This window comes from Camelus bactrianus, chromosome 8, assembly GCF_048773025.1.
Source record: "Camelus bactrianus isolate YW-2024 breed Bactrian camel chromosome 8, ASM4877302v1, whole genome shotgun sequence".
NCBI lineage: Eukaryota > Metazoa > Chordata > Mammalia > Artiodactyla > Camelidae > Camelus > Camelus bactrianus.
In genome coordinates this window covers 42,468,159-42,756,516 of record NC_133546.1, presented here as the reverse complement: position 1 = coordinate 42,756,516, position 288,358 = coordinate 42,468,159, and the positions used below count along the sequence as shown (strand labels likewise).

At 39.5% G+C, this 288,358-nt stretch overlaps 4 protein-coding genes and 1 non-coding gene across 12 annotated transcripts; 3 read left to right on the top strand and 2 right to left on the bottom strand.

Annotated features, from left to right (window-relative positions):
* Window positions 1-56,774: 56,774 nt before the first annotated feature.
* On the top strand, window positions 56,775-73,253 carry CCN6 (cellular communication network factor 6). Of its 3 annotated transcripts, none has more exons than XM_045524536.2 (5): window positions 56,775-58,390; window positions 63,705-64,002; window positions 67,593-67,835; window positions 69,691-69,754; window positions 71,032-71,169. In XM_045524536.2, the coding sequence occupies exons 1-5, from the start codon at window positions 58,343-58,345 to the stop codon at window positions 71,036-71,038; spliced, it is 660 nt and encodes a 219-aa protein (XP_045380492.1). In that variant the 5' UTR covers window positions 56,775-58,342; the 3' UTR covers window positions 71,039-71,169. The 3 variants fall into 3 exon arrangements, with proteins under 3 accessions (XP_045380492.1, XP_045380491.1, XP_010963744.1); XM_045524535.2 differs by lacking the exon at window positions 71,032-71,169 and adding an exon at window positions 72,304-72,593 and having other exon boundaries at window positions 56,784-58,390; XM_010965442.3 differs by lacking the exon at window positions 69,691-69,754 and adding an exon at window positions 72,304-73,253 and having other exon boundaries at window positions 56,804-58,390; window positions 71,032-71,225.
* Window positions 73,254-73,517: 264 nt separating this feature from the next.
* TUBE1 (tubulin epsilon 1) lies at window positions 73,518-94,531 on the bottom strand. Of its 2 annotated transcripts, XM_010965437.3 has the most exons (12): window positions 94,255-94,531; window positions 94,091-94,164; window positions 93,422-93,474; window positions 90,835-90,892; window positions 87,384-87,499; window positions 85,890-86,011; window positions 82,784-82,971; window positions 81,956-82,131; window positions 80,983-81,123; window positions 75,324-75,464; window positions 74,542-74,716; window positions 73,518-74,298 (listed from the first exon to the last, which is right to left on the bottom strand). In XM_010965437.3, exons 1-12 carry the CDS (start codon window positions 94,529-94,531, stop codon window positions 74,140-74,142), a joined length of 1,680 nt encoding a protein of 559 aa, XP_010963739.2. In that variant the 3' UTR covers window positions 73,518-74,139. The 2 variants fall into 2 exon arrangements, with proteins under 2 accessions (XP_010963739.2, XP_045380488.2); XM_045524532.2 differs by lacking the exons at window positions 87,384-87,499; window positions 90,835-90,892.
* FAM229B (family with sequence similarity 229 member B) lies at window positions 94,423-102,668 on the top strand. 4 transcript variants are annotated; one of them, XM_045524538.2, is made up of 5 exons: window positions 94,423-94,561; window positions 95,623-95,701; window positions 99,298-99,395; window positions 101,125-101,263; window positions 102,443-102,668. In XM_045524538.2, the coding sequence occupies exons 4-5, from the start codon at window positions 101,139-101,141 to the stop codon at window positions 102,558-102,560; spliced, it is 243 nt and encodes an 80-aa protein (XP_045380494.1). In that variant the 5' UTR covers window positions 94,423-94,561; window positions 95,623-95,701; window positions 99,298-99,395; window positions 101,125-101,138; the 3' UTR covers window positions 102,561-102,668. The 4 variants fall into 4 exon arrangements, with proteins under 4 accessions (XP_045380494.1, XP_045380493.1, XP_045380495.1 ...); XM_045524537.2 differs by having other exon boundaries at window positions 99,298-99,444; XM_045524539.2 differs by having other exon boundaries at window positions 99,295-99,395.
* A 7,639-nt stretch (window positions 102,669-110,307) lies between these two features.
* Window positions 110,308-274,118, bottom strand: LAMA4 (laminin subunit alpha 4). Of its 2 annotated transcripts, XM_074368470.1 has the most exons (39): window positions 274,096-274,118; window positions 251,709-252,055; window positions 213,219-213,320; window positions 204,319-204,443; window positions 198,747-198,827; window positions 189,706-189,920; window positions 187,625-187,720; window positions 185,610-185,761; window positions 183,681-183,791; window positions 177,610-177,721; window positions 174,727-174,894; window positions 172,304-172,497; window positions 168,301-168,417; window positions 162,546-162,694; window positions 159,166-159,307; window positions 158,466-158,562; window positions 153,937-154,053; window positions 152,675-152,854; window positions 150,188-150,327; window positions 147,867-148,043; window positions 146,909-147,054; window positions 146,293-146,455; window positions 145,207-145,340; window positions 144,572-144,743; window positions 142,015-142,146; window positions 140,783-140,925; window positions 139,072-139,210; window positions 138,482-138,619; window positions 136,689-136,822; window positions 135,596-135,760; window positions 133,499-133,652; window positions 122,159-122,346; window positions 120,744-120,933; window positions 119,825-119,980; window positions 118,396-118,555; window positions 116,560-116,690; window positions 115,009-115,102; window positions 114,415-114,534; window positions 110,308-110,767 (listed from the first exon to the last, which is right to left on the bottom strand). In XM_074368470.1, the coding sequence occupies exons 2-39, from the start codon at window positions 251,901-251,903 to the stop codon at window positions 110,622-110,624; spliced, it is 5,475 nt and encodes a 1,824-aa protein (XP_074224571.1). In that variant the 5' UTR covers window positions 251,904-252,055; window positions 274,096-274,118; the 3' UTR covers window positions 110,308-110,621. The 2 variants fall into 2 exon arrangements, with proteins under 2 accessions (XP_074224571.1, XP_045380483.2); XM_045524527.2 differs by lacking the exon at window positions 274,096-274,118 and having other exon boundaries at window positions 187,664-187,720; window positions 251,709-251,903.
* On the top strand, window positions 198,971-199,077 carry LOC123619854 (U6 spliceosomal RNA). The gene has a single exon (XR_006728594.1). It is a non-coding gene; the product is annotated as a U6 spliceosomal RNA (small nuclear RNA).
* Window positions 274,119-288,358: the final 14,240 nt, after the last annotated feature.

Genomic DNA, 288,358 nt, shown 5'->3' with positions numbered 1-288,358 from the left:
GGGCATTCGTGGCGGAGCAGGTCAGATGGTGGGGGAGGTTGGAGGGAAGAAAACAGGTGACATTGTGGTACGACATGGCTTCAGTCGACACGTTTAGTGAGCGCCGACTGCCTCAGGCACTCTGCTAGGTGCTAGTGATACAGACATGAACGTAGCAGGCAAACACCTGGCCCTTGTGGGGCTGACGTTGGAGTGGGGTGGGGGGACATAAAATAGCAAGAAAATAAGAAATGTGTACATTAGTGATAAGTGCTAGGGAGGTTTAGAAATAATGCAGAGAAAAAATGGAGGAGGAATAGATGAAACAAGACTGGTAAAATGTAGACATCTGATCAATGATGGCTAAAAAGGGCTCATTATACTGGTTTTGAGTATGTTTAAAATTTTTCACAACCAAAAATTTTCAGAAGAAGGCAGGCATGCTGGACGGGGGGTCAGGGAAGGGCCTCACTGAGCAGATGACATGTGAGCGAAGACCTCAGCAAAGTGATGGCAGCAGTTTTTCTGAGGAGGAGTGTTCCAGGCAGAGGGAACTGCAAGTGCAAAATCCCTGAGGCAGGAGTGCTCCTAGAGTGACAAAGACCACAGGTTTGGTGGCATGGCACCGGCAGAGGGACTGAGGGGGAAGCCATGAGCGAGGGAGGGTGTGAGAATCATATAGGGTCTGTAAGTCGTGGTAAGAAATTTGTCTTCATGCTGAATGAGACGGGGAGTCACTGGAGCATTCTGAGCTGAGGGGTGACACATCTGACACGAGGTTTAGCAGATCTTGAAGTTTTTGGAGTCAAGATCCATTCATTCCTACATCTGGGTCCACTGAATGTCCTTGAAGCCAGGACCCCACCCCTCATAGGCACTTTCAAGACCTAGCTCTACAGTGGCCCCTTGTATTGTCCTTGGAACTCCAGTACTTTTCATTTCTCATGTATTTTCACAAAAAATCCTTTATTTGACTTCACTTCAGTGGGTCTCTATTCCTCAAAGTGAAACAAATCGCAAGGACAGCCACTTTTTCTTCTGTGGCCGCCTCTCTTGGAGAGCAGGCCAGGTGTGCGGCAGGATCCCCCGGGCTGTGCCTCCCCTCAGCTTGGGAGGCAGGGGGACAATACCGCCACGTCTTCTCCAGACTTCATAAGCCCTCAGGTGGTCTAAATTTCGGTGGTATTTTCACTTGGAAACTTTAAAACAAAAAGAACACTTGAAATCCAAACAGACTTAGATCTCTTTATTTTAAAAATCTCACGTGATGAAAAATAATAAAATCCAAAAACATTCCCTATGCTCTTCAAGTACCAAAATATGATCCACCACCCAGAAGTTAAGAGGTATAACTAACTGAGTAAAGGTGGCCATTAAGGAGAAGAGCTTTTAATTATTATTCTCTGCTGCATTTGATGGCGAAATCAGGCGCCTTCCTTTAGGGTCTTATGTTGCCTGGCATTCATCATGTCAATCAGGTTGAAGAACTACCATCTAAAAATAGCACCTAGTGCTCAGTCTGTCAGGTTTCCAAGCCCTCCGGTCCCTGAAGTCAACTTCTCCCTCCCGCCTCAACCTCGCAAAGCCACCTGCTTGGCTTTCATGTGGGTCTTGCCCACAAACAGCTCCACCGAAGCCAGACTCACACTTGGAAATGCACTGGAGGTGCCCACGTGACTTCCTCCGATGAGAATGTCACAGAACCGGTTTGCGAGAGAGCGCTCACGCTCTGACTAATGAATGAGCAAGTATGCGCCGGACAGCTTCTTCTAGGAACACTATTTGCCTGTGGAATCCTTTTGTAGTCAGGATGGAGGGGCCAAATGCTACATTTTTTTTTCCATTATAAAAGTTTTACTGAGAAAGGCATTTTTTTAAATGTTTAAATGTTTTTTCTTTCTTTTTTACCTTGTGATAGAAAGAACTGTCCCAGCATCGAGGCTCAGAGCATGTCTGTGGTGATTATATCTGGTGCCCTATATTTTCCTCGTAGTTATCATCTGTAATCATTTAATATCTATTAACTACTTCTTCCCTGTGAGACTGGCCAATTTTATCAACCTTATTTTACAGAGAATTGGTGGGACAGGCAGAGAAGGAGGTCAAAAACCTCACTGTCATCCTATGGGTGCAGGGTAGAATGAGAATTAGATGAGGGGCTGCTGAGAGCTGGTGTGCATGGAGCGCCATGTTCTTGGGCTGGGGCACCAATGTGGCTAAGGACCAGTGGTGCATATCTATTGTGTGTGGATCCAGGCCTGTCATGGCCTGCCCAGAAGGCTGGACAGAAGTCTGCTTGCATGGGATGGCCTTCAAGTGGAGTGTATGTGGCTGAGCTGGGCATGAAAATAGGAATCCTTTATCTTGCCAGACTGTGAACTGGATGAGGAAGGAACCACTATGAGAGAAGAGATGGAGTGAAATTTCTAGGTCTGCAGATTCTGAAAGGAAGGGTGGGGATGGCTGTACAGGATGGCGTAGAATGACGCAATTAAGGATAGCACTGTTGGCACTATTTGGTCTTATTACTACTGGGGATCAAACGTCCTACTCAGCTTACTGTTCACACATGACCTTACTATTCCAGATAACTTCATTCTTCTGGGAAACTCATGCCCAGGGAGATGAAAGTTGCAGACAACTTTATTGATCATTGCAGGAACTTTCTGAAAGACTTATTCATTCTTTAACTTAAAAAGCATCAAATGACAGTTTATACCCTAAGACTCTTTGAATCTCTTGCCTTAAAATCCTTGCTTTGTTTTGTCCACCAATCCTAAATTACATCATGATGCTTCCTCAGGCCTGACCACACTCCCACTTTGAAACACCTGTCTTAAGCCAGATTTCAAAATCTCAGTAAATATATCTCTTTAGCCTTTCCTGCCCAGAGATGATTCTGAGACTCAGAGGAGAAGTGATCTCCTTTCCTGCTGTGAGCAACAAACAGCTTTGACTTATCAACAGTTGTTCTGATGATATTTTGTGCAGCCAGCATTCCACAATATCTCCTGGTCTGGAGGATTTGTGCCAACTTCCAAGGGAAGGGGAACTGTAATGAAATAAAAATTGTACTCAAGTGAAAAAGTGGTCCCACTGGCAGCTCCAAGCCACTGAGTAGACCCAACTGTCTCATATTTTTGCTTTTTAACAATAGTGGAAAACAGACCTCACCCCTAGACTGTGATTCAGAAAAAGATTGTGATTCAGAGAAACACAACAAGGTAATTAGAGGAGCTGCAGGACAGCTGGGAGGCAGGGGTCCTCACAGGGGGGATCTTGAGGGTAGAGAGTGGCAGAAGGTAGGAGGAAAGTAAATGCTGCCTGAAAACACACGGCAGACATCTCAGGGGCTCTTGAACAGGCAGCAATCATGATTTTAAGAATGAGACTCTTAGCCTACACCCTGGTGACTTTTCTCTACACTGTGCTCCCCAAGCCTGGGGACACATTGTTAGGCATGGAAGGTCAGCATCTGGGAGACCTGGACATAAAAGCAGAGCCCTTCTGTGATCTGTCCCCAGATACCTGCGCAGCCACTAGGAAGAGAGAATATGGGAAGTAGGTTAACACCAAGAAGAAGGATGTCTGTGAGCTGCCTTGAAAATGAAGAGAGAAAGAACAAAGGCCTATGGACTCTGGGCCACGGGGTAAAAAATGGAGGAAGGAAAGTGATGGCTATGTGATACACAAATAGGAAGGAGTTGGGACCATAGGAGAACAGTCTACCAGGAAAGAAGCTGCTTTCTCTTGATGAGCTGAGATCTTCTCTGCCCCGAGGACCCCTCCCACAATAAGACTGTGGACCCATCAAACTCTGGGCTGGGTTAGGAATGGAGGAAAGAAAATGTGAAATATTTATAATCTCTCCAGGGTACAGATTTGCATTAATGCCTCTAATAAAACCTTCACATTCCCTGAGAAAATTATCAGGCCACAGTCATTCACACTATAAGCTAAACTAGTGGATCAGCTTCTTTCCTTCTGACATCTACATGAGGGAGAAAATTCGAGATTGTATGTGGATAGGGGAGTTTGGGTGATGTAAGTGTATTGGGGGAAGGAGAGGAAAAGGTTGTGTAGAGCTTTGCACACTTCAGAACTCAGGTAAGACAGGATGTCATAATGGGGCCCCAAAGCCAGAGGAAGTAGTGTGACATTCAACGTGTGTGTGGGATGTTCACACATGAGAAAGAGACCAAACAAGCCTACTCATACATTTATTTCCTAGGCCAGAAATCCTGCATCTTTGAACCAGTATTGGCTTGAGTGTTTACTCTGTATGATGGCAATATCTGGCTGGCACTGACCTATATACTTGAAAAATGAACATTTTATTTTAAAAGTAGTTAGGAAAATAAATTTTAAGAATAAAATAGAGAAACCCTATAGATCTGAGCTTTATATATAAGGACAGCAGCCTTTGTTTCTGTAAGTGGAATAGATCACCTGCTTGCAGATGGAAAGCCTCTACACACGCAAACCCAGCTGCTGAGACGCCTACATTGAAAATGGAGAAGTCGAGTTTGTGTCCTGAAGGAACCCTGACGATGCTCAGCTGAGCTTTTGGTTAAACGTTTTGAGACTCGGTAAGGATTGTAAACTCTCCTTTCCCCTAGTCTCTGTGTTGTAAAACAGAGAAAAGTAAAAGCAAGGGTCAGAGTTATTTCACTTGGAGAAGCTCCCAGGAAAGACCCAGTAATTCATCAGGTGGAGCAGATGTGGTCCAGAAAAAAGACTAGCCAGAGAAAATCCACCTGAAGAGCCTGATCCTTGTTGACAGCTCTCCTGAATGACACCCCGCGATTCCTGAATACTGACAGTGACCATCGCCACCTGCCTCATCAGCCTTGTCACAGGAAAAACTTACTCACCAAATATATTCAGAATATAGAATGTTTGCATTAAAAATAACACTTACTGAACTTTCCTTTAATACAGAGAAGTATGAAGAGATAAACAAACAAAAGAATGGCAACCCTATCCATGGTCACAAAATACACATAGACAGAGAGGCCTAATTCATCATTCACATATTCAGTTCCTGATCAACGGACACCCTCTATTTGTCCCCCACTTTTTTTTTTTTTTGGTATTGCACATTTTGCTGCTATGAATATCCTTGCATGAACATCCTGGTGAACTCCCACTCAGTTACCCACAGGTAAGTTGCTGGTACCAGGATAGCCCAGTTGAGGGGCATGCATAAAAATCATGGTGGGTCATGGCTGCCCATTACTAAACAACTACTTTGAGCTGAGAAAGTTCTATGCATTGTTTTTAATCTTCACAATAACCTTGCAAGGTCACCAATATGATTTGTGATCACAGGGGAGGGTGACCTGAAAGGCAAGGAGGCGGGTCCTGCCTTAGGTAACAGAGCTGCAGGTAGCCGGGCTAGAGTTCAGTCCTGAGTCTTTTTGACTTGGAACTGACATGGTCATCTAAGGGTTACAAAGAATAGACAAAAGGAAGGGTCTTGTCCAGCTCCTAGTCCAAGGCTTTTAAAGTTCAGACATGGCAGGGAGACTTCAAGCTCAGTGATTTGCGATAGGCCGTGGGGCTAGGCTAGACCCAGGACCTGCCTTCGGGACAGCGCCCTTTCAAGTTCCCTGGTGGGTTGGCATGTCTAGGGGCACAGATGCTCGTCTTCCAAGGACAAGCTTGTGTGATGTATAGAAATTCAGAGCTGCTGTGCTTGAATGGAGGGAGGACGCCCAGTGCCTGCCTCTCCCTCGTTCTCCACTTATGATCTCTGTCTCCTCTGTCTCTGTGTGCCTCGACACCTCTGGGGAGCACAGTTTGAAAACAACCAGTCAACACCACAGCTGCCTTCTGCGTGCAGTGTTAATTACCCTTGTTGTTAATTACCCTTTGGGGGACTGGGCAACCCCCAAAGCTCTGAACTGTTCCTCCAAATGGCTGAGTAGGGCCTGGGGGTGGGGGGGTCATCCTCTGTGCTGGGGTTCCCTTGGCCTCCTCCTCACACTTGGGGAGGCCTGGTGATGGGCCTGTTCTGGCTTTTCGCTTGTTGGACAGGCTACTACAGATGTATTTAGGGCCTTGGTGTTGTAAAAGCCCACTCTTATTAATCCTAGAAGAAAAGAGGAAAAGCATAAGAAAGAAGAAGTACTCAAAATATTTTAAAGTGTGAAGTTATCTTCTCCTGCCTGGGGCAGCATCAGCGGAGAAGTACAGCTGCTAAACTGACAAGGGCGATAAGCGTTCTTGGGCCGGATGCACCGCAGAAGATGGGTGAAAACACCAGGAACCGTGCATCTATAAAGGAAGCCAAACAGGAAATCTGACGTGAGTCATCAGAAAGCAGACCGCACGGTGAGGGGCGGTGCAGCTTAGAGATGAAGGTGTGACTTCGAGATGAAGGCTCGGCCGTGCGTGGTTGAGGGCGGTAGACAGAAGAAGTCACGTTCTAAGCTGGGTCTAAGATGAGATGCGAGGCGGCCGGGTTTGCTAAAGCTGATGTTAACAGGTTCTGCTGCTGGAGTTTGGGGACAATTTAGGGAATTGGAAATGAACTTCAGCCTCGGACACTGTGAGAAGAGGCTGTATTGACTCACCAGTGATTCCGGGCATTCTGTGTCTGAGGTGCTGGACCAACCTTCAGCAGACTGTGTGGCCTCAGCTCATTTTCTGGTCATTAATCCAGCAATTTCTGTTGTCACCTGCCACCAAGGGGGCTGGGAGGCAGCTGGCCTCTTCACGCTTGCTGGCGGGCACAGAGTAATCAGTTACACAGTTAAGCAGGGCTCGGTTCAGTCAGACCATCATCTGAAGTGAGTGAGGCTGCCTATACTCTCTGGCTTTTTTGTGGTCCCAGGGTCCCATGGTCCCTGGTCTTCCACTCTAACTGGCCTCTGCCACACATGGAGGACGTCAGAGGGAACTGTGGGAACAAGTCATCAAGGACTATGGTGCTGTCTGAAAGCCAGAGCGCCTGGAACACTGACAGAGCCTGGAGTTCCTTTCTCCAAAAGGGAATTCTGGAGGCAACACTGCTTCTTGCTCATGCCAGCTCCCCTTCCGATCCTCTGAACTGACGGCTTTTGCAGGCCCACTGATGCAAGTTTGTGTTGCCAATAAGAGGACATCAGGGGGCTGCTGAAGGGGTTCACATCATATCCCGTGAGGACATTAACCAATGCTGCAGGCTGAAGCCAAGTCAGAGAGAGAAAGCTGGGTAGAAGGAGTGCTGGACCTGGACTCTGGGGAGGTGGCTTCAAGGACCCCTCTTGCCACTGGGCTCCCTGGGGCTTCACTTTTGTCTCTCTCCTTTCCTGCTATATAAAGAGGCTAGACTAGGAAACGGTGGAGGCCCTTCCCACCAAGTGGTGGCAGGACGCTGTCTCCTGACTGCTCCCCCATACTCGGTCTCTCCCCTCTCCAAGCAACCTCATGTAATACTAAATCTAACCTGAGTGTCTGCTATGGCACTATTCACAGCTTTTAACAGATACGAACACACTCAATCCTCATACAATCCTATGGGGTAAATGCTATTTTTTCTACCTTGCAGAGGAAGCAACTGAGGCACAGAGACATTATGTAAGTAGTTCAGGGTCACCAGTGTAGGAAGTGGCCAAGCCAAAACTGAAACATCAAACTGCCTCTAAATTGTAACTCATCCAAAAACGGGCAAAGGACTTGAGTAGACATTTCACCAGACATACAAATGGCCAATAAGCACATGAAAAGATGTTCAACATCATTGATCATTAGGAAAATGCAAATCAAAACGACAAGGAGATACCAGTTTATACCAGTTAGAATGGCCAGCGTCAAAAATCCACAGAAAAATTACAAATGTTGATGAGGATGTGGAATCCCTGTGCTTTGCTGGTGGAAATATAAAATGGTGTAGACACTGTGGTAACCAGTTTGGTAGTTCTTCAAAAAGGTAAACATAGAATTACCATATTGATACAGCCATTCCACTACTAGGTATATACCCAAAAGAACTGAAAGCAGGGACCCAGATGGATACTTGTAGACCAGTGTTCATAGTGGCATTGCTCACAATAGCCAAAAATGTCCATCGACAGATGAAAGGCTAAACACAATGTAGTATACACACACAATAGAATATTTTTTAAAAGCCTTAAAAGGGATTGAAGTTCTGACACGTACGATAACATAGATGGACCTTGAAGACATTGTGCTACATGAAATAAGCCAGACACAAAAGGACAAATGTTGTATGATTCCACTTATATGTGGTACCCGAGTAGGCGAATTCATGGAGACAAGAAGCAGATTATAGAATATCGGGACCGGCGGTAGGGGAGGGGATGGGGAGTACAGAGTTTCAGTTTGAGATGATGAAAAGTTCTGGAGTTGGTAGTGGTGATGGTTGCACAACAATGTGGATATACTAATGACACTGAATTGTACACTTAAACATGATTAAAATGGTAAATTTTTTGTTACGTGTATTTTGCCACTATAGCGAAAGTGCACAGCCAAACTCCTCTCTGACGGTGTGCACATCACATCCCTCCTGCTCTGGTGCTGTCATTCCTTCTTCCTTCCCGACTCAGCAACGGCACCCCAGCCTGGGACAAGCCCCACCTGGGTTGCAGGTGGGCGTCTCCTCACAGAAGCCAGGCTCCCTCCTGTGTACTTCCCTGTCCCCTGCTGTGCCGCTCCCCAGCCCCTCGAGCTCCCAGCCACCCACAGGCCAGAGGGTCTAAGCCCCACTCTTCACCAAGAACACCAGGGCTGTCTACACTGCTGCTCTGCACTCCTATCTTTTGGGATTTCCCCAAGAGTTGGAGTCTGGGCTATGGTCTTAATGCTGCATTGCACGTTGTCTTGTAGCCGTGCCTGCAGGTGAAACGACGCTGCATCACCATCTAGATTCTGCTCTGGGTCTAGAGTAAAGGACAGATATGGAAACGCAGCAAACACTAAATCAACGCTTCACGCCTTGTCTGGAAACAGTCATTTGCTGACTTTTATGTCAGCTCCGGCCTCTGTCGCCTTTGGGATTGGTCTGTGTTGAGTGAATTGCAACTTACAATTTAGGACTAAAGAGGGGACAGGTGGACATAAACAGGAGAATTAGGAAAGGAATAACAGGAGGCAGCCAGGCTGCGCTCTGGTTCACTGACAATGGCCTTTGATTAGAACAGTGTTGCTCTTCGAGTAGCAGCTCTAAAAATCTCAGCATCGAGAGAGGCTGTAACTGCTTACCGTGCTATCTGCTTTGTTGTCTTGTCATTTTATGTCTTAGCTGTTTTACATTCTGGGCGCAGAACCAGCTGGGAAGGATACCAGCCCCATGGCGTCTGTAGTGGTGGCTAGCTGCAGGTACAGTCCGTGTTTAAACCCTGGTTTGTACTCAGGTTCTTCTTACGGTACATGGTGGGTCACCTGAAAAGAAGTGATACCCTGGGCAGTTGGAAAGGCCCAGGAGTATTAAACGTCACAAATTATGCAGTATTTTTTTTTTAAATTCTAATTAATTTGAAGCACTTTTGGTAATTTGCTTTTTCTTCTTTTTATACTTCTGTTTATGTAATGAAGGGCAACGTACTTGCAGGCCCCTGCATCCGGACGTATCTGGCCTGGGTGTGACCAAGCAGATTTTCCTGCCTGCAAAGCCTGCAGGTTGCTCCCCCTGCAGAGAAGACCACGAAGACAGGAGGCCTTCCCCCGCCCAGTCAGAGGTGAGGTTAGATTGTAATGAACAGCGACCTCTAGTGTGTGGTTCAGGACTTGTGTTTGACTAAGAGAACAGAATGAAAACTGCAAAGACGGGAGTGTTCATGAAATTTCCCGCAAACAAAGGCGAGATAGACATTTCCTCACTGTTTTCCCTGATAGAGAAGCTCAGGACTGAAGAGTTTGTTTCACTTGCACCGCTCACTGCCATCAGGGCTGGCGATGCTATTCAAAACGTTGCCTTTTTATTTCACCAGCAGATTTCTCCCAAATAGATCACTGGGATTTGTTTTTTAAAGCCTTCTCAGTTGCCTTTACAGTTTGCCCAGGATAGCATCAACTGCTCTGACTGTAGGCTGTGTACGCCTGCTGGAGAGAGGGTGGAGCAGGGGGATGGAGACGGGAGCCCAGAAATGGCATACAGGCAGTGCCTGTGCGGAAGCTGGGGGCTCCTGGTCACCCACTCTCAGAGGGTGGCCAGCTCTCCATTTCTTCCTCCTGCTCTCCGCTGTTGAAGACTTCCTTCCCCCGAGCTGGACATCCAACAGCAGTAATCAGCCAAAGATGCTTCCTGCCCTGTCTCTGTTCTTCCCTGGTCTTCTGCCCCTCCTATTCTTCTGAAGCCAGTTCTGAGTCTCCAGGGTGATGTTTCGGCCAAGTTAGCTCACAGGCTGGGGGTGTTCATTCCTCTGAAAAATGCGGCCAGAGGGTGCTCTCCAAGCTGGGTCAGGAGCCAGGAGGAGAGCTTTCAGAGAAAGGCTAAAATCACAGTTCCTGGCCCATGACTTTGCTGTTTCGTGATGAGAATAGGGATTTGGGGTTTGGAGTGGGAGTGCATTTTTCTGAACTTCAACCCACTCAAAGTTGGTAGATTCACAGCACGTATTTGCAGTAATACCTAAGTTTGCCCTGCTGTTGCCTTTTAATGAAACATCAACATGGAAATGCTGCTTTTTTTTTTTTTTTTTTTTTTTTGCTGTTGTTTTTAAAGCTGTGAGCACATCATTGTGCTTGAGCTTTCGTGGTTTCAGGGATGCTTCCTCCTCCCTATGTTTTTAGACCAAGGAACTAAGCAGTTGCATAAAGTGGGAGCCATCCTTAGAGCTGACAACCCAAAGCCACAGACCCTCACTGTCCTTAGCCCTGTGATCCTGTAACATCATATTTATATGCCAGGAGCGGGAGTGACAGATCAGGACAAGCACATAAATGAGGTGTCAAGAAGATATAGGGAGTGGTGGGAATTCCATGACCAGATGGAGCCAGGGAGGCCTCTGCCTGTCTTGGATCCATTCAGCAAGTCTTCCCAGATGGCCTGGCTGAGCAGGTGCTACCGCCTGGGAACAGGTTTGGGGCAAGAAGAAGGTCAGGCCTAGGGGGAGGGACACAATGGAAAGGTGAAGGTAGAGCTCCCTGGTCTTTGATACAAAGGATCAACCCCTTGGCTCTATCTTTGGTGATGTGGAAAACTGTTAGAATCCCAGCCCAAGAAGGGTACGAAAAGTAAAATAAAAATGATGGTTCAATAAAAACAATACCAACAGGGGAAGATAATTCTGGCTGGGGTGGCAAGGGTCAGTGGAGGAGGGTAATAGATTTAGAGGGAAGATGTCTGAGGAGGAAGACAATTCCCCTGGGAAATCACCCGTGTCTGTTCTCAGACTGTGATGGTATGAAAAGAAAGGTGGAAAGGCTAAATATCAAGAGAGGAACAAGGCAGCAGGACTTGCTAATGAACTGGATTAATAAAGACTAAAAGAAAGAGAAAGAAAAATACCATATCATATCACTCATATGTGGAATCTAAAAAAAGAAAGAAAGAAAAAAGAGGACACTAATGAACTCACCTACAAAAGATACAGACTTGCAGACACAGTAAACAATTTTATGGTTACCGGGGGTAAGGGAGTGGGAAAGGATAAATTTGGAGTTTGAGATTTGCAAAGGTTAACCACTATATATTAAAAAAAAAAAACCAAATTTCTTCTGTTATAGCATGGGGAACTATATTCAGTGTCTTGTAATAATCTTTAATGAAAAAGAATATGGAAATGAATATATGTATGTATGTGCCTGACTGGGACATTATGCTGTACACCAAAAATTGACACATTGTAGCTGACTATACTTCAATTTTTTTTTTTATTTAAAAAAATGAACCAAAGATTTCTCATGGAGTTGGCAAAATGGTAGCCTTGATGAAGTGGGCACTCGGAAGGGCCAGCTTTTTTCTGGAGGTAGATGGGGAACCAGATAAGGATTGTGCCCTGGGTGCAATCTCTACTGGGGAAAGACGGGGATCACTTCCCATCCTTACTGTCTGCCTTCTGCAGCTCCTCTGCCCGGCATGATCTCCATTCATCCGAAATGCATGTTCATCCGGCAGAGGCTACTGGCTGTTTCAGCCTGTCTCCTTCCCCACACCTCCAAACTGCTCTGCCTCTCCATCTCATGCTCCTGCCAGTCACCTGCCAGAGCATGTAAGGGCACCCAGAAGGGAGCTCCATGTTCTCCTCTCTGGTTATTTCCAGACACTTTCCCAGCTATTTACATGGTTTTGTTCCCTAACTTCAAGCCAATGTCCTTGATGAACATATATCCAAAAATTCTCAACAGAAGATTAGCAAACTGAATGTAATAATGTAGAAAAGACCATATACCATGATCAAGTGGGACTTATCCAAGGGATGCACGGATGGTCCAATGTCTGCAAATCAACCAATGTGATACACCACATTAACAAATTGAAGAATACATATCATATGATCATCTCAATAGAAAGCAGAAAAAGCTTTTGACAAAATTCAACATCCAATTATGATCAAAAAAACTCTCAATAAAGTGGACATAGAGGGAGTGTACTTCAACGTAATAGAGGCCATATATAACAGACCCACAACTAACTCCATACTCAAATGCTGTAAAGCTGAAAGCTTTTCCTCTAAGATCAGGAACAAGACAAAGATGCCCCTATTGCCACTTTTATGTAACATAGTATTGGACATCCTAGCCAGAGCATTTAGGCAAGAAAAAAGAATAAAAGGCATCCAAATCTGAAAGGAAGAAGTAAAAGTGTCACTCTTTGCAGATAACCTGATACTATAGCGAGGAAACCTTAAAGACTCCACCAAAAAACCGTTATAACAAATAAATGAATTCAGTAAAGTTGCAGGATAAAAAATTAATGCACAAAACTCTACTGTGTTTCTACACACTGATAATAAACTATCAGAATCAGAAACCAAGAAATCAGTTTCACTTACAATTTTATTTACCATGCATCAAAAGGAATAAAATACCTAGAAATAAATTTAACCAAGGAGGTGAGAGACCTATGCACTGAAGACCATAAGACATTGATGAAACATGTTGCCAGAGAGTTGTGGGAGGTGGGGGGGGGGGGCAAAATTAGTGAAGGGGATCAAGAAGTTCAAACTTCCAGTTATGAAATAAATGTCTTGGGGATGTAAAGGGCAGCGTGGGGAACATAGTCAATGACATTGCATTAACTTTGCATGGTGACAGATGTTAACTAGATTCATCGTGGTGATCATTTTGACTTGACAAACATCAAATCACTATGTTGTATACCTGGTGCTCATATAATATTGTATGTCAATTACGCCTCAATTGAAAAAAGAAATCTGGTTCTCTGGCTCTGTCACTAACTAGCCATGGGTGCTTGGGCAAGGTACTTGAATTTAAGTCAACCTAAAAATTATCTTTCTCTCTAAATTCTAGGATCTCTTTCTATCACATTAAGGCCTAAATAATCTTCCCAAGGTTTATCCAAAATCCATCCCAAATTACCTCTCCAACCTTGCTTTCTGTATTTTTCAAATGTATCCTGTCCCAGTCAAGCTGTCCTCCTCCTGGTCCTGTCACCAGACTGCACTGATGCCTGCCTCTGTGCCTTCACCTATGTACTTGTCTTGTCTTGCCTGGGTGCCTTCTGATCTCGCTCATACCTGTCCAAATCCCACATCTCCCCAGGGCCAGCTCAATACTCACTTTTTCCATAAACTGTTCCCTGACCCCTCCAGTTCTCACTGATCTTTCTTTGTGTTGAACTCCTGAGCATCTACACAGTACACCTAAATCTTATTTTTATTATTTTTAACAATTTACTATTATTTCAGCCACAGTTAGTTTTGGTTCCCCCATGAGTTATAAACTTTTTAAGAGAAATGAACCACATCTTATGTGTCCTTTATTTCTCACAGTATATTACTCAGCATGTCACTGAACACCTAGTAGTTTCTTTATATGTGTGTGCCAGCCAGGGTACTTTAGGGAAATGGAACACTCACAGACATACACACATGGATTTTAAGGACTGGCAAATTGTGGGATTCTGGAAAGTCCTAAATCTGTGGAGCTGGTGGCAGGCTGGAAACCCAGGCAGAAGTTCTTGTTACAGTCTTGAAGCAGGATTTCTTCTTTGAAACCTCAGTTTGGCTCTTAAGGCCTTCAACTGACTGGATGAGGCCCACCCACATTATTGCAGGTCATCTCCTTTACTTAAAGTCAACTATTGTAGATGTTAACTACATCCACCAAATGCCTTCACAGAAACACCTAGATTAGTGTTTGATTAAATAACTGGGTACTGTAGTCTACCCAAACTGACACATAAAACTAACCACCACAGAGCACTTGCTAACTGAGTCAGATTGAGGAGTACAGGCACACCTCAGTTTGCTTTACTGTGTATCACATATGTTGCCTTTTTTTTTTCTCCACAAAATGAAGATTTTTGGCAATCCTGTGTCAAGCAAGTCTATTGGTGTCATTTTTCCAACAGCATTGGCTCACCTCATGTCTCTGTGTCACGTTTTGGTAATTCTTGCAATATTTCAAACTTTTCATTATTATTATACTTATTATCATGATCTGTGATCAGTGATCTTTGATGTTACTGCTATGACTTAGCAATAAACTATTTTTAAATTAATGTATGTACATTTTCTAGACATAATGCTTTTGCACACTTAAAAGACTACAATATAGTGTAAACATAACTTTTACATGCACTGGGAAACCAAGAAATTTGTGTGACTTGCTTTATTGGAATATTTGCTTTTTTGTGGTGATCTGGAACCAAACCTGCAATATCTCTGAGGTGTGCCGGTAATTCATGGTTTAGGATTCAACAAGACGGACTCCTCAAAATAAGAATGGAGAAAGGTCACTGAGAGACCTGGATAAGAAGCAGCAAATCTCCTGGGCATGCGGCAAGTGGGAGCTGGGTGGTGCCCCCCAGGGGAGCTGCCTGGCAAGAAGGCTGTAAACCAGCAGGAACTTACAGAGTCTAGGTATTTGAGGGTTAAAAGGAAGAGAGGCGGAGATCACTCTTAGAAGGTACTGGAAATATTTCTGTGCAAAGAAAGGAGTAGGGTGGGGTTGGAAGAGAGATGAGGGGAGAGAGAAAAGCAGGAAGAGAGAGAAAGGGAGAGAGAGAGGAAACAAGAAAGAGAGAGAAGTGGGGGAGGAGGGAGGGAAGGGAAAGCTAAGGGTGGGAGGGGGAGTGGAGAGGGAGAGGAGGGGAGAGAGAGACAAAGGGAGACCCAGAGTTTTAAAATCCCAGGTCATTGTGTGTTGTCTACAGTTAAATGAAACTGAGGTCAATTTAAGTGGCTTCAAAATTAGAAATTTTGTTTTCTTCTCAGGCAATAGGCAGAAACTAATGAGAGACTCTGGAAATGTGAGAATAAAGTCGACAGGACCCAAAGCAAGGCAAAGCAGATGCCTCTGGTGAGGAGAGAGAATTCTTGACAGATTTTCTGATGACAAAAGGCCAATTCTTATCTGGAAATTGGTTTATTTCAAATAAATTTGTGTATATAAAACCTTGAGAGAGTTAAAAAAAATAGAAAAGCCAAACAAAACCGCTTACAGCAGAAATCCAGATATTTGCTGCAAAACAATTACTATTAGCATTCTGAAGCATTCCCAAAATAGAGCTTCAACATTAGCCTTCTGTGAATTCAAGCAAAGCGGCATCATTACACAAATTATATGCCTGGAGAAGGGGCTTCTGCACTGAGATGAACTTGTGAAAAGAACATTTAAACCAAAGGCAATTTTGCTCTATTCCCCTTGCTCTCGTTGAAGATATTTATGCTTGAGCAAATCTCTCACTCCCAATCTGATTTTGCCTTTTTCTTAATCCAGCCATGCAGTCATAAAATCCCCTGTTTGGGAACAATATGATTTGCTGCCATGGAAACAATGACAATATCATAAATGTATCTGGCCCCACGAGATCAAAGAGGAAAAGCAATACTACTAATATTTTGCAGTTCGATAGTGCCACTCGCCAAGCAGTCACTGACTAGCAAATATCATGGATCTGCAGACGGGGGAAACTGAAGCTGCAAACTCTCATGCTTTGGTCTAAAGCTCTTGAATTTTCAACTCTGGCAAAAATGGCCAGATCTTTCTAATTCCCACCCAGCGCAGCAGCTAAGGAGCCAGACTCTTGGTCTCCATGCCTCTTTTTGGATGAGGATGGAGAGCTGGCTCTTCTTCCAGTGCCTGTACTTCACCAACTGTTCCTAATTAGGAGAGTATTTGATGGAACCTAGTTTGATAAAATAAACAAACAAAAAGCCCTGGGCAATTGCCACAGTGGTGAAAACATTTATGTACATAGGAATAGAAAAGAGGCTCTGGAACGCGCATTAAAACTTAAGCACTCATATCCAACCCGGCGTGTGCACTGGCCTGACGCCCCCTCCTCCTCCAGTCTCACCTAGCTGCTCATTCTCTTGATTCCTGGCTGTGGTTGGATTTGCCTAAAAGCTAATGACACTTAAACTCCACAGCCTCTTACATGTTCATACATGTACCATTTTCAAGGCTCTAGGAGGGGCCCCAGTGATGTATTCACTGGACAGATGTTAAAAAAAAAAGAATCCATGGAGGGGAGGGTATAGCTCAGTGGTAGAGTGCATGCATAGCATGCATGAGGTCCTGAGTTCAATCTCCAGTACCACCATTAAAAAATTCTTTAAATAGATAAATAAATAAACCTGATTACCTCCCACCATCAAAAAAAAAAAGATCTGTACTCTTAGTTCCTCTTGTACTGGGTGTTGTTGGAGTAGCCTTTGGGTTCCCCGTAAAAGGAAGTGAGGTAGGGACGCATTTGGATTAAGTGATTTGCACTCACTTCTGTTGATGGTTAAATTATTGCTAGCCTTTTCTGAGCAGTGCTGGCTTCCAGGAATACTCTTACTGCCCACTTTCCCCGACCCTCATCCATGGGGTGAGGGCTCAGGTGCCCATTACAGGAATAAGATGTTGTTTGCCGCCTTTCTTCACAGAGCCATGGGCAAGATGCAATAATTTATCCTCTGTTTTGGAGGGGACACCCTGGCATTCCTCAGATCACTGGATACCTAAATTGTTTACTGATGTGGTAGGTTCCTGAATCTTCATAAGGTTTTTCTCTCACTCTCCAGAGTGCATGTAGTTTAGACAGGCCTGTAACATACTAGCCACTTCTTGCTCATCCAATCCAATTAGCATGATGTCATTAGTATAGTGGGCCAGTATGATATTCTGTGGTGTATCTAACCAGTCCAGGCTTTTATTTTGGACTATATGATGACAGAAGGTGGGAAAGTTAATATAGCCCTGAGACCAGAGTGTAAATACACAGTTATCTGTTTCTGATCCTCTTTTTCATATTTGCCAGCTCAGGGGCTGCATTCCACATACCCAAGGCCATGTTCCAACAAATGTACCACATCTGGTACAGCCACTGCATTTGGGCTTGGTTGAGTGGCATCATCTACTGTCATCCTTCAGGATCCGTCTGGTTTTTGCAGGGATCAGACTGAAGTAAATGGAGGTAAGATGCATCCTTTAGGGTTTTGTTTCCTGCCATTCCTCCAAGGAGCTATATTGCTTTTGATTTACTATTTTGAACTGTGTCTGGGAAGAACGCTGTTTCAGAGGTTTTCACTTGGATTTCCCTACAGACGAAGGCATCAGTGTGGGTGTATGTGCATTGAATTGCACAACTAGGGCCCATGGGTATGACTGTTGGATGGGTCCATGGATGTATTGGGCTCACTGTAAGCCAGACCTGGGCCAGGCTGTCTCCATTTATTACCTGAAACCCGTATGTTCTCACTCTAACAGCAGGACCATGTTGATACTTTGAGTCTCCAGTTACCAATGCCAAGTCAGATCTTGTGTTCAACAGAAGTCAAAATGTTTGGACAGTCCCCTTTCCTCAGTGCATGCGTGATGAATGACTACACTTCTCTTTGGGGAAGGACTGGAGGAATCATTACTGGGTACACTTGCTATGATGTTGCTCAATTATTAGGTTCCAGGTCCACAAAACTTGCTCATATCTGGAAACTAGGCAAGGGGTCATGGCTTTTTTGGTAGTATAGCCCTCAGCCTCCTGATCATTCATCCTTGATTTCTTTTGATTTCAGATTGAGTAACATCCTTGCTGGGTACCCATTAATTTTGTCCCAGGAATCTTAACCCTTAAAAGAGAAGAATGGGATACTTCTGTGGTCTCACAGTGTTTATAACAATCTAGGAATTAAAGATTTTTTAGGACTTTCGCCTAATTATCCCCATCCAGTGTATCACTTGAATTAGATGGACTTCAAGGTTCATTTTAACCCTGAAACAACTGTCAAGAATGATGTTTTAGATCTAATTCTAAACTTTCCCTAAGAGGCAGCATGGCACAGGCTCTAGGGGCAGACCACCAAGACTCTATCTGTGGCTTTGCCATTTAACCAACTGTGGGACCTTGAGCAAGTTACTTAATGTCCCTGAGCCTCAGTTTCTCCATCTGTAAAATGGTAATAACAAAATATCTCACTCAGAGGAGGAAAAGAGTTAATATGTGTAAAGGATTGATAACGATGCCTGGTACACGTTAGGTAGTTTTGTATAAGTGTTTGTTGTCCTGGCTCTTGAATTCAACAAGCTCACTCTCATTTTGATATGAATGTTAATTTCTGCTGCACCCGTGTGCCCACCACGTGTTGTGTTTACCTTTAGCTCAGCGCTCAGCATATTCATTGTGGTGACTCCAGCCTGTCTGTTTTTCCTGCCTCACTTTGAGCCTTTTCAGGGCCCAAGTATGCCGTGTTACCTCTCTGCTTCTGACACAGTGCAGCTGTTTAGTAAATATTCCCGTGAGTGAATAAGTGAGCTTGCGGTCTAGGAGTTGGCCTGTCTTAGGCTGGGCCCTGAAGTGATTTAGTGATTTTTCTTAACCAGCTGCAGCTGGGTTCTCTGTCAGACGTGCAGCACTGGATCCCTCTGTCTGAGGCTGTTTGCTGCCTGGCTCTTCCAGCAAACAAACCATACCCCAGGTGCTCATGTACCCTGATCCGTGCTGCTCTTGTTCATTTTCCTTGTTTCCCTCCATTCTGGCCCCTGACTTGTTTTGGCTATTGAGAACCTCTTTCCTGGTTTTCAGGTTATTAGTTAGCTTCTAAAAACCAACACCTCAAGTTCTCACCTCTCTGCTTTGACCTCCATGTTCCTTAGCTTTTGTTTTGCTCTCCAAACAAATAACATGGAATCCCTTGTTTTTGTTGTGGCTTCTTATACTGAGACCCCTCACCAAGCTTCTGGCCTCTTATGGCAGAAACACCCTTGCTGTTTCCCATCCCCAAGTGTGGATATTTGATTGGTACTGCCTGACCTCCTCCAGCAGGGATTAACAGTCATAACCACTCCCCACCCTGTGCTCAGGGCAGATAGGGCTAATCAATCACCTACCCTTTCCTTCAGTGTCCCCATAAGGTTGCAGATCCTGTTCAACTACCACAGTCAGACTCGGTGCATGAGCGCAGTCCTGTTTGCCCTCCCTGAGTTAGATCATGGCCCTTGCCCACGTGGATCTACTTTGCTAGTTTCACCTCTGCCTCTTAGGACTTGACCTTCTCCTGCCCATTTGACAAATGAAACCTACCCAACCCCATTCTTCTCAGCCCCCGACCCCTACCAGACAGCTCTGGAGCCTGGTAGTCTTTGGCTACCAGGAATCTGGCACAGTTATGTCTATTAAGGGTCACATGTGACCCTTCGCTCACAATCCCTCTACCACTACCATTACTGTACCTAGAAGCAGCTTCTTTCCCCAGGTGTCTGAAAGAAGCCCAGAGAAGTCACAGATCTTCTCTGAAATGCACTGTTTATAGGATTGTCTCGGGGACTGAGCCAGGTCAGATTGATTGTTTTCCTGAAGGCCACTCGGAATCGGGCTTCCTGGCAGGCTCTGTGGGGGCCCAACTCTCCTGTGCATTCCTAGTCCTCTGCAAAGAAAACCTCCTCCATCCCTCTGTCCCTGAAGACAGAGGTGCTGATTGTGGGCCAGTAACATTGTTTAGCCCTGGTGCTGGGGGAGAAGTGTGAGGAGCAAAGGGTAGCAAGTTTAAATACTTTGACTTCCACAGAGCAGTTGTTCAGTTTCCCCTTTTCTCTTTGGGCTACATGTCCCCTGGTGCACTCTCCTGCCCTGGGAAGGACAAGCAGACTCAGGCAGGGGCTCAGGACAGGATGCTAACCTCCAGAGCCCCGGCTTCAGGGACAAGTGTGCCCTTTCCCTTTCAGCCCCTTCCTGAGGTCGGTCTTTGCCGGGCCGGCCTTTGCCAGAGCTGCTTGGGCCGCCTCAGCTCGGGCCACCTCAGCTCGAGCATCTCAGACTGCCATGCTGCTGCGGGGTTTCCAGGGAACCGTAAGCTTAACTGAGGAGGTCACAAGACGGCTGCCCATGGGCACCTGCAGCCCATGTGGTATTTTTAAGAAATAAAAATTAGTTGCGCACATTTAAAAATGGAGGATTTCGTGTGAAATTCCAGATTTCTGCTTTCTTCTGAGAAATAAGATGCACCGTCAGTGTTGGGCCCACACTATGATGGCATATGTGGACAGAAGTCAAGTAATGGCCCCCCTTTTAGATGGTGTCATGGGCCAAATTGTGTCCACCAAAATTCATATGTTGAAGTCCTAACCTCCAGGACCTCTGAATGTGACTGTATTTGGAGACAGAGTCTTTAAAGAGGTGATTATGTTAGGATGAGATCCTAATCCAGTATGACTGGTGTCCTTATAAGAAGAGGAGATTAGGACACAGGCAGACACAGAGGAGAGACCATGTGAGGATGCAGCAAAAAGACAGCCACCTGCACAGCAAGGAGACAGGTGTCAGAAGGAACCAAACCTGCCAACTCCTTCATCTTGGACTCCCAACCTCTGTGAGGAAGAGATTTCTGTTGTTTAAGCCCCCTAGTCTGTGGCGCTTTGTTGTGCCAGCCCCGGTGGGCTGATCCAGGTGGGCTGCAGTACAGTGGCCGTGGTTCCCACCACTCCTTCTCCGGCTCCACTGCAGCCATTTTCATCACCTCTCTGATCCCTGGGGCCATACTGTTCGTGACCCTGTCTTATCAGAACAGAGAGAAGGATTTTTCCTAGTTGAGGGGAAGGGGTCTTCGTCTCCCTCCCTCCCCTTAGAGTAGAGCAGCAGGTTGAGAGATTCAGAATCTCAGCCCAATGTCTATATTTTTCATCTTGAATGACCCTTCTAGATATTTAGAATGTTACATTCAGAGTGACCTTGGGGAGTATGGTCAAGCTTTCTGCTTCCTAGACCTGGGGTTCTGGGACTTCTGTCCAGGTCTGGGATTTAGGAACCTGAGCTGGTGCGGGGGAGGCGAGGTTGGCTCTCAGAAGGCAGAGCAGGCACTCCAGGGAAATTGAAAAGAAAGCACTGGGGCAAAGTCTGAAATGAGGGCCAAGCAGGGCCTACACAGGAGTGTTAATCTGAGGGGACAGAGTGGCATGCTTGCAAACTAGGGGAGAGGTGGCAGGACAGAGAATGTAGACACAGGACAGAACAGATATGCTCAGGGCGAGACAGGGGGCAGGTGAGCAGGCCTGAGCTGGAGAAAAGGTACTGGGTCTTTGTTGAGTGCCTATGGCTTTGTCCTTGGTGATGGATGAGGTATTAAACATCCAGGAAGGAGACATATTGCTCTGCATGCTATAAAAAAACCTTCCTTTTTGCATCTCAGTACAACTTATATAGGTTCTAGGCCTATATTTGGGAGGCATAAACCAAACTAAAGTGTACAAAGTTCACAGGGGACAGAGACGCCACCCCCCAGTGACTCCAGCATCTGAAGACCTCACCAATTCACATGCCTGGGAATCAGAGGGACCTGGCATTGGTGGTGAGGGCATATGCCTCTCCACTCTACCGTATTGCTTTTTCCTAGAAGATAATAGTTTTATTTTGATACCTTCTATGTGAGAGGATGAGGAACTGTTTCCTCTTTCTGAGATCTCTTGGGAGGTAGGTTCTGTTTATGCTAGTGGGGAGAAGCTGGGCTTTGAGTAATATGTTGACTAAAGGCCAGCGTTTGCCCCAGATGGAGCAGACCATGCTAATGACTGTCCTCACTGCCTACGTCCTAGATTTTATTAGTGCTCAGGAAGCAAGGTCAGCACCATGCCTTTATCATTTCAACAGTCCACTGGGTCTGGAGAGAATAAATCATTTTGTCCTCTCTGCAAAGTAACTATTGACTCAAAGACTCATGGCTCCCCTCAATCTCGTTCCTTAAAAGCCAACCATAGTTCCATCTTATATGTGTTTTCTCATGAGACTTACTTTTCAAAAATTTTATCATCCTCATTTTCCTCTGAAAACTTCTTTGACTGGTCTACATTAATTTTGAAATTTGGAACTTGAAGAAGAACATACTTGGTATCCCCACTGGGTTTGTACTTGGTGCAGGCCAAATCGAAAGTAATGAACACACGTCTGTTTGACCTTAGCGCAAAATCCCTGCGGCCCAGCCTGACACACCACGGTCTGCTGGTGCCGTGGGGCCCTCTGTGGACTTCCAAACCATTTATGACTCACACTCAGCCAGACAACAGTCCCGGTCCTCAGCTTGCCCCGTTTTGTTCATATGGGAACCACTTTGTTTTTCTTTGTTGAGTCTCATTTGACTAATCTGAGCCCAATCTTTAATTTTGACAATGCACATGTGTTATTAACCTCACTTACACAGTAAGCCATCATTTTCAGTGCCCTGATACTTCATCCAAATGTTTTAGTCTGACAAGAATCACATCTTCTGAAAATTTGTGTAGTAGAATTGCAAACTACAGAGTAAGTGTACCAGTTGTTTTATAAGCCCCTGGCCACATCTACTTTATGAAATGAAGCATTTCCTTCATTAAATAAATACTAAGATATATTATAAAACTCAAAAAAATTACATCTTTTGCGTACATATTAAGTTGGCCAAAGAGGAATATTAATTAATTTATTCATACTTTCAGTAACTATTGACATTCCATTATGTGCACATATATGGAGGATATAACAGAGAATGAGACACAAATATATATATATACAAAAAAAAAAAAAAAAAAGAACTGCTGTGGCCTTAAGGAGCAGTCTCCTCCTTTCAATTGGCCATGAATGTAGTAGAGATTGAGTCTATGTTTTCTTCCCTCCTCGAACATCATTCAAATTCAGAATAGTCAATAAACGTTTATTCTGCAACTAAGCATAGTGAACTGCCTGCTTCCAGTAAACAACCCCTCTTCCATCCTTTCCCCCAAATACACACCATCACCATATTTGCTTCTAATCTAATGCATGGGAATTTTTATTTTTTCTATGAGAGAGATGAAGGAGATTCTGTAACATCTTTCCCTGCCCAGCCCCAGCAGCAGGAGAGTGCTGTGCTTAGGGGTGGAGGACGCACGTCAAAGCTATTGGGACCATTCTAACTGTGGACATAAGCTCAAGTTACAAAGCACGGCCCAGAGGTGTGGGAGAGGGCCGTTCTCCTAGCCACACTGGGGGTCTCACGCAGCTCGGAAGCTCTGAAGACTGGGCACCTTGGGGCCACTAGAAGATAATACCCTTGACTCGGGCTTTACGTTCTCGTGATGAGTGTGGCCATTGGGAGTGCAGGGGAGAAGCTAATTGTTGCTGGTTTGCTCTTCTCTTGAGGATTCCTAACAAATGCAGAAAGGCAGGTATGACAACTAGCCTGGAGACTTACTGGGTTGTATCTGACCTAAAAGTTGAAGATTCCTAGCTATTGTGAGCATTGTAGGTAAAGAGAAGTGGGGAGCAGAAAAAAGGGAAAATTAATATTATCTTGAGTTTATATGACATATCAGCATATTGGGTACTTGACATATTTTTGTCTTACCCTAGCCACACAATAACCCTGTGAGATAGACGGTGTCATCTTTATTTTAAGGTAAGTAAAGTGAGACTAAGAGAGGTTAAATAATTTGGCCAAACCGGATTTGGCTATAAGGCTGCTTGGCTCAAACACTGTGTTCTTTCCATGATATCATTGGATCGTTATTATGACTGGAACTCCTTTTATACTCTTCTCTTGTGGTGTCATATGACCTATTCACATACACTGGGTCTACTTTGGGAGTGAGACCTCACTGTCATTATCTTGAGATGATCATATGGCTCATCATCACGTTCCCCTTATAGAAAACTTCCAAGGAAGCAGTGAGAGAGTATGAAGTTTTAGTGTACTTCTCCCCATAATAGAAAAATTCTTCCAAGCCAGAAATACACTCACAGATATAGAAAACAAACTGTGGTTACTGGGGGGAACCAGGGGGAGGGATAGATTAGGAGTTTGAGATTAATAGGTACACATTACTATATATAAAATAGATAAACAACAAGGACCTACTATATGGCATAGGGAACTATATTCAATTTCTTGTAATGAGCTATAATGAAATCTGAAAAAAAGAATATGTGTGTATATGTATAACTGAATTGCTTAGCTGTACACCTCAAACTAACATTGTAAATCAACTACACTTCAATTAAAAAAAAGTTCCAAATCTGGTCTGGGGCAGTACTTTTCTATGTGATAAAAATCCATTACTTCTTCCTAGAGAAAAAAATGCCTGTGCAATTTTCTGCTGAATTTAATAGGATGAAGATTTGGACTAGGAAATTAGTTACTTTCCTACCCAATTGAGTTTCAGCTGGTTGTCTTTTCTGACAATCTTTTCTGATTTCAGAGACATTTAACCAGGCATTCTTTTTTTTTTGGAATCTAACAATGATATTTGTACTGTTCTGTTTTCCTACAGAATAACTCTGACTTGGCCTATTATAGGCCTTTTTCCCTTGCAAGCATTATTGTAGCAATATTTTGATACTTTCTCCAAACTAAATTACCTGAAATTTTTCTTTAACACAAACAATAACAACTATTAATAACATTTTGAATTCCCATAATATGTTAGGCAAGGTTTTAAGCCCATTACACGTATTACCTTATTTTATCCTCATAACGACCTGATAACGTAGGTAATGTTAGCATCCTCATTTCACAGATGAGAAAACTGACACTGAGGGAGGTGAGTAATTTGCCCAGCATCTCTCAGCTAGTTAAGAACTAGAGCTGGGCTATAAATCCAGACAGTCTGACTTCAGTTCTGTACTTCCTCCTTCTTCCCCGTAATGCTTCAATCTCCTCTCCTTTATTTTTAAATATTTTTTTTAAATGAAACTTTGAATATCAGTGTACTTGTATTCGCTGGTGGGTTTTGCACTGGCCTTTCAACTAGAGAAAAAAAGGCAAAATGTTGCCCTTTGTTTTCATTTCCTTATCTGGTTGAAATGTGTCATAATCATTCCATGTTTTTTGTTCTGACCCTTCAAACTTTGGCTTTTCCTGTGGGAGATGGAGAGGTTTCTAGCCAAGGAGTGACATGATCTGACTTGTGTTTTTAAAGTCTCATTCTGTGGTCTATAAAAGAAACTATAGGCGGGTGAGGATGGAAGCAGGGAGACCAATTGGGAGACGCTACCTGATGGTAGCCAGGACCAAAAGAATAAGCTAGGGTCTATATCTATTTCGAAGGTAAAGTCAGAAGGATTGGGTAGATTAGCTCAGGATGAGGTGTCAAAGAGCCTGGCTGGAGGCTGTGTCTGTGGACAGAAGAGGGAAGACAGCTTATCTTCTGAGCATGGCTTCTGGACCATGTGCAGGAGCGTGGGACTGATCCACACCAGCTCCTCCCAACAGACTGGAATTTTGCCTCCTGCCTGTGGGAATTTTCCTAAACCCTGAGATGGAAGACATCAGGTTTTTCATGATTCAAGTTAGCCATGGTTCTCTCTTCTTTATGGACAGTCGGTCATCTCTCCTGCTTGGAGCAGTTTATAAGTATAGCTTGCTCATTTGCCTATTTCCAGTAGTGTATAGTCTTGTAATTTTCACAGTTTTGATGTGATTCTCATTTTTGTTTTAATTTGCTCCTTTTAAATTGCATTTTCCATATTGTATTAAACCTCTTTTGAGGTGTCTTCCCAGGGCATGATCCCTGCTTCTGAGAACATTCACCCCCATCTCAGATGATGGCCTCATCTACCATGTAATTCTTTACAGACAGCCTGTGTAGTCCTTAACTAATAAATTACTCCCTAGTTTATCAGTGGGTAAACCCAAATTTTCATATGTACGTTTTACCCGTCATTGGGTTAAACCTTCTTACTAACAAGCACAAGAAGATTGCTTTCATGTTAGTAATTATATCTGTATCTCCACATCTGTATATGTTTATCCATATGTTGAATATTCACTTATTTAAGCTGTCAAAATTTAAGATTAGGGGTACCACAAGTAATTCTCATTTAGTGTCCCAAACTCTCTCAGTTTTAGAAATATGAGTTCTCACTCAAGTCCCTTTGGGACCCTTACTGTCAAAGGTGAGGCTGGAATCACACCAGAGAGATGAGAAGTTATCCCACCTGGGCTCGTGATTGCCTGAGCATAGGGTGATCATCTCCCTTCCTCATAAATTAAAACTCAGGTTTGTTTCTATTACACAGTGATGTCTTGTAGGCTATTCGAGTGGGAACCACCAGTCCCCCTGACTGAGTGCTTGACTGAAAATGACAGAAACCCGGTTGAAACTGACATAAGCACAAAAGTGAATTAATTGGCTCATGTAACTGAAACGTTGAGGCTCACCTGGCTTCAGGAATGGCTGGACTCAAGCACTCAATGCCACATGATAGGGAAGAATCTGGAGCTCTCCATTTCTCGGCTCCTGTGTTCTCCAGGCAGGCTCTCCTGACCTCATGAGCCCTGGATGCTCCAGTCTGACATCCCACCAGCTGGAAACTTCAGTGAAAGGAGAGCCAAGCCCAGCAACTGGTCTCATTGGGATGACTTTGGTCATATCCCAGCCCTGTTTCCCTCACCATGGATGGTGGGACACAATACCATTTGGCTATATGGAATGGGAGTGGAAAAGGGATAGTACCCCAAAGAAAATTATCAGAAGGAGGGAGAGGAATTCCAGACCGCCCCGCCAGCAGGTGCCCCATCTTAAATTTAAGTTCCATTTCTGCTCCCTTGGGCTCTATCCTTAGTGGACGAGTGTCATCTTTTGGGGCCTAAGTTACCAGTGCCCACTGAATTCCCAACCCAAGACACAAAGTGCCTTTCTGAAAGTGAAACAACGAAGTTGTTTCTTCAGGATCTTTAAAAAAAAAAACAAACTTACTCCTCCACTCCCTGCTTGAATTTAATCTTTTATATTTCCATCAGAAATAATTTCTAGTGTTCTTTCATCTGCAAATAAGTACTGGTGTTGTCTTTGTCTGCATGTATTATTTATCATTCAATTCATGGCATCTCTGTCGATCTGCCTGTGGGTGTATGTGCCTGAATTTAAATGAGAATTTATCCGTGTGGTCAAAACGGTCCTTTAGGAAATCAAAAAAGAGGCTGGGGTTGGGGCGCTGCAGCTTGGTCTTGTGCTGCCCTGGGAGAAGTTGCCTCTGCAGAGGGCTGGACCTCTTCAGGATTACCAGGCAAGTGAATCTGGAAGCCTGAAGGGCAAGTCCCACATCTCAGTTCAGCCCAGTGAAGAGTTTCTAGAGGACCTAATGGCAATGACAGAGCAGAGATGGTTGGTTTGCTTCTCACAGCTGATGGGAACTCCTTGCCCACTCTCCTGCTTTATAATTTCTAATTTTCTTCAAAATAGACAACTGCAAGGAAAAGGAGCTGAAATGCAATTTATTTGTTCCCTTCTACTCTTACCTGGTGATAGGTTTTCAGAGTTTGTTGGTAGAAATTATCGGTGCGATTTGCAAAAAAAAAAAAAAAAAAAAATGCTTCCCAGCATGTAGCCAGCCACTGAAAATAATAGTTCTCCTGCCAGCTGAAGGGCTTCTATCCCCATGGCAACAGAACTACTCCCAGATATAGGGCGAGGCACACACCTTGGAGGCCTCTTGCTCCCTCTGTGGACCCTGGGTTTGGTTTTGTTCCGTCGACCAGGAAACACCCACAGGGTTGGCAGCTAATCGTTTTGGCCCTAGGAGCTGCAATCTAAATGCAGAGTGGCCCATACTTTATTGTGATGAATCCCTGAGTGCAGATCTCCTCTTCTGATCCAACTTTAAAGAGATTTTATTAAAAGATGAGATGCTTTTGAAAAGAATCATGTTGGAAAATTTTCTTTAGAGTTATTGGAAAGAAAAATTTAAGCAAATCTCCACAAAAGGATTTCTCTTCCTTTCCCGTCCTTCCTTCCTTCCCCCAGTACCAAATGAGTGAATTAAATACAAGGCAGGGCAGCATTCAAACCAGAGACAAGAGCCGCGCGTGAATAAATACAGTAAGTGGCAGTATATGCCCAATGCGGCCCTGCGACACAGATGGCAGTTCTCACAGGTCACTGTGGCCTAATAAACCTGAAGGAACATCCAACGACAAGAATACCCACTGTGAATCTCACTCAAGAAAACATTTCAACATCATACAAGTCCTTAGAGCATTGTGTATTGTATGTGTTATTGGAAAGGCGGTCCCCGTAAGTGGTGTCAGGTCCTGGGCAGAGTGTGAATTATGCTCCAGGAATATGACTGCCTTCCCATCTCCCTTCTGTTTCATTTTTCCCTCCTGCCCCTCCCTTCTTTCATTAGCACTTTTTATAGGCCCTCTCTTAAGAACCTAAGTTCATGGTGATGTGTTCATTCCAAATGAGGAACTCCACCCCTTAATCTCCACATTATAGAAACATAGACCTTCACTTGCAGATTTAAGAACTGCTCACTCCCCCTGGGCGTGTAGAGTTTACATTGTCCTACCAGAAGTCTTCTCTAGGCACTTGAATTGCTTAACGCCTTTTTTTTTTCCTTCTGGGGAGAGAGTTCACATATAATCTTCTCTTTGCCCCACAAACACAACTTTTCTGTGATATAAGAGGGGGTTCAACTTGGTGTGCCTTCCAGAAGCCCCAGAGATTGGTGGTTGTGGTGAATAGTACAGACCTGGGAGCTTGACAGATAGGGCTCGAGTGGTAGCTCCACCACTTACATGCTGTGTTACTTTTGCAAATCACTTAACCTCTCTGTGCCTTCATTTGCTCCTCTTTCAAATGGGTACAACCGTATGCCTACATCATACGGTTGTTGTGAAAGTTAAATGAGTTAACCTACATTCCAAGGTTTTTTGCTTAGAATAGTGCTTGGCACCGGGTAAACTACACATTGAAGTGTAGTCGTTGCTATTCAAGGAGTGATGGTACTGTGCTAACATCTTCTGAACGTTTACTAGAAGCCGAGTGTTGTACTAAGGGGTTCACATGAGTTATCACATCCAATCTGCCACAAAGCCCTAGGGGGCGTGTACTAGTACTACCTTGGTTTTGCAGATGAGGAAACTTGCTGCCTGATGTCAGTTAACAAGTCACAGAAACAGGTAACTAACCTGGTTCTGTGTGGTAGTGGAGCACAGGCACTGGGCTGTGTATATGAGTTTGGTTTTTTTGTTTTGTGATGTGAGGGAAGGTTTGGGTAGGAAAAAGCAACCTTTTCAGAGAGTAATTCCATCCTATTAGTACCTCTTTTGGGTTTGAGAAATTAATTCCTATTCAATAATTATTAGATCTACAAAAATCATTTTATATGAGTAAATCTTCGTCGTGAATGTCTTGCTTAGTGCACACCTCTCAGATTCTCAGAGGATTATACCCAGCCCGGGCGAAGTGTGGCCAATTTCAGAGGTGGGTCCAAAGCTGGATAAAGGAAGGTGAGTTGGCCGTGGCTTAAACGACACCTAGAAGTGCTTCTCCTCCCTGAAAAACACGAGCTCCTGTTCTCATAAGATCAGTTTGGTGGTCACCTAGGAGGGAGCTGAAAAAATCTGCATCCAGGACACAAATTCTGATGAGAGCAAGAAGGGGCAGGAATAGGGGCCTCTGTTGGGGAGTGGCGTGGGCAGCTGGGATTACTCGAGGGTAGCCAACACCCGAGGCTGTCTGGGGTCTCCTAAATGAAGAAGGGGTCAATCAGAAAAACTGTTGAAGATAACTTTCGTTTTACAAATTTTGCCTAGATCTGCCCTTGGGTAGCCCGTTAATGTTCTGGGAACTGACAGCTATTGCCTTCATCTGTCAAATCTCAGCCTCATGTGCCCCACTTATTCTGTGAGGCTATTTAGTACTGGTATTGTATTAAGTTCCACCTTGTTGAAATAATTGCCATAATAAAAAACAATTCTGCTGGGCACATGGGCTGTGGGGAAATGGAAGCTGCCTTTTGTTCTTTCCCTCTTTATTACTTGTGTGTGTGTTTGTTGTTGTTTTTGTTGTTGTTAATGGAAGGACTGGGGACTGAGCCCAGGACCTTGTGCATGCTAAGCATACGCTCTACCACCGAGCTATACTCCCCACCCCGTTTTTTCCCTTTTTAATATGCACAGTCCAGCTGAGCTGATAACCACATCCCATTTCCTTCAATAAACTCAGCGGACTGCTCTGCCCAGAAACAAATGTCTGTATTTACAAGGCTTCTTTTATATAAGGAGCAACCTCCTACCCCACACCTTCTAGGCTTTGTCTCAATTCACAAAGGAAGCATTTCATTTTCTTTCTCTAATGGAGAATTTTAATGGATGCTGGCTATGGCCAAAGCATTGTCAGATGCAGGGCAAAGAAGCAGGTTGGCTTCTGGACACAAGACCTCTTCTAGAAGCCCCGGTTCCATCTTCCTTGGTGAACTGCAGGCATCTCACCTCCACAGAAGAGGCTCTACATGTTGTGCTTTTGCATTCATGGGAATGGCATGAAGCCGTGTGACTTCCCCCAACTTTAAAATTAGAGAGTTGCTGTGTAGCCCCCTCCAGGCACTGCAAGGTCTTTAAATAACAAGATTTCTGAGTAGCAGAAGTAACTTCTTCATAAGACTCTTATGAGGATTAAGAAATAATACGCACACAGCATTCGGTGCAGTGCTTGTCACAGAGTAAGCACTTAATAAATGACAGCTGGGATCACCTGAGTCTTGTTGGAGCCTGGCCTTGTGTCCTCTCAGGTGTCACAGTTATGAAAAGGTAAGTATACTGCGGTGTCCTCTAGAAACTCATGAGAGAATCGTAATTTTCCTTAACTAAATCCTTACAAGCTGGTGCTAATTTACTCAAGCCGTTCTCCATTAGCACGAAAGTTATGCCTCACACCTTCTCAAACGTAGAATTAAAATCAGAGGCTGCAGTCATTGCCCTCAGTTAGATGAGGCATAAATAAACTTCCGTGAGAGACTTGGAAACTTGCCTACCTCAAGGTTAATTAGCTCTACATCTCCAGAGTGTGTGCATAACAGTGCGTTGCTCCCACCAACTCAGAAACCTTGTTATTTAAAGACCTTGCAGTGCCTGGAGGGGGCTGCACAGCACATCTCTAAGGGTCAAGGCATCCCTGCCTGTGTTGGGGGCTTCAGTGAGGGTGTGGTCCATCTTACCGTGGTGATCAAGGATTTCATCTTCAGGGACAAGCCTTCTCTGGGGAGTTTTCAGAATGTGGTCAATCTTAATGATGGTAAGAAAAGACTCACCACACAGACTTTGGACAAAGCAGTGAAGTGAAATCTTCAGCATCCATCCCCTCTTCTTGGGATCCTAGAATTCCAGTTAGAGCAGTTTCAATGGCTGTTCTCTTTGCTGTTTTTTTTTTTAAAGTTAAGGCAGGTGAGGGATTGTTTTGGGTGTTGCCTCCCAGGGCAAAACACCTTGAAAAGTCATCAGTGCTTGCTCTTTCCTTTCTTCATTCTCTCCCAGGACCTCTCCCATCAGACTTTTATCCCCACCTCTGCATTCAAACTGCCCTTATTGTGACTTCCACATTGCTAAATTCAGTGTTCTCAGATCATCCTACTGGTCCCATCAGTGCATTTGACATAGTCAATCAATCTTTGCTGTTTCAGAAATATTCTTTAGGTGCCTCTCAGAAGCCTCTCAGTTTTCTTCTGGCCACTCCAGCTACTCCTCCTCAGTTTCCTTTGCTAATTTCTCCAGATATCCTACACTTCTGAACACTGGAGGGCCCCAGGCTGGGATATTTTGGATGTCTTCCTTTTCTACACTCCCTGTCTGGGTGGTCCAGTCTCATGACAGTAAATGCTGATGACTTGTAGATTTCTACCTCCAGCTTGTACCTCTTCTCTGACACCCAGACTCATATAGGGAATTTCTCATGCAGCATCTCCACTCGGATGTCTGTGGTAGGCGGAATAATTGTCCTCTGAAACACACCCACCTTCTAGTCCCTTCCACCTGTGTGTGTTACCTTAATGGCAAAAGAGAGTTTGCAGGTGTGATTATTTTAAACACTTCTGTGATGGGGAGAGGATCCTGGTTTATCTGGATGGGCCCTAAATGCAGTCACCTTACCAGAGGAAGGGAGGGGGATCTGACACAGAAGAGGGAAGCAGAGGTTGAAGTGATGCAGCCACAAGCCAAGGAATGCTGGAAGCCACCAGAAGCTGGAGGAGGTAAGGAATGGATTCTTCCCTGAAACCCTGCTGTGGCCCAGCTGACACCTTGGTCCCACTGAAACTGATTTTGGACTTCTGGTCTCCAGAACTGTGAGAGACTATGTTTTGTTATTTTAAGCCATCAAGTTTGTGATAATTCATTACAGCAGCCATAGAAATCTCACACCATATCTCACAGTTGTCTAGAACCCTATGGATCCAGAGCCACACTCGAGATTCCCTGCAAGCCTGCTGTCTGAGAAAAATGAAAATTCTATTTTTCTAGTTGCTAGAATCTAGTTTCTAGAGCAGAAACCCTAGAATCATCCATAACTCCGCTCTTTATTTCATACTTCACATCTCATTTAGCGAATCCTGCTTATTTTTTGAAATACACCCAGAGTCACCACTGCTGCTACTGCCGTCCTGGCCAAGCCATCACCAGCTCTTGTTTGAATCACTGCTAAAGCCTCTAACTTGTGTCCTTGCATCCTCCCTTGCCTCCGACACAGTAGAGACGAGACCACACAGCAGCCAGAGGTCCCTTCTGTGACTCCCTGGAGCCCTAAGAGCAGAAGCCAAAATTCTTAATATGACTTCAAGGCCTTCTGTGACTGCCTCACTTGGGTTCCATCTCCACTTCTCACCCCCTCCCATTCTACTCCAGCCAAACTGGCCTTCTTCCTTTTCTCAGAATACTTGTGCCCCGGGGCCTTTGCACTTGCCATCCCTTCTGTCTAGGATGCTCTTCTCCCAGGTATCTGACATCTCGTTTCATCACCTCTCTCAGGTCTTTCAAATGCCACCTTCCCAATGAGACATCCGTGGTCATCCTAACCAAAATTTCTCCCCCAGTATCAATCCTTCACCGAGCTCCATCCCTGATTTCATTTTCTCTTTAGCATTTACAGTTACGTGATGTATATATTTATATTATATTTTTTACTTATTTATTATGTTGTCTTTTTTCTTCACCAGAGTATGAAGTCCATGAAGAAATAGATTTTTTTAAAGTTTTATCCATTGCCATATCCTCAATGCCTAAAACAGCACCCAGCACATAGCAAGTGCTCAGTAAATACCTGTTGAAGGATTGATTAAATTTATTTCCTTTCTTGGTCATTTTGGCCAAGAAAGTAGAGATATTCACACTCCATTCCTGAAGAAACTGTGCAGCCCACACACATTTTAATTTTCACTAATGACCTGGAGTATAAGAGGAGCTTTGTTGAAGAAAGAGTCCTTTGTTTAAAGTGAAAAGAGAATAATAATTCCTGAATTTTCTTTGTCCTCACCCACTCCCCCATTAGCTGTTTCAGTCTTTCATTCATAGATTTTTCTTAACATTCTCCCACTCTTTTGAGTTTCCTGGGTTGTGTAAATTATGAGAAAGCTAGAAATGTTGAGCAGAAACTGAGGAAAATCTAGGATTGTTTTGCTTTTAACAGTTCAATATCAGAAACAATAAAATAATACAAAACTTTCTTCCTTGTAAGGTCACATCTGACCATGTGAGATCCTTGGCCCTGCTCCTAGCATGGGGAAGCTGTAAAATGAGTGTCCGGTGAGTGGAAGTGCACTCAGCCCTCTGTATTCATTGGTTCCATGGCCTCTATCTCAACCAACCACAGCTTAAACTTCCTTGAGATAGGGAACATTACTAATCTCTTTTTTAAAAAAATGAAACCAAGGGGGTTGTGGGATATAGCTCAGTGGTAGAGTACATGCTTAGCATGTATGAGGTCCTGGGTTCAATCCCCAGTACCTCCCCTAAAAAAAAAAAAAAAAAGAGAAGAAAAGAAAAAAAAGAAAGAAGGAAACTAAGGCACAAGGAGATTAATTTGCCAAAGGCCACTGTATTAATTTTCCCATGGCTAATGCAACAAAGTCCTACAAACTTAAATCCAGGTGGCTTAAACAACAGAAATGTATTGTCTCACGGTTCTGGAGACCAGAAGTCTGACTCAAGATGTGGGTGGGGCCGTGCTCCCCATGAAGACACTAGGGAAAGATCTGTTCCAGCCTCTCTCCTAGCTTGTGCTAGTCCCTTGGCTTGCACCCTCCCTCTGTGTGTCTCTGTGTCCTAATGTCCCCTTTTTATAAGGACATCAATCATATTGGATTGGGGGCCCACTTACTCTAGCATTATCTCATTTTAGCTTAACTAGTTAGATCTGCCAACAGCCCTGTTTCCAAATAAGGTGACATTCTGAGGTACTGGGGAGTTAGGACAATGATGTATGAGTTCTGGGAGCACGTAGTAATAGTCACCCGTCAGTTAGCATGTGGCAGAGCCTGGACTCAAAGCCACTTCTGTGCTGCCGACACCACAACGTGCTACGATCCTTGCGTGGACATCGCACGGGGGACATGACGGTGGTGCGGAGGGCGGGGACCAGGTACCCGGCTATGGTAGCTGCAGTTATTCTTACTACGTGGCGCTCAGGGTGTTTATTTGCTCTCATTTTCTACCTCCATGAAAAAGATATAGAACTGTGAGAGGCATTTCACAATTTCTATAATGAATTTTATGTGCTTTTGACTGTTCCATTGCATTTCTGACAACTTTGATGGTTCTCTGCTGGGATTTAGGATGTCACGTTGAGACATGGTGGAGTAAAGAGGGGAGTGGGTGGGCATGATTCCCCTACCCTGGGACTGGCCTGAAAGCTATTTTACTTTATTTTTGCATTAATTAATCAGCAAATAATTATTGAGCCCTCCTATTGTGCTGGGCAGCATGCCAGGCACCGGGATAACCTGTGACCATGTCAGATATAAGGCCACCTGCTCAGAGCTCACAGTCTTGTAGTAGTTGGGCAGTTATGACAGAGGCTGTGGAGTAGGGCAGGTCCAAGGCTCGGAGGTCCAAGATCAAAACCATGCAAGGAAGGTGGTGGTGAAGAACCAGCTGTTAATATCAGTGAAGAGCGAGTACAACTCACGAGAAGTTGTGGATATATTTTTGTATCTTAAAGGAAACGATTCTGCAGATGCATGTGTAGAGCATTTAGCTTGTTTTCCCCTTACTGAGCGATGAAGAGAACTGAAAGGGGGTAGAGTGAGGTAAAATCAAAAAGACTGCTTTTCTGCACGCCTTTGATTGTGATTTTCTGTGTAAAGGGTTTCCTATCTCCACCCCTGCCCCACTCACATGATAGCTGGTGTAAGGACTGAGCTGGAAAACCAGACGCTGGACAGTGAATGGTTACCCGGGCAGCGTCAGGAGTCCTGCTTCTGCTCCAGGCAGGACCCGTTTCCATCTCAGCCCCCAGACACCAGGTACTGCTCTTTCCAGCACATGCTTCCCTTCCACCATTTTACTGAAAGGCACAGAGCTCATCTGGGGCCAGCGAACACACCCAGGACAGCCCCCGGGGCAGGGAGACGGTGTGAGAGAAGCCAGTTCCCAGTGAGGAGGAGGGTCTGGCTGGCAGCCAGCGTGAGGCCAAGTGTGGGAGGCAGAAGAAGCCACTCAGCCTGGCCAGAGGCCTAAACAGGCACCGACCAACAAAGGAGGGGCCGCCCAGGAGAACAGAAATCTGAACATCTCGGAACTCAAACCAGTCGGCAGCAAACTTGTCACTGATTCCCGAATGATAAAGAGGTGGAATTGTGTCTTGGATCCCATTGCAGAGCATCATCTGAAGTCGTGTGTTTGGAGATTTCTCAGTGTGCTCCATGGTACACTGCATCCAGCTCTTATTCCCATCTATTGGTCCAGTCTTTTCCCAACAACTGCTTTTGGTATGTCCTTTAAATCCTTGATCAGAGAACCCTTTCAGCTTTTACTTTGGATAGTTGTCTGGATGGAGTGGACCCTACCTAGTAATTCAAATCTCTTCAGTGACGAGAGAGGGAAAACTCAGAAAGTCACAACCCTCCCAGGATGGAGCTTAAACAAGGCTCATAGTCAGAGTCTGTTGTACCTCACACCCCCATTACACAGCAAGGACTGTGTCTTGTTTTTTACTTCCCATAGCACAATGCATCATATGCAGCAAGCATTAAATACATATATATTCAAAAACCTATGTGGAATTAAACTACATGTTCTGACAGTCTCAGTAAACCCTGCACATTTTTGGCAGGAGTTTTCAGACACCCTATACTATCTAGCCCCATAGAGCTGCCAAGACCTGTGAATTTTGCCTGTCTAACCACATCCTGTTGTGCATGGTACTTGTAGCCCAACTGCTTGCAAAAGTAGTTGACTCTACTAAAGTCTAACGTGATAACAGATGACCCACGATGACGTTGAATAATTATTCAGGTCTCCGGAATAGCAGACCTGCTGCTCTTACTGTTTGTTAATCAGGTATGAGCTGAGATGATCCCTCCTGAACATAGAAAAGGGCAGATTCCAAAAGATTCCAGTGGTCTTTAAACAGGATCTTTCATCTTGAGAGGAAAGACATTTGATACAAAGGGTAAATATCGCCTGTCGGAGGACACAGCTCCAGGTCAAGGTGTAGGTTTTAGTGCCTCATTGAAAGGGTCAGAGGACCACCACCCTCCTTGTGGGAGCTTTTAGCATCATTGTGTCTGGGTTGTGAATTCCCGACTGCCATCCTCCAAAAGGCAAAAGCAGAAGAACTTGGCTTCAGCCTACCTTTGCTTCTCCCTCCCTCTTCCCCCTCATCCCCTCCGCAATTCCACCCAGCCTTCTGAACTCACTCTAAGGAGGTGTGGGCTTCTGAGGCAGATGACCTCTGGGATACATACCTAGGTACCAAAGTCAGTAGATCTTGGACAGAGTAATGGGTTTTGGAATTGAACTCAATGCATGTAGCTAGAAGTCTCTACTGGTAACGCCTTTATTTTCATTGGCCAAATGAAATGCAGATCAACTGATACGACTGAGAAGTGTGGGATCCAGAGAAGCCACAGGCTAGCACCACTGTTAAATGACGCTTCCGTTGAGCGGCACAAAGAAAACATGAAAGCACAGGGTCTCCACGGAAGGGCCCAGCTTCTTCCTGCTTGAGTCTCATATTGTGGGAAAGAAAAGGACTGTTGAAGAAACGCCTTGCTGTTCTTAATTGCTTTAAGAGCAGTTCAGACAAATTTAAGGGACAGAAATTTGAGCGAACTATGGCGAGAATCATCCTACCTATTACGTGAGGCAGGCTCCGCGCACCACGTCCCTCACGGACGACTCCCCCTGCTGGTACTCTTCACAGGCTGCTTGTTCATTAAGACGATGACCTTCGAATCATAGGTTTTCTCTGTTTTTATGTTCGAATTATCAAGGTTGGGCTAGTATACAATGTGTCAGTTGCCCTAGGACTGGTCTGAGGGTCAGATAAAGGTGGCAAGGTTTGTGTGCAGATAGTAGGCAGGAGGGGTGACAGGAGAGGACTACAAGAAGCCCACGATTCTGTTCCCCAAGGATTCTGATGGGATCTCCTTTGCCGAAGGCTGTTTGGAGGCATCCTCTGTGGACCAGTGCACTCTTCATCTGGAAGATCTGTTTAAGATTCAGAAACCATCTAATTTTCTCCTCACTCTACAGATTTCTACACATTCTAGGTTTGTGACTGTCAAGATAAGCAAAATATATTAGAAAAGATTTGGGCGTTAGGAAGGCAGAAGGAATCATGGCGCTTAAGACTTGGTGGTCAGCATGGACTCTCCTTCAAGGAAGTGGCCCATTCAGCAGGGACGCAGAGGCATGCTGGCAAAACTACTTCCCATCTCCACGTCCCCGGCGGCTGCTCTCCTGGGGCCGTTTTGGGCAGGAGGAGAACTGGGCGATAGCCATGGCTTTTTCTCTCTTTAGTTCATCATCTCTCTGTTAGTCAGCATTTAGTAGGATGTGCCCATCATGTGCTGAGTTCTCTTCTCTTTCAGCTTCTCCTCCTCTGTTTCCCAGTGATCATAGATTCAGGGAGTCAAAAGTCACTGTCTGCAGGAAAAGGGTCGACCTCTATCCATCACTAATTGCAGACTAATTCTACAAAGCTGTGAATATCACACAGATGTTTTGACACAGTTTGACACCCAGGACCCAATGATTTAGGGAAGACGACTGTGTCCTGAGTCTGGGACAACATGCTTGTTTCAAATCATCCATGCATGCATGCATTCAACAGATTTGGACACCTACTGTGCCCCCAGACTAACTGAAGCTTCTGACTTACCCTTCTCTCTCTTTAGGTTTTTTGTAATATGACCTCACCTCACCCATCTGATCCTACTTCCCACTCAGGCATAACCTCTTTGGCTGAGTACAGATGCGCACAAGGGTGTATCATAAGCACACTGCCGCCCATCAGCATGCAGTGCTTGCTGTCAGGCTGGTCAGCTGTCGGTGAAGCCATAGGTGTGTCTGCCTCATCACAGCACACCTCACCGTGGCGAGCCCACGGCAGATCTCCAATAAATATTTGGCTTACTGATTCATCTGTGAAGCCGCAGTCTTTGCACATTCACGAGATCATTAGTGAGGAGTATATTGAGCTTCCTGGTGCAACAGAAAAGGGAAATTTTGAGAAACAGAAGAATCTAGGGCAGTTTCTGCTTTGAATTTGGGACTGAAGCTCATTTAAAAGGCTGCCAGAAATCTGGAACCACTTTGCCGGCTGGAAGTTGTTGGTGAAAGCACGAAGGCTGTTTCCTTTTTCCTGAGGCCAGCTTGTAAGATCCTGGAAACAGTCCTTGGATCATAAGTCTCTGCTCTCCATGCTCTAATGCCTTCGTTGGGCATGTCCTTTTTGTCAGGCTGTCCTCTCCCCCAGACTGAAATCAACCTCAACCTCATTACTTTCCTTTAAGTCTTGCCTGTCCTCCTCCCACCACTCCTCCTCACATATTTGGACCAGTATTGTTAATCTTCTCTTTTTTTCTGCCTCCTGGCATTCATTACTACTCCCTCCCCCCCCCCCCCAGATGTGACCTGAAATCTCAGCAACATCAAAATTATCTCCCTCTTGAGTGTTTATGAAGTGAGTCTTTGCATGCAGCGCTGGGCTGGGCAAAGTACCAGATAAGTTCAGGGAGCAAAGTCCATGCCCCTCAGCTGTGTTGTCTGTATGTCTGTCTGTCTGCACCACCTTGGGTGGGATGGGACATTCAGGACTTTTGGTCAGTTAATAAATATGTGTGCCTTTCTTTCTTTCTTTTCTTTTCTTTTCCTTTCTTTCTTTCCTTTCTTCCTCTCTTCCTCTCTTTTTCTTTCTTTCCTTCCTTCCTTCCCCTCCCTCCCTCCCCCCCTCCCTCCCTCCCTCCCTCCCTCCCTCCTTTCTTTCTTTCTTTCTTTCTTTCTTTCTTTCTTTCTTTCTTTCTTTCTTTCTTTCTTTCTTTCTTTCTTTCTTTCTTTCTTTCTTTCTTTCTTATAGGAATAAGATCACTTGTCTCATGGAGCTGTTTAGAGGAGTAAACGAGGTAATTTACCTGAAAGCACTTTGACAACCATCAAGTCACATGGACCTGCTTGCTATTATTTTCTATCACTCAGCGTAATGCCTGGCACCTTGGATGCTGGATAACTTTTTGGTTGAAAGAATAAGTGAATGACTGAATGAATTAAATCAAAACCAGAGTCTCTGCACTCTGCTTAGAATCAGGTTGGGAAGAAGCTACACTCACTCATGAAATGCCACAAGAACTGTGTATCACAACGCCTAACTAATCGAGACACTTTCTCTGGGTAGCAACAATGATCTAGAACATAGTTGAAAACCAGTGCCCCCAGATCAGCCAGAATATGTGCCCCTGAACACACACACCAGAGTACATACACTTTCCTCATTAAGGATGTCTTCAGATGTAACCTATTTATGCTTACAATTTTATTCATTCCTCTAATAAACATGCCTCTCTGGGCTGCCAGTCTCACAACAACATTTTGGAGCTAATGGAAGATGGAAACATCTGGCTAAAGGAAACTTATCACAGGTCAGGAGGTCACACTGTGATCCAGCCTCATGTCACAGTTTGTAGTGATGGCCATTTGTAATCAAGTAAAGCCTAAAGTAGATTTAGTATCTTCTGAAGCCATTTAAGTTAAAGAATACATTTTAGAAATGTCAAAAAGAAATGTACACACTTAAAATGTTAACCCCAGAGGTCAGAACAATGCAGGATACATGGAGCATGACTATGTCCACAGGTGTGTAAGGACACTATCTAGGTTCAGGGCATAGGTGCTGAGAAGATCAGGCAGGCTGTTCACAGTGGGTATCTTTTCCCAGAGGAGAGGGTTTATTTGAGTAGTAACAGCCGTCATGGTAGCAGGTGCCTTACTCTGTGCTCTGCAATATTCTAAGTGCTTCACCTGTCTTAACACATTAAATCCTCCGAACAGCTTTATGAGGTAGCCTTGTTATTATCGTCTTTTTACAGATGAGGGAACTGAGACAGAGAGGTTGAGTAACCTGACCCAGGTCACACAGTTGTGGAGCTGAGTCTGGCTCCAGATTGCATGCTACTTGTCATGGTGCTAATTGCACCCCCAGGCTTTAAAAGAGGAGAATAAAATGTAGTGATGAGGAGAAGAACCACAGGAACAATGCATCGAGTGGGGTTGATGAAAAAAAAAGGAATTATTAAAATAGTACTTTAAAAATTGTGAGATCAGAAAAAAGCTGCCATGTAGGGTTTTGTTGTTGTTGTTGTTGTTTTTGTTTTTGGGGTTTTTAAAATTTTTTTGTTTTGTTTATTAGTTAAATAATAATAATAGAAAATTGTGGTTTAGGGAGTAGTCTGAGTGATGCTTGATGCCTTAGAAGAGACCATCATGCAAAAACAGGGTATATCATGTATAGCAGGGATGACTATGGTTTCATAAAGCTCTTGTTCCTGTTGTGTGTGTGTGTTAGGATGTGATGCAAAATATTTTTCTTACTAAGAGTCGTAGTCATGACTTTGAAAGGCCCTGCCCTGTAGAGTTTGTTGCTCCACCGGGACAAAGCAGCAGGAGCGGCAGGCAGTCAGGTCCAGATTTGCTGTCTCACTGCTCCGCGGTCTCTTGTGACCTGATCGCTCCGTCCATGCCTCCCACTCATATTTCCAGAGGGAGGGATCACGTCTGAAGGACTTGGTTGGGTAGCGTCCAGAGCATGGGGGTGTGGGTGGGTTCACCAGGGGCTCGTGTTGGAGACTGTTGCCTTAGGTCAATGTGGAGTGTACGAAAGACCACTCAGGCAATAAACAAATGTGGATCAGGGGCCTAGGGTGTGAAGGGCCCTGTGTTAGGTGCTTTGGGCTCTGGCATTTTGGGTTTAAAAAAATATGTCTGGTGTAAATTTAAGAAATGGCAGAGAGAAAATTTTGTTTTGAGATGGGAGAAAGAAAACCAAGTTCTCCCCCTGTATAGCTCTGTAGTTTGACAAGCTTCAATTTAAGGGCTGGCTTTAACTCTGTTTTCATTTCCAGTGGGTATGCTCTGAGTTGGCACACAAATTCAATGTGTGAACGGCGTGGGAGTCGAGAAAGTTGCATTGCTGTTTCTCTTCTTAAAATTAACAGTGGGATCCTTATGAGAGAAGTGTGGGCTCCGGAATGTGCCACACACGGTTCTCTAACTGCATAATTAGGGAGTTCTTCATAAGAAAATAGTCCTCGTTCTTGCCAACATCGGTGCCCCTCCTCCGCGGCCTTCTCCGAGAAGCAGCTGACTGACAGTCACTCTGCGGCTTCTCCAAGTCCTAGAGTTTTGCTGTCAACATAGTATCTACACCCTGGCCATTAGTACTTGCCAGGCGAGGTTGACAGGTGTTTCTACCTGCTCCGAAGTCCTGTTGCTTTGCACTTCCCGCTTTCCTGAATGCACAGCGGATGCCTCACTGATCTGTGGCACATGTCTCACTGACCTGTGGCACATGTACACATGTTCCCAGGAGAGGCTGATCCGCAGTGGCTCTCGGCCACCTTCACAGGGAAGAGCCTTCTACACAAACATGGTCATCGTGGGATCTTGTTAGAAATGCAGATTCTCAGGCCCCACCTCGGCCCTACTGTGTCAGAATCTGCATTTTAAGAAGATCCCCAGGTGATTTGTGTGCACTTTAAAGTTAGAGAAGCCCCGGGGTGGACACCTGGGGGCAGCTCAGAGGGAGTCTAGATTTCAACATGGAGACTCAACCGTTGACCTAAAACAAATCGACTGCCGGTTATTTCTCTAACAAAAATGGGTTTATTCGGGGTCAGCAAAGAATTGCAGTCAGGGTCTGCAACCATGGTGAGCCACGTGCTAGTCCCCACACAACAAAGAGAGGAGAACTCTTTTAAAGAGAGGGCAGGAAGCTGGGAGGGCTCTAGTAAACAAAGAGTCTTCTAGAGGAACTGAGAGCTCCAACTATAGTGGTTTCTCATTGATACAGAGGGCAGGCTGTATTTAGAGGATTCTTTTCAAGTTCTTAAGGCCATGTTTGACCCTTCACTCTCCTACTGTCCCAATATCCAGCTGTCTCCAAGTTGCTAATTCTTCTTTAGAAGTGCTCTTCCTTCCACTTCTTTCCCCTCCCTGGCCCCTGCACATCCTGTGCTGTCCTTTCAGTCCACACTATTTAGCTTCTGGTTACAACAGTTATTAGATAGCTTTCTTGCTTCCAAAATATTTCTGCAAACACATCCTGAAAACTTCTTTAGCTGCACAGAGCTTCCTGAGATGGTGTGTATCAGGCCACCTCCCTGCTCCATAACCACAATGACTTTCCATCTAAACTTCTCTCCTTGGTCTTCAGAGCTTCAGTGACCTGGTCTCATGTCAAGTGGACAAGCTTACCATTTATGCTCAAGATACTTCTTCTCCAATAGCATCCTTCTGGAAAGAGAAAAGTCACTTTATACTTAAGTCTTTACAAAGCGTGGTGACTTTTGTATAGAGCACCTGCAATTCAGCTGTTTTCTGAAGTACTTTATTTGGAACAAAAATCACTACTGAGAGCACACAGTATTAGATGAAAATCAATGAACGTTTGGGATGTTTGTTACCTGTCATTTAAAAGGAAGTAAGCAAAGAAATTTAATATTGTTTAGTAATTACTTCTAGGAGTATGACCTCACTTCTAAGATTTTTTTAAAAGACTACTTAGAAAAATACAGCATAAGGGTACTTTGTGGTGTTCATGAGTATGTAACCACAGGAAGAAGGTGGAAAGAAACAAAAACAAAACCGAAAAAACCCCAACTGACCTAACAGGAGGAACTGGTAAACTGCAGCTTGGATAAAATGTTTAGTGACAACTTTGCGCATGGCTCTAAGTCATGCTGTGTGCCCAGCATCTTAGATGCCTGTAAGGATGGTGTACTCTGGAAGACCATGGTGGACGAGACAACTGGAAGGAAATATAGCTGGAAGTGACGATGACATGACGGTGCATATGAAGACACAGAAGAAGGGTTTCAAGAACTGGGTTATATGTGAAAATGGAGAAAAGCAGTGTTTGGATGTTGCACAAGACACAGAGACGTGCTGCTGCCCACGTGGTCTTTAAGGAAGAACGTGCTGTCTCACCATCAGCACAACTGGGGTCTCCCTCTGCTGCAGACAGCTCCCCAGCCCAAGGTCTCACTCCTGGGGGCAGCCTGTGACCAGTGACTTAAGGAGGTAAAGACACAGGGACCTGGCCCCTGGGGCTTCACTTGGGGTGGCTCTGGATGGCACCATTGGCTCCTGAGCTCCCTGGGGGCTGGTGGGAGCTTTGTCAGGCCTGTAGTGTGGTTACACATCTGCCCACGCCTACCTCCTCCCCACCCTTTCACAGGCATTGAGCTCTGTTAAATATTTTGCACCCCAAGCTCCCTCTCAGCATCTGCTTCCAGAGACCTTACCCTGGGACATAAAGGTGCCACGTTAACAAACATTACGGGAAAGCACTGACTTGTTCAGCTACATCCTTACAAGGTTATACATTCAGGTTGGCTACTAATTTTTTTTTTAAATCATTTCATTGGGAAAATTGAATATCCCCTTATGAGCAAACATTTTTATTTGTGTCCATTTGTTGTTCCCATCACTATTGTATTCAGGCCTGACACCCACTGTTCCTTACGCTCCCTGCCCTATCCCTACATCACATCCCACCCTACGCACCCCTGCTCTCAGGTTCTGTCCCATGCTGTTCCCTCCACTGTACATGCCCTTCCTTCTGCTCTCCTGCATCTCTATCTAAATGCTACTCATTCAGGTTCTTCAAGGAAGTTACCACTTCCTTCACGAAGGCCTCCTTGCCTTAAGTAGCCCCCTCTCATTATTCCTTTAGTTTAAAAATTGAATTAAATTTTATTGTGTTTTAACAATACAACTCAATTAAGCACAGTGATTCTCTAATTGTTTCATGAGCAGCAGATACCAAATTCAGATTTCCCAGGACCTGACAGATCTCAGAGCATAGACTAGTTACCCATAGAACACTAGTCAGTTGAATAAAACACATGCATGATGACATCAATACTGAAACTATTAGGAAATGTATCCAGGAAAGTTTAAATTTTAAATCATACCCTGAAGCAGTCTGTTCTAAAGCCTATTGCCTGGATTCGTTCTTTACAAAGGTTTGTGTGGTCAAATTCATTTGGAAAGTGTTGCCTTCAATGTCTTCTTATTGAGGATGAACACACTGGCCTATGAAATATTAAAGGATCTGAGAAGTCCTGGAGTAAAGAACTCTGGCTGACTTTATTTAACCCAAACTACTATAATTAAAAAAAAAATCATTTTCTTTTTTAAATAGCACCTACTAGCATCCTTATTGAACTTGTGTGGAACAGACCCTGGCAGCTATGCCCTGGCAGACAGCAGAGGTGCTGTCAGCTCCAAGAGCACAGGTAGGCCTGGGGAGGCCAGAGGGGTGGCCTGTCCACGCCAAACGGGCTGATGGCTGATATTCCCAGATTTAGGAGAGGAACGTGGCTCTGCGGGGGGTGGACTCTAGCACCATTCTAAGCACAGGAGGCAGCAGAAGGAGCAGCAAGGGGCAGTTCACACCAATGACTCCTGGGCAGAGGCACACCTTGGGCAGCCAGCAGCCTTAATGCTGGCTGCACACTGAAGTGCCCTGGGGCATTTCACCCAGACACCCAGACACCTGGGGCTCCCCCTTGGGGATGCCAATGTCATTGTTCTGAGGCGGGTCCTCGGCAGTGGGGTAGTTACACCGCCCCCGGTGATTCTAACTGCAGCCAAAATTGAGAGCCACTGCTTTAGAGGAATGGGAATGGAAATATTTTCTTCCATATTCTAGTTTTCCTTTATTCAGTGTCTCTGCTGTACCAGAAGTTGCTCTGGGAATCTGTCAGCTGCTGCTACGTGATGAGCGTCCTATGCCGCTCACCTTGGAGCCTGAGCCTCCTGCTCTAGGTGGGGGTCTGAGGCCCACCAGCGCTGACTCCACCTGCCACTGGTCAGAAAGGCAGAATTTCAGGCTCCACCCAGATGCTGCCTCCTGATCCCCATGCGATCTGTATTTGTTCAAGAGGTCCTGAGCTAGAAAAGCAGCCCCACTCAACTTCACACCTGCGATCCAGAGTGTCTGCCTGTGTGGTCTTCATTCATCTTTGGATGGAAGGTTCATCTCTTCTGGTCAGCAGTCACCCGGCCTCCTACACCTCAGCTCTGCTACCCTGGAGGACGACTGCCTCTCTCTCCAAGGAGCCTCCGGGGTCCCCAAATTACATTTTTCAAAGACCAGTTAGTCAAGATTTTGAGTTAGCAATCCCGAATTGGTGAGAATCTGTCCAGCTGTGTTCCCCTGATGTGGTCAAAGAAGAAGAAATCCAGAAATGTAGCGTGATTTATTTAGATGACAAACGGTGTCCAAAATGGTTTTTTTCCTTCTTTGTTTTAGGTTAAATAAAGAATGGGGGGAAATCAGATATGCAGGCCCTAAGCCATGAGCCAAGTCATCCCAGGGAATCAGAGCCAGGACTGAACAGTCCGCTGTTCCAGGTGCTCCCAGAGAGCTGAGCAGGATGAACAGAGAGGGGGTTCAGTGGAACGCCTCAAATGGCAGCAGGCAGGTCTTCAGTGCCGAGGGGCATGCCAGCTTCTCCGGCACACGGGATGCCCCATCAACGACTCCTGCAGCCCGCGCCCCAGTGTCCAGCTGGTGTGCTTGTTACCTTAACAGAAGGATTTAATTGTCAATTCTCCTCACGATGAAAAAACAAACAGACCAAAACAGCCTCATATTTTTGTCACGAGTAGATGTTCTGGGTCATCAGGCTGCTCTTTCCGTCCCCACGGCCGAGCTCACAGAAGGTCTGTCATTCCAGGGCAAACATGGATGCTGACTTCTCGTTCTACCCCTGCACCTGCTTGGGCCTTAACTCATGCATCAGCGCCCTCAGTCATTTGTTCAACGAACCTTCATTATCTACTATTCATTGTAAACAGCACCAATCCCTGGTTCTACCCGATCCTGTCTACCTGAAACTCAGAGAAGAGCACACATGGGTAGACTGTCGAACAGTTTCCAGGAGGAACTTTTCATTAGAAGGTGAAACTATAAACATGACCTCATCAATAAAGAAGACTAATCTATTCATCTAAATGATAAGATCGTTATCAGAGGTGCTCTGGCACACCGATGTTAAATAGGTGATGAGCATTTGATTTGTCTATAAACTCAGTCATTCTGAAGATAACTTACTTTCCTCTCTCGGGACTGTGACGTCAGCCCCAAACCTGGTATCGGTAACTTTGGGAGAAAAGCAGCGTGTCTGGTACCTGCTTGGTCCTTCTGACCTCTTCCATCGCAGGCTGTGCTGTGGTACAATGATCAGGCCCATGGTGGCCACGTGGCAGTCCAAGCACCACAGGACTGTGCACGAATTGATACGTGCCCACCTTGGGGATTGGAGCAGGAATATTTGTTGAAGACAATGCTGCACGAGCCCAGGGAGCTAGCTGTATTTATCTTCTGTCACTTAATTGCTCTTAATTGCTCAGAGGTGAAAGAAGAAAGCAAGTTTTTTGGTTACAAACCAAAGGCCCCCTCCTGGCTAGCTGGTGCAGAGAAGGAGTTTGTTGGCAACGTACTGGGTAGCTCAAAGAATGGACCAGAAGGTTGCAGGACCAGGCTTGGGAAATGGGAGACTGGACAGGGAGAGCCGGTGAGGGTCAGGTCCCAGGAGCAATGTAGTCAGCACATTGGCATCGGTGCTGCCCCTCCAGACCAGGGCTCTGGACATCAGCACCCTGTCACCACGACAGCCACCAGTCACGTCCATGTCACTCCTTCCAGTGTTCCAATTATGAGTGTTCCATTAGCCCAGCCCAGGTCATGTATCCACAATCATTCTGCCAAGGGGTGGAGAAAGTATCACCTAGCAACTTCCAGCTCCTGTAGTAGGAGGTGGGGCCCTATCTCCCTCTAAGATGCATATTCTGGAAGCTTTATTCCCAAATAGGAGGGTGTGGGTGCTGGGCACCCGAAAGTATGGCAGATGTCCACTAAAGATTGTAACTTCAAATTGTGTCCTTCTGAGCTCTCCTAGTCCGTGCCCCTTGCCTGCAGTGAGGTTAGGTATGCCTGGCCCTCTGCACAGGGGAGAGGAGAAGGTAGCTTTGCACAAAATGGCATGCAAGTTAGAACTCTGCTGGATCCAGTTACCAGAAATCCAACCCAAATTCACTGCAGCAAAACAGAAATGTTATTTTAAGAATGTGAGGAGGAGTGTGTCTCATGGAGCCAGAGGGCTGGTGATTGCTAAGACTTTGGCAATGACCTAATCCAGTGACTTGGATGCTGTTGAGATTCTGACCCTAATAGTATTATAATTAATAGTACTATTTGTGAATACTTATCATGTCCTTGCATTTATTTTTTTGACAACAACTCTGTGAAATCTGAACTAAAATCACTCCCATTTTACCGAGGAGGAAGCCTGGAGAAGTTAGGGCATGTGGCGAACGTCACATGGCTAGTAAGTAAGAGAGCAAGTGAACCTGTCTGTGCTCGTGACCCTCTCCACCCTGGGGTCTCTGGGTGCAGTTCTGCCCCTCAGTTCCACAGACCCCGGGTATCACACCTGTGTCCATCAGCCCAGGGAGTGATCACAGCCTCCTGTGACCCAAGTCCAGTCCAGAACTAACTGGCCAGCTTAGATGCCAAGGTTATCCTAAGTGACTCCTCCCTAAGCAAGTAGATGTGACGGGTGAAGGCTGGGGGTTTCAGGGGGAAGGGCAGCCCTTTCTAGAAAATAAGAGTTGCTGGCAGCCAAACACTTGTTAAACACAAATTTCAACCTTGCCTTCTGCATGACTTTTCATTTTTGCCTTACTTTCCAGCAATTTAGAAATAAATTTAATTTTCAAAGGCAATGACTAACTTATTCCATGTGTCTGGGAACATCTATTTCTCTGCACTATTTTTACAGAATTGCTTTCTTCTTTTATTATTTTTTATCCTTAAACTTTTTTCAATTTTCCCATTTCATGCTATGCTTGATTTTTTGGTAATCTGCTTTAGAACTTTTATGAAAACAGATGAGTTATAAACCATAGATTAAAAGAGAAAAAGGCTCCAGCGTTGTACTATCCAACATGGTAGCCCCTCGCTGCATCTGACTATTTAAATTTAAATTAAATTACTTAAAGTTAAGTAAAATAAAACTTAGTTTCTCGGTTACACTACCAATATTTGAAGCGCCCAGTAGCAAGCACACAACCATAGCAAGCTCTGTCCTATAGAATATTTCCATCACTGCCGAACGTCCTGCTGGCCAGTGTTGCTGCAGAGGGTGTAACAATGTCGTGGACTGTCCTCTGAAATAGTGAGCTCCCTAACAAAAGTGTTCACTGATCTGGAACCAGCCTTCAGCTCCCAGGAGCTGTGAGTTCTGGTTTCCCTTCCCATCACTATGCTTCCTGCTGATTCCTTTCGGACTTGCTTCTGTATTTGTTTTCTCAAAGCCAACATTTGAATCATGTAAACTTATTTCTTTTCTATAGTAGAAAAAGTGTACAACTGTACTAGAAATTTCTTGGGCTGGAGGGACATTTATTGCTGATGCTGAAAATTTAAGACACTGGGCTTAAGCAGAGGTGGGACTGAAGGAATGTAGGAAATAGAGATGCTGGTTAACAAAATGAAATTCTTGCCTGTAGAAAAGGCTTCACAGGCCCAACAACAGAGGCCCCGTGGTCTCTGTGGTGGGGAAGTTTCCATCCCTCCTCTTTTTACTACTGTCCAGAAAAGATAGAACACTCTTAATCAAAGCTGCCTTGAATCTTCAAAATTGTTTCGTCCCCACTGAAACAGAACTTATGTCCCTGTGGTGCCAATCTACAAACTGTTCCTACCATCTCTTGGTTCTAAGGGGGTCACAGCTGTTCCTGTTTACAGTGAATTCTGCTCTAGAGTGGGAGGCGTGACTTTGTAGGCAGCGGGTGGTGCGGGAGAGATGCCCCCCTTACGACTGGTCAGAGGTCTTGTGAGCATGGGAACCACTCATCATTCCTTGGCTATGAGCTGAAAAGGGGGCAAGATATTCCTAGGGTGTCCCTAGCCAGAGAGACTGGACCCCAGATGCAGGACCTTCCAGCTCACCAACGATTCTAACGCTCCAAGAGGCACAGAAACAGCAGGGTCTTCAGACCCAAAGAAACCACATGCACCTGGGACAATGTGGCCTGTGGGCTGCAGGAACCTGGAACCCGGAAGGAGCAGGTGCCCAATAATGATTATGAGTCAACTGCTCATCAGCTCAGTGGAAGGGGGACTTGGAGTCACATTTAACTTAATTTGAGGGATTCTAAAAAGATATGATATTTCTTGTACACCTGAGTTTCAGGACTAAAATTCTTGCTTGCTGCAGTTGGATATACTAGGTTTGGGCATAAAATCTGAGGGGTAGGTCAGGACAGTGTCTGTGTGACTGGCAGGGGACACAGATGGCATGCCAGCAGCCAGCAGCCAGGACTGAAGGGTTGCTTCCCACTCTCTGAAAATTTGACACTAGACTCACTTTGGGGGGTCCTTTGTGGATGAACTTCATCAACTGACAGCCCCATTGGGGGTGAGAGAGAGTTCAGTGTTGTTCTGCCAGGTCTTCAGTGAGGATAGCATGTGACAGCAGTCAATTCAATTACATTGCATGCGGATTTGGCTAAGTGGTAGATTAGTGTATTTTTTTATTGGTCTTTTGAAAAATGATTATTACTTCTCTGAATTCAAGTAGTAGCTCTTTAAATGACCTCCAGTGTAATTGGTTGGCTAGATGAACTAGCTCTCCAATTCCTGAAACATACTTACTATAATGGACTAAATGTTTGTGTTCCCTCAAAATTTGTATGTTGATGGTATTAGGAAGCCAGGAGAGCTCTCGCCCTCTTTGTACCAGGTCAGGGTACAGTGAGAAGACTGCTGTCTTTGAACCAGGAAGTGGGCTGTTACCGGAACTTGACAATGGCCCTGATCCCCAAACTCTGAGAAATAATTTCTGTTGCTTGTAAGCCACCCAGTCTATGGTGTCCTGTGTAGCAGCCCCAGGTAAGACGTTGACTGATGCCCATTGCTCATTAAGGGCTGGTGGCTGATGTGGCAGAGGCTATCATTCAGTAGGCCCACAGTGTGTTGTTTGCTTCTTTCCTAACCTGTTAATTCCAATTGATCGTATTCCAAAAAAAATTACACAGATTGACCAAATAGTATTAAAACCAGTGATACATGACTACACAAAGAAAGAGGGCTGTATTACCAATGAAAATTAAGCTTCATGCTTTGGAAAGACTCAGTGAAGGAAAGTCGATTTTAAAAGTGTTGCTGAATTATATTTGATGGTTATTAGTATAGCATCTAGAAAGATTCCTGAGTCAGGATGCTTTGCACTGTCTTTAAATCTCCTTTCACTAAGGAAACTCCGTGAGACAACACAAAAGATGCATTGTGTCTGTGTGGTTTGCAAAGAAAGGAGATAACACAGCACTCTAATCAGCAAATCCATATTCGAAGAAAAGGCACTGGCCAAATAAAAGGATGAGTGAGTGAATATACATTTAAGAAGTTCCCTGTTACAATCAAATGTTGGCTGCGGAAATGTATCATTTGTGCGTGTGATTCTTTTTGTCTGAATGGATTATCGCCCTCTACTGGTCATTAGTGAGGGATGCCAACCGTGGATCGCATGGAGGCCCCACCCACGGGTTCCTTTCAGAGCCCATCTTTTCAGTAAGAATGTGCAGATTTCCGGTTACAATGCCGGCTGAAAATGCAGCCATGCTCACATCAATAGAATGAAGTTATTTTACATCCAAAGTGAGCGCATCTATTTATTTTCTTCTAGTTATAAAATACTGTTTTATAGGTGAGTGATGAACATTACACACCCTCACCCCAACCCCACACGATTTTATTGCCTTTTAATCACACTCGGTAATATTTTTAAATGGATGTTGATTTAAAAGGCGGTTGCCTTCAAGAAATACGGTTGCCATTCTTTGGTGCCGCTGTTAACAATGACAATGCAATGTGAAATAAAAATAATTTTGACTATTGAAAGGCCTAATCTTTTTATGAATGAGAAAAATAACGTGTGCAACAGAGAGCTCTCTCCTCCCACATCAAGGGACTTGGCAAGGAGGGAAAAGGGATGTTGCAGAGACTGCGGGGTACCCGGCGAGATGGCGGCGGGCTCCGCCCACCTCTGCGGCAGCGTTACAACTAGCACTGCAGGGCTCTGCGGCTACGCTGCGCCGCCTTTCTTCCCCGCACTGGGGCCGCACGGGGGAGGAGGGCCGGTACGTTTGCCCAGTGCGCCATCTCGCGTCCGTTGGTGTTCATTGCAGGTTGGATGTGGAAAATTAGAAACTGCAGTCTAAATTGCGCATGGAGCAACACTTCGCCTTCAAAAGGAGATCTGATGTTAAAAGGCGAAAAAAAAAAAATAAATGTCTTGTTTATTCATTTGCCTGAAAAACGAATAACTTAAGGCTAGAAATCCCAAGTGCCCATCAGGTAAAGTTAAAACAGGGATTAGCAAGAACCTGCCCGTCATTCTATGGGTACCAAGGCTATGTCGCCAGGTCTCATGAGTTTCCACTCTCAAGTGACTCAGTCTAGGAGGGAAAACCCATACAAACATATGTCCAGCTAATCTGAGGTTCATGTTAAGAACGAATACATTTTTAGTATAAATATGTCCTATATATACTAAAAAATTTAACTGGATATTTTATCGTTATTATTATCATACTTTTTATTAGCTAAATCTGGCAGTCCTCCATGGAAACACATGATTGCAATACAGGTTTGACAAAGTCATTAGATATGCACAAAGGGCTTGAAGAACTTAACTCGGCAGTGTTGGTTAGGAAGGCTTCTAAGGGGAGAGTCACTAATGTGAATGGTTCACCAGACCAGTGAACAGTGGGCAGGGTTCTCCTGGTAGAACCACAAAAACAAAGGCAGGAGGCTGGGAAAACTCCAAGCAGAGCAGTTCTGTGCTGCGTAAATGTAGGGGCGAGGAGGGGCGAGGCCCCAGGGAAGGTTGCTGCATCACAGAGGGTCTTCCATTGAGCTAACCAGGAGCAGGATTTTATCCCAGGTGTAAGGGGGTGAAAGAGAAAGGTTTTTAGTAGGATAGTGACTTGGTCAAACTTGTGTTTAAGGAAGATAAATCTGCAGCCGTGTCGAGGATGGATTAGAGGGGTTAAGAAAGCCAGAGATGGGGAGGGCTGGAGGAGACTCTCCAAGGTCAGCGAGCTCATAAGTAGCAGAACTTGGATGTGAAGTCCAGCATCCTGTCAACCTGCCAGCGGGCCTACATGTATAATTGGATTATGATTCACAAATGCCATCATTTTGAAGCTCAGGGATGACACCACAGTATACCTGTTCTCCTTTCTCTGAAAGATGAGCTCCACCCATCTTCAGAAATACAGGAAATACCTTGTCCTCCTCTTCTCTTCCTTCCTGCTTCTCATGAGGCCTCTCAGTGCCTGCATCTGATTAACTCAGCTCCCTTTCCCACACAGGGCTCCCCCTGCAAACCAGTCTAACAGGGCCAAGTGACAAAGTCAATTAGATCCTTTGAGGTATTTGGCCTTGTTTTCCTTGGGCCGCAGCCTGACTTTCTGATGCCCTGGGAACGAGGGCACCTGCTTCTTTTCAAGGAGACTCTGCTGCGAGGCCCACGCAGATGGCAGGGCCAGCGAGTTGTGGTTGTCAGGGGCTGCTCATTCTTGGACCTGGTTCACTACAAGCTGGATGGGAGGCCAAGCAGAGCCAGGCCATCCTGGGACTCTGGCAACCGTTATCCCAGGTGGGGGCGTTGGCAGCACCTTAGCAGGCCTGGTGCAGCCCCGCAGAGAGTGCACAGGTGTTGGTAAAAGAGGTTTGTGTAGGTTAGTGGAGGAAGAGAGAGTAAACCTGCTCTCCCAGTCATGCATCATGAAATTCATGTTGGGATCTCCAGGTGAGAGCTTTGTTTTTAAAAAAAAAAAAAAAAGCTACATTTAACAGAAGACATACACATAGGAAAGAGGTAAATGAGAAGTGCAACAATTAGTAATAGTTAGAAACAGGGCACAAAAGGATGCAGTGGATAAATTATGCAAGATCATAGACATGACTAGCTTTGGCAGTTTTAGGGTGATTTTAAAAGAAGTCCTTTTAAATACCCAAGAAGTTTGGATTGAAGACCTGCCATTTGACTGTCCTTCAGCACCATGGGGCTGGAATAGCAACTGGCTGGAAGAATCCCCGATTAGAGATCTAGGTGTAGAACCAGCCGGAGGCGGATAGAGAGCTGACGCTGGTATAGACATCCTGGCATGGATTGTGGTTCTGAGGCCTGTGGATTTTCAGGGGCGAGCGCTCACTCCAGGAGAACGGTGGTTTTGTGAGACTAAACAGTATTTGTAGCAAGGCTGAACATGAAGCCACAAATCTGGGAGTGTAGGAAACATCTGTTTCTTCATTTCCTTCAAATTCAAATTTTAATTAATTAAATTAATTAATTAATTAATTAAAATTAAAGTTCACATTTAAGTTAAACCTGGCTCTGAGCCACCCTCCCCCATCTCCATCTGGAGAGACATGTATTATTCTAAGCCGCCGTTGGAGTGTGGCTCCCACCACCACCACCGCCACCATCAGAGGTTAAACAACAATCCAGGAGGCCTAGCTGGTGCCTGGGAAAGAGGCCAGGCCTCTGGTCCACACTTTCCGAGCTGACTGCCCACACCCTGATGGTCCATGTCTGCACTGGCACTGAGGGCTCTGCACCGACACAGAGGGCCTCGGGGAACTCGCACAGAGACAGCCTGAGTGTCCAGTCCCCACCCCCACCCTCCACCCCACCTGCTTCCCTTGCTTCCTCTGTGCTGCCGCAGACTCACTCCCCTCTCCCCTCCCAGCCTCAGCTCTTCAGTGAGATCTAGTTTCCCAAAAGACAAGATAAAGCATTAGCAGCTTCCGTCTTCTGCTTGGAGGATGGACGGAAGGGAATATAAATGGCCTCACTAACTTCTCGAAATTAGAGAGGAGACCAAGGGCGGGGGGAACGTTGAGAACACAATGCAAGTTAGTATCTGGATGAACGATCCTGCTACAGAGCACTGTGTAGTTCACAGGCCACGCAGAGAGGCAGCAGAGCAGGTGGCTTAAACGCTCGGGATCTTGGTTCTACCTCTTGCTCTCCTCAGTTTCCTCAAAGATGGTAGTCAACGGACCCCCCGGCAGGGATGCTGCGAGGATCCGCTGAGTCCATGACGCACACTTTTGGAGCGTTCCTACTCCAGTAATGTCTGTCTCTTCTCTTGGACTGACAATAGTTCCCTCTCCACCATGGATAAGAGAAGGAAAGAAGGACGAGGGGATGAGGGAAGGGAGACTCATCCACTGCTCAGTGTGCTGCAGACCTGTGGCGCTGATCTCTGCCTGCCTAGGTGGCGCAACCTCCCAGGAGAAGGCACTGTTCTAGCCGAGATGATGTCCCTGATAGAAGGATTTCAGGAATCCTACGGCGAGGGCAGTGGGGTGTGCGCTTCACGGAGAGAGCGTGTCACCATCGGAGGTGCGCGTTTTGCCGGTGGAGAGAGCACTGGACCGGAAGTCTTCAGCCAGCTTCCTCTCTCAGCTCTCTGTGCCACCTCCTCACAGGCGTCCTCCCTGCCCCCAATCTAAATGAGCTCCTACCTGTTGTTCTCTCATGTGGTTTCTTGTTCTTTGCTATTAGCTCTTAGCTTGTATTCAGTTTTTAGCCATGGATACTTTGCGTGTTTGTTCAGCGTCTTCTCTCCCCATAGATTATATAGCTCTGGAGGATTACGTGTGTTCTGTTGACCAAGTACAATCACTTAACCTCAACTTTTTACTCTGTTAAATGAGGATGGTAATACGCTTTTGCCTACCTCACTGAGCTGTGAAATTAAAAAAGATAATACATGTGAACTTCCTTATAAATCATGAAACAGGATGCAAACATTGGTTATGCTCAGTGACATGTCTATTTGAATGTGTATCATAAGCCAAACCCCTGTGAAATGAACACCTAGGCAGATGGACATTTTATTAAATGAGATAATAGACGGAAGCGCTTAGAGCAGGATGTCACCGTGATGGCTCTTGTCATCTAAAGTAGAAGTTGGCAGTCCCAACCTCTAGAAATATCCTATTCACTTAGTCCATCCATAGTAGGCTTGAACTAGCTAAACAGGAGCAAGCCCATGGCTGGAGATGTCCAAACACATGTGACAGCAGGTAATCCAGACCCATCCATTCCATACACTGGGGAATTCCAAGTTCATTCTCAAGTAGGATGTTCCTTCCCTACCAAGAGGCAAGGATGGTGAGTATGACACCTTCCCGGCCCATGGCAGAGAGACTGCAGAGGGAGGGAAGCCATTTCCAGAAAAATGGCTGCTGTTGCCAGCATTTCACAGAGACCTAATGTGGGGAGCATGAATCTCAAGTTCAAACACTAAACAGATGCATGGCATCACATTTGGAATAGGAGGGATGTAGCTGATAATTATGCTAATCCTGGGCTTAGATTCTTCTGCTTTTGATAAACCAGTGACGAAATAAGAAATGATCCTTTCTCATGGCCCATGTGATGCAGGAATCACTGAGGCTGGGAACCCAAAGGTCAGATGGTGTTAAGCCAGAGAGAGAAAAATAATAGTCAGATTGGACCAATGTGGACCCATCTTCCTTCGCTACGCTGTTCTCGGGAGTCCAAGCTTATACTGCCCCCATATGACAGGCCAGTAAGTCGAGAGATGAGTTGTTGGGGGCAAGGAATGGTGACTATTTGGAAAGCCAGCAGACCTGAGGTAGAAGGTAGTGGACTAGTGTCCCAAAGAACCATCTTCCCAGAGTCAGATTTCAGGTTTCCTTTATGCTAAAAGGAGGAGTGATTTCCTGGTTCTGGCTGGATTCGGAAGGCATGTGTTAATTTCTTCCTTCCCATAGCCATTCACAGGTGGGCCTGGCCAGGATGTTTCCTGTGAACTAAACAAAGGTATTTTAGCTTAACCTCATTACTTGGGAGGCAGGGTTCCCAGAGATGGACCATTATGTATAATTTAAGCTTATAGGCAGCATCCCTTTAGTGATTAACTTGTAATCGAATACAGAGGGTCTTTCCTATTACACAGGTTTTTGTCCTATTTCTCAGGGAGGAGGGAAGGGATAAAGAGTGGACCTTGTAAGTACACTGGGTATTCCTTGTTGTTTGGTGTGTATATAATTATGGGGTAATTGACTACTTAGTAAACTGTGTAGAAGATATGTGTACATTTTATGGAGTCCTTGGTCTCTGAGGACCCCAGATTCCCTGTTGTTGGCCCAGTTTTTTTCCAGGTCTTGGGCTGGTGAGTTCCACTCACTATGTCTTTATACACAGAAACAAAGGTAAGCAGTGAGCCCAGGAGAGGTAAGGTAACAGGTAAAAGGAGGAGAGGTAACAGGTCAAAGGGAATAGAAATCGGCCCTAGGATGGGCCGGGAAGGTGGGCCAGACCCTGGATCCACAAGAAGACAAAGCCTCATGGCAGACGCCTGTCAAGATAACTGGTCAAAGACCAAGGTCGAGAAAGTCGGGTACGAGGTCACACACAACTGGACACAGGAGATGGGCTGGTGACTACACAGGCCAGGGGAGGGGGCAGAATTAGAAGGATAGGGGGACACAAATCTGTAATAATTTTTTAAAAAATCTGAATTTGTTAAATGAATGACAGCCACTAGTGCAGTTGTTTTACCCTAGCTCCAAAAGATTGGGGTTAACTTTACTCTCATGAGGCCCTGACCACAGAAGGGGGCTTCCCCTCAGGCCAGGCACCTCAAGCAGGCGTCCACCTGTGTTCCATCTACATTTCCCCAAACCTAATCCATCTGGTGTGAGAGACGCGCTGTAGTAGAGGTAAGTATAGGGCACAGCGATTAGAAGCTGGGGGAGTCAGGAAAGGCCTGTGGGATCCTGTTCGGGACGTGGAGGGAGAAGCCCCAGCGCAGGCTGTGATGCGACCGCTGCGGGCAGAGGTCAGGCCAGTACCCGCCAGGGGAAGCAAGCAGCACAGAGAAGGCCTGGGGCAGGCCAACTCAGACGAGAGGCTGAGGCTAAGGAGGGAAAATTCATCTAACTTCATCATTTTGCCCAAGGCTGGGCTCTGATCTCTAGGAGCGGGTAGAACAGTTACTCAAACAGAAGTCATCACTGATCTGCCCTTCTCAGCCTGGGAGGAGCGCGCCCCTGGCCACCGCGGAGGTAAATAAGAGAAGAGTCGCCTGAAAGTAAACAAGGTATTAAAAGGGATCCGGGAAAGCAGAGTCTGAAAGCAGGAGCACCAAGTGAGGAGCTGGGAGGTGGAGGCGTGGGTCCTTCCGCCAGGAGACAGAGGAGAGCTTTGTGCGGCGCCGGCCTCCCATCTCCAGCTGCGGCGCGGGCCGGGGACATGCGGGGCCCGCTCCTCTCCACGCTCCTCCTGGCTGCTCTGTCGCAGGTAGGTCCTGGCTTTCACGCCACTCCTGCCCCCAGGGACTGCGGCAGCTCTTATTTCTCCAGGTCAAAAATAAAAAGGCAGGCGAAGATGGGGGGAGAGAAGGGATGCATTCCTTGTGGAAATACTTGCAGACGAGTGGGGAGCCATTTTTCCTCTCCACAGCAAGTCCTGTTTTAGTTCATTAGCTTCAGGAAAGAGTGGAAAACTTTTCTCCCTTTCAGGTAAGGGCACTTAATCCTGCTTCTGATGTGTTTGAACAGCTCCCAAATTTTCATAAGATGTATGGTTTGGCGGGGCCTGACACGCACGCGTGCTCGGGGAGCTGCAGCCCAGCGCGGCGGGTGGGGTGAGCGGTGCCCCGCGGTGGGCGCGCGGCCAGGGCTCAGCTCCCCGCGGTTGGAGCAGAATGTGCCTGGAGCCACTGGAAAAAGTGATCCTGACGACTTCCTTCAGCTAAGCCTGTCCTTGTTTGAAAGGAGCGCTTGGGAACAAACATGTGTATTTTTAAAACATTCTATTACTTAGTCTTTTCTTAACCCATGTGTTTCTCACTTTTCATGAAAGGGAAGCAGTCTGCAGAGACTTTGAAATATTTCAAGCAGCAGACCAAAGGGACGTTTAATTTAATATGAGCAATTCGTTGCCTTAGTATTTTTTTTTAAGAAGATCGAAACAAGGTGACTTATTTATGGATTTATTTACATGGTGGAGGTTATTGCTAGACCAGAGGACAGAGCTTTGGAAACCTGGTGGTTTAGGAAACAGGGACGAGTCTGTGGTTGATCGGGACAGTAAATGGTAGGTTATTTTAGAAAACAAGGGACTGAAAATTGTTTTTGTTATAAAGGGAGAGATTTAAAATTTTAAAAGGATCGTAGCAAGGATGTCAGTGGTACTGTTAATGGGGAGGGGTGTTTTTCCCCAGTGGGGGTGAGATGGGACTGCTTGTTTCCTGTTCCACCATTCTTGGAAAAGGCCTGTCATTTTCCTGGATTGAGAACTAAAACATATCTCTAAACAGCAAATATTCCAACATAAATATGCCCAAAATAAAAACAAAAGCAAACACACAAAAAAAGGTTATAGATAGAGCAACAAAAAAATATTATTTTCCTTAACTTTGCCATTGTGAATTTCTGAAGGCTCTGATAATACCTACCTTTTACTGAACACCTAGCATGTGCCAAGTAGTATGCCAGGCACTTTAGTCATGAACTTCATCCTCAAAATAACCTTGCAAAGTGGATATTATTAGTCCTGTTTTACAGAGGAGGGTTGAGGCTTAAAGATCAAATAAATGAAAGTTATCTAAGATCCCAGCTATACATAAGCTCAGCTCTGTGGTCAAGGCCCTCGTTCCTTCTGTGTCGTCATTCTGATGATTCTTTTGTTGTTGTGAGATTTTGATTTTGAAAACAATCAAAATGTCCAAAGAAAAGATAAGAAATATATATAATCCTTTTTATTTACCACATATTTGCCATTTCCAGGACCCTTCATTTCTTCCTGTATTTCTAAATTGCTATCTTTTGTAATTTTCCCTTCAGATTGAAGAGCTTCCTTTAGTACTTCTTGTAAGGCAGGCACACTAGAAACAGTTTCTCTCAGTTTTTGTTTATCTGGAAATGTCTTAATTTCACCTCATTTTTGATAGTTTCACTGGAGATAGAATCCCAGGTTGACAGTTTTGTTTTTTCTTTTTAGTATTGTCTCCTGGTGTCTTGTTCTCCTTCTCCTCCTTTTTAAAAAGACCTAATTTTTAAGGGCAGTTTTTGGGTTACAGAAAACCTGAGAGGCAGGTACAGAGATTTTCTGTATACTGCCTGCCCGTACAAGTGCAGAGCCTCCCCCCATTATCCACATCCCCTGCAAGAGTGTTACATTTGTTGTAACTGATGCACCCCCACTGACAACATCATAACTGCCCAGAGTCCTTCGTTTTCATTAGCATTCACGCTTGGTGTTGTACATTCTATGAGTTTGGACAAATGTATAATGACATGTATCCACCATTACATTGTCGTGCAGAGTATTTTCTCTGCCCTAAAAATCCTCTGTGCTCCACCTCTGTGCTCCTCCTAACCCTTGGCAGCCATGGATCTTTTTGTCTCCATAGTTTTGCCCCTTTCCAGAATGTCATGTATTTGGAATCATACAGTATGTACACTTCAGATTGCCTCCTTTCACTTAGAAATATGCATGTCTTTTCATGGTTTGATAGCGCATTTTCTTTCAGCACTGAATAATATTCCACTGTCTGGAGGTACCACTCACCTACTGAAGGATGTCTTGGTTTCCTCCTTTCAATAACAAGTCAGATCTTGTTTTTATTGTTATTCTTTTGTGTGTAATACTCCCCCCTTTCTCAGGCTGATTTCAAGATTTTTCTCCTTATCTGTGGTTTTCAACAGTGTTACCTTGTGACCTCAGATTATGTAGAAGTGCTTCAATACTGGAAAGGTGATCAGGTGTCCCCAGGTGGGCAGTTTTGGGAGTGGGCACTTCGTTAGAGGGAGCAACATGAGGAAAAACATGGAGGAGAAACCGACCTGGCGCATTAGTACACTGCACGGCATAGGAGGAGACGGCACTGAGCGCCACGGCTAGAGAGAACAGCACACAGAGGGCTTTAGACACCGTGCTCAGAAGTCTGGGCTGTGTACTGTTGACAGTAGAAGGAACCACTGATGGGCTTTGAGGAGTAAAATCAGATATGTTTTTTAAAGAGATACTCCCAGCTGTGACATAGATTCATTGGACAAGTCATTCTTGAGGGTGGGAGAGCAGTTAGAAACTTGCTACAAGAGCACTTAGCAGCAGTGAAGATGGGAAAGAGTGACTAGTTGTAGGGCTGTGAGGAGAATAGGCAGGATTGGTCGCTGAATGACTTTGGGGGGTTGGGGTGGGGAGGGTGACATGGATGACTCCTGGATTCTAACTCCAAAGTACAGAGAAGCTGTCTCAGGTGGGTGGGGCAATAAGTTTGGGATGTAAGTTTTCTCAGTAGGACCATCTAGTGAAGATGTCCATTTGGCAGTCAGCTGTATGGGTCTGAGCTCAGTGGAGAAGTCCTGGATGGAAATTTAGATTTAAAGCTGCATACGGTGGAAATTGAAGGCAAGGAGGTGGACAAGATGGCCAAGAGACAGTGTGCAGAGTGAGAACAGCAAAACATGAAGGTCATGAAATACTTGTAAACCCAAATCAGGGTAACAGGAGCCTGCAAAGGAGACTGAGAAAGTATGTTTAGAAATGGGGGCAGAACTGGGGAGGCTGGTGCCTTGAAAGCCAAGGAAGAGGATTGATTGAGAGTCAAAGACCTTAGATGGGTGGGGCAAGGAGAGGGCCAAGAAGGTCCATGAACATGAGCCCAGCTGAGAGGCCACTGAACCTGGCTAGGGGTCCCTGGTAACCACGGCTGAACCCAGGCAAGGTTGAGAAGTGGACACTCATTCACTATTTCTAGCCTCGCTCTTTCTACTCCCTTCTACATTTGAAATTTCCTTTTCCCCTCCTCCTCTTCCAGAAGTGCAGCACTGTATCCTCAAAGTCTATTTTCACATTGTATATTCAACCTGAATAGTAGCTGAACACATTACTCTGGGGGTTATGTGTTTCATAAGAAAAAAGACTGAGGGATTAATGGTGGAATTTCAAACGGATACTTTTAAATGTAGAGTTTTTGAGTTGGAAGGAGATTTAGATCTCTGGATCAATCCAACTGCCTTCCAGTCCATGAAATAAAAATGGAGAGTTAATTACAGAAATTACTTGCCAGGCACTGTGCGAAGTGCTAACAGTACACTAGCAAGTCAACTTGCAGTCCCTGAGGCTGGGTAGCTTTATGGTGAGTGGAGAGGCACTTAAACATATAATTTCAGTACACAGACATGTAAAAGGGAGCATGGAGAGGTTACAGAAAGTTCTGGAAAAGGTGATAACTCAGTGAAGGAGTCGGGGCAGGTGAATAAGATTTCAAGCAGAAGGCACAGCATCAGATATGCACAGAATCACAGACACTTTCACTTGCTGGAAGCTAAGGAACTCAAGAGACCAGGAGGGTCCTGAATGAGGAGGGTCCTGAATGCTGTGCTCAGGGGCCTGCACTTGCCTGCAGGTCGGTGACTTTAGGTGTGACGGATGAAGGAGGTGGAGCAGATGAGGTTGACCTTCAGCTTCCTGGCTTGGGGAACTCAGTGGACGGTGCCACCATTCATAAAAGTGGAGATGATTAGTGGAGGAGCAGTTTATTGGGGGAAGGGAGATGGTGAGGTGCCGTGGGACATCCAAGTGGGGTGTACCCAGCAGAAATGAATGAGTTCATTGTGAGGTTAGGGGGAGAGTCTAGGCTGGTGAGGAGAAACAGATGCAGAGATTCAGTGATCAGTTCAATATCAAAGCTAGTTTGTGGCCAGACCCTGGCCTGGGGAAGGGAGGAGGGTAAGGATTGAGAGCCCAGGCTCTATGATCCACCTGCCTGGTTTAAGTCCCTCTTCTACCATTTACCTCGAGCAGATTAAATAATCTGACCCTCATGGTCCTCATTTATTGCATGGTTTGTATGGTTTCCTATTGGTATTGTAACAAAAGGCCATAATCTTTGTGGCTTAAAACAGCACGAATTTACTATCTTACAATTCTGGACATCTGTAGTCTGAAAATAGGCCATACAGAGCTGAAATCAGGGCAGGGCTGTGTTCTTTCTGGGGAGTCTGTGGGAGACTCTGTCCTTGGCCTTTTCCGGCTTTAAAAAGCTGCCCACATTCCTTGGCTCAGGACCCCTTTCAGCAGTGGCATCTTGTCTACCCCTGCATCTACCATCACATCTTCTCTGGCACGCCTGTCTCTCTCTTTCCCTTGTAAGGAAGAGTAGATTAGAGGGGGAAATTGGGAGTTTGTTTGGGGTCATGTTCAGTTTGCGATGCCTGGCAAGTATCTAAGTGGAGATCTGTGAAGGAGGCAGTTTGAGTTCATGAGAGAGGCCTGGGTAGAGATCAGAGACACAGTGAAGGGAGGTACTTCTGAAGTCTTACCCACAGGGGGCACCACTGTTGAGAGATGAAGGTGATGAGAAGAAACCAGTAAAAGAAACTGAGAAGGAGCCATCAGTGAGAAAGGAGGAGCAGGAGTCATACATTGGAGGCTGAGTGCAGAGAAGTTTTAAGAGATTGGTCATGTCAAAAACTGATAGATATTATTATTGTTACAACTCACTGCACCATTCTAGCAATTTTCGAGAAATCCTATTTCTAATAAAACTTCTGGAATTAGTTTGAGGAACCATTTCTAATCTCAACTTTACTGTCAAATGAAGTTCTGCTGCAGGGCCCAGGGTACTGGGCTGCTCGACACGGCACCTGAAGGAAGGCCTGGAGAAGCGTCAGAAGTGCACCATCGTAAACAGTTTTGTCACTGGCCCTGTAGATGCCCTCGTCAGAAGCCCAGTTGCCCTCCTGGAGTGAGCTTGGTGAGAGATGGCTGTGGATGCTGTAAAATCTGTGCTAAGCAACCAGGGGACACCTGCAACGAAGCTGACCTCTGTGACCCCCACAAAGGGCTGTACTGTGACTACTCAGCAGACAGGCCTAGGTACGAGACCGGAGTGTGTGCATGTAAGTATTTCCTTCTGGGCCAGCTGGAAGATGTTGAATCTAGACAGGATTTTTTTCCTCCAATTGTTAATTTGGAACAATCAGCTTAGTCTGACTATGAGGTGGGTTTGGTTTTCATGCACCAATAAGACTGGCTTTGTCATGCTGGACACCATGTGAAATGAGCAGGTATTTACACATGTTCAGAAACCTGCTATTTTTATTGCATTGAAATGATCTTGCAGTTCTTCTCAAGTAAGATTGCTTTTAATGATAAAAATAGGAGAAACTAGGTACATAGAGTCTGACTTCTTAAAGTGCCACAAAATGACATCTTTTGTTAATACTGTCAAAAAACAATGTAAATTCAGCCTTTTCTGTACTAAAAACAATCTCGCTTAACATGTAAGGATACATACCTAATATTCAGACAGACTGCTTTAATCTCATACTTCCCAACTATCAAGTTACTGTGCTTGTTACTGAGGCAGATTTGTAAAAAGGAAGGTAGGGGTACCCTAAGTGACAACCAGACCCTCAGCGTTATGGATCTTAGCTCTGGAGGCTGCTTGAGACCATCTAAACCTACAATAACACCTTGGAAATAATTCAGGATGCTGATTTATTTAGGATTAAAAAATAAAACTTCTCAGGGAAGAGAAATAACTTCTGTCAGCTGGGCAGTTGAGTTTCTCTGTGGAAAAGCCTAAATGGGAAGGCAAATTACTGGCTGAAGTTCGACTGAGCATGGAATGGGAACACAGCTTTGGAGGTGGGCTGAATGTGGAACCATTCCAGTTTGATAGCCTGATGCCCCTGTCAGCACTTTATTACACTGGTTAAGAATGTAGGCTTTGGGCTCAAATTCTGAGCTCTGTCTGCTGAGTGACCTTGATCAAATTGCTTAACCTCTCTGTGGCTTAATTATATTATATGCACTTCCTATCTTATAGAGTTGTTAGAAGGATCAAATGAAATAATGAAATAAAACCCAAAACACCTAGCACAATATCTGATGTACAGTAAACTCTCAAAAGTGTTAGCTATTACTTACGGAAATTTAAGAGGGAAAACATGACCTATCAGACTCTGGCATTCAGGACACCCCTTTCTCCCAAACAGTGCTGGGCAAGTTATTTCATTAACCTAACAAAGTCTTAGCATCCACTGCTGAGCCAGGCAACATGACCAGCAGCTGAGGACACCACAGGGGAAAAAAGATACAGGCCCTGCCTCCACAGCGTCACAGTTTATTGTGTCAGATGGATCTTTCCACAAGTAATTTCATGTGCAATGTGATGAGTATTTTAACAGAGCATAGCCATGAGGATGGGGTGGGGATGATCTCTGACTGGGGTCACAAACTATGGCACAGGGACCAAACCTGGCCTACAGTCTGTTTCTGTAAATAATGCCTCATCGGAGCACAGCCACACCAGTTCAGTTACATATGGTCTGTGGCTGCTTTACAACAGCAGGTCCAGTAGCTGCAACAGAGACTGAATAGTCTATAAAAGCTAAGATACAACTTTACAGAAAATGTGCTGATTCGTGATATAAAACAATGGTTTTTAAGCTTTTTTTTTTTTTTTGTCTGAGGATCCCTTTAGTCTTAGAAGTCAATGAGGACCCAAAGAGATTTTGTTTATGTGAGTTATCTGTTGGTATTTAGTGGATTAGAAATGTAAAAATATTTACATTTACATGATGTACATGATATTTACTAATTCATTAAAAAATAACAAACCCATTGCAAAATAATAGGAATAATATATATGTGAAAAAAATTTATTTTCAAAAGAAAAATTTAGTGAGAAGAGTGGAAATGGAATTGTTTCACATTTTTGCAAATCTCTCTTAAGGTCTAGCTTAACAGAAGATAGCTAGACTCACATCTGCTTCTGCATTCAGCCTATTGCTGTATGTTGTATTGGTTTGAAACATATGAAAGGATTCCAGTCTCACAAAGATTTATCTTTGGAAAAGGAAGGAATATTTTAATAGACTTTTCAAATAACTGTGAGTATTCTTTTTGGGTATTGTATTAAAATTTGAGAAATGGAGTTTCTTAAATTAGCTGTATCACATGGAATCTGAAACTGTATTAATAAGCTTGTCAAATTCTGTGATTTTAAAATACACTAGTCTATCCAAGACCTACTTGGAATGGGGCTTTTCTTCGTGCATAATTTTGTAATACCACTGCATTAATTATTTGGAAAATATCAGTTGGGAACAATGGGTTATGTAGATTTTTTTTATAAATCACATTAATATCCATGTCATCAGAAAAGTCTACATATTAGGTAGCTATAAAGATCTCAGTGGTGGATACAAGTTTTCCAAAATTCTAATTTTTGCTTGAAAGCTTGAATTCTATCATTGGCAACAAGTACTGTTCATTGTTTTCCTTGAAGTGACAGGCTCACTTTGTTGATAATTCAAGAAAACGTCTGCCAAATACCCAAGTCTGAATAATCATGATTTATCTGTCAGTCATTTCTTCAGGGGAAATTACCACTAAAAAAGTATTTAGTTCAGCCCACAACTCAAACAATAACACAGGTGCTTTTCCTCAAGATAACTACTGCACTTCGGTATAATCTCTAGAGAAATGCTCTATATATGCTTCCTGTTTTGTCACACAGAATATTAAACATGTATTTGATAAGATCTAATAAAATTAGTAATTTTTACTATATCATTAAGGCCATTCTTAGGTAAAACCAAAAACTTACTAAAAATTTTTTTTTGTGCAGTAAGGTAATTAGGTTTATTTATTTTTAATGGCAGTACTGGAGATTGAACCCAGGACCTTGTGCATGCTAAGTATGTGTTCTACCACTTGAGCTGTACCCTCCCTGATTAAAACCTTTTTTTTTTTTAAGTACATTAATGTATAAGTGCACAGCAAGGAAAATACAGTGACAACCTGTACAGTTTGATTCATGCTCAGGTGCCAGCAGCAGTTTTAGCCACCACTGCTTTTGCACCATCAGTGCAAATATCAACACAGTGAAGACATCAGTCACATCTTAGTATTCTAAAAAGTTTTGACCTCGCAGATTCTGTGAAAGGGCCTCAGTTACTCCCAGGGGTTCACAGTCCCACTTTGAAAACTGCTGATCCAGGTCAAGAATCCCTCCAAGGAAGTGAAAGTTTTTTCTAATTCTCTTAACAAAAAAAATCAGTTACTATGCAGTATTGTGATTAAGCAAATTATGATTTCTTCATCCATTCATGTATCCTAACTTCCTAGGAATATATCCCAGCTTATTGTTGGAGCTGTGTCTCACCAGCCATCAACCCAACTCTGAGGTTTACGATCATTATCTCACTTCTAGAGTCATAGTGATTTTTTAACTTTACTTCAGAACAGGAAACAGGGTCTTAATTACAAAGGTGACCATTTGGGGCTAATAGCCTGTGATATAATAAAAATGTCTCATTTTCACTTTTAACAGATGTCTGTGAAGGAGGTTCCAGCTGGTGCCTAGAAGTTGAGAACTATACTTCATAAAGGAGATAGCAATTTCGTCTGTGGTTTATAACTGGAGGTCTAGACTATCAGTTGTGGCTTTTGGGGTGATTTTGCTCTTTTCTCTTTTCAGACCTTGTAGCTGTGGGATGTGAGTTCAACAGGGTTCATTATCATAATGGCCAAGTGTTCCAGCCCCATCCACTGTTCAGCTGCCTCTGTGTGAGTGGGGCCATTGGATGCACACCTCTGTTCATACCAAAGCTGGCTGACAGTCACTGCTCGGGGGCTAAAGGTGGAAAGAAGACTGATCAATCAAAATGTGGCCTGGCATCGTCACAACAGCAGCTTTCAACAAGCTACAAAACAATGCCAGGTGCTCATAAGTAGAACTGTTTCTCATGTGTGGCTTCGCCTGGTTCTTGTCCATGTCCCTGTTCTGTAGTGAAGGTACCCAGTTAGTACTTGCTGACTGGTGGTCAGTGTGAGACTGAGTGTGCTGTCGTGCCCAGTCTCTGCCTCAGGCAGGTATGCTCTAAATGTCTGAAAAAGGGATTTTTATACTATTCTAGATTTTTCCAGTGAACTATTTCAGTTTTCAAAAGCTCTACTAGGTCAGGAAAACTCTTCTAAAATCTTACCACCTCTGCTTATTTCCATTTAACCTCTTCTCAGGAAAACTGACTTAATACTGTTCACATGCACCCTGGTCTGGAAAAACTTTTATTTGTATCATTATATTATGAGCAAGAAGTGTGAGGTTCCAGTTCCAGAAATTTCCAAAGGCAACTTTTCTATATGATAAAAGCAGAAATGGAAGGCTACTGATGGAAAATATTTGAATTTGTAAATATTATTTCTAAAAACAGAGAAAACTGCTGATAAAAAATTTCCCTTTCATTTACTCTGAAAGTAAAGCTTAACAATTACCAACCTCTCTCTCTAAATAAATGGACACACGGGCATTTTTGAGTAGGTTACCCAGGTATGTGTGGTCAGAAACTTGTAATGAGATTCTTTATTACTCATCTGGAGAACCTGGCCATTTACAGTTGGTATCAGTATATTCATAAACCTTGTATCCTGGTCTGCTCTAAGCTAGCATCTTATTGAAGTGCCAGGAATTTTTGGAGACAGGAGTTTCAAAATGCCAGCAAATGAAGCAGAGGTGAGAAAGGACTCAAAAGGGACAACGTTGATGATAACTGGTTATCTGTGTTTTCATCCAGAAATCAAGAATGCCTTCTTGAAATTTAAAGCTTAAGGAATGAAAAGTACCATAGAAACACAGAATATTTATGTATGCTAAAAACTCTAAATTCACTTATATGGATATTTAATAAAAGTAACTACAATCAGAGAAATGTTTTAGATATTTGAAAACTGACTCTTATATTTAATAAAAGTAACTACAATCAGAGAAATAAGTTTTAGATATTTGAAAACTGACTCTTGAAAATTGAACTCCTTTGGGAGTTCAATTATACCAATTGATTGGAAAAAATTTCCCAGGTTGAGAATTTGCATTTACCATACATAGTTATTCAGCTAACAGCATGATAGTAATAATACTCTAAAACTTTTGAAATTATAAGCCCCCATTTTTTTTTCCCAAAACGTACAACAGTTGGTTTTCTTAATTAGATCTGAGTGACTCAGTACAAGTTCTTAGAACCTGTGCGTGAGGCTCCCTGGTGAGAGGCTACCTTAAAGCAGTAGTTATCCACAAGTGAAGACCTTTGGATAAAGGTCAAGTTGGTCTCCTCTGTGAAGTTAGAGCAATCTCATTGTATTTACTTGGAACCTGGCTGGAGGAGGCATCAGATGGTCATTCTTAGTGGTTAGTGTTTTTGCTACAAAAAAATCTCTCCTCTGCTTAACTTCAAAACTGTATTTATGCGCCCAGACAGGAGTTTAGCTTTTAAAATGAAGCACAATGACACACACAGGCTTTAAGATACATTTGTGATAGTAATTTATAAATGTAGTTAATTCCAGATGGTCTCTGGTTGGACTCTAGCTTTTGCTTGGTTAGCAGGAAGCATGCAGTGACTGCTGCCCTCATGCTTTTTTCACTGCTCATCAGACACTAAACCTTTGCTTTAAAAACCTCTTCTGGCTTCTTGCTTTTTAATGGAATGTTAAGCAAATTTCTAAACTGCAGCTCTTGGCGTAACTTTAAGTGGGGTTACCGGTAACACGATAATCTAACCTCCCTTTATTTATTGCAGATGCGTGCCAGGCTTTTAATCTGCTTCCTGCGCTGTGGTCTTTAAACTGTTGCCTACATTCCAGGTATCTCCGTGTTTCCTCCCCTTCAGTGCTATGTGCAATTGAAGATCCTACTGTAATAACACTGAAAGCGGTATCAAAGTATTCTTTTATTCAGAGATAGCACATACTTCAAAGTGACTGATATTTCCTATCAAGAAAGCATTTTTTAGGGGAGTCTTTTAAAAATTGGCCTTTAAAAGTAATGTAGCAAGAATTTTGCTGTATTCAATTGCAAACTCAAATCACCACCTTGCTCCCGAAGCATCCACTTTAGGATGTGTATTAACCTGTAAGAAATACTTTGAGACAATGAACCAATATGTAGTTTGCTTAAAATGAACCAAGTGCCTGATTCATGAGCATACAAGGAGCTCCCAATGGATTTACAAGGAGATGGAAGAGTTACTGTACCCTCTTTCTATTTTCATTATTCACCCCCTTCCCCCCCCTTGTTGCTCCTAAGCTGCAGGGAGTGAAGGGGACTCCATCTGTCCAACCCACTCACCCACAGATCTATCCATCCATCCACCCATCCATTCCCCATGTTTCTGAAGTGATAATGAAATGGCTCACCAACAGAGGGAATACCATAGGCCTGATACCATAGGGAATGTAACAATTAGGCTGAATGCATAAAATAGAATGGACATTTTCCATGACTTAGTCTATGATTATTTACATTTGTTCAGTGTAATGTAGAGAATTTTCTAAAAGACTGGATTGAAAAAAGTGGAGAAAAAAACAACTGGTCTCACTGATAGCTGAATTCTCAAATGTAACTCTTCTATCGTAGCTTTTAACATATCGCAAAGTTTAACATTAAGACCACGTTGTTCCAAAGATTATCTTGAATTCCCTAATCCTACTAATGTCTGTTTCCATGTCTGTTAGAAATAGTATCAAGCATGAGGCAAGAACCAGAGAAAAGACAGATATCCATCAGCATATAAACCTGAGTTAGTACTCAGAGGATTGGCCAAGCAGAAAGAAGCAAATGGGTACATTACTCAGTTTTTCAAAAAGTATTTTTATTCCTCCTAAGATATTGGACTGTAACACTTGATTGAAAGGTGATTTGGAAGTGGAAAAAAGAGAGAATGATAAATTAGACCATAAGCTTATTTTATTCTGAATTATATTCTATAAAGGTTCAGATCTATTAACTCTTAACAATGATTAAAAATTATCTACATGAGTATATATATATATATATATATATATATATATATATATATATATATATACACACACACACACACACACACACACACACACAAACATATACTTCTTTACTTTAGCTTATAGGAATCTCCCACTTATATGGAAAAGAAAATGTCTTGTGCAAGCAACAAAGTGGACCCCTTGCTCCAGAACATGTGGGATGGGAATATCTAATAGAGTAACCAATGAAAATAGCAACTGTGAAATGAGAAAAGAGAAAAGACTGTGCTATATTCAGCCTTGTGACAGCAATATATCAAACATGGTAAAGGTAAGGTTTAGCGTTAACTTTATTATAATCCAATATTAAGACCCCTGAAAAGTATGTGTGAATGTGTGTTTAAGGCATGAACGGTGTTTGTTAATAAAACCACCTTATTATAACTCTTAAAGTCAGACTATCTTGGAGGAAAGCAGGTATTAATCTAACTGTACTTTGTGTGAAAAGTTTTATGAGAGGGGTCATGATACCCTGTTGATTCTAGACACTCTAGTAGTGTGGGTCTTGATCAGCCTGATTTGTTGTGGTTGGTACCCCACCATGTGTGTGTGTTTTTTTTTTAAGAGTAGATCCGTTTCCATTTCAGATTCTGACTTTTTTCTATTTGAATTTCATGTAGTGGAACCAAAGCCACTAATAAAAGATTTTGGCTGATACATCATAATTATGAAAACAGACATTATAAACATCAGAGAAGTTCTGATCTTAGATATGTATCACCAACATGGAGAGCGAACCACACCATTTCCAAAACGCTTTGCTTATCTAGTACATGCCAAAGGACTATGATATGATATTTTAAGGTTGCTTTGTATAACTAGACCCAGTCCTACTTCTGGAACTTGGCAAGATGAATGTCTCAAGAGTAGTTTTTAGAAACGCTACAAAACCAGTCTTATTCCCAAAAAGTTATTCCCTATCACATTAGGAAGCTGACAACTCAATTTCAGAGGGATTAAGATGTTTTTTATTCATCTATCCATCTACTCAAAACTGTGTTTGAGAATTTGCTAAGTCTTAGGTAAATAAATATTTAATAAGACATGGCCCTTGATACTAAACAAAATAGAAATTTTCATTTATTGTGGAACTAAGTCAAGGGTAGACAGCAAAAAACATTAGGAAATGGGTCCTATAATCTATATGATGGAAGAAGAACAGGGAGGACTTAAAACTTCCTCTGGTGAGAGGGGATTTTAAAGGTAGAGAGGGCTGGATGTCACTAAATAGCAACTGTTAATGCCCCGAAAATAATTATGTTTGTATTTGTATTCTATAAAGTGTCACTTTTCTGAACCCTTGTAATGAAGTTTAAAGAGTGACTGCTTAATGTCATGTATCTTTTCAGATCCCCAAAGGAAAAACATGCCAACCTACTTTCCAACTCTTCAAAGCTGAGAAATTTGTCTTCTCTGGATGCTCAAGCACGCAGAGTTACAAACCCACTTTCTGTGGAGTATGCTTGGATAAGAGATGCTGTGTCCCTAACAAGTCTAAAATGATTACTATTCAGTTTGATTGCCCAAATGAAGGGTCATTTAAATGGAAGATGCGGTGGATTACATCTTGTGTATGTCAGAGAAACTGTAGAGATCCAGGAGATATATTTTCTGAGCTCAAGATCCTATAAAACCAAGCACATGGGGAAAAGTTAAGGTTAATCATGTCATTACATTAAAATTTAGAATGGTTTTTAAAGGGTGGAAAATCTACTATATTGGCTTAAAACACTCAGAATGCCTAGCTAGTCTCAGATACCTGTATTTAAGGCATTGAAAGCTTTTAAAAAGGTTCTCCTAAAAATATATGTAAACTATGAAAACAGTAAAATTGCACTCTTTAAAATGTTTAATTATGTAATACAGATATTCGTTTCCATCTATGTATTCCATATAATGGAAAAATACAATTTACAAGAGAACATTTTATTCTATAAAATTTGAAATAATTTATTGAAGATATGCAAAAAGCATATTATCTGTACTCTGACAATGTGCCTATGCTCCAATCAGATGATGTAATCGTTATCGTGTAAGCAAGAGTATAAATTTATTCTTAAGTATATTTACAGCTTAATCTTATTCCTATTTATTATTTCCACTGCCTTGTATTTGATTATCAGGATAGTTAAGATTTCTTTTGGAAGGAGAAAAATGGAACTTTTGGCAACTGTTGACAACTGTAATCTAAAAATGTTTATACCAAGTACTATAAAAATTTAATTTCCAAGATAAAGAGACCAAGAGCAGTATCCTTACTTTGAAAAGGCAAAAAAATAAAATAAATAAAAATAAAAATAACATTAAAGAAAGCAGATTTTTTTGGTTTGAAAATTTGGCTTCTAAAAATTACTTCCCTAAGTGATAAATTCACCTATGAATTTTAAATATAAATTATGATTAAAGTAAATTAATGTTGAAGATTAAAACTGGAGATTTAGAGTACTCAGAATATTGTCACTAGACTATTATAGTCATTTAATGCAAAGTTTGGAAGAAAATATCAAGTTCAGTAATGTTCTGTTTGTTTATATAAATAGTGACAAGCAAAACTGATACGTAGCACAGTTTAAAAATTTGGACATTTATTATTACAAAATCAACTGCTTTAATAAAAAAGCATTATATTTAAAAATAATTTAATACAAATATATGTTAGAGTGTAAACAAGTGGTTACCCAAAGAAGAAACAAAACCTCCTTGACAGTTGTTGTTAATAAAATCTATTCCTGAGAAGTCAGTGGATATATTACACAAAAATATTTATATTGTATTCTTTTACTCCCTGTAGTTACTTTTAAAAAATCAGAATTTAAGCAGAATATGAAAACAAATTATAAATATAAAAATATTTATGTACAAGATTTTTATTGAAGACATGATTATCTTTGTATAAATGCCTAAGTATGAGACTATAAATAAAGTAAAATGTCGAAGAACTCCATTCTCTCAATTTTAGAAAAGGGGACTTTTTGGAAGACAAATGTCTGAAGTTAAGGCACTAGGACTTTGCTAATTTCACACAGTGGTATCATCAACAAAAAAACATTCTTTCAGACAAGAATACTTCTTAATATGACAAACACACAGGCTTTCTGAATCACAAAAATTCTCAAACAGAAAGGTAAGGGGACAAAAAACAATGTGAAATTAAGAAAGAGTAGAAGTTGTATCCTGAGGGTTTCTTACACAGCTACGCTCAGCCTAGGTATATCTTCCACGGGCAGGCTTTTTGTGGCATCCAGTTGGTTATATTCCTGTATGAGTGCTGATAAAGATGACACAGCTTCTGTGAAACAGCCTTCCTCCATCCCTTCAATTTGCAGATAGTGATGAAGATGAGCCTATACATAACAATGGAATGATGCTGACCATTTTCAGGATATTTAGTACAGACAATACTATCTTATCCTATAAACTCATGAGATTTCTCATTTGGGGAGTCTGAGTAAGCCTCTCCTCTTCAGTTATCATCAGTACAGAACACAGCAGACAGGAACACCTCTGATTTGTAACTGTAATTCTTGAGAGTGTATCTTAGAAAGCCAAACAAACACTTACAGTTAGAAAGGTGTACCAGTGATTACCTTTTTCTTGTAGAGCCTCATGAATCTCTCTCTCAGTTCTATGAAGGTAGGCTTCACGCATGTGTTGTTTGCTAAAGCTAATAATGAATGGGTATGGCCCACAGGAGGTACCGAGCACAGGCTGGTCTTCCAGCCTTCTTGATTCCAGGACACAAACTGTAGAGAAGGCTTTAATCTGAGATACAAAAACTAAAAGGTAAGAATTAAGGTACTAAAATGTCTCCCATATTATGGCAGCCCACATGAATGAAACCATGACATTACTGATGGTACCACTCTAAGTGCTTAGTTTATAATGTAAATTATCATTTTTTTGTTTTTTCCTATTAGCAGAATGGTACAGTCTGACAGTGAACTAAGGGACACAAGAGTGGTCATGATGGTGATTCAAAAAGCTAGAACTCCTTAACATTAGAAACTGGAGGATGAAAAGCAATGATTATAATTTTCCTTTTTAATTCAAAAGAGCAGTTTTCCTAAAAATAGACTATAATGAAACAAACTCAGAAGCAGTATAATGGTAGTAGTGGTGGTAATAAAACCAGTAACAATAGTTAAATTTTCTGAAAACTTTCAGAAAATAACACCTCATATATCATTTAATCCTCATAAATAACAACCTTATACTATTTTTACCTTACATTTGAGGAAAACAAGGCTCAGAGGGGCTAAGTAGCTTGCTTAAGGTCCCACTTTAGTTGAGGGACAATGCTATTCTACTACTATGCTGCAGTGATGCAAACAGTACACGTAACAGATTATCTTGAAACATAAAATCAAACCTTTCAATATTTCTGCGAAGATCGGAAATCTGTACATTTCCTCTAACCATGAGGGCACAGGCGAGGTAGAGACTGTGTTTGGGATCAGCCCGAATTAGCTGATGATCTTTACTAAAGGCATCTGAAAACATCTGATCCAATCTAGAACAATGAAAGAGTCAATGTTTATACAAAATACACCTTTCTTCTATGTATAAAATGAACAGATAGGTAAACTTCACACACAAATATATTCTGAATCTCAGCTGTCACTTTCTTAAAGCAATCTTGATAAATATGAGAAGAGAGGAAATCACACGGTATCTATTTTAGAGGGGAATAAAAAGCTCTTCAATATATTGGTGACTTCAGGTAGCCACAAAATGTTGACTACACCACTAGTGAGCTCCACATAGTACTAATTTATGAAATTTGTGTATTATTTAGTTCAGTATGCTTATCTATTTCATAGTGTCAGAACAATCAAAACTAACTGAAAACCTACTACATTAAAATTACTTTGTCTCTATAAACTATAGCATACATTAGTTAGGAATAATTAAGAGGAAACTATTAAAGGACAAGCTCCAAAAGAGATGCAACTCTGCAGTAGTGTTCCTCAAAAGGAAGACTTTTAAGTGAATGAAGTCTTTTAACTTCATTCTTTTATCCTTCAGTTAAAGAGAGGAAGATAAAAGTGACTGATCAAGTTTCTATCTAATAATACACAGGCTCCTAGGTTCTTAATTATGACCCCAGTCTGGTTCTTAAATACCACTTAATACAAATACAATTAGGTTCCCTAGATAACTCTAGCCAGAGCTGTGTGTGCTGAATCTGCAGAATGTCTGGGAAGAGCTGCAGATATCACCCTATGCTGCCTATTCATTCAGTAGATATTTACTAAATACCCACCATGTGCCAGGCACTATTCTAAGTGAAAGAGATTCAGCCAGGAGCAACAATAAAATGCCCTACTCTAAAGGAGCTTATATTCTATCCTGATTGTCCTACAGCAAGAAGAATAGAGGACTTCCTTAGTAGATGATAAGTTTTGGGGGATTCATGAATCCTCTTCTATTGTGTTCAAAATTTTGGTGCATATGTGCTTTTGGACATTTTTATGAATTCAAGGAAACCCAGAAAAGGTTAAGAACCACTATACAGCAAGTGGGCAAACTCATTCTTGATTGATCCTTTGTCACAAAATATAAAAACTAGTAAGGAGCTATTTATAATTATTGGGATATTTATCTTTACAGAAATACGGAATTTCAAGGAGCATATAGACACTAATATGTGCTTTATTACTTTCATTGATAAAAACAGGCTAGGTACAGAACTGGCATCTATTAATATAAGGCACAACCACCACAGCCAAGATGAAGTAGAAAGACCCCAAGCTCACCAACTCTTACAAGCACACTAAAATCACAGCTATCTGCAGAACAACCATCAATGAAAAAGATTGGAACCTACTGGAAAAGATCTTCTACAACTAAAGACATAAAGAAGGAACCACAATGAGACAGTAAGGAGGCGGACTCAGGATGTAATCACATCCCATACTCCCCGTGTGGGGGCCCCCACACTGGAAAATAATGATACTGCAGAGGCCCTCCCACAGGAATGAGAGTTCTGTGCCCCACGTCAGGCTCTGCAGCCCAAGGGTCTGGCACCAGGAAGAGGAGCCCCCAGGGCATTTGGCTTTGAATGCCAGTGGGGCTTAACTGCAGGAGCCCCACACGACTGGGGAAACAGACTTCACTCTTAAAGGGCACACACAAAATCTCACAGGCACTGGGACCCAGATCAAAAGCAGTAATTTGAATAGAGCCTGGGTAGGATCTACCCGCTGGTCTTAGTCTCCTGAAGAGGCAGGGGGTGGCTGTGGCTCACCACGGGGGTGTAGACACTGATATCCAAAACATTTAGGAACATTCAACTGTGAACACTCCTGGCATCTGCCATCCAGGCTCATTAGCTCCAAGACCTGGCCTCACCCAACAGCCTGTAGGTGCCAGTGCAGGGACGCCTCGGGCCAGATCACTAACTGGGTGGGACACAGCCTTACCCATCAGCAGATAGGCTGCCTAAAGACTTCTTGAGCCCACAGCCACCTCTAGACACACCCCTAGACACGAGTGTACCCAAAAGAGGACAAGACCCAGCTCTACCCACCAGTGGGCAGCTGCTGGCCCCTCCTGCCAGGAAGCCAGCACAAGCCTTGAGACCAGCCTCACTCACCGGGAGCAGATACCAGAGCATCAAAACTAGGAACCTACAGCCTGCGGAAGAGTCTGCCAAACCAGGGCAGACCCTCTGCTGGGACTAGGTAGGCCCTGGCCCTCCCTACTAGCAGGCCAATGCAACCTTCAGGATACCTTGGACCTCAACCCAACTGTGTCAGGAACCAGCACCCCCTCACCAACAACCTGAAATTAGCTCTGGGATCCTTGGGCCCTGCAGCCAGACAACAGGAATTAGCTCTGTGTACCAGTATCCAGTACTAACCCCATGGTTTGGCTTCACCGGCCAGTGGGTGGGCAAGAGACCCCCAGTCTTCGGGACCCTGACTGCACCTGCTAGAAGCCAGCACTAGCCCTAGGGCCCCCTTGGGTTCTACAACCAGCTACCTTGGGACCAGGCCTTGCCAAACAGCCAGCAGCATTCACACAAGGTAGGGCCTGGACTAGGGGCCAATCAAACCTACAAGACCACCCACACAGCCTGCTGTAACAGAAGGACACACATGGCCCTCTTAGCGGGAACCCCTAGAGCATACAGTTTGGGTGACGAGAGGTGTGTGCACTGCTGGGACGCGTAAGACATTCCCTAGAGAAGGCTACTTCTCTAAGTTTGAGAAACATAAGTAACCTACCACACCCATAAAATTACAAATAGCAACTCAGACAAAGTGAGGCGGCAGAGGAGTATGTTCCAGAGAAGGAACAAGATAAAACCCTAGAAGAAGAACTAAGTGAAGTGAAGATAGGGAATCTACCTGAGAAAGAATTCAGAATAATGATTGTAAAGATGATCAAGGAACTCAGGAGGAGAATGGATGCAAAGAACAAGAAGCCGTAAGTTTTTAACAAAGAGTTAGAAAATATAAAGAACAACCAGAGATGAAGAATAACAAATGAAAAATATACCAGAAGGAATCAACAGTAGACTAAATGATTCAGAAGAATGTATCAGTGAGCTGGAAGACAGAAGAATGGCAATCACTACCACTGAACAGAAAAAAAAAGAATGAAAAGAAATGAGGACGGTTTAAGAAACCTCTGGAACAACATTGAGAGCTCTAATATTTGCATTATAGGAGTCCCAGGAGAAGAGAAAGGGCCTGAAGAAATGATAGCTGAAAACTTCCCTAAACTGGGAACGAAAACAGTCACCGAAGTCCAGGAAGCACAGAGTCCCATACAGGATTAACCTAAAGAGGAACACATGAAGACACATGTGAAGACATACATTTGTAATCCAAACGACAAAAATTAAAGAGAGAATATTAAAAGCAACAGAGGTAGGGGGTAACAAATAAGATACAAGGGAACTTCCATATGGCTATCAGCTGAATCTTCCGCAGAAACTCTGCAGGCCAGAAAGGAGTGCCAAAATATATTTTTAGTGATGAAAAGGGAAAAACTACAACCAAGGATACTCTACCCAGCAAGGCTCTTGTTCAGATTTGATGCAGAAATCAAAAGCTTTACAGATAAACAAATAACAAGTGCTGGAGAGGGTGTAGAGAAAAGGGAACCCTCCTGCACCGTTGGTGGGAATGTATATTGGTGTATCCACCATGGAGAAGAATATGGAGGTTCCTTTAAAAACTAAAAATAGACTTACCCTATGATCTAGCAATCCCATGCCTAGGCAGGTATCTGGAGAAAACTCTAATTTGAAAAGATACATGCATGCACCACAGCGTTCACAGCAGCACTATTTACAATAGCCAAGACATGGATGCAACCTAAGAGTCCATCAACAGATGAATGGATAAAGATTATGTGGTACATATATATATGATATTACTCAGCCATAAAAAAAAAGAAATAGTGTCATTTGCAGCAACATGGATAGACTCAGGGATTATCATACTAAGTGAAGTCAGTCAGACAGGAAAGACCAATATCGTATGATATCACTTATATGTGGAATCTAAAAAAATGGTACAAATGAACTTTACAGAACAGAAACAGACTCACAGACATAGAAAGCAAACATGGTTACCAAAGATGAAAGGGGGGGTATAAATTAGGAATCTGGGATTAACACACTACTACATATAAAATAGATAAACAACAAGGATCTACTGTATAGCACAAGGAACTATATTCAGTATCTTGTAATAACCTATATTGAAAACAATTTAAAAAAGAGTAAGAATATACACACATATATATAACTGAATCACTTTGCTGTATACTTGAAACTAACACTAAATTATAAATCAACTATACTTCAATTAAATAAAAAAAGGCACAACCAAAACCATTCTGTTATTTGGGAACTACTAATAAGAAATCAGAGTTATAAAACTATGCCTTTTAATAGCACAATTTAAAAACAATTAATTATTTACTCAAGGATAAATGTGTCTATATGTGGATATGGCAGTCTTTGAAGTATCTATAGTAAGCCAAAGAAAAAAGAAAAAAAAAAAAAAGAAAAAAAAAAAAAAAGGAAAAAACCCCATAAAGTTATAAAGAACATTGTGATAAGTTCCTTAGGAGTCTAACATTTTTATGTTCCTTATAGATTTGTCCACTAACATATCCACTAACACATAATCTTCAACAACAAATTATAATTATACAAAATGCTGACATAGAATTATTGTCATCAAAATACACCAAGCAGGATTAAAGGAAGTTTAAATGACTTTGAAATATTCACACTGAAGGACTAGGTCAAATATTTTTTTCTTTGTGCTGAAGTTAATCAGAAATTTCACATCTTTATTTTTTAAGGATTAACTTTAAATACAAGAATGTCTGAATAATCACTATCACACAAATAGTTTAGCACCAATTTACACCCTGCATTTCCACATTAAATATGTATCTTTTACTAAATATCCTCATGTTTAATTTGCTGGGCTGATAACAGAGTGAACATTTAATGAACGATCCCCATGTTCCATACACTGTACAAGTTGCACAACTTGTTAAGCTCAATAGCATAGAGACACAGAAAGAGTCCTTACCTATTCTTAATTCTAAGATACTCTTATTTAATAAAACCAGAGTGTATGATGTAGGTACTCATCATTTTTACAGGTGAGAAAAACTGAAGAAAAGTTTGTCACCTGCCCAAGGTCCTGGAGCTAGTAAGTGACAGAATTAGGATTCAGATTTAAACCTATCAGACTTCAAAGCCCTTAAATCTTTTTCAATAAAAATTATATCTATTAATTTTCATAAGCTTAAAGAATTCACTTAATTAGATTTAATTTCAAATAGCTTAATAATTACATTTTTAAACAATGACTTCTAAATAAAGAAGCATTCACTTAATGGGAAAATGGCTATCATCAACTGTATTTTATATACCTCTCACAAAGAAAATGATATGAAGAAATAACTAGGGTTTTTATAACTTTTTCTGTTAAAAATTTTTTTTTAAGAAATTCAAGTTCTCAAGTAATTGGAATAAAGTTACTACATCTTACCTTCGAGGAGGAATGTTAACATCTGCCAGTGTATACAGAGGTGTTAGGCTTGACACAAGATAATGTAGTTGAGGAAAGGGAACTAAATTCATACTGATTTCATTAAGGTCCATATTAAGGGAGCCTTCAAATCTTGCAGAGCTAAAAAATTAACAGTAAGTATTTACATTCAATATAACGTATATGTGCAGTCAAACTGTAATAATCCTACCTAATAAAACTGAAAAAAAATTTTAAATAAAAAATTAACATTAATGCATGAAAATATTTACTTTCACGTAGCTTGATTTAGTCAGCAGGCATTTTCTTACACCCTTTCATACACTGTACTTCAGCAGAGAATATATGCTTTTTCTTTTTCCATTTTAGTAAAATTTAGTATTATGAACATCATGTATAATTAAATATAACCACAACATCTATAGCAATTCTTATTTTTGGATTATCTGATGTGTAACCAAACACTCTTTTATAGTTCCTCATTATAGATATAAAAATATCTTACTTAAAACAGACTTTAGATTGAATTAAACACATTTAGGTCAATACTTACTTAATTATTCTATAAACTTTACTAAATACCCCCAGGGTTTGCTTAAATGCTCTATAATTTGGAATATATTAATGCCAAAGCAATCTTTTAGATCAAAGTAAAATAAATATTTTGGACGAGCTAATTTAAAAGGATAAGATATTCCACAGCAAAAAAAAAAAGTTTACTTTTGTATCACCAAGTGTTTCTTAAGTGTAAAACCTTTTACTATTTAACACCTATTAATATTCTACGGAATGTACCTGGGAAAATGCTGCTTTGGAGTTAGAGAAAATAAATTCTGGTCTATCACTCCAAGATCTGAAAACACTAGACAAAGTTTCTACATCTTAGAATAACTAAAAAATGCTACCGCAAAACATCAAAAAAGCACAGTGAAGTTTCTTAGACTCTCCTTGGGCACACTGTCAGTAGGATTACCTTGTTAGGTTGAGCAGCAAATTTGCCACAATGTTGTTCATTTTATCAAAGGGCTTCTCCTGTCTCTTTTTAGAAGTCCCAGCACTTGAAGTAACCAGACTCTTTGGCTTTATAACTGTACCCAATTTTCCAGAATTCATCATGAGTTCAATTTTGCTAATGATGTCAAATAAAGACTTTTAAGGGAAAAATATTGGGAGAGAGGCTATTAAGAAGAGCAAGTATATATTACTCTAAAGAAAGCCAAAAAGAGAAAGAAAAATACCACATATCATTCATACATGGAATCTAAAAAACGAAGACAAATGAACTTATCTACAAAACAGAAACAGACTCACAGACATAGTAAACAAACTTACAGTTATCAGGGGGAAAAGGTGTGGGAAGGGATAAATTGGGAGTTTGAGATTTGCAAATATTAACTACTATATATAAAATAAACAACAAGTTTCTCCTGCATAGCACAGGGAACTATATTCAATATCTTGTAGTAACCTATAATGAAAAAGAATATGAAAAAGAATATATGTATGTATATGTATGATTGAAACATTATACTGTACAACAGAAATTGACACACTGTAAATTGACTATATGTCAATATAAATAAATAAATAAATAAAATATGCATAGAAAAGTGAAAAAAAAAAAAAAAAAGAGCAACATAGATGGCATTCTACCTGGAAGGAAAGAAGAGAAAAAAGAATAAACTTATTTTTTCTCTTAGATGGGAAGACTAAAAAGAGAATGTTTCATACAAACACATAAGTATAACACAGGATTGAATGTATACACAATATGTCCATAATTTACAACGCTATTTCTTACTTGGTTGTCAATGGGCAACACACAGTCGGCATGCTCATTGAGTTCCTTCATTGCCAAGATGCTATTATAAGGTGAGGTAATGACATCATCCTCACCAGAAGGATAAATTGAAGTCACGAATCTGTATACTTCTGGGAACTCATCCTCAAGCACCTTTAAAAGAAATGTGCCAAGTCCAGATCCTGTTCCTGAAGATTAAGATTTTAAAAAGAAAATAGCGTAAGTAGTTCAGAATTGTGAGGAGCTTTGAATTTTATGTTTTTAAGGGTAGAAACATGTATTTATTAAAGACTTACAATTCTCAACTTATTCCTGTGATTACATATTAACTAACCCAATTTCAGATAAAGAAATGAAGACAACATGGGTAGTGAGGCTTAAGGTCCTGAATTCACTCTCTGGTTTTGACTGTGATAACAGAAAGCCTTCCTGTAATTCACTCTTTTTCACATTTAAGTTATATCTCTATGATGCCAAAAGAACTGACTACTGAGTAAAAAATTCAACTAAGACACTATTTAGTTTACACTTAAGTAGCTTAAAAAAACAATCTTGACACCTCTGGTGCAGCACATATACAATATTAATGATGAACACTATCGTGGCATTAAACAACTTAAATACTGAGTTAAAATTGTTTAAAGTTAAGCATGACCAACTTGAATTTACAAAATTTTCAAATAGGAAACTTTTTTACTACCTATTTAAAGGCAAAAACTCTAGGAACTCCTTTCAGATAACTTTCTGTTACAGATCTATATTTACATAAATTCAGAAATTTTTAAGAACTTAAAAAGAGAAAACTGGAATTCTCTACCTTGGTGCTTTTCAAACTATGGTCTGTGAACCATTAGTGAGCTATGAAACTAATTTATACAGTTAGGATCAGTATTTTCTTTTCTTAAATGGAACAGTAGAAATATCAATGTGCTACATATAGTGTGGGTAAGTAACCTTTTGTTTTAGTTTGTGTATGTTTGGGTGCTGGGTTGTGATGTAAAATGTATTTCTTGCTGTTCTGATTAACAAAAAGTTTAAAAGTCAATGCTCTAACCCATCTGGATAAATATTAAGAGGCTATGATGTTATTTGACACAACATTGTAAAATGACTATAACTCAATAAAAACAAATGTTAAAAAAAAAGAGGTTATGATGTTAAAAATATTAGATCAAAGTAATGGAGATGTTTTTCATTAATCTTTACTGAGAAGGACTTTTTAAGTATTATTAAAAAAAGAGAGCTCTTATAGAAAAGACAGTTTTGATTCCACTAAAAATAAACAAAACTTTTCTCCCTCTATATAAACCTATAAACAAAATAAAAAGGCAAACTACAAAAAAAATCTTCAAAACATATGATGGAGAACTAAATTTTTTTAACAAATAAGGTCACCAATCAACAATCAAGACATATGAACAATGCTCAGAAAAATGGGCACAATGTAAATTTTAACTCATAATAAATCAAATGGCAAATAGATGTGAAGATGATCAACCTTTCTTCTCGTTAAAAAATGTAAATTAAAACATAATTTTGAACATAATAGATAGATTTACGTCTCATAATACTCAATGTTGGTGACAGTGTATGGAAATAAACTCTTATAAATTGTTGCTAGTAATATGGATTGGTGCAATAATGCAGAAAAGGTTATTTAGTAGTATCTACCAAAATTTTAAATGTACATATTCTTTGGTTCCATGTTCCTCTCTTGTAATATTACCTACAGCTTCAGTGGCACCAACAAACAGAGATGTATGTACCAGATGTTTACGGGGGTTGTATGTAATAACTAAACATGATAATCAACTTGACATCCATCAATGAGGGACTGACTTTAAAAATTATTATATATTCACACAATTTGGTTCTATGAGACAGAGGTGATATTGAAAGACATTCAGTAAGGATAAACAGTGAAAACACTACAGAGTAATATGTATTGCATGATCTTGTTTACGTAAACACACACACACATACTTTTAATAAGCATAAAATATCTGGAAAGATAGACACTGATAAACTTGATTATCTCTAAGGAGATTAGGGATTAGATGTGGGAAAGGATTTACTTTTTAACCTTCAACATTATTTAAATTATTTTTTGCTATGTTCAGTGAATTATGAATAAAGCATAATCTTCTGAGATTTTGAATAATAGAGAGATTAAAAAAGGCACCATAATGAACTATAAATCAAATTAAAAAAAAAGTACTCAAATTTGCAGGTTACTTACACTAGTACAAAGAAAGTTGTTTCTTAATTTAATGATTATGATGGTTGTTCTAAAGGCATGATTACACAGCAACTATAACTTTTAATTTTAAAATGCTATCATACTGAATAATAGGTATGTATAAAAAAGTCAACTGTATATAACCTGAATATAAAATCTTAATCTCAGCCTAGAGAAAAAAGAAGCATTGCAAATTCTTATTTTAAAATTGGCTAATCCTCTTTTGAAATTAGCAAATTATGATCTGCTTCTACTTCATGGAACAGGGGAGCAAAATACTTCACTTGCAAGGTACAGGCTCCCCTGAGAGAGAAAGCAATGCTGATCATTTATTCTCGGTCAAGGTGATCAATTATCATATAAGGAATGATTCATAGGAGTTGACAAACAGGATTTCTTTTACTTATTTCTCTTATTGGACACAAGAAAAGTTTGAATGTGGTTAAAGAGAGGGTACTGATATTCTTTTGCAAGTGTATCTATGAACATGAGAGAAAAATTTAGTTCTAGTTAGGATAAGGAACTGCACGAGCAAGCTCTTAGGAAAAAGTCAGCATCCCCCCAAAGCTCAAGTACACTGAACTCTACCTTCTATTAAAGGTAGAAGAAAAAAATTTTCAGATTCAGTTCTATTGACTCTTTAAAAGGGCTCGAATTTTTAAACAATGGCTATAGTGATACAATCTGAAAAACATGTAAGATAAAAAGCTGTAATATACATATATCATACATTCATAAACACACACATTTAATTCTTAATAGTTCTATCTTCATTAAGCAAAAGTCTGAAAATAAGACTTATGTTGGCAAAATGAATTCCCACTTGCACTTTTATACTGTTATAGGCAAATGAATGAATAACTTTACCTCCTCCCATGGAATGTATTATAAAAAAACACTGCAAACAGTCACAATGTTCTGCTGACTTTCTGAGTTTCTCTAAAATCTGTTCCTGATAAAGACTGCCAAACACTTTGTGACCCACAGCCCTGAAAAAAAGAATATAGGTTAAAAAAAAAAAGTCCTTGCATTTATAATTTCAAGATTTTATTATTTCTGATCTACATGAAAAGATTATAGAAAAACTTGAAAAAGTAATTTTAGTATATTTAAATTCTATCTTTGTTTAATATCAGTAAATCATATTACGATATCTCAAAGATACAAGGTACACAATTTTTATATATATATATATATATATATATATATATAAAATCTTCAAATATCCTGAAAAGATATTCATTATCAATGGATATCAAACAACAGTTTTCAAAATTTATCTTCTCTTAAGGTATAATTACAACAAAACAAGATTAGTTATATAGTTCTTTGTCATTTCCACTTAAAGTAAACTCTGATTGCAGTGAATGTTGTTTTAAAAAGCAGAATATGGTCAAGACATAGAGACGTTAAAAATAAATTTTAAACTAATCTATTTTGGTTTAAAATATAAGAAAAAATGTTGACCACATCGTGTTATTACTCAATGAAATGGCACACGGAAGGAAACTGGTATTCATAAGGCTCTGCTAGCCTTTGGTTGCCTAATTTGCAAGGATCATTATGATTAATTAAAAAGAATGATCTTCACAAAACACGCAGTCAGGTATATAACTCACAAGTTACATGATAACTAGGGAAAAGACTACTGGGTGGTCGGGTGGACTCAGTGACAGGTTCTCCCCAAATGAGTCTCCCAGAACACAAGACTCAAATTCATGCTTCAGTAAAATTACACATCATTACACATTATGAACCTGACTTCAAATAGTTAAAATAATGAATATTAGATTTGCAAGCAACAAGGAGCTACTTTATTTTTAAAAAACAGCAAAACTAGTCTCAATGTAAATTTTTAAATGATCATTGTTGGGGCTTTTCTCCCATTAAGGAGAAGAGACTATTATATATTTAAGGGCCACATACAGCCTCTGACTGAGCTTGAATGCTGGGACACTGGCCTGTCTTGCATATCTGTATCATTTCTATTAAATCTGACCAATGGGAGAACTTGACAGATCAAATACTATAGGTAAGAGAACAGTTTATAGAAACACAACTTTCGTCACTATTTAGCATTATACCAAGAATTAATTTACAAGACATTTAGTAAGTCAATTTTACATGATTTATCTTGTTCTTAAAAGAAAAAAAAAAGAAAGAAAGAACTAGGATACAGATGGCTTCTAAGCATTTTGAAACACCACTATTTATCAAGAAAAAGATGATGGGCTAAAAGGCCGAAAGTTAGGTATGCCAAGTCTCATCTTGCTTTCATGTCAGCAGGACCCATTAGAATGAAGGAAAGCTTCCTCATTTTTTTCAGGTGACATTTAATTTTTACATTTAGCATATTCTCACCAATTATTCCCTGAGCCAGAAATATCAGTGATGAGCTGCTTGCTATCAAATACATCTCTCAATGGTCCCTGCAGAATTTCATTTACTACCCCTTCTTCCATGTCAATCAAGACAGCCTAAGAGAAATAAAATTTAATTAGCATATTTTACTTTAGTCACTTTGTAAAAAAAATTCGAGTTAATGGTTGTACATTTCTCTTATAGTTTAATTTTAATCAAATCTTCAAATCCTTATGTAGAATCTGTTATAAAAATTAAAAAATAATTTCACTCTGCTCGAAAGGTGGAATCCAATGAAAAGGTGGATTCTAAACTCTTATCCTACTCCAAAATACCAAGTGGGGGAAAAAAGGAACTGAATAATTCTCTCTACTGATTTTCTAATAGTTATTTAATTCATGTGCCTATGTGACTGTAAATCTCTTGAGAACAACATCTCCGAAATAAGAAGGTAACCTCAGCCAGAAAAATTCTCAATAAATGTAGGGTGCATTAATGCATTTGCTCACCAGAAACAACCATACTGCTCTTTATGAATCACAGCCCCAAACTGTCCAATTCAAATCAGTAACTATTATATGCAAAGCCAAGACACTGGATAGATGTCAAAGATGACAACAGGGTCCCTCTCTCCGCAAGTAACTCACAAATTCACTAAATACTACAAACGTATTGACATGGGAGATAACCTCTATTACTAAGAAGAAATTGAGACTATAAAACAAAATTAACTATGGAAAGAAAAACAGAAAAGACTGGAGGGAAATACAGAAAAATGGAAGTAGAGATAGGCTGGCAGTAGGATTACAAATCCTCCACACCCACTGTTTTGTACTTTACTTCCCACATTTTCTACAGTGGGGAAGAAGACTGAAAGAGTAAATAGAGTTAAATAAATAAAAAAGCAAAGCTGAAAAAAATAATCTGAAATAATATTAGGGTATACTATAAAGCTAAGTCTTTGGTTCAGTGTCACAGAGAAAGTGCTTGCTTTATGAGTTTTTTTCAGTTCTTGTGGGCACATAACATTAAGCACTTACTACATACCACTGTTCTAAGTACTTTATATGTATCATCCCATTTAATCCTCATGACCCTATGCACAGGTACTGTAATTATCCTCACTTTACACATGAGGAAACTGAGGCCCAGAAAAGTTAAATAACTTGGCAGTGATCACCCAGCTAGGAAGTGATGGAGCTGATTCAAACCTGGCTAGCTTGGCTGCAGAAGCATGACTCTTACTATTTTATCTATGCTAAGACTATGCTGTACTATTTTATCAAAGGGAGACAGTCAAGTTTGACATTTGTCCAGTACTGACTACAGTGGAGTTACAATTTATGCCCATTTAAACTCTATGAATTAAATTTGTATAATTAACTATGCTACTGTGAGCTGGCAATGAAAATATTACACAGTATTTTAGAAATATATTTCTAATTGTATGATACTGTATCTATCACATAGTATATGATAGTGGTATATTAGAAAATCTATAAAATTATGTTTTATAAATGTGCTCCTTTATATACAGCAATCAATATACATACACAGGACTATATATGGTTATTTACTGGCAATTTTAGGGATTTTCAAGGATATTTTTGATAATATGCAACTTTTACATTTAATGCTGACTTTAATACCTAATCAAATACGTAAGAGGGACTTCACTGTATGGGCAAATTACAGTACTCCAAGTTGTATAAGATTACAAAAAAGAAAAAAATTATCTTATTCTGGCCTTGTTCTAAAACAGATTTACTGAGATGATTTGTGGAAGATTAAACACATTTAAGCCATACCCTCAATTACCATGTAATCAAAAAGAGAGAATGTAGAATACAAACTGACATCCAAGTACCTCCTGAAGTCAGTTTTGAGGGAATCATCACAGTCATAGCCACTTAGCATTAAACCCTGACATAGTACATCACTCTTCCAACCTTAGTCACATCAGGGCTTTGATTTGTTTTTCCTTTGGAAATTAATTACAATTAGAAGGAATTATTCTGGAAACTGAGGCTCAGAGGACACAGATGTGACTCATCAAGGGCCACACAACCAACAACTGGGAAATAACCAGGGAAGGGGATTCACCAGGGCCCCATTATCATGCTATTTCCAGGAAGCACCAGGAACTGTGTCTCCATTCACACCCAAACATCCAAACATACTCTTAGGAAGATAACTCCTTTTTTAAAAAAAAAAAAAAAAAGGAATTATTCTGGATTCCTCACTTAGCCATCCAAGGTCTAGAGTCACAACTGTTCCAAGATTTGATGCTTATTACTTTCTTCCAGAGCCACCTGGTGATAGCTTTTCAGGCCTTTGAGCTTTCCTTTAATTGTAATGAAGAATTTACAAAGTTCTGAGTGTTTGCTTGTTAACCTAAGATCCTGAACACAGTGGAGGACTCAACCACCAGGTTATCTTTTGAAGCCCAGACTCTACAGTGATCATTACATGATACTAAGACTTGTAAGGGGAGATGGAAGAGTACCTTCTAGGAAAAAAGTCAAAGGCTATAGAACATGCTGACTTACTCTTTCCTAACGGGGTTTCCTCCATTTCCCAACTTGCTCACTGATATGGCGATGGGAGAGAGCCCAAACTGGGAGTGGTCTAGGAAACGTCAACATTTCTTTTTCTCCGAGTAAGACTTGGATTGGGATGTCAGCACTAAGGCATGGACCACACCAAGTGTTAATCAATTATCCTAACAAATTACAAGCACCTGCCTTAAATTCTAAGTCTCTGCCCTAAATTTTGTTTTCGAAGAACATCAGCGATCACAGATACAAGGACATGGTTCCCAGGTATAACACTTGCTCTCCACTCCTGATCCTTTATTGTCTCAATGATTTCCATAGCATCTAAACTGACTTTCTTTTTTGTCACAGTCAAACATTAGGATCAACAACTGCAAAAAGCAGTATATTGTAGACAAACAATCAGAGAAGAGTTGTTGGAATGAGATTAAGACTAAATATGGGCTATTGACTAGAAGTACTTCGGGAGGTCTTATGTGGTTACAGTATTTAGTCACTGTAATGTGGCTAAATCCATGCTTTGCATTGGGAGTAGTAACTCTGGTGCAAATAAATCTCATTATCTTCGAATGAAAATTAATCTCCATTAGTATGTATTTTAGCCTTAGAGTTACAAAAGCTCCTTTTGTTATTATTTATCTAGGCATATATTTCCCCTGAAACATTTAGAAAAATGGTCAAGATGCAATATTTTTACATTAAGCACAAAATTTCCTTGCTAAAGTTTCATGTAGACACAAATGTCTGCTTAATTACATTTATATTAAATGCATCTTAGTAAATGTTTTTTTTAAATTTGAGAAATTCAATTAAAATTTTATTCTTCATGATAGTTACAGAAGTATAGTTATTTTAAAAACACATGTAATATAAGAATCCAAGTGTATATATCTTACTCGTGCTTTCAAAGAACAAATTTTCCCCTTGGAAATACTGCCACCATCACCAACCACTCTAAAAGATAAAAGATGAGAAAAGGTCATAAGATCTTCCATGGCTAACGGTGCTATCAGATAATAAAGGTAATTTCCATTTATATAATAAAGCTACTTATAGGCCAGGTGAGGCAGACACAAAAGGCAACAAAGGAGCCATTCTTAATCTCCTTCTCCCTTGCCCACCTCCCTTTAGGCTGAAAAAGTGAGCTACTTGTTTCCCTGGCTTCCTTTGTAATTAGGGCTGGCCATGTAATCCAGTTCTGGGTACCCGAGATACAAGGGAGGTATTCTGAGAAGCTTTCTGATAAAAAGGACCAGATGTAGTTTATGCCAATTCTTCCTTTTTCCTAACTTAAACATAACTATGGATGTGATTCCTGGCAGTGGAGGCTGTCATTTTATAGTTATAAAGGAAAAAACATGAGGACAAAAGCCAACACATACAACAGTAATGACAGTATCCTGGTCTTTAGGGTACTTCTTCAAACACAGAACATCTGATCTTCAGATTTCTCTTAATGTGACATAACTGGATGCATCTATTGTTTAAGCCATCATTAGTGAGGTTTCCTGCTGTAGCCAAACACACATCAACTGATAAGCCAGTTATATACTGTTCAGTATCCAAGGCTGTTCCTAGTATTTCATGTTGCACATTAAGTTACCAAAGTAACTAATAGTGTACCACACTATTGTACCACACATAGTGTACAAATCAATATAGTTTACAAGAAGACAGAATATATGAAGTGGAGCTGAACTGAGCACAGATGATGCTATAGGTCAGGGGGTTGATAAACTTCAATCCTCAGGCCAAATCTAACCAGCTGTTGGTGAAAATAAGTTTTATTGGGACAAAGCCACACCCATTTGTTTATGTACTATCTATAGCTGCATTCATACTACAATGGCAGGCTCAAGTAGACGTGACATGAACTTTCTGGTCTGTAAAACCTAAAATATTTACCACCTGGTCCTTTTAGGAAAGGTTTGCCCATCCCTGGTATAGGTAAACTTTTATCATGCTATAAAAACATATGATAATTTCCTCAAATAAAGAAGTATACACAAATACGTGGTCTTATTTTTGAAAAAGAATTTTTGTGGTAACTTGTGGAACAGATGCTCTATATGTTGATAGTACGTGGAAAGAAGAGCAAGATGCCAAGCCCCTTCTCCCCTTCTTCTCAAACTTGAGTGGGAAAATAAGAATGCTCTCAGGTTAAATTATAAAACAAACCAAGCAGATGAGAGTATTGTTATGCAAAACCACCTTATTAAGAGAGAATGGCTTCCAGGCTGAATCTCAACTATGGAATACTCAATGAAAAAGAGTATTATAATATTGCTGAGGGAATTGGTATACAAATTTAGTTAGAAGGGATGCACCTAAAAGGAAGTATTGCAAAGGTCAATTTGAGTGTCTTCATAGCATTTAGGGGAGAAGACGTTCTAGTCTACAAACAATAGGTAATCTAGCCTATATGACAACTCTCTCCATATAATAAAGATAAACACCAGTCATAAAGGTAATACACCTAACCTCCCTTGGTTTGATAACATGGTTACCAACCAACCTTCTATTACTTAACTTTTCTGATAGATTTCCTACAGAAGAGAATGTGCTCTTGAAGGAATATGAGTATCTATCTTTTTGAGTTACAGTTCCTCCTGTCTATGACCACATTGACTTTCTGCTTTTTGATCTCCCATCTCTGAGTTTGGTTTATTTGCCTGTACTGGAGAGACACCATTCTCAAGGTATCAACAAGTTTTCTGAGTCTGCAAGTCTGAGGGTCAGACTCCAGAATTCAACAAGGAAGTGGGGCCTAATTAGGCTTCCCTAGGAGATAACTGCCTCAACCAACTAATTCAAACTAGAACTGAAATTTTTATTAAATTAGATTAAAGCTGGATATAAAGTATACATTTTTCAGTTCAAGCTCACCAAGTTTGTTTTTATTAAGTATTTTGAAAATACATGAACTTCATGATTCAACATTAAAAGCTTAAGACCATACCCCTGAATGTTAAATTACTCTTTTAGATAAAAGATACATACTTATGTATACACTTTATTAAATAAACAAAAGTAATCTGACATCTGCTTTGCTCCTTTTCAGCACATTCTATTTGTAGAGCAAATATTCCTGATCACAAATATCACAAAAATTAAACAATATATTTCTTTTTCCAAAGTTAGTCACTACTGAATGCATTAACAAGATGCCCTTAGGAACATTTTCAGCATTCCTTTTAGTGAAACTTTATTTCAAGGTCAAGTTATAAGAAGGTACACTAAAGGTTCATTTTGTTCCTTAATATGGCTTTAAAAGGAAACCTGTAGTCCTGCTCTGCCAAATGATATGAGAATATTAATGACAAGAGAATGAGAATATGCTATCAATAATGAGAAACAATAAAAAGCCAGACAACTTCTTTACAGTTATCAACTACTTTTACTGTCCTTTGCTTTGAAGAATTCTCTCCCAAACTGCTGACATGAAATCATTATACTATGTGATAGACTTTAACCCCATCTTACCTGGTATCCACATTTCTAAAGAAGCTGCTTATTGCCTCATCATAAATTCCTTTCTAAAAAGAAAAAACGTATTTATTAGCATTTGATTATATTTTTCCTCTTTCCCAAATGAAGTCCTTTCAATTTAATAATCCCACAATACTTTAATAGCTGGTGTAATGCTACAATAAGAAAAATAAAATTATCATAAAGTGCTTGGGCTGATTCTTCCAATCTAAAGAGCAAAGACCGTGCGATTTATGGGTTAAGTTCAGCTGAGGGTACTGGAAAAAGGAGTCTCCACAGGGCTGTAAAACAGGTGCCTCAAATGAGAGCTTTCCCTGGATTCCTGGCGATCACTTAAAAAGCTGGTTAAATTAAGGAATATAATACAATACACGTTACCTATTTTACGAAGTGCTTTCACTTATTCTATCTCATTGCTCTTCACAAATACCCTGATGAAGATGAAACCCTGAGAATCAGAGCACATTAAGCCTAACCGGCCAGTGTTTGGACTATTGTGTGTCCAACGCCAACGTATGTTTAAAAACCAGTTTGTTCTTTACCGAGACCTCATACAACTTATATTGGCCAAATAAAAGCTCAAACAGAGCAATTTTTGCTTATTTGTTGGAAGAGCCTCGGTGACAGACGGGGGGGGGAGCTCCCGCGCGGCAGGGCGGGTACCTGGTTGACGGCGGCGTGCTCCCTCAGCGCCAGGTCCCAGAAGCAGCAGCCGATCTGGTTTCCGCACTGGCCGACTGCGCTCAGGAAGGAAAGAGAACAGACGTTAGGCGGCAAAAGGGGCCGCTTGGCGGCGACAGGCTCCCCATCCGTCCAAAGCAGCTTACCCTGTACCACCACCGACTGGGTCATGCCGCTGGGCGGCCTTCCCGCTGCACCCGGGAGCCCGCGCCGGCCTTCGTATTCCCCGCCCACCACGGCGCTCTCCGAGGGGGCGGGGCGGCCGTAAGTCACGCTGCTGCCGCCAGTTGCTGCCGTCGCTCCGCTCTTCTCTACGTTCAGGCTAAGATTTTCCGTCAGAAGACCGCGCAAGTGCACTTGTGTTTCGCCGTTACCATAGCGACTGGGCCTCCGGCCCTCAGATCCCCGGTGCCTTGTGAACATCTTTGAGCATCGGCAGCTCCGGAGGCCGGGGTAACTGGCGGTTAATTAGAGTTTAGAGTGGGATTTTAAAACGTGTGTCTTTAAAGCTATTTATGAGTTATCAGAGGTTTAGTCTTCGTTTACCGTCTCAATACCCAGGGCGGTGGGCCAAATTCCGTTTATTCAGATGCCTCGGGACGTTGAATAGTATATCTATAAAGCAAGCCCTTTGTTCTTTGTGTCGATGAGCACAAAGAAACCCCAGATAAATAGACGTGTCAGGGTACAACCGAAACTAGGTGGTTATACACATTGACAAAAATGGCGCCTCAGAGACCCAACCCGTGTGTGTTGAAGCTGTATGCTCCCAACAGTAACTTCTAGGACCTACGGGGGATTCAGAAGAAATTAAGACATAGATCCAGCTTCAAGAAGCTTGCAATCTAATTGAAGATACACACAAAATAGTAAAAAAAAAAAAAAAAAAAAAAAAAAAAAAGTTGTGACTTACAGTATTGTGTGGCAATGACTATAAGTGTAATAGGATTCAGGGCACGAGGAGATATATGAGTAAATAGAAGTCTGAAGGAAGAGATGAAATGAGAGCTAGGCATTTAATTTATGTATAGTGCTTAGGGGGGACAAGAAGGAGGAGACTGAAAAATCAAGCATTGCCGAAAATGACCAACTTCTAAAATTGTCGAACATTGAAAAATACTGTAAAGTATTAGGCCAGATTTCAATTAAGAACTCAAGCACTTCTTTAATGAAATGAATATTTTCCACAAAAATTCTGAGAGACTACAAAAATCCTAGGAAGCCTTACACACACACACACACACACACACACACATATTAAATTGTATGTGCAATTAATATGTGGTAAAAGGGACTGTAATATTACATTGCTTGGAGCATCTTATTCCCCTACCAAAACAGTTAAGAGTTGTTACTATATTTCTCTGATAGCTGGTAAGTTTGAAGCTGCAGTGAGTGGTTTATGATGCTGAAGCTTTCCCACATTTTCATTTGGATGTTTTTTTACCTTAGTACTTATATCTCTGATGATTAATAGGCAACTTTTAATCAACTTTTTTTTTTTGCATTTGCAGAATTTTACTCAACTCCTTATTGATGAGCATGGAGTCAGTGGTGGAGGTGCAGCCAGACACTCCCAATACTTCACTTCAGGTCTTGACATTGGAGTCTCAAAGTTTGGGGCTTCTAAAATTTGCAAAGCTTGGTCCAGTTTGTAGGTAGTGATGTGAGTAGGTCTGTGTCAGTGAGCTATGGTGCCAGCTCATCTGGTATTCTGGCCTCTGCAGAACTCCACCCTTCATGCAGTAGTTAGGTCCCAGTCATCATTCCCCAGAGATTATACCCAGAAACAAATTAGAAAGTCCTGACAAGTCTCTTTAATAACTTCAGTCTGGAGAGAATCAGACTGAGAGGCCGTGCTGCTTCAGAGTCAATGTAGAATCTTACCTACCAGCCTCAGCAGGACCTCAGTAAAGCAGAAAAACTTTTTAGAGTTATATTTCCCAGGAGTCCAGCTTAAGTCATAAATCTGAGCATATCCTGAAACTGAATATACTCCTAATCAGATAGATTAAAAATATTCAACCAGCTCTCAGAACAGCAAGCAGAACTCAGGCTAGCCTGGAAGTCTACACACAGCTCTAGTGGAATTCTTTCTAATATACCACCTACAATTTAATGTAGAACACTTCACCCCACCATAGCAAAACACATTATTTTTAAGAGTACATATAGCACTTACCAAGATAGTCTATATTCTGTCCATAAACAGGTCTCAATAAATTTAAAAGAATGAAAATCATACAAAGAATGTTTGCTGATAAACCATGGAAGCTAAGAAATCTACAAGAGAGATAGCTAGCATATTCTTAAATATCTGAAAACAAAATATAGTTCTAAACAATCCATAGGTCAAAGAAGAAACCAAAAGGGAAAATTTTAACTGCAGGAAATGAAAATACAGAATTTCAAAAGCTGTGGAATGAAGCTAAAGTAGGGCTTTGGATGGGGGTAAATGGCTCAGTGGTAGAGCACGTGCTTAGCATACACAAGGTCCTGGGTTATACCCCCAGTACCTCTATTAAAAACAAACAAACTAACAAACCCCACAAAATAGTGCTTTGATGGAAATTTATTGAATTAAATGGCTTATGTTAAGAAGATAGGTCTTTTACAATGTTGTCAGAATTATAAGCATTTAATTCTATAAATTTCCATCAAAGCACTACTTTTTGTTTGTTTTTTTTAAATGGAGATATGGGGGATAGAACCCAGGACCTGGTTGTACTTCAATAAAAATATTTTTTTAAAAAAGAAGATAGATCTTAAATCAATGACATTGGAGTCTCAAAGTTTGGGGCTTCCATTTTAAGAAACTAGACAAAAGCAAATTAAACACAAAGTAAACAGAAAAAAAGGAAATATAAAAAATTAAGTTGAAGTCAAATAAATAGAAAATTAATAGAGAAAAATCTGTGTAACCTAGATATGTTTCCTGGGAGATGGAAATTCTTTTGTGAGCTCCCTTGCTCATAAAGTCTAAAACCTTTAACTTGGGTTCATGGTCCTGCATGATTTGCCACTACTTATTCTCTCTAATTTGGTTTCTTTTTTATTTTCTCTGCAAAGGTTATGCTGGCCTTTCAGATCTTCTGTTGTCCTTTCTACTGGCACATGACCTTTGCAGATGCTGTTTCCTCTTTTTTCCCCCTTCCCAATTGTCTCAGTGTCAGCTTCCCAGCCACTTCCATCCAATTAATGCCTAATTGTGCTTTAGATTTAGTTCTAGTCTAGGACATATCCTACCCTAATCTGTAAACTCCACTGGGACTGACACTATTTGTTTTCTCAATATTTTATCTTCAACATTCAACACATGCCTGGCTCATGGTAGGTTATCAGCAAATATTTGTTGTATGAGTGGAGTAATTCTAATAATGGATCTATTTCCTTAGGATATTACCATTTCAGACATTACTCTTTTTCTGCATCTCATGACTCAATATCCTAAATATTGAAAGATCTTTACTCTTGGACTATGAGAATTGAGAATGTGTTCAGAGATATCACCCTTTTTTAAAAAAAAACATTTATATTTCATTTATTCATTTCTTTGTGAAGATTTGGTGGAGAGTCAAGTTCATTTTATCTTCTAATGTGTATTTTCTGATGCTGGAAAATTTCATCATTAAAGGCTACTCTTTGGTTTCTTTCATTGTATCATCCATACTAAAGAAGAAACTTGGCACAATTTGTGCCAGATAAACTAGTTTAAAATGATGGTAAATTAGACGAATTTAAGAATATTTCACATGTGAATACTTTTTACTTTGTAGTTTAAAAATAGTATATCAGTGACTAGAAGTTAAATCAATGCCTCAACACTCTGACTTCAAGAGTCACCCAAAAAAGATAAGAGAACTTGTGCTGACTGAATTTGTGTATCTCAGACATTGGCTTTAGATTTTTTTATTCCTCAATACAACTCTGTGATGGAATTAATACCATTTTATAGATATGCTTTTAGTGATTTGCTCAAAATCTCAGAGTTAACATGGTGTTAAAATTTCAGCCTAATTCTGTTGCCACAATCCATCGTTTTTCCACTGCCCCCTCCACAAAAAATTTAAACTAAGGATCAAATGTTTAGGTCCTCATGATGTATTAGCTAATAATGGCTAGCAATTATTTCAGTTTTTCTGACTATGACACAGTCAGTTAAATGGCTTCTCTAAGCTAAAGTTGTGATCAACTATTCACAGACAGCACCCTAGTAAGAAAGAGAAGATAGAGTTAAGATTTTGTGTAACGTCAACTTAATTTCGTAAAATGCCAATTTCCTATTACATAAAACGTATGAAAACAGAACAGTGGGAACTTAGCATAAAATGTAGGTAGTAAAAAAGATTTTCACTAAATGTGAAAAATGCTCACTAGCATTTAATAGTTCAGTCATCAGCTGTGAAAACTGAAAAAAAGTTGATTAACTGAAGAGTAATGTTCTGATTTAAGAGTTAAACTGAAGTATTAACATTCAGTGAGGTAAGCTGTTGATACAGAAATTGGGAGAGAGAAGGCAGTCCAGAAGATAAGTTTCAGCTTGTTACTAGGACTGCTAATTGAGACATTTTATTCTCTAGCAGGTAAGAAACTATGTGAAAGAATCTCTGATGTCATAATTTCTGGGTATCACTGGGATATTTGATCATCATTCCTTTGGTGAAGATATTATGAGCAGAGGAGAACCTCAGGGTTCAGAGAACAGGACAGAGAGGACAGGACAAGATGTATTCTTCCTTTCTGAATTGTCAGTATTCTTGTCATTTGGGAATCTCAAGGCTTTTTTGAGGAAACAAGAAAGAAGAGGTAGTCCAGGTATTAGAGCAGAGAGTCCTACACAGGAGAACTATAGAGAAATTGCAGAGGTGCAGTTTGAGGCCTTTGGAGTGGGATGAGGACATAGGTAGATTGGACTCATTTGGGTTATTAGTTAAGGGAAAGTCTGGAAGACAAAGATAAAGAGGAAAATAGGATGTAAAGTGAGAAGAATCTTGTGATTTTGTGCAGATTGATTTGACTGCAGGTCTAGAATGGATATAAATTCATTCATAGGTTAAAATATCTGGTATTGTTGGAAAATAAGGCAATGACAACAAGAATAAAACCTTCACATAAAGTTTAGAGACAATTTTTAGCTATGTTTAACTTGTTGCTGGAGCAATGAAGTGTGATATTTTATTTGTTAGCAGATAGGAAACTGTGAAAGAATCTTCTGATGTCACAATTTCTGGGTGTCACTGGAACATTTTATCATCATTCCTTTGGCAATTCCAGCCTTCCCTGGAAGGTTAGTAGAAGCAATTGATTTATTCACCTCTACAGGAATCAAGTCTATGGTAAGTCTATGTATCCTTGATCAAGTTAGCTGAACTTAATACTTACATATGAGAGATAGTTATACTAAACTATAGATTTTACTATGGTTTTACTAACTTGTTATTGAGCTTAACACTTTTTCCCCTGATAATTGACACACAGTCTATAAAAACCATTATATAATACTCAAATTCCCAAACTTTAATAATTTAGTTTTATTACCACAGTAAACATTTACCAGGCATAGAATACTGCACTAGATGTAAGAAACAGTTATCAGACATTTTTCATTTTTCCTGTCCTTTGCTGAAGACATGTAAACTTATACAAGATAGAGCTATTAATTACCCACTGTGTCCTAGGTGCTGTTCTGGGTATTAAGGAGTCAATCAATGGTGTCAAAGACAGGCATAGAATGGGAGTAGGGGCCAGTGATTAAACAAAAACATTTACAAAAAATTAGACCAGTGTTTCTCAACAGGGGGAGATTTTTCTCCTGTTTTCTACCAGGGGATGTTTGGCAGTGTCTGGAGACATTTTTGACTGTCACTGTTATTGGGGTGTTATTGGCATATGGTGAGTGGAGGTCTTGGATGCTGCAAAACATCCTACAATGCACAGGACAGCCTTCTCCCTCCTAAACAAAAAATCTATTTGACCTTAAATGTCAATAGTGTCACAGTTGAGAAATCCTGAATTAGAGTGATGAGACCTGTTACAAAGCAGAAATAAAGAGTGCTAAGAAAACATATAATGGAGAGGTTATAAAAGGTTTCTCTGAGAAAGTGAAATTTAAATTCAGATTTAATGAATGAGTTGGCCCTAAGAAGTAAAGGGTGGGAGTGGTGGGTGGGGAAGTGTTCCATGCAGAGGCAACAATAGGCAGTCAGGAGCTTATTTTGTGCAGTTGTGTGTGTGTGTATGTGTGCTTATGTATGTGTATGTATATCACATGTATCATACTTATACATACATTACATTATTTAGGTATATATATTTAATGATGCTCAGTACCATCTACTGAGTAATATTAGTTAATAATATTGAGCATTTATTATGTATTAGGCACTGCATTTTACATGTATTACCTTATTTAATTCTGATTATTACCCTGGAGGTAGATACTATTATTAAGCTCAGTTTATCCTTGAGAAGTGAACTTGGTTAAGTACCTTACCTAAGATTGCCTAGTTCGGAAGAGCCAGAACCAGGATTTGAATCCAGGTCAATCCAGCTCTCCCAAGGCACTTTCTTAACAAATACACTGTGAATGTAGAGAGGTAGGGACAAAGAAATGATCACCAGGAACAGAAGGATTAGTTGTAGATATCAGGCAGATGTGAAACTCCTGTACTTCAAAGGAAGAGAGGGGTTTAAACAGGTAGGGAGGCAGTGGGGGCTCAAACCTGTCAAGTGCCATAACCATTTAAAGACAGTTTTTTTTCCACATAAAAGAAATGGACTACAGTTATGTTAACCATAGGGCACAATTTACTTTTATCATCTAGTGGCTATTTTGTATTTGCTGCAAGACTTAAAATTGCATGGAAGGGAGAGTTATATTATAAAATATGCGTACACTTTTATAGTCATTTTCAGAATGTTTCTTTATATCTGTATCAAAATTCATATGAAAAATTCCACAGAACTGTTTGAAAACAACTCACCCCCCTCTCCATTATTTTAACTTTCTAATTTAGGTTTTCAGTGAATTATGCCTTTTCGGTTTGGGACCCAGCAAAGGAAATTTCCAGTGGAAGGGGGAGATTCTTCAGTTGGGCTGGAATCTGGGCTGAGCTCCAGTGCTGCCTGTAACGGGAAAGAATTGCCACCAACCAGGTAAAAAGTCTTCTTGTCCTGACGACTGAGGAAACACGTAATGGCTCTCATCAATACAAGCTTTAGCTGATGTTCAGTTAATAAGAAAAAAGTCCAGGAACATTGCTGTTATTAAATTAGTATTAACAGATTCTAGGTTTTCTTAGTACAGAGTTTAAGTCTGAATGATAGGCCAAATTTTGGGGGTAAATTTTTAGCTAGATTTTTGTTGTTGTCGTTAATTATATAACATCCAATTAAACAAGCAAATCTTTAGTGCTGTTTTGTGCAGGGCACTGTGCTAGGCATAAGGCTACATACATGAAGACAGCCCAGACCGCAGATTTAGTGCCGCTTTGGCTTTGACTTGACTTTTGGCAGAAAGAAAGTGATACAGAGATGAAGAGTCTACAAAACAAAATTATTTTTACAAAATTGAAGAAAACCATAATAAATAAGATTTGTTCCACTTTTTTGCTGTTTACCATGGCAAAACATCAAATACTGCATTGTTTGATTTCTCATGGCTTGGAAATTTTTACAACACAGATTTAAGCTTAATAGGTAGGTACTTTAAAAATCAGTTTTTTAAAGATGAAGTAGGCTACTTTGGGAAGTTCTGAGCACTAGTCTTTAGAAATGTTTAAGGTTGGGTTATTATTTTGTGGGGATGTTGGGAGGAAAATTTACGCACTAGGTGTATTTTTTTAGGCTAGGTGTCATTTAACGCTCTTTTAATCCTGAGATTCCATTAACATTTGCATAGTATATAGAACAGTATGTTCAGTTTTGTATTTCTCCCCAAATACTAGTTTTTAAGTTACTCAACTGGAGTGATTTTAAGGTGCACATATGTATGAGTTGCTGTAGTATTATCACTTACGTTTGCAACTATGCACTCTGCCCCTCTTTTTGCCATTTAGCAATCACTGCATACCTTTCAAAATGAACATCTGGAGGTTTATCTTTATATTTATGCATTTTCTGTGATTAAATGTGTAACAACAGCATTTAACAAAAATTTCTTTGCAACATAGTATAAAAAGCCTGCCTCATCAGTGCCACTGTGTTATAATTATTTTGTGACATTCAGAGATTTCAAAATGACTTAAAACAGCTGAATATGCACTCAAACTTTGGTGCTCTGAAGAAAATTTCCTTTTTAGTATCTAACTACATGTCATTTGCTCTTTTATTCAGGCAACTCCGAAGATGCCCTGGAAGTCATTGCCTGACAATAACTGATGTTCCCATCACTGTCTATGCAACAATGCGAAAGCCACCTGCACAAAGCAGCAAGGAAGTGCATCCTAAATAGCATCATTAAGTCTTTTGTAGAGGTTTGACTAGGTCAAGGGTAATGGGCCAGTATCATCTTATGATCTGCTAAACAAATAAAAGTGGTGGCACCTTTGGATGATGACAACAGATGGAATATTTATTTTTAGTAGGAAAAGACAGAAATGTAGTCTGTAAACCATGTGTAGTAATAAGCCATCAGTTATGTTCGATAGATAAGACAGAATAATATTTCACAGTTAGGAAGTTCCTTAGAGATCATTTTGCTCACAGTGGATCATTAATATCAATAATTCATGATGAAGCTTAAACCACCTTGATTATCAATCAAGAGGGGCCCATTCTAAATGCTTAATGTGTTTTGTTCCTTTGCTTATATTTCGGTTGCTATTTAGCTGAATCCTTTCACTTGAATACCCTAAGCCAGTTTCTGTCTTTCTGTCTCTTGATAATGTTCTGCCTAGGAGTGATTATATGTGGTGAGAAATGGAGTCCTGTGGGTTATGCATTTTGGAAAAAAACCCAAGACTAAAGAAAATTCTTAGTCCATGGTTAATCTGTAGAGCATATACACTGCTATCATATGGGAGCTCAGGTTTTTGGTTAAATTTATTACAATGAGATCAAGGCTATGATTCTAACCTGTTTTTCCAGGAGAAATGAATGTCCCATCATCACACTATACCTCAAGTCCCAGCCAGTCATCTTGAAATTGTCTGCAACTGGTGTTGAGAAACCTCAGATGGATCTTTTTATTCGATTAGACTTAAGGTTCAGTTTTGAGGTCTAGGCCAGCTCTTTGTTTTCTTTTTCTTCTTGCAATAGTTCCAGGAAATTCAGCTTGCTTTCTTTTCCTCTTGATGGTTGGCACCCTTCATCCCATGAAATTTTTTTTCTCTGAAAGATTGACTTAAGTATCAAATATAGTTTCCCCCAGTTTCTTGTCTACTTTTCTGTTCCTGAAGATATATGTATAAACCTTTTTAAATGAAAGATTTATTAGCTTATAATTACATGGACATAGATCCATGTGTGCCACAGGAGGTGAAAAGAAAAACTTCCAGGGATTTATAAATGGAAAAATTCTGTAGCTCACACAGTGCTGGGAGATGTTTGAATTCCAACCAGCCAGAGTGGAAAGACCTTGTGAACATGTGGGCATTGAGTAGAGACCCCAGAAATGTCATGTCTTAGTAGGAGTTCTAAACCAGCACTAGATCAAAGGTTAACATATGCCAGCTTTAACAAAGCTTAAAAATAGACAAGAGAATCAAGGTGATCCATGAGTAACTCAATTATCTGTCAAATAAAAATGTAATACACCTTAAAGGAAGAAAACAGAATCCAGGAATGAAATTACCAAAGGCTGGGGAAAGAATGATGGGAAAGGAGAAAGGAGCAATGAAAAATTCCTCAGAGCTTTTAGAAGGCTGGGAATAATTTGTGTTTCAACCATAGTGGAAAGATCTTTTAGAGTACTGAGTAGAGTCCTCAGCAAGATATTGACTCAGTGGGGGTGGGTTTGGAGTGGAGAATAGCTGTAGACTGAAGGCTGCTCTAGTCCTGCCCTAAAAATACTTAAAAGCAAGATTTGAAAGGATCAAACTGATTCTAAGCAACTAAACTGCATCCATGGAGGGGGAAAAAAACTCAAAATTTAAAGAACTACAATAAAATCCAGCACCAAAACTGTAAAATTCACAATGATCAGTCTAAAAAGTTACCAGGCATGCAGAAAGAGGAGGACAATGGAGTCCATAGTCAAGAGAATCATTAGTCAATAGAAACAGATTCAGAATGATGATAGCATTAGCATACAAGCTACCATAAATGTTCAAGTGAAAGATGAAAGCATAATAATGACAAAGGGAGAAATGGAAGGTATAAAAAGGACCCAAACTGACCTTCTAGTGATGAAAAAAACAATACCTGAAATAAAAGATACACTGAAGGGGTCAAGAACAGATTAGACACTGGAGAAGAAAGAAAATTAATGAACTTGAAGATATAACTGTACAAATTATCCAAAATGAAATACAGAAAAAAAAAAAGGACTGAAATAAAAGAGCAAACATTTTGTGTTTCAATATCAAAAAGTATAATATATATGTAAGTAGCTTCCCAGAAGGAAGAGTGAGAATAATGGAAAAATATTTGAAGAAGTAATGGTCAATTTTTTTCTAATTTGATGAAAACTAAAAACTCACAGGTCCAAGTAACTTAACCCCAAGGAAAATACACATAAAAAATGCCCCCCACCTCCAAAAAGCCATGTAATTAAGTTTTCTGAAAACCAGGGATAAAGAGAGGATCTTAAAATCCAACACAGAAAAATGACACATTCATTCAGAGAAACACAAAAATAAGAATAAGAGCACTTTTCATCAAAAAATATGCAAGCAAGAAGGCAACAGAGCCACATCTTTTAAAAATGGTGAAGTAAAGACTTTTCAGCCAAAAAAAAAAAAAAAAGAGGCGAGAGAATTCAACACGGGCAGATCTCTACTATAAGACATGTTAAAGGAAGTTTTTTTTTTCAGGCAGAAAGAAAATGAAATGATAACAGATGTAAATTTGGATCTGCACAAGGAAATAAAGAGCACCCAAAATAGAAAATGTATGGGTAAATATAAAAACCTTTTTCTCATTTTTAAACTTTTATTTAATAGGTAAGTGACTACTTAAAGCAAAAATAATAATTTATGTAAAAGTATAATGTATGACAACAATAGCAAAAAGGACAGGAGAAGGAAAATGGAAGGTTACTTTTGTAAGGGTCTTATACGATTTATGAAATGACAAAATAGTATTTGAAGATAGATTGTGATGAGGTAAATATGTAATTGTAAACTTTAATCTCTAAAAGCAAAGAATAACAGAGAGCTAACATACTAGTAGAGGAGATTAAATGGAATAAATACCACTCAGTCCTAAAGAAGGCAGGAAAAGGGATAATGAATGTAAACTAAACCATATTGATATTTGCATTAATTACAAAAGGTGTAAACACTTTTAAAAGACAGATTGTGAGATTGGCTAGTAAAAAAGATGCTGTCTACATGAACCTACTTTAAATACTAAGACAAATAAAAGTATAAAAAGACAAAAATAGATATACCATGTAAACATTAATTGCAGGAAAGTTGGTGTAGCTATATTAATAATAGACAAGAAGATTTTAGAACAAAGAATACTACCAGGATATAGAGGGACATTTAATGATGATAAAGGGGTCATCCAATCTTAAATGTTTATGCAGAGCATTATAGAACATGGATCAAAAACTGATGAAATTGAAAAGAGCAGTAACTCCACATTTATAGTTGGAGAATTCAACATCTTTCAACAACTGGTAGAAGAACAACAATAAATCAGAATACTGTACATTCTTTTCAAGCACACATGGAAAAGTTGCCGAGAATAGACTGTTACAGGCAACAAAACAAAGTACACAGAGTATGCAAAGTATGTTCCACAACAGAATTAGATTAGAAATCAGAAAGGAAAATGTTTGAAGACTCTCCAACTGTTGGAATACTAAACAACACACTTTCAAGTAACTTACGAATAAAAGAAGAAAAGACAGGAGAAAATCTAAAGTATTTTGAATTGAATGTTAATGAAAACAACATATCAAATGCATGGAGTACAACTAAGTAGTGCTTAGAATTAAAGCATAAAATTATTTCATTAGAAAAGAAATGTCTAAAAAAAAAAAAAAAAAGAAATGTCTCAAGTCAGTTATCTAAGCTTTCACTAAAAAAAAAAAGAAATGTCTCAAGTCAGTTAGCTAAGCTTTCACCTTAAGAAAGAAGAACAGATGAGAAAACGAAACCTAAAGCAGAAAGAAAAAAGTAAAAAAAATCAATGAAATAAAAGATAAATAATAGAGAAAAATCAAAGAAACCAAATGCTAGTTCTTTGATAAGATCAATAAAATTGATGTACCTTTAGGTAGAATTACCAGGATAAAAAAGACCCAGGTAACTGATACCAGATTTGAGAGTGGGAACATCACTACAAATCTTAAACATTTAAAGGCTAAACAGAGTTTTTCACCAGTATGAAGTCTTCAGTCTTCTAAGGCTTCTGCCTTGAATAAATGCCTTCCCACATTCCTTACATTCCCAGGCAGGAGCTTTCTGTGAAGGGAATATCATAAACAGGACTTAGGGCAGCCCTGTGGCATCATGCTTTCATAACCATCTTCCAGGTTGACATCAGCTCATAAATTATCCATCTTTAGACATGATCATTTGAAAAGATGTCCTTTGAGGTTGCTGATTTAGCTCGCTGTAAACTCACTGTGATCTGGCTGGGTTGGTGAGGGACTCAATGCTGAGCAGGTACCATCACTACACTTTCGGAGTTCTTTCCTTTAGGGATTCAGTCGCTGCGCTTCTGGCTGGTAGTGTCATGTTATATTCCTCTTAAGAGTGTGCCTTTTTGTCCCATGCTTTGGCAGGTATCAAGCTAATACTCATCTGCACTCTGCCCAACCCATCTCTGCTGTATCCTCTGGGAATGATGTCCTCTGGTGTTGGGATGTTTATAAATTGAGTGGCTTTGTCTGTGGTAGCCAACCTTCTTCCCTACTTTCAGGACCTGAAAGGTTACCAAAGACGTGAGGGAATGTTTCATGTCTCTGATGGGCTGGACATTTCCTCCCTAGTCTTTTTTTCTATGCCCTTGGGCAAATCAGAAACCCCTGTGGCTCAGGGGAACCCAAGTGGAAAAAACATCACTTTTTCATTTCTGAAGATTTGCCAGGCACTTTATAAGTGATAGCCTTGGGAAGTGAGGTAAGGGGGTAACTTTTATGGAAAAATTTGCTTTCCTGAAATTCGCTCAATGAGTATTTATTGAACATATACCTACATGTCAGGCAGTGTTCTAGGATCTTACAACATCAGTGAACAGCAGACAAAAATTCATGGCGCTTACATTCTGGACAGTGACTCTTCTGTTGCCTTCTTAGCCTCTCTGCTTAGACTGCGTGCGTGTGTGCATGTGTGCGTGCTGTGTTGGGGGCATTGTGGTTTTACATTGCTGATTATACCGAATGGCCTCCTTGAGCCAGTCCTAAAAGAGAAGGGATCAGCTCCAAACCTCAGAGTTTGGTGAACCTACAGTGTGGTGTGTTAACTGCTTTATGATTCTAGCTATAGGCTGCAGTCACCAATTAAGGGAAACAAAGTCCCTACTTGACCCCTGTACTACCATGTTACATACAAGGAAATGGGGCCCAGAGGGAAAAATAGCCCATTGTCTTCTGTGATGCCCCCTTACAAACTGTGGGCTGAGAACTGAGGTGGTTCTTCCTGGACAAAGGGAAGGTGGATATATATTATTCTAGGTTTACAGAATGGGAAATGCTAAGTTTCTTCTTTTTGTTTTTTTAAGTGTGTGTCTATAAATGTGTGTGGTAAACACTTAAAACCACACTTCCAGATAAGATCATTTTGGCTTTAGCTTCTATCGCTAAGTGCTTGATTCTGTTTCCTAATTCACAATTTCAGGAGAAAATTTTCAGTTGTTGGGACTCATCTCATACCACCAGATAGTGGGATGTTGCTTCACCAGGAGGCTATAAGATGGTGCCCTCACCCAATCAGCTGTGGCCATGAGAGGAGGAAGTGGGACACAAGCCCAAAAAGGGCTGTTTTTCCTTCAAACTGGGGCTATGGGAGGCCTCTTCATTTTGAAGGGGCTCTGAACTGGCAGGGGTCAACTGGTCAAAATTACTCTGAACACCCAATCCATACTTCTCTATATGAAGTTCTGATATACTATGTGCAACTAAAAGAAAATAAATCCTACTTCTTTCTCCCTAGACAGAAGTTGAGAGAAGATGTGGTCCCTATCTAAGAACTGAATCAAGCTCTTATAAATGGTATATTCAAAGTTCAAGGTCATTCTGTAGTCATTAAGAGGGTCAGCAGACATGGGTCAGTAGATTCTCATTTGCTGACCATAAGAACGTGAAATACTAACTCTGCAAAGAAGTGGCCTTGTAAATTGTAGAGAAGGTAGAAGAATTTTTGTGGTTTTAGTCTGCATATATGAGAGTCTGCATCCATGCCTGCTGGAGCTACTGGAGGTCTAGCCAGGGTTGGCAGCTTGGCTGGTTTAGTTTACTTTGGGCTACGGCTGAGAATGAAGGGACAGGATGCCTCAGGAAACACTTTTAGAAAATAAAATGGTAGGCTGTTTCAGAGCTACTGCCTCCTGCTTGGCTCTGATGGAGTCCTGTGAGGGCTTAGTGTGTTTTAAGCATTGGTTCAGTCCATACTGGTTAAGGCCCTAGATACTGGATTCAGAGTCGTTAGCCCAGAAAACACATAAAGCTCGCAGAAGGTTTTGTTTGGTCAACCTAGTATTTTGCTGTTCTGATTGCTATTGTTTTAATTTTAATTAGTTACTAACTGAAAAATCAGGCCATTTCAGACCTCTCAAATTTCACGTTTCCAGCCTCTTTTGGAAATTTTGGCCCTTTAAGTCTTGTGTTCTTTCATGGTAACAATTGACTGAATACCTGCTGGCCTTCTAGATGAGCCATGGCAGGTACCCTTTTGATTTTCTCAGTCAGACCCCACCAGCTTCACTTCTTTATGATACCTTTCTGGCTCTATAGGCACTTGAGTTTGTGACTCCAGCTTTAGAGGCCAGCTGAGAGTTGGCCTGAAGGCAGACAGTCCTCTGGAGACAAGAAACAAGGGGACAATCATGCTGCCCTCGGAGGCAGGCAGCCTTATTTCCAATTCTGGCTCCTCCATTTAGCTGAATGATAGCCGGCAAGTTATTAAACCTTTCTAAATCTCCGGTTTCTCATCTGCAAGTGCTACCTCATAGAATTAGTGTGATGATCAAATGATATCTAATTTAGCTTATCTTGGAGGCTGGCACTTAGTAAGTCCTGTATAAATAGATATTAGCTATTTTCATTGACCTTCATCATTATTATTAATGTACCTGAGACATGAGGGTATGAGGGGAATGTAAAAAGTTACACATGTATGTAAGAGATTATTCCCTTAGTAATTCCTCAACATATTTTATACTCCCCCCCTTACCCCAAAATTACTCTCTTTACATATCTTCAAACCTGTTGATACGAGGGCCTGTTTTCACTTATTTTGTCTTCAGCATTATCTTTTCATGTATAATTCTTTTATTTCAGTTTCTATATTTTACTATTCTACCAGGTAGTCAAGCCTATTTTTCTTTTTCTAGACTCTATTATAGATACATAAAAATTATAAAATTTTAGAATTAATACTAGTTGTGTTGCAGGTATGTGAGAAAAAAACTTAATAACAAACTTTTGTAATTTTAAGTTGAATTGTATGATTTTGTCTTACTCTTTGCTCTAATGTCTTTCGTGATTCTTACTGAACACACAGTAACAATATCCTACAAGAACCTCCCCTCATGCAAAATTTTATTTTTCTTTCAAGGAAGTAAGGGGAAAAAGTAGGCATTTATTTGATTGAGGCATTCTTTTTTTCTTACCTAGAAACAAATTATATTACCATTTTCTGATAATTTGTTAGAAATTTACTTTATTAAATCTTGATAAACCTAAAATATTGTTGCTATACTGATAGACCAAACAAAAGTGCTAAAAGCAAATCTATCATCTAATTTTAGATTTTCTGTAAAGTAGTAAATCTTTTCAGGATAAAGAAAGTATACCAAACATATTTTGGTATAGATTGAATGTTATCTTCCCTGAAAGAAAGATGAATCTGAGAATCTAGCCACACTTTAAAAATGTGTGCCAGTGTTTATTTAGAATCCCTTCTATTTTATTAGAAACAGGAACAGTAATTTCACCAGCAGGAAGTAATACAATACAGGTAAGTTTAACGCTCCTCTGATTGTCGCCATGGCAGACATTTTGGATCCAAGGTAAGACTCCAAATAAGAAATAATAAACATCCAATCCCTGATGATTCATTTAAGTTCTGCTCAACTAGATGAAAGCTTCCACTGAGAGGAAGAGTTGCCACTCCTCCTGGCTGGCTTTGTGTTTCTTTCAGTGCTCTAAAGAACTTTGTGCTTGGGCAGCGCTGCTGTGTCAGGCTGCTGGACAGGAGTTGATGCTCACTGCGCCGCTGACCAGGGCTGCTTTACTGAAGCTCACTGGGCGCCCGTCAATCACAAAGTGACGGATGCAGCCTGTGAAGGGTTTGTCAGGGGCCAAGCGCGGTGTCAGTAGAGACTCTGAAAAAAGAAAGAAATGAAACAAAGATTGCAATTGAGGAATTCCAAGCCCAAATATTGTTTTGTGGCAAAAAAATGCAATCATAACTGCTCACATTATCAAGATGATTCACATGTGAAAGATGGAATATAGTAAAAATTTACATGTTTTTTCAGGAACATTATCTGCTTTTGAAGTAATATGAACATGTGATAACTTTAAAGTTTTGCCATGTTTTCCATGATCAAATTTCTGGGTATAATTCAGCTGTATATTTACCACTGAAATTTACCACTTACATGTAAATCTTCAGCAATTAATTTTCAGGATCTCGCTATGCTTTTTAGAGTTAATTTCACCTGGGCTTCACTTATTTTGTGTGATTTACTGAGAAAGGGGAAATTTTAACTTCCACACTCTTTTTAGACTTTGTTAATGTTTCTGTTTAATTTGTATCATTACCCTTCATCCTTAATCCTCCACATTTTTGCCAAGCTCATAAAATATAATGAGAAAATAATGAATTCAAATAAACTAAGTTTTAATTTTTCTGAGCTCAGGGCTTAAGAACTACAAATGGATAATGATAACTAGCCTAGTCTTTGTGTGGGTACAGGTGCCCTGGGACATGCCAGGGGAATTTTCTCCCCTTATCTTAATTAGAGATCTAGAAGAAGCCTTATGCTTATTAATTGCACAGACACAATTAAATGTGTTGAGATGATAGAAGCAATATAATTTAAAGCAATTTAGAGAGCTTAGAAATATCATGAAATTAAAATCCATTTAGTCAAAGCTTATTATTATGTACAAAACAGCTATGTGAGTAATAGCAGATAAAAGATGGAAAATACTTAGAAGTCAGTAACTCAGGAAGGAACATAAAACAGGGCAGCAAATTAAATACCATCAAGCAGCTATAATAAATTTTCTAAGCAATGTAGATTAAGAATATGCAGAAGCTTTGTATTGAAAATAAATCACGGAAATAGCATTTCATATTTAGAATGATAATTATCAAATTTTAGATTTAGAAGGGGCCTGAGATCAATTTCCTTTGTCTCTAGTTTAGTATGACTATACATATTCTTCAAGCCTACTCAGGTTATTCATCATCAGAATAAAGATGAATGAACAAGAAAGAATATAAGGGGTAGAAACATCTATTTCTTCTGTTCATTTTGCATACTAGTTTTAGAACATGGATTTTGATTCTGCCCAAGCTCACCACCCTTTGGTGTGAACATTCCTCAGGTTGAAAGCCTGACTATACACAGAGTAATCAGGATTTTCAGTAGAGGAATGAATAGTCATTAACTCAAAAAATTCTTTAACTTCTAACTTTGACTTTTAAATGATAATACAGTAAGGTTTAGTTTTTTGGTGTATATATAGTTCATTAAATTTTAATGCATTAACTTTTTATATTGATAGAAATAATGTGTTACCAGGGTTCTGCCTGGTATAAGAGAACTGGACGGCATTCCAAGAGGCTTCAGCACACATAGGAGTTTTATTTATGCCTAATTTCCTTTAGTTATTCTTTTTCATGCCCCAGTTTCTGATGTGATTTTAGTGGAATTAATCTTGAGCAGCTCAAATGATGTAATTAATGACATTCGGCTTAAATCATAATTGCTTTTGTTCTAGGCTTGCTGGCATGATTCCTGGATGGAATTAAAAGCTGCAGTGCTGCAGTGGGCTGGTGGGTAGGCCCCTTTGGTCTTGCTAGTTCCTGTGTGCTGGCTCATTAGCTAATATTTGCTATTCATTATATGTCTCAGGCAGGCTGAATTCGGCTTCAGGTATATCTTGCCCACCCAGTTTGTGGAGCTTAGCAACTCTCGCAGTGAGAGATGATGGCAGTGTGTAACGCAGGGATGAAACACTGAAAACAAACACAAATCAGGGAGACAAATATTTGAAAGACATAGTAAGCACTGTCAGTGCAAAAAACAAATACTGTAACTTCCTGAAGGGAGGGCCATGCTTGTTTTGTCCATCTCCTGGAGCCTAGAACAGCACTTAAAGAGACAGACACTCAGTACCTATTTGTTGTGTGTTAAAGTCATAATCTCTGGCAGCAAGGAGTGTGCTATTTAGCTTCAGCAAGTGGTATGCGTAGTGCATTCTAGGAGAAGAGGGGGCATGTAAGAAGTCTGAGTTGGAGCCTCAAGGTCAGTAGGAGTTAAGTTAGGGGTGAAGCAGGAGATGTTGTTCCTTGACAAGGTACTAGGGAGATCAAGGAAGAACATTTTCCAGAAATTGAGACCCTGTGCACTTGTGCAAAGGCCTGAAGCAAAAAGACCATCACTGACCACTCAGAGAACTGCAAGTCCCAGAAGGTAAGGGGAGAACCTACAGGCAGAGGCAAGGATCATTCAGATGGTCAGGACCTTGCATACTATGCTGAATCTGATCCTGTAGGCCTTTGAGAAACTGCAATATTTTAAACTACGTTGTGATGTCCAGGAAGAAAGCAATGTGCGGAAGTGGAAGAATGGATGGGACACATCTTCCGCTCTGTACCTGCATGAAGTGCAATGTGGTCTTTGTCAGTATCCCTTTCAGAAGCAAAGCCAGGAGCAGGAAGGGAAGACTAAGGAATGGAGATGGGATTAGACGGTGGAAGTAAAGGAGAGGAAGGGTTGCTTTTTGAGGGTTTCAAATATTCCATCAGTGAGTTTCTGCTATTGTCTATAGTAGTGTTTGAAAACTTTGTGTTACAAAGCAGTAAAGTGCTTAATTGCCACTTTTTTGCCAGTACTCAAGATCAGATGCTTAATCTTTCTCGCTCTCTTAATTAAAGCATTATTTGCCTTTACACAGGTCAGTCTAAAATAGTCAAGTTGGTTTTAACATGGTTAAAAACCACGCTAAGTTTTTCCTTACAATCCCCACCACATTCCAGATGTTAAAAGCTTGATTTTCCTTCTCTCTAGATTTAACATTTGGTTTTTCCAAGTAAATGAAGTGTGTGAAACAAACACTTCCAACATAAGGTCATGGACCTACTTTAGAGGTTTAAAATGATTGTGGGGGGTCCACAAGTGTCGTCCTATCACCATCCTGGATTATACACCATTCTGAGCAGATGACAGCTGTGATGTTACTGATGATATTTACATACTGCAGCTGGGAACCTCTCTTAGGGAATGTCACTATGTAGAAACAACAGAACTTATGGTCTGCAGCTGTTTTCACACTTCAGCCTAGTCCTGGATGGGAAGAACTGTGTATTCTCTCTTAGAATGGAAGGGGACCAATTATCAGCAAACTTTTAGTTCTCCAAGGTTCTCAGACCCTGGAGCAGTATTAGTAAATGACTTTTCTTAGTGTTAGAGATAGAACAGAGTAGGTGTTTCATTGAGTGTGTGTGAGAGGAGGATATGTAAAGGGAAGAGAGAGAAATAATTACGCACATATGGCAGAGGGAGAGTAGTATCTGGTGGTTAGAATGCTGGGTGTAGTTATCTGTTACTTTGTTCTGATCCTTGGATAAGGATTCATAATTGTCAGTATACTTTTTCCTATGAAAGGATATTGTATATAAAATCCTTTGAGTTATTAGGTGAGTTATGAAAACACACAGTTCAACACTATAATAATTATGAGAACTTACTGTTTTTTTGGATTCGGAAACTTGTTGCTTTTAAATAGCTCTTACCTGGAACACCTCCAACAAACACAGGCTCCCTGTGATCAACCGGTTTTGGATTCAGGGGTCCAACCACATGGTTCACTTCAGAGTCTACATCCAACTGAACCACATTTGAATCTCTAATAACTGAAATACAGGGAAAAGAATGGTCATAAGTAGCACTGGAATGATTAATTTTCACATGAAAGGGAATAATTTAGTACAGTTACAGTGGTTTTATCTATTTCAGAATAAACCCCATATTTTCTTCTGGTCATTGAAAACAGCATTGTCTAACCAAGCAATCACTGTAACATTTTCCTTTGAAATGCAGAATATTTAAGATACTCTTACCACTACTTTTTTGCTCCATAAGTTATGCATTATTTAAACAACTTTCTAAGACTACTTTGACAGCACTCATATTTTCAAATCACATGTGGATTTAATATACACATTTTAGGACAGTAACGTGATTTTCTCGGCCACTTTTAAACTGTCATCTATCACCTATTCTGTCATATAAGTTATAGTGTAAGTTCTGCCAAATCCTCATTCCACAGGTGGGTGTGTAGTAGGCTCACTTTATAAATGAAACCCAGGACACTTAGCTTTTCTCACCTGTAATTCTATGCCACCTGCCATCACAGAGACTCTGCTTGGGTGTTACTGAGGTGGAAAAGTCTCTGATGCCATTGTTGACTTTTACTATGACCTGCAAAAGACAGGGCATGGTATAGAATTTAATTTCATGTCTCCTCATTGTGATAAAACTAAATCTTAAAAATTCACCACAGGGAAAGTACTTTAACATCCCCACATGATTAGCTCTGCGATTTGAACGCAAGGGGTCACTCTTCAGTAGGCTAGAGCAGTTTAAACTGCACCTCGGAGAGAGAACACAATGACACAGGAGAGAAGAGAGAGAAGAGGAACAGTAAGATGACAGAATTAATTCCTTAATTTTAAAGATAGAATGTGTTACACAAAGCAGGTTAAGACACTGATGAAGAGCATGGATGCTGGAGCTATACTGCCCAGGTTCACGTCTCAGTGCTCCTACTTACCTCACTCTGTGCCATGTTTTCTCATTTGTAGAACAAGAATGATGATTAGAATACCTACTCCACTAAGCTACTAGGGGGATTAAACGAGTTAATCCATATAAAGCATTTAGAACAGTATCTGACACACAGTAAGCACCATATAAGGATTTGTTTTATTACTGTATGGTTTAATAGAATATACTGGAACTCAAATAAAAAGCAGTTATATTAAGTTAAGGACATCACTGAAAATATGCTACTTTTCCCTTCATATTCATTTGAATACTTTCATGAAAGTCCTTTAGTAGTATTATTTAAGGAGGCAAGTGGTATTTAATTACAACAATTTTTAAATTTTTAGCAGCTGAAAATATGTGTATTTAAAAATATATATTATATACATATACAAAGTATATATGTATATAATATATATTATTTAATTATTATACAGTATTATATAAATATACACATACAGGTAGACATCTGGTATGCATACATATTATAGATGGATAAAAAGATGTTTTAGTGTTTTTTATCTTTTTTCTTTTTTTAAACATTTTTTGAGTTATAGTCATTTTACAATGTTGTGTCAAATTCCAGTGTAGAGTACAATTTTTCAGTTATACATGAACATACATACATTCATTGTCACATTTCTTTTCGCTGTTGTTTTAGTGTTTATTGATAGCTGAATGTTTGCTGCTCCTATTTTATTGCTGAAAAGTTCTCTTCCGATTTTTTTAATTATTAATGATTTTTTTTTAAGCTTTGCCACAATTTCATGGCTCTTTGCTCTAATCAAATCAATTCCCAATATATGAATCTGAATCCAAATATCACCTGCATTTAAATTTCATGTTATGGGGGGGGTAGGTATAACTCAGTGGTAGAATGCATGCTTAGCATGCATGAGGTCCTGGGTTCAATCCCCAGTACCTCCATCAAAATAAATAAAGTTTCCTATGTATTTAAAAATAAATAAATTTCATGTCATAGCTTCTCCGTTCTTTGTTTTTGCCCCAGTTAGGAAAGACTGATGAAATAATTCTGTGAACTAATATCTGCTTCAGATTTAGAATCCAAAATCAGAGGAGACAGACTGTTAATACAATCTTTAACACACTACCTGCCCATTTTTCATGTGAACATTTAGGTATTCCCCGTTGACACTGTGGCCATGAACAAGGGTTCCAGAACTGCTTCTGGGACGCACTTCAAATGCAATCTCAAATTTCAATCCAATATTGAAAGATTCATCTGTGGAGAGAAAGACTATTAGTCTTAAGAATAGCAACCTAAATTTTGTAACTCCAGTGTGATTTCATTATTGTATATTTTTGTATCTGTTTTTGAAAGTTTGATGCATTTTTCAATAGGTAAGTAGAAAGTGTCATTTTTCATGTCAAACACACTATGGAAAGCTCTGTGGAGGCCTGGGATTACAGCATACCACTCCTGTTGTGCGGCGTGTGGTGGGAACAGCATGCTGAAAATACAGTGTGGCTATGGGAGCTCAGGTGAGGAGAAATTGATTCCAGTTAGCATGACCATTTAATATTTCAAAAGTGAGAAGAAGGAAAGAGAAAACTTGGAAAAGGAGGTAGTTTGAACACAAGTAACAAGGCTGGAATATTTGGAGAGCGCTGCAGAGGCCAGCGTGGTGGACGGTACCCTGCAAGGGTGGAGGGAGGCATGGTTGGGTGGGGAAAGCAGGTGGGAGTCACACTGGGAAGGGCTCTTGTGCTCCAGTATGGGAAGCTGAATTTACTTTGCAGTCATTGAGCAAGAAAGCTGACTTGATCAGATCTGTGTTTAAAATAATTCTTAAAAGATAACTGGTGCCAGTGTTACAGAGAATTTGGGAGGAAAAAGAAAGTGAGAGTAGCAAAAGCAGTTAGGAGCTGTGATCGCAGTGATGCCAGAAAATGAATTCTTCTTAAGAATAGCTGTGTTCACTCCAAGAGACTCGCTGCAAACCAGGGCATCTTAATAATGTTCACCTGATGTATCTCCTTATAAATCACTTTTAAATTTCTCCTGCTATTAATTAATGTTTATGGAAAACATAAACTGTTCAGGTTGTTATGCTTTGCAAGCTGTCTAAGACTTTGAGTTCTTATCACTGAAGTTCAATAAAGGGCTGAGAAATGTGCCTGTAGGTATTTTAGTTGGGACAAAGAAGGAGAAAGGAAAGTAAAATCATTAGCTAGACAAAGAGAGGAAACACAGCCTCTGGTTATTCTGCTGGGCATGGGGGTGGTATAAGAAGGTGTACTTGGCTACACTGTAATGTCTTTATTCAGGGGATGTTGAGGGCAGGGAGCAGTGGTTTTGTACCCTTCTCCCATCTTCCTTCCCAGCACCTATCCTGCTGCCTTCCTCATAAATGGTTGCTCTATACAATGCTGCTGGAATGGACTGGATGGTGACTGTGTGGAGTCTGTTAGGATTTCCCTGGCATAGGGACTATCATACCAGAGGTATACAATAAAATTTTTGTTGAGTGAGTGAGAGAGTAATACTTGAGGAGAATAAAAATTCAGAAATAGTGCTGTCTGCTGGCATTGCTGGCAAGGGGCGGAAGTGGAACTTCCCTTAGTAGGGACAATGGGTGACGCTTAGAGGGAGCAGAGAAAGACTTAGAGAGTGAGGTGGCCAAGAGCCAACACAGATTAGACCATAGTACAGCATAGGAGATTCTAAAGTGGCCAAGGTGATCTGCATCCAGAGGCTTGGCAGCTGTGGAGAAGCTCTAGCTGGGAAAGCAAACGGGTGGGCATGGTACCGGTATCTAGTTTGGAGTGGTGGAAGGGGAGAAAGGTGGTCCTTATGGAAAGAGGGCACGTTCTAGGGCTGAGTAAGTTTGGCACTGTGGTTTTTAACTTTGGGCCTAATATCCCTGTTGGCCACCTCCAGGAAAGCAGTATTTCATGATTCATGTTTTAACATATGTAATTGTTACCTAGGACCACATATCCTCCTTCTGTTGAAAAGTATGTTCCTGCTTCCATTGGACCTTCAAAACAAGGAGTCACACTGAATGTCTGAGAAGCGGAGGTGATGGAGGCCCCATTGAGCTGGAGACTGCTGAGACAGCCACTGAAACTGTAGACTGAGTTTATCTGAGAGAAGAAGACATTTCTTAAAATCCATTTCTCAACACCCACAGATGCACCAAAGGGAAACAAAATGAAGGGATTTGAGTCCTGAGAGAAATCAAGTAATTTCTCGTTTTAATTATCTTAGCTGTCTGAATGATCAACAGTTTCCCAGGTAGTTGTTTTTAACTATTTTTCTGAAGCTGGAATTTTGTATTTGATGATGTCAACCTTCAGTAATTAAGTTATGAAAATGTTTACATTTTTCATCACAAGATAAATTGCAGCTGTGGTTTTCCAATGTAGTATTAGAAACGTCCTAGTTTATTTTTCTTCTAGAATGACAGCTGTGCCCTACTTCACCTAATGCTGATGAGGGCTAGCAAAGTTCTTAACTGTTAAGTCTACCATGGTTAAATGAACAGCAGAAAGCTTGCTTCATTAGCTGTTTTGTGGCTGAGCATTTATCATACCACAGGACGTGCAGCATGGGCCACTTTGGACAACTGATTTCATACTGCTTTGGAAATCTTTCTTTTAAAGAGCTTATCATGGAATTGAGGCTTCTTACCTAAAATCTCATTAAACAAGAATATTTTCCTCTTTTTTGCTTTATTCACATATATTAGTGGGTCTTAGAAGTATATTAATTCTTTGTGTTAAAGTCAAATCTATATCTACATTAAGATAAATTTAGTCCTTTGATGCATTCCTTTATTGCTAAGTATTTTTTAAAGGTACAATATTTTAAACTTTTAAATTACAAAAAGAACTTTTTTTTAAAAACTATATCCTCACTTCTCCCCAGGGGTAACCATATTTTTTCCTTGCACATTTACAAATTGTGCGTATGTGTAAGAAATGAAAATGAGATCATAGTTTACATAATAGCCTGAAAGTCTTTTTTTTTCCACTCAATAATATGTAATGGAAAGACATGCTTTCTTTTGGGGGCTTTTGTTTTCACACTAGAAGTATGGGTACCTGCTGAACAAATGAGTATCTCCTTGATATGTAACTTTTCATGACAGTTTATACCTCTGAAATGTTTTTCATTTCACCCCTCCTTAGAATCAATCAAAAGATCGCTCTGGGCTTTGGAATGCCACAGGGCAGACAGACAACTGCAGGACAATACTCATTTTGATATCCCATCTCCAGTCAAACTACTTTTTGCTTTTGCCAGTTTTAACATTTTACTTTTGCCAGTTTTCTAATTGTAAAATGAGGACTGGATTAAATGATCTTCCAGCTCTAAAGGTCAGTGGCTCTACTTGATCACTCCTGGTTTACCTGGACATTTTTCGCAGCCCTTCCAGGAGCCACACCTCCCAAATAAATAGGACCCTTGATTTTCCAGGCAGCTCCAGTAGGAGGAAGACTTTCTTCTAGGACTCGAAGACCATCAATTATCAGTCGGCCGCTGCTCTTTTCCCGAATAAATATCACCTGGATGGAGAGAACAAAAATAGTGCATCTCTAGTACATCCCCAAATTAGGGGGAAGGTTGTGTTGCCTCTCCTCCTAACTTTGCTATAGCAATGTTACAGAAGTTTTTTAAAAAGTGGTCCTTTCTCTGAAGGTCAAGAGTTTGTCTCTTTAAAGCTTGATTTAAAGTTACAGACTTAAAGTTCTGAATACAACTTGTATTCAGCAGAGTTCTCTATGAAGCTCTCCCCAGCTGGCCAGCCCACATGCCCTCTCTCCTAAATTTATCACAATTAATTGTAATGCAGCTGACATTGCATACTCTTTTCATTACATACACACTGATTTGCTTCAATATTTAGGCAGTTCTCTCTGTTATATTCTGTCTTCTTAACAGATTTATTCTTTGTACATTCCATACTTTAGTCCATAAAAGACATGCAGCAATCATTGAAAATTTAGACATTATAGGCAATGGGGAAAAAGATTCAGTCAAGTGAAAAGTCCTTATAAACCAAACCAGTTCATGCTGGCCATTGATCATTTGTTTAAAATAATTGCACTAGAAAAAGCTGATCTGTCAAAAAAAATACTCAGACTATATCTCTTAAGATAATATGCTTCAACATTTTTATAATGAATTAAAGTTTTTGAAATTGAACTCTGAACATATAGTAACAGAATTTTTTAAATGGATGTTTCTGGAGAAACCATTAGTGTGGTATTAGTTCATTTGACAATGGTGGACATTTGCTGGTAATAATATTCTCTGCCTTCAACTTACATCATGCCACAATCCATCATTGTATTTCTCTTGGCTTCTAATCTTCAGTTTCTTATGGCCAACATTAAACATGAAAACCAAGCGGCCGTGGGCTAAGAATAGAGTCATGAAGTCATTCTCTTCTTGATCTGAGACATAGAAAATCATCCCATGGGAGGAGCGTGTTTTCAGACGAATGGAAAACTGAGATCTGGTAAATGAGAAGAAAAAGCTTACTACCTCAAATGAGGCTGAGGGTGATCTCTAACTTCCCAAGCAAAAGAGTGTGTGGAAAAATAAATAAGTAGCCATCCTATCTAATCCCAAGCACCATTACTTGTAATTCTCCCTTAGTATTATTAGTGAATATTGGGTAAGCACTGCTAGTTCTCTACTTTCTCATACAACAGAGATACATCCCATGTTTATGAAAGTGTTGTTTCAGTTAAGGATCGTATCATGTCTTGCTTTGAAAATACGGTTGCAGTTAGTTTAGTAAAAATCTTTACGTTAAGAAAGTTTCATGTGGACAAAATACGAGTAAGTAATTAATATGCATATATCAGTTTGCATAGAAAAATATGATTTGTGTACTATCTAAAATACAGATTCAATTTTCTCCTAGTAGAAATTAATCAATGGATATCACATGCTAAACACAACTACAATGTGTAGAAATTAAATAAAAATTTCTAGCAATTTAGCTCCAGGCCACAGATAAGATACATTTATTAGGCTAATTTCCAGTTTGATTAATTCTAAATTTTTCCTGGAGAACACAAAATACTGCTTCTGCCTATGAGGTAAATAGCAAATCAGAAGGTGTTAGGGGTTTCTTTTTGAATGGCCTGCCTGTGTAAATGTTTGAAAGAGCTATGTAAGACCTATGTAAGAATGCTGGGGTTCTAACACTTTAAAAAGAAATCTTCAATAATACTAAGTAATCTGGAGATTTGTGAAATACCAGGAAGAGGTGATAGACAGACTTTAGAGATAACTTGAGGGCCAGTAGAGCTATAAGCACACTTGTATTTTCACTGTCTTTCCTTATTAACCTTCCAGCAGTTCAGATACATTCCCACTTACCACAATCTGAAAGCAATTTGTATGGGGGAGGGAAGGTGACAGCAAGGTTATATGATGAGTCATTCATTTGAAACCTACCCCATCTTCCTTTCTTTGTCTTTTCTTTTTGATAAAATACAGCAAACTCCTAGGAGAATGCTGTTTTATGCACCTTACTTTTGGCAAGAAAGTCACAGAGACCATTATTTATTGGACAGTATGAATCGTGTACTACTTAGTATTTGCTTTGATGATAAAAGAATACAATTAAGGTGGCACAGAAAGATTACAGAGAAAAGATGACATATGGCAAAGAAGGATGAAGCCCAGCCACGGCATTAAATTTCTGAAAGGATAGTGTGTTACTTTACTTTTCACCAAAATCTCCTTTTAAGTGTTCAAATTCTTGGCGGCTGTTGGCTGTTCCTCCATACTGGTAGGCATGCTCTATTGCTCTAGGGCTGTTGGAAAGGTGGCAATGAGAATCTCTTGGAACATTCCTCTCTAGGAATTTCAGGCCAGCAGGATCCCATGAAGGAGCATCTTTACTTTTCTCTCCCTATCAGAATACGAAATGAATCATGTAAGTGATAAAACTGATATATTAGTAGCAAAAATTCATTTTTGATTTTCTTAATCACTAATAATAATAATAATAAATTAAGAGGATAGTATTTGTGCATTTTCCATTCATGAAGTATTAGGCCTCTCTCTTCCCACCCTCTGCCACTGAAAGGGAGCAGGACCCTGTGAAGCTCCCACCCACCCGTGCCTCTTATTTATAGAAAAGCTGAAGCCTCCAGGCCTCCCTAAATCTTAGAAGAGTGGTCTCGTGCAGTTGATTAAGGCTAGTCTCCAGGCTTTGGGGAACGGCAGTGCCTCTGACCACGTATCTCAACGATTAACTGAGATTACTCCCCCATTTCCCTTTAAAACTTGGCTGAACAGAATCTTAGGAGATGGTTTTTTGGGGGGGATGCTGGGTCCACCAGATCGTAGCCATTCTGGTTAAAAGCAACTTTCCTTCTTGTTACCAAGGCTGCTGCCCCCAGGATCATACACCTGCCCCTCCCTCGACTAGAAACCGATTACTATTATCTAAGTCTCAGGAGGCAGCTACTGAGAAGAAACAAGAACTGGTTAGAAACCACAGAGTCCAAGAGGATGAGGGATTTGACTTCCAGTGGACTTTGAGCCTCATTATACACTCACTGTAATGTATTAACACACTAAATGACACACCCACCAGGGCCATGACAGTTGACGATTGCCATGACAACAACCGGAAAAGCCCACATAAGGACTGAAAAACTCAAACAAGGACTGATTGGCTCTATCACACCCGGAAGGAGGACTTGATGGCAGAAGTCTCTCATAAAAGTCCGCGTGGCCAGACCTGGGCAGGAGTTTTCTCTACTGGCCACTCGGGCACCTCTTCCTCTCTGGAGTGATTTTCTTTCCTTCTTCCTGTTCTAGCACTTTCTTTCCTTCGTTTTCCTTTTTTTGAGAAATAAAAGCAGTTTCACTCTGTCCCTCTGCCTCAGCTGTGAATTCTTTTCAGCCAGTAGGCAAGGACCCATATTTTGATGGGCCTCCTAATTTGGGGGTCTCACTACCGGCTAACACCACCACTGGCAAACATTAGCAGTGGCTGCAGCAGTAACAGCAGCAACAAACAACAACAGAAGATGTTAACAAACCCGAAATTCTAGTCTGTGACAGTAAAGCAGAGTCGAACTGAAGCTCTAGAGATAAGTGCTCTGCCATTGAAATTAAATGCACATCTTAACCAATGGTAAAAAATGAAAAAGTTGGCAATAAAATAACCTTCAGAGACTCAATCAACTAATAAGTTCCTCATACCATAGGCAACAATATCACTTTACTATACATATTATTTACACATGACGTATAAAAAGTTCACACCCTTAGGAACATCTTCAAAATATTTAAGAATATTTTTGGTGATAAGATCTGTAGCAAACTTTTATGTGACAGGATACAGAAGGATTTTTAAAAATTATCTTGTGCTCTTAAAATTGTATTACTCATTTTAAAATTTAGAGTTGTGAAACTAAAGACTAATATTTAATGGTTATTTAATCAATTTCTGAAGCGAAAGTAAGTGCAAGTAAATCTGAGCATTCAGTCATTTGCTCATTGACTGAAGCAAATTTTATTGAGCACTTAGTAGGTAGGAGTGAAGGGGGAAGAAATCAGTGTTTCTGCGTGCCTTCTATGGGCAATGTGTGGTGGGGAATAGAAAGTTGAGTGAGAAATGATTCTTGTTTTTTAAGAAACTGAAAACTGATTTGGAGGAGTAGGTTTCTGCACAGCAAACTGGAAGACAGGTTGTTGCCAGACAGAAAGGACCTTAGATGATTTGGTAGAGGATGGGGTTTATTTTTTAGGTGATGAGGAGCCATACAATTTTGAAAAGCAGGGAGTGCCCTGCTCTGACCCACTTAGGAAGAAAGCTTGCCACAATGCTAGGGCAGAGAGAGAGGAAATATTTGGAGGTAGGGAGAGCTGGAGAACACAGCAGGAGTCAGGATGAGATACAGAATTAGAGGGGAAAGGACAATTTCTTGTTCAGGATTATTGAATGAACACACATACTTAATTTTCTCCTTCCCTAATTCTCACTGAAGTGTCCGAAGAACTATACACATAAAAATAAATCCACAGTAGTCCTGAAAATCTAGGAGGGTTTTTACTAGCAGAACAAAGCAGTGTGGAATTTCCAGAAGATAATAATACAGATTGATAATAAACTTTAATCTCATACGGGCAAAAGATAAGACCTCCATAAAAATCAGTGTTCCAGGCAAATACAAGAATTACCCTCCAAATCCAAGTACAGTGGGCAGAGGGCAGACCAGCTCTGCCAGGGCTCTGCTCTCAGGGCAGCGGCTCCCACAGTCGGGTTCTGGCAGTGGAGACTCTCTCACTGGTGGTTAGATTGGAGAAAGTGAAGTGGTGCGCAGAGACTCACTCATTCTAAACAAAAGTCCACCTGGTTCTACCATCGCTTCTTCCCTTCCTCACATAGCTGTCAGGACTAGAACCTGATTCGTTGCTACAGAAGTAAGGTTTCTCTCCTGAATGGAAGAAATACACCCAGTCACCAATGTGTTTTTGGCCCAGGCTCTCACCTATAAATAATGGCCATAGCTTTATGGATGGGCAGAATGGGTTGGAGTGGGGATTTGGGGAGACTCTTTTCCTTTAACATATCTTAGGAAATTTCCGCTGACTCCACACTGTATTCCAACGTTAGTGGAGTAACAGGCCTTATAACGGGAGATGTGATCACCTTTGTCTCATTGAGGGACAAAGCTGGAAATGCTTTGCATGTGGCCTGGAGGGTGGGGGTGAGAGATTGGTGGGGTTAGGGGACTTTCCCCAACTCTGGCTGTTCCTCATTCTCTCCATTCCTATGGAGAGGCTCTCACTTTTTCTCAACTAGTGCATCCATTTAGCTGTGAGAGGAGAGCAACAGTGAGTTAGACTACAGGGGCTCAGCAAAGTATGGCTTGTTGGACCACGAGTCTCAATTTACCAGCCCTGCCTTTCTCTGCTTCAATGTGGGAATATACGGACTAGGACCTGTCTCTTGTCTGCTGCAAAAATTAATAAAATTTACATATGGCAACCAAATACTCTAAATCCTCTGTGAATATATGCTCTGAATGACAACAAGAATGAAAAGTTATAATTTAATCAATTACTTTGCTACCATATAACACAGAGACTCAGTTTACTATACTAAAATGGGTATGTGTGTGGGGATTCCCACTGAACCCCACTAGACTTTGATTTTACCACTGTAATTTTTTTTTTCTCTGAGGGTCTGTTAGTTGCAAACCAACTGGTGGTACCAATTTCAATTTAGCAAGGTTCTTTTGTTTCAGATTACAGCCAGACTGAGCTACTAAAGACAAAGAGGGTAATGTGTTATATGTTATAAGGATACAGGAGTATCTTCCACAATCCAAGAGAAGATAATACAGTGAGGTCCTACCAGGGGCAAGAATCAGAAATTGGAAGGCTGGGAAGAATCAAGGGACTCCTTTTCTGGATGTTTCTGGTATCTTAGCTTTGTTTTTCAAAGAGTGTTTGCTTTCATTCTTTTCTCTGCAGAACAGCTTTCTGCCTTTTTTCTCTTTCTATGAAACAGCTTTCTTTCTCTGTGCATGATTAACATAGAGCTCTTAGGTTTACATGTTTCCTATTCAAGGACTGGCTTAGACTCTGGGTTCTAAGTATCCAAGGAAGAGAACTTGAAAGTCCGGCTTAGTTCACATCATTTGCCCTGGTCCAATCATCTATATCCAGGCAGATGAGGTCACATACCTAAAATATGAGGCCTGCCTGGTGGGCAAGGAATCAGTTCTCAGAGAAGGGAGTGATTGGCTAGATACTCTAGAATGGTGTCTGTTACAATGTATCAAATGTTCATTATCACATTAAATACCAAATAAGAAACTACTTTCCCAAATAAATTCATAAACATAAAAATTATGAAAAATTTTCAGGTTGGAACATAGGTGGTAAGACAGGTATTCTTATATACTCATGGGAGAATATCACTTGATGCTACCTTTTTGGAAAGTAATTTGCTTTGATCCTCTAGGACTATATCCTAAAGATGAATCAGCAATATGATCAAATATTAATGTATAATGATTTTCACCCATAAAAGGGAGAAAACTGGAAACAACTGAAAGACTATTAATGGTTAAATGAATTATAATAAATGCTACTGTAAAAATAAATTATTATAAGTTCAAATTGCTATAATTCAGCATTGATAAAAATTTAAACTAAAGGTCAGAAGTTTTTCTTTGTAGCTATTTAAGAAGCTATTGAGACATGAGTAAATACAAGAGATTAGCAAACACTGACATTCTAATTACCAAAATATGTAAGTGAAATCTATAGTGATTCTGTATCTTCTTATTACAAAGTTGCATTTCTAAGCCTTTTTACCAAAAAGGCTAAGAGGTTTTCTAAAATTTTTTAGTTTGTGCTAACAGTTCCAGGGGCTGTTGATTGTAACCCTGAGACTGTGAATGTCTGTTAGGAAACTACACTTGATAGATTCATATAGAAATCTGTATTCATTTAAATGGATAAACTGTATTTGCTTTAGAAGGTTGATTTTCATTATGAGCCTAAGATGTTAACCTGCTGCCTATGATCCACTGATCAGCACTCAAGTATAAATTTTACCATGAATAAATGAAGGTGACAGTAAGATTCCATCAGAATTTCAGTCTACTCTGAAAAATCCTTCATAGTATCCTCTAGCAAAATCCTTCATAAAAATCAATGAAATTATCTCTCTGCCTGAATGGTTTTAAAAAGTCTTCCATGTGAAACTTAGGAAGGGATCCTGAGAAACTACTGAGTTTTGGTTACACATGAACAAAATTATTTTATTAACATTGGTAAACAAATTATGTGTGAACAAAGAAGCTTCATGGAGATTCTAAAAAGTGGTCCACATAAGCTGAAATAAACAGGGAAGTATTCAAGAAAGAATGGTCAGTGAGAATGATCAAAAGTGAGGAGCTAGTGGGGATGCTGCCCTCTTGCTGATGGTTCAGAAGCCTGCCTTGGAAGGAAATCAGATCTTCCCTTGAAAAGATTCTCAGCTTCACTAGCATTCAGGGAAATGCAAATTAAAATCACAGTGAGATGCTATATTTGTCCATTAGATTGGCTAAATCATAAAAATTTGGCCATATCCAGTGTTAGCAACTGTGAGGGACAACTGATTTTTTCTTTTTAAAAAAATTTTTATCATTTTTTTTTTTAAATTTTGGGGGGAGGTAATTAGGTTTGTATTTATCTACCTTTAATAGAGGTACTAGGGATTGAACCTAGGACCTCGTGCCTGCTAGGCATGCACTCTGCCACTGAGCTATACCCTCCTCCAATAGAGTCTTTCAAATGCTGTTTGTGAGAGTGTAAATTAGTATTGCTTTAATATTGAAAATATATATTCACTAAGCCAAGCAATTCCACTTTTAAGAATCAATCCTCCAGAAATACTCACAAGGCTTTATAAAGATTTAACAGTGAATATTCTATGCCAAGCACTGTGCTAAGAGCATTTCATTCATCAACTCATTTAATCCTTATAACAACCCTATGATGCAGAGAGCTAAATATTTACTGCATACCTATTATATACATTGTTCTAAACTCTTAGAATACATCAATGAACAAAACAAAGAAGCTTGCATTCTAGCAGAGGAAACAGACAATAAATAATACCCATAATAAATAAAGTCTATATATTTAAACGTGATAAGTGCTATGGAAAAAAGAACAGCTAGGAAAAGGTAAAGGAGGTTGGTAGTACTGGTGGAAGGCAGGAGGTGGTCTGGGGTATAAAATAGGAGCTAAGATACATAAACAGCTCATACGGTTTAACATCAAAAAAAAAAAAAAAAAAAAACCAACCTGATTAAAAAATGGGCAGAGGAACTGAACAGACATCTTTCCAAAGAGGATATGCAGATGGCCAATAGGCATATGAAAAGATGCTCAATCTCTCTAATCATCAGGGAAATGCAAATCAAAATGACAATGAGATATCACCTCACACCTGTCAGAATGGCTGTCATCAAAAAGAACACAAACAACAAATACTGGCAAGGATATGGAGAAGAGGGAACTCTTGTACACCTTGGGTGGGAATGTAAATTGGTATAGCTACTGTGGAAAATAGTACAGAGGTTTCTCAAAAAACTAAAAATAGAACTACCATATGACCCAGTAAGTCCACTCCTGGGTATATATCCAAAAAACCCAAAAACACTAATTGGGGAAGGTACATGCATCTCAATATTCATAGCAGAATTATTTACAATAGCCAAGTTATGGAAGCAACCTAAGTGTTCATCAACAGATGAATGGATAAAGAAGGTGTGGTGTACACACACACACACACACACACACACACACACACACACACACACTGGAATACTACACAGCCATAAAAAAGAATGACAGTTTGCCATTTGCAGCAACATGGATGGACTTGGAGGGCATTATGCTAAGTCAGACAAAGAAAGACAAATACTGAATAATATCACTTATATGTGGAATCTAAGAAATACAACAGATTAGTGAATATAACAAAAAAAGCAGACTTAGATATAGAGAACAAACTGGTGGTTACCAATGGGGAGATGGAAAAGGGAAGGGGCAAGATAGGGATTGGGGAATGGGAGGTACAACTATTGGGTGTAAAATAGGCTTAAAGATGTATTATTGTACAACACAGGGACTGTAGCTAGTATTTTATAATAACTAAAAAGGGAGTATAAATGGGGACTATAGCCAATATTTTATAATAACTAAAAAGGAAGTATAACCTTTAAAATTTGTGAATCATTATATTGTACATCTGTAACATATAGCATTGTACAGCAACTATACTTCAATTAAAAAAATAAATTAAATAAAATCGGGGTTAAGGTCAGCCTCAATGAGCAGGTAAGAGTTGGGCAATGAATACAAGTCCTATTTTCAATTTCCCTGTACACCGGTTAGCTCTGCTGTCATAGCAGCCTACCTCTACCTCTTTTATCACCCATCCTGAGAATGTGCGCCATTAACTACGATGCAGGAGGAGTTGTCCATGCAGACATTTGGGGAAGAGTGGTCCAGGTAAAAGGAAAGCTCAAGTGAGGATCTTAAGGCAGGAGTGCATGTGGCCTGCTTTAGAACCAGCCAGGAGACCAGTGGGAGGAGAAGAGCGAGTGAGGGAAAGAGGCCTGGAATATATAGGGCTTTTAATGACATTGTAGTGACTTCAGTATTTACTCTGAGTGCAGTGGGGGACCACTTTGAGTAGAGGAGTAACATGATATGGGATATTTATAAGGATCTGGTTGTTGTGCTAAGAATATACTTTTGGTGAACAAGGTAGAAGCCGGGAGGCCTGTTAAGAGGCTATTACAGTAATTCAGATTATTGGGAAATGATGATGGCTTGGATCAGGATGGGAGTACTGGTATCTGAGTGCATTGTTAACATTGGACCAGGAAGGAGTAGGGACGGTTAGACTGAAAGAATGAGAAGGAATTAAGACTTTCATTTGTAATGAAGGCAAATACTATACATGCTAAGAGTAAATGAATGAGAAAGAATAGTCGTCAGTGAATGCAACTTGACTCAAGATTTTGGGGAAGAGAAGCAAGATGGCAGAGTAGAAGGACGCTTGTAGCTCACTCTGTCCCACAAATACACCAAAACTCACATCTACGGACCTAGTCAGCCAACCAGAGTACCTGCAGAACTCCGACAGAACATTGCCCTCTTCAAAAGACAAAGACGCCAAAAATCTAGTAGGAGAAAAGGAAAAGAGAAAGAAGAAAAAGCAAAGTAGTGTGAGATTGATCCCGCAGGGAGGGAGCGGCAAAGGAGGACTGGCACTCGTTCGTTGGATCCTCCTCCTCCAATGGAGAGGCCAGCAGGACGGAAGGGGAGCCTCCAAGGCTCAGATCTACCCCAAGCACCCCTTGACCGACAGAACTGAGTTAAAAGGGCACAAAGGGTCTCTGCGACACCCAGCCTGAGATATGAGCTGACAGCTGGGGGCCGGGACAGGCTGCCCAAGCCGGGCAGAGGACTGGGGCGGCTGCACTGAGGCAGCCCCGGGGACTGCAGGGGACTGCGTGCCGTGGCTTGGAGGGGATACAGAGCAGAATGACCTCAGTCCCCCATAAATTGCAAAAAAAAGCAGAGCAACACAGCTGGTGTGCCCTGGGGCGATGGGCGCCGTCGCCTTTGTCTAACTCAGACCTGTGCCGCCATTACTGGCGCATCTCGTGAGAAGAGAGGTGGGGCTCAGCCACAGCTGTCATCTCCTCCTGTGCACAGCGCCCAGGCGGGGTGGGGCTGAGGCCTGAGTCCACACCCGGGGGCTCCACAACCTCCTGGGCAGGACTGAAACTTGTTTACAGCCCGAGGCAGATAGGATCTTTCTTCCCTGGCACCTTAGAGAACTTGCGCCGCCAAGACAAACAAGGAGCTGAGATTTGGGACAGAGCAGGGGAGGGGCCATTCTGTGGTCTTCCCCTAGCCCACCTTCGGAGCGCTGACCTGAGGCACAGCAGGCAGCTGCACAGAGCAGTGGAGCAACTGGCACTGGGAGAGGGTAGGCGGCCACCCCCCTTCCTGGCAGGAATGCAGCACCTGACCTCAGTGCTGGGAGAGGGTGCGATCCGCCCACCTACCTCCCCCCAAGTGCAGCATCTGACTGCGGCATCGGGATGGGGAGTGACCCGCCTGCCCACCAGGTAAGAGCTCAGCTCCTGACCCAGTGTTAGGAGGGGGCGCGATCTGCTAGCTGACAGCAGCACAGAGGAGGGCGCCAACAGAGGGCCTCTGGAAACAGCAAGCTGAGTTCACGAAACAGGGCGAAGACACAAAGACCTCTCGATAAAATAGTTAAGAGCATCCGTCTCCAGGAGAACTAGATAACTGATACTCCTTAAGCCACAATGCCAGAAAGATATGAGCAATATGAAGAAGCAGAGGAACCACTCCCAATTAAAAGATCAAGAGAAATCCTCTGAAAGCACGATCAAGGAAATAGACATTGATGGCTAGATCAAGATTTCAAAAAAGGAGTGATCAAAGTACTGAAGGAACTAAAAGAAATAGTGTTTAGAGATATAAAATATGTCAAAAATGAAACAGAAGCTATAAAGAACCACGTAGAATTAGTAAACTCATTTGCTGAGATGAGAGCTGACCTAAAGACTGTACAAAGCAGGCTAGATAATGCAGAGGAACGAATAAGTGACCTAAAAGACAGGACAACAGAAAGCACCCAATCAGAACAGCTGAGAGAAAAACAAATAAAAAACAATGAAAACAATATAAGGGACCTATGGGATAATATAAAGCGTGCCAATCTACACATAATAGGGGTTCCAGAAGGGGAAGAAAGAACAAAGGGGATTGAAAAGGTATTGAAAGAAATCATGACTGAAAACTTCCCAAATGTAAAGGAATCAGATATCCAAGTACAGGAGGCTCAGAGTGTCCCAAACAGGAAGATCCCAAACAGACCCACACCAAGAAATATCATAATCAAGATGGCCAGAGTCAAGGATAAAGAAATGATCCTAAAGGCAGCAAGAGAAAAACAAAGAGTGAGTTACAAGGGAACCCCCATAAGGCTCTCAGCTGATTTCTCTACACAAACACTACAGGCCAGAAGGGAGTGGCAAGATATATTCAAAGTCCTGAATGAAAAAAAGATGCAGCCTAGGATACTCTATCCAGCAAGGCTATCCTTTAAAATAGAAGGAGAGATAAAGAACTTCACAGACAAGGAAAAACTAAAAGAGTTTAGCAACACTAAACCCATGCTAAAAGAAATATTGACAGGTCTGCTCTAAATAGAAAAGAAGCAGGATGCTACAAAAATGAGAAACTCATAACTGGAAAGGAGATAACTGCCATGACTTACAAAAGGAATAAACACAAAATTGTAAAAGAAGACATCTAAATCATTAAAAGTGGGAGACGGAAGCAAGGAAAGCCACTGTGGAAAACAGTATGGAGATTCCTCAAAAGACTAGGAATAGACTTACCATAGGACCCAGGAATCCCGCTCCTGGGCATATATCCAGAAGGAACCCTACTTCAAAATGACACCTGCACCCCAATGTTCATAGCAGCACTATTTACAATAGTCAAGACATGGATACAGCCTAAATGTCCATCAACAGATGACTGGATAAAGAAGAGGTGGTATATTTATACAATGGAATACTATTCAGCCACAAAAATCGACAACATAATGCCATTTGCAGCAACATGGATGTTCCTGGAGAATGTCATTCTAAGTGAAGTAAGCCAGAAAGAGAAAGAAAAATACCATATGAGATCGCTTATATGTGGAATCTAAAATAAAAAACCAAAACAAACAAAACATAAATACAAAACAGAAACAGATTCATAGACATAGAATACAAACTTGTGGTTGCCAAGGGGGTAGGGGGTGGGAAGGGACAGACTGGGATTTTAAAATGCAGAATAGATAAACAAGATTATACTGTACGGCACAGGGAAAAATATACAAGATCTTGTGGTAGCTCACAGAGAAATAAATGTGACAATGAATATATGTATGTTCATGTATAACTGAAAAAGTTGTGCTCTTCACTGGAATTTGACACAACATTGTAAAATAACTATTACTCAATAAAAAAATGTAAAAAAAAAGATTTTGATGATAAGTGGCTCTAGTTGATGCCACAGATCAACTGTGCAATTGAGCGGTTAAAATGAAGGAGGGGAAAATGAGGCGAGATCAGAAACTAATAATTTCCATTATTGTGACAGAAACCTGAGATTGTTACATGAAAACAAATGATACTAGAGAATTACTGTGGTAAACAATGTATGTTATATATGCAAATTGTTAAGTAGAGAGCAATTTTAACAACTGTAATGGAAAGTAGTTGGAAGTATCGGTAAAAGCTGATTCAAATTGTTTCTTTGGGAACAGGAACTGATGCAACAAATCTGGTAAACTGCAATATCTGATACTTCAGGAATCCTATATTTTATATGTACACAAGTTGCAAAAGAGAGTAAATTCTATAAAGCATCGGTGTCATTGTGTGCGTGGAATACAAGGGCAATTAAGAAGTTGTCACAGCATTATGTTTTACCTTTCTATTCTGACTTGTTTTAGGTTTTGAGGAATTTCTTCCTTTTTTGTGAAGGAGAAACAATGGTGAAGACTCAATGGGACATTCATACAGAGAAGTGTGGACCTTTTCAGAATACCGCTGGAAATCTTCAACCTCCACATCTCTGTCCAACCTGTGTTTGTAACAGAGGAAAGAAAAACCTTAAAAAATATTGTTCGAGAATTACATGATGAAAACTATGTAAGTCAAAGAACTTAAGCATTTAAATTTTGTGTGTGTGTGGGTGTGATGGGCCTTTATCCATCAACCACTGTCTTAATCATAACCCTTTAAATAATCATTTAACCAATTAACCGATAACTCTGTGCCTGGCACCAGCACATTCTGACAGATGAACACGTTTGCCCTCACTACTCTCTGGATGATTAGAACCTCCTCCGTGTTACTTAATCTGTATTCAATTCCTGTCTTGCTTGTTCTTGTACTCAGGAGGCCCTCACTGTCTTTGTTAAGGAGAAAACAAAAAGGCAGCCTACTGAATGAGGGAAGATATTTTTAAGCAATCTATCCAATAGGAGATTAATGTCCACAGTATATAAAGAACTCATACAATTCAACATGATAAAATCCTATTAAAACATGGGCAGAGGACCTACATAGACATTTTTCCAGTGAAAACATACAGATGGCCAAAAGGCACATGAAAAGATGCTTAACATCACTAATCATCAGGGAAATGCAAATCAAAACAACAAAGTTGGGGGGTTGGTATAGCTCACTGTTAGAGCACATGCTTAATTAGCATGCACGAGGTCCTGGGTTCAATCCTCAATACCTTCATTTAAAAAGCAAATAAACAAAAAACTACAAAAAGATACCACAAATGTCAGAATGGCTATCATCAAAAAGACAACAAATAAAAAGTGTTGGTGAGTATATGAAGAAAAGGGAACCCTTGTGCATTGTTGGTGGGAATGCAAATTGGTGCAGACACTACGGAAAACAGTATGGAGGTTCCTCAAAAAATTGAAAACAGAATTGCCATATGACTTCTACTCCTGGGTGTTTACCTGAAGAAAAAAAAACACTAATTCAAAAAGGTATATGGTACCCCACCATGTTCACTGTAGCACTGTTTACAATTGCCAAGATATGGAAGCAACCTAAGTACTGATCTATAGATGAATGGGTAAAGATGTAGTGTTTATATATACTTATAAAACAGAATATTACTCAGCCATAAAAAATGAAATCTTGCCATTTGTGATATGGATCTAGAGGGTATTATGCTAAATGAAATGAGTCAGACAGAGAAAGACAAATATCATACGTGAAATCTAAAAAACAAAACAAACAAAATGAAAATAGACTCATGGATACAGAGAACAAGTGGGTGGCTGCCAAAGGAGAGAGGATGGATGTGAAATTGGTGAAAGGAATTAAGAGGTAAAACCTCCGGTTATAAAATAAATAAGCCACGGGTGTATAATACACAGCATAAGGAATATAGTTGATAATATTTTATTAACTTTGTATGGGGACAGATGGTTACTAGACTTATCTTGGTGAACATTTCACAATATATGCAAATGTCAAATCACTACATAGTACACCTGAAACTAACATAATATTGTACATCAACTGAATTTCAATAAAAGAAAAATAATGAAAAAATAAAGTCATGCATTAAATTAAAAAGACTTTCTTAAACCTCTAAAAATGATTTGGGTATGTTGCTCTGTACTATACCATTGATAATAAGTACAGAAATATTGCATTTAATATTTATAGCTTGCTGTATGCCAGGTGCTTTATGCATATTATCTCAGTTTAATCCTCATAACAAGTCTACAATGCAGGCCTCATTTTTATCTGCATTTTGCAGGTGAAGAAACGAAGGCTTGCTTAGCCAACGTCATACAGAAATTAAAAGGCAAAAAATCTACACACAAACCCAAGGGTGTCAGTTTTTTCAAGCACACGCAAGCTTTCAATTACTACCCTCCAATGCCTCTGCTAAATTTCATAGTTTGCAGTTTTAATTAGGTAAACATTTTCGTTACTGACTTGATCTTTATCAATCATGCAGATTTATGAATAATAAAAATATTATACCTGGTAAAGTAGGCATTACTTATACAGCCGGTGAAATTAGCATACTGGGGAGTGATGGGTGAGCCACCAAAGTAGAACTTCTTTTCACCCGCCTGTGTCTGTTCCACTTTCCCTTTGGTAGGGTTCTTACTCCCAAGTCTGCTTTTATCTACTATCAATTCATATCTATAAAGGAAAAAGCATCTTTTACACACTACACAGCTAATGACATTTCACTATGAGTTCCATTTCAGGTTGCAAGATTTCTCATGGAATTGAAATGGAACATTTGGTTAATGACAAGATAACGAGTTGCCAGACTCTTCGTGAGGCCGGGGATAAAATGGTGAATATTTCTATATGCAGAAAAGACTCTCCAAACCATGACTGGAATTTAAACCCATAGAAACAAGAAGTTCTGACAACTAGTCATCAGCAATATTTTTTTTGGGGTGTGAAAAGATCAGAACTTAAAACATGGTAATCATTTAATCACATTTGTGGGAAACTATTTTCATTGTAAAGCATATTGAATAGTTTTGATTTGATTGGAAATGGAATCTAGAAAAGACCTATTAATGTTTTCTTTTTCTTTTAATGGCAGGGTTCCACAGAACTGGACATACAATAGCCAGCAGTCAACAACAGAAATTTCTTTTTCCAAAATAATGTTCTTTTTATAAAAAAGAAATTCAGTATTATATATTTTAAAGATAAAATCAGAGCTTTTAAAATGTGGCCATAAATGTAGCGTTCTTAACTGTTTAATTAAAATCTAATGAAACCAATATTGGCTGAGCTCCTTCTATGCACAAAACACCACACTCCATTCGGTAAGTGCTATGTGTAGGTACTTCCATCAAGGAGATTACAGCCTATGGGTTGATTGGAAAAAACTTTACATTCATGTTAAGTAATATATAGTGATTTATCTGGTATGTCTTAAAAATTAATAGCATTTTTTTTTTAAAGAAGGTAAGTTGTCCTTCTACCATTTTTTTTTAAACACTTGAAAAGTTACAGGGTAGTCTATTATTCATCATGGTCATTTGATGGAATCTCACTCTACGGATAAAGCCATCCGGTGGAAAGAGCATAAAGTGAGGAGCTGTACCTGGCCGGGGACACAGAGGTAATGATGAAGTGGGACAGCCCGTCATTGTACTGCTTATCTGCCGACTGCACCTTGATTCCCTTTACATCCATGATCACGGTGCCATTAGCCAGTGAAATGGAGAACACGTCTGTCTGAAATGCAAACACAGGTTTTTAAGTAGGGAGGTCAGGGATCCAAAAGATGGACACATTTTCAACATTCACTTAATGGGATGGCTTCAAGGAATTTCCAGGGTGTAGGAAGTTTGCTTGTAAAATAATTTCTATAAACAATAACAACAAAATACTCTATTGCTTGTATTGGTATTGCCTATAAAATTAGATACATTTCAATAGAAAGAGGAATATCCTGTATTTTGAACTAAAAACTTCTGGTGATTTTGTCATGCTGAGAGATATTATCCCAGTGCCAGTTACTTTCCTAACTCAGGCATTTCTACTCTGTCATCAGTCTCACTTTTGAAAAGGCAGTATTTGAATCTCCTGATGTAACTAGATGCCTAGGTAAAGGTTAACTTGCTACTATGGCTTTTAAAATGAGTCACTTTTCATCCACAGAGGCAGAAGAGAAATTAAAAAACAGCAAAGGTTAACATCTCTTTTTCTGAATTTGCTTATTGCTTGTTTGAAAATATTGGCAAAATGATAATCTTGCTTCTCCTCCCTTACGTGGACACCAACCTCTTCAGTTAGCCCTCAACATAACTACTTTTTGTGGACCAAAAGTGTTATTTAGCTAACCATGGTCATCTGAGGCAGGTTTGGTGGCAGAGGTCCTACAAAATGCAAATGCTTTGGGTACATTCTCACAGATGCTACTGATTTAAATTGGACATAAAAGTGACAGACACAAGGTAATAAGTAGGGAAAATAAAAGCTGCTTTTATAAATTATATTATGACCTGGTCCATCAGTGTATATATTGGTGATGACCTTTCCAGAGATAAATCAGTTGGATCTTAACTGATAAATCAGTTGGTCACCAAACTTCTATAAATCTTATTTTATTCTTGACATAGTATATCTTTATAAGCTAAGCTAAAGTTTTCTACAGCAAATTCAAGAACTATTTCATAAATTGAATCACACATGTTTGTGTATATACACAGGTTCTTAACATTTTTGTGCCATGTACTCTTTTGGCAATTTGGTGATACATATGGGCCCTTTCATAAAATGTTTTAAAATGCATTAAGCAAAATATGTAGGAATACAAAGGAAACCAGTCACACTGAAATATAGTTTCAAAATATTGAAATGATAAATATGTGATACAGTTATACATGTACTTCTTCATGAAGGCACTAAGTAATAAAATCCAGTAGCAGATCTCATAACTACTGTAATTTAGGAATGAGCAAAAATGGTATTTTGAGACATCTGTGACAACTGTAATGTGAAATGAAAAATACCTGTGATTTCTATTAATGACAAAGCCACAGGTACAGCTAATATTACTATGGTTTGTTGTCAACATTCACAATTGAAGAAAATGCTTAATTTTAGTTAGAGAAAATAAAGATGTAATTTTTTCCACCTAGGTCATATACCCACTAAATTATCTTCATGAACCCATGATGGGTGGGCTTATGAATCTCAGATTAAAAACTTCTTATATACTATATATATATGTAATATTTTATAAAGTGTCTGAAATGAAACATTCCATGTGTGTACATGTGAGTCAAAATTAATCTGAATAGAAAATCACTTTTAACATGCTTAAGAGTATTTTTAATAGACAAAACGATTACTACAAAGTAGTTTCTATAGGGGAAAATAAATACTTACCCCTGCAGCATAATAGAATAGTAACCCATTTGGCTGTAATGTTCGGAAATTAAAACCTCCTTCAAAGCCATCAAAGAAAGATATTTTCTGAATTGAAGCAATGAAGCTCTGTCCATTGAAATATGCTCTGCGAGATATCTGTGTGCCAAAAAAAGTGTGAACACAGTGTTGGTGATAACTATCAATGCTTAAAATGTCTATTTCTTGCATAACAAAGTCCCTATCTGCTAGTTCCTATATTAATAGTTATGTTTTAACTTCTGGTATATACTGGAATTACGGCATGTTAGCTTTCCTTCTGTGTACCTCTAGCAAATGGGGTTTCAACTTCCCTACTTCCTCCACCCTGACTGAGTGAAGATGCTCACGCAGCCTCTCTGGGCTTTGGAAGCCCCCACCATCGAAAACTAAAGCAACTAGACAAGTCACAGAGGAACTCCACAAGCCTTTTTAGCTTAATGATTCTTCTTTCTGCTGGTGGCAAGAAGGAGACTGAAGTGTACACAGGATCACAGAGAAAAGCGCTTCTTCAGCTTTTGAGAGTGATGTTTTGTGTCTATTTATAAAAAAGCTTTTGATTGCATACTTACAAGTGAGTCTTCAGGGCATCCATAACCAACTCCCAGGGTTTCTGTCTGCTCTAATAAATTGAAATCTTTCTTTTGGAACTGGAAACCCTTCATGCATCCTCTGAAGTTGATATCTAGGGGAAGGTGTGCTCTTAGGGTCCTGGAAGAGAAAATTAGTCTTCGCTGATATATCCATGATGATGGTGGTGATGTTTAGCATGTATGTGTAGGATATAAATTTTGATTTTACTTACAGTAATTTTTAAAGCTTTATTATTATTCCTATTCTCATGCTTTCTTTTGTAAGCACAGTAATGTCTAGTCATTGCATATAGAACAGCTTTTTTCTGCATGAAGCCAAGTTATTTACTTCTTTATAGTGTTCAAGATCCTTTAACTGACATTAACTCATTTTATCTTTATAACAATTCAGTGAGATAGATGGTGATGCTATTATTTTCATTTTATAGATGATTAACATGTTGAACCATAGGATTTGACATATTTATGGGTCAAAAATGGTCAACTCTTGGCAATTTCACATGGTTTAACCTATAAAATGAAACTAAGAAATATTAAAATTTTTTATGTCACAAATGGTAAGTTAAGATTTGAACACAGGTCTTCAGTCTTCCACTAATCCACTTGGGTCATGAACTCATTTTCTTGTCTTCATTTGCAACACACTGTAATCAATCAAGGCTAGAGAAGGTTTTAGTGAATGTAGGGCCTTTAGTCCAATAGGAAAGTGAGAAATCCTTTCATTTTTAAGATCAAGGATGGCATTTTGTTCAAAACTATAATCCTAGTACGTATCATTATGCCTAGTATAGAAAGTGCCCAAGAACACATTGCTGGATATTGAATGAACATGAAGTTAATTTTGAGAAAATTATGAGTTCAAAGTGTTTTAGATGAACACTAGCCAAACTGTACAGGGGTAACAGTCCCACTGTATTCTGCTCCAACAAGATCATACCTGGATGACCATGCTAATGGACAGACTGAGGTGCACATAACAGCAATCATAATGGTTAAAGATCCCATGTGGGTGGTTGCAGGAACTGAAGAAGATATTTAGTTTAGAAAGGAAGTTTAAAGTTGAGGACTTATCCCAGAGCAGTTAGAATTTCTGGAGAATTGTGATGGGTAATGATGTTTACAGAAGTTCTCTAGGTTATTCTAATGAGAACCAGGGTTGAGAATGACTGGACTGGAATATCCTAAAGTTGTTTCTCAGTTTTAAGGGTCTCTGATGCTATGAATTGATTGTAATAACAGAGAATTGAATTTTTCATCATACGTAATCCACAACCCCTGGGATAGGCTTAAAATTTTTGTTTACCCTCAGATGCTATTTGAGAGTTCAAATAAGTCTAAATTAAGACTGAAACAAAAGTAAAGGGACACAATGCTGCTTTGTTTTTACACAACACACATGCTCCACCTTTCCTCTTGTGAATGAGAAATTCTGCATTAGACATATTCTGAGAGTAATACAATAATTAAAGAAATTTGTAGATCACATCTACTAAATGTTAATTTAAGGGGTTCACGAGGGCTGGCTGCACAAGGCCCGAGGGTGCATGTTAGTGTGTGTGCGCTCCTGTGCATGTGCCTGGAAGTAGTAGGTAGGGATGCTCCAACACTCACTGCACCTCTGCGGGGTGTAGAATACTCAGCCCCGTGCCTCATTAGGGACAAGCAGCTTAACAACAACAAAACAGCTTACCTGGATTGTAAGATTTCTGGCGGAGCCCCTCCAATATATATGTCTGTAAAAGGTATTTTCATCTTTTCATTATCCATGCTCTTTACGTGTCGTCTGTCAACTACCAAAATCATTTTCTTATCATTGTGGTAAATGATTGAGATCTGGGAGAAATGATATATAGTAAGCCTTGATCACTGTTTATCAATCAGCTTTTTGGAGATTGCTGTTATTTTAATTATTCTGGTTATATTCATGTTCTTGTGCTTGTTTGTTCATCAAATGGGGAACACATCTTCCTTTCTTACTCACAAACATGGAAACTCTTACTTCTATAACAAGAAGTTCACATTGGCAGGAGGAGGATTTCCATATGGAGATGGAGCTAGCCCAAGAAAAATTCTGTTATGAGACCAACTGTTTTATTTTGCCCTGTTGAGGGGATTTGGGTGAAAAAGCATAAACAGGTACCTTCTGGACTCTTGACTACATGTTGCCAGATATCATTTTTTTGGTGACATAGTAAGAAAGTTTAATGAATCTGGGAAAATGTTAGTCAGAAAAATGGTTAAAATATTATCGTGAACTATTCTCATGTAGGTTATGGACTTTGAACTGAAAAGAGAAATATAGCCTTCTACTCTCTGCATTTCAGTTCAACTTAAAAGATATTATGCCTTTTATACACTTTATTAAACTGTAGATTTAAAGTAGCTGTTAATGAAAATAAATGAAATATATTATCAGTATACTACACATCTGTTTCAAGACTAAATTTAGAGCATTCTTTGTGGGTTCTCTTTATAAAGAAATCTGTGTTAATATTTTCTAAGCTCTGGATAAACTGTTTAAAGGGAAGTTCTTTACTTATATCTAATCTTTTTACATTTAATGGGGCTCAATGAATAAGTTAAAAAAATGCCTGTATATCTACACTCTGGCATTTTCAACAAATGTATAGAAGGTGCCATTGTAATCAAGATATTGAGTACTAACAGGAGACTTTTGGTCAATGAAGTAATCAAAAGTAATCTTTGATTGACTTTTAATAGAAATGTCAATGTGATTAAAATATCCATTCTTTTAAAGAAAATGTTACCCTGGAGTTGAGTAGATGAGGGCCCTTCACTTGCTTTTTATATATAAAGGTGTTCAGTTTAATTACTTTCTCACTGATCTCATTTGACCATCTGATTAGGTCAGTAGATTTAAGTACAAACAAAACAAAACATGCAAACTGCAATGATTGGTACCTCATGATATTTTGCATCATTAATTAGGGCTTTCTTCATTGTGTCCTCAAGGTGCACAGGGCCATTGCTAAACCCAAAGTCATAGAACACATGTAGGTAACCATTGCGCATTTCCAGGCTGAAAAACATACTCTGTGGAGAGGAAAAAAGTTATAAGATGTGAGTGTCTGCTATTATGAAAGAGCAGCTTTAGCTGAATTTGAGAAATAATATTGTATTCTTTATTATTGAAATTGAAGACTAAAGAAGTCTCATGAATTTTTATTAAAAAATAAAAATCACAACTATATCCAAATCAGCAGTTATGTCTCAATTTAATACCAAAGTGTTAATGTACAACTTAACACAACTATCTTCTATCATTTTTCATTTACTTTCTGAATTTATGAAATTTTAAGCTTACCTTATTGACCTTTTTGAAATCTTTGAAAACAGTATTATAGAGTATATATAGTCAACTGCCTTGTTTTAGGCAATGTTTGAAAGTTGTAACAGGCCAATAGGTGATTACATTTCATTTTAAGAGCAAAATTGGTAATATTTAAAAATAGTTCCAACGTATCCTGAAAAGAATCTTTAAAAATTATCAGCAAATATGGATATAAGAAAAAGGAGGCTACTTCTGTATTATTTAGAAACACTGAATTTACGTAAATAAATATGGGATTATTATGCATTTGGACCACATGATGTTTAAGAACCAAAGTAATTCTGTAATACTCAAGTAATTTACTTGTCAGTCTTGCTTGCTTCAGGAGATAGTTCATAGATACAAGAATTCAAGAGATTTGAAAAATAAGATATCATGGTAAAATCCCCATTTCACAAAAAGTGATTTCGGATGAAGTTTTTATACTCCTGAGAATGTGGAACACAATCCACTGGGGGGATAGAAAGCAAATATCTCAACTTACACTCATTTTAAAACTCAAAAACAGAGAAAGAAGCTAACTTTTAATATTTAATACATAGATCTACTCTAGGCCTTCATTTTGTCCTTTGGATGAATTTTCACGAGATTCAGATTCACATGGCACATGAGGCTTTGAGAACGAAGTTCCACACTTGAAAGGCTGGCCATGGCCCCCTACCCACTTCTTTGTGTTTAGCCTATGCAGTTTATTGCAGTTTATGTGTGCCTAAGTGAGATGGCTTAATAACAGAATATTTACAATGATTTTCTATTGAGATACAGTGATGAGAAAATATTTTGAGATATGTAGATGTTTGCAGATTATTTCCTGCAAATTACTAAAAATGCCATCACGTTTAAAGAGGGTTATACATTTTCTTTATAAAATGAATTATTCTAAATTTATTAACCTTCATTTGTGATGACAAATATCTTTCAGTAGTATGAAACCTACTAAGTACTAAAAAAAATACTTGATCTGTCATTTCAAGGTAGGGCATTATAATAATGGATGAGAAATTAACTTTTTTTTTTTCAAAGAAAGCTGTATTCTAGAGAGATGGTTTTTAAAAAATGTGTTTGGAAATTTTTTTTTTCACATGGAAATTTTTTTTATTGTTAAGTAAATTTGTTGATGAAAACAAAGTAACTGTACTACCCACAAAGACTCTCCATACCTGTACTATTAAAACATTTTTGGAAAGAAATTTCTAACCTGTTTAAAAATCTTTCAAACGAAGATTTTCAATGTCTTGAACTCTTGTTAAAGTCTACAAAATGATACAATATCTAATTAGCTTGCAAGAACTGAAATCAGGAAATATGAAAATATACCACTGAATTTCAAAGACAACGTTTGCCAGTTGGTGAATGAGACTGAATAACCATGCCATGATTTAATAAACATAGCCAATGATACACTTCCTACATTTTTATTTGTATGAGATATCTTGTTCAGTTATGATAGCCAATAAAGCTTAGTATTAAAATAAACTGGACTCAGGACAAGACTTTCGTATCATAAAGAGTTTAAGGAGACTTTAAAAAATACTTAAGCATATTTAATTACATTGTTCTCACTAACACTACTATTAATTTTTGTATCATTAACAAATAAAAATAGTTTTATTGTATTCCATCTTTATTTTAAAATTGCATTTATTTTTATTCAATATTTTATCTTTATAGAAATTATCTTTTATTCTAAGTTTTGAATATTATATTCATATATAGCATACATGTATCATTAATAGATAAAGAAATGTATGTATATGTTTAAATACTAAGCAAGCAAACTTTTTTTAATGATTAGGGCAAATGGTTTAAAAAGTCAGTGCTAAATTTCTGCAGACACATGCTCATCTAGATCTTGGGGGTGATTTTGCTCAAAGTTCCCTTAGTTTATTAAAGGGGTTATATTTAATATACATCCAAAAATGTAGGGCAAGGAAATGCATTTCATGGCTGCTTTTACTTATTGCTGACATCACTTCCCAGAAAGGAAAAAAAAAGCAATTTTGCTTTCTACACTAAAACTTCAGTTTGATGGCACGACACATTCAACCTGGGAAGGTTCCTAAAATATGCTTGGCAGAAAAGTAAAGGCAATAAAGGAGAAGATGTGGGACTTTTATTTTCACTCACTCCATTGACCATCAGGAGCACAAGGCCGTTGTCAGCTGGTGTTCGAACTTCTATGTCAAAGCGAGTCACCTGACCAAATTTCCCTCTCCTTGTGATATCCCTCACCACGGCATAACTAGAGCCATCGAAGAAATAGCTGGCAGCCCGACTCTGAGTGAAGGCCAGTTTATCTCTGAAATATAAACATAAGGATCATATGAACAAGACAGTTTATGTTGTGCTAGTCAAGTCAGGCCCTTTTAACCCATCCTCATGACATCTTCCATGGACCTTATAGCATTTAAATGAAGTCCTGATGTCTGCATGGAAGACATAAAGAAGCATTTAAATGAATTGTTTTCAATGAATTTTTTCCCTTTACCCTATGCGCTAAGACAGCAAAAGGCTCTAGTGAAACCCCAGTCTCTGGAATTCAAAACCAAAGCTGCAAACAAGCAGTTTAACACTTTCAATAATTGTGCATGCTCGTTATGGTAGAGGAGAACTGAAAAGTTGTTTGTAGGCATGACTATTATGCAGTTTCAAAACTAGTTTCCCCCAGGAAAAGTATGAGAACCTGAATACTGATCCACACTTGTCTCATTTGCAGCTCATGCATGGCTATCAAATGTTCAGTTCTCTTAACACTTTCTTACCTGGCACAGGGCACTGATTTGGAGGGATCCATATTATAGATGTGCTTAAAGTTGTACAAGCTGATCACATCATTATTCAAAGTGGCCAATTCCAGGCAGCCAAGGAAGCCAGGCAGGTTTAAGCTGGCAGGGAGCTGTGAAATAGACAAAGTGAAGTCAATAACCACCTGATGACCAGTCACACAGAACAGGCAATGAAACAAACCACAGGTCAAGGAGATCTTCCCACTGATGTAAGTATCTTTCTAGACCTGAGTTTGTGTCTATTCTATGCCAAACCATTTAGGTAAACAATAATTTTTCAGTTGCACATATCTTAGCAAAGATGGGGGGATTTATTGAGCATATACTATGGGTCAGTCACACGCTGGACAGTGAATTCATGATCAAAGTCAGTCTTCACATCAGCTCTGTGCAGTAGGTATTCCTATCAAGGGAAAATAATTCTCAGAGATGTTCAATAATGCACCTCTGACTAATAAGTAATAGTTCTGCAACTGAAATCCTAGTTCAACTCCCTATCTTCCTGGGCCTTTCCTGTACCTGCCCTTCCTCAGGTCTCATACTCACCACTAGATTCCATCCCCTCCCTCACCCTAGGTATCTCATTTCATGCCCGTATATTAGCTGAAATAACTGAGTTTTTGGAACTGTCATTTGTGAACCTGAAGACTAGCTACAAACACACCCACAAGGTAAAGATATTCCTGCAGTAGGTGAGGGTAATATTAATTACATATGCATACATCAGAATGAAATAAGTTGGTATCAAGAGTTAGCTATATCAATAAAAAAAGGAAAAATTTCTTGATATTGTAGAAGAGTTATAAAACACTTGTTGATTCATTAAAAAAAAAAAGAGTTAGCGATAGCTTGAAAGCATTTGACACCATGAAAATATGGGTAGCAGAGACCAGATTTATAGATCCTGAATTTATAGATCAGAATTCTACCACCCACTGAGCTAAGCTCTTTTTTAAGATATTAAGGTTTCCATCCCACCCTCAAATCACTGTAGGTTTTATGGATTTTTAAAAATAATCAGTGTAGATTTGCAGTAAGTCAAAATACAGCTGGATAGCTTACCTTGAAGTTTGAAGGCACGCCACCAACATAAAACACAGTGTCCTCGGGGTCCAGATCCAACAAGGAGTCATCTCCTGCAAATTCCCCCTTTTTAATAAACTTTTCCTCTGCCGTGCTACTTAGACTTGGGACTGTTAAAAACACCTTTCCATGTTTTCCTACCCTGTTCAGATAAAGAATTTTTCACTTTTTATTAGCCAGATAATTTGTAGAAAACATGTTTTTTAAAATGTCAAAAAGTGAATGTCCCTTCATAACAGATTTGGTGATTTGATTTTGTCATGTACATAAGCATTTACAGAATGTCAACAATCAGTGGGAAGGGGAAAAAACATTCCATCTTGGAATTAATTCATGGATTGGCCAGTTTAAAAAAATTCTAGTAATCAGATTGCTATTTAGAAATGATGACTGTTTTTTCTAATTTTTTTGTTTTCCCGTAAGGTATTTGGGAAGGAATACAGGAATAATGGAAGAAAGAGGAGCAAGAATAAAAGGAAAAAAAGTGCTATTTACAACATCCATAGAAAGACCATGTGTCTGTGTGTGTGTGAGTGCATTCACAAGGTTTCTTACAAAATGTGCACATGAGCCCTATGTCATGGATTCACTTTACCTTTCAATCTTGACAATGCTGAAGTAAGCAGGCCAGGAACTGACGGGCTTGGAGTCCAGGGGAATCTCTACATCCTTAGTTCCCAAATTATAAACGTATACCAGGTTATCATTTTTGATTGCAAGACCCATGTATTCTTTCTTGGCCTGAAATGTTAAGAAGTCTCTTAAATAAAATCCACATGAATGAATGTCATCTTTTGTTCTCATTTCTTTAAAGGATAATTAGCAAGCCAAACGTTTGGCTGTATACAAGGCATGTCTGGCTTGAATTATTTACTGAAGTGCCTGTTAGACTGGGCGGTGTCCCTTCTTTTCCAGCCTCCCTGTGGCTGCATCAGTGTGCTGCATCCCCTGGGCCTGTCCAAATCATCCTGGGCAGGAGGCAAGCAGCTGCAGGCTTGCGGACATTTGATGGCTGCCAGGAATGTGCGAGCCTTGTTTGGTTAACCAGGGATATAATGCAATCTGCCAGTACCGACTGCTATGCACCTTCAAGCAGGCTTTGGCATCAATCATAATAGGCCTCCGTATTGCAAAGGTCTTTGCATTGCTACATCCAGACTCCTCAGAGTTAGCAGTGTGAGACTTATATGAAGCAACCTCAGAAATATCCCACATAGAGAAGGAATTACTTGTCTTTAAGTCACTACTTTTGTCTTGGCCTTAAAATAACCTATTCCTTTTGAGTTACTAGGATGGAAATTTTGTTTGTTTGCTACGTAGCTTTGTTTTTTCGTTTGTTAATTAATTATTTTATTTTGGTGAGGGGGAGGCAATTATTTTATTTATTTTTAGAGGAGGTACTGGGGATTGAACCCAGGACCTCACGCATGCTAAGCAGGCACTCTACCACTTGAGCTGTCTCCCCCTCAACCACAGATTTGTTTTAAGGCAAGAGAAAAACACTTATCTTTCCTTTTAATATAATTCTCTCATTTAAAACCTCATGGTCTTACATTTTTGCTTCCGAGGTACAGGACAAACTGATCTGTAGTCCCAGCCAGTTCTGGCTGCTTCACAGGAGGAGGCTTCATGTACAGGCTCAGGGACGTGAAGGTCCTTAAGTCGTCCATACTGGCTTTGGGGTGCACTTCGACTGCTGACTGGCCGTCAAACATCATGGAGACTTGGACCTGAATTACAAAATTGCTCCATTAAAATACCCTGCAGAAATGGGCATGGTGCTTTCCCATGGTTCTTAATGGGCTTCCTTAACTCCTTAAGGGGTCTCTGAGCCTTATTTATTTACGTCTTCACCTTTTTGCAGAAAGGATTTAAGGAACATTATAACACAATAGTTTAAATTTAAAGTAGGGTGAAAGAAAGTAAAAAAAAAAAAGAGAGTGACAAAGTACATCCAAGAATGAGGATAAATATGAATTCCACAAAGAACTACATACTTGGTTGAGGTGAACTAAACAGCTTGAAGGGATACTTGGTCAGTTATACAATTCACAAGGCCCATAAAATTAACAACTAACTGATCAGGAGAATAATAACTAATCTTGGTTACCAATATAGGTAGGACATTCATTCCAGGGTTCAGAAGAGGAGCATGGGCTGTGAGCAACATCCCTGACCATGTCAGGACAGCTGGGAGTGGTCTAGACCCAGTTTTTAAGTCTTAGACAGGATCTTGAAACCTGGCTCTGCCACTTACTAGCTATGGAACTATGAGCAAGTCACTTAACCTGCAGTTTCCTCATCTGTAATATGAAGACAACACATTTGTGTGAGAATGAAATAAGATGATAACTATCAAGTGCTTTCCAGTGCCTGGCTCCTTCATTATAATAACTGTAATGAGTTTATTAAGGTATTTCTTATAATGATTCTCAGAAAGGCATCACAATAAAGCAAGACTCAGTAAATGCATTTCTAAGAAGTCCAATATGATGCACTGAACTGGTCTGATTCAAGGTGGTTTTCAGAGTATTCAGAAGTGGATGGACTGTGTATATTTATGCCATTTATGCAAATATTTATGAATAAATTAGACCAATTAATTAATATTAATTTAGTTAATACTGATGGTTAGTGAGCTCAAGGTTCTATTTCCAAGCACCTAGATTACAGCTGTCCTCTGTAGCCAGTTGAATAAAGGACAATAAATCTTAATAAACAATTAAGCAATGTATGGGATTAAAGTCTCTTTGTAAAACTTGAGAGTTCAAAAAAGGTGTTTATCTGTATAGAAAGTATTTGCCTTTGGGGAGCTGAGTGGGATCCCAAAGGCACTGCCAAGACTTTCTTTAGAAAATAGTTTTAGATGATTAAGGCCCCCAGATTCTACTCCATACAAATAAAACTACCAGAAGGCATTCACAAAAACCTAGCTTTGGAAATACCATTTCTTGATGATAAATCTGTTTTTGAAATGTTCTCCAAATATCTAAAATGGGTGATTTATGTTGTGGGACCAATATTCATATATAATTTAAAAGTTGGATATGTATTTACCAATAATAATTTTCTTCATTACAAAATAGTTAATTTCTAACTCTTAATTCTGTCAGTAATTAGGGCCAATAGTTTGTTCAGCTCAATTGAGAAATAAAACCATATAATTTGGTTGTAAAAAGTGATGCTGATCTATAAATGAATTAAAAATAAATTAAAAGGAGGGCCAAGAACATGTCCTGTTTCCACTGAAAATGTTAACTGTTGTGTCCGGATATGTTCCTACCAAAGCTGGCACTAGTTGCAGTGTTGTGTTGGTTCCATATACCACCTCAGAATAGGGTCTTTGCTGAAATTGTTCAGTTTAGCTACTTTGTCATTCCTTAGTTAAGCCTGTGAAAGCTTCATATCATTTGTGTTGTGCTAGAGAATTCTTTGTAGATTGGCAAGATTATCCCATACAGTGACTGCACTAAGAGAGCTGTTAGAATAATAAATAGTGAATAATAATAATAAAATTAACTCTTATTGGGGTTTCCTTTACTTGATTCCTTTTGCTTTATGAGCTTTGTTGCCTAGGTTAACTGTGTGGTTCTTAATCTTGGTCACATATTAGAATCACTGAGGAGTTTCAAAAAAATACAAGTGCCAAGCCCTTCCTCTAGACAGCCTGACCACTGCTTTGAGGTTGGGATCAGGAATTGGTTTGGTTTTCAAAGCTCCTTATGCGATTCTAATGAGTAGATGGAGCGGAGAACTACGGAGTTGGACAATATAGTAGAAAGGTTCCTGCTCTGGAAGCAGCCCAACTAGCGGGAGCTCAGCCTCACGTTCTCATGATCATCGAGAGACCAATAATGATCCTTTCATCAGTTACCTTGCTGGCGACACTTCTGGTCTGAGCAATGAGTTCTCGGATCCTCTGGATGCTGGCAGAAACGTTGCTTGCAGGCCGCTTCTGCTCTACCATACGAAGCTGATCCAGGAGCTGAGGGACAACCTCTGTCAGATTTCCTACTGCAGTTAATAAAAATTAATCACTTGAGTAAATATCTCAATATTAAGTCATTTGAAGAATTAAGTGAAGAGACAACAAACACGTGATTACTTCTGGTAGCACTATAAGAAATTACTTTTAATTCTGAAAAACTAATAGTTAAGCACAAAGCATAATCAGTTGCTGTTTTCTGGCATTTACAATGCATGTCGATCTATAAATTGTATGCAGAGCAAGCTGACATATAATGTACATTTCTGAAGGGCAGGGCCCATGACAAATATATAGATGCCCCTTTCACCACACAGCACAGGTTCTGCTTTCATTTCTAATCTAACTGATATAACAGGTCAAAAGGAATGCAGGGCAAAAGGAGGTAGAAAGGTTGTTTTCCAGGAAGCCTGTTCACACATCACGCTGCCATTGCAGTGGTCCCAGCAGAGGCAGAGCTAGGTGGAGGAAACAAGGGAGCACCCAGGAAAGTGGCAGTTGTGCCAAGGTGGAGCGGGGGCAGCCATGGGCTATGAGCCCAAACAAGAGTGATGGTATAAGCAGGTTATACTGACATTTTAGGTTACTTTTTTTTGGGTGGTAGGGGAATGTATAACATACACAGAGGAAAGAGGACAAATCATAAGGATATAGCCTGATGAGAGAAACCCAAAACACACAGAAAGGCATAACTTTCTCCAAAGTTTCTCTGGCTCCATCCCAAGCAAACTGATTCAGGAACTCTGAGGGTGGAGCCCAGGAGATTCCCAGGCACACTGGTATTTGAGAACCACTGGACTAGAGAATGAGTATCTCTGGGCATTCCCCTACCTCAGGGCAGGGCACGGTCACTCAGCATTAGCAGCTGGACAAGAGCAAGCATCTTACTGGAGCCAAACTAAACTCAGATTTAGGAGAATATGTCAGTGAGGACCTGAGAAACATCTCTTTTCTGTACTTAGGAAACAAGGTGCTGCTCCAGCAGAAGGAATGAAATTAACAGCTACTATCAGTTTAGTGTATGTATTAACAGAGGTAAATATTTGTTGTTTGATCACTGACCACAATAGCCATACCACAAGATGGCTATTGTTATATTATAATAGTCTTCAACATTAGAAGTAATAAAGCGTATTTAAAATACTACATTAAATTTTGATTATGGAAATATGTACAAAGCAGGGTTTCTCTGCCTCCAATTCTCTCAGAGAGAGGGAATCACTCCATATTAGAGTCTTTATAAAGTCTTGTATTGTGGTATTCTTTTTCATTTACCTTGTTTTGAATCACAAAATGCTATTTGAGGAAAGCACACAGTGTTAGTTCTAGATGGCTACTGGAATCACTGATAGGAGGGAAAAAGGAGGGAAAAAATTAACACCGATTTAGTAAATATTCCTGAGGCAATATCTTTATAAATGTAAATATTGGCTATTATGTAGGCAAATCTTTTAAAGATCAAGTTTTAAAAGAAACTGAGTGGTTACATGAACTCATGAATACATACTTAAGAGATGAATATAAAAGAGCTATCTTCCTGTTACGGGAATGGATATTGTGCCCCAGGATAAAATTTCCAGTGACAAACAGATCATATATGGATTTTAAAAGGTGGTTAAATTCAGATGGAAGTGAAGGGAACATGGTCTGCAAAACCATGCTGGGGAACTGGAAGTTCTAGTCATGACAAAGACACTGATATTTAAGAGATATGAAGAGAGAGAATAAAAATATGAAGAGATTGGAAAAAATTCTCAAGTAATATGTGATTTTGAGTATCTATATGTAACTAAATAAACTAGGTAGACATCAGTATATTTCATCTTTATTGCTGTATATTTATATTTAAGTTGGACAATAAACTTTTCTTCTTAATGTGACGCTTCATTTATGTTTGACTATATTCAGTACTTGTCGGTAATAACCGGTTTTACTTGGATCAGGAAAAAGCAATGTTGTTTAGCAAAGGCAATGCTGTTTGGTTAAAGTGATGCTGTTTAGCAAATTTTTTTCTTAAAAGCTAACCAGCATTTTGTTAAGATTATTTATTCTAACATGTGACTGACCTTCTTCCCCAAAGGATCAGTCTTACATTGATAGAAACAAGTGCTACCATTATTTCATGTGGAAAAAAATGGACTCTTAACCAATCTAGCTAGCATTTATTTATGGGAAATATATATATTTCATATGTCCACACACACATACATGCTGATAGATGAACTGGGCAAAAAGTTTTTATCCTTTTCTAAGCTAACTTCTACAATATTCCAGTCTAAAGCCTTAATGAAGAAAACTGCTTCTTAATGAAAGATGTGTAGAGTTTAATGGCCAATTCCTTAACTGGATGCAAATAGTGAAGTTGCTAAGTGATACCTGCATCTCTGGCAGAGTCCACTGCAGTGTTGTAAGCAGAAGAGTCAAAATTCTGAAGATTCTGTGACCAGTTAGTTAGATTGTTAGCCATCGGGGCGGCTGCCTGCTGGACTTCCATTGTGGTCTTGTTAGCTTCCTCAGTGATCAGCTTGGACTGATCCAGGCGCTGCTGAGCGTCACCTTCACACAGAACACAAGGACATTTATTTTGCAAAGAAGACATTTGATGGGATCGTGAATATCCATTTAATCATTGGGATGAAATAGATCTCAAATTCTGGGCTTTTCAGTCAAACTAAATCTTTGAATGTATGTTAATTATGGTATAAGTTACCTGTGCAAGAATACTGGAAGCAGTATTAATAAGTGAGCTTGAAAGACTCTAAAGTCTCATTAAAATCATGTAGTTCATTTAAAACATTTTCAAATTAGAGGTAAATTTTAACAAAAAGAGTAATTAGTATTTCTTCAGGTTAGAGACCTGGTGAGAAAGACAGAAAATGCGTAAGAGATACTAACTCATAAAATGTTATGATGTCTGAAATTCATTGTAAATATCACTTTCTTCTTTGTGCGACACCTTTTGCCATAAAAATGATGCTCTAGTACAGAAGTAAACTGGTAAGAAAAGCTTTTTTTAAAATTTTTAATTTAAGTATAGTTGATTTATAGTGTTTCAGGTGTACAGCAAAGTGATTCAGTTATACATACATATATATATTCTTTTTCAGATTCTTTTCCATTATAGGTTATTACAAGATATTGAATATCATTCCCTGTGTCACAGAGTAGGTCCTTGTTATCTATTTCATATATAGTAGTGTGTATCTATTAATCCAAAATTCCTAACTTATCCCTCCTCTATTATTTCTGAATAAGAAAAGCAAGTTTCAAAGAAATCTATAATGAAATTCTATTTTTTTAATTATATATTTAAAATAAAAACAATTATTAAAAATGTTTTTTCCTAGGTAATGAGATTATAAAAGATTTCTCTTCTCTTGGTTTCTTTTCATATCTATATTTTCTAATGTTTCTATAATGATCATGTATTCTTTAATTAAAAAAATTAAAAATCACTTCGATGAAGTTGTGTGCTTTGTGTGTGTGTGTGTGATGAACATAGTTTCTTTTGTCATCAGAAAACAATATTTATTTTTAAAAAGACTGATAAGCAATGAATCACCTACTCTTTCCTCCAAGGTTTATCTTAATACCAGTGAACAAAGAGATGAGGCTTAAGTTCTGTCTGAGATTCTCACCTCTCTCTGTGGCTTGTAGTCTCTTAATAGCATCATTTAATCTGTTTTTGAGGGCAGTCTTCCTTGCTAGGGCTCCACCCACACGCCTGCTGGTGTCAGCCACTGCCTCCTCACTGCCTGTGGAGAAGAAGCCGAATAAAGTACAAATAGGGCCAAGATGCAGGGAAAAAAAATCTCCATTTCAACAAAAAGGAAAATTATGATTTGTACCATGGAATCATCTGCAATATTCTGAATATGACAGGAACATAGAACTCTGATTCTGGAAAATGGCATTTAGTTAAGAGGTAAAGGATTGCAGAAAACTTGTAGCAGTGCTTGGGAGTGATTTAGGATGCCAGAGAGTAACTCATAAAGGGTGTAGAGATAATGGTTAATTTCGTTGGAAAATATAGCACTGCTGTGACTAGTAACACCTAACAGCACAATGGATAAAGAGCTGAATAGATCTATCCATATTCGTGGGGAGTTACATAAGACTAATTCTTTTTTCTTAATTGTTTTAATACAATTTTAATTGATACACAACATACATCTAGAAAAGGGCACACAAGTATAAGTAAACAACCTGATGAATTTCCACAAACTGAACACAAAATATAACCAGAACCTAGGCCAAGAAAATAGACCATTATTAGCCCCTTACAGTTTCTTAGGACCCCCATGATTACCCAAAGGTGACCACTATTCTGAATCCTATCTCTGTTAGTTGCATTTGCTTTTAAGCTTTATTCAAAAGAAATGATACAGTATTACAATTTTTCATACTTTTTGCATCTCTGTCTTAATGTCTGTGGATTTATGTCTTGATATTGAGTAGTTTAAGTCTTCTAGCTTTTTTTTTTAATTCTTCCAGACTGCTGGCTGTTCCTGCCTACTCCCATTTCTGAAGAAGTTCTAGAAACATCCTGTATATGTACATACAGTTCTGGTACTTTAAGATTATATTGAATCTATAGATAAATTCTGGCAGAAATTTTTATTTTTACAAATTTGAGTCATCATTTAATAAATACAGTTCTTTATTCACTCTTCCTTAAATCTAAATTCTCATTTTGATCTCCATTTATTTAGTCTCTTAATAGCATCATTTAATCTGTTTTTGAGGGCAGTCTTCCTTCCTAGGGCTCCACCCACACGCCTGCTGGTGTCAGCCACTGCCTCCTCACTGCCTGTGGAGAAGAAGCCGAATAAAGTACAAATAGGGCCAAGATGCCTACTTAATTTCTTCAGTAGTGTATTATAGTTTTATGTGTAAAGATCTTAGCATCTTTCATCAGGTTTATTTCTAGGTATTTTATGTTATTGCAAATGGTGTTATTTTAAAAAGTTAATTTCTAGTTGTTTTACATAGAATTAAACTGAATATTTACACATTGAATTGGTAATGTGGAGAATCCTTGTCTTATTTTCAATCTTATTGGAAAAGCTTTCAATATTTCAGTATGAATATGTTTGCTGAATATTATTTTATTATTCTTTATGAAGCTTCCTTCTATCACTAGTTTGCTATGAGTTTTTTTAAACATGAATGGGTAGTGAGTTTTGTTAAATGATCTTCCTGCATGTAGTGAGATAAGCATATGAATTTTCTTCTATGTTCTGTAAATCTGGTGAATTGCTATTGATGTTTAAAAATATCCTTGAGATCCTGGAATAAACCTAACTTGGTCATGTATTACTATTTCCATGTATCTAGATTTGACTTGTTAATATCTTTAGGATTTTCACATCTCTGTTTATGATAGAATTTGGCTTATACTCTTCCTTGTTTATGAATGTCCTTAGGTATTGATATCTAAGTTTTGTTGGCTCATAGAAAAAGAGAATATTTCCTCTTTTTCTATTTTCCAAAAGAATTTATATGCTAATAGTGTTATTTCTTCTTTGAATGTTTGGGAGGATTCACTGGTGAAGCCATCTGAGCCTTGAGATTTCTTTGTGGGAGGGCTTAATTACTGGTTAGATTTATTATACATACATATGTACATACAGTTCTATCAGATTTTTCTATTAGTTTTTGTATCAGTTTTGATAATTAGTCCTTTTCTTACAAAATTATTCTTGAAAGTGTGCTTAAAGCATAGACCTTAAACTGGGGTTGCCCTGAGGCAAATCCAAACAAGTTATGATGTAGTATCTTATCATCTGAACTGAAGGATCAAGTTTCCCAAGAATTCTTGCTTTCCTGCTTTGTTTACCTCCAAAGCATCAGGAAATTTATGTTTCTTGACAAACAGAAAAAAATTTCTTCAATTCCCATTCTTCTTTTCTTTCTTTCCAACAAGCTAGCAAACATATACTCTCCCATGGTGTACTGCCTTTTCTATTATACAATCTTGGTGTGCTTGATTTATTGTTCAGTTATCTTTTCCCTCCATACATGTGTATAATGGGTATATAACAGGTGATGTTTAGCTGATTCTGTCAATGTACTTGTACCAAGTACAATGTAGCCAAAGTACAAGCACTTCTTTCTTGTTTCCTCTGGGCAGTGCAGGTAATTCCCGGAATTCAAGGAGGGTCCTAAACATACTTTGTAGTTGTTTTGCAACCTTTCTCTCTCTTTTAGTTTCAACTTTTGGATATTGTGATACAAGCAATCTATTCAGCTCTTCCTTTTGGGTCTTGTTATTGCAAAAAGCAGTGGCTGGTATGTTGAGAAAGAATATGTTTAACTATATTTGGAGTTTTTGATAAAAATAGGAGAAAGGAAATCTATTTTGGGCTGGATTTTATAAGAAGAAATTTTTTATAAAATGTCTGTCCCATTTGGAACTACCGTCTTACATAAACATTTTTCATTTTACAAATGAATTTAGAAGAAGATTTCTTTAAATAGCAGCTTCTCGAGTTTATTATAGATTGCCATTTGCTATAAATAATGAAGAAAAGGAAATCTGGTAAATAAAGATTACTGATCACTGAAACTCATTTGGAAATGAATTAACAGTGATCTGAAGTTGTAACATAACTGAGTAGATGAATGTGGCTCAATTTGAAATCTAAATTTATATTACAAACATGTATTATCTAAAGGGAGGCAAGTTCTGATCCACACAGTCCTAACTCCCATTAGTGTCCCTTTTGTAAATAAATTTATGAAGGGATTTAACCAAATAATATCATGAAATAGGTGACCAGATCTACAAAATATTCAAAGACCAAAGCAGAGAGATTTATTTGCACATAAAATATGAAACTTTGAGGAGATTTATTCAGAACAGAAAAACTGCTTTCATGACTTCAGTAATTCAATAATGACAGAATTGATCAAATATCTTGCAAATTATCAAGGAAATATTTATCAGTTATCAATATTTAAGTCACTGCATTATGAAGACCCACATATTCTGGTCTTCACAAACAAAAGCAATCCATAGATATGGCAAAATTTATTTTGCAATATTTTACTATTAATATTCTAATTCTTTATTGCTAATATTCTAATTCTTTTCCAAACAGCATATTTAAGACTAGACTTGTACAATAAATTAATTAGAATGAAGAAACAGCATTTCTACTGCCTTTGTTTATTCAGAAAAGAGAAAATAATAGCTGCTTTATGGTAATTAAATAGTTAAACAGTCGGCATATGAAAAATAAATGCATTTATTTCTCTCTATATAGTGGCTCTACGTTTAAAAAAAGAGAGAAAATGCACAGACTTGAGATTAATTGCTTTGATAAAATCACATGAAATTTTCAGTTTCAAACTTGGTCTTTGTTTCTAGGTGGTAGAAGTTAGCTAGATAATGGATTTCCAACCTCATTAGTCAATGCTTGAATATTCTTAGGAATGAGCTCATTACCTCAGAAATGAGAAATGTTTAGTAAAATTCTTAGTTTGATTGCTTTTAAAAGTAACTCACAAGATTCAAAATTAACTAAAATGATCTCACTTTTATTTTTTCCTCCCTCTCCCACTCTTGGATGGACTTGATTTAGCAGATGCAGACACCCGCCTTTGGAAGTGCTTCTTTCCATATGGTCATTACGCTTGTCCTAAATACAGCAAACACGTAGAACACAAACTACAAGAAAGTGCAAATAACCAGATGGCTTTGTGGTACTCTGTCCTCCTGACCCTCCCAGTGATGACTCATCCTTTCATGATAAAATTTTAAAGGGCCTTCTGAATTGTTCAAGAAAGGTTAAATTATGTGCAATGTAATTTTACTGTTAAGTGCATTTTATGGTATCATCTTAAAACTTGGTATTTATAGTAGGTTTCTATTAATTAGCCTTTTTGATTAGCAAGAATATCCACTACATGCTGGATAACTCTATGTTCCCATATAATTTTACTACATGGAATCTTTTTTAAAACCACAATTTATTTTAAAATACCCAATCCTGGCTTCTTTATACCTGCACTCTGAGCAGGAGCTATTAATGCACTATTTGAATGAAATATAATTTACTTTTTAATCCTAGAAATTTGAAACCTCTGTTTACATGCAGAAACACTGTGAAAGGAGGGAAGTGGCTATAAATCAGAAGGAAGACAGGGAAGTGAGGATATTTACTAGAATCTGCCCTTGCTTGCAGCTCTCTGGCTTGATTGAGGAGGTTCTCACTCTCATCTTTATGGTAAATGATTTGCGTATCAATCCCACTCACAGCCTACGAAGGAATTGGGTGGAAAGGGTAAGAATGACAGCAGAAGAAATCAACTTTTCATGGTTTTAAGATTTAAATGACACAGTTTATCTTCTAAACACCAAGCTAAATTCATACAGCTTCATTTTCATAGCTCAAAATCAAGGTCAAATGTGAACACGAGAAAACAATATGCTTGACATTTTCAAGATAAATGGTATTTGAGGAAAATTCAGTGAACCTACAACAGTGCCTGGCCAAGGCCCCATCAAAGTGCTTGTCATGAAGAAGCAGTTGAATAAATAACTTTTCAGTTGAAGAAATCTGAATGTATGCATAAGGCATCTTTTCTATCAGTATAAGCTAGTCTTGAAAATATTTTATTTAGGGCTTTTGGCTTAAAAAAGCTGTCAAAGGAACTGGCATTCACTGACTGGAGTATGACACATCTTGAACTTGTACTACTGAAACATTCATAACATAAATAACATGATCTTTTTTACTTCTCCTGCCCTTTCTGCCATTTGTATTACATTGGAAGCTCAAGAGATGACATTAGGAAACAGAAAAGTCATAAGCCGGAAAAAGGCAACATACAAATGAACATTAAAATAAGGGAATGCTCACGTCGTAAATTCGGTCAGTGATGTTCAGAGCCTGTTCTGCCGTTTCATTGGCTTCACTAACATAATTGGCGATGTTTTCATAGACATTTGAGGCGTCCAGAGCCTTCTGTACCAGCCCATTCATATCTGAACTGTGCAAATTCCTGTTAGTGAACAAACTTGGCATTATTTCTTCTTACCTCCTTGGGAAACAGAGCCATTTTTAGATTTTGATTTGAATACTTCTGGGACCACAGGTACTTCCTTCCTATTATTTAAAGTTACCTGGCTGAGCAAGGTTTTCTAGAGCTGCCTTTTCGAGGGCCATGTTTTCTTTGCATTCCTCTGCCTTTGGTGCCCCCAAAACTTCACCTTGTTTTGGCTCCTTGACAGCTGCCTGCTTGGCAGTAGCCACAGGGAAAGGAAATGCTGATTTAAAAACAGCATCTGCACCTCTTCAAGCAAAAGTTTGTTTATGTGGTGGTGTCAGGCAGAGGAATGAACCTGCAATCACCCCCCACTGTTACTTACCTGAATCAACATTGTTATTCCTTTCCTGTCAAAGAAACTAAGGCTCTCAGAGAGGGTGCATGACCTCAGCATGCTGTTAGGTACTAGTTGGTTTCACTCTATTTATTCAATCTTATTTTCCTCTTTTATATAACACATTATATTTTTCTTTAAGAAAGTGAATAACATGTATGGAGCATATATAGGCAGATACTGGGCTAGCCCCGTTCCATATATTATGTCTATAATTCTTACTACACCCATGAAATAGACATCGTTATTCCTTTTTCACAAAAGTAGCTGAGGCTCTGAGAGAGGGTGCATAACTTGCCCAGGGCAAACACGGTTAAGGTCTGCTTCACTCCTGAGGCGCAGCTGTTCCCCTCAATTGCACACCCTCACCTCATAACCACCGCTGCCCTGAAACCAGGTTCTCTGCCTTTGTCTCCTTCTGGCCCTTGTATAGTTCCTCTGACATTTACTGATAACTGTCATGCACTGGGCATGAGCCTCACATGGGGGCTGATAACGGTATGTGCCTCAGAGGATTCATATGAGGCCCAACAGGGATAAAATATGTATGACGCTTGGTACCCATGCCTGGCATCCAGTAAACCTCAGGGCTTATTATTACACCTAAACTATTTTCTAAATGGGAATTTCAAACTGTACGTGTATCCACACAATAATTCATATTACTGACAAACACTTCTTCCTCTATGATGTAAACTCCACCCTGCATTTTGCAGCTCATCCTAAATCCCTTGTCTTAATTTTACTGTCTTAAATTCACCAGCTCCAGGTTTTTTGTCATCAGATATTGATGACTAGTATTGCTTTATTCATCAGTAACTTCCAGAAGATTCTCTGTGATGCAGTACATGACACAGCAGATCTTACACTGGCTCCTCTCTTCAAACTGTCCTGACTTATTGAGCTTAGTCAATGTTCATCAGCCTCCTCCATCTAGTTTCAGTCCCTGTATGCTTGCTTAGGCTCAGAGCGACATCCTCTGTATCTCCCTGGCAATTTTCTTTTCTTGTGTCCAAGTTCATTGTCATTCTGGCTCCTCTGCAGTAGGGCTGACATCCATTAGGCATAGTAGGGGCCCTCAAAGACAAGGTTTCATGTATTTTTTTTTTAATCAGAAGAAAAAAATGATAACAATAATGATTAAATTAGCCTTTATATCAATGTATAAATCATGACATATAATTTAAAACGTTTTTAATGGTCCACAGAAGTCATGATGGTGTCTTGTTCTAGAGGTAATTCTGATCCCAAAACTTGCAACTTGTTTTCCCCCACAACCTTTTGTTCTCAGAATGGCACAGAGAGTAAGCCTGAGGAAGTTTTGAAAGAAAGGGGTAAAGGGAATAAAATGTTACAGTTATTTATTAATATTTAAAAATTTTGATGGCTAAAGTGGTGAGCAAATATATTAAAGAACTTGAAACAAAGCCTTTACCACTTTGTTTTCATTACTAGACACAAAACAGGTATAACATTGATATACAAAATAAAAATGTACTTTTGAAATGGAAACTTCTTGATGAATTATGTTTATCTCTGGATAGGGCACAACATGCAAATCACTGGGTACACCAGATAGATGTTGAAGAGTATTCACATTTTGAAGGGAAGACATCTATAAATGTGGGTGTTTTCCTGAATATATGTAATAAGACATACACTAAACATAAAAGGGACTTTAGGGTGATTAATATTTCTGATTATGTTTCATGTAAAGCTTGGGGTAACTTCCCTAGAATTATACTAGAATACTGTCTGCTGCAGGTGGCATTTAGAGAAGGTATGTGTTGGGATCCCATTCAGTGGCATGTAGTTACTAACTTGACAAAAGAACAATAACAGAGGATGGATCTCAAAGACAATAATTTACCAATACAGTATATTACCAAAAAACCAGTATTTTACCCAAGCTTCATTTTATTGGCTTGATCAAAAGCACATTTCCTGAGAGCATGACACTGAGCTGTTTATAACACCACCTCACACACCAAGGTTTTACATGTGATCTCTTCATTCCCATACCCACTCCTGCTCCCTCTTCTTGGGAGAGTTGGAAGGATATCTGAAAATTTTGGCAATCAAGAATAAAAAGGGTAATTCAAGTTTTGAACAGAAGTGAATACTGGTTCTTATTTTATTCATAACTTTTACCAACGCTTGTTTCTAATCACCAGATTTGTGATCTTTTTCTATAATGATCTCATTATTTACCTACTACTTCAGGGTCATGAATTCAATTCCAATCTTTTTGTACATTTCAATTAACATTAAATGAGTGTTCAAGGGGTGCATGACTCCATTCTAGATGCTGTGAGGAAAATTATCAATTGATTTTATCTTAACAGGTGCTGAAATCAGTTCCTACTGGGCACTGTGGAGTGGCCAGAGTATTTACCAGAAGTCTGCTGGATTGCCAACTTCCAACCAGCTTTATTTAGGACACTTGAATGCAGAAAGCTAATTCTGTCTGTGAAAGAAATAGGCTATGATGGCAGAGTTAGAACTTGTAGAGGGATCTGATTTCTTGATGATATTTTCTGCAGCAGTTATGTCCCTAACTAAAATGTGTTAGGTAATCCTATTAATAATTGTGGAATGGAACCACCCCTAGCCCCAACAACACAGCTCTCTGATCTGATAGATTTTTTAAAATCAAAGAACTTTCTCCTCAAAGCAACCGTAATAAACAGTAATTGGCTGTCAGACTGATCAAGCAACAAACAGATAAACAAACAAGCAAACTCAACCCTAAAACCAACCTGCTAACACTGTATCCCAGTAACCTTGTCATGTGGAATTGAATAAAAATAAATCATTCAGCCTATGTAGATATTTACATTTCTAAAACCAGGATATTACCTGCTCAGTTCATCAGCCTCTTGTTGAAGGTTCTGTGCATGGTCAACAGCTTCCTGGACTAAATCATAACTGAGGTTGCTTAGGTTGGATAGTTTTCTTTGTAGCTCATTTTTGGCTCCATCTATTTCGGCATAAATCCCTGATGCATTCTAAATAAAATATATTAAAGAAGAGAATTAAATTTAGAGGGAATTAAAATATTTTTTCCAGGGAGTACCAAAGATAATCTGTATTCCTCTTTATTAAGAATAAGAAGATCAGTTAAGTGTCAGGCCAGATCTACATGAGTATAAAATGCTACACATAGATATTTATCTATTTCTCTTGCATCTTCAGCTCCTACTGATTGCTTCCTTAGAAAGGCATTTAGACATGCTCTGCCATCTTCCATTTGAAAAGAAAACTAAAGTAAACAAAAACCCTCCATTCTCCATATTTCTCCCTAATGTTATTACCCTACTTTTTTTATTCCCTTCATAGCAAAATAGAAACCCTCCTCCTACCAAAAAAATAGTGTTTATGAATGCTATCTCTACTTCATCTCTTTTAAATTCATGCTTTTGACCTATTCTAGTCTGGTTTTTATTTCACTACTCCATCAACACAGAAGTTCACTTAATTATATCTAAGTTTCGAAGTCCAGTGGGTATCACTCAGTTCTTATCTTATCTGACCTCTCAGCTGCATTTCCTGTGCTGACTACTCCCTCCCTGAAATTCACCTTGTGATGTGACCTCTCTTAATTTTCAATTCAACCAAAGACCTATATCTTGGCTAAAGACCACATATAGGATACTTCCAGCCTTGTCTGTACTCTCAACACTAAAAAGAATTTTGCTCTCCCAGTCACTCCCATTAGTGATTCTAAACCATTCTCAAGCCAGTAATAATTCCTTCTTTCATCCCTATCTGATTGTCAGCAGATCACTTTATTTTCTTTTTTATTTAGAAAACATTAGCTATTAGTGGGGAACACTTTTTATGAATTCCTGATGTGATGTCCCTCCCTGTAAAGGGAGCTCAATTAGTGAGAGTCTAGACCTCTCCACCTTTTCCTCTCTCTGCCCTGAGACAGAGGGTGGTTTATTTGATGGTAAATTTGGGGGGATAACTGCACAGACTCTGCTCACCTCCACCCTTCTGCCTCTTGGGAGCAAGCTGCCGGCAGAAAGCTGAGTTTTCCTGTGCTCCTCCACTCCGAAAACCGTCCTGGGCGGAACCCTCGACATGAGCTCTGAGGCATTGCAGAGTCTGGTGGGCAGATCTGCCTAATTCTGGGATTGAGTGTCAGCAATCCCATTTCACTCAGAGATCTCTTAAAAAGCCACTCCCTCAGTTTAGCTGCATCAGAAATAAAGGTGATATTCTTGGTCTTCATATTTACTATTTATTTTTCAATTTGTTTAGAACTTCGTTGGGTGCTGAAAAGCAGTGTCGTTTATTGAGAGCCTACTCAGAGATGCCAACACCAACAACCAGGACTTTCCCCAACTATTTGCTACCATCTCTGGCCTCCCCTGCCCCTGCAAACCCTATACACTTATTTATAGTTACCTCTATACATATAGCTTCCTCATATTTTAAGAGGAAGTGCCCCTTTTCTGTACAAGGCATGCTCCCCTATTTTCTCAGTGGCCCTGTTTTCTGATTTCTTGCTTTCTAGCTACTGGCTCTTCTCAGATATAAATATGTCCAAGTTCCTCCCATTAAAAATAAACAAAACCTATTCCTTGACTCTATTCTCCCTTCCAACTTCTTCTCATGTGTAGATGAAGTGCCCTCCACAGAAATGGTTCTTGCCAGGTTCCCCATGTCAGATCCCACATTGCCAGATCCACTTGACACTTTCCTGTATTTACTGGAAATACTCTCTGGTCTGTGACAGTGTTGGTCACTGTCTCTGCCTTAAAGCCCTCTCTTTCCCTAGCTTCTGTGATGCTGCTCCCTCCTGGTCTCCTATTTCCCTGGCCAGGCAGGAGATGTTAAAAGCTGATGTTCCTCAAGGTTAGACTCAGCCCTTTCATGTCTGAGAGACCTAACTCCTCTCTCTGAGCCCAGATTTTAGTCTTCTGATCCATTCTCCACCATCCTGCAGGAGTGGTGAACTCTCTACTAAGCAAATTTGATCATGTTATTTCCCTTCTCAAAATCAGCCAATTGCTTTGCATGAACAAATTCAATTCCTACACATGGCTTCATCAACAGATGCCTCCTCTTACCAATTTCATCATTTCCCACCACTTTCCACCCAACCACATCCCATGGTCCAAACTTGACTGACTGTTGTTTTAATGCTCCATAATTTTTTCTGGCCCCTGTGCCTTTTCATATAGTATTTTTTCTGTCTGGAATAACTTTTCTTTCTTTTCTGTCTGATCCACCTGGGAAAATTCTACTCATCCTTCCAAATTCAGCTCAGATGTCACTTCCTTTGTGAAGCCATCTCTAATCTCTTTAGGGTAAGCTAAGTGTTGCCACATGGTTCAGTTATCCACGTGCCACACTACAACAATGATTTTACATCATTATTTCACTCATAAGATTATATAATCTTAGAAAGCAGAAACTATGTTTAATTTATTTTTTTATTCAGAAGGTAGCACAGTTCCCAGCACATAGAATTTATTTTGTGGGAGACAGTGTTAAGCCTGTAGTAATTTGGTTAGTCATTTGGGGAACAGTACTTTGAAAAAAATGCTTTTAATTGTATAAGCAGAAAAAATACCATGGATATTATATCTTTATTTATTAATTCACTCAACAAATACTCATTGTGTGCCCACTATGTGCCAGGTATTCTTTCAGGAAATAGAACACGTAGCTATGAACACAGTCTCTACTCTCAAGGAATTTAGAATCTAGTGGGAAGATACAGTGTTAAACAAGTGATCAAGTAAGTAAACAAGCTAATTTCAGGGAGTAAAAAATATTTTGAATAAAATATAGCAGGTGGGATGGGTTGGAGAGTGATTGAGGGTAAGAAATCCACTTGGGTTGAATGTTCACAGGGACATTAACCATTTGAAGTCTGGGGACAGCAGGTGCAAAGGTCCTGAGGCAAAAAAAAAAAAAAATTATGGTATGTTTGAAAAACAGAAAGGAGTTGGAGTGTAATAAACAGAAGTGGGCTGGAGTGTAATGAGTGAGGGATAGGGTGGGGTATGAAGTCAGAGGGTGGGCCGGAGCCAGGCTACTTAGGGCCTCAAGGGCCAATGGTAACATGAGCTTGTTTCTTACTTTAAGTATCACTGGAGGTTTTGTTGGGGGATAAATAATGTTATCTGGTTACGTTTTTAAAGGATTGTTCTGCTGCTGTATAGATGATGGGTCTTGAGGTACAAAAGTGGAAGTAAATAAATCACTAGGAGGCTCCTGTGGCAGTCCACGCTGGAGATGAGGAGACTTAGACTAAAGAGTAGCAGCAGAGAAGATGGTAGTGGTCAGAAATCAGGATTCAGGAGATAGGGCCACCAGGTCTTGTTGAAATGGGAGTGAGGATTAAGGAAAAATCAAGAAAGACCCAGAGTTTTGGTTTGAGCAGTTGGATTGTGACACTTACTAAGATAGGGAAGACTAGGGAAGAGAGTTTTATTCAGAATATATTATGTTTAATATGCCTATTACACATCTAAGTGGTAGATGAAATTATGATTTAGCTGCATACCACATTGAGTTCTTACTTGAAAATGTCAAGTAAGCTTTTGGATATAGAAGCTTAGAACTCAGTGAGGTCCCAGGGCTAGAGATACAAATTGTGGAATCATGAATCTAATTACTCTTTAAAGTCATGGGACTGAAGAGGGTCCTGCGACTGAGGACTGAGCTGTTTATTCTCCAGAGCAGGGACCAACACAGCCCAGTGCCAAGTGTGGCCTGAGGTCTGTTTTTATATAGATCCTAGCTAGGAATATTTTTTACATTTTTAAAGAGTTGTGAAAAACAAACAAACAAACAAAACAAAGGAGAATAAGGGAGAGAAGTTGTATGTGGCCTGTAGAACCTAAAATATTTACCACATAGAGGACTTGCATAGAGGTGAAGCTAGCAAAGTCAGCTGGGAGGAAATGGTGAGGGAGGTGGGAGAAGGATCAGGTGAGTAGGGTATTGGAGGAGCCAGGACAGAAGCTCCCAGTGTTTAAAAAAAGAGAGAAGGGTAATTAGTGGTTGGATAAGAAAGCTGAGGATAGAGAAGCAACCATAGCAACCATAGAGGTCACTGATGACCTGGACAAAAATAGTCTTGGTGGAGGGGTACGAAACCCCACTCAAAGTGGAATGAGTACAGTAGACAGTGGAGGGGGGAGCCGGAAGGTGAAAATAGCAACTATAAATGTTTTGCTGTGAAGCAGAGTAATGGGGGAGAGATTATAGCGGATGTGAGCAATGGCTTTTTTCTTTTTAATTTTTTAAACATAGAAGATACTAGAGTATGTTTGTATGTTGGTAGTAATGATTCAGTAAAAAGTAAGAATTGGGTGAAACAGGAGAGAGGCTATACTCTTGGAGTGAAACCCAGCAACCCTGTTTTCAAGCAGAGGAAGGATGGGTCTCAGAGCACAGGTTGGGGAACTGGATCTCTGACAGGAAAAGGGGGTACTTCATTAATTATAATAAGAAGGGAGGTAGAAGTATGCATACACATGTAGGAGGGCTGGTAGACTTGGGGAGGGAAGATGAGGGGAATTCTCTTATCTTTGCTCCTAATTTTTAGTGAAGCATGAAGCAAATTCTACCAGCCAGACTGATACAAGGGGAGGTGGGTTTCCCACCAGTCTTACTGGCTTCTCTGGTGTGGCCACAATGCTGAAGGTACTTGGGTTTACTGGGCTATGGAATTAAAATTCTCAAGTGAGTACAATAGGGGAAGAGGTGGGTATGGAAGTAAAGGGTGTTTGCAAAGAATGATTACATTGATAATTTTAGCTGTTTAAGAAGGAAAGAAAGGATGTGAAAGGAGTAGAGTAAATGAGACAGCAGAGGTCTTGATGTGGCCAGATAATTGTTGGAGTAAGTGAGATAAGAGATGGTGCTTGGGGAAGGAGGTGTTTGACACTGGGATCTGGGAGAAGGTGCTATTACTGATGACAAGATCTGGGTCTGGCCAGATGACCAAAGGTAGTATGGAGAAAAAGCCTGTTGGGTAGGAGAAGTTCAAGGAGCTGAGAGCTGGTGGGTTCATCCATCTGGATTTTGATGTCACCAAGGATGGTGATGGAAGTAGAGATGGAGAGATGGTGATCAGATGACTTTAAAATGGTATCCTTTCAAAGGTAATAACAATGAGTAAGACTACTTTTGTGATGGTTTTGTTCACTGCATTTTATTGGAAAATTGCTACTTTAAAATATGACTTTTACTGATTTTGAATGTCAGCTTAATAAAATACACAATTTATGAGTAAAGAGTGAGTAGGACAGATCTGCACTTTCAACAGAACTTTCTGGAATTATCTGTGTTGCACAATATAGCAGCCATCAGCCACATGTGGTGCTATTGAGCAAGTGAAATGTAGCTAACGCTACTGACAAATTCAATTTTAATTTTATTTTTTTTAAGTAATTTAAATTTAAATTTAAGTAGCCATGTAGTGGCAACTGAACAATGAAAAAAACTGAAAAATTCAGTCACCTAATCTTACTTTTATAACACCAGGTAATTTGATAGACTGAACTGGATTCGATTTTCTTCTATGACACTGAGCTGCTGTTCTAACCTGCTATAAACACTAACCTGAACAAGTCACGTGTGTCCTTACCTTTATTATGTCATCAAGTTCTGAAAGGGTCAGCCGAGGCGTTATCAGAGAGTAGGAAGACGTCCTCAGAGAAGCGTTCACCCCTTCCACCTGTTCCCTCACTCTCTCATGCTGTTTCTGCAGGAGAGAAGAGCAAGGGAGAGAGGAAGAGAAGGTCGCTTTAGAGAAGGCATCAGGGAGAGTGCCAACTGTCAGCTTGCTGTCTGCACTCAGACAGATCTGCGTTCCTATCCCAGACCCGCCACCAAATTGCTGTGCCACTCTGGGGAATTCCACCCAGCCCCGGCTTAGCTTTCTCATTTATAAAATGGAGATAATGAAAGTAAGCACCTTGAGGGTTTTAAAGCAGTTAGTTATGATTATTACTTACAATGCAACCACCTCGAAGAGAGGTGATACTTCAGAGAGGGCCCTCGCCTCTTTATCCATAAATGTGAAGTAGGGTTAGGATACAGGGTTGAACTGTATTTGCATTAACTGGAAAATGGATTAATTCCAAAAAGCATTTATCATGTGTTAACTTTAGACCAGGCATAAATAGCTCATTTGGACAGGAATAAAGTATATACAAAAGAATCTTAATGTCCCCTAAAAATTTTAAATGGCCCTATTATCAAAGCATAAAATTGTGAACTTGCTTCCTTCTACTCTGAGCTCTTTATGTTAGATGCTCAGACATTTTGAGGAGGGAAGTTGCCCAAGTGTGGATATATATATTTTTTGATGAATGCTTTTTTTTTCCTTTGTTTTTTCAGAGAGAGGAGGTAAATGAATGCTTTAATTTCTAGAGTCAGGGTTGTGATTCTGAAGAAACACTGGAGCTTCAAAGAATTTCAGAGTTTGAAAGCGGCACAAAATGAAACTTTAAGAGGGAAAAGTAAAAGATTCACTTTATAATCTGAGTAAAAAATGAGTTAAAGTTACTTCAGAAATATAAATTTTAACTGGAGTTGAAATGTATAAGTTATGGTATAATTTAGGATATCATAGAAATAATTCTAGAAACTTAGATATTGAAGGACATACTTTAAACTTTCTAAGTTCACCTTAATGTCCTTTCTCATTCCCTGCAGTCTTTCCTGACTCAGTGGAAAGGAAGAATCGTCTCCAAATATATTGCTACAGGGTAAGACATAGGTCTACGGACAAAAAAGAATCTCATTTGAACATCCTCTTAAAGCAAGAACATTTAAAAAAAAATCAATTTCCCCTCAAAATCCATCAAGCTTAATGCAGTGTGGCTATCTGGGGTTAATTATTCTTGTCTGTACAAGGAGAGGTAGTTACACAGCTCTACACAAAAGCAGTAATTTAAAGTATGTGAGGAAGGGAGGTGAAAAAAGACTGGTATTATCTAGCTCTCTCAGAGCAGTTTTCCTGTTGCAGAGTCTGAGATATGACCCCTTCTGGAAGCTCTCGTATCTGCACTGCCTTATGGGAGCACAGCTAACCCCCTGAAGTAACAACCAAACTTCAAAGCCATGTGCAAACAGCACTGCCTGATAAGCTCATTGGCAGTGGTTGGAAAATGATATGCTTCAAGTTAAAGGGTTTCTGTCATGTACCATATACAGCGTTAGACAGAGATGAATAAAATTAACCTCGAAACAAAGTTATTCCCACAGAAAGATGGGCAATTGGAACAAAAGAAAGTTCAAAAACTAATAATTATGAAAATGATGTAATTAGCACCATTCAGCATGCTTTGGTATCCATTACACATATGCAAAAAATAAAACAAAAGTTTCCTGATCCTTTAAAAAAAGAGAGAAGGGAAGGTGAAGCTTTGGTTTATGAGAATCCCTAAACAGACAAGAGTCTCATATTCATCTGGTAAAAAATTTTTTTTATCATTCTGTTATCCTTTCAGGTTGGGAGAAGGATGGCAAAATAAATAATGTAATCATTAGCTGTGTGGCTACTACTTGCACACATCAAAATGCTTACATTGTGTGGTTATTTTTGGTTTTGTATAAAGACTGGAATTCTGGCATTATTTTTTTCTAAGCCATACTGTAGGTCTAGCAGTGAAATGTGAAATTAAAACATTTATTAGATAGATTCATTAGCAGATGATCACAATGCAGAAACAAATGTGCACAGGTGTATTATGAAGTTTTTGGAGAGGAGCACGTGTTGACCTGGAAATGGTGGCATGCCTTCCGGGAGGACATGATGCCTAGAATTATCCAGGTGAAGGAGAAAAGAGGGAAAAGCCTGCAGTGGCATTACTGGTGTACCTGATGCTGCCTGAACTGAACATGTGAAGTAGGCAAACGGCAAGAGGTGAGGCTGAAGAGGCTGGCAGGGGCCCAACAGAGAGGGTCCCGTACGTCACAAGAACAAACATAGACTATACTACTGGACAGTGTCTTTCAGATGTTTTTACCCATGCTGCGCAGTAAAAAATGTATTTTATGCTGCAACCCAGTACACATACATAACTAAAGCAGAAAGGTGATGAAACCGTGTCTTACTATAGATGATGCACTTGGAAATTTTCTCCTCTATTTCATTTCTTTTTTTTTTTTAAATGCTGGTTACAACCTCAAAACTTATTTTGTGATTTGCTAAATGGTTCACAAGCTGTAGTGCCAAAGACACTGCCATATGTTATAAGGAAAAAGTTAAGGATTATTTTAGTAAAAGTAAGAGGTGAAGAGGTGACTGTCAGGATTGTGATTAAGGTGGACCCCTCGGGCAGAGTGAGGAGGATGGATTGGATGGAAGCATAATGAAAGAGAGAAGAGGAGGCTATTTTAGTTCAGAAATGATGAAGGCCCACACTGGAGAAGTCATAGAGGAATGGAACAGAGGGAAGAGAGCTAAAAATAGTCCAGTGGTAAAATTGGCAGAATCTTGTGGTTGACTAGATGTGAGGGTGGGGAAAGAGGGAAAATTCAAGGATACGGATGAGTCCCAGTAACTCTCTTGAATGCTGTTTAAAGAAATTATTATTTTGCATTACAGTTATAATTTTGTTGTGTAAGATAATCATGCTTTTTTTTTTTAAAACAAAGAATGCTATCCTGACCATTACTATTCTAAAAATATTAGCTAAGGGGGTTGCTCCAATGGTACAAAATGGTGATGATAAATGTAATTCACTTTTAAAATTTTATTTATTTAATTTTTATTCTTTATTGAATGTAATTCACTTTTATTATGGAAATTTTACAACGACTTGCTGAGAGCTAGCAATGACTGGAAATCAAGGCAGAGGACCTAATTTAAGTTGGTTTTGTCAAAAATAAAAATTAACATAACTGAAGTAATGAATTTGCTCATAATTGTTTCCTATTTTTTGACATTGCTTTTTCACTGTAATCTTTATAAATACACCCAAAGAGGCAGGTGTCTTCCTATCAGAAGATCCTGCTGCATGGTGGTGTTGAGTGCATGCATTGCTTGGGGCAGACAGGTGATCACCACCAGTTCTAAGCCCCTAGGTGTGGGCATGCACAAATCCTGGTTTCCTAGGGTGACTGCCCTGGCAGGCTATGGCCAAGTCTGGGAATTTTTCTTACCTCTTTGTAATTGCCTGATCTTAGTTTGAATTAGACTCCTTATCTCTGCAGCTGCTCACCAGCCAGGCTGTGAGATCTGCTTATCAGGCCCTTCCAAAAATTACACATATGCTTACAGGAACATGGTTCTGGGTTGCTTTGGGATTCTTAGTGCTCTCAGCATAAAAACAGTTTGGCACAGGTATTGTGCCTCGTTTACTCACTTGCAAAAGCAATACAATCATACATGCAGACACAAGCACCAAGAACAACTGCATTCTTACCAACACACAGGCTTAACAATTATAATGGTTTCAACTTGATTTTAGGTGTACACACATTAGCAAACTACAGTGGCAAAAAATGTACAGATAATTTTAAAAATAAAGATTTAAATGTACCAATATTTAAAAAATTGTGTACCAGCTGTCCTCTTTGGTATAACTTCATGTTGCATATGCCTGAAATGCATCTACAGTTAAGAGTGTCCACTGTACCTCGTGGTCCCGCTGCCTGGCTGCCGTGGCTCTGTTCATGTCTTCGGCATCCCTGACATGGTCAAGGGCCTGGTCAAGTGATTTCTCGAGGTCGGACAACTTAGCATTGTAGTCATCTAGCTGCTCCAGGACGACAGGAAACAGAGAGCGAGTATCGTTGTACTGCCGCTGCCAATTCTCAGCCTGGCTCAGCACTGGGAAGAAAAGGATGCAGAAACTCAGTCTGGACTTCTTCCTGTCTCCTCCCAGACCATCCAGCATCTAGCAACTCGTCAGGCTATGCCTTCTTTAGCAACAGAGATTGAAGCTGTTGTTCACAAAAATAGCCCTTCTTTTATCTTTAAAGGAAAAAAATACTATTTTATAACACTGTTGTGGTCTTTGGACCACTATTAGCTAAAAAGAGGCTTTATTAGTTTTCCTATTGAGATTATGATTTATGTTTATGAAAATGATGTTATTAAACTAAGTTTATGACCACCCAGATTATTAATAATTCTACCATATAAAGGGAACTTGGATATACTATAGTTTCACTATTGAAAGAACCCAAGTTGTTTTGTCTGTTACTGACAAATGATATTCACAATCACTCATTTTCTGTATTTTCTCCAGGCAGCTGATTTTAGTTAGCTCCTTTAGGTCAAATGGAAATCATGATTTTGGGTGGAATGAGGATTAACTGGCAATGACATATTCTTAAACTCTGCATATGTCTTAATTTTCTGATCAAAGTTACATGAATTGACTGTGTGCCTTAATTCTATTTTTCCTCCAGAGAATATGTCTTATTGAGGTTTCATATTTACTTTCATCACCATGAGCAGAAGATACAAATTCATGGTTGAGTAAAGAAAGTGGTTGAAAATGCATTCACTAGGTGGAAGGCAGTTAAGTGGGAGACGTGATTGGTCCCGTTTTTCCAGCGCAGTCTTGTTAAATTCCAAAATAGGCAAGAAGCATGGAAGCATCTGGCTGTGACGTTAAAGCGCCAGCCTTCCTGACTGCCGGCCTCATCCCAACTCAGAAATGGGGCCTGAGAGTTTTCTTTACTTCTTACTGTTTCTAAGACCTTGTAAGTTTGCTATCACAATATGCCTTCATGTCAAGAATGTTCCTCTTTTAGAATATTCACAATAATTTTTAACAGAAGTTGATAGTGACAAATGTAGGAAAATGATCTAATGCAGGTGTTCTTAATCCTTCTGTGAGACAGGCCCCTTTACAATCTGGTGAAGCCTTCAGACCCCTTCTTATGTGTTTTAAAATGCACAAAATAAAATACGTAGAATTATAAAGGAGACTATTATACTAAAAAACAAATTGGTAATATAATAATTGATGTGCTTTTCTATTAATGCATTAAGCAACAAGATTTAGAAGTGAGACCAGTAACGACAAAAACTTTGAACTATTGATGAATTAATGTTGTGAGATAATAGCAACAGCTGAAGTATGACATGCAAACCTGCAGTTTCTTTGTTGACCGTGTAGATTAAAAGGGACACAAATTCTTTGTAACTCTGTCTATGAAGAGTGGAGTCTATTTCCTTACCCTTGAATCTGGGCTGGTCTTGACCAATGGAATGAATGTGATGTTGCTGAGTTCCAAGGTTAGGCCTCAAGGACCTTTCACTCTCCATTCTTGCCCTCCTGGAAGGCTGCTGCCTCATGAACAAGCCTCAGTGAGCTTTCTTGAGGACAAGACCCCACGTGGAGTGAAAGGCCCAGTCACCCCAGCTAAGTCTCCAGACATGTGAGTGAGCTCAACCATGCCACATGGAGCAGAGATGAGCTGTCCAGATTGAGTCCAGCCCAAATTGTCATCTATGAAATCATAAGTAAATAAATCACTATTTTTTAAATGAAGATGTTTGGGGTAAATGTGAGATAGTAACTGATATTTGATACAATTACTAAGTCGTAGATTCGCTAATACTACTGTGGTTTGTTACCTATATTTATCATGAAAGGACATGTTAAATTTTCATTGAAGGTTAAAAGTCATTCATGGACATCAGAACATGAATGAATGTTACTGGGTGTAGCTTTATTGCCTTCTCAGTGAGATTCCTTTACTGTAGTTTGGGGAATTGGTTCCCCTTAGCTCTCTTTCCCCTGTTTTATACATTTTCACCAACTGCTAAGTTTTTATTTCTTCTTCTCAGGAGTAAACTTCTGTGCATTCCTTGTGGAATCTCAGCTGTTTCTCAAAAGCTCAAGGGTGGGCCTCGATCTAAAAATCTTGGTCATATAGTGAAGTTGTCCTGAATGACTCCCTGAAGCCACATATAAACTCTTAATAACTTTGAATGTTGGGAATTGGTTGCTTTGACCAAATGCTACCCTGCAGCTCAGTGTCCTCTCCTTGACCCACAAAGGAAGCAGACATGTGCTGGGCTCTAGGAGCTGAATACACCTACATTCATAGGCTTCATCTGCCTCCTCATTCACAAGTTCCTGTTGGGTGAGGAACGGCTGTCGGCGCCTGATATCTTCAAGCATCTTCTGGGCTAACACCAGCTTCTCAGAGATTTCCTCAGGGCTAAGTTCCTGCTCTTCCCCATAATACAGCATCTTGTTGTTGATCTCTGAAAGGAAAGACACGGTGAGAAAAGGCAGGAGGGAGAGATGACAGGGTATTTGACAGAGATGTCACTGAAAACCCAGGAGGAGGGCAAAGGGCAGGGCTGATTTTAAGAAGGAAAGACAGACTCATGCAAAGACAGCATGGTGATGATGCTCACGCTGTGAACACTGGTGTTGGCATCGGAGTTCATCATATATTCCAGGGAGAGGTAAAACCTGGGAATCACACTTCTTTGCTTTCCATTTGGTGTCTTCAGAACAGGGATGGAATTAATACAAAGCCTGCCCTGATTTCATCTGAGTCTGATTTCTGCCATGATTCAGAAACGTTAATATTCAAGGCACACAAATCTGGGGCCTTTGATCAACCTTTTATATAAAATAGATAATCTGAAGAACATGTTCTGAGGTAGCTCCTGTCACATGTAGGAGGCACTGGAGATACTAATTATATGTTAGCCAAGGATTTTACCCAAGCTCTAAGCCAAAATGAGTGTATATCAATAGTTGTCCAAGTGAGTCTTTCATATTATTGTACAGATGACATTAATACAGATGTTTGTTATAGTAAGACGTGAGTTTTTGCTCATTAATATACACATTTTTTGCAACTGCTATTTGCCTTATGTGGTATGACTGCTTGTTAAGATAGTGCCGTTGACTCTGGGTCATTTTCACCCTATGAGAATTAGGGTAGAGAATTTTAGAACTGGGAGGACTGCTGAGGCTCAGAGGACAGATGAGTTGTGTGAACACCGGCAGAGCTGAGCAGTTCTCTGGCTGCCTCTTCCTACTACACATGATCAGATGAAAGTTATGTAATTGCCACCTTGTCCTATGGCAGCTCCGGGAGAAGCATTTTATCTTCCTGGCATAAATGAAATTGTGTGTCTGTGGTTTACCATGATCTATGTGGTTGGCCAGACAAGATGGGTAAACAAGCACTGGTGTCACATAAATCATACCAAGATAGGGGCTTGTATTTTATACAGATAATAGCCTGAAGGTCACTAGTAGTTATTTTAGAGATGGTTGGGAATAAGGAATGACATACTGTGGAGTCGTGCAGCGTCCCTGAATTCTGAAGCAAGGGAGATAAATGGGGGAAGAGGTTTTTAATGCTATAAATTTTAATGAGAAATTTTTAGGGAAACCAAGATATGCTACAAAAAAGTTATGAAGGGATTAAACATTCACTCTTTAAGTAAAGTCTAAAATATTAACTCCTGAAACATAGATATTTTTTCCTTCAGATCTAGCACTTGCAATGCTGAATTTCTTGGCATTTTGACACAAATATTATATTTACAATTTGGCTTGTTTTATTTTAGCCATGTCTAGTCTAGATTAGAAAAAAGAAATCTAGAGAATATCATTTTTGCCTTTAGTCTTTGGAGACCGTTCATACATCATTTTAAAAAGGTAAAAATTGATGGAAATTACTGTTTCCCACTTACATTTCTTTTGTATTTTTTCCTTCTTTTCCTATGTCCTAATGGTCAAACAAGAGGGTTTAGAGTCTTTCCAAATGAAACACCTTAGAATCAAAATTTGAGTTATGACAACAAAGGCGAATTACCTTTTTTCTGAATGGCTTACAGGATGCTGGCTCTATTTGCTGCCTAGAGGGACATGTACTTCTTAATTAGATGAGGTCAGCTAATCTAGGTTTAATCTTATTTTTTGAACAAATCAATAGTAACTCTAAAATGTTATAGGAAAAGAATATTTTATTGGCTGATGAAGATGGGAACAGGAGTGTTTGAAATGCATACCAGTTGTTTTTATTATGTATTATGGGCACCAAAGGAAATATAACAAATGATAAATCTTGGCTTGACATATCCCTTTTCCTGGAATATGCTCCCTATACATCAGTATAAGATATGAAATCCCCCACTGTGGGTCCCTACACTGCCACTGTGCCCTTGAGATGCACTTGGAGTTGTCATCAGGCTCTTAATATATAGGATAATAAAAACTTTGGAATCACATAAATACTGTATCTTAGCAGAGTGTAACCCAGGATGTTCTCTTTATCTTAGAACATATGCAATCACTTGTTATCTGTTGGTAAACTGAAGGCTGGCTTTCAGTGCGCTATTAAGATAGTCTTCAAAATGCAGCCTGCACTTATGAGAAGTTTAGAGCACAAATAAGTAAACCCTCAAGAAGAAAGGTAAAATCTGTCACAATCTTATGCTTTAGGGCTAAGAAATCTCCCATTCCCCATCACTGCTTTTCTTCTGGATTGGGGACCAGAACATGTGGCCTGCCTAGTCTGTGGGAAAGAGCATCATAGAGACAGCTTAGGACAACATGGATTAGTGGACAGTTTACTGCCACTCTAAAGGCAGTGTTTTCTCTGCAAGTAATTGAGAAAAATTTGACTCCTATTCAACTCTTGCATTTTAGAGATACCATAGTATGTGATTTCCTTTGCTGGGAAGGTATTTTAGCATTTCACTTCTGCAAAATGCCCAAAGAAGGGAATGATTCTGTAAATTTATCCTTGAAAATTGACAGATAGTAAGTAGGGATGAGTGCTCAGAAATCCCAGATAAACAAACTTGAAAGATCTTACATGAATTTAAACCTGTAACACTCTAACAACAGTTCCTGACACATAGCAAACATTAACAGTAGCTATTATTTTGATTGTTGTTAATAACACGAATGATTCCTTGACATGAAGCTGAAGCAGAAAATATATTTACCTTGGATTTTGTCCCTCATATCATGGGCTTGCTCTGCAAGCTGAGTTGCATGGTTAATGGTATCCATACTTTCCTTCTGAGCCACCTGGCTCTTTCTTGAGGCTTGACTTTCCTATAAATAATCCGTACAAGCACCAGATTAAATTTACAAGAAGGAAAGATTGTGTACGTGCATGTGGGGATGGGTGGGCATAATGTATTCCATAAACATAAATTTCCCAGGCATGTGAAAGTTCCATAACATATAAAATTGTTTCAGAAATCATGCCTGGAGACTGATGTGATGACCAGCTTTAGAATTACAGACGTTATTCCTAGGCCATCAGCCTCAGTTCAATGCAAACCATCATTCATATGTAATTTAGCCTTTGAATTTTTACCGTATCTCAAGATGCCATACTAGGAAATCACCCATGCCTGCTAATCAGTTTGACATTGTGCTGACTGAAATGCTTAAAGGTTCAAAGGAAAACCTGTTGAGAAAGTAGGCAGATCTTGAAATGCCCCATGCGTCCAGTGGCTTCTGGGTGGTCTAGCAACTGCTGCAACTGAATTGCCACAGGGATTTAAAAGATTATGCTCACTGGGCTAAATGCTGTTTTCAGTGCTGCCTTCCAAATTCCCGTCAACATTTATGGCGCTTGTGTACAAATAACCACTCAAGCAGCTTTGGCTCAGGGTGAATGGAGTTCTTCTCTGAGAAGATGATTTCATTCTCTCAACTCTGTTTCAGAGCTACCATGAAGGATTTGTCAAAATGAAATCCCAACTCAAATGTGACTTCTGAAGAAAGGATGTGTGGGTGTGTGCATGTGTTTGCACATTTCTGTGGTGTGTAAGGGCAGAAGCTGATGTAAGAAATGGTTCAAGGCCAGGACACTGGCCTGTATGACAGCATGGGGACGTGTACTCTTGTCATACGAAAGATTGACTCATAGGTTATATTTAAGAGGAGAAGAGATCTTCAGTCTGGCATTTATTTGGTCAATGCTCACTTGCCTCATCTGGTGTATTTTGGCTCAGCTCTGTGACAAAGAGGGCTGCAGTTCCTGACTGGACTGCAGCGTGGTCTGCTGCACAGAGTGCTGGCTGGGAGACACCCCAGGACAGGAAAGTGTCTGTTTCAAACTTCTCTCCTTTCACCCAGTGTTCTAGCTGGAAGATTAGGGCCATGATTTTACCTGGAATATTTTTACACTTTCTGTGCATGACCCAAGCAAGTGGCCCTTCATCAAGGAAGAAAATGCAGAAATGGTATCATAGCAAACACATGCCCCAGAGGCTTTTCATCAGGCACTTATCCGAAATCCCCTCTGTACAAAGCTCTCTGCACAACCACTAGGCCCTTCCCTAAACAGTGGGCTCTCCAAGTGGACACGGCCATGAGTCATGGTGTTCCTTTCCCCAATTCCAGTCTTCCTCTTGTCCTGTTCTAATGCCTTCCAGAAACACAAAATCTGTGGCCATTTTAAAATTAGATGATGTAGGAAATAAGATGAATCTTATTCTTGATGTCACCCCTTCCTGATTTTAAAAAATAGGGACACAAACATATAAAACAGTAAAAAAAAATTTAACAAGCTGTGTTTTGGTCCAGTTTAAATTGAGTTGTATTTACAAAGGACAACATGTATATCTTTGACTTCGGTTTCATCTTTCTAGGGAAAGGGCTTATTGTTATTACTGTGTTGATTTAATTCATTTTTTGATACGGAAACTTTGAATTCATTGAAGTAATGAAAGACAGCTGGAGACTGTCACAGCTCTAAGACCACCTCTTCTGACAAACACCAGAGGGCGCTTAGATATATACATTTAATAAAAGAGTGGCAAAGAGAAACATGTGTTACTTTAAATTACAAAATTAATGGACATAATATATAGTGATGACTTATTTGAATGCTTTACTTTTTTCTTTAACTTTGTTTATGGAAAGAAAATAATGATATGGGCACATGATAAAACAGGTGCAACTTGTTTTAAGAAAAACTAATTAAAAAATAAGCTCACAACTATAAGCCATTGGTAGTTAATGTTACAAATGGATTAATCATTTACTTACCCCAACAGTGAATTCTCCTTGTACATATTTGATATAAAAAGTGGCAAGAATTTTTTTATAATACAGTACATAAAGAGTAGTGTACCTAGAATACTATTAAATTGAGTATGATAATATGTAGGATGGTCATATAGTTTACTGTTTAAACTGGGACACTTTTGAGAGTGAAAGGGGGAACTTTTAATAATCATCCTGGAAGACAAGCATAAACAGGGACAGTGCTGAATGAAACGTAGGAAAATTGGTGTGCCATTTCAGAATCTGTACAGTAGTATGTACTTCTGTGAGTTTAGCTACCTCCCAAATATTGACTTCCAAGTATCATTCCAGCCTTGATCTCTTCTCTGAGCTACAGGCTCAAATCTCTAACTGCCCTCTGGCATCCACAGATACCTCACCCTTAAAAGTTCCAGGGTAACCCATTCTGAATTTTTAGTTTTGGCCATGTTTTTTCCAAGTAAAGCTTACATCCTCGTAACTCCTCATATGCAGTTGGTCACCAAACAATTGTTATTCCACTTGTCGTTTTGGCCTCTCTTCCTGTTCCTTACCACCTATAATCTCAGTTTATCCCTGTATACTGCAAATTCTTTTCACATGCAGACAAGGTAGTAATTGACCACTCTCGTTTGGATTACTGCGGCAGTCTCCTAACTGGTGTCTCTGTTTTCAGAGTCTTAAACTCAGCAATCTATCATTCACACTGCAGAGAAATGTTTCTGAAACCTCAGATCTAATCAGCTCATTGTTCTGTGTAAATGCTGCAATGTCTTCCAGAGACCACAGGATGGGCATAGTGGGCAAGGTTCTTCACGACTTCGACTGTGAGAACTTTTCAGCAATATCTCCTCCTTCCGCCTTACCGTTAATCTTCCGCAAGGCCAAATCCAAAGTTCTTCTAGTTCCAAGAATGTACCATGTTGTTTCACAACTCTCTGCACTTGTGGTACTTTTCCCTTGCTTGGAAGTGCTGGATAAACACCTAGTCATTCTTTAGCACACAGGCCAATACCCATCTTCTTCGAGAAACCTTCCCTAATGTACCTCTGCTAAGAAGAGTTAATTATTTCTTCCTTAGAGCTATCTCTTTAGCCTGTATTACACCTCTGTTATTGAGTACAGTGCTAATTTTTTTTTTCATATCTGTTTTTCTTAGGAGACTGTGAACTCCTTGAGAGCAGGGCCTTATCGTATTCATCTCAGTATCCCTAGCATCTAACATAATAACTGCTATATAGGGTGGTAAGGAGTGCTTTTGGAACTGAAACGTATTCTTATTTTTTTGTCCTGCCTTTTTTTCAGGATCAGAGATGAGGCTCAAATGCTTCTGATGTATGGAGGTGATCTACTTTCCTTCCTGTATTAAAGATCTCTTTGTACGTACTGATATGCAGGGAGCTTTAGCTGTGGCTGAAGAAGTAGGGAAGAGATGGGGGAGATGGAGAAGGGGAGGGGATGGTGCGCCTCCCTTCTGAGCCAGCCCTTGGAGACTGGGTTCTGTAACTCAGGGCTCCACAGTGTACCATTTAGACCCAGATGCCAAAGGGCAATACTGAGATTAGGAGAGGGCTGCCATCTTCACTTTTGTTTGTAGCCTAGTCCCACTCTGACTTTGGGGATGGTGGCTTTGGGAACATGGGAGAATGGAATCTTGACATAGGCTTTGGTACTTTCATTACAGGCATGCTCAGCAGTGGCAAAAGTGAGGCCCTTTTGGGTAGTGGCTATTTGGGAACACAAATGCTTGGGCATCCTTTGGAGGTTGTGAAGAAGTAGGGTGGGAAAGGGCTGTAAGATTTCCTAAGAGAGGGCTAGGGGACTTGGATATGGAGGTTGGGGGAAAAAAATCAGTAACCTTAGATTAATGTAAATTGTGAGATTTGGATCATGTAAGATTCATGTGACAGGTAATGTGCATACAGAGGTACAGTTTAACAACACAGGGATCAGGGGTGCAGACACAGTTGAAAATCTGTGTATAACTTTACAGTTGGCTCTCTGTATCTGAGGTTCCATATCTGCAGATTCAACCAACTGTGGATGATGTAGTACTGTAGTATGTATTTACTGAAAAAAACTGCATGTGAGTGGACTCATGCAGTTCAAATCAGTGTTGTTCAAGGATCAACCATATTTTCAAGTTCAAGGGGCAACATTACTGTGATTTTTATCATACTGTGGGACTCTACAGTGAAATCCTTCACTCTACTTAAAGTTAAATATTAATTACTTTCTTGATAGAAGACTTTCTAAGACAAAACTTTTCTTAAATCCTTCTGAGAATCAGTCACGGACTTTTCTAGACTAAGGGCTTGAAGGATGATTGAGAAGTCCTTAAGACCAGCTCTAGGCATTTGTTTTGAAAAGTTTCAGCAGGTTCTTGCATCAAACAGGACTGTTGGTATCGTGGTCAGAAGGATGCTGTTTTCAGTAAGAATCAGTGGAAACAGTCTGATGAATGTTCCAGTAGTTTTATCATCAACCTCTTGCTTTAGTGTCTGTTCTTATTGTTCAGGAGACTTTTCTACTGTAATGTTAGTTTCAAGCTTGCAGTATTTCCTCCCTATGAAAGCCTGCATTTAACTTGTATTGGAAGTGGGAAAACTGCAAAACAAAAGAACAGTAACTCCGTGTCTAAGCTATGGAAGGAAATAATCTTGGTGAAAACAGTTCCTCAAGAATCTGAGACACTTTTGGCAAGTCTCAGCCATGATACTGAAATGAAATCACAATGAATTTTCACAAAGATTTCTTGCTTGGTATTTCCTTTGAAACTTAAGAAATCTCACTGCTCTTCAAACACTCATGGTTGGATTAATATGCTCCATTGCACAGGAATGAAGGACACAATTTTTATACACATACTTTTTAAACTTCTAAAGTGGTTGACTATTCCAAGGATCCAACTGGAGTTATTCACATTTTTAAAAGCATAATCTCTTGAAGTTTAAGAGGTCCAAGATCAAAAGAGATTATCAGAGTTATTTTAACCTTGATTTTTGTAGAAAATGAGAATTGTTTTGAAAAGTACTTCAACAGTTTATAGTGTCAAACACCAATATCTGAAAGCAGAAATTCCAGAGTACTCTGGGCAGAGCTGGTGGAAAAAAAATATGTGAAACATTTTAATATGTTAAACATGGCGCCTTGTGGCTTAGCTGTATTTTTGTTTTATTAGTATAGAGGATGGATATTTTTCCTTTAGGCTCTTAGGGAGTTTATTTAATAGTCTCTCACATTGACTCTGCTCATGTTTTAATGTTTTTCTTGTTCATCTGCAAAAGCTTTTGCAAGTCATATTTACCTCCACATTTTTCTTAGTCTTGTTGACATTTTTCATTTTAGTTGTTTTACTGGGTATTTGAAATTTTATCTTGTCAAATATATTCTCTCTTTTCCTTATAATTCTTTATGCTATATTTAAATGTATTGCTATTTCCTTTCAAGGCTTAATAATTACCTGGTTCTGTTTTCTTGTGGATTTGAGATTTAAACTCAAGTCTTTAATCTGTCTGGAATTTATCTTAGTATATGGTATAAAATAAGGATCCATGTGGATTCTTTTCCTGCCAAACTGCAAAACTTATTTCTGAACACAATTTCTCTTCTTTCCTTTCATTATTTAATCCATCCTTTAGCAAATATTTACATTTTATATTCTATACAATAAAGTCTATTTATTGATGTTCTATAGCTCTTAGCCATAAAATGTTAAGGCAACAGTTAAATGATACCCTAATTGAAACATATATCAACCATGCTAACCAGCAGCAAATAGAATGTAAGTTCCCCATAAACGTAGTTTTTCAAGGAAACGAATCAAAATGGGAAGATACAGCAGAGACCAAGTATATTAACTTTCTCCCCAGATCTTGCCTTGATTTATTTTAAGGCACTTGGGTCACTGCATTTTTTCTGGGCTGTGTTAAGCCTCAGTCATTTGTGACTAGCCAGGTTCACACCAGCTAAGTCCTTTCTCTGAAGTCAGCCCCAGAAACTGAACACATACCCTTTCAGCCAATTCCTCCACGTCAGATAGAAGGCTTTTCATTGTGTTCTCAGCATTGTTGATTTGTATCTTTCTTAGGATATACTGGTTTTCTCTCTCTGACAATTTTGTCTGTGGGGAAAAACAAACAAACAAAAACCACATATTTTTCCAAAGTCCGTAGATGTGCACACCAGGTTTGTAAAAAAAAAATAGAAAAAATTCTCTTAGTGTAAGAGGACTCAGAATAGAGTGTGAGCCTTTATTCTCAAAACAGTGGGGTCTGCAGGCTGGTACGAAGCTTGAGGTCTGTGTGAGCGGGCTCAGGGCTCTAGGGGTTGAAATTCTGTGAACTCCACTCACCACACTGGAGACTCTGGCTTGGGCTGTGCTGGTTCTGGGGAAAGGGTACGTTTTCCAAATTTGCACAAAGGCACAATATAGACTGGCAGTGGCCTTGGGTGTCTGAGCTTTAAAACTCCAATTTTGACAGGTCTTGGAGGAAATGATAACCCACCTGGATCAATACAAATGGAGTTTAGAAATTCACTTTCCTCTTTTTGGTGTAAAGAGAACAATTCTCTTTATTTCAGACCCTTTCTTATCTACTTTTGAGGAGTTTGGTCCAAATGTAGCTTTCCTCTAATTACTTTGGAGTAAGCCTTTTAATCTTGGCACTTACTTCCCATCACCTATAATTATTCCTATCTTGAAGTTGTGCTGTTGGGGAAAGAGGATTCGAATGGTATCAAGAGGACTGAGTCTGGATAACTTCTCTGAAAATTAGTGTCTTCATGAATCCAAACAGATGAGTCTGAACAAGAACAATTCTTAAATTTAGAATAGAGTGCTCCCTAAGATTCCATCCAGCTCTAAAATTTTGTGATTTTTAAAACAAAAATGACTTTGTTTTATACTTTGCATATTTAGGCAATAGCTGTGGATATCATTTTCATCTCCAAAAAGCAGAGTAACGAGAACTTTCTATGTTAGGTACTGTTCTAACTGCTCTACATGTAACAACTCACTGAATTCTCTTAACAACCCACAAGATGGATGTAATCATTATCCTCAATTCCAGATGAGGAAACTGAAAAATAAAGAGGTTAAATACCTTACCAAGGTCACATAGCTAGTAAGTGTCAGAGCTGAGATTTGAATCTAAGCATTCTGGTGTCAAAGTTTATGGTCTTAATCATTATGCTGAATGGATTAATCAAGTAAAAAAATGTGCTGGAATTCATTCTATTATCCTTTCAGCTAATTATTATTGTTTTTAAAAATATCTGTTAGTTGTGATAGAAGCTCATGATTTAGAAGGAAAAAAAAAAAAACCTCTTACAGCTTAGATATATAAGCACTGTTATAGTTTTTGACTGTTGCCTGCATTTAACTTGTTGATTAGATACTAACCAAGACCCAGGAAAAGAAACAGAGAATATGAGTATACTTGCATGTTTGAGTGTGTGTGTGAGTGTGGGAAAATAAGAAGGAATGTGTGTCAGTGAGAAGGAAAGGACAAGAGATAAAGGGAAGGAAGGAGGGAGAAGCAGAGAGTGAAAGGGAGGTGGAGGGAGAGAGAGAGGAGATTAGAGAAACTTCTCTAAACATGGCAAACTGAAGCTAAAGTAATGGCATGTTTGTGTTGTTGACTTGAGTAACCAACATTTAGCTCCACCAAAGAAATAAGAGTGTTTCTCCTCCCTCAATAGCTTTCTACACAGATATGAGTTTTTCAGTAATTTAATTTTCCATATTAACCTCTTTCATAGACGACAGCTCTTGGTTTAGGCTGAAGTTCATGACTACAATCAACTTTTCATAACTTTCTAGGTCTAACAATTTGCAATATAACCACAGGACTCAAATACCAAAAGGGTTAGGAGTTACTCGGAGTGACGCCGTGAAACAAGATTGAAAATAAGCAGAGGGTACACCATTCTTGCATACTTTGAGAAGGTAGATGGTGGAGTTGATTTCATTCACATGCCTATGAGCAGCAGCACCAGATGACACACTCAGCAGACTGGATTTGCTTTCTTCAATGGAGAGCGCCGCTAGCCGAAGGTCGTCAGTCAGATCCCAGATGCACTTATCACAGCCTGGAGGTAAAACAGGCATGTCATTTCTTCAAAATCAAAGGTCAGCCAGGAAGCATGCCACTTTGTCCATCATTACATGCACTTCCTTGGTTAATACTATTTGTATTTTTGTTTCCTGAGATGTTCTGGGCCATGGCACTAGTCCTTACACTCAAAGCAGAGTAGAGCCTAAGACAAACCAAAGTGTATATTGGGCACTATCCTCACTTAAAAAGTGACAAAAAACAAACACATGCAACAGGAAAGTAGGTTAATATGAACACAAAGGGCTGAACTGAGAAAGGAATGAAGCACAAAAGGGCAAAGCATCTGAGAGATAGATGGATAGGTGGAGAGAACCCCTCTCCACTTTTCTCTGGTGGTGGGAAAGCCATCTGGGATGACTTCACATCAGGCTTTAGGCTTCTGCCTTGTGCTGGCTGGTGAAGATGGTATGGTACCAGACATTCTTCCTCTCCTAGCTGCTTTTCTTATAGCTATTTAGGTTCTAGTGCCTTTGCCTCACCCCAGCGATGGCTCAATGCCTCCCCATGGCCTGACCTTCAGTCTGGATGAATGCTTCAGCAGAAGATGGTCGCTAGGCCATCACTGTTTCCAAGTATCACTCTCTGATAGCTGACAAACCTGCACACCTGGTGAGGTAGGTGGTGGTTTCTCATTGCTTCCTGCATTTTGCATTTGAGTCATCACACCCAGGGACCCAGTGCCTTCCTATGACACACTCACAAGGTCACCCTTTGAAACTTTCCTGTTCCCAATCTCTTTTCCTCAGGCTGTACTCTCTTCTAGAGAACTGATAAATGGAGACTAAAGTGTTAATGGTTGTTAATATGTTAATTTGTTATTTGAAGTTTAACATGTTCTTACTCATATGCTTTCTCAAAGGAATGACTCCCCAGACAGCATATCAGGCTGGTGGAGGAGATGCGTAGGGCCAGGCAGGCATCTTGATATCCTTAAAGTGACCCTGCTTAGGGGACCACCTATGCTGTCAGTGTGTAAAACTCTGTGCTCCTTGTGCCTCACATCCTATGTCACTTTCTAAGATGGGATTCATCAGTAATATTAATCTCTTGTGCCCAGAGGGACTGAGAGACCAAGACATTTTTGTTTGGGAGAGGGGATGTCTCATGTTAAAGTAGACTTTAAACCACTCTATTTAAAATTAAGCCAAATATTAGACATTCTAAGGCAAAGCTTCCTCAAATCCTTCTAAGAATCAATCATGGATTTTTCTAGGCTAAGGTCTTGAATGATGCTTGAGAAGTCATTCAGACTGGCTCTGGGCATTTGGTTCAAAATGTTTCAGCAGGTTCTTGCACCATTGGGATCATGCATGATTTGATTGACAGGAGAGAGAGAAATCCAGGAAAGAGAAAAGGCAGCTCCATTTCATAAGGCCTGAATATTATTATATTCCTGGTACCACTTCAGATTTGGGAAAAGCCAGCTTAAGTCTCTTGGTATCTCAGTTTCCCCATGCTGTAAAGCCTTGTCTGTAGGTAACATTATCTGAGGACCTGAAGAGAGACTATAGAAAGAGGAGCTAAAATGAACTCAGTCATTGGGAATTGTGTTTCTGACTTTGCCTTTACCTACTAAATAAGATGCTGAACTTAAAGACTTGATAAAATACATTTTCTAAAATAGATCTGTTTAAACATACATCATCTGTCAGCCAATTGGAATCAGGTGGACTGAATGCCTTTTGTTTAGGGTCAATTTGGTTGAGGCACAGGCAGGGTTAAAGTCGAGGGACCCAGGCAGTTTCTAGAGAGAGGGTATTGCATAACTCTTCTTAATCCTACATCTGCAGCACATTAGAGAATGTGGGGTTAGTCAATCATGGACTGTTATTTTTACTCATGGTTGGGCAGTCCATGCCTGTAGGGGTTTCAAAACCTTCTTCCAAGCATTCTCCAGTTACACTGTCACATGGGCCTCCTCCACAATTGCACACTGTGGGAAACAGAAACAAGAGGTTAGGGATTCATTTCTTAATGTTTAAAATATGGTATTTGTGGTTTGTAGAAATACTGGCTATCAGTATATAATTCTTCAATGGGGATTAATTATATTCTTCTTGAAACCATGTGGAATCCATGATATAGGGATTATGCCCTTCACCCAATTAAGCCCCAGCTCAGTGAGATTTCCAAAGGTGATTTTGGGGCAGAAGTCAATCTAAACGTTTCTAGGATTCCTTTGTCAATTATTTGAGATTCTGCATGATGCTGCAACTGCTTCAATCCAAAGAGATCCTGGTCAGTTTCACAAGTACAAAATGATCACAGAGCCCATGACTCAGTTGGAATCTGAAAGCCATCCTTTCATCACAGACTGATTTTCCAGTTTAATCCAACTCCAGGGTTGATCATTGCCAGGTGTGAGGGAGGAGCAGCCCAGCTAGGACTGAGTGAAGAGACCCAAGAGTGATTCTTGGCTCCCACAGTGCTTGACCTCTGGCAAGACTGACTCCAAACCTCCACATGATAGCTATCAATGGGATGGCTAGGAACAATGTCGTGGAAAGAATTAGAAGCATATTTACATGAATCGAGGAGGTCTGAAAGCCCATTACTAATCTACTGATGATTCTCAAGAATGCCTTTTGGACAAAAACAAAAACAATATCCCAATCTCATCAGACTGTTTATTTTCCACTGAGTTTTGAACTGGAGATTAATTTTTAATATTTAAAAAGGATTTCTTAAACTATCTAGGTTAGCAAAAAGCTGGAATACAATTGTGAATTTTCCCTCCACTTCTTAACTGTCTTTACAGAATAATCATAAAAAATTAGCTTCAAGGGGGACATACATTTGTTACATTTTGGCTGTTTAATGTTCCACAAAATGCAGATTTATTAAACAATTCAGCAAGAGCATGCTTTACTGCCTCGAACCTTAGCTTTTTTTCAAAGAGTGATCTGCATCTATGTAGTTTAACATGAGTTTAGTCAGTGTTTTGAGAATCAAGATGTCAATGTTTAAGTCTGATTTTGCCAACAATTTTTTGATGCCCACTTTCTCTCTCTTTAGTCCGACTGGACACAGAGCTCCTCTCTTCCCCCTGTTATTCTCAGGGTTACGACCGTGAGCACACAACTTTCCTGAAGATTTGTTTAATTTTATTGTGACTTCTGCAGATCATATCCATTTCCTTCTCAATTCAAACTCTTCACTTCCTAAAATCTCTTCAAGTGGAAATCTGTTTCAGTGAGAGAACCTCTGATAGAAGCATGCCAAGAGCACAATACCTCTTCCTCACTCTTTTTCCCCTCAAAGTTGCATAAGAGAAAGAATATACAGTCTTAGCCTTCCTTTAGCCCTAAGGAAATGCAATTTAACTTCACTTCTAAAGAGATTCACTCTCTGAGGTAAATGGACTGGAGAAATCCTGAATAAACTTTGTACCTTTCAATGTAACTGAAGTCTAGGAAGATTTCTTATACTTTCCCTGAACTATTTACTCTGATAATTTGAGGAAATTGGGGGATGATTAAACTACCCTTGGCTTGTTAATCTATTTCACTAAAATGTCAATTTTACCCAACATAACTGAAAAAAAAAAAAGACACAGCTTGCAGAATGAGAAAAACGATGTGAACCATGCAAGCTTTCATTCAGTCCTTTGGTCTGAAAGTCTGATTTATTTCTTTGATCAAAATTGGAAGGATATGAAGATGATACGACAAAAAGTTCACTAGTGTTAGCATCTCAGGGTTCATTCTACCCATGAGCTAAGTTACTTTCATCTCGATAAAAAATATCTACCCCTATGAGTATCTACATTCCTGAGAATGTATGTTGCCCTGGAAGTGTCAAGGGGGTACTTGTAGTATTTCCCTAAGATAAATTCACCTAAATTCAGCATTGACAGAGAACCTGCTCTATCATGCACATGCTGGCCAGGTAACTGATGCTGTATGCACAGCACTGTACCTGCACAGTTCTTGGCTATCCTGGCATCCCCATAGTAGCCAGGCGCGCAGCGTTCACACTTGAATCCGGTGGTGTTGCGTAAGCAATTCCTACACTGGCCAGTGACCTCATCACAATCTTCAAAGATCAGGTTAGGATCTGAATTTCCACTGCAGTCACATTTTTTGCAGGTGCTTCCAATCAGCAAGGGGTTTCCATAGTAACCAGGAGCACATCTGAAGGGGAATCATATGTCAAAAATTTAGCATCCATAGCTTTGTCTTCCTTTTTATCTTCTTTCCCACCTAGAAGAAAGTGTAATGAATATTTGTGGATTGGCATCCCAGAATTAATTCCCATTCTCCCATCTTCCTAATAGGACAAGACTTTGTTTTTAAGGAGCTACCCCTCCCCATTGTGTTGCAGCCCATTCAATTTGGCTAGACCCTATGGTGCAGGAGTGTCTGGCTATAACCAGTGAGTGGGCAATTTTGGTCATCTCAATGACTGGGATGCACAGCCGGCATATAATGGGTGCTACCAGAAATGCTAAATGTGATGATGAGATGTGCCCCCCAGGCACAGCTAAAAATTGTCATGGCCAAAATGTTAATGATACCTTTATTGACAAACACTGGTATAAATCACCATTCCACCTTGCTATACAGAACTGTTCAGATAAACTAAGCCTGAGACAATCAGTGCCTGGCATTGTCCTGGCCAAAATGGTTTGGCTTAGGAGTGATTCAATTGGAGAGGAACTCAGGGCTCTTGTTTAACAGTTGTGTGAAGGCATTCTCTCCATCTGTAGGTGAATGTAGAGGCAGACAGCACTCAGCTCTGGCAGCCTTCTTGTGACTGAGGGAAGGTAGTGTGGAGACAAAGCAGAGGGCAGAGCTGGGAGTACCGCAGATAAATGGAGTCAGAGCCAGATGGCCATTATTCTGTACGTTTTAAATATATGAACCTACGGAGCCCAGGCATCTAACTGCATTTGTTGTAGGGGCAGAACTGATGCCTATGATCATGCCAGCTGGCCCTTCATGAGAGACTCCAGCCCAGTTGGAGAGCAGAGACTGAAATCTATCCAGCCTTTGCTGGCCTTGCCAAGCTGCGCATTCTGGGTGGGGCTGCCTCTCTCAGAGGAAAAAAAAATGCCTTTCTCTGCTTTTCCCAAAAGGTGCCCTGTGGGGTAGCAGAGGCCCTGCTGTAAGTGAAGGAGCAACAGGCCTCATCTAAGGGGGCAGCTGCTTTTCAGCTCCTGTCAACTGTTTCCAAATTGTAGCCTGGAGGGAATGACAGATTTGTTACTAGATTTTCTTATTTTAAAAGGAAAAAGTTGAAATTTGGATTTTCATGTGGAATTTCAGTTTTTAAAGGTTGGTTCAAACTCTGTAAGAATACTGTATGAGCCAAACTCCATGTTTGCTGGCTGGCTGTGGCCTCCTCTCTGCTGTGGACCCTAAACTAGCATTAAGACTGGCTAACTGGGGCTGAAGATGCTTCGGGAGTGGCTGGAAAGAATGCGGAGTCACGTCATCATGGGGTTGAAGGTCAGGCACAGGCATTAGTTCTGATGTGGGAAAGCACAAGAAAGAGAGTTGGTGAAGGTTTCTGAGTGCGATGAAAGTGATGGTGAAGGAAGCTGGTCTTGGCATCAGAGTTCAGGATGGACTGCGGGCTGGAACGGGAGACTGGGGTGGGATGGGGAGGGCGTGGGGTGGGGTCTTGGCCTTGGGAGTGGAAAGGAAGGGAGCACTTTCCAAGGAAACCAATAAGACCTGGCCAGTAATAATAAGACATCACATTTTCTAAATGTTTCCATTTAAAGTAAGAGAATCATGATTCTGAACATTTGAGAAATAGAGATATGAAAAAAATCACACCTGTAATCCCAAGATCCTAACAAAATCACTGTTCAACATTCTGCATGTGTTTTTCCAGGCTTTCTTCCCATGTCTCAGTTTTGTTGACATAGTTATAATGATGGTTTGTTCTGTCAAGAACAAACATACTAGCATTGTATCTCATGGCTTCACCTAGGTGAGTCTATTTAGTTACCACAGACACATGGGAGGTAGGCCATGCAGGCCTGACATTCTGCGGCTGAGAGGCTACTTTGGTTTTCCAGGCTCACATAGCTAGGAGGTCACAGTGAAAGACCCAGACCTCCTGATTCTGATGTTCTTTCCTGCGCTCCTCCCTGAACCACAACTGCTGCTGCTGTAAATGAATGAGTGAATTCATCCAACAGAAGAACAATTCATGTCTATTTTGTGTAAGGCATGGAGAGACAGGAAGAGGAAAAACACACAGCCCATGCACTGAAAGAACAGGAAAATAATTAAGCACAATTATGTATCATACCATGAATTATAGAAATAGAGGTCTATGAAAAAGATAAGAATAAACGTAAGTGCCATATAACTCACAAAGAAACACTGCCCCCCCCAGAGGAAATGTGTGATGAATTTTGTTATTTATACTCATGTCTTTGTACCTCTGGTTTATAGGCCCTCTTGTCCTCAAGCCAGCATAAATCATCCCTCTACAGCACTCATGGCTGGACTGAATTTCTATCCTGTGCTGCAGTTCACCAAACAGAATACTGGACTCTTAGCCTCATTGAAATGGGCCTCAGATCCGCCACCTCAATGTACAGCTGGGAAGCCTGAGGTCTGGGAGTGAACGGACTTGTCCAAGCTCTCAGAAGTCCGATGCCAGTTACTTTCTTTTCTCTGTTTAATTCCACTGTATTTGATCTCCAAAGGCTGCCCTAGTCTTCTACAAGAGAAAAACCAAATTCTCTCTTCTCTTAAGTCAGAATCTCAGTCACAGTGGAGACCTACTTTGAGTCACTCTGAGTTTCAAGAACATCTTTTGGTGGTAGGTTCAGAGACAACTCTGAAGTCACAGTCCTAACTTCAACCCTACAGATTTTATATAATGAGCATGCAAAGGTCTTGTACTCATAGTATACCCTCTAACCTCGACTTTATAAATGAGGAAGGTAGAGCACAGAGAAACTGGATGATTGGTTCACTGCTTCAGGGCTCAGGCATCATTTAGGACTCTAAGTTTATGCTCTTTCCACTTCACAAGTCTGTCTTTAATGAATTAACTAAATAATCAATTAATGATTACAACAGTTGAGTAATCAAATGCTATCTATTGATGTACCTAATTTCTGCTCTCAAAGAGCAAATAACAAATGATACAAAAGGACCAGGAGTTGGATTTAGAGTCAGCATTGGAGCCTAGGTACCCAGTACTGATCCTATTTTTTTCTTCCATAATCTCATTTCTAGCTTTATTAATGAATTGATTCATTCAGAGAAAATAGAGCTTTTAAATTTACAGTATAAATGAGAGAACTGTGCCATATGAACTTTGTCATTTCAGTTAGTTAAATTATTTGGGCAAAATGGAAAACAAAAAGATGTTTTTCGGAAAAAATGTTTTTGACTAAAAACTATTATTTTAGGAATTTTTGTAGCGCTTTTTAATCTCCTCTGTTCTTTCTCCTTTGCTTCTCTTCACAGGGTCATACAGCTCTCACTAAATGCCTTTATCAAAGGTGCCAAAATTCCTAGCCCAGGTGGCACAGAAGCTTTTCTGAGAGAGATGTCACTCTGTAGCTAACATTGGGATTACATTTTTTAAAAAAAAGCACCTGTTACATAGTAGGTGCCATACAAATGCTCTCTACTTCTCTATGAAAGCCTGAAAAATAAGGGTAGGAAAATGTAACTAACCCGTTCCAGGTCTCAGGGCAAGAATCCAGAAGTGGGGCAATGCAGAAAGTAGGGAGTAATAAGAAGAATTCTGTAGCGATAACAGGGCTGATAGCTTAAGTTTGAAAAGCTTGGTGCCTACACAGTGAATCAGACTAAATTCCTGAATCAAAAGATAAGCCTTAATAAATGTTAGCTTCCTCTTCCTCCTCATCCTCTTTATTCTTCTTTTCTAACATTAACATTATCGTCAAAATCATTATCACTGTCATCATAACTGTCTCTGATGATACTATTCTCAGCCTTTCCTGTTAGGATTTTCAGGTTTCCCTGGAATTTGCTTTCATTTGTCCCTTTCTTCTTTCAGATCCTTAAGCAACAAAATGCACAAGATATACCCCCATAGGATCTTAGCATGTCTCTCATTCCCCCACAGAATTGAATGGATAAAGGTGCATTACTAAAGCTGTCCCAGAGACAATGTGGACTACTGAGGCATCGACATCATATACATTTACTAACTGAAAACTTTGCATTGAATATTGAGGGTCAATTGTGTGACATTAAATTAAGTCTCCTCAGGCTCTGAGTTTCAGGCTCATCTTTAAAATGAATTACTTGGGAGCCAAGGGAATGTCACACTAGAATGAGAATGAGAATTCAAAATTTCTGTCCATACAGTTGTGCATCTTATAATTATTTGCATCAGAAGATAACTTCCAATTACAAACTCTATTCAGCCAGATGGCAGTGACTTGACTCACTCAATTCTGGGTCACCCTCTTCCATTTTCCAGGCATGGGGTGGGAAGTGAGGGGTGGGGGCAAATGGTGCAAGAAATGACTGACTCTTGTCACTACATGGTACCTTTTTAAAGAAATATTAAAAGTTCTGAGTTTTTTAGTTAAAAAAAGTACTACTGAAACAAATATAACTCAGTGCATACCACATTCTAGATACTGTGATGGAGGAAGAGTGGATAGAGAAATAAATAAGATGCTACTTCTGTTGAGAACCTCATAGCTTAATGAGATGTTAAAAATTGTGTGATTTTGAACAAGTGGCTTACCCTCTCTGTATCTCACTTTCTTTGCAAATAAGGATGAAAATGGTATCTCATAGGATTTTTTTTTTTGATGTTTAAATGTGTCATTGCATGTAAGGTGCTTACAACAGTGCCTAGCATACAGTAAACACTCAATAAATATTAGTCACTATTTTTAGTAATCCAAATGCAATACAATGTGGTAAGCTCTACCACTGACCTGGCGGATTGTAAGAGTGTGAGTTCAGCATGGGGAGTTTAAATTGTGAGGTGGGAAAAGGACTTTGGGAAGAGATAGGTAGGACCCCGAGTAAGCTAAGAAACATGGACCTTACTAGAAAGACAAATGTGTTGTGAGATGTTTTGCACAGAACTAGAAGAGGCTCATGCCCTACGCTTTAGACCAATATTGCTCAAACTTGTATGCAGTATGGACCCCTGTGAAAGTAAAAACATTTATATAGAATATCTCTTCCACTATTCACTTAAATTGTCTTTAAATATTTCAAACACAAAACTAAGTAGTAACCTACTATGTCCATGGCTTTTATACACCTTGAAAACCAAGGCAAATTTTCCGAATAAAACACAACAAAAGTATAAAATGAATCAAATGCAAATTAATAGTATTAATTCAAGACAATGGACGATGTTGTCTTGTTGCAACCAAATGGCCACTTGCAGTGTGACGTGGTAGAGGACTGTTTGAGCTCAGCATGCATGACCTGCTGTGTGCCACGTGATGACTCAGTTTGCCTCAGTTATGCCATTTGGCCTCCAGTTGTCTGTAATGCCTCACTGACACACCATCAGCCATTATTTTCTCCTCAGCTCTAAGGCAGATCCCCTCTCATTATAAACTGGTACTACAGAAAGTCCAGAATATGTTTCAATGAACTTTTGTCTCAAGGTTATCATTGAAATTAAACACAAAATTAAGAAAACATTCACTGAAAACCCATGAACCTCCATGAATGTTTCTAAGGACACCAGTGGTTCTTGAGCCCCAGTTTGAAAAACACTGTTTTATATTTCATGGGTGTGGTACTGAAGGTTGAAATAGAGTAGCAGTTCACAAGGCACTGAGAGGACTGGCGTGAGAACCCAGTGAGGAGTCAAAATATGGGTCCCCGGGCCTCATCCTAGAGGCCTCTTTTTAGTGGGGCACAGAAAGGGTTAGGGAGGGCTCAGGAATCCAAAGGTTTCCAGGAGATACTTACATGCAGTCAGGATTGAAAACCACCCCTTAATTAAATGATCTCTTGGTACAGAAACACCCAGAGTGTTCTTGGTTTGGACTAATGAGGAAGATATCCATACAAATAAGCCATGTGTTTTGAAAAGACCTTGTGGAGAAGTCTGAGCTCATAAATTCATTGAAAACACAGATTAGATGAAGTTGAACTGGGACAACTTAACAATGTGACTGTTAAACTCGAAACAGAAACCCCCTCTGAGTCCCAGAGTCAAACACAAATCAAAAGCAGCTAAGGCCCCTTTCTGTGGGATGATCCAGCCCCTCTGTGGGAAGGAAATCATCCCTTCCAGTACACACTTTAAGGGCCTTAGCTTGTCCTTCTCTTGAGCTTTTTCTTTCTTCTGCCTCGTAATGAATGGTTTTCAGGTTTGTCTCCTCTCCTAGCCTTGACTTCATTGAGGACAAGAGACCTTATCTTAGATGTATTGCAGCCTTACTCCCTCCATCAATCTGTTTGTGTGATCATTTCTATTTTGAAGAAGAGTCCCCTGGATTGTTGGGTCAATTTTTGTTATACAAGACCTCAGTACATTCTCTTTAAAAGAGCAGGGTGTAAGGAAGGTGGACAGGAGAAGGTTGCTCAAAGTGATCCTCCCCAGTGCACATGAAAGGCCTTAGAAGAGTTGCTTACTTCCAGCACCTTTGTAGATGCAGCCTCCTGTCAAAGGGAATCTAGTAACAGACCAACAGTTTTTCTCCTCCACATCAGAGGTTCAAGTAATTTATTAATTATCATCATTTAAAATAGGAGACCCTTAGGAAGACATTTAGGTAAAGTGGTATGGGGACAGGGAAAGAATCCAGATTTTTAGGCCAAATTGCAAATGATGGTTCCCACACTTAGCAGTGATGTGACATTAAGCAGGTCAAAGTTTCCTCATCTGCAAAATGATGAAATACTACCTCCTCTCAGGGTGGTTATGAGGCTGGAGGATGAGAAATGTAAAGCAAGGAGGACACAATAAAGGGCACTATGTAGCTCAAAGCCGTAATTTCTAACTAAGGAAACTGAGATTCAGGGAAATGAGCCAACTTGTCCCAGGCACACAGTATGCCAGTGGCAGAAATCAGACAATGGGGCACAATGATTTGTACTGTCACCGGTTAATTTTTATTGAACATTTATTAAGTGCCAGGTGCCATACTAAAAACTTTTTAGTATAATCTCACAACAGTCCTGTGAGGTGGATAATTTCATTTTTTCCTTTCTGGAGATGTGGAAGTTGCCACTGAGTAGTCAAATAACTTGCTCAGGAGGACTACAAGGGGCTAGAGCTGAGAGATAGACTCAGTCAGGCTGATGCTACATCTCTTCAACATTCTGCTTCCACTTCCTAAACTAGTGCTCTCTCCCCATCCTATCAGTCCAGGTCCAGACTAAGCATCAGATCGGACTCAGGCCTGTCAATTAATGAAAGGTCCTAGGAGCCTCTGATGTGGGTCAGGGGGTTTATTACCTACAGTCCCACGTTGGAGGTGGGCATGTCGTTCATGCCAGGCCCCTCACTGTCACTGACAGAACCCTTAGCCACACCCCTGTGCAATTTTGCAGGGCTCAGCCCTTGGGGCTGAGATTACTTTACTTCTGGGAGAACTTGCATTTGGTCAGCAGGACACAATTTAGGGCCACTAATTTCCCTCACAGGAGCCATTGAACACCCACTAGCTGGTAATGCTGTTTAATCCTTATCAGACTAAACCGAGTTTAACCTCAGACACTGAGGAGAAAAATCTCCATCCCTAGCTGATGAACAATCCTCTCATACCCCCACTGAGCCAGATAATGAGTAAATCAGGTGGCTTGTTTTCCTGGGTTCCCAAATAAGGAAATACAGAATAAGTGTGTCACTAACATTAATCTGATCATCTTTAGCAGTCCCTCCTAAAGGATGAAATTTATATGATCTCTCAGTTTTTACTTTCCTCTTTCTTTATTGCAAAAAAGGGAAAAATCAAAACTCTTTAGTGAAAGAATTATCCTTATTTTTCACATTTAATAATCACAATAGCAATGGCCTCAAGAGATTTTCTATGTACCATAGACACTGTGGCTTTTTAAAAAGAGTGCCAGAGCTACTCTTCAAGAGGTGGAAGGTGTTATTTTTGGAAGTGAGATGGTATTTAAGTTTACCTTTTGAACCTCAGGCTGAGTCTGTGAGCCACACCCAGGGCAGTCGGGAACTGCTGTGGTGAGGTGAGCCCTGCAGATGTGGGGATGTGGGACTAGATGTCTGACTCGTCCCTCCCCGCCCTTCCCTCCCTGTCTCTGGGACACCAAACATCAACTTGCTGCCTAAACACAATAGGGGTGCCAACGTTAATTTCAAAAAAAAAAAAAAGGCCTCTCTCTGAGACACTTTCAGCAGAAGCCGTTTTATCTTGGAAACTGGTGAACAGCTGATGGTGGCAGGGATGGGAAATGCCTTGCCAGGAAATATTCAGTGAGAAGCCTTGGTCCCTTGCTTGCCAAGGACTTTTCCACTTGAGCAAAGCCCCGAGCACCTTAAAAAAGAGTGTTAGGTGTTAAGTAACAAACAGGGATTTAGAAAATCCAAACTCATGGAAATAGTTTACTTTTCAGAAGAGATGGTGTAAAGAATGGGTTAAATAACGTATTTCAATGTATCGCTCTATTAACTGACCTATCAGTTAATTAAAAAAGGAATCATTTAGGAAGGCTTTCTTTCTCTCTCTCTCTTTTGAACATTAATTATACTACTAATTCTCAGTGATAGAGAAATGGTACCAAAATCAAGTAGAAAATCTTTTCAAAATACTCAAATTCATTTTCCTCTTTCCTTGCCCATTTATCCTGAGATGCAGTGCTGGATGCCTAGGCAGCATTGTTTTAGCTGTATCTGAGGCATGGGACTTGGGAAAGCTTCCCCAGGGAGCTCTGATATGTGATCCCCCATTCCCTCTTCTTAAGATCTAGTGAATTGGGAGCATGGCAGAGCTGATGAGTGCAAGAAATAGAAAGTTTCCTTTGACCCTCCCCAGAAAACAGTGACTTTTAGTAGCCTACCTTTCACAGTTAGGTCCAGCGTAGTTTTCTCTACAAATACACCGAACAGCTCCATTTTTCCTATAGCAGGATTCTGCAAAACTAGAATTGAAAGAGAGTATTAGAAGTCAATTCCATACATCCCTGAAAAGACTGTCTTAACTTTTGATTAGATCATTTCTACCTTGGTCCCCCTCAAGTTCAAATGGGTGCGATCATTTACTTCATTTAAATTACATCCTCTTGTGCTCACTTCGGCAGCACATACACTAAAATTGGAATGATACAGAGAATATTAGCATGGCCCCTGAGCAAGGGTGACATGCAAATTAGTGAAGCATTCCATATTTTTCAATACATGTTTTTTAATTTGAAAAAAAAAATTACATCCTCTTCTTTTTCAAGAAAGTTTAGAATATCAGGCTCAGACACAAAATGACACGCCACTGGGGACACCACTTCCCATGTCCACCTTATCTCTCCATAGAGGCACTTCATTATTTTTACTTGAAGCAGTGGGAATTTCCAGAACATCAAATATGTGTGTGTTTATAAATATACATATATTTTAATGCAAGTCTAAAATACATATTCCAAAGCCAGAGATAAAGTAAGCAAATTTTACCTGCGATTTTAAACTTATATAAGCATTTCCTCTTATTTCCACCACTTTCTGTGTATACATTTGAAAGGTTCCCCCTTTTTTTCCACACTAGCTCTCTTTCACTCTTCAAGGTCATGAGCCACTTCTAAACTATGCTCTATAGTCTCCACAGAACCTTAATTTCTTTCATGTGTACCTTAAAGATTGGGAATAAAGGGTGCAGAGACTGGTTCAGCTGATCAAAGTCACAAAGCCAGTACTCAAGCAAGAAACAGGACCCACTGTAAAAGGATTCTAGTCCATAGAACTTCTCTTGATTCTTCTTCTTCTTCTTTTTTTTAACAATAAAAATTAGGACACAGGACAGAAAAAAATAAACACATTGTTGCAGCAGAACAAATAACTATCTTAATTATTAAGGCAGGGGAAATGGAATATTACTCTCCACATGTTTTGTAAATTCTATGCTGACACATGAATCCATCTCTTTGCGGGGGGTGTGTGTGAAAAATTTTAAAGGATTTTAAATTAGTTTTGGCTTAGGTATTGTACAATCCATGGAGTGTGACCTGCTGTTCTCACATTCCTGCGTGCATCAGCAAAGACCTAATGGTCTTCGGAGGAAAGCAAATGGGTATGTTTGCTTTGTGTCAAGACATTTATAAAATCAGTCAGAAAACAGTATGTGCTTCTTAGTGAAAGGCAGCACACACAATTTATTTTCCCTAACAGTTTGGTTAAAAACATTCCAATGAATTACACTTCTTTGGCGTTTACCCTTTGTTTTGCTTGTTCTCATTCCTCAGCCTACTTAAAGAAACACTAACAGTTAAGTGTTCAGAATATGAATAAACTCTAATGCTTATTTCCTTGAAGATGTTCCACCAAACAGCCCACCCACAGCTTGAAGGAATGAAATATCTGCTTGGAGTTGTCTGTTTTGAGCTAATGTCCTGCTGTTTCAAACTGATGACATTTTCCTAATTTGGAGCAATTAGTAGTAAATACAGAGGATGTCTGGCCAACCTCAAAATAAATACATAAGCTCTGTGCAAATGGTCCCTGGGAAAAGCTGTGTGACGATGGGTCTTGGTGGAGGGAGACTCAGAGGCAGAAGAGCCAGTGAGGGTTCCTTTTCCATTTTTCATCAGCACTGATTGTTTATATTTTTCTTAGGCTAATGTCTGTTTTGGCTAAGGCAATGAAAACACAGCGCCTTCTCAGCCCGCACTAACAACCATGGCGGGCTCTCTCCAAGTGGAAGGGAGTCTTTTGCTCTTGGAAAACCCTCCGGGAACTTAAAAGGAAATAGACTCAGCACTATTTGTATCCTAAACCCTCAAGCATTACTTTCTTGCTTTCTGATGTGGCTATTGTAACTGAAAATCCAAATCCTGGGTCTGTAGGCCTGACCAGCATGTTTTTCAAAGTGTAATTCAGATTCCATACTTGGTGCCTTTCTGAAAGCTCAAATCAAAGTCCTGCTTTCATTTTTATAGAAAGTAGCAATATGAATTTTAAGAAAAGCTGAAAGAAGCAATGAGGCATTTGATTTCTGATAAGATATTTGATTAGTATTTGAGTAGTTAACTCTAATAATAAGGACAGATCAAAGGCTAGCACTTCATAGGATCCAGGCAAATTTGTTCTGTTCTATGACCACAGACTATCACCCTCCCTTTTTGTAGCCAGTTTTTTCCCCCAAAGATTCAGGAAGTAGAACTATTGCTACTACAGAGAAAGCAGGTCTCTCCCACCCTTCCCAATCCCTCCACACTCCCACATAATGTTCTTTACTCATAGGTAGCGTATTTTTGCTTTTGTGTTCATTTTTAGCAGGTTTTTCCACCTCAAATCTGTTCTCTAGAGACTTCAGCTTTTACATGTATGAATACGTACCTAACTGCACAGCCGGTTCCCTAAGTCCCTCAATTGCTCTTTTGAACCTAGATCCACTCACACATGCAGAGAAAGCACATGAGTGAAAATGGTAATTCCTGGTGCCTATGGAAACTACCTGTGTTTCCTCTTTCAAGAGAGGAAGCTCATTACCCAACTGACAAGTTTCTGCTTCTTTTATTTGAAAGAGTTAACAGTCTTCAGAAAAGCTTCTTAATGGACTGAGATACTGGATAACCCAGCTCAAAGGTTAAAAAGGCTCTTTGCTTTAGGAACTTCAAAATACTGCTGTAATTTGATCTATTTTAATGAAGGCAGGAGTTTTTGACTGTTTTATTAACTGCTGTGACCAGTCACTAGTATATGATTGACACATAATAAGTGCTCGATTAGTATCTGTTGATTTTATGTAGACAAGACTTCTCAGCCCATAGGAATGAGGTTCCAGAAGACTCATACCTCAAGGCATTAATGTCATATAATTTAGAAAAGGAAGCCTTGTGGTATCAATGGATCAAAAAGAACAAAAGTCAGACAATACAATGAAGAATTTGGGGTTACTTTCTAATTCATTTGTTAGCTTCTAAAGAAATTACAGCTCCAAGCTTATAAACCTGTTTTGAGCAGATGGTGCTGTATGATACATTTGTTTACATGGGAGAATGAGTGAAACCTATTATTAGAAAGCTGGAGGTAAATATTTAACAAAATAACTCTACCATGGTAAGGGAGCAGCATGCTAAACACCTCATCAGATATGGTTAAGACTCATGTTTGAGAGCGGAATATTAATGAACAATTAAAGAATATACCTAGATGAGGCAAAGGGAGCTCATAAATCAAGACACACTTGAGTGAAAATAATAGAACATTTAATGTTTGAGTTTTCCACTGTCATTCTCAGTACCATCCATTTTGCACACATTATTAATACTATCAGACATGAAAAATCACAAAGTAAGGGCTGAGGCAGTTTAATGGCTTCTAAAGATGAAGCTGTAAAACATCTGACTTCTTCACTGAGTGTCAGACTCATCACAGGATTTGAAAAAATCACAAGCTAGTAGGTGAAATGTTAATTGATACTGGTATTCAATTAAGGGAAAAAACTTAGGGGGGAAGTTTGGTTGTCATCTCTTTCTCTTTATAAGAAAATGTGTGTGTGTGTGTGTGTGTGTGTGTGTGTGTATGGCATTCAGGTCTTTTAAAACTTATTTTATATGCATTATTTAATCTTTACAATAGCTGTCAAGTAAATATCACATTCACACACGTAGAACAGTGCCTGACATAGAGTATGAAAAATGTGTTAGAAAAAATATAAAGCATACGTTCAGTAAAGCCAATATCTACATACACCTTTCCATGCATAAGGCATCAACCCAAGTACCCCACACGTGCTGCCCTAGTCCAACTTTATGAGGCAGATGCTTACACCAACTTTGATTTACTAAGGAAAAACCTGAGATTCAAAGCAGGTTAAAGAACCAACAAATGGAACAAGATCCGAATCTAGTTTCCTTGACTCCAAATCCCATGGAAAGTGAGAGATAGGGAGAAGGGACTTTGTCTGAGATCACACCGCTAAAACATGCCAAGGCAGGGATATGAACCTAGGTTCATTACTCTTTGCACCTGTGGTATAATAAAAAATACGTATCAATATATATTTTGTCCCCGGTTCCTGGTACAGAGCTCATAAAACCCATGAAATTTCCTGAGCGACAAGACTGTCATTTGTTATTCATAATGAGCTCCTTTCAATCCTTCAGGCCTGCCTGAGTTTCTGCTAATAAGGTGACTTTTGATGAGCCCCTCAGTAGCTTCAGGATGGGGGCTGGTTTGTGGAGGAACCTACCATAGGATTGGAATTTTCAGAGGCTGGAGATTGAGTTCAATCACCAATAATTTACTCAATCATGACTATATAATGAAACTTCAATAACGCTCTTGAACAACAAGCTTTGAGAAGCTTTCAGGTTGGTGAAGACACTGATTTGCTAAGAGGCTGGTGCACCTGAAGAGCAAATGCACAGAGACTGCTCTGTCCCAACTCCCCCTCCATACCTCACCCCTGCATCACTTCCATTTGGCTGTTCTTGAGTTGTATCCTTTGTAATAAAACTGTAATTGTAAGTACAGTGCTTTCCTGAGTTCTGTGAGTCATTCTAGAGAATTATTGAAACTGGAGAGGCACTGAAGGAACTCCTGAATTTATAGTTAGCTGGGAAGAAATTCAAGTAGCCTGGAAACCTAATTTGTGGCTGGCTTCCAAAGTGGGACTAAGCTCTTAACCTATGGGGTCTGCACTAACGCCTACGGGTAGTGTCAGATTTGAATGGATTGTAGGACACCCAGTTGATGTTAGAGAATTGGAAACTGGTTGATACTTAGAAAACCAAATACCACCATGCCACTTTAATTCTACATTCTCCATTTTTAAGCCAATAAAATGGCCAATTATGACTTGACTACTGGACTTATATACATTATGTGCCTGAAAAGAATTCCATTGTTTCCATTAAGATGTATGTCTATCACCTATAACATTTTACTCAGGTCAAAACACAGCCAGAAGTGAAAATGAGTTTTCTTGGAAATCTTCTATGAGCTGATTAGCCTAAAGCACATCTGTTTATCTGTGTTCTATTTCTGACTGAAAGCCCACTTGGCTGCCACACACAGGGAAATATCTGCTCTGTGGAAGTCAGGAGAAACACTACCACTGAAAATGCTGAATTATAATGTCTGTTGGCATCATCAGTTGTGATCTCTCTAGGTCAAGGGATGGCCAAGAAAAGAAGAGACTAGCCTTGCTTATAAAACATAGGGAACTTCATTGACTTTGTGATGTGCCTGCACCCTGCCCTCATATCGAGGGAACAGTCATCACCTATACTGCAAGTGCTTAAACATTCCTGAAAGTGTATTTAGGCTAGAGACCTTTCCAATATCTTTTCTAATCTCACCTCAACATGAGATACTCAATTTTGACTGTGGAAAAACCTTAGAACTGTGGACAGAGGGAAAAAAGAAAAAGAAAAATTAAGGGTATAAGCAGTAGAAGAGACCATCTTCTTTAAGACTTACTTGGCCACATGGGGCAGGGGACAGGGACATGGCTGGCAGAACCGGGGTGCTCCCCTGATGGAATCTCCAATATAACCATCTAGACATTTCTCACAGTGCTCGCCTGTTGTGTTCCATTGGCAATGCTATGAGACAAAAGATAAGAAAATTGACAGGGTCACAAAAGAAATTTTATACACAGCAAATCTGTGAACCAAGCAGTACTTCAAGCAAAGGGGATGTCAGGCCTGATAAAAATAGATGGTGTGTGATGGGAGTGGTCAGCAAAGGAGCTACGCTGGCCCCAGTCAATGCTAGAAAGTGTGGATGATGGTGATGACTTGTGTGTGTACTCTAGCAGCCTGGACTCTCTTTAGAGTTTGTGTGCAGAGGGGATTATTTTTCAGTTGCTCGTTTCAACTCAGAATGATAATCAGAATGATCAAACTCTGGACATCGTAGAAGCATCAGTTTACTGACTTGGACTTGAAATTAAAAAAAAAAAAAAATCCCCCCTGGTACTTACCAGGGGGAACATTAAGAATTTATGGGCTTGGAAGAACAAATTGTTTCTGAGTAAAGAATAAATGGAGTAGCAGGTAGATAAAGAATGTTCTGCTAATAGGTTGGATATACTGGATAATGATATACAAGAAATAGGAAGCTGGTTTATTGTGTGATTTTTTCCATTTATGGTGGGGATAATTGGAAGAAAAGCACAAAACAGCTGATTCTTCTGCCAGAATGCCTGTTTATCACTAAAGATCTACACCAGGTCTTGAGAGCTTCAGGATTCCTCCCTGATGCTCCCTTCCCTAACACTTCCCTCCTTCCGTTACCCACACCGTACCGTTATCATCTGCTCCCAGCCTCAGCAGCGCTTCCCCCGACACTGTGTCTCTCAGCACTATACTGCCATCGACTTGAAAGGAGCAGGTACTCAGCAGCTGTTTGCTGAGCTGATGGGTTAATTTTTGATTAGTCCTCTATAAGAGGCAGTGATGCTAGTCTACTGATATTTTCTCTAACTGGACAGAATTGGATGCACAAGACACCACCAGTAGCACTATAGTATTTTCATATTTACATTCACCAAAGTGTAACTTTATACAAGTTTGAATAGAATTTCCAGTGAAAAACTGCGCTGTTAGAATTAGAATGCCATTGAAGAGGCACCTTCCTGTTTGAGTTCCCTTAGTAATACCTATGCACGAGAACTTCAACAGACACAACTTTTTTCCAACAGTTGCAGGAACCTTGTGGAAGGCAAGATGGAACAGTAGTAAGCTGAACTTGAGCTCTTCATTTTTGTTTTTATATTCTACATTAAGGTTCTAAGTAAAATAATGGTGGGGTCCTACTCTAAACATTTTACGTGGATTAACTAATTCTCACAATAATTCTAAGGTGAGTTACTATTTTTCCCCATTTTACAAATGAACAAAGGCACAGAGAGGTTAAGTAAATTGCCTAGTGCCACACAGATGGTAGGTGAGTCTCAAAAGTGAGACTGGAACTCAGGCGATCTGGTTCCAGAAGCTAGGCTATTAATTCGTATATTATACTGCTTCTCCAGTGTGTTGGAGAAAAGGCTCCTTTCTGAAAAGTCATAAAATGACTGTATTAGAAAAATGTCAGGCTATTTTACTAACATTTTGAGCTTCAAATCAAGTACAACACACTAGACAAAAGGGAGGAGTCCTAATATGGGCCACAAGCTATCAGGGCTGACAACTCTTCGGGCATTTGATCAACCATTAGATGTGGACAATTTCTGGCCCCTGATTAGAATTATGTTAGTAGAATAGAATTAAAAGGCTAGTTTAGACCACCTGACAGATCAATGAGAAACTGAAAAATAAAGTATGATATGCAGATAATAGGACGTTAACATATTTCCCTCACAGTTCTTAAAGCTGTGTCAAGTGCTAAGTCAGCCCTCAGTAAATATTTGTTGAGAAAAAAATGAAGGAAAAAGTGGGAAGGAGTGAATTAGTGTTTGGAGCAAGTAAAGAAAATTAGCACGCACCCAAAGCCAGCTCAAAATTGGTGGCAATCTCTTATTGCAGGGAAAACCAATGAGCCTTGCCCAACAACCAGGAATCTAAGCTATAAGCAATCTGGCAGGGCTGCTCTAGATTGGGGTCAAATTTGCCTAAGTCCTTGTTGGACAGATGAAGCCCATCTGTGCTGAAGAAAATAGGCCTGTTGTAAGGTGTCAGGCCATTGTTCGTGCCTGCAGCATCTGTTAAGCTGCAAAATGAACTAATTCCCAGTTCTGTCCCCTTATGGCTCGATGGATGCTTCGGATTCCTTGTCAGGGCTCTAATTCTGCTATGGCAGCTACAGGGAGCAATTACTCTCAAGGTAATCGCTCCGACCCCTAAATGCTCAGAGTGCAAACACTGACTCGTTACCTGCCTTCTTTTAAAGGGTTTGTTATGAAATTCCCTAAAAGGCACAGCTGCACATTCTGGGAGATTGGCAGGGATGGTGATGGTGATAAGGACAGAGTTCCCTAGCTTCTCCATTTCCTAGCTGGTCAACTTTAAACAAGTTACTTGACCTTTCTGGGTCTCTATTCTCTCTCTGTAAAATGAAGATCTAGCTGAGATTGTCTATAAAGTTTCTTTTAGCTCTGAAAATCTTTAACTCTGAGATTGCAAATATCCTTTACCTTCATTACTCTGCCATTTAAGAAACAGAAAAGAGGGGGAAGGATATAGCTTAGTGGTAAAGCATGTGTTTAGCATGTACGAGGTCCCCAGTACCTTCGTTAAAATGAATAAATAAATAAAATCTAATTACCTAATTACCACTGCTACCAAAAAAGAAAAAAAAACAGAAAAGAAAAATGACAACAAATGAGTAGGTTGTTGCTGGTGAGGGGATCATTTATTTTTTAATAAAATTGACTCCACTTACAAATGACAAAAGCATTCTGAATCTTTGGCCAGTGGTTTAGAAAGCTATATGTAGACAATGGATTGCAGATAAGTGTTAGGAATGATATTTGGGCACCAGTTGTGTCTCCTTCATGTGAGAAATGATGTCTCTCAACAACAGGGCCACAGCACCAGCATAACGTGGGAAGAAAGCCTAATCAGGTTAGCCTTCGTGTGGCTGGTCACATGCTTTATGCACCACTCTAGTCTACCTAGACCCAGGGTTCTCAAAATATATCCAGGGAGGTCAAAACTGTTACAATAATGCTAAGATTTTATCTTCTGCACCATTCTCCTTTCTCATGTGTGTAAGGTGGAGTATTCCTGAGGATACATGACATGGACATATCACCACAGACTGATGCAGAAGCACATGTGAGATCCAGCTGCCTTCTCTTAAGCCAAATGTGAAACCTATTTTCCATTTATAAAATACATTTATATTTTATAAAAACATATGGTTTATGTTAACATGCAATGGGTTTACTATTGTCCTTTTCAAATAAATTAGTAAGAAAATATAAAAATTTTCAGTTTTAAATTTCAAATGCAGTAAATGTGGACAGATACAATCCACATAAACAAAAGCTTGTTAGCGCCTTGAGTGAGTCTCATGAGTGTAAAGGGCACAAGAGACGAAAGGTTTGCGAAGCATGGCTCTGTCTAGATCAGAGCTTCTCAGACTTCAGTGTATACTGAATACCCTGGGGATCTTATGAAAATACAGATTCTGATTCAGGGTGTCTGGGTGGGGCCTGGGTTTCTGCATTTCTAACAAGCTCCTAAGTATTGCCAGTGCTTCTGGTCTAGACTATACTTGAGAAACAAGGGCCTAGATAGAAAGACCTCATGTAGGTAGCACTGTCTGCTAGTTACTCAGCACTGGGCCCAAGCCAGAGTCTCCAGCATACCAAGACAGTACATTTTACTGCAATAAAGAGGACCCCTGTGTCTTCAAGTTATCATATTAAAGGTTTTTGCATTTAAGTTATTTGTTATTTTATTAACTAATTTACTCATTCACTTAACAAACTTAGATTAAGCTGATATCATAACAGACAGTGGGCTGTGATGGTTACTAAAATGAAGAAGACCCAGCTCCTGTCTTTGAGTAACTCACAAACTTGTGATGAAGGAAACAGACAGGTAAGCCTTGGATAACACAGTGTGCTAGGTGCCATGACTGAGGTGTGCATAAAGCCCATACCTGCTATGGGATAGAGAGGAGGGAAAGGGTCTAGCTCTTCCTGAGAAAGTTGTTGGAGATTTAATGAAGATGGTGACATTTGAACTAGGCCTTGAAGGATAAGCAAGAAATCCCAGGTGGGATTTACAAGTTCAGACACAGAGTGTGAAAGTATAGTTTAGGTGGCAGTGAGAAGCTCCGTAGGGCTGGAATAGAAACTCCTGAAGGATTTTAGAAAGGGGGACGTCTTGATCAGTTTTTGAAAGATGTCTCCAACGCTAGTGAGGAAGACAGATTAGGGTAAGGAGAGTATGGAGCAAGTCATAATGAATAGTTGTGAAGCTGTAGTAGTGGTCAGTGAGGGATGCTGTCGGCATGAATTAAGGCAGTGGGATGGTGTAGAAGACAGGAGGCTCTTTCCTAAGTTGAACTGGCAGGACATGGTGTCCAGTTGAATGTAGATGAGAAGGAAAAGGAAGCTGATGAAGCATCTGGGACATCTAAGCATGAGGACTGGCAGAACGGTGCTGTCATTAATTTAGGTAGGGAATATACGAGGACCATGTTTAGGGTTGGGAGAAGGACAAACACTGTATAGAGAACTTATCTGCATTTGGTTCCCATCGTATTCTTACATTGGGGGTACAAAGCAACAGGAGACTCCACTGAGATATCCACCCTTGGAATCCTTTGCACATGTAATTTTATGATATTATTTTGAAACTTTAGCTAGCATGGAATCAAATCCATCACTATTTCCAAAACTTGGGTTTTTCCAAGTTTGCAACAGATTGGAAAACTGTCAACATTTTTATGTAAGAATTATTCACTTGACCTAGATACCAATTTTATAGTTGCAAGTAAAACAGGAAAAAGAATTCTTTAGAACTCAATTTCTTCTTGCTCTTGGACACCTAATGAGTGTGTTGGTTTATTAATCATACATGCTTAGTCTTACAGGGACTTAACATTGGTTGATTTCAGCCTCATACTCATAATAAAGGAGAGTTGTAAATCATGAGAAAAATGCTAGTGTCTGCAAAAATTAGAGATGTAATACCTTTGCTTTCCTGAATGAAGTTCTAATTAAGCTTTCAGAGTAATAAAAGATCTATTAGGCTGAAATATATTGTAATGCTCCCCTTTCTCCACTGTATTTAGGGTTGGGTGGAAATCCATCTGAATATCAATATCTTTTTAATTATAAAATTGCTATAGGCAGTTGTAGAACATTTGGCCAGGTATACTGTAAAGTGAAAAGAAGAAAATAAAAATCCATCTACACTTCCATCAGCCAGATGTAAATACTCAACAGCCTGATGGTCTTCTCTCTAGATTTTAATTATGTTTTTGCAGTTCTCAGTGGTTTTAAATCTGAATATTCTCATTCAGATTTATACTTTTCCCTGAAATGCTAGTACAGACTCTGAAATATTTTAATTTTTTTTATGATTGTTACTGAGCAGCTAAGGGTTTCTGCATGTGTTTCTGAAGTTCTGATGGTCCTTGTACCTTAAACTTCATTATGTTGGTCACATGCACAAGCATTTTCAAGTAGGTGCTCTGTCCCTACAGCCCTTCAACCCACAGTGGAATCCACTTAACCAGATCCTAGAATAGTGTCAGGCATGTGGGTAGTACTCAGAAAATGCTTATTTGTTAAATGGATTAATGAAATCAACAGATAAACCAATCCTTAATTAACAGGAACCTGAGGAGCCCTATGCCAGTGGTGAACTTCAAGTCAAATTTATTTCCACTCTATTTCTGGTCAGTGGGCTCCAGCCTTTCTCCTAATGACAAAGCACCAGTTCTTTAGATGATCATGGTCTCTTCTTGGTTCTCTGTACCTAGCCTTTAGATCTGGGATAAAAGATGGATTATCAGTGACCAGGCATTCCTATCACCAGCCATCTGACAACTTCTAGCTGTTTCTACCCTTAATTCTCTTCTCATGTTTCCTTTGGGAGTTTACCTAGAGTCTACTATGTCCACTGGAGTTGCCTGGCCTTTGGGGCTCTGCCTAGTTGACTCCACTGAGAACTCTGCCCAATGCACTCCAGTTCTGATAAGACGCAAGGTGGCCCTTTAGAAAAACAACAAATACATATTGGATTTCATTAGTTAACCCACTTTTCACTTAGTCACCTTTCTGTATTTGAAGAGCTGGAATTCTTCTTGTGAGGAAATCTCTAAAATTTTTTAGTATGTCTAAAATGGTAGCATAACTTTGTCTACTCTACATATTTTATTGTCAAATGTCTTAGTTTCTTGAAAACAGTCTGTAAAATGTAAGGTAAAATTGAAATTGAACATGGGAATGAAGAAGGAATTAGAAACACTGGGGGAGGACAAGACAGGCATTACAAACCTTTAAAATAAAACAAAATGAATAAAAGGAGGCCATTTGTTTTTGGTTGCTTATGGAAGATGGGGAAAATGAGTTAGGCCAGGCAAACTGTAAGAACTGACTGAAACTCTGGTGCCCACAGTGAACTGCAAGGAAGTGTTCAGGTGGAGCCGCCACATCTTCTCTGGCTCCCTGACAGCTGATAATGAACTGGGGCTACCAGGCAGGAGCTGAGAAACTGGCCCTGCTTGACCAGTAGGCCAGAGTAGGGAAACCAAAGGAAACAGAAAAATATGAGTTTGATTCCTGTGTGACATCATGACAATATATTAGCCAACTAAATGACAAAATATTCTTTCTGTATTGGCAAGCCTCTTCTGCTCCCTCACTTACATTTAAATACAAATTTCATTCTTTTTGTTTGTTTGTTTGTCTAAATTAAATTTATAAGAAAATACATGTTTAGCTCTTGGGGATGACTGTAGACGATTTTCACTTTGAATTTCATGTATAGTATTTATCTGTATTGTTTTGTTTTTCTACTTTAAGCATATATTACTTTAATCTGAGTAGAATGAGGTGGGGGAGCTACTTTTAGGATAAGTAAGATTCATTCTTTCTTTCTTTCCTTCCTTCCTTCCTTCCTTCCTTCCTTCCTTCCTTCCTTCCTTCCTTCCTTCTTTCCTTCCTTCTTTCCTTCCTTCTTTTTCTTTCTTTTTAAATGTTCTGTCTTGGAACAAAGTGAATGCAAGAAGATTGGTAACTTTCCTGAATGTGCATATAAATGTTTACATCCTAGCCCATCTCCAAACTTTTATTAGGACTTCTTTTGCCCCAGAAGTTATGTAGGAATCACGTGATAACTGTCTTCTTCATACGCTCAAGTCCATGTCAAAGATAAAACCATGATAGCTCCTATTCTGACAAGGTCACTATAAAGAGTGGCTTTGTCATAGCTCTCCACAGGCACTAACAGGAAGGACATTTTTCCCCCTTTAATTATTTCAGTCTTCCTTCTTACCAACTGCCTAACAGCAGCTGATGGGCGGGCCAGTCCCTACTGTTTTATATTCAAATAAACTAGATAATAAAGAGCCTTTAATTGGTCAAATTATCAGAGATGTACATTATTAGTTCAAATGCATCCATGGAATTTGCTTTTCAAATGTCACTGGGATTAGAATAACAGGAAACCGGAGATGGAAGCATTAGAAAGGGGTAGACTTTGGCAGCTGTGTGTGCCTACACTGCTACAGAGGACATCCTGGATGTAATGGTTATTTAAGAAGATGGGGGAAGGGAAAATAGAAACTTCAGGACTAAACAAACACTACAAAGAGTGTGCAACGTTTGGTTTTTACCACTTAATTCTCTGTCCCTAGGAGAACAGCAACTGTTAGATTTAAAATAAGTCAAAATGTTCTAATTTGCATCTTAACATAATGCATGAGTAAAATAACACTTCCATGTACACACCTTAAAGAAAACTTATTATCAAAATTATCTCAATATGGATAATTATGCTAATTTTGAGGTAGACAGGTGTATTTAACTAAGTATTCTTGCAGTTTATGCAAAAATAAGCTTGCAGTTGTGAAAAGCCTCTTTTGCCTGTAGAACTATTAGAATCTACTGCTATGTAGCACAGCTCATGAAGGAAAACATGATCTTACAGCATAAATCTTTAAAAATGCTCTCTCTGACTTCTACTGATGTCACTTCTGGTAAATATTTCAATCTCCATTTTCATTAGGCTGTCAGTCCATCCAGTGAAAATGGGAAATATGTAGCAAGAACTTTTTGCTAAAAGGCTTCTCAGTCTCCTCATAAGTCTCTATCATATTTCACTGAAGAACAGTCTATTGGAGAATTCATTCCAGTTAAGGACAAAAAGGTCTCCGGGGGTTTGAACTCATAGTTACAAAGACCACAGTGCCAAAGCTTTCATTTTTATTAGCTATTTGGTTCAAGCCTTTTTTTTTTTTTTTTTTTTTTTTTTACAAATTTTGATCTACAGACCTATCTTAGACTGTAAAGTAGCCTATGAAACAATTGTTTTATTCTCCTGGTTTATGTGGAGTAAAGCCAAACATATGGCAAACTACACTGTTACAGAGGAATTTGGATGGATGATTTCCCCCTCTGTGTATTATTTTCAAGCCCATCACCATTGGCCTATAGCAGGAAACCAGCTCCCTGGGGCGGTAGAACAGTTACCACCAGGGACACATGCACATTCAGACACACACCTTAATGGCCACTTAACAGTCATAAGCAGTTTATATGAGGTGCTTTACAGGAAAAAGTGAAGGGTAAAAAGAAAGCTCGATGAGCAGTTTGCTCCTACGTAGCTCAAACGTCCAGGAAGAATATATTATCCCTCTCTAACATGCAGAGACTCAATTAAATATGTGAAAAGAGACAGATGCCGTCGACTTACCACACAGAGTCCAGAGCCGTCCAAGCACTCGTTGGAATTACCATTACAGTCACAAGGCTGACATTCTCCCGACTGGGCAAAAAAGAATCCAGCATCGCATTTCTGAAACAGACGCAACAGAAGCATTTTTATTATTGAAAAGATCGATTTTGGCCATCTTTTTCTGGGAGGAGTCAGAGGGGATGATTAGTAAAGTATTTAAATATTTCTTTACATAACATACTAAAATGAACTACCAGTCAATGATGTATATCCAATTTTCTTTGTTACGTATCTTTTTTGCCTCGTCTTTCACTGCTTTTGGGTGGTTAGGGTTGGGGGTTGGGTCCCGCCACGGTCAGAGGAGCAGCCGCAACCCCGCGTAACCTGCTCGCACGCGGAGCTCAATCACAGCTGGGAACCAATCTGGAGCCCAATCACAGACGGGAACCAATCGGGGGCCCAATCACAGACGAGAACAAATAGGTGCCCATTCCCGTGATGCACTGCGGCCCTCGGATTCCCCACAGCCGCCTGCGTGGCGCTGCCTCTCCTCTTTCTCACTGGCGTGCCGGGAACTTCTTTCCCTCAGGAGAATGGGAACACCTTTAATACCGTCCATCATTGTAAAGAGGAATAAGAAGATTTTAAATAACAGTGAAGCAGAAAGAAATAAATGCTTTCTTCCAATCCGAAACAAGACAAACCAAATCCAAGCGCGGCTGTTAGTCAGGGTGAGGCACAGCTGACACGCTCCCTGTAAGTAAAGACTATGGGTTCGGGAATTATTGGTTTTGGCGGAGCAACTTAGAGATGTGTCTCTCAGAAACTTGAGCTCTTAAAAAGATTATCTTTTCAGATCAATCCTAAAAATTTAAAGGGAGGAGTAAGGAAGTGAATGAGCCCTTACACTTGTCGGGTCCTGTGTGGGTGCTGTTCCTATATTCCATTTATCCTCATAACTGTGAGAAACACATTATTTTCCTCCATGCTAGTGGCGAAATGATTACATGATTAAACCCAGAGGTGCTGTGGGTTGCAGGGATGTGAAACCATCGTGCAGTCGCTGAAGTGCCCTCCCCCAAATTCACTAGTATTCTAGTCGAGAAACTTCGTGTGATTGTTCTTGGTTTATGCAGTTGGGCTTATGGACATGTATTTTATGTTTATCTGGGCTGTTTTAATGAAGCAAAGCAGAAGTGCCATCATAGGTCTGGAAGGTCCACTCCTTGCCTATCAGAAAGATTTACATCTAAAGAATTCCAGACGGATAAGAATCTGGGTTGTTTCCACAAACTGACAAGAGTACGAGGTTTCACATCACACTCTCCCCCACCCTGACTCATTGTAGTTTGTACTGTCTTGGCTAGCAGGAAACTTTTCATTGTATCTGGCTGAAGTCCCTCTGACTCGTATGCAAACCTATTTCCTCTTGCTTTTCTCTCTGTAGAGAAAAGAATCACTAAGCACCATTCGCAGTATAAAAACACCGTAGTCCCCAAAGTAAGATGTAACATAGTTCACTTGGAGGAAATTTAATTGAGAATGACATTTGCGTATGAAGAAAAGGCGAAAAAATTCCATCTTTCCAAGTGAGAGAAAGTAAGGCTGAGAGGGGACCAATTTATAATTTATAATGGAGACTTTGTAGTTAATGGTGAGCCTTTTTCTCAGTTTCCACTAGGAAACAAAGGAGAGGGAAAGTTGCTAAAGTTGCAGCAGGCAGCACTGAATTCAGACCACCTAAATTTCACGTGTTTTTGACTTATGTTTCAAACATAAAAAAATAAATGTTTTCATTGTGATGTGGTACAAAGGAAAAAGAATTCACAGAAACAAGATTAAGAAAAAAGCACAAAACAGTAATTAATCTTACTGTGTGTCATATACTTTAAACTTCCCTGTTTTATTTAAAAATATATCCTGGTCCTAAGACAAAACATTGATTTAGTAACCCATGAATGTGTTGCATCCTGTAGTTTGACATTAGGAGGGTTTTAACTTAGGGGTAATGAATAAGAGTAGTGAGGGGCTGAGTATTAGTTATCTCAGGATCCTCTAAACCAGTGCTTTCCAAGTTCTCTAACTGACCAAGCTGCAGACATCTGATTTGGAGAGTTTCTGATTCAGCAGTTCTGACCGTGAAGCCAAGGAATCTGTATTTTTATAAAATAAATATTGTATTTTAAAAATGATTTAATTAATTAATTCTCCCCCGAGCCTTATTGAGATAAAACTGACGTGTAACGTTGTGCAAGTTTAAGTTGTACAACATGTTGATTTGATACACGTATATATTGCAAAATGGTTACCACTATAGTATTAGCTAACATCATCTCACATAATTACCATTTCTTTTTCGTGGTGAGAACATTTAAGATTTACTATCTTTGCAATTCTCAAGTATATAGTACAGTATTATTAGCTATAATCAAGAGTATCTAATATACAGCAATACATTAGTGTACATTAGATACCCAGAATTTGTTAATCTTATAACTGGAAGTTTTGTACCCTTTGACCAACCTCTCCCTTCCCACCCCCTGTGGCCACCATTCTGGCCTCTCTATGAGTTCCAATGAGTGGGGCATAAATTAGAAGAGAAGAGTGTAATTATGGTGGCAGGGAGTCTGGTAGTGATGGCTGAAAACAGTGCATGAAAAGATCCACTTGTATCATCAACTACACTAAGGACTTTCCTCTGGCCCAAGGAATCAGGTTTCAGTAAGCGTGTTTTAAATTGATATTAGCTCATGTCTTTTAGGCATTCTTGTAGCTCTTTCTTCGGAAGAAGACAAAGAAAATTAAGTTTTTCCCTGAATAAGTGCATCATTTTGAATAGACAGTGGCTAATCTCTTACATTCCTGAGACCCTGGCTAAATTAAGAGACTCATTTTTTAAAAATCAAAAATAAAATTGTCACAACATAGGAAAAATACCCCCAAAACCAACCAAAAATTGGGAAAATTTGTATTTTAGAATAGTTTTAGGTTTACTAAAAAATATTTAAGAAATCTGTATTTTTAAAAGCTCTACAAGTTTCTGATGTGAGATCAGGTTTGGAAGGATTGCTTCAAAGCACCTCTCACAGCACCTTGTACATGTTCATTGCTCAATGAATGCTTGTGATTTGAATGGTTTGGACCAGGATAGGAAATCTGAGGCATACATGCTGTTGGAAACCGATGGTTTATCCTGCTAATATACTCACTGCTCTCTGTGAGGACTGGATTTGGTCTCCAGTCTTTCTCAACACAGTCCAAGGAGCCACTGCCTAGACTGGACTGTGTACAAGATGAACTCTTTATGTTATGCCAAGTTTAGGAGGAGCCTTCACTCTGAGAATCTGTCATTATCCACTTATCCACTCCCCAGGTGAAGGCACTGACCTTGTGTGCAAGATGACTTGGCTCAGGTCTCTTATACTGTGGAAGGTGGGAAGAGAAGGGAGGCAGGGTTAGGTTGTGTGAAACAGTCATTTGGCCCCCTGCCAGGAGGACAAGGGGGTTGGAAGCCTGGCTGACTCCTTTCTTGCTGGGTTTTATACACCTGAAAGGATTATATTTTCTAATTCATCTATCTGAAAGGGAGGCACCATTTTAAAATTCACATAAAGGCACTGTATAGATGCATGGGAGCTTTGATGCCATTACTAGAGCCCATGCACTGGATACCTTGGACCTTTTGAGGTAGAACTTTAGGGGATTCCTTGGAATGGCAAATTGTTAAATGGTTTGAGAGAAGTTTGAGTGTCCTCAGAAGGGCTGTTTAAGGGTGTTACTTTTATGTAAAGACATTTCACTATTTTTTCCCAGAAAGTTCTATCAATTTTTACTGAATCTCTTCTTAAAATTCTATAGGAGCTAGCACAATTGACCTTTGTCATACTATTGAAAGGTAGAATGAAAGCATAGCTATTTTTCAGTTTTGCTTCTGGTTAACAATCTTTTCTTTAAGTAATTCTAAGACCTGTGCTGTTTAGAGATCTGTGAAAGCTAAATAGTCGTCTCACAAAGAAAATAGTGTCTGCTTTCTTTTGGAATATTAACCAGAATTTATTAAACAAAGATGTTTATGTATATGTTTGTGTGTGTAAGCAAGAGAAGAAGTCTTACAATCAATTTTTAAATGCCACCCTAAACCCTCTTGCCCACACTGAACCATCTTGCCCACCTAAGACAATTGACCTAGGCAGACAACTGTATAAACACATGGGTGATTTAGAGAACACTTAGGAGATTTGTACCTTCTGGGATGGTGCCACAACCTTTTAAAAAATGGATAATAATAACAAGCATAATAATGACAATAATGATGATGGTGATAGTTGTAATATGGTTACTATTTACTGAAGGCCAATGTACCAAGTATTGTGATAAGTCCTTTATCAACATTGTGATATTTGCTCTTCACAACAACTCTGAATTAGGTATAACTACCTGCATTTTAGTATTGAACAAATTGAGGGTCAGAGAAGATTATAAATGTATCCGTTACATAGGTTTGTAAGAGGTTCACATTGATCCAAATTCAAAAGTAAGAAAGGAGGGAAGGAATGAAAGAAAGAAGAAAGGAAGAGAAAATTTATCTTAATTGACGTTTTAATTAGTTAAACATAAATATCTACCACGTTTAAGTCACTGCATTGGTCATGTTGTATAGTTCTCGCATTTTTTCCCACCATAGCCCTGTGAGGTAGGTTCTAGTACTTTGATTTTGTAGATGAGGTCTGTGTGGCTTACAGGGATTTTGTTACTCAGACCAAATAACACAGATAAGAAATGGTGGATCCTTTGTTTGATTCCCAAGTTTGAGCTCTTAACTATCTGGTATACCATTAATATATATTAACCAAACCTTTCTTGTTGGGCATTTAGATTATTTCCAATTTTTTCGCTGTTTTTATAAACAATCCAGAGCAGGCTGAAATTAATAAGGAAAAAAAAAGTAAAATCTCTCCTTTAAACCACAGAAAAAAAAATTCTTAAAATACATGCTTAAAAATACATAAAGTTATTAGCATATGAAAACCATTGAATGGAAATACTTACTTTTGAAACAACTTATTTCAGTCACATTATCATTTTGATCAATTACTTTCCACGAAATCACTGTAGACCTTTTACATCCCTCCATTATTAAGCCACTGTGTTACTATAGCTTGCCTCCTGCCCTGATACTGAGATTGGATTAATCAATAACATTTACTTCTGCCTTTGAAGAATAAGAGTGAAAATTGCTATTTGCTTACTTTGTTACGATTACTATGATGTCTGGCCTGGAGTAAAAAAATCAATGTATGTATACTTGACTACTTTTATATGTATAGAAATTAGAACTAGGTGGAACCTAGGGGGAAATTAGTGTTGTATATCCATGTACCACTTATATTTAATGGGACTGGGAATGACACTATGTATATGTTGATATCCTTGCAGAAGGCACTATTTCCAGGGGTCCATCATATAATACAATATTAATTATTTCACTAAATATAATTATAATTAAGAATGTTTCTTAACAAAGAGGATAACATTTATACAGCTGATTGATAATTTTTGTCCTCATTCAAAGAAGTCCCCTTGAGAACACTAGACTTATACCAACAATACTATCATTGTATAGAACATGTTTTGCATTTTCTTAAAATTCTTAAATTGTGCTCTTTTGAAGTATAATCCAGTCTGCATCCTTTGAGTGTGGCAAACTTCTAAAAATCTCTTGGGAGTTATTAAATAAAGTGAGTATCAAGCTAAGTAATACCATTTAGTAATTCACAAAAATCTCACTGTTTTCCAAATATTGTCATAGAGGTGCCAGTTAATTGGCCACAAGCCATTACTTTTGCAGAGATACTGAATCTCTAGAACCTTCAGAATTTCTGTTAAAACATCCATTTGACTAAATAATTTGAATGCTGTAATAGCATTCTCTAGGAATGAATTAAATACAATAAAATTCCTTTACAAAGAGCATGTTCCATAGCCCTGGTGCCTATTCTAATAGGATTTGACCTGTAATTGGAATAGATCTTTGCATTTGGTCTTCAACCAAGATCTACAAACATTTTACAAATATCAACTCATCTTGCTTTCTGAATTAGACTTTTAGAATTTTGATTCATCAATTTTTGCTTTAATTTACTAAGGCTTAATGTGGAAAGCTTTATAAAAAAAAACAAAACTCTGAATTGATTCACTTGTATCCAGAGTCATTGCTACCTTCTGAATTAGTATTCTTCAAATTTAACAGCATACATTCAATTATCTTTCTGCTTAGGTTTTTGTATGGGTATAATGAATCCACTTTTCTCTTGTTTCCAGGCAACAATGATTTCAGTTCTAATTTTAGTTTTAGTGAATTCCATTTTTTGTTTTAGTATATGAGCCACCTTGAAAATCAAGTTACCTTAAGACTGAATGTTATGCTCACTTAAATTAAATTAAATTGAAGCTTTGTGCCTTTACTCAGAGTCTCTGGGTCTTGCACAATGCTGACTTTCATCTGCTTAAATGGAGCAGAATTAAGAATCCCTTAGTATTTAGGGATCCTAAATATACAATAGTTCAGATTAATCTATTTAAAAGTATCAATTTAGCTTTTAGCCTTTGCTGGGGAGGAGTGACTCCTGAAAACATATGAATTCATTACATGGGTTGGCATCACTCAGTTTTTTTTTTTTCCTATGTCTGTAAAAATAGAAGATAATGTATCTAGGATAGAAAGCAGTCCCAAATTAAGCTATTGATAACTTTGGCTCTCTATTTTTTCATGTAGGGCTTAACATGTTCTGATTGTTCACATACAAAGCTATAATGAAAGTACCAAAATAAGTTAAACACATTATGCAATCGGTTACACTTAGCAAGAAGTTGGCTTCTTGATTGATTTTACTTGAATTTGGAGAGAATTATCCATGTATCCTCCCTTGGGTCTCTTTAAGCTCTTGTTTGCGTAATTGAAATTCCCCACATTTCAATAGGCGAAGTTAATTTTCAGATTTTGACAGTGATTTCACCATAGCTTGATTAGGAAAGTGGTTTCAGCATTCCTCAGGGGTTTATCCAGTTCAAAGGTATTTCTCCTTAGGATTGGCATAATAAAGCTAGGGTATCAGCTGAACACAAACTATGGTGCTGGTTTCTTCTAGTTGGCTCTTAGAGCTATCTTCGTGCTTATTGCTTAGGAGCTGTATCTGCCATGCCTTGGCAAGCTTGTGAAACACTCCAGCCCTCAATTTAATCACCAAATGAACTAGAGACAGTGATTTAGGTCCCAGGGAATTCTGAGGAACACAGCACTGCTATCTTGTCTACAGTTAAGCCAGGTCCTTTAATTTTGTAGAGTGGAGAGAGATTTATCATGGCATTTACGTTGCATTTACGTGGCTATTCCTTGGTACTCTTTTTGGGTCTTCTGGGTATTCTCTTGGGTGTGGAAACCAGTGTTCCACTCAAAGGTCTCAAATAACTGTTTCCAAACTCTGCACTTGATCAAATGCTTATTTGGACTTGTAGGTACCAACAGACTAAGGCTGTGATGAAGTACTTACCACATTTGGTAATAAATAGCTCTCTTTAGTAGTAAAACTAAAGAGATCAAACAAGAAAAGTTTAGAGCCCTAAAGCCATAAAGATTTTCCTTTTGAAATGTTAGATTGGAGGATGATTATGTTCATTACTACTGATGAAAATATCTTTGATTTTCTCCTTGAAAAGTTACTTAAAACACTTTTTAAGTTGCTCATTTATAGTAATGATTGCTACTTATAAAACATAATGGGACTTTAGCTGTGCCTTTTTTCCTTCAATTTTTCTTTCAAAAAAAATCTCCTGCTAAAATCAGGCTTTCTGCTCCAGGTCCTCCTCTCATTGCCTCATGTAACTGGCTTGTGCTTTTCACTCCTTGCCTTCCAAGCTATGGTTACACAACATAGCCTCTGCCAGATTTTTTTTTAATATATCTGAAAACTGACTCAGTTTTATTTAATTTACTGGGGCTAATGCCATGGACACATTTCCAAGAAAGGAAGAGATGCGAACCACAAGGGCTAGCCTTAAGAACAAGGAGAGAAAAATGACTTCAGGGTTACAGCATTTAGGGGATTTTGATGTAACTCCTTAACCACTTAGTAAGGATCAATGTTGTGAAATGACAGACATCTCTGTTCTCTTCAACTGATTTTTGTGAATAATGACTGCTAATACTTATTGTCAGACACCAGGCAATGAGCCAAGTGCTCTTTATAGACATTCCATTTTTGTTACTACTATTTAATAGCCCACAGGTTTGCAAATGTCTGCCTAAATTACCTTTACTTTTTACAAGAAGTTGGGAAGCTTAATTGTCTATAAAATGATGATGGCTTCTGTTCAGTGTGCCCAGGGAAGGCACCAGTGCTTTCTTGGACAGGTTCTCTGGTTGGAGTGTTCCATCAGTTTCCATTGCTAGTAGGTGTACCTGCTTCTGTGTTGAGTACTTCAGTGCTCCCTTCACCCTGGCCCACTCAGGATGCAAAGCAGAACGTGACCAGCAGGACCTGTCATTCTTTATGTTCTTCTTCATGAGTGTATGCATCACTGAAGAAATGCTGTGGTGAATAAGTAGGAAACAGAAATGCATTCCAAACCTCTGCTGTACCCATTTATTCTAAGGAGGTAATCTTTCCTCTTTCAATGAGAAAATGGAGGTCATTGGGTGAAAAATCTCATTCTCTCCCTCTTCTCCATCTCAAAATTCATCTTTGTCTTGACTCATGCTAATGACCTCTGCCCATCTCAGAGGAGGTAGTGCTCCTTCTCTTAGGAAAGACTAGCCCTCTATCCACATTCTGGGACCCACACATCTGTGGCCTGCAGGCCCTGTTCCATCACTGAGCCTCCTCATCCATGCCACTCATCTCTTTGTACCCACGGGGATGAGGAGGGGGAGAGTACAGTTAGGTGCTGAGTCCTGTGTTGAATGAGTGGTGACTTCTTCCTCTGGGTTCAGATTCTAAGAACACCTTCCCTCAGCTCTGTCCTTCGTTTTCCTCCAATCTTTCCCATCCAGACTTGGTGAGTGAGAACTCAATTACATGGGCTCTGTTTCCTTAATACCAGTTGGTGCCTCTATCTATCATCTGGCGTCTGCCTCCATTGTGCCACTAAAATTGCCCTGTTGACAAAGCTGTTGGGTGATGTCTTTGTGGCTTTGCTGTTCCAGTTTTACTTGTTCTTATTCCAGTACTTAACATTTTTGAAATTCCCTCCTTGACATTCTCTCTTTTCTCTCCAGGATAACTATCTATTTGGGTTTTTCTCCTGCCTATCTTTCTCAGTATTGGGATGGGGGATGTTGAAGGAAAGGAAGGTAGGTTGTTCCTCTTCCTCTACTGCCCCCACATTGTTGGTGTTCTCCAAGATAACTCTGTATCCCTCTTTTCTATCTACACATTTTTGCTGGGTGACGTCAACCTCTCTCACAGTTTCAACTTCCGTCTATATTCTGGTAGATCCCACCTCTCTCTACATATGTGTGATATCACTCTTTTATGCCACATTCTCGTTCTAATTGCTTGTTAGGCAAGTCCATCTCCAGTTTCCTACACATATGGAGTTAAATGCACTCCATACTAACTTTATTATATTCTCTCCCCAATCTATTTTTCTCCTTATATTTCAGTTAATAATTAAGATTATAGAACATAAAAGGGAAAAATAATGGATTAATACTTTTAAATCACATGAATGAATTTTATATTAATGTAGGTTTTGGAAAAGCTTCCAAAAGAGTGGACTCTGCAAGGATCAGAGAATGGTTTGCATATAGAATGACAAAGTTTAAGTACTCATGTTTTATCTCTTCTTTTTTTACAAATACTGTGCTATTGTTGTTTATTTCAAATATGGTTTAGTGGAGGTAGATGAAGTACCACAGAAGTTAAGAGTCTCAAGTTGGAAATGACCTTACACAATTCTGAACTGTTATAAATTTACTCTCTAAATGAATATATCTGTATTGGTGTGGACTGTAGGACTCGATGTTCTCCAGATTAATTTCTGTGTAGAATACAATGTTTATCAAAGGTTAAGCAATTGGAATGTGCTAATTTGAAGCTTATGTGTTTGTTATATTATTAAAACTCAACAGTTACCACAGCAACTACTTAGAACTTAGACAACAAAAGATTTTTCAGGGAGGAGAATTTTGTCATGGACATTGTTTAGAATTACTGGCACACGGTGATAATAAAAAGCAGACTGTGGTTTAGTAAGTTTTATTATTGTTTTAAAATTCTCTATACACAGTTGCATCCCTTACTGCCTCCAGCTGGGTGAGACTGATCCCACCTCCTGTCACCCTTTGTATACTGTTACCTCATAGAGCTTACACTCTTCCTCTGAGATATTTACCAAGATAACTCTTCCTCCTTGTTCCTAATACCACTGTTCAGTTCAGAATCTTGGCATTTCTCTCCTGAATTATTATGGTTACCTTCACTCTACTCTCTTGGTCACTGGGCTTTCTCCCTTCTTTATTACCATAATTAATTTTTTAAAAACCTTATAATACTACTTTTCTGCTCCAGACCTCCCAATGGCTCTCCATTCATTGTGTACATGAGTAAGAAAAATTCCTTAGCATGACAAACAAGGCTCCTATTTCATAATACAACCCTAACTGTCTCTTCAGGTTCAACCTCAACTCCCTCTGCCCTAATTAAACTATGTATTTCCCTCTTCCCCCAATATACCATTCTTTTGACCATCTTGACTCTGCACATACTGTGTGAAGAGTCTTGGGGTCCCTTTCTCTCCTTTGTCACCTATGAATTCTTTCCTCAGTCTCAAGACATGGTTGTTTTTTGTGTTCACATGGCACTCCGCACACACCTCATTAGAGCACACAAAGGGTGCTATTACAATTTTTAATTTATATTTCAGCCTCCCTGGAATCACCATGAGCTCCTTGAGAATTTGATAGTTTCTTATTTATATTTGTATCTTTGTCGCCTATCAGAATGATTAACAAATAGCAAGTAGATGCTGAAAATATGTTAGCTGAAAAAATGCATTTGAATCTGTAAAGAATGAACCAAATGAGGGCAAATCATATAAAAACTTTAGACAGCAATTTGGCAAATGTCACAAGTGAAGATCACCAATCATGAGTGAATTTCTGAAAGATACTATGAAGGAAGAAAAACTGCTGCAGAATAGAAACAGTACAATACTTATATTGTATTTTAAAATATGCAAAGTAATTTTATGTTATACATAAAATTGTGTAGGGATACATGCATATTAAAAAGTGTAAGAAATAAATGGGAAAATGAGAAATCAGGCAATTTAAAGGGAAAGGAGAGGAGTGAAATTAAGGATATATGGGCTTCAACTATGTTGGCAATATTTTATTTCTTAAGCTACACGGTGGGATACAAACGCTCATGAAAGAAAGAGAGAGAGAGACAAAGAAAAACAAAATCCCACTTAGATTGGCTGGATATTGAATTTCCATGTCTAGACCTGGTGAGGTCTAAAACATCATCTCTAGGAAGTGACTAATGTGGTCTTGACAATAGGCTCAGATGCTTGTGTATAATTTCCCTAACTTCCTTGTTATTGAATTTATGTACCATTATGTACCATTATCATTATACACAGTTAAAAGAATAAGCAGGAGAATATTCCTTAATTTGTTCTTCCTTTGTTTTTCATCATACAGCTAGTAGCTGCCTCATCCCACATGGAAGCCTTTCACATGACTGTATATCTGTCTCAGTTAAAGCGTGTATCAGCTCCTACATTCGTCTAAAATTTTTAAATAACTACTTAATTTGATTTCCACTAATTAATTTATTCTATCAGTAAAGCTACATGTCCTAGGCTACCTGTGCAATCTAGAGGATTTTTAGGGTGCTTATTTATTTTAGTTGGGACTTACTAATTTAAGGCAGAGGTAAAAGGTTCTCAAAGAGGGCACAGTACTCCCAGTTTCCAATTAACTAAAATGTTAAAATCCAAGTAAGAGAGTTTATAGGCTAGTTTTCTATAGGCTAGTGTTCTAAGTGTTCTAAGAGGGGAGTTGAAGTCCAGACTCCTCAGGGACCAAGACAGCTAATAGTGGAAGCCCCAGCCATCTCTGGCTTTTAATTGGCAGAACATGACAGAGTGACCCACAAGCTTAGGCTAAAAGTTGCCCTCTCCAGCTGGCCTGGATCTGAAAAGGGGGAATGGGAAAAGGTGTTGCAATGATTTAAACGAAATGAAGCTGAATTGTGAATTTAAGATTATGTTCATATAGTTTGCTGGTTTTGAGGGGTATAATCTCTTCTCCATTATTCTTTTACATGAAACTAAAATAACTTGTAAATTATAACAGCTGATTGCCTCACAGATGCTTTGAGAAAGGGTTCTCCCACAAGAAAGGAAATGGAAAAAGCCATGAATTTCCAAAGAGGTTGTCACTGATATAGTCAATGTCAGAGGCTCACGAGGAAACAGAATTCACTCTGGAGGATTCAAATGAAGGGAAGAAAGATGAGAAAATGGATGGGTAGTTTACAGAAGTGTGGGCAAGTTAAGGCAGCAAGGGATGGACAGGCAATGGGGTCAGGCCTACCACCCCTAGGGTGAAAGGAGCAAAGAAAGCTGTTATACCAACCCAGGAGAGGCCAGAGCTATGGAGGAGAGGCCACCATGGGAGCTACACGTTTGGGGAGTCACAGCTTCTGCTGAAGAGGCAGTGCTGAGGCAGAGAAGTAATAGTGCAGAACTGTCCCACCTCTCCCCTCTCCTTTCTAGCTCAGCAGGCAGCCTGAGTGTGGAGTCTGCAGGGGTTAGCTTCTGGAGGCAGAGTAGCAAGTAGGCCTGCACAGCTAGCATCTGGGGGGATTGAAGGGGGCACGTGCGGAGTAATCAGCACACCCTCATTCCCAGGGGTGTGACAAGAGAAGGTATTCAAGCAACAATAGGAAATAATTGACCCACCAGCTCTTTATCTGGGATGATTCAAATGGTCAGCAGACAAGTGACATGACATCTGATTGACTTTTTTTTTTCTCAGACAGACCTAGGCCAAGTCCTCTTTAAAATAATCAAGCTGCCTTTACCAAATCTTTGAAAGCTCATTAAAAAAATGTTAATTTACCAATAAGAATGGTTTTAAACCCTGAAACAGAAGCAAAGTCAGCTTTTGTTAGAAAATTATTAATGTGATACCAGTAATTACTGTGGCTGTGTGGACTGAGCCAGACTAGGCTAAAAGTTTAGGATTATCTATATCCAGCTCCTTTTTAATCACACCTTCCTTGCAGCCCTACTCCTTACTGTCTTTGTCAGTGGAGAATGGTGCATCTCCTTCATGTTTTTTGTCCCCTTAGAGAGCCCTGTTCCTCAGCGTTCCTCAGGCATAAACCTCTGAAAACAAGCAAAACCATAACCACACCCATGATCACCGCCAACATCTTGAACTCAACTTTACATTTCATATAAATTTAATCAACTCTTGGGAGATAACTTTTCTGGTTGAGTGGAAAGCTCTTTTTTAGCTATAATTATTCTAAACATTAATTTGGTGGTGACAGATATGTAAGTGGTCCCATTCGGGGCCACAGTCAGGAAAGAACATGAATATAAGTGCCTCTTACAGGACATATTTTTGGAATAGCTTGTAATGGACTGAAAACAGCTAGCAAATTGAATTTTATCCATCTGAAGATCGAAACTGCACCATCTAAAGATGGGTTGCACCTCACAAATCTGGACTCTTCTTTCATAGTTTATAACAATCTGGGAAGAGTGACATGTTTCCCCTGTTTAGTTGATGGAACATATTTTTAGGGATTCCAAATAGTTAAGAGTGTGTATTCAAAGGTGGGATCCCTTTCAAATAATCAATTTTGATAGGTTTCTCAATATAGTTGCAATCGGTTAATAACAAATCAAGGAAATTAAGAGCTATGAAATGGTTGGGGGAATTTTCTTTTCAAATATGTTGTCTCTCTCTTTTTTCCCTTATTCTTCCAACAGCTTACAATCCCCTCTCCCACCCCCTCCCCAGGAACACATACATTTAGGTAATTTTTCTTTAGAATTTGTGCCCCAAACTGTCAGAATATGATGAAAAGCTACTCTTTGGCATTGTAAGAAGTGCACACATGTGTATCCTTGTTCAGGTCCTCATTTGTTAACCATGCATCTGGCAGCCCTTCAGTTCAGTAAATATTTATTGAATGAATGAATCAATTTCTCCTCTAAATATGCTTGCATTGAGGTAACCCCCAACTTCTAGATCTTACCATTTTATCTCCTATGTGCACTGATGTGATGCACTGCAATCTATTCTTTACAGAAGCCATAATTCCCTATAGTTACATCCTCTGGAGACAACTTGGAGCAGTGAAAAGCATGAGATCTTGATTCCAGTTCCAGTTTTACTACTGGGTGATCTTGCCTGACTTATTTAATACTAGGTCTCAGTTTCCCTTTCTGAAAAAAATGGGAGTGATCACCATGTTATCACCTAGAGTGATTGTGAGGATCAACTAATATTGTGCATTTAAAGTCCAATGGAAGGGCATGGAAGGGGTTCAGTAGCTATTAGTTTCCTCCCTCCCTTTTGGATGTGTCTGTTCTAGGGTTATCTGTTTTAACTGGTGGCTCTTCAGTGAGCCATAACTCATTGTGGGACACAGTTTGGCAATGACACCTGAAGTTACTGGTCATTGTCTTTCTTCCTGAAAAGACTTAACTCCCTGAGACCAGAAATTGGATTTGTCTGATTTGTCACTGTATCCTCAGTGCCTTGCATAGCAGGTGCTTAATGAGCATGTATGGAATGTAGCTTGCCATTACAATATCACAGGATTCCAGAGCTGCCAAAGATCTTAGTGGTTCCCTAATCTAACCCCTCATTTAACATTTGGAAAACTGTAACCTAGAAAAGTAAGGGACTTACTTAAAGTCAGGTACATACAGCAAGTTGATGCCACTCTTAGTGCTCCTTCCACTAAGCCACACTTCTTGATGATAATGAAGGAAGGGATGTTAAGTATTGTGGGAATTGTGCTGAAGCTCATTCCTCTTCTGGGGCTGCAGACAGGCCCACACTTTTTACCTCTGCCTTTCACAGTCATATCTGGGGTAAAAATCAGTTCTGCTCATGGTTACCAGATTTATCAAGAATCTCATTAAAGTTATTCCATTAGTACTGTCTACCTTATTTCACAGGTGAGTGCCGTCATCATCAAAAGGTCTTAACTACCACTGTCCAGGCAGGAGGGTGAAGGAGTGGTGTGGGTTGGGATGGAGAAGAGGGGGCAGGTGAGGGGCAAGAACACTTTTAAACCTTGCTCAGGTTTTCTCTGAGTGGGTGGCTCAGTTGAGATAGGAAACATTGCCCATCAGCCCTCTGTAATGACTAGATTTGGTATATGGCAATTATTTGTATCATTTAAATATAATAATTTACAGCTGGTGTTTCAATTTTTAACAGTTTCTATATAGTGCAGATATTCTGAAAAGCAAGTAATAGATTACTCATTAGAGAAGTCAACTCTTGTTAGAAGCTGGTTGTATGACATGTAGAAGCTGGTTCCTGACACCTCCCTTGTTCCATTTGAGGGATCTGACAGTGGGCCTTAGGAAAGGATGCTCCTTTGTGTAATACACACCAGTGCATGTGCAGGTGTTTCCCCTTATGAATAGGAAGCAGATGTCTGGTTAGGCAGAATATATGACAGCATGACATGGGTCTGGCCCATCTAACAGGAAAACTATGACCCATAAGTTGTATTAGTAAAATACCATCACTATAATTTTGACTCAGCCATGAAACCAACACCTTGATCCTTCAACACTGAGGGAGGCTAGCTCCCACAGAGGGTTTGTGACTGGCTCAAAACTTAAGATATAAAATGAACCTACACTGCCATTGATATATTTTATAAGACAACTTTTATGAGCCAAGTGACAGTGAGACTTTACCCCAAGTGTTCTTATTTGTAAAATGAGAGCAGTAGAATTTATTAAACAAATAGTTTACATCTCTACTATGTGTCAAGCACTTAAATGGCTCAGGAAAATTAATCTTCAGGCCACAACTGAAGTATTTCAGTGTGTTGGTCTGTTCAGAGACTCTGATGGCAAGGCCATTTTCATACAGTTCATGAATAATTATATATCAAATAAATATATTAAATATATAAATATATCAAACACCAACTGCTTACAGAACACAAGGCAAATGAGTTACCATCCTGAACATTTAGCTCCTCAATTTGGGGAGCTAATTAAAAAAACAACAGAAAGACTTTTCCAACAAATGGTAGATCTATACTAACAAAACTTTAACTATAATATCATGAACTGATCATAGTCTATTATTTTTAGAACATGAATAATAGTCAAAGTTGGTACAGAATTTCTATCTTTTTCATGTTATTTGTTTGGGATTATTTCCTATGATTTTTCTCCCCACCTTCCCTCCCCTAAGATTTCATTTTGTGATTTTGGTAAAATACTATTTAATTTAAATCTTTATTTCATTCAATTTTACATTGATAAAAGGCATAAATGACCTGCACATTTTCCTTTTAGTAAAAATTCTGGAGGGTAGTTTCAGAATCACTTTGCAATCTGATTATCTGTTTGTAGCTTTAAAATTTTGCCCCCAAATTACTGTTGTGACCCAGATAGTTATTCTGTTAGAGCATGCTTATAAAAGTGAAGGTAAACTACACAAACAAAGTGAGAAGAAAATGACTGCAAAGGAGATGGCAGTGCCTGGAGTGCTACAGATCTATTCTCTGCACTGCCGTTTTAATGACAGCAAAATAATACACATTTATGAAAGGAAATGAATGAGGAAGGCTGAGAGTGTTTGATTTAAAGTAATTTTGTTATCTGTCATTTGAGGGGGAAAACTTGTGCTGATTTTAAAACAATACTTTAGTTACAGATGTTTCCAGACCCCTTCCCTGATCCAAGGAAACAAAATACCATTCAGCGACAAGCCCAGATTTAGAGATGGGGCTTGTTCCAACATAAACATTTCTTAGCTAGACCTTCTCCATGAAAGTGCATAGTCAATTTTTCCATATACAGTGGGAAAGACAAAGCTTTTAGCTTAAAAGGCATTCTCACCCACAAGGCAGAGCTCTTGGAATGAATAGCCTAGGGACACCATGGTTTGCTATTGATGTCAAGCCGAATGCCTATTTGTTCATCAGAAGTATACAGCAGGATTATGTCAGAATAGGCACATGCCACAAATAGAAAATTAGGCACAGTTTTGGCTTTCGTTATTTGATATGATCGTTTATTCGTTCTGTCTGTTTCATGTAGCACTGTTTACCCAAGGACCAGTTTAGGGTGTGGCACAAAGTAGGCATTCAACAAATAAGGAATGCATGAACTATTTTTTTTTTGAGCAACTATTATACTATTATACTGGAGCAACTATTATACAGGCAATTTGGGAATCAGAAGATGAATCCAGGATGCTGCTGGCCTCCAGGAATTTAGTGGCGGCATTTAAGGTGTAGATGTAACTTATTATAATATATGGTAGAAAGTGCTAAGAATCATAACACAGAAGAGGTACAGAGGAATGATTAGAGAGTGAAAAGGGAAATTACTTTTAACATTGGGTGGAAGGCAGAGATCAAGAATGGGTCTTTGGAGGAGGTGGCATTTGTGCAAGGTTTTCTTGAGGGAAGAAAGCTGAAGCTGAAATATTGGGTAACATAGGGCAATTTTTAGTCACTCCCCTTAAGGCAGAGAGGCTCAAACTTATATTCCCTCTGATGTTTTATTGCTCAAAGCAGGCATCCGTCACCCCCGTAATCTACTTCAATAAAAGGCACCAGATGGACCGACCTTTTTTCTGCTTCTCCCAATCGTCTTTGGAAGGATTGGTTAATATCAGCAATTAAACTCATGTGACATCTTCAGCAACCTTCTGGATTACAGTATACTCACACGGAGTTACGACCCTCTCTCCACACATTGCATATAATTTTATAGGCATGCCCTAATGCCTGAACTAAGTGTTAGGTATGCCTAGAAGCCTCATTAATTCTTTGTGGTCACCAGGATCCCGTAGGGACTCTCACGTGGCTTAAACGTTAGGAATTTTGGAATTGACAGTAATTTCCAACTTATAATTTATCCATGGGGAGAATGTCATTCAACTGTAAAAAGAGAAAATTCTAATTTTATCCTCTTTTATTCTGCTATCTAATGCATTTTACCCAAAGTGAGATGAGCAAAAAGAGTGGTGACATAGATACTTGGTTGTGTGGTGCTCTCAATAGCTACAAGATTGATTCAACTGATTGAGAATCTCAATAATTAAAGCAAGAATCTAGTGCACTTGGTTTTTAGTACTCTACTGTCAATAACCCAGTCACTGAGCAGCTGAAATAGAGCAAAAGTCTATCCTCTTTTAAAGCTTCAACTATTTTAGTTTTTTCTCCTTTTTTAAAATTTGTAAATTTCTTAGATAATTTGAACTAAGGTCAAAGGAAATCCATGCTTACTCATGACTTTGAGGAGAAAGCATATTTTCTAGATGAACATGAACTTATGTTAGCAGATTTAAAAAAGAGATTGTAATCAAAGGAAAATTGAAATAGTTTAGATAATCTGAGATGAAGATATAATGTCTTAAAACTAAAAGAAGGGTCCAACACTTGTTAGCTTTCAAAATAACTAACAGAAGAGCAGATAAAAAAGATGTTTCTGGAGAAAAACAACAACAACAAAATGCTTATTTCCACTGAACATTTTGATATATTGCAGGTCCAAAAACACAGGTCACAGGAAAAATGTGCTTCACCTGCCAAAATAATCACGAATATTCTTTGAGAATAGGAAGAGCCCAGCCCTTTAATAAAACCCAGAGATTTTAAGCACCTTACAAAGAATATTATCCTTTCCCCATAAATATTATTACTCTCATTTTACAAAGATATTTATATTTCCTTAAATACAGTATTACTTTCACCATACTGAGGGTCCTCCTCATATCAAAGACCAGGGAAGAGAACAAGGGATGATGGTGCCCACCATTTTGAAAATGAACCACTAAGTGGGCAGCAGATTGGAGCTATTCAGCTTCCCAAAGACCTTCCTATTTTGCTGACCACACGTGGGCTTCCCCAACCCCCTGAAATCTTCCTTATTTCTTAACCTCTATTAGACTCAGGGTACATCTAAGCAGCTGCTATTCCTGGGGCAGTCCCTGGAATTTACTAACTGTAGTTCTCTGGGGAATTCTAGATTGTGTTTGAGAAACAAGTATTATATATTTCCTTGCTGTTACAAGAGTAGAATGGCTTGGCTTTGAAATCAGCAGTGGAAAAGCTCCACAAAGAAAAATGGGGATGCCAAATCTCAGTACTGTTATAAAGCAGGTTGGGGCAGGGAACGACTGCCAGAGTAGATCACTTGGGTGCCAGCACACATTTCATTTTCTTCATTAATTTCTTATGTTGCAGTTGTTTTACTACATGATAAAGAAGTTTCTTAAAGTCATGTGGAAACCTGAATGATGACTGTGTGCAGGGGGAATAGCAGACATAATGTGGTCTGGGAACTTTTAAACTTAGTTCTTCAATTGTTTTAAAACAAAAGGGTTATTGTTCATTTTTGAAATAGATCTTTTTTTTTTTTTCTTTCTTCCTTTTAAGATCCAGGATGTGTTGTTTATTTTTATATGACCATCAGAAAACTCTAGCAGGAAATTCTGAAATCTTACTGTACTTGAAAGCTTTCTTTTTAAGTATAGGTGCTGAAAGCATAGTTTAAGTGGGTCAATAGCCATATGGAGCCAAAACAAAAATCCTTGAAATGAAAGAAGAAGGATGAGTAATGTGGTTATAAATTAAATTCAAATTTGGGATAAATATAATGACCGAAAGGGCAAGAGAATTTTCATATTTTAGGAGTTAAATTTTCAGACATACGGCACAGATGGTGACATAAGTCCTAACAAGAAGGTAAACATTGATATGCTCTTATCTGATCCAGCTTGTTTAACATCCCAACACAAAGATCATCAGGTGTTCCTTACCCCTGTTGTTTGTTCTAGTAATGGCATCCATGCTATGATTCAGTAGAACAAGAGGACTGCTCTAAGAGTCAGGAAACTTGGTTGGTTCCAGTTCTAGAAACCTGCTATGGGACCTTGAGGAAGTTCCTTAACTTCTGGCTCCTTCCTCTTTCGATGACATTAGTGACACGATGCTTTCTGGGGTCTTCCCATCCTAACAGTCTAGAATTCTGTAAAGTTTCCTGCTGTCCAGCTATGGTTCTATGCTATGAAACTTTAACCTCTCCATGTTTACATAAATTAGATAATAACCACTGACCTGCTTGGCTTGTAAAATGGTTGCAAGGAATAAAGGTGGAAATATGTAGGAAGCTTTGTAAATATTAAAATTGTTTTTCAACTGAGTTAGTACTCACTAGAATTTTTCAGTATTTTTCAGTTGTGAATAATATTTGTCCAATATCAATAGTTTTTTTAAAACCATTTTTTATTGAAGTATAGTTACTTTACCATGTTGTGTTAGTTTCAGGTGTACAGAAAAGTGATTCAGTTATACATATATATTCTTTTCAGATTCTTGTGTGTTATAGGTTATTATAAGATATTGAATATAGTTCCCTGTGCTATATAGTAGTTACTTGTTGTTTATCTATCTCATATATAGTAGTGTATATCTGCTAATCCCAAATTCCTAATTTGTCCCCCCAACCACTTTCCTCTTTGGTAACCATAAGTTTGTTTTCTATGTCTGTGAGTCTATTTCTGGTTTCTAAATAAGTTAATTTGTATCATTTTTTTAGATTCCATATATAAGTGACATCATACAATATTTGTCTTTCTCTATCTGACTTCACTTTAATATGATAATCCTTAGGTCCATCTGTGTTGCTGCAAATTGCATTATTTCATTCTTTCTTTAATGGCTGAGTAATATTCTGTTGAAGCTGTACTTTTTAAACTACAGGTTGAGCCATAGGCTTGCCTCTCCTCATGACTACAACAAAACCATAACTGATTGCTAAATAACCATCAGAAAAAAAGACTGGAACCTAGCAAAAAGGGTCTTCTTCAACTGGAAACTTAAAGAGGGAACCACAGCAGGACGGTAGGAAGGGTGTGCTCATGATATAATCAGGCCCCATACCCCGCAAGTGGGCGACCCATAAGCTGAAGAATAATTAAATCACCGAGGCCCTCCCACAGGAGTGACAGTTTTGAGCCCCATGTCAGGCTCCCCAGCCTGGGGTTCAGGCATTGGGAGGAGGAGACCCCAGGACATCTGGTTTTGAAAGCCAGTGGGGCTTAACTACAGGAGCCCCACGAGACTAGGTTAAACAGAGACTTCACTTTCTTGGGAAGTGTGCACAGAATCTCGAGTGTGCCAGGTCCGAGGGCAGAGGCAGTGATTTCATGGGAACCTGGGGTAGACCTGCCTGCTGGTTTTGAAGAGTCTCCTGCAGCCTACCCAGGGGACACAAAAGCTGGCAGACATTCCAGGAGTGTTCATCTACATGAGCTTTCCTGGAGGCTGACATCTTGATTAGATCATTAGCACCAAGACCTATCCCCACCCAATAGCCTGTAGGCTTGGGGCTGGGAAACCTCAGGCCAAACAACATACTGGATGGGAATGCAGCCCCACCCATCAGCAGACTTCCTGAGCCACAAAGGCCTCTAGATATGACCCTATCCACCAGAGATCCAGGACCAAGCTTCACCCAGCAGTGGGTAGGCACCAACTCCTCCTGCCAGGAAACCTGCATAAGCCTCTAGTCCAGCCTCATCCACCAGGAGGCAGATACCAGAAATAAGAAAACAACAATTTCAAAGCCTGTGAAAGGAATCCACAAACACAGGCCAGACTCTACACTGGGACCGGCTGTACCCTGGCCCTTGGGTGAGGAGTGTACTGCTGGGACACAAAGGACATCTCCCACAGAGGGCCACTTCTCCAAGGTCAAAAAATGTAACTAACTTACCTAAAAATACAAATAGAAAGATAGACAATATGAGGCAGCAGAGGAATATCTGCTAGGCCAAGGCACAAGATAAAATCCCAGAAGAAATAAGTGATGAGGAGATAGGCAATTTGTCCGAGAAAAAATTTTAAGTAATGATGGTGAAGATGTTCAGAGAACTCAAGAGAAGTATAGAACTTAGAGCGAAGTTTTTAGCAAAGAGTTGGAAAATACAAAGAATACCCAAACAGAGTTGAAAAATAAAATCACTGAAATGAATAATACACTAGAAGGAACCAATAATAGACTACATGAGGCAGAAGAATAAATGGATCAGTGAGCTAGAAGACAGATTAGTGGAAATCACTACTGCAGAACAGAAAAAAAAAAAAAGAATTAAAGAAATGAGGATAGTTTAAGAGAACTCTGACACAACTTGAAGCACATAATATTTGCATTATAGGGGCCCCAGAAAGAGAAGAGGGAGAGAAAGGACCTGATACAATTTTTGAAGAGATAATAACCAAAAACTTCCCCAGCTTGGGAAAGGAAACAGCCATCCAAGTCCAGGAAGCTCAGAGTTCCACACAGAATCAACCCAAAGAATAACACACCAAAGCACATAGTAATTAAATTGACAAAAATTAAGGATAAGAAGAAAACATAAAGTCAGCAAGAGAAAAGCAACAAATAACATACAAGGGAGCTCCCATAAAGTTATCAGCTGATTTTTCAGCAGAAACTCTACAGGCCAGAAAGGAGTGGCATGATACATTTAAAGTGATGAAAGGAGAAAACTTACAACCAAGAATACTCTATCCAGCAAGGCTCTCATTCAGATTTGATGAAGAAATCAAAAGCTTCACAGATAAACAAAAGCTAAAAGAATTCAGCACCACCAAACCAGCTTTACAACAAATGTTAAAGGAATTTGCCTAGTCATCAAACCATAAGAAAAGAGAACAAAAAGAAGAAAGAAAAGACCTACAAAAGACTGCTTGGGCAATTCAGTGTCATTTATGGTTCCATATAAATTTTGGAATTGTTTGTTCTGGTTCTGTGAAAAATGTTGTGAGTATTTTGACAGGGGTTGCATTGGATCTGCAGATTGCTTTGGGTAGTATGGCCATTTTGATAATGTTGATTCTTCCAATCCAAGAGCACAAGATATCTTTCCATTTCTTGTATCATCTTCAATTTCCTTCATCAATGTTTTACAGTTTTCCGAGTATAGGTAACCTCCTTGATTACGTTTATTTGTAGGTATTTTGTTTTTGATGCAATGGAAATGTTTATGCAGTTATAAAATTCTGATTTTTGAAGTGAAAAAAAAAGTGAATGAAAGGCTGCAAATGGCAAAATATACTTTTTTTTGGGTGAGTTGTGTTCCATTGCATATATGTGCTACATCTTCTTTATCCATTCATCTATTTATGTGCACTTAGGATGCCTCTGTATCTTGGCAATAATAAATAATGTTGCTGTTAATAACTGAGTGTATGTATCTTTTTGAATTAAAGTTTTTGTTTTTCTTGGATATATGCCCAGGAGTGGAACTGCTGGGCTATATGGTGGTTCTATTTTTAGGTCTTTGAGAAACCTCCATATTGTTTTCCACATCGGCTGCACCAGTTTGCATTCCCACCAACAGTGTACCGGGGTTCCCTTTACTCCACATCCTTGCCAACATTTGTTATTTGTGTTCTTTTTGATGAAGGCCATTCTGACAGGTGTGAGATGATGTCTCATTGTGATTTTGATTCACATTTTCCTGGTATTAGTGATGTTGAGCAACTTTTCATGTTCCTGTTGGCCATCTGCATTTCCTCTTTTGGAAAAATGTCTGTTCAGTTCTTCTGCCCATATTTTAAATGGGCTGTTTCTTTCTTTGCTTGCTTGCTTTTTAACTGAAGTAAATTGATTTAAAATGTTTTAGTTTCTGGTGCATAGCATGGATAGAATTGGAGGGCATTATGCTGAGTGAAATAAGTCAAACAGAAAGACAAATACTGTAAAATATCACATGTGGAATCTAAAAAAATACAACAAACTAGTGAATATAACAGAAGAGAAATGGACTCACAGATGTAGAGAAGGAACTAGCAGTTACCAGTGGGGAGATGAAAGGGGAGGGACAAGATGAAGTGGAGGACTAAGAGGTACAAGCTATCAGGTATAAAATAAGCTATAAGGATGTATTGTACAACATGGAGAATATGGCCAGTATTTTATAATAACTATAAATGGAGTATAACCTTTAAAAATTTGTGAATCACTGTATTATATACCTGTAACATAATATTGCACATCAACTATACTTCAATTTTAAAAATATGATATTATAAAATAGATACATAAATAAATAAAAAACGATTTAAAAATAAATTACAGGTTGAGATAATAGGAAGGTTTCCTAATTTATCAGAAGATTAGTTCTTTCTCAGTGTTCTGAGTATGTATCATAAAGCAAAATAAAATAAGTGGCACCTCCCTTCATGACACTGAAATGCTTAAGGTGTCATGTTTTCCATTCAAATAAAAAAGATAAAGAAAATACAGTTTTAAATACTTATTTATTCCCTTTCATTAGACATAACATTCATAGTGGAAGCATTTTGGCCTTTGGAATATGAAGGACCACAGATGGGTGTAATGCGTTGAGGGATGGGAAAATAAGACTAAGAGCTATCTTTTTAGTTCAGAGTTCAGGTAAGAAAATGTGATTTAGGTTTTAGGATAAGATGATGTTAATGATGATGGAATAATTGGTTTAAGAACCATGTAAACATCTGACTGTTCCTTTGAGGATTGAAAGATACCAGTTATCTGTCCTACTCACTACCACCCTCCAAAACTTCTCAAAACTCCTTTGCTGTTTTCCTCCGCAATTCCAGGTAATAACTGAGACAAAAGTGGAATTTCCTCATTTCCTAGGAAAGAGCCAAAAATATCTTCAGACAGGGAACAGGAAGCACAAAAATATCTCTCAGGAGAACACCAATTGTTTAGAGATTTCTAGCTTGTGTTTGGAGCTCCTGCAGGGGTGCTCAGAGTACCAGCCAGCTGCTCTGTGCAATCAGCAACATGCACTGGCCCTGAGGCAAGTGTGTGTAACACTGAGAAATTGCCTAGAAGGCACTGATTTGAACAAGATTTTGGGCAACATTTTGGAGACCTGTCATGATTTAGAATACCATCTCAAAAGCCCTCAGCATCATTGTTCTCAAATATTTCGAGCAGAAAATTCCTTTTTTTTCCCAGGAAAATCTCATGTATAATTCAACTATAAAACAGATAAAAAAGAAGATGCACTGGTTGAAGGAAGCATAGCCCCAACTTCTTGCTTCTTATCCTCCCTCCCCTCAAGTTATACCTGAGGCATTTCCACGAAGCCTCAGCTTGAAAGCCACTGATTTAATAGGTCTTGTGTTAAAAGGTCTCTTTTTCCCATGATGTAATACATTTTTACAAACATCAGCAACACTTGTGACTTCTCTGTTATCCTTGCTCTCCATACATGGCAAATCATCTTGATAGAATCTCTGCAATGACCCAGTGTCTATTCTCTCCTTTCCAGACCATGGCCACTATGTGAATCCGGGACAATTACCAGTACAATGATATAAATTACCTTGATTCCAGGCTTTCTGCTGCCTACTGCCCATTCCATCTGATAGCCTGTTTCCGCATTAATATTGATGAAGAATTCTAATTGAGCTTCTTTTCTGCTCTGAAATCTTCAGTGGCTCCTTGTTGTCTAGTCCCACCAACTAGGACTATATCCCTTTCCAGAAGAAACCCTGTGATTTTTGTCTTTATTTGTCCTATTCCCTCAGCTTGAATTTTTCTCAGTCTTAAAGATTCCACTCAAATGGCACCTCTTCCATGAAGTCACTTGTGAACTGCCCACCGAGAGAACATTCCTTCTAAACCCCCTAAGAGTTTTTATAACATACCAACTTAGTTGTATTACTGTTAGTTGTATTACTTGTTTTATCTCTTTAATGATGTTTTACTCATCTTTGTAGTGTACATGGAACTTGCTGAGGTAGTGGGGACTTTTTTAAAATAAGAGAATAAAGATACTAATGCTGATCAATCAGAAAGTATCCCTGGACACCTAAGGAAGACAGGGTGTTAATATAGGGCCCAACATACTATTTTCCATATTTCAAAATATCTAATAAAAATTAATTGTGACATACTTATAAAAATGTACAACTAAAATGAAATGCTAAATTTTGTGTTTGTTTTTGGCTGAAAATACAGGATGATAACACTGATTATTTTACTTTATAATAAGCTCTCTTTTGTTGTTATAAAGTACTTCATTAAAAAATGAGTTACTGATTAACATACTTGGTAGGTGTTATGGACTCAGTTATGTCCTCTCCTCCCCCCAAATTCATGTGTTGAAGCTCTGTGCTCAATGTGAGTGATGTGAGTGTATTTGGAGGTAGAGCCTGTATGGAGGTAATAAAGGTTAAGTGAGACCACAAGGGTAAGGCCTTAATCTGCTAGAACTGGTGTCTTGATAAAAGAGGGAGAGATCTCTGTCTTTCTTTCTGCATGTGCACAGAAAAAAAAAAAAAAAAAAAGGCCATGTGAGGACTCAGAGAGAGAATGGCCATCTACAAACCAGGAAGAGAGCTCACATCAGAAACCAACCCTGATAGCAACTTGAATCCAGACATCTAGCCTCCAGAACAGTGAGAAAGTAAATTTCTGTTGTTTAAGTCTCCCAGTCGGTGGTATTTTGTTATTGCAGCCCTAGCAAACTAATACAGTAAGCAAAACCTTTCAAAACCTGAAGCTAGAGAAATAGGAGAAACAGTAGAGATTCTTGGGTATGACCACCTTGGGGACCACTGCTATAACACTTTCCCTTTTCCTAGGTACCAGTGGTGACTGCTACCACACCTACCCTCCTAGTCCAGGAGAGCAGGGCCTACCCAGGTCTGCTCCAGATGGAATCATTGGTGCCTTTCCTGATGCCTTGCTCAGCTCTTAATCACTGTTCCCTTAATGATTAACTCAACTTCTATCAGACATGCTTTTATATAGTGCTTGAAAAATTCTATTTAAGAAGCTAACAGCCTATGTGTCTTTTAGGTCTGACTTGAATCCTTTCTGTTGCTAAACTCCCTTTCTTTCCATATTGTCATTTATAGAGAAAGAATTTAAAAGACAAACTGTTTCTAAACCTTCACTCAGTTTTCCTATTATTGACACACTTTGTCTAATCATTTCCCCCGAGGGCCGGATTTTACTACAGTTCAAGTTCTTTCTTTAGCCTTCTATCAAGTTCTTTTAAGTTGTAGGTCCCTAATGTAAACTAAAGATTCCACTAAATGACTAATGCTTAGCATAGCTGGAGATACATAAATATATACACATTCAGATATTATGTCAGTCTTTATGCCTGTTATGTCTAAAGAAGAACCTCCCATTGTTACTGAAATGATAGAGTGAGTTTACTCTAGACCTTAAAAAACAAGTCAAAGTGTAAACATACGACTAATTTAAATGTTTTTTAATAGACTCATCAACTACTAAGACTACTCTGGCATTCCTGTATGATACTGGGAACCCTTGTTAGCTGAGCTATTGTAAGGCATTCTGAGATTTAGAAACAGATGTTAGAGGGTCATTTACAGGTCAGAGCTTAAGAGTTTGGAGCCAGATTCCCTAAACTGTGACCGTGGGTAAGTTACTAAGCTTCTATGACTCAGTTTCCTCATCTGTAGAATTGTGCTAACAGTAGTGCCTTCATTACTTAATGAGCAATAAATGAATTAAGAATACATATAAAGTGCCTTGAACAATGCCTAGGATACAGCAAATACTAATCAAGTGCTTAGGAATTAAAACTAAAAGGATGACAGCTGTCCTGTCAGGCTGTTATAAAATAATAAAAGGGGCCCTTTTAGGACTGAGGCTGTGTGAAGGAGACCTGGAGTCTGCCAGGAGAATGGGGACAACCATTCTTGATGCAGAAAGAGGCAGAGACCCTGTCTCCAGAGGACTTTCCTTCAACTGTTAACCCTCTCAAAAAGTACAGCCTGAGGACTAGCCTTGGGAATTTTCATTCTGGAGAACTAGCTCTTCCGTATCTTTCATCATTATCTTTCTAGTTTAGATCACGGACCACACTCCTCACTCCCCAAAGACACATTATCGTGAATTAGAAAACCTCGTTAGCAAGAGAAACAATCCCACTGTTTCCTAAGAGTCTAGCAACACCCAATTTTCAAGAAAATTTCACAAGTAAATTTTTCCCATCTCCACTCCCTTTCTCTCAAGGACAGAGTCTCCAGTAGTCCTGTTTCTAGGCTGTAGGAGGGGGTAGGAAACCTTCCCTACCATTTCATATCTTTCTTTAAATCCCTTTCCTGAACACCTAACTATGTGCAGGCCATGGTTTCAGGAAGTGATGTTCCCCTCTCAGCTCCTCCAGATACCTTGAAACAGCACTTTGCTCTGAAGCTTGTTTGTTACTCTAAAGTGTACCTTTTCAGGCCAGGAGCTAGTACCTGAGTGGGCCTTTGAGCTCTGTCATTGGCCCCACATAGCCATGATTGGTTTTGTATTTTAGGCTTTTCTATAATTAAGTCAAAACGCTACCCTTTTCTGGATTCGCAATTTCCCCAAGTCCATTAAAATTCAAGCCCAGCTGCATTTTAGAGGCTAGAGCTTCTCATACTTTAATATGCATATGAACAGCCTAGGGGTCTGGTGAAAATGCAGATTCTGATTCTGCAGTGGGACCTGAGAGTCTGCATCCCCAACACGGGCCTGCGTGCTGCTGGTGTTGCTGTCCTTGGGGCCACACTTTGAGTCTCTATGATTTAGACCCCTCCTCCTGACAGCCGTTCACACGCCAGGGCAGGTGCCCTCGCACACTGGCAATTCTGGCTTTCAGAGAGGTCCTTGAAAATATCTGCTTCCAAATGTTGCGTTCTGCCCAATCTATAGCAGGCTATCAAATTAAGACTTCCTTTCTACCTTGCCATGAAGCCTCAGTTGGTAGTGGTATTATGTCTATTGTAATGCAGTGATTTCAGTGATGTTTAAAATGAATCAGTAATCCCTCACTGGCTCCTCCTTCCTTTTGCCTGGAGTAAAAATACATTCTCCTCTCCGGAATCCCTGTCATATGCCACTTAAGCACTAGGAGATGCTTGGACATGTAGTTCTCCATGTCCCTCATCTCGTCCATTGTCATCCTTCTTGTTTCTCCATGTGGAGCTTCATGTTTAAAGTCACCCCGAAGAGTCTGAATAGGGCAGGTGGCAACACTCAGGAACCCTGGTGTGGGAGACTGTTAACATTATTGGACACACTTAGGTATCTGCAGCTGATACTGGCTGGAAAGCCTCCTGGGTGTGTCGCCTTCATGTCCATGGCTGGGTCAGTGCTCTGTCCTGCAAAAACCATCCTCAGCCCTGCCTCTGGAGTTGTGAGGGGGAAAAAGGACTCTATCAAAGTATCCCCACCCAACCCTCTTCACCAGATCAGGACTTGTGTTTCCTTCAGGCTCTAGACTCCTAAATCTTGGGGTTCTAACTAGGACATCAGCTGTGACTCTGAATGATTTTGTCCCTTAAGTCAAGTTTCCTTTAACTAGTTTAAAATTTGATCTAGTTATTAGATAATTATAGAACTTTGTTACTAGAGGTAACCTTAATTTTGTTTTATTATTTTCAAGCTGTAGAAATTGAGGCCCCAGTAGATGAAGGGACTTGCCTAGGTTCCTTTAACTGGTAAGGGTGATCTGGTTGTTAATGGCATGGCCAAGAATCAGAATAGTTTCAGACACACAGTCCACTGCTTGTCCCACTCCACTCAATTCTATGAGACTCTCCTACTGATATTCAGCTTAAGGATAAATAGAAACAATAAAGAATAAAGTGAATAATAGTATGTTAGAAGTAAATAATTTTCTCTTAAATATATATATGTGTGTGTGTATATATATGTATATGTATATATATGTGTGTATGTGTGTGTGTGTGTGTGTGTGTATATATATATATATATATATATATATATATATATAAAATACATATTCACTTAATGATTCCCAGCTCTAAAGCTAAGGACTATTAAGTTCATTGAAACAATTTGAAAGAACATAAACCTGAAAGTCAGAAGACATAGTTCCTGGCACTGTTGTTAGTAAGTTTTGTGTCCTTGAGTGAAGCACCCCAGCTCCTCTGAGACTCAGTTTACTGAACTACAAAATGAGAGGGTTGAACGTCTAAATTCCCTTTCTAGATCTAACATTCTATGATCCCTTTGATTTTATGGTTCCCATTGCAAGGTATAATAGAATTATACATCCAATAATAACCACCCACTGGCTCTGCATTCAAACAGTATCCTTTATGCTGAATTCTGTGCTGCAATAGAGACTTTAGGGCTTGTCTCTGATGGGTGGAATTTCAGGGTGTCTGCTGGCATTGATCATGACAGACAACAATTCCAAGAGAAGAATACAGAATGAGGCAATTACTCAGGCACCACAAAGAAACACTGGCCCATCTCCAGGCATTCAGACTCTGTTCATTCTCCAAGTAACAGGCATTTAGCACCTCACCTGTGACCTGGGGATTGACAGAATCACAGACGATGGAACTGCTCTGCTGCTCCCAGGACTCATAGCATATCAGCAGGAAGAGAAGTTACACTTAGGACATGCTCAGCTTGTCAGGTTATATCACTGTTCATCAAAGATAAACACACACACACACACACACACACACACACACACACACACACACTGTGGCTGTCAACCTTGAAAAGCACTGTGGAATAAATCTGCAGAAGAAGAGGCCAGCCTTGATTTAAAGTTTGAGACCCTGAATTTGTGCTGGTTCTTGCTGTGATTCTAGATGGTTCTACAGCCCTGGCATTTGAGCCTTCTGCTGGTGTCCATATTATGCATTCCCTTGGGTTGACATTTGGCTTTACAGAGCTGCTTTTCACTTTGTAAATAGACAATAGTATTGCATATAACAGTCACGTCTGAGGCAAGTTTTAGTGAAGACATCTTTGATCTCTAGATTTCCTTTAAAGTAATCAAGCCACTCCATGTAGTGGAGGGCATAATTTCAAAATACTAATATACAAAGTCTGCACTGTGCTCAAGGCTCTTTTTAGCTGCAGTATGTAGCATGGATCACTGCCCCAGTCTCCGAGAGACTTGTGCTAATGCAGCTGTTAACATTATGGGATTTCTCCAACTTGTCGGTTCTCATGGAGTCATAAACGTTGATACTTCACTCCATTTAGGTAAACACTAGATCTCCAGCTTCCAGGAAAACACAACACACAAACTAAGACATTCCTGGAAGTAAAAAGAGGGTCATCTTGCCTGGTATTCAAAGTAATCTGACCACCTCTCTCTCCTTTTTAAAAAAAAAAAAACAGAATTTGTTTCTTTATATATTTTTTTCTTTATGCAGAGGATTTGGGCTTGAGTATGGACATTTTCCCACTACCATTCAGCCTCAGAATGCTGTTTTCCCAAGTTTCTCATGATAAAAAAGACTCAGAGTCAGAGCTGAACTGCTGGCAGCTGAATTTCATTAAGACTTTGATGGGAAACTTAAGTTGGAATTACAAACATCTGTGGTTAAACTTCCCTTTAGTAAACCATTTCCCAGAATTTAACTTTACCACACTAGGAGCAAAAAGAAAAACAGTTGAAAAGAGAATGATGCTCTTTGGCAAATGCTGGAGTAGATATTAAATATCCTTCTATGTGATCACTATATCTCAAGTCAAGTAGCAGATTACTTGCTTTAGAAAACACATAACTAATTGTTTGGAAATGCTAAGTTTTGGAACTCAGAGCATGGACTGGTGATCTAATTTTAATGGTTTTTAATCAATCAAATGTCTCAAAATTATATCCGGCCATCATTATATTTATACATTTACTTTGAGCAAGGAAAAACCCTACAGGAGAGGAGTGTTTTTGGTGTTATAGATGTCAAGAAATTTGAGAATTTAATTGTGAAAGGAAAAAAAAAGATAATAGTCCTTGAAATATCAAAAGTGTTTGGTTTTCTGCTTAGCTTTTTTGGGGATTTGGAAAAATTCATTCATTTTTCTTAACTGCTCAGATTATCCTATTGCTGGAAAAAGGTTAAGTATAAAGAGCCATTAGGGATACATAGATTATAAAAATTAAACTAGTCTCCTTTTTTTCCAATGTTGGATAATCAGCAAATATGTAAGCAAAAGTGGAAAGCAATCAAATTTACAGAATAAGTAAAAATTTAGATGCAAATAAATTGATATTATAAATCTTAACTTGCAGGTAGATAATGACAGTGGAAGAAAGAGGGTGAGGAAGAAGGAATAGAAGAGAGAATGAGGGCAGACTTTGAGATAGGCAGCTTATACATATTATTTCACTGAAATTTCACAAATATCTTGTAAGGCAAATACATTGTATTTTTACTGTCAAACAAAACAAGCCTCTGAAAGATGAACTCATTTGCCTAAAGTCAAACAGCTAGAAGGTAGAGGAGCTGGATTCATAACACATCTGTCTGGCTAGATGCCCACATTGTGCCTTTGATGAAAGGTGAATTTCAAATGTTGTAAAGCAGAGACTGCAAATAAACAGTCCTTAGGCTGAATTGGGCCACCAAATGAATTTCCCACAGGGCATTAAAAAAGAAGAGTCAGCAGTTTCACTTAAGAATCCGGATTCTGTCTTCTCTTCAAAAAACAGAAGACATGGCAACACTGAGAGGTGGGTGCCCTCTGGAAAAGGCATCCCTTCCTCTGCTATTGCTTGGGCCCCACCACTCACGGGATGTGTTCCTTTCACTGCCCAGTTATTTTTGGTTGGCCTCTGTAAAAACCTGAGTTTTAAAACTTTCTTTGTGCCATAGGATCAGGACTTCCACTTCTGGTTATATACCTAAGAGAACTAAAAACAGGGACTCAACAAGATACTTGTAGACCAATGTTCATAGCAGCACTATTCATGGAAGCCAAAATGTAGAAACAACTCAATGTCCACTGGCAGGTAAATGGATAAACAAAATGTGATATGTACATACAACAGAATATTACTCAGCCTTAAAAAGGAATGCAGTTTGGACACATGCTAAAACATGGATGAACCTTGAAGACATTATGCTAAATAAAATAAGCCAGGTACAAAAGAACAAATATTGTAGATTTCACTTATGTGAGATACCTAGAGTTGTCAAATTCATAGAAACAGAGTAGAGTGGCAGTTGCCAGGGTCTGGGGAAAAGGCTAATGGGAGTTATTGTTGAATGTGTATTGAGTTTCAGTTTGGGGAGGTGAAAAAGTTTTGGAGATGGATGGTGATGATGGTGATAGATGGTGAACATACCTAATGCTATTTAAAATGGTTAAAATAATAAATTTTATGTTATGTATACTTGACCACAGTTTTTTAAAAAATGTTTCTTCTGGTTAAATCAGAGAACTCTGGAATTATAGTAAATGGACTTCTCTATTTTCCAGAAATTTTATATTAAATTCTATAAGATAGGTCATGTATTTCTGTGGGTGCTGCTGTTTTGAATTCTGCTCCAATTAATCTAATGTAGACCATAGCATCATGCAGAGGAAACATACTAGACTATACTTCTAAAAGAAAAATAGGATGCAAGAAAATGCTACATTAAAAAAAAAAAGACATCTATCAATGAGAGCCAGTAATATGCTAGGAAAAGAGAAAGGAATTTGGAAACCTTGGGCAAAGTACTTACCATCTCCAAACATTAATTTTCTTATTTGTAAAGTGGGTATAATTTTCACTATTGAATGTTAAGTAACATAACTTCATGGAACATAATAGAATCAACAAGTGTTAATTTTTTCTTTCCTATGTGAGTCTTTTATGAAGAAGTAGTTTTTAGACTGGGACAGGGGAGGGGGAGTTATCTAAATTCTTTGGTAATCCTAAAATTTCATGCAATTTATGCTACTCTTCTAGCAAGCACTGCATAAATGGTCTTTGAACAGTATTTTATCTATCATCATTTTAAGAAATTCCTAAACTTTGACTAAAATTATTCCTACAGATAATTCTATTTACCTAACCACGTTTTCCTAGATATTCTTGCACAGTCAAGTTACATTCATAATCTCCTTCCTAGCTATGATACTTACCAGGCAGGGTGCCTGGGCAAATGTTCTGTGCCTCAGTTTCCACATTTGCAAAATGAGATAGTAACTATACCAGTCCCATTGAGCTGTCTTGACGGTTAAAGGAAATAACTCATGGAAGGTGCTTAGAACAGTGTCTGGTACATGGTAAATACTCAATGAGTGTCAGCTTTAAGCCATGCTATTATTATTACTGCTACTGCTACTGCTACTATATTCCAGTCCTTCTAAAATAATGTTTCCCAGGAACCTTCTTTGGTATTTAGTGAGTACGTATTTTTGCCCTACTGGCCTAGCTCAGGAGTAATACTTTTTCCACATTATCCCCAAGGCACTTAGCTGGTAGCCACTCTTATAGAACATTAATTCATTCTGCTTTATATAGTGGTTCTGAATATGTATTTCTATCTTAGATTGTTTACGCCTTGAGGATAAGGATGTGACTCTGCCTTCTTTCTGTCCCTCCTGCCACCTGTTTTTGCTCTGTACGTAGTAGGATTTTCATTGGATGATAATAAGTAAATGAAATAATGACTGCATGCTGGGGTGGGGAGTGAGGGCATATTACCTACTGCACAGCAGTAGAACAGCAGTACAGAATGATGGCCCAGGGCAGTGACTGGAGGTCTTAATGTGAGTCTACAGGACCTTTTACAAAGGGAGCAAGGTAAGGAAAAGAAAAGCAGAAGGAGAAAGAGATCTAAGCTGTCTTTTAATAAACATACTGTAATCCTTCAGTGGAAGAGCACCTAACTACTTGCGTGGGATCACAGATCAACCATGAAAAGAGTCTAGAAGAAGAGTCCCTCAGAATTAGTCTAGTTCTTGGTACTTTTTTTTAACAGCAAGTTTATCTAGTGTGAGATACACTTGTACATGTGGTTCATGGGGCACTAATTTTTTTTGGAGGGAAACTAAGACCAGCATCAGCAAAACCCAGAATAGCCAGTCCAGTTACCAGGAGATAAACTCTTGTTTTATCCTCTCAGGGAAGTTTGCTCAATATTGTCAGTTATTCCCCTTATTTTCTCAATAATCTACCAAAGGCAGTAACAGCACTGTCGCTCTTCACTGCCTCCCACTTTGTCCTTCCAGCAGAGTTCTCCACTCTCCTGAGTCTCTGAGTGGTTTCTTCCTAGCCATGAAGAATATAGACAAACAGATGTGGCAATATTAAGTAAAATAGCACCATAAAATAAATTTATGAGAAATATTCCCAACTAAGGTTTTCTTTTAATCAACCTCTAACCTAGTGTTCTTGACCTTGTTTATAACTCCTTCTTTTTGATAGACAAGAATGTCACTCTTCCCAAGGACACTCTGATACCCTCTCCTGGAGGACTGTTCCCATCTCCATCCCTGTACCCCCTTCAGTTCTTCTGCTTCTCCATACTGATCAAGAAGGCTTCTGCCTAGTTTCACTTGCTATAGTGTGTATAATGAAGACTTTTCTTTTCTTAAATGTGAAATATTAGAATGCTAAACATACTTTTTGAAACTAGGTTCCCCTTTGCCCACCCCCGCCTACTGAGAATCATTGTTCTTACCATTCTATCACAAATAATGGACTCAGTGGATTATCTGCTTACAAGAAAGCAGATGGTGGGAAAATTCTACCAATGAGCACAGAGTTACCCATGGATGCTCCTCTTTTGCAATTCTTTGCATCCTGGGGGAAGCTAGTGCTTAATTTAGAAGGAAAGGAGCGGCTTTCTTCTTGGTCAGCCAGCACTCTCCATCCTTTCATTCAGTGCATATTTATTTGTTCCCCTTACTCAGAGTGCCCTAGTCTGTATTGAGGGTGGAGGGCTCAGGGGTTGAGAGGTTGCCAGTCCTACTATGGAGAAGCTTAGGAAAGCCTTAGGAAGATTGTCGGCCTAGCACCTCACACTGCTGCATGCTTGCTTAGTATTTTTCTTCCTTCCCTTTGAAGGAGAACTGAGGAATAATCATTCATATAAATCCAATTCAAATAAAATGAATGTATTTTTAGAATATCCTTCCATCCACCTCTGGACCTTCCCATGAATAATGAATATCTTATATGAGTTCATGTCCTCTTTCTTTCTAGATGAAAATACAACCTCCTGAACCAATTCAGTAGAGTGGTTGTACCATGTTATTAAATCTCAAGAATGTATTTGCTTTCAGGTCTCCTTACTGGCTATAAAAAGCATGGGAAACCCAAATGGTGGGATCACCATGGGACCGCAGGCTGACTAGAGGCATTATGTGAAACTATGCAGTGGGAACATAATTACCCCAATCCCACCCTTTCTACATCATATACTTTGACCCTCCGGAATGACTAATAGTTTCTTTCTGTTTCTCTAAACCAAAAGCCTCAACGGACATTCTGAACCTATTAGTCTCTGACCGTATTACAAATTTAACTCACTACAGGGCATTCTTTCTGACTGGAAGGATACAGACAAGCAATATTAAGTAAAATAACACCATAAAAATAAAGTTCTGAGAAATATTCCCAAATAAGGGTTTTAATCTAATCATCCATGAATTTATACTATACCAAGCACTATGGTAAGCACTCTCTGTATGTATTTAACTAATTTCATCACAATAACTGTGTGAAATATGAAGTAGACATCAATAACTTCTTTAAGCCTCAGTTTGTTTATCTGCAAGTTGGGCCTCTGTAATTTGCCCAAGGTAAGGAGCAAATAAGTTGAAATTTAGACTTGGGACCATCAGACTGTAAAGCCTGCAACCTAAAACACTGCTGTGCTGCCTTCCTATTATTTCACTAAACATTTGGGTATATTAATAAATTGCTCAAGGTCTCAGCAATAAATTTAAGGCTCCCTAAAAATCAAATAATTATTTTCTTACTTTTTGTGAAATGAGAGTTACAAAAAGTTATGTGTGCCTGTCTCTTCCAAATTAGCAGATAAAAATACAGGATGCCCAGATAAATTTGAATTTCAGATAAACAATGAACAATTTTTTAGTATAAATACATCCCATGCAATATTTGAGACATAACCAAAAATCTTTTTTGTCATTTATCTGAAATTCAAATTTAATTTGGTGTCTTGTATTCTGTCTGGCAATCCTACTCTTAAGCATTTCATTCTGGGACTTTCCGTGTTCAAAGCAACAGGTGGAGATAATGCTTCTAGGGGGTTTAATTCCAAGCCTGTAGAGAAATGAATCTTTCCCGTTGCATGTAGTGTCTCCTGGTCTGGCTTCTCCCCTTGTCTGAGTACAAAGTTGACCCTCTTTCTCATGGAGATTATATTTCACACCACAATGGGAGGTTAGTGTCTCTGGCTCTACCCATCCTCCCCTCATCTGGGGGCATGGGTAGGGCTCCCTCCTGAAGAAGGACCATCTTCATGCATCTTATTTTATCAGTAATAATTAATAACTACAGTTATACTAACAATTAGTAGGATAATAACCATAATCCTGACTTCAGTGCTGTTAGAAATGGTATCAATTCACATAACTGCTTTGGTTCTATAGTTGTAACCATAGCTATAGGATATGTGTGTGGGGTGTGTGTGTGTGCGCGGTTGGTTCAACTGCTCTTTCCTTTCCCATGAACTTAGGTGACTTCATTTTCCTCCTACTTAGCATCTCCCACGTACTGGATGTGCTGTTGTCCATCTCGGCTCAGGCGGCTCTTAAATCACTTACTCTGGATTCATCCTCCTTTACTCAATTTCTACATTTTGCTTATGCTTGCTATTGTAAGGGACTCAAACAGCAGCTCTTTGAATAAGCATACCATCAATAGCATATCCCCGTCATATTTATGTTTGGGATGGAGTTTAATTTTCATCATGATTTCTTGTTTCTGAAATACAATGGTTCATGTCTCTTTTAGGTATCTGCTGTGCTGTAGCTTCCATAGTGCCCCATCTGCCTGACCCTCCCCTGTTGCAGAGGACCTTCTGTTTAATTTGTGGTGAAAGGATTGGTCCTGTAGTATTGATCCCACTGTCCTGACATCACAGAGGAGCAGGAAGCCCATGACAGGGCACACACATTATGCTGTGACTTCACAAAAATGACTCTACTGGGTCATACAAGTGGTGGAAAGTCACAAACATGCCACTACAGCCCCAGGTGAAAGTAGTGTGCCGACTCAGAGTATGCAGGATATATGCCCTTTTGTCAGCTTGAACAGGGACATATTCCAAAGCCTCAGCTCTCTACACAAAAAGTAAAACTCTATTTCAAGTTTCTGAACTAACCTGGTCCAGGTGAAACTCTCAAGGCAGGTGGGGAAGGGAAAGAGGAGGGGAGAGAGAGGAACATGAGTGTGGCACACACAGCGCCCGGGCACAGGTGCCCCAGCAGGGTGACAATGATAGGACACTGTACCTTGGCCGGAGGCGGCAGGCTTCCGGGAGCCACGCCAGGTTCGCTGGTCTCAGGCGGGTCCAGTCGGCCGACCGCTGAGCTCCCTTCAAAGTCAAAAGGAAAAGCACTGCCGTCCCCGGACGCCGCTCGGGAGCAGGCGGCGCCGCAGAGGAGCCACAGGGGCAGGACTGTGCACCAGGCTGAGCTCAAAGCCATCTCTCCGCTGACATCCGTCAGGGCTCCTCCAGGGGCTCGGCCACTGCTGGTCCTCGCCGGTACCCCCTGTGGTGCGGCGGTGCCTCCCTTATTTTGCCTTCTCTGCGTCTGCAGTATCCAGATGTGGGAACTCAAGGCAGCCCACGGAGCAACTTAGTAGAAAAAGGGAGAGTCAGAGAGTAAGCCACAGCCTGTCTGCTCTCTCTCTCTCTCCCCCCCCCTCTCTCTCCCCCTCCCTCCCCCCTCTCCCTCTCTTTCTTCTCCCTCTGTTGCCTCTCTCACTTTCTCTCTCTCTCCCCAGAGGCTCTGGCCGAAGAATGTACAGATGGATGGAGCTTAAAGCTGAGCATCAAACGGCCGACAGGATTGGGATGAGCCCCAGGAGTGCCGGCTACCTCCTGTCCCCGCCGGTTTGGACTGAGGGCTGCACTGTCCTGGCTTCCTTCCTACACCCATTCTCACCACTCCCTTTTTACCTTCACTTCCAGACCCTCCCCCTCCAAGTTGGCCTTTCAGACACTGGCAGGGGCCTTTCCTTATGGCCTCCCCTCCCCTTTCAGTTTGGAGCCCCTCCAAGGGCCCCAGATGAATATTCAGCTTTTGTGATTGCTTCCTCACATCTCTTATTTATTTAGCCAAGGTGCCGGATGTCTTATCTATATTTATGTAGGTCTTTTATGTGGCCCCGCTAGTTTGCAGGAAGGTGGGTGGAAAAGGGATTCCCAGGCTGGAGCCGGAGGTGGATGCTCTCAGATGGCAGAGGGGGAGGGCACCCACTTTCTTCTGGTTTTCCAGAGACTAGCTGCTGCACTTTTTGTGCTTGTACCTTCGTGGAGACTGGCTGGCCACCCTCTTCCTCCCAACAGTCCTCACCCAAAGGCTTGGGAGAAGAATATCTTTCACTGCAGCACTGGGAAATGACTTCATTACTCAAATGCATGAACTTTTATTTACAAAGAACATCTTGTTTTCCTCCTAAAGAGGTGCTTTGTAAGGGGCCCAGAACAAGGCTTGCAGTGTATGAGCCTGTCAAATATACTGCCCACAGCCCCGACCTCTTCTTCTTGGCCTGTAATCTCATGCCTGCTACATCTGCCTGAGTCATGTAATCTTTCCAAGACTTCAGGGTGAAATTGGGCTACAATTATGCAGGACACCCATGTGGATGGGTCAATGGCCATTACAGCTGATAGGAAGTTTTGCATTCATTGGCTTCATAAGGAGCATTCCCACAAGACCCAAACATGGCTTAAAAAGGATTACATGAGACAACCATAGAATGACACCTAAGTAAGTTTCTAGGTGTTTGAAATCACCCACAATCATGCAGTAAAACATTTAAATAAAACCTATCATGAGCTCTATTTGATAGGACAAAAATCATTTTATCTGAAGATAAACAAAGAAGCCATTAATTTTGCACCTACCACATGTCAGATTCTCTGCATATGTTATTTGTAAACCTCACAGCATTCTTGCAAAATAGGACTATTATTTCTTTTTTATAGTAGAAAAAAGGGAGGTTCTGAGAGATTAGGACATTTGCCCAAGTCACACAGCTGGTAGAAAGCTGGATGCGGTCCTCACTGCTTCCAAAAGTATCTTCCACATCTACATCACCCTGAAACTCACAAAATAAAGGCTATAAATTCTGAGACAGAAGAGATGGTATTCCCATTCTTTTGGGTACCTCCTAGATGCCAAAAAGTTTGCATAAATTATTTCATTTGTTTCCATCTTCACTATAATCTCATGATAGGTATTGTTATATACATTTAGTAATGGGTAAGTGGTAAAAGTACTACTAAAACCCAGGCAAATCTGATGCTAAGGTCATTGATTTTAAATGGTAAAAATGGTGTGATGCAAAAGTGCCAAGGCTGGAAGAAGTAAAAAACTTTCATATATCCCAAAGTATCTAATATTTTTATTTTAAGATATAAAAATAGTAATGCAATGAACTGTTAAGCTAAATTATGATCATCTTCTTCCACATAAGCTGGTTAAACCACTAAATTAAGGAAAAGAACTTAAAAATTTATGTTTGGTTGAATTGGTTCTTCAAGAGACTTATATTGGGAAACAAGATGGCCAGACTCTGAAGAGGAAAAATGATGCTCAGATATCCTGTTCTACTCTCACTTTAAAAGAACTTTAAGTAATAACAATTAATAATAATATATGTACACATCATATTCTGACTTCAAATATAAACCTCTTCAATATACAAAAACTGTTCACATTTGTTTTCTGAAGGATTATGTCCTGCTCCTCATTAACTGTCAAGTAATTGCACACTTTTTATTTGACCCAGAGCCTCTTCTCCCTTCTCGCCAGGCGGTGTTCATGTTCTGTGAGAGGCTTGAGCAGTGAGGGTAGAACTGCATTTATCTGAGGCCTATGAACTTTTTATTTTTGATTAAACATACGCTTCTAACTCTTCCTCTTTATCTTCTTTCTGTGGAGAATACTATTTCTGAGGCAAAACAGCATAATATAGAGGATCATGGGTTTTGTATGAAATAAAATGGAGCTCAAATCCTAAGTCTATTTACAGTAGTTCTGGGAGCTTGACAGAACTTAGTCTCTCTGAATGTCAGTTTTCTCCCCTGTAAGATGGGATAATGATGCCCTTTTCATGATTAATAAATGAAATAATGTAAATAAAGCATTAACACAGCCTGGCAGATAGTCAGTGCTCAATATATACTGTTTAACTCTACTGTATTTTTAAAGTCTTAAAAAAGAACAGAATTATTTTTAAAGAGGAAAAATAACTGTGTTTATTTATCCTGTGATTTGGGTAACCTCCCATTTGCTGAGAGTAGCCATTCACATTTCTGGCTGTTACTTGAGACTTCCATGCCTTAACCATAAATGAAGCAGTCGCGGGTCTTAGAGTAATACGGCAGGCAGGTGGGCAAGGAGGGGACCTGGCTGACTAATTTACAGCAAGATGGAAGGCAGTAGAACAAAGGGCGTCATCTCCTCACCAAAGGGCCACCCCAAGACTATCAAAGGCCCAAGTGTGGGAGGATTTGATTCCTGCTGAAATGACAACTGGGGAGTGTCTCCAGTGTGGCTGCTTTCTTATCACGACCTTCCCTCTCTCCCTTTCCAGGCATTCACCAAGCGCTTTCATGTCTACTGTCTTCTTTGGGACACCCACCTGCCCCATGATGGAAGGCCTGCTGCTCCATCATCTCCAGTGCACAGAAGAAGCACAACGTTCAGAGAGGCTAAAGGTTAAATGGCAAGGACACTTAAGCCGGTTAGTGCAGAACAAGGGCCCCATGCCTTCTGACTCTCAGACCAATGCTTTCCCAACCAGACTAAGCTATTTTTAGTTCTGGCAGCAGCAGATCTGATGGTTTGGCAGCTTTATCAAGAAAGGGTTCTGGAATTCTCTTGAGTCCCTTGGTACAGTTATCAACAGATAAATATCAGGGCGCCCACTCCTTTTAGCACTTAGTTATTGGGCCTGTCCACAGTCTCCAAAGACCTAGTGAGGGTGTTGTTAATGCATCCCATGAGCCCTTCTGCAAATAGAAAGACACGTCAGATGCTATTTTGGGTTTTTAAGTGCTAATCTCGGACATAATTAGACAGAGGATTGTTGTGGGGACTGTGTACTAGTGACAACAATTTTATGATGAGATTGGTCGGAAGAGTATGAGCTAGTCCCTGCCATGAGGTCTCTGATAATCAAGTGGCAGGAAGGTGAGAGAGAGATGGGGTCTTTCTCTCTGCTCACACTCCTCTCCTCTCTGCCTATGCGTCTCCTCTGCGAATGACTCTTGTGGAAGTTCAGGCCCCGTGAACCACTAGGAAAGGATGGGGCCAGAGTCATTCATAGAAGAGACACAAGGCCAGAGGGGAGAAGAGTGTGAGCAGAGAGAGAGAGAGACCCCCATCTCCCATTTTAACTTCCTGCCAGTTGACGGTCAGTTAAAAACCTCATGGCAGGGGGCTGTTTGTGCTTGCTTCTCTGACCATTCTTGTCATTAAATTGTGGTCATTTTTTTCTTAAGTTAAGAAGTTTCAGCCCAGGAATGACATGCTCATATTGGCATTTAAAGAATTTAATGTACTCAATGTAATAACTGCAGTAAAATTGGAAAGTACAGGTGTCAAACAGGAAGGAAATGATGGTCAGTAGGAATCGTGCCACTCTGGGGCAATGACTGACAACACTGAAAATGTTTGGGTGTAAATACCTTTAGGCTTCTGTTATATCTATATTACTGGATTCCATCTATTTTTATATTCTATGTAGTCCATTATATATATACTGTATGTAAAATATATTTTAATATATGTCCATTTTATAGATTCAATCTATTTTTTCTTACAAAAATGAATCAAACTATGTATATATATGTATATATATATATATTTAACTTTTTGTCCGTGTCACTGTAACTCCAGTGTTTTTATTATTACTGTGTATAGCTCACAGTGTTCAGATGTGCATTTTGGGAGGATTGGCTAGTGTGGATGAGGGCAGCCTGAGAGACCAGTAGGAGGCTGGGAAGCCCTTTCTTCTTGCCCTGACTCTGTAAGCCCCAAGGGCAGAGACTCTACCCATGAAGAAGGGGCTCAGAGAGCACTTGGGAATGACAATGGCAATGAGGGCGTCCTGATCCAAGTGGTTCGGCCTGATGGAGGAAGGAGTGAAACCAACAGATGAGACAGAACAGTCCTAATAAGGATTATCAAGCACCTCAGCTGTGGCCTTCCTTAGGTCTGCTGGAATAATTACTTCATCAGGCTAAAGGGAAGTGGTGGATGCTCTGCAGTAATGTAATCAACAAAGAATGGAGGCGTCAACATCCGTTAACTCAGTGACGGGATCAATAGAAAGTAGGAGCACCTGGAACTTGATAAAGAAATGACTCAATTAAGGATAACTGGGCAACACTCAAGAGAGGAGGTCTGAGAAACTGGGTTTTTGTGTCCCTGCACACACTGCACCTCCAGCACCACAAAGGGAAGAGAAGATTCCTTAAGAGAAGGATTTCTGTCACGATTGTGGGTGTATAAACAGGGCGGAGGGTTAAAATATGTTCTAACCTGCTTTGTGTGAGCAGCTGCAGAAACCAGACTGTAAGATGCTAGCTCAAAAGCTCTATAATTTGCCCTGTATCCCTTGCATTATCCTCTAGAAAGCACATGCTGGACATGCTCACCTTGGGAAATCAGCTGACTTTGGGAAAAAAATTTCAGAAATAGGAACACATAACTTTAACAATGCCTAAAATTTGCATGGTGCTTTACAGTTTGGAACTGTAGTAGTTACTGCTCCTCTTACAAGTGAGAAACTGATCTGGTACTAAAAAATTCAAATGTACAGAATCTGACCTTTAGAAGAAAGATTCTCAAGTCACTGCCACCACATCCCTTAGGTAGTCTACAGCCCCTGAATATTTAACATTCTAAATAAGATTTACTTATCACCTATTCATTCAACAAATTTCTTTTTAGTGTCTACCTAGCAAGTGGCACCTCTCTAGGCTCTGGGATGGAGTAAAGGAGAAATCAGATCAAAATTTCTGCCTCCATGAAATTTACATTCATGAGGCAAGGGTAGGAGAAAGAGAGTAAACAATCAAGCAAGAGAAGTACATATGCGTGGAATACATTATGTCAAATGGAAGTACAATGGAGAAAAAAAGTGCTTTAGGATACAGTGGAAGCTGCAGGGGGTGAAGGAGCTAGCCTTGTTGAGAAAGAGGCTACAATGAAGTGATGGAGGCAAAGAGTAGTTGGAAGTAAAGTCAGAAATGCAGGGAGCTGTGTGTGGTGGATTATGTAGGACTTTGAGATTATTGTAAAGACTCTGGCTTCTGCTATGAGTAAGATGGGAAGTATTTGAAGGTTCTGTGCTCATAAGTGATATGATTTGACTTAGTTTGCCATGTGGGAGATAGACTATAGGGAAGGAGTTGAGGGAGGAAGCAGGGAGATCAGAGGTTCTTGCAATAATATAGGGGAGAGATAATGGTAGCTTGGTCCACATGTTAGCCTTAGATGTGAGAAGTCTTCAAATTCTGGATTTGCCATTACTTACATGGGAAGGAGAATTGGAGGTACAAGTTGGCAATGGAGATGTTGAAGAATTTAGTTTAGGGAAATGGTTTTTTTAGATGCCTCTTCGATCAGATTCTTAAACTGTATTCATTTCTCTTTTTAAAGACTTTTTAAAAAATTTATTGAAGTATAGTCAGTTTACAATGTGTCAATTTCTGTTCAGCATAGCATAACGTTTCAAAGACTTATGTTTAAAACATAATAAATTCATAATACATAATGCATAATCTACAAACTGTTTATTTATTTGGGATCTACAAGTAACTGTGGATAATATTATGGATAATACTATGGGACAACCTTATAGTCTAGTTAGGGAGGTTTGTAGCATATAGGTAATAGCAGTACCTATAGTTCAAGTCAATAGGTGGTCAAGCAGGGGACAAATCCATTGCTCTTGGGAGTTAAAGCAGAAAGGGAACCCTTTGAGCCCAGTGAGAAGAGATTCTATTCTAGGTTGGAGCTGGATTACACACAGGTGTAGTAATTAGGTATGGGAAGACAGGTAGGGGAGGGGCATGGAGAAGGGAATTTCAGGCAATTGGAACAGCGTAGACACAGGCATAGGACTGAAAAAAAAACATGCACGTTTAAGCAAGGGCGAGGACAAGGGCAGATTGGCTGAAGCATTGTGGAAAATTCATCTGGGTGAATAATGGGAGGTAATATGGAATAGATAGGTATGGGCTGGATTACTAGTTTACTACTAGAAAAGAGAGAGGATCACAAGGGAGTTAAGAAAGGTTAATCAGATAACCATGTGGAGAGTACACTGAAGTGGAGAGATTGGAGCCTGGGGGACCAGTTGGGAGATTGTTACAATAACAGTCTAGACCTCAGGTTACAAACACAGAATAATGCATGTGAACCGTTACTGTGTTTCTCACACACATCTCCCCATCCCTGGGCCAATCCAGTTGCGTCACAGACCCCTCAATTTGTAAAACCAGTATTTCCTTGAAACTGAGTTGAATTTTAGCTTGATTGGATTCAGCACCCCCATCCCCACTCCTCCTCCCTCCCCCAGAGGGGACAGATAGGCCAGGAAAGAAAGCAACATTTGATACTTGTCTTTCCCAGCCAATACACACCATCATGAGCTTGCCAAGCCACAACATGTTCTTCTCTGCCAGTGGAAGGTGTTGCTTGACAGTGATTCCTTGAGATAGTTTCTATCCATCATATACTTCATCCTTTAGTAAAGGTCATTAATTACTGGCCCTGCGTCTACTTTGACTATTTTGACTACTTCCAAATAAAACACTAATGGTTTTTCTCCTTCTTCTCTCTCATTCTTGCTTCAATTTCTTCTCCTTTTTTGTCCTTGTTTTCTCAAAAGTCCCACACTTATAATTATATTTATCTCAAGCTAAGGACATAACATATTTCTTTCATTTAATAAAAAGATAATCTTTCCTATTAAGTCATTTCCCAAGTCCTCTTCACTTTTTAGTAATTAAAAAGGATTATGTGTGTGTATATATACTAAAAACAAACAATTATGATATTTGGGATTGTAGTTCATGCAGTTCTTACTAATTAAAGTGACCCATCAACACAGGTTCTCACCTTTAAGTACAGCCACATTATTCTATGGGGATTTCTAGACTTGTTCTCACTGTAATATCACTGGAACCCTAGAGCTACTGATGAGAACTCTAGCAGACATTAGGAGAGCTCTTGGTAATTACTCTGATTTTCTGTGGAGCATTCACACCTCCCTAACATAGTACCTGTGCTAGTGTCTCATTGCTCTAGGGGTGGGACATTTGATTCAGATCTAAATGAATCAGTGGAATCCCATCCCATCATGAAGCATAATTGTAGGGTCAGAGATGGTTCTATGACTGATACAGGCCAATTAGATGGAAGGAGAGATTTGCTAGGATCTCCTAGAAAGAGGCTTTTTCCTTTTTTGGAGAGAGCTTCTAGAGGTCAAGAGGGCAGCTCTCACTTCTATGTGGAAGAGGGACTTTGTTGCCCATGCAGTCATTAGCAGTCCCAAGGGAAGGACCTTTAGGGGAAACTGACCTTGTGGAAGGCAGCATGAGGAGAGTAAGAAAATGGGTCTTCGAAGATGTTTAGCTGTGGAATCAAACTGACCTCTGAACTTTCCAATTTCATGGGCCAAGAAATACCTTCTATTGTAAATTTGAGTCAGATTTTTTGTTACTGAAAACCAAAAGGATTCTGATACAAGAATGGTAGGAATTTAAGAAATGTGATTTTGAAAGGGATTGTTACGAGTGTATCAGTGAGATGAGTGTATAAAAGATGGTTTGCAGAGCAGAGATCTTAGTCTTCTGGAAACAGTTATCAGAAAAGCAAAACCTATATATAGAATGTATTGATTTTCTGTAAGTTTGTCAGTTTGGAGACATTTATTAAAAGAGAACCTAGATGTAGTTGTTAAAAGCCCAGTCTGTAGATTCATACTGTCTGTTTTTCTCAATTTTCCTATTTGCTAGCTATGTGATCTTGGGAAGTTATATCATTCTCAAAGTCTCAGTTGCCACATCTATAAAATGGGGAGTGTACCTACCTCATAGAGTTTTTGTGAGGGTAAAATACGATAATGCATATAAATTGCCCAGAGCAATGCCTGGACATAGCACTCGATAAACTTTAGCTGCTATTACTATTACTACTAGTATTAGTATTATTACTGTTGTTATATGACTAATGTGTTCTGGAGAAATCTGAAAAACAGAGATAGGTTGATGATTATGAAGCTAATAGAATTCTGTGTTGTGTATAGCATAATTCAGTAAGTATTTTTCACTTTTCTTTTAGTCATTTTAATATTAGAAGCTATAACTTAATTACAGATGCTTTACTATCAACATGGTATCTAACATTTGTTAACATTTTTCATGGAGGCTGCTACTCAGTCTATCACATGGCTGTGGGCTGATTATCAAGCTAAGATAACATCTAGCCCTTCATTACAGGCCCCATCTTACTCCTTATCCAGATAATTCATGGCTCCAACTACTCTGTCCTTAATTACCTGGCTCTTTCAGTCCAAAGAGATCTGAGCATGACTCATGTCCTTAACAGACTCAGTTCTGTATTTGAATTTTATTTGTAGAATTAGACATAGTAGAAATCCATAGGAATAAGTTCCTAGATGTGAACAGGCTTTTCTAGGGGAACTAGACAATAATTGAGGGGACAGTTTCCTGCCTGGTATTCTCAAGGATTCAAATTCAGACTCTATAATTACTAAAATGTTTAGAATTAGGGCATTTTACAAAGGTCTTCAGTTCACATCATTTTGAGTATACAGAATGCTCTCACCTACACTGTCCCAAATAATTCTCCTGACAACTCTGTGGGGAAAGTCATCATCCAACTTGAAGCTGAGAGAAATGAAGACATCAGAGAGTAGCAGACTAAGGCCCAAAGGCTGATTTTCAGGTTCTCAGCCTGGTGTGATCTCTTCCCATTCCACCTGGTTCCTGATATCATCAGTCTTTGACATTCTTAACTTGTATGATCCAAATTAAGTCATAGCTGAGCATCAAGGATACAAAAAAAGCAGTGTTCAAGATTGCTGTCCATCAGGTTTTGAGAAAAAGTTCACTTATTATTATTCTTAAATGAATATTTATTAGAAAACAAAAATACCAATGACAAAAAATTGATTATAGGATAGGAGAAAAGGAATGTATGTTTGGAAGGAGACACATTTCATCATTAAACAACTGAATAAAAATGAAGGCTGATCCTCTCTCTCCCTTTATTAACTGATGATCTAAGGACTGGGCTTGCTGTGGCTCAGGCTTGTATTCTAAGGGAAGAGATCTTCTGGGTGAATATGATTATGTAGTAAAGAGCTTGAAATAATCATTTCTTCCAGCTGGCTACTGAAGGTGAGCCTGTGACATTTCTGTGCTTAATTCAGCTGGAGTGCCTTTGAGAAAGGTCTAGTGTGATTTTTAACCTGGTGTTATGATGAATGATGACAAGCATATCCATAAAGGGCCTGGAGAAGAGCACAGGGAGGAGAAGAGGCCCTGGCCTGAGGGCTGGAGACCTGGTGTTTCACCCCAGGGCTGCGCCTCTCTAGTCACAGCCTTGAACTAGTCTCTTAAGCTCCCTGGCCTTCACCTTTTCCCTCTATAAAATATAAAGTGAGGCAAGATGAGCCTGGGGTCCCACTCAGCTTCAAGGCTGTCATTTTCTAATAAAGGGCCCATCCAGACACCATGACCATTCTGGGCATGGTTGGGAACAGATGGATGGTTTAGAAAGCAACACTGAGAGGACTATATTATGGCCATCCCTGCTGGAATAATTGAACCCAGGATTTGGTAATTTGTGCCTGAAGCTATATTTTAGATGCCTCAAGAAAGCCTGTGGACAGTTCATGTAACAAATCAAATGCAACAAAGGGAAGAGAAATATGAGTTATTATTTTAAACTCTGCCAGATTCAGAACTGTAGACCAGAAAAGAAATAAGGCCGCTGGAGACCACAAAAGGAAAAGAATTTAAAAATATAACTCCTGTCCTCAATTCACCCCTCTATTATACAGCTCTTCACTGGCCCTATGGTATGTACTTCCTAGAACAATAGGCCATCAAATCATGTAGTGCTGGAGATGGAAAAACACCAGACAAACTACAAAGGACACTGCAGCAGGGGATTGTGACTCTAGTGGCAGGAAAGCATGGTAGCTCCCAGCCATTAGGCCACCTGCAGGGCCAGTCAAAAAATAATTATTGAGTTACTACATTCAATGAAGTTGAATTCCATTCCCTTTAGCCCATGTATTTTCTTAGCTGTAAATCATTTTATCCTTGCTTTTGGTGAAGATGCTAAATGTACAATTATATTAGGTAAAAAGCTAAAGGGTAAATTATGACAAAATGTATGTGAAATTCATAAATAAGTCCAAGGCCAAGTGTAGACACAAGCCTGACTGACCTGTGCAGAACAAGGAGCATCTGCTTGTGTGCTGGATGCTGAGGGATAAGGGGAATTAGTATTATGTAATTGGGGCTGTAGATTCCTTGTTTACTCACAGCTTTCATGTAATCTACTGTTAGACTAAGTCAAACTCAGTCTTTCATGGAAAATGTTTTTATTTAACCCAATAAAACAGGAATGAATTTGAGACCATTGAGTAGCTTTGAGTAGCACATATGACCAAAGTAGGGCACAGGCAAACTCAACCTTTCTTGTCTACGTGTAACACAGACATGAGGGTAAGCCATAAAAGGAAAAGAAATTTAAAAATAAACAAAAAGTAAAAAGCCAGCAGCATTAAAACACAAAGCAATCACAGAGAGATCAGAAGAACATTGTCTGTACCTTCTGTCTCTTTACCCCCACCCCTTTTAATAACCTAAACAGTTGCCTCTGATCCCTTTTTGGAATGGTGGACAATACCATATGCTGTGGTCCACCATCCACTCTGACAGTCCCAATTACTGCATCATGGCTGGACATCATTTCAGGACATCAGTCTGGGAGAGGTCAGTTGAATCTGGGAAGAAGACACAATATCAACACGGTGTCCAAAAGGCTTGTTGAGTGTCTGGGCCTCTATTCCAGACACACCTGCCAGGATGTTTAGCCTTAATCAGCCACTGCCTTCATGAAGGGCTGAGTTGCTAGCTACACCTGTTAAAAGTGGTAGGTCAGGATCCACCTTGAGGATTCCAGGGACCAGCAGACATTCTGATTCACTGATGTGATTTCATGTTTTATTAAGCAAGTGGATACTGCCTTTACAATTGTGGCAGCACCTCTGTCCACTTATCTACTCACATAACACTAGCATAGATTTGATTCTTTGGATGAAACTGGGACAATCCAGTGGCCTATTGCTCATTTGAGCCAATCAGTCTAAACCCTGATCTATCAGTCATCAATTCAACTGTCTCCCATTTTGATACCGTTTTTCTATGCTCAGAATTTTTCTCATGAGTGGACAAGTTCCAGCTCCTCATTCTGCTTATTTATGTATTTATTGTTTGAAACACTTTTTATCTCCCAGGACTCATCACCATTTCCCCTCACCAGCTTGCCCATTCTCCACTCACTTCCTGCTTCTGCTCCAGCTCACAGGTTGCCTGGCCTTGACACAGAATGCCATGGTATAGTGTAGACTCTACATCATGATTCCGCCTCTTAACCTTATCAGAGTCCTCACAAATGTCTGGCGATTCATTTATTCATCTGTCTTGAATTATTTTGCTTATTTTTAGAGGCCGTTGTACTGGACTAGCACAGTCACTCACAAAAATGGGTGTTTTTTGGCAAGTCCTTGTTAAATGGGTGGTTGGAGTGAATGATTTCCAAGGCCTCCTCTGCTCTAAAACTGAGTCCATGTGCCCAACTTTCTCATCCTTTCTCAGATGCCAGTCACTACTGCTCTCACTCTTAGAAGTGATACTGGTTTCTACTTTATAGAGAAACATGATTGAGTTCCCTAGTTTTCCCACCTTTCCCTAAGGTTGCCATTGTTCACTACTGTCTTTCAGGAAGAGAGGGGATTGACCCTGGCCAAGGCTGACCCATTCTATTGCTCTTCTTCCCATTTCTCTAGTGATTTTGTATCTTTTATTGACATATTGAGATTATTAAAGAAATCCATGTTTCAATTTAAGAATTTAAGAATATAGAAGTAATTAAAAATGTACGTACTTAATTTCTCTTACTCCACTTCCCATCTGATTCTCATCCCCAAAGATAACTAATTTGCTGAGTGGTCTTCTAGAATTTTTTCTATGCACGTATAAACCTATTTGAGCATATATATGTATATATAAAACAAATGTGACTCTTCACATTTTGCATGTTATTCTGTAAGACTTTTTAAAAACTCAACACTCCACTCATCAAGTATTTATTGAGCACCTACTATTAGTCACGCTCTATTATAGGACATAGATATACAAGGTGAGAAAACAGTTCTTGCTCCAGTACAGCTTACAGTACAGTGGCAAGATACTGAGCTTTGTTCCATTTCAGTAAGTGAATATTTTTCTTATTGTTTCTAATAGTTGTATGGTATCCTGTACAGGATTTATTTATTAAATAAAAATTATTTATTAAATAAAAATTGTTTATTAAGTCATTTATTAAATAAATACCATGATTTATTTAAATATCCCTTTACTGAAGGGCATTCAATTTTTTGCTATTACAACTAATATTATAATAAATAATCCTTGCACACTTGCTTTAGTTTTTCTGTGGGACAGAATTATATTAGTGAAATTGCTGGGTTGAAGAGTATGTACACTTAAAATTTTGATATTGTCACATTGCTCTCTGAAAAGGCTTTATCAATTTATCTTCTAGTAATATCATCCAGACTCCTGACCTCCAACCCCTAGCTTCTTTGAAACTTTATCAACTATCTCCCTTTTAACTTACATCTGGAATCACTTCTTTTGCCTACAAAAAACCTTAGGCTATTTTACATCTTAAAAATGTCGATACTCCTTTTAGTCTCTTTCTTAAGTTACCAACCTATCTTCCTCATTCCCTTCATCACTGACATATTCAGTGCTGGTTGGCCACTGCTTCCTCTGCACTCCTTCAATTTTTAGCCTTTTTCACAGTGCGTGGGTTCTTACCATAATGCCACCAATGTTCTTTAGAAGGTCCTCAGTCACCTCAAATCACTACATTCAATGACTTTATTATCTCAGGTCTTAGTCTTATTACCTTGTGGGTAGCATTTCTTCCTTGTTAAGACTGTATCCTCTTCTTGCTTCTACAAGAACATATGACTCTTGTTCTCTTCTTAACTTTCTGATTAGGCTCCCTAAATACAGTGAGATGTTCTGCCTTTGGCATTCTTTCTTCTTTTTTCATCAGTTCTTTCCCAATTTAATCTATTGCCCTGGCTTTAATTGTTGCTTCTGTATATGATTATGGAATCTTCATCTCTGGTCAAGACCATTCCAGTAAGCTCTAATCCTGAATTTCCAACGATGGACAGTTACACCCGAAAAGGGATCTTAACGTCACGTTCAGAATGGAGCTCATCATTCCCCCCACTTGAAACTTTCTTCATGCTTCCTTTCTTATTAAGAGAACCATCAGTCTTCCAGTCATCCAGCCTCAACACATCAACACAATTTTTACTGCTGTCTCCTTTTTGAACCTCATTTCCCATCTTTTGCCAAGTCAATAGATTATACTAAAGCAGCATTTCACAAACCAGCATTTTTCAGAATAATGGAATAAAATTTTTTTTAATTAAACAGCAATACTTTTCAGAGCTTTCAATTGTGAATCACTTGTCCTTTGCATTTCTCTACTTATTAGACCAAGGAACACTTCTTTTCAAGAGAAACTTATTGAGGACTCTCTGGAAAGTAAAAGAATGCATTTTGGCAAATACATTCATAGAAAAAAATCATTCTCTAATAAAAGCATTTTGATGTGTCATTTCACTGAATTTATTCAGGAGTGAGCTATATATTAGGGCCAAGTTTGGAGACAGTCATGAAGAATGGATAGTGGGCTTTTTGCCTGACATTGTCTCTGATTCCATAAAGTAGACATTTGTGCAATTCATTGCATGCAAGTTCCATACCAATGTGAAAGTAATCACAGATGCATAGGCTTTTAAAAATGGGTAAAAACAATTTCATACTTACTCAGTATTACTCTGACTCAAAATTCTTTTAAGTGGTCATCAGACATCTCACTCTGTCTCTAATTTGGTCCTGCTTGGGCTTATAAAGAGTTGTCTTTTAAGTGGTATCTACTAATTTCCTTCGAAAGCTATTTCCATGTTATCTCCAAGTGGAAAACTATGCTCTAAGATCATTCAAATAAACTGATAAATTTGGCTTCTAATAAATGTTAACTATAACCTGATACAGATGAACAAATACATTATGTTTTCCTTTAGATCTTAGAGTTGACTTTGGTTATATCTACCTAAGCTTATATGTAGCTCTGAAATTATGGTCCAGAAACTATATTCACTGCTACAATAGCATAATTTTAAGTTTCTTTCCCCATCAAAGAATATTCTCAAAATCTAATAAGATTAAGATGTATAGAAACATGGAAAATAAATATTTTATTTGTTACATGTTTCTGTTAAAAATTCACATTTTTTGCTGCAATGGCCGTAAAATATTTATTGCAAATGACACATTTCTAGCTGTCAGTTGGCATGTCCTGCTGTACAGGGAGTGAGTACTCAAGGAAGGCAAGAAACTGAAAACTCCAACTCAAACTGGCACAGACAATAGGAAAATTCAGATCCTCCCATCACAAAAGACCCAGAAGTGGGGGCTTTAGCCACAGGCATAGGGTGTGAGGGCCAAGCTCAGCTTTTCTGAGGGTCTCTTGGTTCCCTTTTCCTCTATATGTTGGTTATCCTTGGGCTGGTAGCAAAATGGTGGCAATAATCTCATACTTGATATTGTTTGGAAGCAGAGAAAAATCCAGCCCCACAACTGATCGCCCCTCAGATTTCATTGCTCATTAATTAATGACAATGGATCAGTTACAACTTGTAGATATCAGTGACACAGACAATAAACCATAAATGGCAATATAATAGATCAATGGCCTAGGTCAGTCAAGATCCATTCTAAGAGGAGGGAATTAGGTGACCATCCTCTGAATCACCTGACTAATTTGAAGCAAGAAAGAAGAAAGAATATATGTTCAATGTACCAGCTGTGTATTACAGAGTAACAGACCACCTCAACACTTAGTGTTTAAAGCAATCACCATTTATTCAATGTATAATTTGAGGGTTAGCAATATCTGGATGGTTCTATGCATTTGTTTTTGAATTTCAGATGCACATGTGTCAGAAGTCACCTATGGGTGGCCTAATGGTTCTTTCCACCCCTTTTAGGGGTTGATTGGCTGTCAGTGCAGTTAGGGCACTTGCTTCTCCTTCAGAAGTTCTCTTATTTTTCAGTAGGCTAGTCTATGCTTCTTTTCATGGTAGTGGCATGTTGAAAGCATGAAAGCATGGTCCAATGTGCAAGGGTAAGTTCAGCCTCTGTTTGTGTCAAGTTTGCTAATGTCTTACTGGCCAAAAACAAGACCCATGGCTATCCCAGATCCCAAGGATAGGAAAACAGCTTCCACTTAAATAAAGCAGACAAGTTTGTGGTCATATTTGCAGTATACCACACAGAGCTTGCTGTGATCTGCTTTGGCAAATTTTAGTCAAAGATTATTAGAAGATAAATGTTCTTTTCTCCTTGCTTTTTTCCTTCACTTGATCCACTTCAGTACAATGCTACTTTATATAATGGTTTAAGAAAAAGTGAGATTTCTAGACATCCAACATTTTGGATTTTTTCCCTTCAACTATATAAAATATCTGCCTTAGAGCCTGGTATACTTTTGCACCAGCTGGAATATCTGTTAGGAAAGCTCAGCTACTTGCTTCTTTGCCTAATGAAAGGCTTAGAAGCTTGAGAGTCCTTTCTAGAGATTTCTAAACAGAGGTCAACATGCTGTAAGGTAATCTTAATTCATTAGGATAATGCTTTATGCTGTGGCAATGTCATCTAGTGGAAGATTCAGGTACATGGTGACAATCAACCCCTTTCTCTACCTGAAGAGGGTGGTCATTTTAATTTTCTGACTCCATAAACTGAGAGAGGTAAAGGATGATTAAGCTTGTTGCTTAATCAGATAGCAATCAAGTATCAGAGTTGAAATAGAACCTGAGTCGTGGTCTGAATTCTCTGCTTAATTATCTTAAATAGTTGAAATTTGGCAATTTAGTAACCTCTCCCACTCAGAATACAACTGAGAACAAGAAAGTAAGCAAAAGAGATCTTTAGCCCTTAAAACTATGTTAAGTCCATGAAATTCACTTTACTCGGAAGAGAGCCTCTTTAGACTCTCCCTCAGATCCCGTTTACTCTTACGTTACACATAACTGTAACAGGTTTAGCTGGTGGTTCCTAATCCCACCATGGATTCCAAGACTATTTTGTAGGGGAAAACAGGCCCAATTATAAGAGAAAGTGAAATGATATCTAATAATTTGGCAGGAGGGAAAAGAGAGAAAACTTTAAAAAATTAAACTCAGATTAAAAAATATAGCATTTGGATTCTTTCTTGAAAATGAAAACAGCTCTTTCTATTTAATTGGCATAGAGAAGCATCTCTGCAATGGTGGTTTTATGTAGCATACCCACATAAGCCAGTAAGGCATTATCTGCAAACAGTATCTGATTTATCTGACTGCCCACTTCAGATACCAGAATCTTGCTATATTTATTAGCACTCCAGCATTACTCCTCAGTTCAGAGAGTAGACATAACAATACTTGGAGAAGCTTCTTAATTTTGAGATTTACAAACCAATAAAAGAATTTATTGAGAATGACTAAGCCCATACACAGGGGAAATAACTATACGTAGTTTACTAAACAGCTAACTGAATCATAAAATACATCAGAAAACACAAATCTTCCCAATATGGTTCTAATGCTAACTCTGAGCCCTTTTACACCAGAATTAGTAAAGCCTGTAGCTCTCGGTGCCTGGGACTTGTTACCGTGCTTCCTCTGCAGGCTAGAGAGTCTGCACTGGCTACTGACTCAAGTCTCTGGAGGAGCTACTTTCTTGAGGAATGGGGTCCCCGTGTGAAATCTAAACTAGGAGTCACACTTGCCTGGGAGTGTTTGGCATTGGATTGTACAGTTGAACAGCCTCATATCTGACCCAGCTGTTCTACATCTAGCTGTGTTCCAAGGAGAAACTCACACACATGCAACAGGACATGAGCTGGAGAATGTTCACAGCAGTGCTGCTCACAACAAGGAGAACACAGAAACAGTCCAAATGCCTGTGGATGAGAGACTGGGGGATAAACTGTAGTCTAGTTATACAAAGGAAAATTACAGTCTAAATGAATGGGTTAATCTTATCAATATAATATTAAATTAAAAACATTAAGCCTCAAAAGATTACCTATAGCATGATACCCTTTTTCTAAAGTTAATAACAAGTAAAATAAAAAAATACATTTTAGAATGTGTACAGATGTAATAAAACTATTTAAAAAGGAAACCAAGGGAATGATCAACACTGGATTTAGTATGATGTTACTTTGTGGAGTTGGCTAAGGGGATGAGGAGGAATCATATGAATAAATATAGGTTATTCCAAAGTTCTAGCTTTTGAGGGGGGTAGTTTTTTTGGTGCTTATTAAATTATTTAAAATATTCAATTAAATAGCTAATTAGGTAAATAAAAGCAGGACTTGTATGTATCAGTGATGATAGTATGTCATGAAACAGGATTACAATGAATCTAATTCTTTGTACTTGAGGGCCAATAGAATGTCATGGAAAACTTTGGTAAATTATCAAGTGAGGTCTCCAGGAGTCGATTTGTATGAGATCCATTCTTTAACCATTGTCCTCCCTCCTCCCACCCACCCCCACCCTGGCTCTCCTCCCCCCATGAAAGTGAGTTTGCAAGGGTGCCTTGATGGAGAGAGTGGGAAGGGAAGGATGTGGAGTCTTTTTTAGATACTGGTCATCACTTTGCCCCATAGATGTATGCTTTGCCCTTAGAAAGAATGGTTATGGCAAAACTGAAGGATGGATTTCATGAAGAAATTTAAAAATCAAGGCCCCAAGTTGGCTGCTTTGGCACCCACATGACCAGGTATAGAACAGAGCTTTCTTCCTGCCTCCGTTTAGAACACAGGTGTCCTTGCTGTAGAAGGACCCCCCACTTTGGGAGCACTGGGCATGAGCACCTTTCACAGGGTATCAGTGCTCATGTGGATGGTCCAGCAGTCAGGACTGAGATGAAATGCTGCATAGTTCAGAGGTCAAGAGCAAAGGCCGAAGATAGACTACTTCTTTTTAGATGCTGTCTCTCTATCTTGTACAAGTTACTAACATTCTTTGAGACTCATTTTTCTCATCTGTAAAATAGATATAATAATAGTATATACCTCATAGATTACAATGAAGGTTTAATGATAAAATCTAATAAGGTAGTATTTGTAGTGCCCAGCTAGATTTTAATGCACCCTCTTAATAAGTGTATGGACAAAGGATGTTAACAAAAACAAATACACCTGGGCAGGTCCCTAAAAGGACTATAAAAAGGGCAAGTGAGCTGGAGCCTGTTAACACAAAATGACCCTGCTTCCTAGTGAATTGTTGTCCAGTCAACGTCTCATCGTTTGCTGGGTCAGTTTAACAAGGCCTTCCCCTTGTGAAAGAGTTACAAAGGAAGTGAGCTGACAAAGAGAAAAGAGGTGGGACCCTAGTCATCAAACAATTAAAAAACAATTTAAATGTCCTCTTTTTATGAGGTAAATGAAACATTCAAAGACTTACGTCCAAAAAAGGATTAACAGACACACGAACAAAATTGATACTTAAAGTGGTTAAGTTCCCAGCTATTCCCAAATCTGAGCTCCCCAGAGGCTGGCTTGATGAGTTCATTTCCCCTACTGCGTGTTAGAAGCCCACCAACCTCCATTCTGGGTGTGGCTGTGATCCTAAAACCCAGGCCATAGTCAATGCATTTTGCATAGCCTCCTCTTTGAAGCATGCTGTTGATAAAGCGTGACATGATAAGTGAGACTACGTTTAATTAGCACATGCCTTGCAATATTTTTCCTCCTGAGGATTAGCTGTGCTTTTTTGGCTTGGGCTAGAATCTTAAGTCCAAGTTTTTAAAAGCGTCTTACTTTCTGAATATATTTCTAGATTAGTTTTCAGGCTGAGCACATTACACAACGATCTAAGAAATAGACATTTTGCACAATCCAAGGCTGAGGAGATTAGTTGTCCTTTCACCTTTCTCTACTGTTTGTGAGAAGTTACGACTGCCAGCATAGCACTCTAGATCTCTGGAAAGGACTGTTTCTGCTAAAATAAAGAGGGAGAGAACTACAGGATAGAGAAAATTATGAACATGGAATCAAGATGCAAGTCTTGATTCTGTCTGTTCCCTGTCCCCACCCTGTGCTGCTCCCCAGCTTGGGGAGGCCCTGCCACTTAAGGAGACTCAGCTCGTGTCTTGGCAGCTGTTTTTTCTTGCACAGCACATTAGACTTACAGGATTTGAGAGTAAAGCTGTATCTTTTCCCTTCTCCACCCAAATGAAATCATTTCCTTTTACCATCCTAGCTTAGTTCTTATGAAGAGAAGTGTTAAGGTTATAAAAGAGACAGAGAAGGAAGGACAAGGAAGGAACAGCCAGCTTATAAGCATGCCAGGGGTTCATCTGTGAGCTTGAAAGATAGCTCACACTTGCAGAAAGACAATGGTGCCTAAAGGTCTGAACATGCCGTTTGTGAGGATCACCTTTTTTTGATCTTTATTGGACCAGACCCTGGAAATGTACCATGTCATCTGTGAAAGGAATCTTTGTTTCCTTGTTAGTGAGCTCTATTTGCTTTTTCTTTTTAGAGATTGTTCTGGCATTGCAATATCAAAATTATGTTGTGAACTAACAGGCAGTTTTCAAAGTCATGTTAAATCATGGGACGGAAAAAAAAAAAAAACTCCCTAATCCTCATAACTTTGCAAAAATGAAACATAGCAAGCTCTGCTTTTTTTCCCACAGCACATGAAATTTGAAAAATCCCATGACAACTGAATCCAAACCCTCTCTTTGCCCTAAAATGGCATAGAAATCTAAAGAATGAGTACATGCACTAACATATGTTGTCAGCTGTCTTAGTACAATGTTTCCAGAATATGATGTTGTTTCTTCAAGCCACGTTCAGTATTCTTGGCTGCCAGATGACAAGAGGGGAAAAAATAAGACACTTTTAGGGCAGAGGACAAAGATCCAAGGACTGGAGTTGGAGAAGGGGAGGAAAGGAGGGAAAAGTTTATTTGAAATTTGCTGCTCCTCTGCCTGCTTGTCCTATTCAATTTTTGAGATGGGTGGGAAAGGGACATATAATGTAGGGGTTTGGGGAAGACCAATTGCCTCAATGTTGGCAGTGATTTGGAGGACATTTTTATTTGTTTTCGTATTGAATGCTCCATTAACCAGAGCCAAAATTGGGTGAACATGGACTCAAAGCAAGAGAGAAAGACCCTGCTACTCTCAGGCTGCCCTCAGGGAAGTATCAGAGTTGCTGATACTCTAAGGGCTGGCCTCTCTTGAGTTACCTTCAGAAGAAGGCAGTTACAAATGGAATGAACAGATATTTAATAAGGACATGGTAGAATCCCTTTAGTGTTGTATTCAAGCTCTGGCCTCTCCCATCTCACAAACACACACACACTCACATACACACACACACTCACACAATTTCTCTAGCCTTAATTCTGGTTAAGAGAGAGTTTTGTTTTTAGTTTTGTTACATAAAGTGGCAAAGAAGCTTGAGAAGCTGGCCAGTGGGGCCTTTCTTATGTCCTCTTACATTACAGAGTTTTGAGTCTTCAAAAGATTTGCAAACTGCTAACAGTGGAAAAACATATTTGGTTGAGAATATAAATTCTTAACCATGCTTCTACATGTTCAAGGATTATTATTTCTTTGGCCTGGTCTTCATCCATGTCAACAAGGTTTGGATGGGAAGTCAATTAAAGGTAGGAGCAGTGACAACAGGTCCTGGATTTTCTAAAATAGCCCTGATTTCAGATGTTCTGCTCTAGAGCCTCTTGAAGAACCCTCAGATTTATCAGAAGATCTGCCACGTTGCTACTCTGTCCACATGGCCTTACGTTCAGAAAGGTTCTTAATTAAAGCTGTGTGGTGATGGCAGTGGCAAGTCCTAATTCATACCGGTCAGTGGTGACGTTCAGGTAGGGTCTTCTGATGCATAATTGCTCCCTCGAATGGACCCATGGTTGTATTTGTTCTCAGAGATCCAGAGGAAGGAGAGTTCTTCCATAGCATCCAGGGTAGTTTTTTTTTAATTGTTAGTCTGAACAGTTTTGCTTGATAAAGTGAAATTTACTCCAGTGTTGGCAGGGACTATACAATGTCTTATTTTCAGGAAATGATCTGCAGCTCATAAATTTTGCCAAAATATGAATAAAACTAAAATATCCCTAAGTTAACTTAAAATCATTCTGGAGCAGCAGATCTCCCCAGTGAGATGAAACTTGCCTTTTTTCAAAATTAATTTTTAGAAATGAAATTTTACTTACTTTTTTTCCTCTTCAGTTTTCTTGATAACTTTTTCAGCAGTTCAGTTGAAGACTTCTCCTTTTGGTTCCAATGGAGTACTGTAGAAATTTTAGCAATTTAAAGTGCTTCAATTGGGAACTTATGTTTTAATCCCTACCACCCTCTCCAAAACACACACACACTGCTGGGAGGGCAGCTTCTTCAAGTCACTGACTCAGGCGGCAGAATGACATCTGCTGTAGATGCTCAGCAACACAGCTGACATGTATTTGAATAGTGAAGTGTTAGTGTCATTTAGAGAGCAGAGCAATTTCCTCCATCAGAGTTGAACTCTTGGATTAAGAGAGAGTACTTAGTTCCCATTAAATTTAGGGTCTGAAATAAGTGCCCGGAGCAAATCTCTTGACCCTGAACTTAAGGTCAGCTACTCTTGGGCAGGGTCAGAAGCTAAAAAAAAAAAAAAATGCTGTTAATAGAGTTTAATGAAGTGAAGGCTATTTCCAATTGAATTTTCTAAAGCCTTTCAACCTGCAATTAGCATTTACTGTTTGCTTAAGAAAAATGACTCCACTGATTCTTATTTATTGATATTACTTTATTAGAGACATTCAAGTAATATGATTAAAACATTTGAACATTTAATGTTTAGCTTTGTTCCTCCCCTTTCTTGCTCCAGCCATACCAATGGTCTTAAAATGTTTTGAACAAGCCATGTCATTTTTTGTTAGCCTTTAAACATGCTCTTTTCTCTTTTAGAAAAACTCTATCCTTTCCTCTGCCTCTTTTGCCTAGCTTATTCCTATTCACCCTTCAAGTCTCGAGCTGCCTCTACTTGATTGTAAGTGAGTGGGATGCTACTCCTGTTAGCTCCCTGAATTCCTATGCTTACCCACCTGGGTACTTGTCACATTTTTACTTGTCTGCTGGGACCTTCCATCACTGCATCTCCAGTGCTGTCTACATTTTAGGTACTCAATATTTTTGGGTGAATGAATAAATGAAGATTAGAGGAGTTAAAAAATAGTCAATCACTTTGCAATTAGTGGAAATATAGTGTTTTTCAAATATTATTGTGCATCAGAATCACTTAGAGTTCTTAATAAAAATGCACATTCTTAGGTTCTAACTGCAGGAATTTTACATGAAACATAATGATATGTGTAGCAAGCTACAAATAATTCGTTACTACCAGGGCATAAAGTGTAGACAGAAAGTGGAGGTTGATGAGACTGGAGGAACAGGCAGGGATATCTGGAGGATTTGGTCAACAAGCTTGGGTTTTTATCTGTTCCACAGGTTACAAGGAATCAACGAAGAGCTTTAAGTATGATTAGATTTCTGGTGTCTGTGTAGAAATTAGATTCAACACTGGTTCTCACCTTTGGTTGCATATTATAATTATCTGGGTAATTTTAATGAATAAATAATGATGCCTGGGTCTACCCTGAGAGATTCAGATTTAATTGGTCTAAAGTATAGCCTGGGCTTGGAGATAGTTTGAAAGCTTCCCAGGTGATTCTAACATAAAGTCAATCCTGAGAACCACCAAAATAGAAGACAAAAATTGTCCAGTTTGCAATCAGTTAACTCTCTTGTGACATCTCTTAAATTGTAGTTGTGTATTAAGGAAAAGCAAATTAAAAACGACAATGAGCGATCACTACACACCTACTGGACTGGCTAAAATAAAAACAGTAGTAAAACTAAATACTGGAGAGCATGTGGATCAGCTGGGTCTGTCATACATGCTAATGAGAATGTGTGGCAGTTTCTTCAAAGCTAGCAGGGCAACTACCATACGACCCAGTATTTGTACTCCTGGGTTTTTCTCTTTGTCCTTTAACCGTAGCAGTGGTTATGAGGTGTGTGCAGGGGAAGCTGGTAGCTTTGCTCAGCCCATTCCAAAGAGGGCTTTGCCTCTGCACAGCAGCCTGGGAGCCTGCGCTGACTTCCCCAGCCTCCTCCTTGCTTCTTGGGGCTCATCACCGGTTCTGTGCCTGTACTCTGTTGTGTTGGAGGGAAGGACTAGTGGATCTGATTTTTACTCTGTGAGCTTTATTTAAGGACATTCTTTTTATTGGTGGCTCCATGGCTTCTAGCTGCTTGCACTCGCTCTGTTGTACACTTTTAATCAATGCTTTTCAGATTAAAGGCCAAAACGTAATCATTAAAATAAAGAGAAATGGAAACTTAGATTGACAAAAACACTTATACATGAATGTTCATAGCAGTTTTAACTGTAATAGCCCCAAACTGGGAATAACCCAAATGTCCTTTAATGGGTGAATGTTTAAACAGATGCTGGTGCGGCCATATCATGGAATACTACTCAACCACAAAAAGAACAAACTTTTGACAAATGCAACAACTTAGATAGATCTCAAGGTCATTATGCTCAGTGAAAAAAAGCCAATCTCAAAAGGTTACATACTGTATGATTATACTTACTTAACATTCTTAGAATGACAAAACCATAGAAATAGAATCCCCAGTACCTCCGTTAAAAAAAAAAAGTAATAATCTTTGTCAGCCTTTAGTTCACAACCAAAAAGATAGCTCAGGGGGGCTCATGCCCACGTCCACTGAATTTTCTATGGGGTGGTGGCATGTACTCAGGTGGGAGAAAAGGTGGATAGGAGAATGACTACTGTTCTGGAGAGCAGCCATTATTTTTTTAAATGATAATTATTCATGAGTGTTACTTAAGATTTTATGCATTTATATTTTAGCTTCTTAGCTAGATTGGAGATTTAAGTATAGGGAGTGTCTTGTAATTGTCCTAATTCAAGTTAACATAATTTAATTCAATGCAATTTAATTCAGTTAATTTTAATAAATATTTGAGGGCCTATTAGACACAAAATTAATGAGGTTTAATCTTCTCACTCTTAATATTATATTGACCACCCAGCATAGCACAGTAATATGTACACAGCAAGATCTCAAAAACTAGTATCATTTGACTGGCCTTATTAATTTTTAATCATCATGTGTTCATCCCTTATTTACATAAATGCTGTATTTTCTCTACTTTGTTTTTTTCTCTGAAAAGATGAAACATATGTAAGGAAAATATGTTTCCAAATTAATTTGTTATTTAGATTTTTAAGCCACAAGGACTTATGAAAAGATTTATATGCCTCATAAATTTATTTCAGGTTTTAAGTTGCAAGCACGTTTTAGTGTATTATTTTACAACAAAAGACATAATATATATTTCTATTCTTACCTTGAAATCAGGACAAAACAGTTTAGGCTACCAAATGACATTCTTAGTCTTTTTTTTTTTTTTTTTTTTTTTTTAATTATGAGGCTAAAATTTGTGGGGAGGAGGGCAATTTTCTTAATGTTTTCTACCTGGTTCACCATTCCCAGACAGCAATTACAAGCCAAGTATCATTTCAGTAAATGAGAAATTCTTGTTTTTATGTACTGATTGGCTTTATCACACACGAAGCTTAATTGGGAAGCTGCCAAGCTTATCTGGATAATGATGAACAGCTGCAGTAGATTGTGCTTCCCCCCCCCCCCCCACGCCCTCACATCATTTTGATGGAACAGCACCCAAACAAAGCCTTGTGCAACTGTGCAACGGGGGTGTCATTTAACTGCACTGCAAACCCTGGCTGCAATTGTACCCCAGCGAGCGTCACAGGTAACCAGAGAGAAACAAAAAGCCTGGAGAGGATATGTTCAAATTAGCGGTGGTGTCCCCACCCCCCAGGCCACTGCAGCTATGGGATTTGACTACTCAAGTCCCAATGTATTGTACTTAACTAGATCTCTGTCCCACATGAATATGTAGTACCACCCACAGCAGGAATGTGCTTGCCTAATACAAAGGCCCTAAGTGGCAGATATTTTGTATCCTCAACAGAAGAATAGCATTGCTAATTTCAGTAGCACAGAGAAAAGATGCCTCTGACTGCTTTGAAGAGCTTATAAAGTGCTTTACCTGTCTTAGAATACCTTTAATCATAACAGGTAATATGTTTGAGCACTTACTATGGGCTACATATTGTATTAATGTTCCACATGTATCATCTCAGTTAATCCTCTTCATAACCCTAGGATAGATCTATTGGATATATGTTAGAGATGATGCCTAGAGCTCTTATGAAGCTTTTCTAGAGTCACAAAGCTAATAGGTGTTTGAGCCCGGACCTGAGTCCAGGTCCATCCCTCCCCAGAGATTCACTCTTACCCTAATAGGTAGGTTAACAGAGAATGCTGTACAGGAACTCATTGAGAGAAGTTGCTTGGTAGAGTAGTTATTAGGGCAGCAGATATTTTTTCCAGTTCATTTACCAATTGGTGAGGTTACCAAATGGATAACTAGCACCCTCTCTGGTTATCTACATGCATGTGTAGGATGATTTGCTCTTTACTGTGTAGTATTGTGATGCTGCACTGTTTGTTAGGGAGTTAAAGTTTTCACATAAAAGCAACTTGCTTAGCAATAGAGGAAGAGTTTGTCAGTAATGCTTTAGATGGTAGGTGGACGTATGCCATTGGTGCCCCTCTTGCTGGCTTGTCATCCAAGGCTTCTCTTCCACATGCCTACCTCTTTCTTCCACACAGCCTGGTCCTGTCATGAGCTTCATTTGGGGCTTTAAGGACTTAGTAAATAGTCTTTCATCCCACTGTCTGTTTTGTTTTTTGTTTTGTTTTTTTAATGATCCCTTTTACCTCTCTTTTCAGTTTGTAACAGTAAAGAAGTGGAGTAATAGCTTAAGAGGGCACGTTCAAAATCAGGCAGACCCAGTTTCAAATACCAGTATTGGCACTTGCTGACACTTAGACACACATTTTGGTCAAGTCACTGAATTTCCCTGAGCCTCAGTTTCCTCATCTGTGAAATGTAAGTATCAAGGACACAACCTCTTTGGACTGTTGTGAGAACTAGATGGAATGGTTCATTTAAAGCCCTATTCCTGGCACAGTGGAAGAGCTCAAATGTCAGTCATGAATAACTGTTAGCGACAACAGCAGTTCAACCCCACCCATTTCCAATCCATACCTGCTCTTCCGCTAAAGTGGAATTCCTTTCTTCCTCACTAATCTCTGAGCTTCCTTAGGCTCCACATACTTTTTAGCAACCATGAAGACCATGTATGTGTAGTTCTGTGCAATTTCAAAACTTATGTTGCTCTGTATTCTAGTTGCCAAGTACTGTAATAACCATTTAGAATTTTTTTCCCAGATATATTAGTTTGCACCTGTGTAAACCTAAGCAGCTGTGCTCAGCTATGTATAAATGTTTGCTTATGTGCTTCTGTTACATTTATTTATGTGATTCTGTCTACAGCCAGTTGCTCTATTAAATGATAAAATCCGCAGGGCCAAGGACCACACTTCTCTACTTTTGCAACAGCAGATCTGGGTGTCCATCCAAGAATAGATTTCAAGAAAGCCCAAACTTGAACATATAATACTGCTTTAGTAAGATGTTAATGACAAGTTCCCAAACATTGTGTTCTTATCAAGAGCATCATTTCTTAAAGCAATTTCAGCCGTAGCCAGCATTCTATAGAAATGTTCAACCTGAGGGTCTTCAGTTGGTGATTTTTCACATTTAAAAAATTAAAAGAACGGGGTGGGAGGAAGTATAGATCAGTGATGGAGTACATGCTTAGCATGCACGAGGTCCTGGGTTCAATCTCCAGTATATCAATTAAAAAAAAAAAGAAAGAAATATGCCATTGAAAACTCAAAGAACAAATCTAGGACATGAGAAACAAGAAGTTTACAATCAATAGAAAAAGAAAAAAGGGTTTAGTAATCCTTACTCTCAAGAAAGCTTCAGACCATATTTCCTTTGATCAGTGAAGTGATTGATACACTGGATTAAGAAAATATCAAGTCATGCTTAAGAGAGTCATAATGATCATCACTGCACTTTTAGGGCACTTTGTAGGTGCCTTGCTAGAAGCTTGGTTTGTCTTGTCTCTTAAGCCTTCCCAGCACTCCCATGAGGTACGCTCCATGTCCCTCCCCATTTCACATTCAAGGAAACTAAGGTTAAGAAAGGTTTATCCACTGTTCCGGAAGCAACTGAAAAGAGATGGAGCAGGACATGTTAATCACTGAACTGTACTGCCGTCTTCAAAAGAGAAGGAATTTTACAGATAAGCTATAAAGATAATTCCAATATTCCTCTTTTTCTTCTTCCATAACGCCACCCCTGCCTGGACCCCTACAAAGGGAGAGGAAATTCTATTAGTATAGTCATGATTAAGCTGGCTTAGTGTAGATAAATAATGACAACTACAGGGGTTTTGGATGGTTTTCAAGGAAAATTTTTAAAAAAGAAAGAAAGAAAGAAAGAAAACTCTCTCCCTGGTTATTTACCTTCAAATACTCCTGCTCTCCCATGGCCTGGCTCTCCACTCACTGTCTCATAGTGACATATTCAAGGGAGTGTTACCCTGCCAGAGTGAAGACATTAGGGAAAATGTCTCGTTGCCTTTGTAGAGAACAGGCAGGAAACATCTTTTGCTTTTTTTCTCTTTTACCCTTATCCTCTTCGTTTCCCTCCTCAACTCTATTTTTTCAGAATAAATAACAGCTAGCTGACTTCAGGCGTTGGGTAACTTGAGCCATCCTGAGCATTGTCTGTGAAAGCTGGCTCTCAGCACACACACCACATGCAGCTGCTTGGGGCCCTGTTCTTTGGCAGCCTTACCATCCCGTCTGCTCCTCCTGGATCCCAGGGCCCAGCAGTTACAGAGCTGGCCTCTGGGCCTGCACGTAAAGCATGCTTTCATAATAAAAACATCCAGTTGGTCTCTTCCAACTTCAAACGTTCTGTGAGTCTCTCAGCCTCGAGTTGTAGGGGATCCAAGAACCTCTCAGTGGAGTCATGACTATGCTGTGGCTCATCTGTACAATTTCTGCATTTGTTATGTTTTACAAAAGAGAGTTTCCAAGTCATAGCAACATGCTATATTCTATTTTGTGAAGGTGGAGGGCAGAAAGGGATGAATATAAAAAGATGCTGATGATATGTAAGCTTCAGACTCCTCAGATGCCTGAGTTCTACTGCATTTGTAATTCGTACTTCTCCCAAATTGTGTAATCTTCAGGTCACTTAGTACCTGGGTCTGGCCCTGGCTGAGTGACTTTTTGAGGAGTAGTTTAATCTACATCATGTTTGACTGAGAACTTCAAACCCTTGAAGGGTTAAATACAAGGAAGGTAGTGCAAATAATATGAATAACTAACATTTCTTGAGTCTTTACATGTAATAGACACTGTTTTAAGCATTTTTCTCATTCTAACTCCTCAACTCTCATAATAACTCTAAGTAGTAAGTCTATATATTAGCCCATTTTTAGGATGGTAATATTGAGGTTAAATAACTCATCCAGGGTTCCAGCTAGCAAGTGACAAACGTTGTATTTGAGCCCAGGCAGTCCCAATCCCTAGCCCTTGCTGTTTGTCACTATACTGTGCTGGTGTGAACTGAGAGTTTCTGTCTTACTTCTGGTTCTTTTGATGACTTTGTTCTTTGTCTTCAGTAAGTCAATGAATTTCTTTTTGCCTTAGTCACCTCATCAGAGGATTTTATCTCTCTCCTTTCCAGAGATGAGAATGGAACACATTTTAAATAGGAAATTGGAATCAAAGAATCGCCAAAATGTGCTCTGATCAAAATCCAGGACAGCAAGTGACTTGCTATTTGGCAACAGAATTGAGGCTGGCACTCCAGGCTCTATTTCTCACCCCTCACCATGAGGGCTCTTCTGCAGAATATACTTACATTGTAATAAGTATAGAGTATAGTAGGAGAGTAAGTGCAGAGTGTAGAATCACATTTCTATCTGTAGTCAGTCACAGTTTAATATAAATGAGTGTTGTTTCTTATCTTAATTAAAAAAATTCTTAAATCTTTTTAAAGTTACTTGTAAATAATTCATCTTGGTTCACATCAAAAGAAATTCCATGTGGTGTTACAAAAGGGAACAGTTAACTTCTGTGACTCACATTATTATTATCTTTAGAAAGAGCCATTCAGTAAACAAACAGCCCATATTTCAGTTCAGTGTTTATGTTTTCAATGCATTCTTCTATAAAATCTAGCATAAATAAATAAGTTGAAGTTGTTTGTTTAGACAAATCTAAAACATTTACTCCCACATGAGCAATGAAATGTAGATTTTTTTTGAGGCTTAGATTTTTCTCATAGTATTATAGTGGCTCACTAGAGCTCCATTCATATTCAAGGGCATTACATATCTGAAACCCTCAGGAAACACATTGTATTATTGTTCTTAAACCACTTGAGCATTACAGATTGACTCAGTTTAAAAATCATATCACGGGTAAAAAAGCACAAAGTTGTGTTACTACGTTTTCTTCGAGGAATCCCAGGATTTTTAACTGTAGCTTTAACTATGTTATATAAAAAATCCCTCCCCCAAACACCATTTTAAATAAGTGACCTTTTTATTATTTCTTCTTGCTTGTCAGTCTGTAAATGGTGAAGGCTCACAGGATCTTCTGTCAGCCTTGCCCTCACCTAACCCTCACTTAAGAATTTCCACTTTCTTCACATTTGGCAGTAACTTCTCAGTAGGCTTTGGGCTGTAAGAGTAAACTTAAAAGGCAGGAAAACCATCTGGCTCAGTCAGACTTCAGAGATCCTCCCCACCTCCAACTGTTTGGCCTTCAGTGTCCCCAGTCCTACTAAGGAGAGAAAGAAAGAAAACAATGCCTCATCTACCCTAACTTCTCCTCAAGATACCAAACTATATTTCTGCTTTATTTTCACCTTCACATTCTTGGAAGGAGAGTTGAGGCGTGTTACTTCAACGTCTTCATCTCCTTCGGTCCTTGGAAACCTTATCGTTTGCAGCTGTACCACTGGCATGATTGACCACTCCATTCTCTGAACTCTACACTTTTTACTTTCTAGATACAACTCACCTTTGGTTCTCTTCTTAGCTCTTGTACCACTTTTCCCTTTTTCTATTTCTTTTGCTGATTTCTCTTCTTTGGACAAAATATTAAATGTTATCTAAATTTCCAGATGTATTTGTTGTTCTTTTCTTCAGTTTTACAGATCACCCTGACTGATTTCACCCAATCTCTTGGCATAAAGGCCAACATTTTCTCTACAAGTTCTGTCTCCTGCTTGATCCTCTTATCTGAGCACCAGACACAAACTTCCAACTGACTGTTGAACTTCTCCAGCTGGAAGACCTGAAGCATCTCAAACTCAATACATACAAAAATAAAACTTTCACCTTCTCTGTAAAACCCATCCTTTGCTTTGTGTTCTGTATGGACTTTGGGAAGTGTCATCACTGCTGATGGGTCCGTTCCATCTTAAAATGTCAGAATTCTTCAACTCCTCTCTACCTCACTCCAATCCAATCATTCGCTAAAATCCTGGCAGTTCTATCTTGAATGCCTCTCAGATTCATCTATTCCCCTTGTTACTCTAAATATGTCACACATCATCTCTCAGTCTAGATAACTCTATCTTCCTACCTAGTGTTTCTGATTTCAGTGTCCCCTTCCTTCCCTCCACCTCCACTGTATGCTCTCCATGCCACCAGAGTGACCTTTATAACATGAATCTTATCTGCAGATGCCGCTGTCTATAAATGTATAGTTCCTTAAGGATCCATAGTGTTAGATGAAAAAAAAATCATACAAAAGAATATAAGGAATAATTTCAATATTAGTAAAGATAGGGCACATGCACATATACACCATCCACCAAAACGTAAGCAGTGACCATACTGTTATTGCTTAGTCATAGTATTGGCGTGAGTTGTATTTTCTTCTTTTTGCTTGCTCTTATTTTTAGATTGAGCATATGTGTAACAAGGCAAAAATATTATTTAAAAACAAAAATGATGGAGGCAAAAAGGAGCTGACCTAAGTAACTTTTGAAAACAGTGTTTTTACTAGATGCTGTAAAGCTAAAAATGCAAAGAACTGTACCTAAATACTGTACTGTAGTTGGTAAATTCATTTCTTACAGGGTTATGGGTAAGCAGTTGTGAAACTACTTTATGAGTATACAAGGAATAAACAAATATATATATATTTCCTAGCTCTGTCCTTTGAGAGAGCCTAGAAGCAGTAAAACCCCAGTAGCAACAAACACACTTAACACCTAGACTTGGTTTACAGATGTCATTTCCAACACAAGGACCTAAAGCTCCTTGAAGAAATGTCTGACTCTAAGCCAAGATGAGCCTGGAGCACTCATAGTGCCAGAAAGAAAGGAAATGCATTTTTTAAAAAAACGTAGAGTGTGTCAAAAGGATATAGGAGCCAACTTGAAAGAGCTTGAAATGGCCAAAGGGGGAACAACTTGAGCAATAAAAATGAGAATTGAATTAGAACCCAAAGAATTTTTTAAAATCCTTAGTTTTGTAATAACATAAATAAATGGTTGAATAAATAAATAAATGGGGGAGAAGAGGCAAATCTTTCTCACAGAAGAATTCTAAATAATGTATGTAGATACATTCCCCTCTCTAGGGGTATGGAGCTTAATTCTCCTCTCCTTTAGTGAAGGCTAAACTCAGCACCTCTCCTCTAATGAAGTGTTGTTAGAAAAGAAGGGAAAGTTTGTCCCTGTACAGTGGAGCAAACTAGCAGACAGCACCTTAACTATGTGACCACCTCACCAGTGATTAGTGATTTTGACATCATGTCCCCCCAAATGATGGGATGAGTGGGGCACATTACCTCTGGTGTATTTTCCCCCCCAGATCATGAGAAAACATCAGACAAACTGAAATTGAGGGATGTTCTCCAAAATATCTGGCCAGTACTCTTCAAAAGTGTCAAGGTCATGAAAAACAAGACTAAGAAACTTTCGCAGATAGAGGAGACTAAGGAGACATGATGCTTAAATGCAGTGTGGTCCCCTGGATCAGATCCTGGGACAGAGAGAGAACATTAGTGGAAAAACTGGTGAAATCTGAAGTCTGTACTTTAGTTAATGTTAAGGTATTGATGTTAACTTCTTAGTTTGACAAATGACTCATGGGTATGTAAAATGTTAAGATTAGGAGAAGCTGGGTGAAAGGTATATGGGAACTCTACAATTTTAGCAACTTTTCTATAAATCACGTATTACTCCAAAGTAAAAACTAAAATAACAACAAAAACCCAAAAAGAAAAAGTAATACATCTCAGTGCCTGGGCAGGGCATCTCAGCTTGTCTTAAAAAAAAGTCATCTGGAAGTTTTTCAAAATTACATGCCTGGGCCCCACCTGGGAGATTCTGATTCAGTAGGGCTGTGGTTGAGCCAGGGACTACAACACATAATTGTAAAGTGGCACGGCAGAGTCTCGTATACTCCAGGTATCGCAGAACCACTTGTCTCTAGTACAAACAGAGATTGCCTGTGACATTTTCTCTTATAAAGATTTTTAAATGATTATAGTAAACAACTATTCAGAGACCACAACCAGAACTGCCTTTTACATTTATAATTAGGAATATACTAGTTAATAAGACACAAATGATTCTGAGTGTAAGGAATATAATTGGTAGACTGAATAGTTTGTTACATAGAGAATTGCATGAAACTTGTGTTTTTTCTTTCTAAATACAGTACATTGTAAGTTTGCCACTTGACACCCATCAACCCAAAGCTCATTGAATATTTATGGACAAAATTATTTCCGCATCCTCATTTTGCATTTCATTTGCTTTGAAGTGAAAATTTACATATGATATATGATATATTTCCAGCAGGATTTTCATATGGTTGCCCTGTAACTTACAAGTTTTCATGAAACTAAAACACTCTAAAGTTACTTCAATAAACAGAAATAAAAAAAAAATTTGGTAAGATGTAGGGAAAAGTTAAAATAAAAGAACTGGAAAAAAAAGATTGAAATTAGAAAGTTTATGTAAATTACATCCCAAGTGTACATACATGTCTCTGTGAGTGTATGTGTGCTTGGAGCCTCTTACTGAGGTCCATGAATGCCTAGAGATTCATGAAGAAGTGTCAGGGGTTTGTTACAGTTTCTGAAATTGAAGGAAAACATAATGTATGTAAATTTTCCTAGGGATTCTCAATGAGGACGGTAAGCCCAAAGAATTAAGAAACACTGGCCATGGCTTTTGGGTAACAAAAACATAAATTTATATTCTGAATTACTACACTTTTAAGTCAAATAACTGGAAAATAAATGCATTATGATCTGATCTCATAACAAGACCTATTGCTAATGTAGATCTTATTTATTTTTCCCAATAGAGTTAAGAAAAGTCTTAGAATGCAATGAACATTCACAGAAAGAATAATCAAAACTGAAGCCTCGTCTAAGGATGGGGGCATTTGTTCATCAAATGTTTACAAAGTCTGTGCTGTGTGCCAGGCACAGATCTAGGGTTTTAAATATGTTAGTTAAAAAGACAGACAAACATCTGTCTCTCACAGAGTTTGCTTTCAAATAGGGAAGACAGACAATAAAGAATAAACAAAACAAGTAAATTACATAGTATGTTAGGGGGTGATATTTAAAAGAAAAAAAATAGAGCAGGGTAAGGGGGGTTGAAACTGCCAGTTGGGGGTGGGAAACAGTTGTATATTAAATAAGGAGAGAGGGTATCTCTCATTGAAGAAGTGAGATTTGAGCAAAGATTTGAAAGGCAAGCAGTGAGGGAGCTAGCCAAGTGGATCCTGGGGAAGAACATTCCAAGCAGAGGGAATAGTTAGAGCAAAGGTCATGTTTGGAGAGCAGCAAGAAACCTTCTGGCAGGAATCCAGTGAGTGGTGAGGGAGGAGGAGGAGAAAGATAGGAAAAGAGGCCAGCGGAGTGGTGTGGCAGTCAGCGCTTTGCAGCCACTGTAAGGACTTGGCTTTTTTCTCTGTGTGTGATGCGAGCTACTATAGGCAATTTTTCCCTTTTGTTTTGTTTTTATAGATTCAAAAGTATAAACCCTATAAATCTTGGTCAGAAATTGAAAAATCAATTCAACACAAAATGTGGAAGGTTATAAGGAATTTGGTTTTAAAAATTAACATATTAACCAGCTGTAAAGGTAGAGAATACATTTGCTTTTCAAACACACAGGAAATAGTTATACTCATTGTCCATGTAGTAGACCACAAATAAAATCTTAATACAATCAGGAAAGAAATCAAACATAACGTATTATCTCACAACAGTGAAGCAAAAGTAGACATTAACAGAGTAGAAGATTTTTAAAAGTAAAGGTACATTTAGAAATTTAAAGTACTTTTTCAAACAATTCTTGGTTTAACAAGAACATCAAATCCAATTACAAACCAGAGAACAATTAATGACAAGAAAAACACTCTATATTGAAACCTATGTGACATAGTCAGTATGCTACCCAGAAGCAGTGAATTGAATTCAAACCCTTCCAGGATCTCTTATGTTGAAGTTATGGCCTTGATTGGGAAGTAGTGGATCCTGAGAATTGGGTTGAGAACATGTAGAATCTCATGCAGGTGTAGAATGTACATCTAAATTCTACTTATTTTGTCAGTAGAAGCAGCTTTTCCTCTCTGGCTTAGGAAGCTAGTTCTCTTATCCTGAAGACTCTGCAGTGGACTCCCTTGAGGCAGTTGCCTTGCAGGGGATGCTGAGGACTGCAGGGTTTTAAGCAGAGGAATAACAGAGTTTATGTTTCAAATTAATGGCTGTTATGTTGCAAAAGACACTAGAGGGCAATAATGGATATCAGGAGACTGTTTAGAAGGCTATGATAGTAACTCAGATGAGAAAAGACAGTGCATAGACCATCTGGGAGCAATGGACATGGTAAGAAGTGGTCAGAGTCTTGATATATTCTGAAGGTAAAGCTGGAATGATCTTCTGACTGGTTGTATGTATTGGGGAAAGAGAAGAATCAAGGATAACTCTAAGGTTTTTGGCCTGAACAAATAGAAGGTTGGACTTTTCCCCAGATGTGATGGAGAAAGCTGCAGGTAGAACAGGTTTGGGGAGAAGATCAGGAGTTCAGGATCTGTTAAATTTGAGAGGTTAGACATCCTACTGAAGATACAATTACAAACTAAGAGGAGGAGGCAGTCGCCTATATGAGTCTAGAATTTGGGAGAGGTCAAAATTGAAGATCTACATTTAGGAGTCATCAGCATATAAATGATGAGGAATTCATGGGACTTGAGATCACTAGGGGAGTGAGGGTAGATGGAGAAGAGGAGAGACCAAGGACTGAGCTTGGGGCCTTCCAACACTAATCTTCAGGGAGAAGTGGAAGAACCAATCCAGAAGACTGGGAAGGAGTGAACAGTGAAGAAAAAGGAAAAC

What these genes read in the sequence shown, in the direction of transcription:
- CCN6 (XM_010965442.3), top strand. Translation starts at nt 58,343, where the DNA reads ATGCGGGGCCCGCTCCTCTCCACGCTCCTCCTGGCTGCTCTGTCGCAG. An exon ending in AAGCTACAAAACAATGCCAG is followed by an intron (nt 67,836 to 71,031) that starts GTGCTCATAAGT and finishes TCTTTACTTTAG; the next exon opens with CTTATAGGAATCTCCCACTT. An exon ending in ATATATCAAACATGGTAAAG is followed by an intron (nt 71,226 to 72,303) that starts GTAAGGTTTAGC and finishes GTATCTTTTCAG; the next exon opens with ATCCCCAAAGGAAAAACATG.
- TUBE1 (XM_010965437.3), bottom strand. Translation starts at nt 94,531, where the DNA reads ATGTTCACAAGGCACCGGGGATCTGAGGGCCGGAGGCCCAGTCGCTAT. An exon ending in TTTGTTCTTTGAAAGCACGA is followed by an intron (nt 87,500 to 90,834) that starts GTAAGATATATA and finishes TATTTCTCTTAG; the next exon opens with GCTGTCTTGATTGACATGGA. An exon ending in TTGCTGCTCAACCTAACAAG is followed by an intron (nt 81,124 to 81,955) that starts GTAATCCTACTG and finishes TTAATTTTTTAG; the next exon opens with CTCTGCAAGATTTGAAGGCT.
- FAM229B (XM_045524538.2), top strand. Translation starts at nt 101,139, where the DNA reads ATGCCTTTTCGGTTTGGGACCCAGCAAAGGAAATTTCCAGTGGAAGGG. An exon ending in AAAGAATTGCCACCAACCAG is followed by an intron (nt 101,264 to 102,442) that starts GTAAAAAGTCTT and finishes TCTTTTATTCAG; the next exon opens with GCAACTCCGAAGATGCCCTG.
- LAMA4 (XM_074368470.1), bottom strand. Translation starts at nt 251,903, where the DNA reads ATGGCTTTGAGCTCAGCCTGGTGCACAGTCCTGCCCCTGTGGCTCCTC. An exon ending in GCAAGCAAGGGCAGATTCTA is followed by an intron (nt 154,054 to 158,465) that starts GTAAATATCCTC and finishes TCTTCTCCACAG; the next exon opens with GCAGTGAGGAGGCAGTGGCT. An exon ending in GTTTGTTGGAGGTGTTCCAG is followed by an intron (nt 110,768 to 114,414) that starts GTAAGAGCTATT and finishes TTCTTTTTTCAG; the next exon opens with AGTCTCTACTGACACCGCGC.